The sequence below is a fragment of the Tenebrio molitor genome, chromosome X, assembly GCF_963966145.1.
Source record: "Tenebrio molitor chromosome X, icTenMoli1.1, whole genome shotgun sequence".
NCBI lineage: Eukaryota > Metazoa > Arthropoda > Insecta > Coleoptera > Tenebrionidae > Tenebrio > Tenebrio molitor.
In genome coordinates, this window is record NC_091055.1 from 1,950,640 (window position 1) to 2,193,982 (window position 243,343).

The 243,343-nt window shown below is 36.6% G+C and overlaps 7 protein-coding genes across 13 annotated transcripts; 2 read left to right on the plus strand and 5 right to left on the minus strand.

Annotated features, from left to right (window-relative positions):
* Window positions 1-16,992: 16,992 nt before the first annotated feature.
* Window positions 16,993-76,125, plus strand: LOC138140199 (delta and Notch-like epidermal growth factor-related receptor). 3 transcript variants are annotated; one of them, XM_069061016.1, is made up of 13 exons: window positions 16,993-17,123; window positions 23,795-24,281; window positions 49,531-49,784; window positions 54,794-54,963; window positions 55,911-56,029; window positions 62,649-62,802; window positions 70,568-70,792; window positions 74,411-74,553; window positions 74,634-74,756; window positions 74,817-74,919; window positions 74,974-75,131; window positions 75,421-75,536; window positions 75,839-76,125. In XM_069061016.1, the coding sequence occupies exons 2-13, from the start codon at window positions 23,883-23,885 to the stop codon at window positions 75,966-75,968; spliced, it is 2,094 nt and encodes a 697-aa protein (XP_068917117.1). In that variant the 5' UTR covers window positions 16,993-17,123; window positions 23,795-23,882; the 3' UTR covers window positions 75,969-76,125. The 3 variants fall into 3 exon arrangements, with proteins under 3 accessions (XP_068917117.1, XP_068917119.1, XP_068917118.1); XM_069061018.1 differs by lacking the exons at window positions 16,993-17,123; window positions 23,795-24,281 and adding an exon at window positions 38,857-38,995 and having other exon boundaries at window positions 49,534-49,784; XM_069061017.1 differs by lacking the exons at window positions 16,993-17,123; window positions 23,795-24,281 and adding an exon at window positions 38,975-38,995.
* Window positions 76,126-77,524: 1,399 nt separating this feature from the next.
* LOC138140197 (xanthine dehydrogenase-like) lies at window positions 77,525-83,200 on the minus strand. The gene is made up of 17 exons (XM_069061014.1): window positions 82,984-83,200; window positions 82,888-82,931; window positions 82,159-82,331; window positions 81,597-82,107; window positions 81,317-81,546; window positions 81,166-81,268; window positions 80,696-81,111; window positions 80,479-80,647; window positions 80,311-80,429; window positions 79,394-80,261; window positions 79,151-79,338; window positions 78,945-79,103; window positions 78,766-78,894; window positions 78,586-78,716; window positions 78,183-78,532; window positions 77,719-77,832; window positions 77,525-77,659 (listed from the first exon to the last, which is right to left on the minus strand). Exons 1-17 carry the CDS (start codon window positions 83,001-83,003, stop codon window positions 77,592-77,594), a joined length of 3,792 nt encoding a protein of 1,263 aa, XP_068917115.1. The 5' UTR covers window positions 83,004-83,200; the 3' UTR covers window positions 77,525-77,591.
* Window positions 83,201-83,986: 786 nt separating this feature from the next.
* Window positions 83,987-91,508, minus strand: LOC138140195 (xanthine dehydrogenase-like). 2 transcript variants are annotated; one of them, XM_069061012.1, is made up of 20 exons: window positions 91,363-91,501; window positions 91,178-91,256; window positions 91,001-91,123; window positions 90,907-90,950; window positions 89,138-89,310; window positions 88,578-89,088; window positions 88,301-88,530; window positions 88,140-88,242; window positions 87,964-88,088; window positions 87,626-87,913; window positions 87,409-87,577; window positions 87,239-87,357; window positions 86,315-87,188; window positions 86,076-86,263; window positions 85,872-86,030; window positions 85,696-85,824; window positions 85,518-85,648; window positions 85,116-85,465; window positions 84,952-85,065; window positions 83,987-84,904 (listed from the first exon to the last, which is right to left on the minus strand). In XM_069061012.1, the coding sequence occupies exons 3-20, from the start codon at window positions 91,075-91,077 to the stop codon at window positions 84,837-84,839; spliced, it is 3,852 nt and encodes a 1,283-aa protein (XP_068917113.1). In that variant the 5' UTR covers window positions 91,078-91,123; window positions 91,178-91,256; window positions 91,363-91,501; the 3' UTR covers window positions 83,987-84,836. The 2 variants fall into 2 exon arrangements, with proteins under 2 accessions (XP_068917113.1, XP_068917112.1); XM_069061011.1 differs by lacking the exon at window positions 91,178-91,256 and having other exon boundaries at window positions 91,363-91,508.
* A 5-nt stretch (window positions 91,509-91,513) lies between these two features.
* Window positions 91,514-98,436, minus strand: LOC138140196 (xanthine dehydrogenase-like). The gene is made up of 19 exons (XM_069061013.1): window positions 98,307-98,436; window positions 97,355-97,446; window positions 96,133-96,176; window positions 95,896-96,068; window positions 95,332-95,845; window positions 95,053-95,282; window positions 94,902-95,004; window positions 94,720-94,847; window positions 94,383-94,670; window positions 94,169-94,337; window positions 93,997-94,115; window positions 93,070-93,940; window positions 92,828-93,015; window positions 92,623-92,781; window positions 92,443-92,571; window positions 92,271-92,395; window positions 91,870-92,219; window positions 91,709-91,822; window positions 91,514-91,656 (listed from the first exon to the last, which is right to left on the minus strand). The coding sequence occupies exons 2-19, from the start codon at window positions 97,411-97,413 to the stop codon at window positions 91,589-91,591; spliced, it is 3,831 nt and encodes a 1,276-aa protein (XP_068917114.1). The 5' UTR covers window positions 97,414-97,446; window positions 98,307-98,436; the 3' UTR covers window positions 91,514-91,588.
* Window positions 98,437-98,580: 144 nt separating this feature from the next.
* Window positions 98,581-102,086, plus strand: tos (Exonuclease tos). Of its 2 annotated transcripts, XM_069061029.1 has the most exons (7): window positions 98,581-98,621; window positions 98,684-98,734; window positions 99,792-100,014; window positions 100,064-100,445; window positions 100,496-100,711; window positions 100,759-101,040; window positions 101,091-102,086. In XM_069061029.1, the coding sequence occupies exons 3-7, from the start codon at window positions 99,854-99,856 to the stop codon at window positions 101,859-101,861; spliced, it is 1,812 nt and encodes a 603-aa protein (XP_068917130.1). In that variant the 5' UTR covers window positions 98,581-98,621; window positions 98,684-98,734; window positions 99,792-99,853; the 3' UTR covers window positions 101,862-102,086. The 2 variants fall into 2 exon arrangements, with proteins under 2 accessions (XP_068917130.1, XP_068917131.1); XM_069061030.1 differs by lacking the exons at window positions 98,581-98,621; window positions 98,684-98,734 and adding an exon at window positions 98,903-98,976.
* Window positions 102,087-105,545: 3,459 nt separating this feature from the next.
* Window positions 105,546-110,628, minus strand: LOC138139779 (insulin-like growth factor-binding protein complex acid labile subunit). 3 transcript variants are annotated; one of them, XM_069060258.1, is made up of 3 exons: window positions 110,255-110,628; window positions 108,817-109,209; window positions 105,546-108,763 (listed from the first exon to the last, which is right to left on the minus strand). In XM_069060258.1, exons 2-3 carry the CDS (start codon window positions 109,203-109,205, stop codon window positions 106,918-106,920), a joined length of 2,235 nt encoding a protein of 744 aa, XP_068916359.1. In that variant the 5' UTR covers window positions 109,206-109,209; window positions 110,255-110,628; the 3' UTR covers window positions 105,546-106,917. The 3 variants fall into 3 exon arrangements, with proteins under 3 accessions (XP_068916359.1, XP_068916358.1, XP_068916361.1); XM_069060257.1 differs by lacking the exon at window positions 110,255-110,628 and adding an exon at window positions 109,877-110,037; XM_069060260.1 differs by lacking the exon at window positions 110,255-110,628 and adding an exon at window positions 109,478-109,759.
* A 4,301-nt stretch (window positions 110,629-114,929) lies between these two features.
* On the minus strand, window positions 114,930-236,832 carry LOC138139993 (insulin-like growth factor-binding protein complex acid labile subunit). Its single transcript, XM_069060638.1, has 3 exons — window positions 236,621-236,832; window positions 179,963-180,079; window positions 114,930-117,274 (listed from the first exon to the last, which is right to left on the minus strand). Exon 3 carries the CDS (start codon window positions 117,245-117,247, stop codon window positions 115,526-115,528), a length of 1,722 nt encoding a protein of 573 aa, XP_068916739.1. The 5' UTR covers window positions 117,248-117,274; window positions 179,963-180,079; window positions 236,621-236,832; the 3' UTR covers window positions 114,930-115,525.
* Window positions 236,833-243,343: the final 6,511 nt, after the last annotated feature.

A 243,343-nucleotide genomic window follows, 5' to 3' on the forward strand; every position in this document is an offset into this window, starting at 1 on the left:
GGTCAAGGCGCTTCTTCTGAGCCGAAAAAAATTTACCTGTATTTTTCCGTTTTAGAGAAATTCGCAAAAAAACAAAAAATTCATATTTTTGGCTCCCACAGCAAAAAATGGGTTCAATGGGCGGAACTTTTACTACACCTGAATTCAACTCATCCTATACAATAACTGACAGCAATTTGGTTCGAATCGGCGACAAAAAATTTTTGGAAACAAACCATGTACTCCCCCCTTCTATCTAATTTTCACTTCGGAAAATCATTTAAACGCCCATAGCTCCCTTGTTACGCAACATATGGCAATGAATTTTGCACCGTTGGATTGCTCTGGTCAAGGCGCTTCTTCTGAGCCGAAAAAAATTTACCTGTATTTTTCCGTTTTAGAGAAATTCGCAAAAAAACAAAAAATTCATATTTTTGGCTCCCACAGCAAAAAATGGGTTCAATGGGCGGAACTTTTACTACACCTGAATTCAACTCATCCTATACAATAACTGACAGCAATTTGGTTCGAATCGGCGACAAAAAATTTTTGGAAAAAAACCATGTACTCCCCCCTTCTATCTAATTTTCACTTCGGAAAATCATTTAAACGCCCATAGCTCCCTTGTTAAGCAACATATGGCAATGAATTTTGCACCGTTGGGTTGCTCTTTTCAAGGCGCTTCTTCTGAGCCGAAAAAAATTTACCTGTATTTTTCCGTTTTAGAGAAATTCGCAAAAAACCAAAAAATTCATATTTTTGGCTCCCACAGCAAAAAATGGGTTCAATGGGCGGAACTTTTACTACACCTGAATTCAACTCATCCTATACAATAACTGACAGCAATTTGGTTCGAATCGGCGACAAAAAATTTTTGGAAAAAAACCATGTACTCCCCCCTTCTATCTAATTTTCACTTCGGAAAATCATTTAAACGCCCATAGCTCCCTTGTTACGCAACATATGGCAATGAATTTTGCACCGTTGGATTGCTCTGGTCAAGGCGCTTCTTCTGAGCCGAAAAAAATTTACCTGGATTTTTCCGTTTTAGAGAAATTCGCAAAAAACCAAAAAATCCATATTTTTGGCTCCCACAGCAAAAAATGGGTTCAATGGGCGGAACTTTTACTACACCTGAATTCAACTCATCCTATACAATAACTGACAGCAATTTGGCTCGAATCGGCGACAAAAATTTTTTGGAAAAAAACCATGTACTCTCCCCCCTTCTATCTAATTTTCACTTCGGAAAATCATTTAAACGCCCATAGCTCCCTTGTTACGCAACATATGGCAATGAATTTTGCAACGTTGGATTGCTCTTGTCAAGGCGCTTCTCCTGAGCCGAAAAAAATTTACCTGGATTTTTCCGTTTTAGAGAAATTCGCAAAAAACCAAAAAATTCATATTTTTGGCTCCCACAGCAAAAAATGGGTTCAATGGGCGGAACTTTTACTACACCTGAATTCAACTCATCCTATACAATAGCTGACAGCAATTTGGTTCGAATCGGCGACAAAAATTTTTTGGAAAAAAACCATGTACTCCCCCCTTCTATCTAATTTTCACTTCGGAAAATCATTTAAACGCCCATAGCTCCCTTGTTACGCAACATATGGCAATGAATTTTGCACCGTTGGATTGCTCTGGTCAAGGCGCTTCTTCTGAGCCGAAAAAAATTTACCTGTATTTTTCCGTTTTAGAGAAATTCGCAAAAAACCAAAAAATTCATATTTTTGGTTCCCACAGCAAAAAATGGGTTCAATGGGCGGAACTTTTACTACACCTGAATTCAACTCATCCTATACAATAACTGACAGCAATTTGGTTCGAATCGGCGACAAAAAAATTTTGGAAAAAAACCATGTACTCCCCCCTTCTATCTAATTTTCACTTCGGAAAATCATTTAAACGCCCATAGCTCCCTTGTTAAGCAACATATGGCAATGAATTTTGCACCGTTGGATTGCTCTTTTCAAGGCGCTTCTTCTGAGCCGAAAAAAATTTACCTGGATTTTTCCGTTTTAGAGAAATTCGCAAAAAAACCAAAAAAATCATATTTTTGGCTCCCACAGCAAAAAAGGGGTTCAATGGGCGGAACTTTTACTACACCTGAATTCAACTCATCCTATACAATAACTGACAGCAATTTGGTTCGAATCGGCGACAAAAAATTTTTGGAAAAAAACCATGTACTCCCCCCTTCTATCTAATTTTCACTTCGGAAAATCATTTAAACGCCCATAGCTCCCTTGTTACGCAACATATGGCAATGAATTTTGCACCGTTGGATTGCTCTGGTCAAGGCGCTTCTTCTGAGCCGAAAAAAATTTACCTGTATTTTTCCGTTTTAGAGAAATTCGCAAAAAACCAAAAAATTCATATTTTTGGCTCCCACAGCAAAAAATGGGTTCAATGGGCGGAACTTTTACTACACCTGAATTCAACTCATCCTATACAATAACTGACAGCAATTTGGTTCGAATCGGCGACAAAAAATTTTTGGAAACAAACCATGTACTCCCCCCTTCTATCTAATTTTCACTTCGGAAAATCATTTAAACGCCCATAGCTCCCTTGTTACGCAACATATGGCAATGAATTTTGCACCGTTGGATTGCTCTGGTCAAGGCGCTTCTTCTGAGCCGAAAAAAATTTACCTGTATTTTTCCGTTTTAGAGAAATTCGCAAAAAACCAAAAAATTCATATTTTTGGCTCCCACAGCAAAAAATGGGTTCAATGGGCGGAACTTTTACTACACCTGAATTCAACTCATCCTATACAATAACTGACAGCAATTTGGTTCGAATCGGCGACAAAAAATTTTTGGAAAAAAACCATGTACTCCCTCCCCCCTTCTATCTAATTTTCACTTCGGAAAATCATTTAAACGCCCATAGCTCCCTTGTTACGCAACATATGGCAATGAATTTTGCACCGTTGGATTGCTCTGGTCAAGGCGCTTCTTCTGAGCCGAAAAAAATTTACCTGTATTTTTCCGTTTTAGAGAAATTCGCAAAAAACCAAAAAATTCATATTTTTGGCTCCCACAGCAAAAAATGGGTTCGATGGGCGGAACTTTTACTACACCTGAATTCAACTCAACCTATACAATAACTGACAGCAATTTGGTTCGAATCGGCGACAAAAAATTTTTGGAAAAAAACCATGTACTCCCCCCTTCTATCTAATTTTCACTTCGGAAAATCATTTAAACGCCCATAGCTCCCTTGTTAAGCAACATATGGCAATGAATTTTGCACCGTTGGGTTGCTCTTTTCAAGGCGCTTCTTCTGAGCCGAAAAAAATTTACCTGTATTTTTCCGTTTTAGAGAAATTCGCAAAAAACCAAAAAATTCATATTTTTGGCTCCCACAGCAAAAAATGGGTTCAATGGGCGGAACTTTTACTACACCTGAATTCAACTCATCCTATACAATAACTGACAGCAATTTGGTTCGAATCGGCGACAAAAAATTTTTGGAAAAAAACCATGTACTCCCCCCTTCTATCTAATTTTCACTTCGGAAAATCATTTAAACGCCCATAGCTCCCTTGTTAAGCAACATATGGCAATGAATTTTGCACCGTTGGATTGCTCTTTTCAAGGCGCTTCTTCTGAGCCGAAAAAAATTTACCTGGATTTTTCCGTTTTAGAGAAATTCGCAAAAAAACCAAAAAAACCATATTTTTGGCTCCCACAGCAAAAAAGGGGTTCAATGGGCGGAACTTTTACTACACCTGAATTCAACTCATCCTATACAATAACTGACAGCAATTTGGTTCGAATCGGCGACAAAAAATTTTTGGAAAAAAACCATGTACTCCCCCCTTCTATCTAATTTTCACTTCGGAAAATCATTTAAACGCCCATAGCTCCCTTGTTACGCAACATATGGCAATGAATTTTGCACCGTTGGATTGCTCTGGTCAAGGCGCTTCTTCTGAGCCGAAAAAAATTTACCTGTATTTTTCCGTTTTAGAGAAATTCGCAAAAAACCAAAAAATTCATATTTTTGGCTTCCACAGCAAAAAATGGGTTCAATGGGCGGAACTTTTACTACACCTGAATTCAACTCATCCTATACAATAACTGACAGCAATTTGGTTCGAATCGGCGACAAAAAATTTTTGGAAAAAAACCATGTACTCCCCCCTTCTATCTAATTTTCACTTCGGAAAATCATTTAAACGCCCATAGCTCCCTTGTTAAGCAACATATGGCAATGAATTTTGCACCGTTGGATTGCTCTTTTCAAGGCGCTTCTTCTGAGCCGAAAAAAATTTACCTGTATTTTTCCGTTTTAGAGAAATTCGCAAAAAACCAAAAAATTCATATTTTTGGCTCCCACAACAAAAAATGGGTTCAATGGGCGGAACTTTTACTACACCTGAATTCAACTCATCCTATACAATAACTGACAGCAATTTGGTTCGAATCGGCGACAAAAAATTTTTGGAAAAAAACAATGTACTCCCCCCTTCTATCTAATTTTCACTTCGGAAAATCATTTAAACGCCCATAGCTCCCTTGTTACGCAACATATGGCAATGAATTTTGCACCGTTGGATTGCTCTGGTCAAGGCGCTTCTTCTGAGCCGAAAAAAATTTACCTGTATTTTTCCGTTTTAGAGAAATTCGCAAAAAACCAAAAAATTCATATTTTTGGCTCCCACAGCAAAAAATGGGTTCAATGGGCGGAACTTTTACTACACCTGAATTCAACTCATCCTATACAATAACTGACAGCAATTTGGTTCGAATCGGCGACAAAAAATTTTTGGAAAAAAACAATGTACTCCCCCCTTCTATCTAATTTTCACTTCGGAAAATCATTTAAACGCCCATAGCTCCCTTGTTAAGCAACATATGGCAATGAATATTGCACCGTTGGATTGCTCTTGTCAAGACGCTTCTTCTGAGCCGAAAAAAATTTACCTGGATTTTTTCGTTTTAGAGAAATTCGCAAAAAACCAAAAAATTCATATTTTTGGCTCCCACAGCAAAAAATGGGTTCAATGGGCGGAACTTTTACTACACCTGAATTCAACTCATCCTATACAATAACTGACAGCAATTTGGTTCGAATCGGCGACAAAAAATTTTTGGAAACAAACCATGTACTCCCCCCTTCTATCTAATTTTCACTTCGGAAAATCATTTAAACGCCCATAGCTCCCTTGTTACGCAACATATGGCAATGAATTTTGCACCGTTGGATTGCTCTGGTCAAGGCGCTTCTTCTGAGCCGAAAAAAATTTACCTGTATTTTTCCGTTTTAGAGAAATTCGCAAAAAACCAAAAAATTCATATTTTTGGCTCCCACAGCAAAAAATGGGTTCAATGGGCGGAACTTTTACTACACCTGAATTCAACTCATCCTATACAATAACTGACAGCAATTTGGTTCGAATCGGCGACAAAAAATTTTTGGAAAAAAACCATGTACTCCCCCCTTCTATCTAATTTTCACTTCGGAAAATCATTTAAACGCCCATAGCTCCCTTGTTAAGCAACATATGGCAATGAATTTTGCACCGTTGGATTGCTCTTTTCAAGGCGCTTCTTCTGAGCCGAAAAAAATTTACCTGGATCTTTCCGTTTTAGAGAAATTCGCAAAAAAACCAAAAAAATCATATTTTTGGCTCCCACAGCAAAAAAGGGGTTCAATGGGCGGAACTTTTACTACACCTGAATTCAACTCATCCTATACAATAACTGACAGCAATTTGGTTCGAATCGGCGACAAAAAATTTTTGGAAAAAAACCATGTACTCCCCCCTTCTATCTAATTTTCACTTCGGAAAATCATTTAAACGCCCATAGCTCCCTTGTTACGCAACATATGGCAATGAATTTTGCACCGTTGGATTGCTCTGGTCAAGGCGCTTCTTCTGAGCCGAAAAAAATTTACCTGTATTTTTCCGTTTTAGAGAAATTCGCAAAAAACCAAAAAATTCATATTTTTGGCTCCCACAGCAAAAAATGGGTTCAATGGGCGGAACTTTTACTACACCTGAATTCAACTCATCCTATACAATAACTGACAGCAATTTGGTTCGAATCGGCGACAAAAAATTTTTGGAAAAAAACCATGTACTCCCCCCTTCTATCTAATTTTCACTTCGGAAAATCATTTAAACGCCCATAGCTCCCTTGTTAAGCAACATATGGCAATGAATTTTGCACCGTTGGATTGCTCTTTTCAAGGCGCTTCTTCTGAGCCGAAAAAAATTTACCTGGATTTTTCCGTTTTAGAGAAATTCGCAAAAAAAACAAAAAAATCATATTTTTGGCTCCCACAGCAAAAAAGGGGTTCAATGGGCGGAACTTTTACTACACCTGAATTCAACTCATCCTATACAATAACTGACAGCAATTTGGTTCGAATCGGCGACAAAAAATTTTTGGAAAAAAACCATGTACTCCCCCCTTCTATCTAATTTTCACTTCGGAAAATCATTTAAACGCCCATAGCTCCCTTGTTACGCAACATATGGCAATGAATTTTGCACCGTTGGATTGCTCTGGTCAAGGCGCTTCTTCTGAGCCGAAAAAAATTTACCTGGATTTTTCCGTTTTAGAGAAATTCGCAAAAAAACCAAAAAAATCATATTTTTGGCTCCCACAGCAAAAAAGGGGTTCAATGGGCGGAACTTTTACTACACCTGAATTCAACTCATCCTATACAATAACTGACAGCAATTTGGTTCGAATCGGCTACAAAAAATTTTTGGAAAAAAACCATGTACTCCCCCCTTCTATCTAATTTTCACTTCGGAAAATCATTTAAACGCCCATAGCTCCCTTGTTACGCAACATATGGCAATGAATTTTGCACCGTTGGATTGCTCTGGTCAAGGCGCTTCTCCTGAGCCGAAAAAAATTTACCTGTATTTTTCCGTTTTAGAGAAATTCGCAAAAAACCAAAAAATTCATATTTTTGGCTCCCACAGCAAAAAATGGGTTCAATGGGCGGAACTTTTACTACACCTGAATTCAACTCATCCTATACAATAACTGACAGCAATTTGGTTCGAATCGGCGACAAAAATTTTTTGGAAAAAAACCATGTACTCCCCCCTTCTATCTAATTTTCACTTCGGAAAATCATTTAAACGCCCATAGCTCCCTTGTTACGCAACATATGGCAATGAATTTTGCACCGTTGGATTGCTCTGGTCAAGGCGCTTCTTCTGAGCCGAAAAAAATTTACTTGTATTTTTCCGTTTTAGAGAAATTCGCAAAAAACCAAAAAATTCATATTTTTGGCTCCCACAGCAAAAAATGGGTTCAATGGGCGGAACTTTTACTACACCTGAATTCAACTCATCCTATACAATAACTGACAGCAATTTGGTTCGAATCGGCGACAAAAATTTTTTGGAAAAAAACAATGTACTCCCCCCTTCTATCTAATTTTCACTTCGGAAAATCATTTAAACGCCCATAGCTCCCTTGTTAAGCAACATATGGCAATGAATATTGCACCGTTGGATTGCTCTTGTCAAGACGCTTCTTCTGAGCCGAAAAAAATTTACCTGGATTTTTCCGTTTTAGAGAAATTCGCAAAAAAACAAAAAATCCATATTTTTGGCTCCCACAGCAAAAAATGGGTTCAATGGGCGGAACTTTTACTATACCTGAATTCAACTCATCCTATACAATAACTGACAGCAATTTGGTTCGAATCGGCGACAAAAAATTTTTGGAAAAAAACCATGTACTCCCCTCTTCTATCTAATTTTCACTTCGGAAAATCATTTAAACGCCCATAGCTCCCTTGTTACGCAACATATGGCAATGAATTTTGCACCGTTGGATTGCTCTGGTCAAGGCGCTTCTTCTGAGCCGAAAAAAATTTACCTGTATTTTTCCGTTTTAGAGAAATTCGCAAAAAACCAAAAAATTCATATTTTTGGCTCCCACAGCAAAAAATGGGTTCAATGGGCGGAACTTTTACTACAATTACTACAGCAATTTGGTTCGAATCGGCGACAAAAAATTTTTGGAAAAAAACCATGTACTCCCCCCCTTATATCTAATTTTCACTTCGGAAAATCATTTAAACGCCCATAGCTCCCTTGTTACGCAACATATGGCAATGAATTTTGCAGCGTTGGATTGCTCTGGTCAAGGCGCTTCTTCTGAGCCGAAAAAAATTTACCTGTATTTTTCCGTTTTAGAGAAATTCGCAAAAAAACAAAAAATTCATCTTTTTGGCTCCCACAGCAAAAAATGGGTTCAATGGGCGGAACTTTTACTACACCTGAATTCAACTCATCCTATACAATAACTGACAGCAATTTGGTTCGAATCGGCGACAAAAAATTTTTGGAAAAAAACCATGTACTCTCCCCCCTTCTATCTAATTTTCACTTCGGAAAATCATTTAAACGCCCATAGCTCCGTTGTTACGCAACATATGGCAATGAATTTTGCACCTTTGGATTGCTCTGGTCAAGGCGCTTCTTCGGAGCCGAAAAAAATTTACCTGTATTTTTCCGTTTTAGAGAAATTCGCAAAAAACCAAAAAATTCATCTTTTTGCCTCCCACAGCAAAAAATGGGTTCAATGGGCGGAACTTTTACTACACCTGAATTCAACTCATCCTATACAATAACTGACAGCAATTTGGTTCGAATCGGCGACAAAAAATTTTTGGAAAAAAACCATGTACTCCCCCCTTCTATCTAATTTTCACTTCGGAAAATCATTTAAACGCCCATAGCTCCCTTGTTAAGCAACATATGGCAATGAATTTTGCACCGTTGGATTGCTCTTGTCAAGACGCTTCTTCTGAGCCGAAAAAAATTTACCTGTATTTTTCCGTTTTAGAGAAATTCGCAAAAAACCAAAAAATTCATATTTTTGGCTCCCACAGCAAAAAATGGGTTCAACGGGCGGAACTTTTACTACACCTGAATTCAACTCATCCCTTTACAATAACTGACAGCAATTTGGCTCGAATCGGCGACAAAAAATTTTTGGGAAAAAACAATGTACTCCCCCCTTCTATCTAATTTTCACTTCGGAAAATCATTTAAACGCCCATAGCTCCCTTGTTAAGCAACATATGGCAATGAATATTGCACCGTTGGATTGCTCTTGTCAAGACGCTTCTTCTGAGCCGAAAAAAATGTACCTGGATTTTTCCGTTTTAGAGAAATTCGCAAAAAAACAAAAAATCCATATTTTTGGCTCCCACAGCAAAAAATGGGTTCAATGGGCGGAACTTTTACTATACCTGAATTCAACTCATCCTATACAATAACTGACAGCAATTTGGTTCGAATCGGCGACAAAAAATTTTTGGAAAAAAACCATGTACTCCCCCCTTCTATCTAATTTTCACTTCGGAAAATCATTTAAACGCCCATAGCTCCGTTGTTACGCAACATATGGCAATGAATTTTGCACCTTTGGATTGCTCTGGTCAAGGCGCTTCTTCGGAGCCGAAAAAAATTTACCTGTATTTTTCCGTTTTAGAGAAATTCGCAAAAAACCAAAAAATTCATCTTTTTGCCTCCCACAGCAAAAAATGGGTTCAATGGGCGGAACTTTTACTACACCTGAATTCAACTCATCCTATACAATAACTGACAGCAATTTGGCTCGAATCGGCGACAAAAAATTTTTGGAAAAAAACCATGTACTCCCTTCTATCTAATTTTCACTTCGGAAAATCATTTAAACGCCCATAGCTCCCTTGTTAAGCAACATATGGCAATGAATTTTGCACCGTTGGATTGCTCTTGTCAAGGCGCGCTTCTTCTGAGCCGAAAAAAATTTACCTGTATTTTTCCGTTTTAGAGAAATTCGCAAAAAACCAAAAAATTCATATTTTTGGCTCCCACAGCAAAAAATGGGTTCAACGGGCGGAACTTTTACTACACCTGAATTCAACTCATCCCTTTACAATAACTGACAGCAATTTGGCTCGAATCGGCGACAAAAAATTTTTGGAAAAAAACCATGTCTCCCCCCTTCTATCTAATTTTCACTTCGGAAAATCATTTAAACGCCCATAGCTCCCTTGTTACGCAACATATGGCAATGAATTTTGCAACGTTGGATTGCTCTTGTCAAGGCGCTTCTTCTGAGCCGAAAAAAATTTACCTGAATTTTTCCGTTTTAGAGAAATTCGCAAAAAACCAAAAAATCCATATTTTTGGCTCCCACAGCAAAAAATGGGTTCAATGGGCGGAACTTTTACTATACCTGAATTCAACTCATCCTATGCAATAACTGACAGCAATTTGGTTCGAATCGGCGACAAAAAATTTTTGGAAAAAAAACCATGTACTTCCCCCCTTCTATCTAATTTTCACTTCGGAAAATCATTTAAACGCCCATAGCTCCCTTGTTAAGCAACATATGGCAATGAATTTTGCACCGTTGGATTGCTCTTGTCAAGGCGCTTCTTCTGAGCCTAAAAAAATTTACCTGGATTTTTCCGTTTTAGAGAAATTCGCAAAAAAACAAAAAATCCATATTTTTGGCTCCCACAGCAAAAAATGGGTTCAATGGGCGGAACTTTTACTACACGTGAATTCAACTCATCCTATACAAAAACTGACAGCAATTTGGTTCGAATCGGCGACAAAAAAATTTTGGAAAAAAACCATGTACTCCCCCCTTCTATCTAATTTTCACTTCGGAAAATCATTTAAACGCCCATAGCTCCCTTGTTACGCAACATATGGCAATGAATTTTGGAACGTTGGATTGCTCTTGTCAAGGCGCTTCTTCTGAGCCGAAAAAAATTTACCTGAATTTTTCCGTTTTAGAGAAATTCGCAAAAAACCAAAAAATCCATATTTTTGGCTCCCACAGCAAAAAATGGGTTCAATGGGCGGAACTTTTACTATACCAGAATTCAACTCATCCTATACAATAACTGACAGCAATTTGGTTCGAATCGGCGACAACAAATTTTTGGAAAAAAACCATGTACTCCCCCATTCTATCTAATTTTCACTTCGGAAAATCATTTAAACGCCCATAGCTCCCTTGTTATGCAACATATGGCAATGAATTTTGCACCGTTGGATTGCTCTTGTCAAGGCGCTTCTTCTGAGCCGAAAAAAATTTACCTGGTTTTTTCCGTTTTAGAGAAATTCGCAAAAAACCAAAAAATCCATATTTTTGGCTCCCACAGCAAAAAATGGGTTCAATGGGCGGAACTTTTACTACACTTGAATTCAACTCATCCTATACAACAACTGACAGCAATTTGGTTCGAATCGGCGCCAAAAAATTTTTGGAAAAAAACCATGTACTCCCCCATTCTATCTAATTTTCACTTCGGAAAATCATTTAAACGCCCATAGCTCCCTTGTTAAGCAACATATGGCAATGAATTTTGCACCGTTGGATTGCTCTTGTCAAGGCGCCTCTTCTGAGCCGAAAAAAATTAAAAAAAAAAACCACCTATCTAATTTTCACTTCGAAAAATCATTTAAACGCCCATAGCTCCCTTGTTAAGCGACATATGGCAATGAATTTTGCACCGTTGGATTGCTCTTGTCAAGGCGCTTCTTCTGAGCCGAAAAAAATTTACCTGGATTTTTCCGTTTTAGAGAAAATCGCAAAAAAACAAAAAATCCATATTTTTGGCTCCCACAGCAAAAAATGGGTTCAATGGGCGGAACTTTTACTACACGTGAATCAACTCATCCTATACAATAACTGACAGCAATTTGGTTCGAATCGGCGACAAAAAATTTTTGGAAAAAAACCATGTACTCCCCCCCTTCTATCTAATTTTCACTTCGGAAAATCATTTAAACGCCCATAGCTCCCTTGTTATGCAACATATGGCAATGAATTTTGCACCGTTGGATTGCTCTTGTCAAGGCGCCTCTTCTGAGCCGAAAAAAATTTACCTGTATTTTTCCGTTTTAGAGAAATTTGCAAAAAACCAAAAAATCCGTATTTTTGGCTCCCACAGCAAAAAATGGGTTCAATGGGCGGAACTTTTACTACACCTGAATTCAACTCATCCTATACAATAACTGACAGCAATTTGGTTCGAATCGGCGACAAAAAATTTTTGGAAAAAAACCATGTACTCCCCCCTTCTATCTAATTTTCACTTCGGAAAATCATTTAAACGCCCATAGCTCCCTTGTTATGCAACATATGGCAATGAATTTTGCACCGTTGGATTGCTGTTGTCAAGGCGCCTCTTCTGAGCCGAAAAAAATTAAAAAAAAAAAACACCTATCTAATTTTCACTTCGGAAAATCATTTAAACGCCCATAGCTCCCTTGTTAAGCAACATATGGCAATGAATTTTGCACCGTTGGATTGCTCTTGTCAAGGCGCCTCTTCTGAGCCGAAAAAAATTTACCTGTATTTTTCCGTTTTAGAGAAATTTGCAAAAAACCAAAAAATCCATATTTTTGGCTCCCACAGCAAAAAATGGGTTCAATGGGCGGAACTTTTACTACACCTGAATTCAACTCATCCTATACAATAACTGACAGCAATTTGGTTCGAATCGGCGACAACAAATTTTTGGAAAAAAACCATGTACTCCCCCATTCTATCTAATTTTCACTTCGGAAAATCATTTAAACGCCCATAGCTCCCTTGTTATGCAACATATGGCAATGAATTTTGCACCGTTGGATTGCTCTTGTCAAGGCGCTTCTTCTGAGCCGAAAAAAATTTACCTGTATTTTTCCGTTTTAGAGAAATTTGCAAAAAACCAAAAAATCCGTATTTTTGGCTCCCACAGCAAAAAATGGGTTCAATGGGCGGAACTTTTACTACACCTGAATTCAACTCATCCTATACAATAACTGACAGCAATTTGGTTCGAATCGGCGACAAAAAATTTTTGGAAAAAAACCATGTACTCCCCCCTTCTATCTAATTTTCACTTCGGAAAATCATTTAAACGCCCATAGCTCCCTTGTTATGCAACATATGGCAATGAATTTTGCACCGTTGGATTGCTGTTGTCAAGGCGCCTCTTCTGAGCCGAAAAAAATTAAAAAAAAAAAACACCTATCTAATTTTCACTTCGGAAAATCATTTAAACGCCCATAGCTCCCTTGTTAAGCAACATATGGCAATGAATTTTGCACCGTTGGATTGCTCTTGTCAAGGCGCCTCTTCTGAGCCGAAAAAAATTTACCTGTATTTTTCCGTTTTAGAGAAATTTGCAAAAAACCAAAAAATCCATATTTTTGGCTCCCACAGCAAAAAATGGGTTCAATGGGCGGAACTTTTACTACACCTGAATTCAACTCATCCTATACAATAACTGACAGCAATTTGGTTCGAATCGGCGACAACAAATTTTTGGAAAAAAACCATGTACTCCCCCATTCTATCTAATTTTCACTTCGGAAAATCATTTAAACGCCCATAGCTCCCTTGTTATGCAACATATGGCAATGAATTTTGCACCGTTGGATTGCTCTTGTCAAGGCGCTTCTTCTGAGCCGAAAAAAATTTACCTGGATTTTTCCGTTTTAGAGAAATTCGCAAAAAACCAAAAAATCCATATTTTTGGCTCCCACAGCAAAAAATGGGTTCAATGGGCGGAACTTTTACTACACTTGAATTCAACTCATCCTATACAATAACTGACAGCAATTTGGTTCGAATCGGCGCCAAAAAATTTTTGGAAAAAAACCATGTACTCCCCCATTCTATCTAATTTTCACTTCGGAAAATCATTTAAACGCCCATAGCTCCCTTGTTAAGCAACATATGGCAATGAATTTTGCACCGTTGGATTGCTCTTGTCAAGGCGCCTCTTCTGAGCCGAAAAAAATTAAAAAAAAAAAACACCTATCTAATTTTCACTTCGAAAAATCATTTAAACGCCCATAGCTCCCTTGTTAAGCGACATATGGCAATGAATTTTGCACCGTTGGATTGCTCTTGTCAAGGCGCTTCTTCTGAGCCGAAAAAAATTTACCTGGATTTTTCCGTTTTAGAGAAAATCGCAAAAAAACAAAAAATCCATATTTTTGGCTCCCACAGCAAAAAATGGGTTCAATGGGCGGAACTTTTACTACACGTGAATCAACTCATCCTATACAATAACTGACAGCAATTTGGTTCGAATCGGCGACAAAAAATTTTTGGAAAAAAACCATGTACTCCCCCCTTCTATCTAATTTTCACTTCGGAAAATCATTTAAACGCCCATAGCTCCCTTGTTATGCAACATATGGCAATGAATTTTGCACCGTTGGATTGCTGTTGTCAAGGCGCCTCTTCTGAGCCGAAAAAAATTAAAAAAAAAAAACACCTATCTAATTTTCACTTCGGAAAATCATTTAAACGCCCATAGCTCCCTTGTTAAGCAACATATGGCAATGAATTTTGCACCGTTGGATTGCTCTTGTCAAGGCGCCTCTTCTGAGCCGAAAAAAATTTACCTGAATTTTTCCGTTTTAGAGAAATTTGCAAAAAACCAAAAAATCCATATTTTTGGCTCCCACAGCAAAAAATGGGTTCAATGGGCGGAACTTTTACTACACCTGAATTCAACTCATCCTATACAATAACTGACAGCAATTTGGTTCGAATCGGCGACAACAAATTTTTGGAAAAAAACCATGTACTCCCCCATTCTATCTAATTTTCACTTCGGAAAATCATTTAAACGCCCATAGCTCCCTTGTTATGCAACATATGGCAATGAATTTTGCACCGTTGGATTGCTCTTGTCAAGGCGCTTCTTCTGAGCCGAAAAAAATTTACCTGGATTTTTCCGTTTTAGAGAAATTCGCAAAAAACCAAAAAATCCATATTTTTGGCTCCCACAGCAAAAAATGGGTTCAATGGGCGGAACTTTTACTACACTTGAATTCAACTCATCCTATACAATAACTGACAGCAATTTGGTTCGAATCGGCGCCAAAAAATTTTTGGAAAAAAACCATGTACTCCCCCATTCTATCTAATTTTCACTTCGGAAAATCATTTAAACGCCCATAGCTCCCTTGTTAAGCAACATATGGCAATGAATTTTGCACCGTTGGATTGCTCTTGTCAAGGCGCTTCTTCTGAGCCGAAAAAAATTTACCTGGATTTTTCCGTTTTAGAGAAATTCACAAAATACCAAAAAATCCATATTTTTGGCTCCCACAGCAAAAAATGGGTTCAATGGGCGGAACTTTTACTACACTTGAATTCAACTCATCCTATACAATAACTGACAGCAATTTGGTTCGAATCGGCGCCAAAAAATTTTTGGAAAAAAACCATGTACTCCCCCATTCTATCTAATTTTCACTTCGGAAAATCATTTAAACGCCCATAGCTCCCTTGTTAAGCAACATATGGCAATGAATTTTGCACCGTTGGATTGCTCTTGTCAAGGCGCTTCTTCTGAGCCGAAAAAAATTTACCTGGATTTTTCCGTTTTAGAGAAATTCACAAAAAAACAAAAAATCCATATTTTTGGCTCCCACAGCAAAAAATGGGTTCAATGGGCGGAACTTTTATTATACATGAATTCAACTCATGCTATACTTACAATAACTGACAGAAATTTGGTTCGGAGTGGCGCACTCTGTGGAATTCCGGCGGCACATCGGCGGAGGTCAAAGAGGAAGACGAGGGGTGACTAGTGATAGGAACTGTTACAGGACTAACAGTGAGGTGCAGTGTAGTATTAGTATAGTTTTAGGGTTTAAGCTAAGGTTTAATTGTAAGTTAGTTTAAGGTCTAGGTTTAAGGTTGTTTGAGCATCTGTAAGCTCTCCACCGGAAACCGGTCACTCTCGACGAGAGGAATGTAACAGTAGTTAATAAACGAAATTTATTAACGTAATAGTACCTGCTTTTTTTAAACAAACAATTAAAATTAACAATACAAATAACGACAATAAAACTTTGAAGCAAAAGAATTGTTCTACGTGAAAGCATTCTATCTTAGGTTTGACAAAAAATAAAATTTCTTTTTTTACTACTCCAATCAAGGTGTGGTACGCACGACAAGTTTGAAGACCGCAATTAAGTAGGAATCTACCTCTATCTTGTCATCTAACCATGTGCCCTCCACACTACGAAAACTGCATCCCAGTTTATCAGAGCACTCAGGGAATCCTCAATTGAGGTACCGTCGATGACTGAATTTAAGCATGTCCTGTTTCAGATGGCGCTGTTTTCAACGCGACGGAATGAATGCAGAGGGCGCTGTGTGGGGGTGATTTATGTAAATTTGAACGTAATGATCTCTTCGACGCTTTTCACTGCAGCGGTCGTTTTCTGTATTTGTACAGTCGAAGAGAATAAATTGGATAAGACATGAAATGCGGCAAGGTACAGGTAGATAAGTTGTGGGATCGTAAAGATAATGAATGTAATAAAATTTAGTTTGTGGGTTACGTCGGATATAAAGTTTTCCCGGTGGAATATGTGACTTGAGCTATCAGGGAGTTCCCGTAAATCCCCACGCAGACAGACGCGTGAATGTCATTTAAACTGTCGGTATTAGCACCATCTGGTTTTGGCGGGTAACGTCACAGTATTAAATATTTGTGGTTTGCCTGTTCTGAATGGCAAAGCGGTTTGTTTTATGGTAGATCATCAACTGTCTATAAACTGGTCGTATTGAGATGAGCGGCATCAGGAAAGTATTAAGTAGTCGAAGTTTCAACAGTTGGGAGAGTGGATTAATTTGAAATATCGCTGAATTTCAATGAGGCTTCCTAAAGGATCAGGTCGGTCTCATCACAATTGCTAATAATAAATTTAAAATAACGTCTCAATCCTGCTGTGATGCACTGTCTGAATTTCAATAATGGATGAGGTTATTTACATTTTGAATGTTTATTAACGGGTCGCGGCCAGTTTTTCATATCGACTTCGAGGAGAGCAAAAGTAAGTCAGTCGGGAATTTGCAAATCGCTTATCAAGCGACTGCATGAAACTGTGTCAATTTAACAGCGTTATATGACGTCGCAGAAAAGGATGCAGTAAGGCGTCTACCGATCCAACAGGAACAGGGCGCAGAATCCCAATCTCGCACGGATTCTGCGTTGGACCAATATTCATCGAGAATGATATGAAATGTTCACCAGAAGGTAATATCGGTGGCAGTCCTGTTCTTTCGGTGGAAAGGCGCGTGTGCTTGTTTACGTAACAGCCGTTATCGGCGACGTTATCGGTAAGTCGCAACTGACAACTCACTAAAATATTATCAATTGCAAAAATTAAAATCTCTCTCGTTTTTTCTAAACTAAACTAGAAATCACATCTGCTCGAATCTGATTTTTTTACAACTTTTTCAGCAAACTCCACTTCGGACGGAGGAAATTTATGACACGTGCTCATTTACTTCACCATAATTCAAATCGCAATATTTTGATAAATGAAGGATTACAAGAAGTTTTCAAAGTTGATTTATAGGTGTGCGGTACCAATTTGAAGGGTTGTATAAGCGACCGGCAGCGCCAATTGGACCATTTATTAATCAGGGACGTCAAATTTGTCAAAATTTTTGAAACCCCAATTCCCATTTTTTAATACACTCCACTTTATTGATGATGCGGAGCATTAAAAGTTCTTAATTTAAAACTTGTCTGGCGATACTTGGATGACTTGGAAATTCATTTTTTTTTTCAAAAGGCCAATAAACCGAATGGAACTAACTCCAAGTGCACAAATTTCACGTTGTTATCTTAATTGAAGGCGCGGCGTTAAGCTCTGGGGGTGTGAAATTCATTTTTAAATTAATTAATTATGCGGTAATTAAGTTAGGTGCGTGTTTTTGCAGCAACATTTGTAAGTACAGTCAAATTAGCATACTTTCACACCACATCGAGAATTTTAAAGCCAATGTGCACACGGTTGGTTTAAATGGCGTTAAATATGATTTACATATAGTTTAGGAGAATATCCTCCTTTCATAGGCCCTGCTAAAGCGCGGAAAGTGCCAGCTGTTGGAACGGTAATCTTCAAAGAAAAAAACCTGCTGAATAAATGCATAATTAATTTTGAATAATTACGTGTTTAGCGTAATTGTTAGATGAGGCTGACACGACTTTAAACGCTTTTTTGCCTATAATGGAATCCAATAAATGTACAAAGCCGTTTAACTCTCCCAACACCACCGATTAATATTAATATTTATAATCGCTATTAATGAGCTGGATATTAATTACCTACTGTGAAAAAGTACCCCGTTCATTTCACCCCCTTTAAACAGTTTTAATTTAAACTTCTCCGATACCGATGCAGAGATTCTCTTAAATTTCTCTTTTTTATTCAGACTTCCGCGGATAGAAATGTTTTATGTTCCCTTTACACTAATTAAGTTAAGACAATGTTTATTTTAATCTTGGAACTTTGTATGCGCTTTGCCATACGTAACTGTCGGCACCAATCATCCGGAAGATGAAACAGCACGAATTAGCACAACGGTAACACCACGTTTAATGAAATATCCAAAAGGCTGACACCGCTGTCTTAATTAAGCTCATAACAAATTTTCCCTGCATAAATCTAGATTTTTTTCTTCAAGGCTTAAAGTTTACGTGGAAAAGCTCGAACAGAGATCACATCTGACCGAGTGATTATCACTTTTCAGAGCCACTAGGTCGATGTTTGATGTCTCCAGAAATTGACTCAAAAATGTGCTACAATATGTATTAGCAAAGTGGGCTCACGGTGGCTGTACGGTTTAAAAATTTAGAGAAACGGCCGGATGGTCACATTAGATTCTAAATTTTTCCTCATAACGACTAACATTCATAACAATTCGTGATGGAAGCCTTTAGTAAGACGATTAAGCGACCATTCGATAACGCAAACGTCGCTACGACGACCACTAAATAAATCTGATTCTTCTTCGAGAAATCACGTAAACAAAATGAAATGGAAAATTCGAAGCTTCCTTTCGTTTACACATATTTCAAGTTTTCGATTTTTTAATAAGAAACAAAGAATTTCATTTTAGTAATTCCATTATTATTATTTCGTTATTTACAAATACCGTTCCAGATATTTTCGGAGGAATCTCTTGCTAATGGATTATTTTTAATAACACTTGAGTTTGCTTTTCATTTCGGTCGAATAATATTAGCAACCGAGCGGAGCGATGTGTTGTTGAAGTAGTGATATGTGAGGCATATGAATTACAAATAAATATTTAACTTGGTCGTATCACGGAGAATTTTAATAAATATTTAATTGACAAACTTTTAGTCGTCCATTCTTGTTCGTTTTTACTTTTACTTTTAATAAACTACGTATATCTTACTTCTCTGGAACAAAATGCTGCCACTCTGTTAAACTATCGAGGGAATACGGTCGTGCGTTTTAATTGAATCAAATTTTAGAATATCTTGGTTCCGATATTGAATCAAATGCATGCGCGAATTTATGTCAGTTGGAAGTTATCGGGAGTTCTCTAGATAATAGAGTTTTTAGAAATGAAGTTATTGCGCTGCATATTCTATTCCACGTTGGCTAAATTATGGAAGTTCGTACTTCATTGTAGTTTGTAAATTAGAGCTGTTACTACTATAATTTATATGGGATAAATAAGCGCGCATCGGTCCTATTAACCGTTTTGTTGGTCGGTTTGTTGTCTTATCACTTATCAGAACGGCGATGATTTTTCAGCGGGCAAAATTCGCCGATTGATACCGTGCCTTCAAATAAATGCGGAATTAGAGCAGGCTGTGACTCACATATTTTGTCCAGTAACGGTTGGTTGGCACTGAGAGTCAATAGTTTTAAAGTGTATTCAAAAAACATCTGGACTGTCAAAATTAAAATTGCACTTGTTAGGTTGGTTAAATTACTAGTTATTTTCATATTTCCCGGTTGGTATCTATGATTTTGTAAAAAGGTTAAAATGGAAAATTCAAAACGAACTAGGGTGGTTTAAAATTAGTATAATAGAGTTGGCTCCATCCTAGTTCCTAGGGGCGTTTCTCGATTGATAATTGGCTGCACTGTTATTGTCAAAATTGCCGTTATCTGCGTTTAAATAAAATTGCTCATTAACAAAATGTTTCTAGAGTGAAAATAAAATATAAATATTATGTTAATTACAGCATGGTCAACAATGTTGGCAATGAAATAATTGAAAAATATGAGTGTTTTTTTTGTCTCGTAATTGGCACTGACCGGATGGCAGCTAAAATACAATAAATGTTGAAAATGTAAAATGTAAAAACCATTTGAATAAATAAAGTGTTACAAAAATGAACCTTTGCTGATAAATTTCAAATTTGCCTGTCAATATTGTCAAAGCTGACAACCGGAAATGCGTTTAGATTACAGTGGTACCAAAATCATTCAAATTTTCATTGTTACCAACAGATTCAGTCATTCTTGATCACTTCGTATTTAGATTTGCTTGCATTTACTTCAAAAAGTCTGTGAAAACCAGGCTGCCAAATCTAACTCTCAAAAACTCCCCTAGAAACCAGGATCAAACCTACTTTCTCTTATACAGTGAGTTTGTAAAGTTCGGAATAAATTCCATAAATTTCTGAGAAAAATTCTTGAACAGGTTAACTTTGTTTTTAAAAAGTGCATATTGTTCAGTACTTTGCTTATATTGACAGCTTGTCATCTCCTAATAATGATGTCATCAATAATTTTTTTAAATGACAACCCCCATTTTTTTCTTATTTTTCTGGAACGCCTTCGTACTAGCTAAACGATCAATGAAAAAAATTGACACCTTACATAACAATTCTTTTGAGAAAATGACAAATTTGACTTCAAAAAATTTAATTTAATTTTTAACTTAATTATTTTTTCAATAGATTTAGTTACAATGGAAGGTTTATTTTAATAGACCAAACAATTTAGAACGATTTGCGGTAGAGAATTCGCCCTGAAACGGAACAAATAAGCCCTGACATTATTGAGCGCAGTGTACAAAGTGTCGGTGAGTGCCAAATAGTTGGCGGGAGGCAATTTCAACATTTGCGTTAAATTTTATTGTTAATCTGAGATGTTTGTTTGATTTTGTTTGAGGTTAAGTTAAATTTTTTAAGTAAAATTTGTCATTTTCTCAAAAAAATTGTTATGTAAGGTATCAATTTTTTTCATTAGTCATTTAAGTACTAAGAAGGTCTACCAGAAAAAGATAAAAAAAGTGAGGGTTGTCATTTAAAAAAATTATTGATGACGTCATTATTAGGAGACGACAAGCTGTCAACTTAAATACCGTGTAAGTAACCTCTAGGAAATATGCTTTAAAACAAGGAAACCGCATTGGTGTACATTTTATAAAATATGATATACAAGGATGTATTTTTAAAGCGTAGAAGACTAAAAGCAATTTAAAAAAAATTGTACCTCAAAAATTAAAAATCATTTTATTTTTTGACATTTAAATATTTTTTCCGAGTTCTACATGAAGCTCGTGGTTAAAATTTTGCCGTGCATTTCAGGGCCAGCCTGTATAATTACAAAATATGCACTCAGATATGGAAAGCGATTTTCAATTTTCTTCTGATTAAGAATATGAAATATATTACTTTATTTTGGATGATTTTGGTTGTTGTTTAATTTGTTACCTGTTTTCAGTTTGTCATGTGTCACTTTCTGTTTTTTATAAATTGTATTAAATTGCTCCAGTTCTTTTGGTTGCTGCACTTCGCTTCAAGTGTTCGAAACAATGAATGATTCAAAACATTTTTAGTTCAATGATTAAAAACAAAAACATAACCTAAATATATTGTGTAACTTGATTTTGACGTGGGTACACTCCAACGAATTTTTTTTATACCCAAGTACAGTGAAAACAAACATTTTATTTAAAATTTAATTTTGACAGTCCAGGAGTTTTTTCAATTTACTTTATGTCACGATCAGAATAAACACGTGTATTATGCTGTCCAAGGTCACTGCTGTGCTGTCTAAAAATTGCATGTTGCCAACTTCATATAAAAATCACAGCCTACTCTAATTCCGGTAGTTTATTCAACATCGCATAAAGCAACATTAGTCAGCGGTATTTGTGTGCATTGACTTGTGCATTACCTGTATTGCATACGTGTATCCCTAGTCAGATTACAAATTGTTAGTGCATGGCGTGTCAGATAAGCGGTCGTAGATAAACAACAAACATACAGTGTTAGTCAGAGCGTTAGGAGCGCTCGGAATATTTGGTGGATGCGCCGGGTTCGTCCATTTCAAGAATTAGAATCGCGATAGTCCCCCCGAAAAAAGTGAACGCATCTGTCATTTGCCTTTCTTATCGTGTCTGCCAAGACCCGGTCGGTATCTGGTTTTGTGAAAGTCTTCGGTCGCGAAAGGAGTCAATATTAAACGGATTATTTCGTCTGGGTAATTGTGAGCGAGCTTTGGAATGAATTACCTTAACTCGATGGTTAGGACGAGATTGAAATTATAGGAGTTGTGTAATAAATCGCCGAGAATATTGTTTCAGGAGGTTAAATTTGTTGAACAAGGAGCGTAAAGGGAGTGTATAGGATCCTTAGGGTGAATTCGAAACCTTTTTGCGAAGGGGCGTGATACATCTAATGCATTAATTCCAGTCTCTCGCCTTTACTCCTTATACTCCTCGGCATTGATGGTACTTCGGAAGCAAGAGAAGGTGAAAGGGATTTTCAAGTGCATAAGCGAGAATAGTGGAATATTCAACTTGTTTCTTATTACGCGTTCGGCGACGTGCGATTAAAATTGATAATCAATGAGAAGCACTTCCAGATTACCGACTAATAAAGGACGAAGAGGCTTACATCCTACTTACTGATTTAATTAACGTCCTAATTGATTTGTGACGGGAATTTTGTTTATCAACCGGTTCGGATCGTCGAACATTAATAAATGAAAAGATAATGTCCCACCCCCAAAAAGGATCATGCCAAAACATGTGTGCAACTTGGGGTCAAGCAAACATACGCATCGGTCAATAATCGATAATGCCAGAACCAAAGATATATAAAATTTGTTCTATAAACATTCATCTCTCTTTGTTACCGGTGCAGCACGTCAAGGATAAGGTGATGCAGGATTTCAGTTCTGTCACCGTGAACTAATCAAAATCTGATAAACACACATTCACTTGATTCTTGTATCAGCCAAAACTGAAACAAACTCGTTCGTTCATTACATCAGACTTGACATTCGGCGCTTCAGAGCTTCGCGCTTGCAGTTCACCGCATAATATTCATGTCGTTTTATTTCATCAAAGTAGACATGTTAAAATATGGACGATGACGATGACGATGACATTAACAGTCGTTCGTAGCCACCTAGAATGTCTCTTTTTGTGTTTAATTTAACGACTTGACAAATTTAACCGGGGAAATAATCAGACAACATTTAAGTCTGAATAAGTGTCTTACAACTTTAAATTTGTTGCCTGAATTACTAAGAAAAGATACGGCCTAATTTCGGATTCGCCAAGTAACGTTTTACCGGTCTCGCCGTTTAGGCGCCAGGATCACAATTTAACTCCGAATTAATTTCTCTGTACATTTAAAATTAGCCAATGTTTAATTGAATGTACTGATGGTTTTTAATGATTGTGCGCAATTTTCATAATTAACTAATGTTTTCGTTTCACACTCGACGAGTTATTTAATTAAACCCTTAGTTAGGTGCCCGGCGCATCCACCGTTTCGTGACGTTACTTTTTGTAATAAAATTATCCCGAGCTAATTTTAACTTAGAACGGCAGACCTAATCGGCCTTTCTAAAAATGTATAATTTTGAGACATGGACGAGAAGGTTTCTTTGCTTTTAAATAATTTATGCGGGGAAGTTTTCGAGTATTCCGGCGCCTTCACCAATTTTTGTCTGTTCGACTGGGGTGGCCGAGTAATGTGTTTTTCGTTGTTCCAGATACTCATACAGAAGATTTCGAATCGTATTCGAGTTTGGTAAATTAGGTGAAAGGTGTCATTGTTGAAAGTCGGCGCATTAAATCAAAATGAAATATCCAATCCTGATCGCGTCTCTCTTTGTACTCCACGGGGTCCACTCGAGTGGCTCTTTATCGACTCAAAAACCGAATGTGACTCCAATATCTAGTACCGCTTCGACGACTCCGGGCAGTTCGACCCAAGGCGTCACGGAGAGCAAGGCGAATCCGGTTGGCAACAGTCCGGTCACTTCTCCGGCCCCGACTACAACAACATCGCCAAATTTGAACGTACTAAATGCCACAACCGAGATTACCGAGACTAGACCACAATATCCATCTCTGCACGGGGCCCTCACGTCCCTCGAAGAGAAGCTGGAGGCACTCGCTTGCGACTTGCCACTCCTACCCACCGAATATCGCATCTGGAAGGGAAACGAGACGCACGAACTTTTATTGCCGATAACGGTAAGTAGGTGCAAATAAACCATATCATAACATAATTCACGCGTCGCCGCAACAAATTCAGATATCATTTTCTGGCGACCATTTAATGCACCAATTAAAATGCAACGCAAACGTGTACACTGCAAATAACCTCGAATAAAAAAATCACAATTCGGAAAAGTAAATTTTAGTACGACGTAAACGTTCCAATGCTAGGCACGCTCGTTACAAAGCACAGATATCAAGATAGATGTTTTTGAACAAACAGGAACCTGTAACTGTTAAATGGTTAATTTTCTAGACAAAGGAAACGGTCACGCTGTTGTGACTTCCACCCGATTTTTTTTCCAACTTGGTCGAGATCACGTCAGTCAACTCTTTTCTGAACGTAATATTTACATTACATATGTGGTAGGCTACATTTTACAGCGCGAGGTTTTTAGATTTAAATATGACCGCGCAGCGGGAGTGTTTTAACAAAAACCGAGCATTAGCAATGTATTAATCTTTTTGTCCGACGAGCCATTACTTGTTTTCCAAATTTGAAAATTGTTGTAACCAATACTTTTGCAAAACCTGTCAAAGACCGGCATTTAATTAATGAAATGACAGAAAGTTGTCTATTATACCGATAATTGACACGCTTACGATTTACCCCATAAGATGGCGCCATCAGATTTTAGAAGAACGCAATTAATTTCTGTTCATTTTTGAAACAGAGCTGATCAATGGTAGCGGTATCTTGTCTTAGAATAAATGGACTGTTCTTGTGATATGTTAAAACATTTTTTGGAGGTTTCAGAAAGCTTAAAATTTTCTTGTTATTTTACACACTCCGTGCTGCAAAATGACAGATAGTTTGGTTAGTGTGTAAAAATCAAGATACCCTAGCTGTTCAAAATGTGTAAACATGTCATTTAGAGTTGAGGAGGCCAAAAATAAACATATTGAATTAGTAATGAAATCTTTTGCGTCGACCGAGTAAGGGTCGAAGAGCTCGAAGAAATATTTCTAACCCTAAATTTTGCTGGAAGAAAATCATTTTGAATAATTTATGAAACACGCTTAATTTGAAAGCGTCTCTTTAGAACGTCGAGTTGATTCTTTTATGATTTCTTCATAATTTTCGGTTTTTTTGTTGCCTAAAAAGTCATGTGTCACGTTTTTAAAACTCAACTTTTCTTCAAATTGTGGATCCTTTACAATTTTTCTAATTTGTGGTCCAACACATATGCCTTCTTTGAGTTTGGCATTTTGGCAGTTTGGAAACATTTGTCTAAGGTATTGAAAAGCAGCACTCTCTGTAACCAAAGCCTTGACAAATGTTTTTATTAATCCCAGCTTAATTTGCAATGGGGTAGTAATAGCTCTTTACAATCGAGGTGGGGAAGTTACATTTTGCAGCGCGAAGTTTAATTGCAAAATGTTTCACACACAAGGTATGTATAATGCTTTTTAGCCAACGTTTTTTAATTTAAAATGTTAAAAACAATTTTCGAATTTTAATGGAACGCACCCAAGAGTTGTCAAATATAAGGTAGAACCAACAGATGGCGCTGCTATTTTGATTTCTTTTAGATTTTATTTTCTAAAAGTAATGGAATTCAAAATGTATACTTACATATTGTTCTCCTGAAACTCAGCTTCATTAATTTAAAATTGTGTATTTCTTCGACGTTTCTAAAGTTTAAAAACAAAAATTATTTACTTTGCCGCATATTATGTGAGAAAAATTCATCGTCGCACAGTTGCCGTAAAAACAAAGTTTCATGTGACGTGAACAGTGCGTATTTGCAAAGTTTCCATCACAGGAGACCAAAAAACCTTTTTATGATTCACTAAAGGTACATTCTTTATGTTAGCTTGTCCTGGGACAAATTCTTCTATTTGGGGTCAATCTTTCACTCTGAAAATAGACAGATGACAGATACTTTCTTTTTAAGGTGAAATGCCACAGCTCACTCAGCTATTTAATTTCAGAAAGCGACATATTTTTTATTACTTTTACTGATAGGTATTAATTGCTTTTTTCAACACACATGTTTATTACATAGTTTTAATGAAAAACGGAAATGTGACGTGCTATAGAATTTTCTTCAAATTTTTTGAGTTTAGTACATACAATTGGACAAAAAAGAACCATTTTTTCTCAGTCACAAAGTGGCTGTTGACTAGTGAATTGGTGTTCGGTCTTTTGATTCACAAGTGTTAATCAAGTGTTTTAAATACGACGAGTAATAATGGGCCTTACAAACATTGAAACGCAACCAGTTATACATGTTCATCGCCTTCCAGGATCATTTATATTTATTTAAAGAAAAATAAAACAGTTGGTTTTAGTTTTTTTTTTTTAATTTGACATCAAGTTGACATCTAAATTAATGTACATTTTTTAGGTTGTTTTTATTTAAACACAAATACATAATAGATGTCACGTAATGACAACTGAAAATTGTCTTAATAAAAGCAGACTTGGATTCAATAAAAAATAAAAAGATCAGATTCAGATATGGAAAGCTGTTTTCTTCTGATTCAGAATATGAAATAGATTCGTTTATTTTGGATGATTTTGGTTGTTGTTTAATTTGTTAATTGTTTTCAGTTTGTTGTGTGTCACCATCTGTTTTTTATAAATTGTATTAAATTGCTCCAGTTCTTTTAGTTGCTGCATTTCGCTTCAAGTGTTCGAAGCAATGAATGATTCAAAACATTTTTAGCTCAATGATGAAAAATGAAAACATAACCTAAATATATTTTGTAACTAGATTTTGACGTGGGTACACTCTAACGAAAATTTTTTATACCCACGTACAGTCAAAACAAACATTTAAAATTTAACTTTGACAGTCCAGGAGTTTCAATTTACTTTATGTCACGATCAGAATAAATACGTGTATTATGCTGCCCAAGGTCACTGCTGTGCTGTCTAAAAATTGCATGTTGTCAACTTCATATAAAAATCACAGTCTACTATTTTATTCAGCATCGCTAAAGCAACATCTACGCGATATTAGTCAGCGGTATTTGTGTGTGCATTGATTTGTGCATTACCTGCATTGCATGCGTGTATCCTTATCAGATTACAAATTGTTAGTGCATGGCGAATAAAAAAAAATCACAATTCGGAAAGGTAAATTTTAGTACGAGGTAAACGTTCCAAAGCACAGACATCAAGATACATGTTTTTGAACAAACAGGAACCTGTAATTGTTAAACGGTTAATTTTGTAGACAAAGCAACGGTGACGCTGTTATGACATTTTAATTTTTTCCAACTTGGTTGAGATCACGTCAGTCAACTCTTTTCTGAACGTAAATAAACATATTGAATTAGTAATGAAATGTTTTGCGTCGACCGAGTAAGGGTCGAACAGCTCGAAGAAATATTTCTAACCGTAAATTTTGCGGGAAGAAAATAATTTTGAATAATTTATGAATCGCGCTTAATTTGAAAGCGTCGAGTCTTTCACATTCTGAGAGATGTCGAAGAATCGAACTTGTGCCGTGTGAGATCGAGCATCATCCTGGAAAAGTGAATTGGTGATTCGCTAAAAACACAATTTGATTTGCGATCAAGTGAAAGGCTTGATTTGACATTTCTTTCGGCAATATTTGTTCCCTTTTGTGCGTTCGAGTTGTGAATTTAGGGATGAACACAAAAGTGAAATCACATTTGGCGTAATTGATCTGCACAAAGGCGTATCGGTAATTAAAATAATACTTTCACGTTTCGCCAACTCCAGTTGTCATTATTTTGGGTAGTTCGCCGAAGGCGACGAAACTCCCTCAACCACACTGTTTTTAATACAACATCCGCAGAATCTATAACACCGTATTCTCCGCAGCGTTTAACATTGTGAGTTGCCACGAAAACGAAACTGCCTCTGAGGCTTTGGTTTTGCCTTCTATAAATTAAACGCTTCGGTTTGTGTGCGGTTTCTGTTTCCTTCCATTAAATTTTTCCGAGGAGAAAGTCGACAAATGCATTTCCTGGCGAGAATTCTTAAAAGTTCGCCCCTGCGAGAAGTGGAGAGTTCACGACCGATTTTCGGTTGACGAGTGAAGCGTCGATTCGTTTTATATCTAATTAACAGCAATTAACGAAAAATGGAAGCCGTAATCCCCGTTGTAATGTCAGACAACCGCTGTGAATGGGAGTTGAATCCACAAACTTCGGCATTTAATCCAACACTTTACCAACGGGCATAACGAGATAGCGCGATAATCTTCGTGCCAACTAGTCTACTGATAGCAAGGTAGAGATATCAAAGATTGTGGCTTTCAGTTTCTCTCAAAGAGCTTTTTTCGTTTCCGGTTGCGGTTGCTCTGTTGTTGTGTTGAAACGAGCTTATAATTTTGCTCTTGTCAAAACCAGATTCTAATAATTAAAATAACATAAACCAAACCTACGCTTAACTATTCCATTTAATTAGTTCGGGAATTTTCCACCAATTCACGGTTTTATTTTAATTAACTGCGGTTATAGAACTTAACGTTGCTCACAAGAACACACGCCTCGAGTAATTGGGTTTGTGCCGTTCACCCCTAAATTTTCTTTGAACCACAATAAGTTGCCGCTTTTATTTTTATACTGTTAGCCGAGTTCAAACACAATAATTCCATTATTTATTGCTTTTGATGCCAATCTAACAATAGTTTACCACTTCATTTGACACGACCAAATTGACTTCTGCTATTGTCAAGCTCAAGGAAATCCTGCTTGTTTACGTTTTTTTTTTCAATTTTTGTCTTAACAAAGAATTTAATTTGCTACCGTTCAGATCGAGGATTTGAAAACCTTAATTATCGAAAAACAGACGCTCAAATGTTTTATTAGGATTTGAATTTTTAGGTTTTTAATTTACCGAAACGGAGCCACAATTGGGAAATTAATTCAATTTGGTGGTTAAATAGAATGAAAAATAATAACACGAAATGAAAAATGTTGATTTTGGTAAAGATAATAACACGACCCAAAGAGTGGAAAATTGGAAATTCGCTTATAAATAAATAATGTAATTAATTATTGAAACGAAAATAAAAATACGCAGAGGAAGAACGAACGATCGATGACGTTTTATTGGAAGTTTACGTATTTTTTTTAATTTCAAAATCGTTATTGAGAAATTAAACAACAAAGTGAAATTTTAGAGTTTGTTGAAAATTATTGCGAAAAATGTTTTTGTATTTTAATTAATCTGGAAATTACGTTAGTCAAATATTGGTGTAACCGCAAAAGTTAATAATGTAGGAAGGTGCTTTTATGAACTTTCTTATAATGTAGCCAAATTTCGCGTAAAGTTGGCTCAAGATTTGTTGTTGTTAACAAGTTTATAATTAAAATATACAAGACGTTAAGGAAAATTAATTTACAATTAAGGTGTGTAAATCTATGAAAAGAGGGAATAATAAAGCGACAAAAAATCCGTTTAAATTGAGAACTGAAGGTATAAATTTAGAATAATCGCCTTTGTCAGGTTAAGATTTTGTCGTCTCATTTTCATAATTCATTTGAATTCTTTCGTTAATGGTGTGACAGACGTAAGACGGATTGTTTTGAAGAATTACCAGTTTAGTTAATTTTTGCACGAGTCTCTCAGAAGCTGCGACATATTGATTGAATGTTTAAAGTTTTACAATAAATAATTTTACTTGTCAGAAGTTTCCGTAAAGGGTTGGCTTCTGCTGACACAGACAAATTGCAAATGCATTCAGATTTCGCTCCTTTATTGTTAACATTTAAATGATTACGGAATGGTTTATTAACGGTAATTGATGACTTTTCACAATAAATTAAAAATATTTCATTTTGTTCGGCACGTAATTTTCTTTTCCCCTACTTTGTCGGTCCACCCTCGACTCGACAAATATAATTTCACTTTTATTTGTTGTTTACCCATTCACCTTGATCAAAGGTATTTGACGATTTTAAAATACACGTTTGGCTTCAGTAACAACTGACATCGAAAATTTTGTCTGACAGATTATTAATTTGCCGAGATTAAACCACAAATGGAAGTCTTTGAAGTATTTTGTATTGTTGTTTGTTTTACATTTTCGACAAAATTTTCAATACCTTTTTAGCCCTTTCCTGTCTTTCACACACACATTTGAACTTGATCAAAATGCTTTGATGAAAGATAAAAGGTGTGGTAATTGATTTTAACAAAAAACACGATATCGGCAACAATATCCGTAAGATATTTCTTCATTTATACCTCAATTGCAGAAGTACATAATTAATTATTATCTTTCCTTAAAACTACATATACTGATAAAATATGGTTAATAATTTTGAGAATAATTTCCTTAAATATCATTCATTATTTCATGGCAAAATTGAAATGAATCAGTATCTACGAGTTTGAACAGTTTTTCTGAAACATATTGTATACATGGTGTTATTGAAATTTGTGACCAAATTTTAACCACGAACTACTGAATTCGTGTAGAACTTGGAAAAAATATTTAAAATCATTCAATGTCAAAAAATAAAATGACATTTTGCGCTACAATTTTTTTTTTTTTGTTTTTAGTCTTCTATGTTGTCCCACAACCTCGTAGGTAAAAATTCCGCACATTTTAAAAATTCACCCTGTATATCATATTTTATAAAATGTACGCCAATGCGAAGTAACCTCTATAAACAGGGTGTTTATCATATTTGATAAAACGTACACTAATGCGGTTTTCTTGTTTTAAAGGATATTTCCTAGAGGTTACTTCGCATTGGCGTACATTTTATAAAATATGATATACACGGTGTATTTTTTAAATGTGCCGAAATTTTACCTACGAAGTCGTGGGACAACGTAGAAGACTAAAAACAATTAAAAAAAACTAAACAACTGTAATTTTATTTTTTGACAGAATTTTTTAAATACATATATACTTTTCCGAGTTCTACACGAAGCCAGTCTGCTCGTGGTTAAAATTTGGTCACGCATTTCAATAACACCCTGTATAATAACTTCATGAATGTGAAATTGTATAATTTATTTACATCACGGGCAAATAAAATACACAAATAAACAAATGATTTTTTGCATTATTTATTCAATGTTTATTAATTATTATTTAATAATTTTCTTCTTCGAACGGTTGGACGGTTTTTTCTTAATTGTGAAATAATGTAAACACGAAAAAGTTTTACAAGTCTGTTGAGTTATGAATATTAATTTAATTAAGATGTTTAAAATAAATTTATTCAGTGGAAATTTTCAGTTTATTGTCGAATATGACTCTCTGTTGAAATTCTTATTGAGACGTTCATATTAATTCCATAGAGAAGAAGCAAAGGAAATTATTAAAGTTTATTGCTTTTAAATTGAATATTAATTCCGTTTCAAAGTTCTTTAAATTTTGCACCTTTGCAGAACTGAAAGCTTAACTTGAAATGATTGTTTTTTGTGTTTTGCTCGACGGAAATACTATTTGGAATTTATAGTTTTATGTAAGTCGAGCGGAACTCGGTCGATACGTACGTTAAACGAATAAGAAAGAAGAAATTATGAAAATTTTTAACTCTTAATTACAGAGTCTATGAGTCTAAGTTACTTTAGAGAAAACTGAAAGTCTAAAAATGAATTATAATGAAAATTATGAGCCCAGTGTGGACTTTTATGAGGTTATTTTTCTTCCATTACGATCGGACTTGTACAAAACTTTTTAACAAAGTTGTGCTTCATCAAGACGACATTTGCATCGGTAATCTATACTTTGCAATTTCTTCGTACAGCTTTAAAAGCAGTTCGATGAAAAACGTGAACTTTGAAATAAAAGCTGAATTTTTAACGTCACAGGAAATCATTGATTTAGGAATAATTAACAAGCGATTATTTTTTAATTTGGGATTTATCCCGAACGAATCGAATTTTTTTAATTGGAAGAATTCCTTCGCAAACAATTTATCTCCCGACGAATTTAGACGGGAGAAATCTTGATAACTTAATATTCATATGTCACGTTTCCTCCAGAGTTGCACGTAAATACCGCAATAAAATATATTCCTCGTTGCTGATGAGCGAATAAAATCTTCCAACGAATAAACAACGTTGAAGGGGGCGTATGTTAAAAACTATTTTATCTGGAAAGTTTTATTTGGTTTTAAGATCATCCATCATGAGCGTTCTGGGACGTTACGTGTCAGAAACCCTCAAACGGCGGTCAGGTTTGAAAATTAATCCTGTCAGGCGCGCCCCTAAACAGGATAACCATTTAAATGAAAAATAACCCCTACTACTTTACTACTAGTAAGGCCCGTTCAGAACACTTTTTTTTTAAGGGCTCTGACTTGTTTTTAAAGCATATTAAAAAAGACTTCGGCTCATGGTCCTGTTCAGCACAATAGTTAAAATATTAAAAGTCCGTTGATATGATAAAAATTCGAATTGAGAGGGGCGAAATTATAAAGGAGAGATACCAGTGCAGATTAGAGGAGAGGGCTTTGGTCAGCCGTGTTTCGTTTTTTTTTGGTCTTTGGTGTTGGTTGGAGGTGAGATCGGTGCGGGACTGTGAAAGGGGCTGAAACGGCGAGAAAAGGGTGTGGAGACATCGAGGGTCCGAAGAGAGTGAGGCTGGAAGAAGAGTCCAGGAAGTCCAAATCCAGACGCCGAGGAGCGGATTTGCGGATCCCCGATGGAAGGTTCGCAGAGAACCAAACGCCGGAGTGCGGAGTCAGATTCCACGCCCGGATGTCGTCGTCCACCGTGGGCCCGAGGAAGTCCCCGAGGAACGTCCAGGTCTCCAGAGACGTCGACCGCCCCGTGACGTGATAGACAAATTTTTAGTTTTTTTTTGTTCGGGTTTGAGTTATCGGTCTGCTGGTGACCTCGCCTGCAAACCTACGGTCAGACCAATAACAGTTTTTTGTAAGAGTTCTTGTTACTTTATTTCTTTATCTTTTGTGTCTTCGTCCGCCGCGCGATTTCTTCCTCTTTTAAAATTTTTCTTTTCTTTTGAGAAACGAGGTGAGGCCCGAGGGAACGGTCCCACCGATCGTGGGCGGCGTAGAAGAATAGCGTCGATGACGATATCGGGCTTCGCTTTCGGTTCCCCCTTTTTGTTTTTGATTTTTGTTTTTGAATCCCATTTACTTTTCTAACTAAATCCAGAACACTCATTTGATCAAATGTCCCCAAGCTCTATATCCCAAAGTTGTTTCATTAGCTGCTAATAAATTAAGTCATTCCTTTTCGATGTTATTCAGAAGTATTGAGGAGATGAAATTAGAAGACAGCAAGTCAAGTATATGGTAAACTTTAATATAAAATCCACCAAATAGTTTAAAAATACAAGACAGAAATTTTAAAAATTAATACTTACACGTAAAATATCATTGTTTGCCCTGCAATTAAATTTAAATATAATTTTCTAGAGAATGTTTCCGTTTCTATTTGATTAGTTATTTATAAACAATCTTTACAATTTTCAAGTAAAAACTTGTAGAAGGTGGTTAATATTTTATCAAAAGTATTGAGTCCCAAAATATATCATACTTTTATAAAAAGTTACAAAATACAAATAAGTTTTTGTTTGAAACATATGGTGATAATAAAAACAGTTCAACTTGAAGTTTTTTTTTACCGATTTCTCTATGTCCAAACACTAATTGTGAAAAAATTTCACAAATATGGAATGGACCGTCGTCATTGTTACCAAAATACTGGATTTCATTATATTCACAGTCACAAAGAACGCCGTAACTTATAACATAAGACGGACCATTATCAACAGTCATGATAAGACTTATGGCTGGTTTCATTATATTTGTACCTTGCGGTTTAGCAGCATCAAGTCTTCTAACCAGTTGTTTGGCATAATGTCCCCCTTCATACTGACGATGTACGTCTTGAAATTTATAAGCCACCCTCCAGCGACAGGGCGTCTTTCCAGGACATTTTTGCGCTGCCACGTTGCCACAAACAATTCCGGTAAACAATTTTGTTCGAATATTTGCCTTGCTCTGGCTATTGTGTGGTGGTTATAGTCAACACAAGGAATGCAGTTTTTTGTCTTTGACCACATTTACCCCATAAGGAATTTAAGCGTATTTTTGCAACAGCTCTCTTTCCAGGATTATTTTCTATTTTACCCAATTCAATACCTAGATTTTCTTTTACAGCTTTTCTATATTCTTCTTCTGATTCAAAATTATCTCTCCATTCACTTGTCTCTAACTTTATTTTCATAAATGCTTTTACATATCCTTTAAACAAATAACTCGATTTTTTCTCAAAATGCCAAACTTCATCAATAGTTATTATTTTGTAACCAATGCGGCTTCCTTGTTTTAAAGCATATTTCTTATAGGTTACTTCGCATTGGCGTACATTTTATAAAACATGATATACAGGGTGTATTTTTAAAATGTGCCGAAATTTTACCATTTTAGTGGAAAATCTCTCCAATTTTTTTTTGGAATTAAACATCGTTTTTCGGCAAAATGGTAGATAGAAAAGTTGTTCCTTTTGACGAGTTCTATTACCAGTTAAAATTAATGCACCTATTTCAGAAACACCCTCTATATTATATTCTTTTAAACAGATACCATGTTGTTTAAATGAGGCTTCGCTGATTTTTTTGCTCTATAAATAACGGAAGCATTGGATTTAGTAGTAAATAAAGAATAACATATTATTAATATTGCAAAAGGAGAAACTACTGGGCCAGGAAATGTTATGAAATTAACCCTAACTGAAGAAACCGAAGATCGTGAATTTTTTGGCGTTCTTTGGCTGTGCCAACTGGTGAACCTTCGGTGAAATTTTTAGATTTGTTTAATACTGTTTCATACTTACTTATTAAAAAAAATTAAAGATTAAAAATCAAACGAAATGCTTTTTGTTTTAGGTCAAATGGAGACAAGTCCACACAAGTGTTATTTCACTATCTATTTAAGCATGTTTTGTAGGTAGTGTATTTTACGAGGCCAATTTTCGTTTTTGCTCTGATCATTTCGCATATAGTCACCTTCTCGGACAATTTATCTTGTGGTCGGTTATTCAGCTCCGAACAAAAATTTTTATCTGCCACATTTAATATCGCAACAACATAAAATGAAACTGTAAAACCTGTAACGGATGCTTTTGAATTGCGACGTCCATAAACCAATATTGTATCATAAACATGCAACTCAAACATGATTAATCTTTCAAACAGCATATTTCATGAATATAGAAATACGTAAAAGGAAATAAATTATGAAAATTCATATATATCTTAGAGTGTAGCTCTCGTAAGTCGATATAAAACTCTTAAAATATACATGGTGCAGTATTTCTTCTCTGAATACGCGATCGTCGAAGATTGGAGGGAAATGAAGCCCTCCAAAAGATTCCACTCCACTCAGAAACGGGATGGGACTCTAATAAAGTCTAATTTCTTCATTCGTCATAAATTATTACGAAAATACAATGTTAATCTTCTCATAAATTCGACTCGAATCACTTCAAAAGATTTGTTTCAATATTGAAAGCTCCAACATACAGGAATCTATATTTTCTCTCAAGGATTTTTCTTGCTTCAGCCATTGTTCCCCTGGAAATACAAGATATTTGTTTCAGTATTTTCATGTAATTTTTTACGTGTCCCCGGATAGGTGAAACAACTTGTAAAAGATAAAAAACTCTCGATTAAAATTTTCATTTTCTGGGGTTCAGCCCTGCTTGGTTAAACATTCGAATATAATTTTAGTTTTGAAAAATCAAGTATGCGTTGGAAATTTAAAAAAAAACGATTTTTTGGTAGAGTAAAGTGCGTTTTATGTGGCAAGTACGACAAAAAGTTATTAAGAAAAGTTGTTTAGAATGAACATCTACACCAAATTTCAAAATCATCGGTCAACTATGATTTTCCATTTTTTTAATGTTTATTTTACAAATCAAAGAATTTTATTTTTAACAGTTCTTTTATACAAAAATTCACGCTTAGGTTATTACTACAAGTTACTGGCTTAACACTAATAAGTTATAATTAAATAAAAGTACGTTAAAACCTTAGATTAAATGGAAAATAGAATGTTTTACAGAAAGCCGATATATCTCTTAATTTTATTTATCTAACGAACAATCATCCTAAATGTGTTATTGTAAGCAAACTTAATTAATTGGGGTCACATTTCGTACAATTTAAGCTCGGTACAAATGTAAATCATTCGCATTTAACAACATTTAATTACCGTACATTATACAGGGTGTTATTGAAAGTTGTACAGATATTTTAACCACGAGCTACTGGCTTCATGTAGAACTCAGAAAAAATATTAAAAAAATTTTATGTCAAAAAATAAAACGACATTTAATTTTTGAGGTATGATTTTTTTTCATTGCTTTTAGTCTTCTACGTTGTCTCACAACCTCGTAGGTAAAATTTCGGCACATTTTAAAAATACACCCTGTATATCATATTTTATAAAACGTATATCAATGCGGTTTCCTTGTTTTAAAGCATATTTCTTATAGGTCATTTAGAAGTTTGGGGTTAGATTTACAACTGCCTATTTGACATTACCGTTTCAAAATTCATAAATACAGTAGCGTCCGGATATAGTGAACTTGAAAAACTGGTTCACTATATCCGAGGTTCACTAAAAAGGAAAATAAAATTTCTAATGTTGATTATACGTTTAACATAATACAGTGTGGAAATTACTTATGGAATTAATTCAGTAATTTCAAAACAAATGACTTGACGAAAACATTGAAACGGTCAATTTTGATTTCTCATAATGCTTATTTTAAGTTGCTTCACTTGTTCATGACGTCATCCATTTTTGAGCCATGACGTCCCCCACTTTTTTCTTCTCTTTCTGATAGATCTTCCTACTACGTAAACCATGAATTAAAAAAATTGTTACCTTACATGACAATTTTTTTGAGAAAATAACAAATTTTACTTGAAAAATTTAATTTACCTAATTTTTAATGTAAAAATTTTAATTGACCTCAAACAAAAACAAACAAACATGTAAGGTTAACAATAAAATGTAACGCAAATGTTGAAATTACCCCCCCGGCAACTCACACAGAAGTGTAAACACTGTACACCGCGCTCAATAATGTCAGGGCTGCTTTGTTCAATTTCAACGCGAATTCTCTGTCGTAACTCTCCTGAAGTGTTTGGTCTATTAAAGTAAACCCTCTATTTTAAATAACCACATAGAAAAGAAATTTGTAGCCACACGAGTGGCTCCGGGTGGTAAGTTCTGTTGACATTTTAAAAAATACTGAATTTTTATATTTTACGCGGAAGGAAAGAATAATTTTATATTTGAAAGTGCCGTCAGGTGTTTACGCTACACGTGTGATGCTATAATTTATTCATTACTTATTGTTTTCGTTATGCTGTGCTATTTGTGCCATTAAATATTAATTGGATATAACGGAGGTTCTTCGTGTGTGATATAATATTTACGTATTCCTTTGAGTAGCTTTTCATCATATTGTATGCTGGGGCAGATATTCGAGGCAAGCTTGCTTTTTAAAAACGTAACTTAATCAGTTTTCTCTGTAGTGGGGACTACATTTCTGTCTATGGTTATTAATATTTCATTTAATGAGGTTTGTTTCAACTGCTCTTTTTAGTCTCGTGTTTCCACAAATTTTCTTCTATCCCATTTCTAACAAACGATAATGCGGGAGAGTCCGGTGGGGGTGATGGATTTAGCGTGTTTTGGTGGATTTTTCGTAAATTTATAAACCGACTAGGAGCTTTTTTAAATTAAATAAATTTAATTCGGATTCCAGCAAAAGAAAGCTTAGCAGGGAAACCGGTTTATTCCGGGGGTGTTACAATTAATGTGTTTTTAAATTAGTGTGGATTATTTCTCTCCACTCTATCCCTTATAAATGCAAATTGTGTTTCATGATCTTTGATGGTTTCAACAACAATACGTAATCAACATCCCCAGGTGAGAAAAGGGAGGCGGTATTGTCGTTCCATTTCATCCAAATTCCGCGTCCGTCCAAAATTAAAATTTACTTCTTTCAACAGCAAACCTGAAGAAGACCATGACGTGACTGGTAACTTGTACAAAGAGAAACAGCTTCGCTTGCACCGCAGGTATGCGAAACTGAACGTATGTGGGGAACGTTATAATGTAGGGTGCCCAGAGGTGCTTATTTATGGGAGAGGCTCTGCCCTTCAGAAATCGCCTCTCAAATGTTTTTTATTTCCTACAACCCCGGATTCTTTCGGTAATCTCGATATTACCGACCATATGACATGTAAAAATCTCGTAAAGTTTTTTATTGTTGTGATTTATATCTAAGATGGCGCCATCCGCCATTTAATACAGTAATCTTCCTGTGGGCGATCCGAACCGGATCGTTTAATTCCGGAGAGTAAATCCGGGAAATTAGGAAATTTTCTTGCGATTTAACCTGATTTATGTTTGAAATAATAATTTAAGGAAATCCCCTCTATCTGTTAAACCTTAAGGTAATATTTGGTGGAATGTTTGGAAGGCCAGTTGCAATTTATTCTATTTCGTGCAAACGGTTTTGGGGCAATAAACAGGAAATTTAATTTAAATATAGCTTAGCATAAATCATTAACTAGCCTGGCAACTATACAACTTCGTTGGGCTTTAGTGTCTGTGTCGACATTGTTCCTCATACATCAAGATTCCAGGAGCTTGTAGCATAAATTAGCCCTATAAAATACCGGATATCCATGAACAACACGAAACTTGGAATCTGCGTTAATACTAAGAAACATGGGTGCTTTGAAATGGTTGTAAGTATACCTGGTGTTACAAGTTCATTAGAAATCCTACAATAACAGTGGTAATTAAACGAAAACAATTGCTAATTTAACTCGAACATGCTAAATTTAGGTACTTAATTTCCTCGGCATTCCCTAAATTTCAAATAAAATAAAGCCCAGTACTGAAGGACATTTGTTTCAATTAAATTACCTTCCAAGAAATTGAAATCACAACAAATAAAACCACGGTTCCCATTTGGGTTAACTCGATTAGTGACATGCAACGGGTGAAACAGAAACCACAAATCAAATATTGTGTTTCGCAACACACCAAACTGTCACAAGGACTCTAATTTTCTTCTTATGCAATCTCCTTTTCCTTAATTTGAACCGTCGCGCTCTTTTAGCCTGCCAACAATTAACCGAACCTCAAGTGCCCTCGCTCAAATAAAATACTAAGTCCTACACCACTAAACACTCCAAAACAGCTCCACAAAATCAGTTAATAACTTTAGATAAGTTTAAATTAGTTAAAGCATTTAAAATTATTAACACTCGAAGTTGCGAATGATTTACTCGCTGGAATTCGCAGACTTCATTAATTATTTTGTTTTTGCCGATCCTTTATTTATATCCGAACTTATTTACCGGCTGAGATGTTTTCTCGGTGATTTTGACAACTCAAACAAAACTGACCTGCCGACTTATCTCCCGATTTATTTAGCTTTTTTATTAATGTGGTAAACAATATTAATAGGAATGGTTGAACAAGTATTCGATCGAGATTGGATTTGAGATTTAATTAGTTCAGCTGTCACGGAACTACACCGTTCCGATGAATGATGAGATCAAACAAGATTGAAATCGGTCTACGGCTGTCTGATGGACAGCTCGATTCATTAATTTACTTTTTACGTATAAATTAATTATCCCCCTGTTTCTTAATTGGCTTTGTTGTATGTGCTAGAACAGTTCTTTAAAAGACAAATTGACTGTTGCAAATTATCCGAAAACAATTTTTCGATCAACCGGAAGAACACATTCAAATCCAAACAAAAAACTTCATCTGCAAATATTTTTTCTGTAAGAATAAATTAAGCAGATGATCAGGTAAATCAGTTGTTCGCAGCTCACGTAAAGCAGTAGAAAATAAAAACATAGTAAACAGAAGCTTTGTGCCAAAGGTCATTTTTGCCCTCCTCAACTCTAAATGACACATTTTGAACAGCTACGGTATCTTGATTTTTACACACTAATCAAGCTATCTGTCATTTTACCGCACGGAGTGTGTAAAATACAACGAAAGTGTTAAGCTTTCAGGGACCTCCAAAAAAACTGTTACCTTATCATAAATAAAGTCCATTTATACTAAGACAAGATACCGCTACCATTGATCCGTTCAGTTTTCGAAAATGAACATAATTTAATTGTTTTCTTCTGCAAAATTGTGAATTGTGTTGGCGCCATCTTGTGGTATAAATCGTAAGCATATCAGTTATAGGTATAATAGATAACTTTCTGGTATTTTATTAATCAAATGTGAGTCTTTGACAGGTTTTGCAAAATTATTGGTTACAACAAATTTCAAATTTGAGAAAACGAGTTGTCGGCCAAAAAGATTAATATCGCGCGTTCACATGAAATCCTGGTCTGGGAAGGCGTTGAAAACCGTCAATTGTTGTGCGGCGGGAAATTCAATCTTTACACTGTTCTAAACGGTTTAATTTTTTCAACGCCTACTCAGCCCAGGATTTCATTTGAACGCCCGATACATTACTAATGCGGTAGGCATTTTGCATCGCTCGGTTTTTGTTAAAACACTCCCGCTGCGCGGTCGTGCTTCAATCTAAAAACCTAGCGCTGTAAAATGTAGCCTACCGCATTTGTAATGTAAATAACTATTAATAACTCAACAAATTAATACGGCAACAAATTTTAATTAAAAAATAGCGTAAAAAAGAAATAGAAACAGTAAATCGTTAGTTTCCTTTAAGGCGGCCTTACACCAAGGCAACAATTGGCAACATGTTGCCTGCAACATTTTTTAGTAATGTTGCCGGACATTACTAAAAAATGTTGAAGGCAACATGTTGCTAATTGTTGCCTTGGTGTAAGGCCGCCTTTACATATTTAAATTATCGCACTTTTTTTGACTGTCATCAATTATAAGACTTTTTTTGTTTTGCAGTTAGTGCTACTTAAATTTTTATTGAACTTTGTGCAAATGGGACTCTCAAGAGAACAAAAGTTTTGTGGAAGGTAAAATAACAAGACCTAATTTTTTTTATCGGATTTTTCATTTTCTCGAAAACTTTTTGCTTTGACAATTTTACAAGTTGAATTTAGACATTTTTATTCTGGTTACACCCGAAAGCTTTAGCCCAAATATCAACGAGTAAAATTGTTTATTAAGTGAAAATTGGGAAATTTATCAGACATAAAAAATTAGGTCCTGCTATTTTTGGCAAGATTAATTCCAGAATACAAACTTTAACGTTAATTATTTATTTATAATACCTACAGTAAAAACACAATCACTTTTGACAGATGACAGAGTAGTAGGACGTTTTTATCGCGATAAACTTTTTTGAGTGGATGAAAGCAAGGGCTGTGATTGGCTGAACACGCACGTTTGATGTATGTCGGAATTAATCACAGTTAATAAACACGAAAAGTTTGTATTTTTCAATACAAATACGTCCGGTTTCAGAGCTAAACAAAATTTGTGAGGGTAGGATTTAGCCAACAACCTAACCTGAAAGTGTGATATTCATAATTTATCGAATTTATTCTACATATTTAAAAAGCGGGAAATCAAGAGTGCTACCTCATATTTTGATTTTTAACGAAACGTCTTTCTTAGCTTAATCGTACACATATACGTATACTTGCTATACACAGTCGTTTTATTGGTTGCCTACCTCTCGAAAAATCTATTATTAATTAATTAATTATTCTGGAATAATTGTTGCTTACAATTACAGGAAACGTCCGTAAACTTTGCCTAAATCGAAAACTTTTTTTCAAGGTTAACATCAACACCGTTGCTTTAAAACTAACGTTTCTTTGACATTTCATCTAAAAATCTGCTTCCCAGTGGCGTTCTTAGGAGTGTAAAATGGTGCTCTTATGTATTTTATAATTTTTTTCCATTATCACATAATAATAATAATGATAATAAAATGCAGAATTATCTAAAATTCATTATAAAGTAGCATTTGCGCTACGACCTGATCGATAATTTGCAACGCCTGCTCTGATTTGTTTTTTTTTTTGTACACTTAACTGATCAATGAGACTGTTATTAATTTTTATGGTGGTCCTTTAATTTTGTCTAGAAGTGTATTTCTTATGCTTAAAAATTTTACTAAAGATCGTTAGTTACGACTTCCAAGGTAGTACTTTTGATCTTTTACTTTTTCAGTTCACCGAACTTCAGCGTCTGAGGAAGCTTCAGGAATAGAATCTTGAATGTGTTTTCTTGTCGTGAAGTGCACATTCACATTTTCCTGATTAGCATAATTGGTGATTTTAATTCCCAGAACCGCACAACAAATTATACTGACATTTCATATTTACGAATTTACTCAAACTTGTCTTCGTCCAAGATGACAAATCGGTGATAAATTTTTAGAATTATTGTCACTTATTCTAAACAGTTGCATTAAAAGGAAACAGAGTGTTTTTAAATGTTTGATGAACCAAGTTGAAATTTATAATTCCTTTTTTGTTCTTCAGACGGAGTAGTTTCGTTGAAATTTTAAAAGTCTCTTTACAGGTTAACTGTAATCTAAATTATTGATAACATTGTGTTTTTATTGTGCTCTTTCAGTGCGAAAGTTCGTAAAAACTATTTCTGCTACGAGACGAAATGTAGTGTAACGAACAGTTTGAGCAGCAGTTTCTGTAAAAGTACTCGTTGCGTTTGAGAAGTTTTCGTTGCCTTATTTGTTAATAGATCGACAAAGGTTGGTCGATTTTTTGAAAACGCGGATGACATGGTCGACTTCGCCTTTGAAGAAATCCGTTTTTTATCAAGTTTACGTCCGCGTATTGGTTTATAATGTATTTTTTGATGAAATTGTCGCCAGCAGATTTCTTGTCCCACAAAGTTCAATTTAACTTCAAGGGTGTTGGTAATGTAATTTGTTTTCGTGTTTGGGTGCGATGCAGATGATTCGTGGGCATTTTTTCTCCGGTTATGGTGACAAACATGTCTATTAGATTTGTGACATCCCCTTTTAGAAATTGAACTTAAACCGAGTTCGAACAAGAACCGAAGTTCTAGTAAATAATATAATATTCCGACCACGATTCCGACTTTATTCTTCAAGCTCACAGAAAGGCGAATAAAAAGTGAAGTGACAAGGGCGGAATTATTATTACAAAAGGTTTGCGACCAGATATTTCTTTTGGAAATGTATACATTGTTGTTGTTTTGATTGCTTCGCCCCCGTCACCGTCGAGGTATCATTCTCGTTTAATTATCGCCCGATCCGATCGGGTATTTTATCCGGACAAATTTATACAACATTTTAACTAACCAGTTCTAATACGAGTACGTGCACCACCCTTACAAATCCCAATTTAAATGCCGCATTAGATTTATTGTCCCGTGCTCGACAACAAAACCTACTTTCAGTTAGTTATTTGTTGTCCATTTGTTCTGTTTTTGTGTGTTGCGCTGAGACGGACAACGCTACATTTTTTTACTTCTATAAATGTTCTACTTTCAGATCTCGTACAAAATAAAAAATACAAATACAGAGACTTTCCTCTTGTTACATGATCATACTCGTTATATGCATAAAAAGTGCGCACGCGCATACGCGCACAATACTAATTATGCGGTCGTGCCAACCTGAGCTTTTAATGAGGTGATGCGACTTTCGCAATTCACAATTGTTTTCTTAATAAAATTCATGGAATAAGTTTCATATTTGACCTATTGGATTGATGAAATCCGTTGATATTCAACCTACCGTGAAATTAATTGTCAGTTGTCCAAGAGGAATAATTCAGTATTTAACGACATCGCACGCCATGATATAGTCGGCTATTGTCTTTAGGAGTTATCGAACCTTAGGGTGGATGCAGTATACATTGTGTAGATTTTAAATTGCTCCGGAAACAGGCTGGTGCATTTTAACAGAATCATTTCGGTAGCAGTTGATCACATTAAAACAAAGAGGAACACTTCCATTATTAACGCCGCTATTGTTCTTATTTTGCTAAACCCTTTACTTTCGCTAATTAGTTTCGCTCATCGATAGCTTTAACAGTTGCTTCCTAGTTCGACACTTCGTCAATAATTGCTTCAAATGAACCACATTGGGTCACGTGCACCTTAAATTGGTTACTCTTTTAATTAACAAATTCATCCCTAGGCCATTTTCTCTTCATATTTCTCTCAACAATGGGTTCGCATTTTTTCCTAAACGAAAATTACAAAATATACAGGGTGTTATTGAAATGTGTGACCAAATTTTAACCACGAGCTACTGGCTTCATGTAGAACTCGGAAAAAATATTTAAAAAATTCTATGTCAAAAATAAAATCACATTTATTTTTTGAGCTAGAATTTTTTTAAATTGCGGTTTCCTTGTTTTAAAGGATATTTCCTAGAAGTTACTTCACATTGGCGCACATTTTATAAAATATGATAGGTATACAGGGTGTATTTAAAAATGTGCCGAAATTTTACCTACGAGGTTGTGGAACAATTAAAGCAATTAAAAAAAATTGTAGCTCAAAAATTAAATGTCAATTTATTTTTTGACAAGATTTTTTAAATATTTTTTCCGAGTTCTACATGAAGCCAGTAGCTCGTGGTTAAAATTTGGTCACGCATTTCAATAACACCCTGCATAGATTTTTTTTATTTTCGGCAATAACCGAATCTTTCTCATGTCCAAATACTGCAAATCAAATTCCTCAAAGCAAATATAGTCCACAGAGGTATGAATTAAAAAAAGATGTTTCTTTTGTAGTTGTTAATCTTTTTACGTCGAAAAGATAAACAAGATGTATTCACGCGTTCGATTTCTTTGTACTTAAGCATCTTATAAACGGACATGACCACAACATGGTGTATTTTTTCGTTTTACTGAAAAACAAAGCACTGTGGATTTAAAAAATGGATAAGGCGAATATCCGAATAAAGGTGCTACAGGTTCAGTTCTTTCTTTCACACTCCAATTGCGGATGTCTCTCTGTGTTCGACATATTTTTTTTAGTTTGTCAAGAATGGTGCCTGAATTTTCGTCTGACGATATAAAGATCACGGGTATTGACGATTTGAATACGGCAAAATTATTTCAACCTTGTTCCTGGAATTTATCCGAATTTAACAGAATTTATCCGAACTACATGTTACACATTTGTAATAAAAATTGCGCCATTTGATTGTGGATTAATTAATAGGAAACTGTTTCCTAAATACATACCTACTTCAATTTAGGTTTGTAACTGTAGTGAATATAAGAGTTTTAATTATGTATTCATTCCGCATCGATAACTACAGGGTTATTCACTTAAGATGACGAGCCTGACCAGGTAAAAATGCAACCCAAAATACATTTTACAAAGCATTCATTGTGTTTTGGAACTTAAAAATTAAATCAGGAATCCAAGTACTTTGATGAGAAGCCGACTATGTTTTATTTACGTGAATGACCCTGTATATATGTATTTATAAATAAGTACAAAGCTGCTATATGAAATCTCTTTTTTATTAAATTAACTCAAGTCAAATAAATGTGTTTGTGATTTCTAATAAATGTGTTATATGTAATTATAACTATTAAAATTTTCACTTAGGGTTGGCTATGGATCATTCTTTGTTTTCCGTTGCACCTTAGACACTGACAAGTGTCTAAGTATTTTGACATTTCAATAAATGTTTTTTCTCTTAATTTGGCGTTTCATGTTATGCTGATGGCTGATGAGCTGATGCCGCGCAAAATTTATAGGTTATGTTTCAATTGTACTGACTGACATTTGTCGTTCGTTCTTGCGTGTGTCTAAAGTAACAGAAAAAATAAAAACTCGTTGAAAGCCAAGTGAAAATTTTAATAGTCAGCCGTCATAAAAGAGAAAAGAGTGTGCGCTTGGTTTTTGTTTGGCAAAGTTTTGTGAAAATGGAGTAAACATTCCAAGAGATATAGTAAAAAACTTTCTACATCTTGTTTGACGTTCGCTCCCTTTAAACTGAAATACATATATCAAAAGATTTGTTCCGTAGTGATTCAAAAATTAAAATATGTATCAATTCTTGTTGTCTTTCTATTTTTACACATTTACATTGGTAGAATTTTGTCATTTTTCGTATGCTTATTTTAAACTCCCTGTTTTGAACGGGGGCTGTAAACTCTTACATGAATTTATTGTTTTTTATGTATTTACTTTCACATTTCAACTACAGACAGACTTATTTTTGATTAATTTTTTATGTGCAAGTGAGATATGAAAATTTTAATTATGAAGAACACAACGGAAAAGGTCTTTTGTTAAATTAAACAAGGTATTTATCCGTACTTTTGCTCCGAATTTCATCATATTTAAAAATAGAAATTAATATTTAATTTATTTTTGATTTCAGCGTTAACTTTACGTCGTGCGTAAATAAGTGTACGTAAATTAAATAAAAAATAAAACGAAAGAAAGAACAAATATTCCACAAAACACGTGCGAGATGTTTCAAAGAAGTAACGAATTCATTATTATTTATTTATTTTTACCCCTTTGTTACAAACAGACTTGTTTTCGAATCGCTTTTGCAAACAACTGAAATATTAAACTTTTTATTAAAAAGGACACAACCAAAAGTGTCTCCTCTTTGTTTAATTAAACAAAATATTTATTCTGTCTTTGTCTTTGAAAAAGCTTCAAATTTCATTTCATTTAAAAATTTTAATAACTACTTAGTTTAATGTCAATTTCAATATCAATTCAGTTAATATACAGGGTGAAATCGACATACATCAGGATATTAAAACCTTAGGATCTTCAGACCATTTGGAAAAATCACGTGCATTCAGTTTTGCGTTATACAGGGTGTTATTGAAATGCGTGGACAAATTTTAACCACGAGCTACTGGCTTCATGTAGAACTCGGAAAAAATATTAAAAAATTCTATGTCAAAAAGTAAAATGACATTTTAAAAATACACCTCTATATCATATTTTATAAAATGCACGCCAATGCGAAGGAACCTCTAGGAAAGATGGTTTAAAACAAGGAAACGGCATTGGTGTACGTTTTATAAAATATGATTTTATAAAAGCATTAATTATTAATAATTAATGAATTAATAATAGATTTTTCGAGGGATAGGCAACCAATAAAACGATAGCAAGTATAATTATGCTACGATTGAAACCAAGACAAATGTTTCGATAAAACAAAAGATGAGGTAGCACTTTTGATTTGTTTACTTTTTGATCACTTGTACTGTAAGTCCGCAAAAAATCGACAAGGCGAAGCAAAGTAACATAAAAGTGACAGAAACCAACAAGGTAAATTTTAAAGGGAAAGTTGCAAAAATACGATGGAACTAGGAATATTTGGTGATCTGATGATGCATCATAATTGCGAACATGATTGCAACCGAAGCTGCGTCAGTTCGTTAACATGTTTGGTTTCTCTTTGAAAAGGTAAATGTGGCTTTCGAGTGGTAGATTTGAAATAGTAACGGCACGTGTAGAATCGTGTGTAATTATAAGCTCGCATAATGAAGCCTAGGTAAAGCACATAATGGGAAAGAAATGGGGTATTAAAGTAAAAATAGGAGAACGTATTTAGTAAGCAGCAAGAGCATAACGCAGAACAAGTGCCGAGGGCTTAGCATATATTGCACCAGACTTTCCGGCGTGTAAGCTAATAGTGTTGTATAATTGATGTATAATTTAAGGCCCAGGTAAACTTTCCGCATAACTATAGATATTCATCGTCGGTATAAATTAGTCCGGGGTGTGAAATAGTTGGTTTGTATTAATTTTGACAAACAATGCTATTAAGTTTTCAGTTGATATCGAGCCGCTTGTACGGTTATGTCTCGTAACGGCGGCGGTTTTTGGTTAATTAATAAAACATGCAAGTGCGCAATCCGAACCGACGACGGAAACTTCGAACGGCAAGGGGAAGAAGAAAGAAGAAGGCAAACGATCATTTTCCAAATAGCAAACTTATCGGCGATGGCCGAAGTTAACGAGCGAAAGGTGATTTATTGTTTATTGTGTTTTTCTTTAGGCGCGTAACTTTGTCCTTAGCCATATTGATTGGTCGGAACTATTTTCCATCACATATCGTTCACGGCCAAAATCACCACTGATCTCGGCCGAGTGGCCGCTAACGTTTTACGCTTCACGGATGGCCGCATGCAAGACTCCAAATGCGACGCTCTCCGTCGCTCCGACCCATCACTTTATATTCTCAATTTTAAAGCCGCTATTAAGGCACACTATAAAAACTGGCCACTCACAAGTGCCCTTCAACAGGAATTTCAATGAAACACAAATTCCGGACGACGACCCCTGCTCCAATGCGCAAAATTCCTTTTTGATTTTAACACCAGATACGGACAACTTTCGACCCACTTCCGCGGTTAAACATTTTCTAACTATTTTATTGCTCTGCCGCATCGCGAATCATGCCAAATCGTACGAAACTACGCCCGCACGAAAACTTTACCGCAACGACGAATACAGACACCTACATTATCAACATCGATTATTCTAATGGTAATGGTAACTGTAATTGAAAAAACTCAACAACACAAATAATTGAATTAAAACTGCGATCCTCTTTCTCCTCCTCCTCTTTCACCCTTGTTTTCTGACACCTCACCCTCATCCATTTAATACCGTCGGTCGTCTCTGTTAACACTTTTTTTCCATCCTTATCTGGTTTTTCTAATTCCCTGCATTTGTTTGTCGCGAGTTCGATACTTTCAAATTCTTACTTTCATTATCCACTTCCTTTCCCGATCTCCACCACCTCGACTATTCTCCCAGAATAATTTTATTACTCGTTTCCACTCAATTTTAACCTTTTCATGCATACTTTTTTGTACACTTTACATTTTATTGCTCAATTTTCATTAGCAACTCCCAACAAATATAAATCGCTACATACTTAAAATTCAAGCATCCTCTAAAGTCTAAAAGGACTTTTTGTGTCATTAGGGATGGTGAAGGTGTATCGTCAGTTGTAAAGGTTTGTTTTTTGGGCGGTAAAGTCATTAGATGGGCATAAGCGCTAAAAACCGATCCGGCGATGAAAACACCTACTGGAAAAACACCAAACCAAGACATTCCATCAAACATATTGCGAAAAGCCTCCCTCGCATAATCATTATGTAGAGCAAAAAGGGCGTCCACGTTCCCGAATAGCCTAAGATAAGCTATCTCTCTCCGGCATCTTTGTTTATTAGGGTTAAGTTACGATTGGTTATGGGGTCTTGTGCAACACTTATAAATTTGTTGCGGCTGACGTGGTTGTTAATGATTTAATTAGAATTAGTTGACGGTTGAAAAGAGTCGAATTTAATACTCGTCCTTGAAGCAGGTCCCGACGGAGTGCTCTCAAACGTCGTTGGGATCTAAGAAGTTGGGTCAAGGGAATTCGACTGAACCAAGTGTACTGAATGCTACTGAAACATCTACACCGAATTGCCCTCATCCTCGAACGTTGAGCTGGGATGGGTCAATCGAGATCCAGAGCGGCGACGTTCTCTTAGTAAGAATTGATGATTCTCATCTCATCCATCATAATGCAATTATGAACCAGAGCAACGACACTGACCACATTTCGGACAGGTAAGGACAAAGGGTGCGTCAACAAAGGGACACAATCTCGGAAATTGGCCGACAACACAACAATACGAAAACTTCGATAAAATATATTTTGGAAAGTGCGTTAAAATATTAGTTTCGTAGAAAATTGTCTGCGACATTTACATTTCTTCCGGAGAGATATGAAACAAATAACATGTCGGCCTGTCAATTTTTACATAATTTATGAACGGAAAACGTATTGTAAAAATCCAACAAATTTGAGATGAAATTTTTATTCGGTCATTTTTGTCAAAATTTGTGCAGGTTTTGGAATGGTTGCCGTTTAATTTTGACACACCTGCGCTCCTCGAACCCCGAAGCGTTTATTTGTCAGCAGCAGCAAAGTCGGGCAAAAATTAAATTTTTCCTTCGTACATCTCCAAAGGGGAAACGGTGCTTATCAGGCCAATTGCGCGAAATTAATAAACTTGCAGTCCAATTGTTCAAAATTTAAGGCGATGTATTAGGAGAGGAATAAAAAGTGGTAGTAAAGAAGCACTTTCATTCTCGCCGTATCCTCTTTGTTTATGTTTTCATTTTCATAGCAAGAGACTAGCGGCAGTAATGCGTCGGAGCATTTCAACCCCCCTTGGCACCATATCGCATAAAACGTAATAAATTCACTCACTGCACAAACAAGAAATGACGTTATTCTTATTTACTGCATCACATTTTCAGATTGATAAATGCTCTAATTTTTTATCGTATCACATTGAGTTTTATGTACCGTAATTTCAAATTTCGACTCGATTTAATATTTGGGGAGCTAGACTGCGGAAGTCGCACCGATTGCGCATAGGTGGCGCTTAAAATGTTGCCCGTGAAGCAACCACCGATACATGCAATAGTCATAAATTACAATTCAGACCGTGAAGGCAATAAGCGGGCCCCGGGAGTCCAGTTAAAATTATTTTTAAATATACCTTGCAGAAAATACTACATGAGCGATACATTTTCATGCTGCGAAACGGCTCAAACCGAGACGTTTTCATTTAATTGCCTGAATAAAACAATTCGATTTGATTTTTCGCTTTTCCCTTCGCGGACGATTACTTAAAAATGATAAACGTTTCACTCGGATCGAAAAATATTTCTTTTTTGAAGCATTCATCCGGTTCGTTGTTTTGTGCGATCTTGATAGTTTCAAAAAATTATGTCCGTTATCACATTCTCTAAATGATGCAAAAAGTGTTGTCTGAATATATTTCGATAATAGTAAGATTTGGACAGATGATTATTTTTACTGCAACTGTTTCATCCTGATCCCGTTGGAAATTCGAAAATAAACTAAAACAAAACTTTAAATTTATTCAAATGATATTTAATAGGCCACTTGGTGTCACCTACAACACTCTATTAATTTCCACATTTTATTATGAAACTTTGTTTCGATAGCGAAGCTGTCATCATCAGACGACGATAGAAAAATTTTTTGTTAAAGTGTTATATTTAAATTTATTTCTATGGGAACCTAAATTTGTACACAGCGGTCCGTCCTGTTTTGATTTTTTTAGATAATATGAGTAAGTTCCTAATTAAAAAAAAATGGTGGTGTACGCTTGGATACTTGTGAGATTACACAAATTCTTTTTTAAAAATATGTATCAATCACATTCGGGTATATTTGTAAAAAAAAATTGTACAGTTTTTGCATTTTTGGTTCGTAGTAAATTAGATTCACCTTTCGCGATACACATATTTGTAAACAGGGCAATCTTGTGAATGTGTCATTGTTATTAATAAAAAATAAATACAACTCCTAGGTTTTTAATTACACAGATCATATACAGAGTATTTCACTAATGATAATGAGCCCGACGGAATTGAAAATGCAACCCACAATACATTTGCAAAACAAACCTGAATATTTTCCGGGTTTGCAAATGTATTGTGGGTTGCATTTTCAATTCCGTCGGGTTCATTATCACTTGTAAAACATTCTGTAGATGGCGACACGTGACACAATCCTAATCTGCTATTTAAAATGCTTTTTTCGACTTTTAATGGTTGCATTTTTGTGTAAAACTCATCAGTATAAAGCAGGAAAATGCAGAAACGATCGTATTCTTTAACGATTTTCGAACATTACATTTTTTGGTAAAATTAAAATAAAATAAATTGCTGAGATCGCAATATTGAGAAATACTCAAAACTTCTCTAATAAAATTGCAACAGTTGCGTTTTCGTTCCTTAAAGTTTTGTGAAAATGATGTAAACAATCCAAGAGACACATGTAGTAGTAAAAAACTTTTCCACATTTTGTTTGACGATTGTTTTTTTAGACTGAAACCAGTCAGAAACCATGTTTTAGTCGCCCACGAATTAAATTACGAATTTTTATTTTTGTTGTAGTTTTACACGTAGTTACATCTGTGCTCCAGATATTTTTATTAATTTGTGTGTCCGCATTACGCTACAAAATGTCCTCAATATGGACACGAGCCATGAACTCGTAAATAAATTCATTTTTATTTATTTATTGTTACCTCGCCATAACAAACAAACTTGTTTTTGGCTTGGATGCTGCAAACAACTGAAATATCACATTTTTTGCTAAGGTGGACTCAACAAAAACGCTTTTGTCGAACTAAATACATAATTCTTTTTTTTTCTCTCTCTTTAAGAGAGCTCCAAATTTTATATTTCACTTAAAAATATGCATTAATTAATATTTAATTTCAGATTAATTTCAACATTAATATAGGAGACTGAAAGCACTTCCAAGCAATTTGTTTATTATGTAAATAAGCATGTGTAAATATACACGTAAAGTAAAGCACAAAAAAATGAAATGAAGACGTCACACAAAACAGACGTTTGAAAGAAGTTGCAAATTCGTTGTTAATTTATTTTTACCTTTTTCTTACTGTCTCGTTTTCGGCCTTGGTAAACAACTGAAATATTAAAAGTTTTATTAAAAATGGTACAGCCCAAAGACAGTATTTATATTGATTTTCCCTTTGAAAAAGCTTTACATTTTATCACATTATTATTTAATAATTTAGTTAGAAGACGCTAAAATTTGGACACTATCGTGACAACTTTCGTTCGTGAACGAAAACGATTAATCGAGTTATTGCCAGTATAGTCCGTTTTTTTTAATAATCAATTGTCAGTGCCAAAAAAAACAAGAAAAATACCAAACTCTATATTAAAAATAAAAATCATTGACATTTGGTCCAGTTCTATCTCAATTCCACCCTAGATTTCCCCTAGATCATTATTGAGGTTATGTTGCATATGTTTATGAGTGTTTAATTTAAATTTAAATTGTCAAATGTGACAATCGGTGACAATTTCAAAAGTCAGTGTTTCAAACGTGATTTATAAAATTCACTGTTTCGAATTGTCTGCCAACCTGACAACACTTTGACAATTGATTATAAAAAAAAACAGACTTTAAACTAGTGCATCTCTATTTAAATTTATTCGTCAAAAATAAAGTCCTAGTATTAAGTTTAGCGGTTTCGTTTTACGGATTTTTCGGTCTTATCGTTCAAAAGTTTCAGGCAATAAAGATGAAATATGCATGTGATGCTGTTTTTCCTCCCATATAATTTTGTCAAGAAAAGTTAGAATATAAGTCCCCGAAAGTACGATGCGAAAATTGTAGGTGTAATAGCTTCACGACACATGACACACTTCGTGGAACATAATTTATTTATTTAGCACTTCCGGATAAGGCGCCCCTTTATTTCACATGAAATACGATAAGGAATTGTGTTCGCGAAAATCTGGATCTTAGCAAATACATTTATTGATTTCTTTCAGCTTCACCGGGGTTATCTCTATTCTGCACTTGACTGCCAAGTTGCATCGAAACAAGCCTCGGTTGCAGTTCGTCTACGAATTCACTTTCTAAATTTTCGAAAAATACATTTTCGATTTTGAGCCATTTCACGGTGTGAGATTTTATCGGGCACCCTTCGCACCTGCACACTTCACAATTATGCAAGAAGTCGCACCGACTTCAGATGTGTATTGTCGGTGTGGGGGAGAAAATTTTAATAATTCAAATTTAATCATTAAACTTGACTAATTCGTATTTTTTCGTACAAAAGGGATGAAACTTGGAGAGTTTGTGGTGCTAATTGCACCGAAGGGAGCGTCTTTAATGTGTTGCCTCCTAGGACTCGCACCACGTTCGCCACATTCCCTCCCATTATACACACAGGACGAAATAAATAATGAAATGGAAGTTTTTCCATCTCGATGCGCCCCCTTTTTTATCAAATTTATTGGATTATAAAGTAAAAATATTTTTGAAGTGACTCTCCGAATCCATAAATTTATGTGAGAATTGGCAAACTCGTTGCGGAAAGAATGAGGAAATTCCGGTCGCAGGTATCCGAGGGCATCATTCAGGGAGAGTTGGGAGAGTCTTCCAGACTCTCGTCGATGCGATTCCGCGCCAATATTGTCGCGATATTTTTCTCGTTGTTTGCGACTGTAAATAAATCGACACTTGCGTCTCTCCTTTCCTGAAGGGGTTTTAACCGAATTTTTGACTCGCTTTGTGCACTCGGTAACGAGATACACACTGTAAACGAACTGGAAAATGGCTTCACTACTATATATCACCTTCATTATCGTAAACCAATTCTCGGGAGGATTGTTTCTACTTTATGATAGAAGGGCTTGCAATACGGCGGATGCCCCAAGGGTAATGCCGTTAAAAGGTCAGTCGAGCTTCGGGGTGAACTCATGTTAAATATTTTTCTTCGCCGCGGAACAACTAGTAAATTTCACCGAAACACCGTTGTAATTCGGGCCGGGCAATTGCATTCATTACTTTCTTGAATATTTTACTATGATATTGCCCGGTTTCATCCGGATAAACCTTTTTAGTTAATAAAAGTTTCTGCTGCAATAAACCTCCAACTTTGTCTTACTTTATAGACTCAGAAGCCTCACGGGGCCCGTATTTAAGCTCAACTTCTACTATTTTACAATTTCATAGGGAAACAATAGTGTTTTTCTCTTTTTTATAGGTTAATGCATGAACCAACCACGGCCGTTTATCAAGTGACCAGGACCGGACACGACCATTGCGATGTCACCGAAGGAATTTTACTAGACATTACTCCCTTAAAAGTGGATAACCAGAAAGTCGTTACGTTGTACGACAAGGATTTAACGTTGGGTATCAATCTTCTTATTGGTAAGTCGAAGGGAATCATTACTTTACCCTTCACTTACGAGTACAAAGCACTGTTTCTAATCTCCGACGACGACAGCCGAACCGCTACATACACCTCTTCACTTCTAAATCCAAAAAGAATTCTTCCAAATGCTCAACTGCACAAACGAATTTTATTTGAAGGCGCTCGAAATATTTGATCGTAACTTCGTTAAGTCTTAACGACCCTGACGCGTCAAATTTTAACACCAATCATCTCCTAACTTAATAATGCTGAAAAACTTATAATTAAGTCAGCGAAATTTTCACAAATCTAATTATTTGCAATATCGCTCTGAGTTAATTATCAACCATTTTCTACCAGTTAATGGTCTATAATTCAGGCGAGCGAAACCCCGGGGTGGGTCTCTCATGTTTACCTCCGTGAACCGAGCAGTCCCCACAATTACACACAATTGAACGCAAACTGTTTCTTCCCGATAAGGCCTTGTTTCGAGTGTTGGAAACTCTCCCGGAAAAACTGAAAGCTCGGAGGTGTCAACCGGCGTAAAGCGAACATTGTAACATTTTGGTTTTCTATTTATTTGCTCGTCGATAAACCGATTTAGGGTGCACTCGGGCTCTCCAAGGTGATGATCGGCTTTCATACAGTTTAATGGAAACGGAGAGGCATCGAATAATTCACTTATTCGAAAACGGGAGTTTTCATTACGAGAAAAGTATTCCGCCAAAACTACACTCGTGGAAGAAGAACCCTCTCGAACGTTTTTCACTCGCTCGGACAAGAATGCTCATGTGTGACTTGCACATTCCGATTTGATTGTAATTTCTTCTTAGGTCATCCGGAGCGGCGTCCTTGTCGAGAATGAAGCGCTACGTTTGTCAAAATTTCCAAATAAAAATCTCGACTTGGCGCTTTAATAAAGGTTTGATGAAGTGGTGCAATAAATTTGAACGATTCGTTACAGTTGTCTCCGAGCTGTGGGGAAATCAGTGTGTTCGATTGAAAGTCACCGTGAAATCTGACAACTGCGGGGAAAACGAAGACTGTTCCGGCAAAGGCATCTGTTATTCCAACGTCTCGATGGTAAGTAAGTCTTGTTTTAATCTTGATTTGTACAAATAAATAGCCAGCGTGCAGTCGATAATTCTTTGTGGTGGAGATAGCGAGTCGGCCACATAATTCCTACGATAAGAAGGGACGACCCTTGAGGACATCAACGGGCAATTAGCCTTAGACCTGATGAATCGGTGTTGCGCGAAACTCCGGTCGATCGCGCCGATCCGGAAAAAGGATCGTTTTGGGGAAATTTTCTTTAAACCTAGCCCCCTTTCCGCAATCACCCTCTATTGTTACGTCACCGCGAGAATTCTGACGTTTTATTAAATCCCTCCAAACACTTCCCCCGATGGAGGCTATATATTAAGCGCCACTTGTGTTCGATCTATACTTTGGCACGTGACTTGTATGCTTTTTGCTAAACTTCTCAAATTTACTGTCTCACCTTGGATTTTTTGGTAGATTTGTGGTGATAGCTGGAATTATTTCTAATAACAGTAGGTATATGAAACCTAATATCGCACCATCAGAATTCATTGAGCGCATCGCTGGGGCGAAAGTGCTGAAAGATGTGATCACCGCTCTAGAAACAACAGATATTGCATTAGATTCACCCTTCTCCCCATTGCTCTCGGTTTTAATCAAGATCTCTCTCCTCGTTGTCACATTAATTCCACCGATCCAAATTTTGTTGTTGTTGTTGTTTATTTGCTTTTTGGGTCGCCCAACACACTAGATTACGTACAGAGTCCTTCACATTTTTAAGTGAGGAATACAATAGTGAAAGACTCATCTTCCTGTCTCAATTCCTAAGCGAGATGTGACAGGATGAACGATGAGGAAATTTCTAGTTTGAGAATCACTTATGTTATATCGTTTTTAAGGGGGAGGGTAAACATAAAGTTACATTTTTCACATAAAAATTCAAACCGGTCTTGTATATTGCGGGATCTAACGAATCTATTGAGGTTCTTTTACAAGAGACGTCTTCTCCCGATCACAATTAATCAGCGAGATTGAAAAATTTATTTTTACCAGTCGCACTACCATTTTAATCTGGAACGTCAACTCAGCTAGTAAACGTCAAACAACTGTCACTATGAATCAAATGTTAACGCAAAAATGGTTTTTACTTCAGATCATAAAAGACTCATCATCGAATCGTAATGGTGTTTTCAATAACAGAGAGTGGACATGCAGTGTTTTTGCCTGCTTGCCCGAGTTTCCGCAAAAATTTCTAAATTAAATTGAAACAGGTAGGTGTATGCAACCAAAGATACTTCCATGCATCCAGATCAAAGGCTTCTTGGAACAACGGAAATAATCGTCTGGACCGTGCCAAGAAGGTTAAACGAATATGTCGTCTTTATGTTTTGTAAAAACTGTCCATTTTTTCAAATACATATAATTCTGAAAAAGCGCCACGAGAAACTAACAAAAATTTGAATATAATTTATCACGTAACAAATCTACTTTATTACATACCAAATGTCTCGCTTTAAGAAAGGAATGTTATGGTGAAAGACGCATCTTCCTGTCTCAATTTTGAAGCGAGTTATGACAGGATGAAGGATTGAGGAATTTCAACTTTGAGGCCTACGTTCTATAATATTTTATGACTTATAAAGGCACTCTTCTTTGCATAAAAAATTAAATGTGATATACGTTATTGGAATTATCGAGTCGAGCTGGGAAAAGATTAAAATCAATTTTTGTTCGGTGACGTTTCGGGATGAGAGGACGTTTGGGACGATTTTTTCAGCCTCCCTAATATTTGTTTTATTAACAATAATATTTTATAGACCGCACCGCGTCTTCGCTTATAATTTTATTAAAGCATCTTTCTCCAACAAGGCGTATTTTGGTAATCCGAGGATATTTTATTGCACAATAAAAGTGCAACTTTTCTCGGTGGTTCTTTTGGAGTTTCCGTTAAAATGAGAGAGGCCGTACGATTTGTTGAGCGACTGAAACTGTAAAGTGGCAGATTTTTGAAATTCGAACTTTGGATTTATTCATCGCATTGTGCGAAAAGTAGACACTTCAATTCTCCGATTTGTTGGCAATAAAATATTTTTTTCTTGCATGGTGGGACGACTAAATTCATTAAGACGGAAATATTCTCTTTGCTTATTTAAAATGTTTATGATTTCATGCAAGAGGGTGATGAGAAAAGAGCAACGTTTTTAAATTTTACCTTTCAACGAGCATAAGCTTTACATATTTTATAAGACTTCTCACTTGAATTTTAAAATTTCGCATCTGTAGTCACTTTCATTCTGATGTTGCTCGACTAATTTATTCCTAGCAGCAAATCTTAATCCAAACATTGAGATCATTTGCGGCTTTAAATAATTTATCTTGTCTTAATTAAATCTTTTATTTTATTTCGGTGTAATAAACCAGCCCCTCGCATCCACTCTCGTAATGCTATTCCTAGAATTTTTCCGTTCTTTCTCTTTTTTCAAATACTCGAATAGTCCGCGTGCTTCGCTTCAAATTGCGAACGGCGAAGTGTTACAAAATAATTTCTACTCAAAAGATCAAAAATAAAACTGTCAAAGAGTTTTTACACGAGTAAATGGAGCTTTACAAAACAAAGCCCGACCAGGTCCTCCACGATTTTTTTGTTCTTTAAAAAGATGTTTTAACGAAATTCGCAAATTTTATTGAAATAAACGAAGCACGTAATTAAATTTGGGTTTGATATAATTGACACGGTCACGATACCTTACAGCTAAATATTTTCAGAACGGTTTAGCAGAGCTCGTTGAAATTCGGCACACAGTTATAAGTATTGAAAGTCTATCATTTGCCATTTTTTGAATTTTCTAACATCATTTGTTTTGAAGATACAAGGCTAACTTGATTTTTTTTAAATGGCATGGGGGGTCAAATTTAATATCGTTAAAAAGAGTATTTTTTGTGAAAGGAGTGATGTAACAGATGCATATCTTATTTTAACAGAAACATAAAAAATAATCGAATTAATAAAATTTGAAAGAATCTAACCTTGGAAATGTCTTTATCTATGGTTAGTTCTTTGGCATCTGTATTTTCACCAAAAAATAAATAAAAGTCAATAATAAGTGTAAAAATTAGACATTTAACCGAAACAGAATACATTTTAATAAAAAAATAAAAAGTTTAAACGCAAAATACATAATTTTTACGTTACAAGATTTTCAAAATGGCGGCGATGTGGGTGTGTGTTACATCATTGAATTCACAAAAAAATACTCTTTTCAAAAACATTAAATTTGACCCTCTGTGCCGTTTAAAAAAAAATCAAATTATCCTTGTATCTTCAGAATAAATGAGGTTAGAAAATTGAAAAAAAAATTCACATGATAGAATTTAAACACTTCTAACTGTGTGCGGCAATTTCAACGAATTTTGGTTAACCGTTCTGAAAATATTTACCTGGATCCATACTTTTTAGCGACCTGTATATAAATCCGCTGGTCAATTTACTATGAATTAATATAATTAAATATACAGGGTGATTCACGAGTAATATTGAGCCTAACGAAATTTTTGATGCAGCCAACATTACATTTGTCAAATTTAATCAAAATCATTATGTGGAATCATTAACAATCTTTCGTCGTATGGAGAGCATGTATTGTTGGTTGCACCACAAATTTTGTTAGGCTTATTATTACTCGTGAATCAACCTGTATTCATTTAAAACAATTAAAATCAATTGAATTAATTGAGTAATCACGTAAATTTGTCGAGGGATGTTATTTACATATTTTGACTTTTATTTGTGAGATTTTCTGTTTAAAATGAAAGATCGCCAAAGCACAGATATAACTAATGGGACACCTGTATAGAGTTGGTCTGCACGTCTGCACATAAACTTATTGCCCTATATTTCTATATAATGTGACGTGGAATAATACAATAAATAATAATAATGAGCGTACCTATATTTGCGGATCAATAATTAATAAAACGTGCAAGATATATGACAGTGAAGGGGCGCCATCTGCAGTGGTGGCGATTGTGCTTCTAATCTTCGTACTGGAGACAGAATAATAAAATGAATTGTTTCCGGGACAGGTTAAGAATGACGGTAATCGATATTACTAAAATGTCCAGTTAAACAATTCTGTCCTCCTAGTTTGGGGCGACTAAATAAATTACCCTCGGCATGTGCTACTGTCAGTTCTTATCTAGATCGACTTTTCTGTCGATTTAGTTCTCTGCGAAACGTTTCCGACTTCTTGCTCCGAGATGGCAACATATCATTTCAATAAATTTAAAAGAATCCCGTCAATTTTTTATTTTCTCTGTGAGGCAATCATTATTTTGGTCACATCTGGCAGTCTTTATTTTATTTAGGTGTGCTTAATTAGATAGTCGCATTTGTTATAGGTATAGGTGGAGGGTCCAACCTAAAACGTGACATATATAAATTGTCTCATCCCAGATTTGTTCCCAACTTGTTTACTTCAAAGCTACGTATCAGCCGACCCAGAGCAAAGAAAAACAAATCAATGTTTTGTCTACAGGAAAGTACAGAACTTTCCCGGCATTATTGCTTTACTAATTGCTTGTTATTGAGATTTCCTCTTCTTATATAAATAAACTTTTCAGTCTAATTATTTCGGAAATTTCGTTCTCTCCAATTCGGTTGATTTTTTCCTTTTGACGCAGGTAAACGGTCGCGTATTTATTATTTTGAAGACCGAAGTTCATTATCAGCACCGTGACGAGCAAATCCTGTAATAAGAGCTTTAAAGCGTCAATTAACCTCAACAAAACGCAATAATTGGAAACGTCAATCAAAAACAGTAATCGCTCACCGCTTAAAGACCAACTAATTAACTGTTTAGAAGTGTGGCATTTCTTCCGTGCATTTTAATTACGCGACATAATACTTTACTACTTCTGTTCGTTCCGATTGTTTTAATCAAAGTTACAAGAACCGAAAGCAATTGCACTTGATTATGTGCTCCTGGGGTGGCTAAATACAAACAGATCTGAACCTCTATCCTTCAAAGCTGAACCGCACGCTCAGCAACCAATCTGAATAGGGACAGTTTAGGTTAGCTCTTCTATGGCGAGGAATACAAACAAGCTGTCATTTATCACAAGGCCTTGGTGTTTCATTAAAACGTTTTAAAGAATTTCAACGTCCAAAGAAACTCAAACGGACACCTTCCCTCATACAAAAAAAATAATCTGTCATTGCTCCAGTTTTACCAGAACTAGTTATTGATCTTGTCAATTTAAAACGGTCAATTAGGCAAAGCACTCACTGAATCACACTTTTGTTCTCGTAATGAAGACGTATCACTCTAATGACAATTGCTGCACGAGATGCGGGAATTGTTGAATTTGCATTTTTCCTCAATTTCCAATACTCATCTTTTAAGTTTTGCACGGTACTGTTGCTCTTAGCGACTCCATTGTGATTACTTAGATGACGTAATTTCAACGAACTGCAGTTGCTGTATAAATGTCGCTACTTTGATTCTCCATTTTCCGCCCTACACTTTTCTTTGTGTGAAAAGTTAAATTAAGAGCTTATTCAATTTACTACATACATTCCTCCACATGACAATGCGAAGTTTTTAAGGGTCTCGTGTACGAGCCAGATAAAAGAGGAGTTTTTATTTTAGGTTTAACTTTCGATAGAGATGTGTTTGTTTTATCTCTTGCTTGGCATCCTGGAAAATTTCCAACTGTCTCAAATGTAGTGTTGTGCAAAATAAAATTTTAATTCGTTTTATTTTTCACGAGAGACTCGTGACAGGATCAGCGCCTTCGTTGAACTTGATAACTAGGTATATAATTACAACTTTTCATTTGCTAGCCTGTAACGATGTAAGTTTTTATGTCGAAATCTCCGACCCGGAAAATTTTATTTAATGAAGACCTGAAAAAATGTAACGTGGTGAGTGCTTGCAACGTCGAGTTATCAATTGATCGATGAAATTATTGCCAAATGATGCGTTTTGACATTCGCGATATGCTGTAGGTAGTTTTATTTGCTCGAATATATTGAATATTTTCTCTCCAAATATGAGAAGCTAAACACTCGTCTGCGAATGTACATACTATACTTGTTTCTCTTGTAAATACGCCAAATACAGGTGAGTTGAAAGTTGAAAGTGGACTTTCTAAAACGTATCGTATCGGAAATTGCATGTGTTTTGATGTATTTCTCGAACATGATCAAAAAATCGGGAAATCGATTTTGGTTTGTTGTTGGTTTAAACCGACGTTAAACGTTGTCTACAACAAACGTTGGAGTCATTTCGAAAGCAAATTCAATAAAAGAAGATTGCGCCGTTTTCGGGTGAAGCCTAGGATGACTTTATTCCACGGAGTCCACCCTCAAGATATTTGCATTTATTTCCGGGACGGTCTATATACTCGTAGTGGGGTTGGCGCTCGACGATGACAATATAGTTGTCGCACCTAGGATTGTTATTTGGGTTTTGAAAGTGACATATTTTAACCCGGGTGCGCTTTTTACCGTGCGCGATATTTATGTCTTTAATTAAAATGGCGGTAAGGAGGGAAAGTGATATTAAAAGTCGTCACTGTGGTATCGTTGATGGATGAATGAATAACTTAAGAGAGGCAATTCGGGTCGTTAATGAGAACATGTTGGTCTGGTATTTTGCAGGACGGATACGAGTGCCAATGCTGTCTTGGTTTCGTCGGCCAACACTGCGAAGAGCAAGATGCTTGTTACCCGAGCCCTTGTAAAAATAATGGAATCTGTGTGGATATTTCTCAAGGGCATGAAGGATCGACTTTTCAGTGCTTATGTCCTTATGGTGAGTAAACTTATGAATACCTAAGTAATGTATGTATATTCAGATTTTTGCCTCTTCTATTTTATGAAGGTATTTTACATAAGAAAATTGCGTTTTTGTTGAACACCTTGTTAAAATCTAACGTAATTCGCTCAATTCTCCCGAATTTAAAATTACACTCTCAAAGCGCGCCCAACCCAAATTTTAAATTCAAATTAATGCGAAATTATTCAAAACCGCAAAGGCGGAAATTGGACTGTCCAAGGAATATAAAAAATAATTTTCTGCTTTACTTTGAACTTATTTTCTAAAAGATCCGCCACAAACAGGTCACGAATAAATAATATTCTCTCGTTGATTTGTGATACAAGTATTTAAAAAAAAATCTGTAACAAACGTACGTACTTCTACTCTCGCAACATCTGAAACGTCTGAAAATTGTTGTCGGTCGTATTAAGCCATCTAAAGAAGAGGGTAATGAGCGTCGTTAAAGGAGGCGAGGAGTGTGTCATGACAGTGGGGGAGTGTTTTGCACTTTCCTGTTTTGAAGGGTAGAATAATTATGCATTTTAACAGGGACAAAGTCTGAGAGCAGATCCGAGCTTCTCAACAGAATCTATTAATTGTTCACGATTGTTTAAAAATTCAAATTAAACTACAGGGTGTCTCAAAATTCGCGAATCCGAATTCAGAGCGTTGTAGGGGATCACTTCAGTATTATTATTTATGGTGTAGATGATTGCGGAAAATAATAGCGTACCTACATTTTATAAAACATGATATACAGGGTGTATTTTTAAAATGTGCCGAAATTTTACCTACGAGGTTGTGGAATAACGTAGAAAACTAAAAGCAATTAAAAAAAATTGTAGCTCAAAAAATAAATGTCATTTTATTTTTTGACATAGAATTTTTTAAATATTTTTTCCGAGTTCTACATGAAGCCAGTAGCTCGTGGTTAAACTATCTGTACAACTTGCAACAACACCCTGTATCTTCTTCAGGAAGAGCGAATTTTTTTTTCTAAGTATTTTTCGGGCTCTACTGGGTTCTTCCCTACCACGTTTTGAATTCGGAATTCGCCAATTTTGAAACACCCTGTATAACGACAGAAATGTGTCAAAGAGAGAAGCGTTTTGGGAAGTGCCAGTGAAATAAGAATAAAAACAGTAAGGAATTAATTAGCTAAATTATCAAATTGTTGACCGAAGTAGGTGTGTTACAAGAAAAATGAATTAACAGTTGAAATAATATTGATATGAATTTAAAAAAGCTTCGGTTCAATGAAATATCTGACACAGAAGAACGTTTGGATTTCAAAGAGAAAAGAACAAAGAGATTTTTCGGTTTGAATCAAAAGAGGTTAAAGAACGAAAGACGATAAAATAGCGAATGTTCTGTGATAATGTAAGTAAAATCTCGTTTGTGCAGCTATTTGTTTTGATTTATGCAGAAATCTTGTTAAAGTTGGTATTCAAAAGAGAAGAGAATGTCAGGAGCGTGAGGGGAGAGCGAAAAGCAGTCGATGGTCGAGGTATTATTTGATTTATTAATAAACGAAATTTTCGAAATATTTTTCGAAGCTGATCGAAAAGTAAAGTTGTTCGGCGAATTCCTGCAGGGAACGTTCTAAGTGACAATTACGGTTCGTCCACCACATAAATTAATTAACGAACTCGTTAAAACAAAGGTAAACAAGGGCATTAAGAGAAAAAACAAATATAATTAATTTGCAAAGGGCGTTGTTAATTTGGACAGGTTTCGTTTGAAGCTGTTGCAACTAATTATATAAAATGATAATAAAATAAATCATGATTAACTCCTCTGCTCCTTTTAAGAAGTTTCATTAAACTCGATGGGAAATAAAAAGCTTTTAAAAGTTTCCCCTTCACATGATAAGGATCATTTATTTTTAGCACTGATTTAGGCGGCATTGCTCCGAAATCTTCCCGTTGCAGAATTGATGAAAAAAAGACGTTGCTTTTAAGCTGAAATGACATTTTGCGACTAGTTTTATGGAGCTTAATTCGGATAATTTGGAATTCGGGAGACGAAATGAATTGGTAATATTGAGTGAATACGACAAGGTGCACTCTTGAAAATGTTGCGAAGGTGGCAGTGCCGTATGCATGTAAATTATTTGGACAAGTTGGGGGAAACTTCGTACAAAACATGGAAACTTCACAATTCGCATCCTGACCACAACTCTAACAAACTAAATAAGAAAGTTGAAGTGAATTTATGTGTTGGTCTGCAAATCGTTTCCTTATTTTCATATTTTCCTTTTAGAATTTCCGGCACGGTCCTTTCGGATTTGTCACCCACGACTAATAAAATTCCTCTTAAATCCCGGAGTTTAATTAACGGATGAGTTTAATCGATTTTTGTCAAGTGGGTGCCAAAGATCTATAAAACTAATTAATTCTCATAATGGGGTTAATTAAGGAGGCCGATTTGGTTGATTTCGTTTGGAAATATCGCGATTTGCCGATATCGTCCGATTCCGGAACCCAAACAAGAGAAAACTAATAAAAATAGACATTTCTATAAAGCAAGAGAAATAAAAGTTCCTGGTGGAATGGTTGTACACGTCTAGAAAATAAGGGCGTAGCGACGACGCCACCGACGGCGACGCCAGTGCCAATGATTCCGATTCTGCTTTAATACGACATCGACTAACTCCACCGAACTTCCGAAGAGAATATTTTACAATCGATGTAGTACACATGTAACAATATAATCGACTTAACTCTACCGCAGGTCAATTTTTAATCAATTCTCCTGCCCTCGCGGAATTATTAACGCTCGACCCTCTGCAACTTTAACAAACCGCATATTCTTCTATTTTGTAACTAGGTTGGTCAATAGGTGTATCTATGTGTATGTTTGAAATGTTGTCCTCCCCTATTGGTCAGTTTCTCGGTCGATGATGCAGAGGGTCAACCACAAACTTTAGAAGTTTCTCCATTTCACACAGCATAACCGATCATTAATTGATATGTATCGTCGACAACACAAATTTATATATCGTAGACATAAATTACGATTGTAATTGAGCGGATGAATGATTTCCACAATTTATGGGTTCATGCCGAGCCGACATTGTTAACACAGCTCATTGAACTGATTGAAGTGCTTAAAGCTACTTACCGGGAATCTCTATAAGATCACAGTCTACCATTATTATAACTAGGCTTTCAATCGGCTTAGCCCACAATTTTGCCGTAACAGCTTTAAACCTAAACAGAAAAAAAATCACCACCCCACCGAATATAATCTAATTTTCCCATCAGCACTGGAGTGCATTCGAGCCGTTATCTTTTAATAAAATCTGGGAAAAAACAAATTTAAGAAAAATAATTAAACGCCATGTAGTTCTCTTTCGGCGGCGGCGTTATATAGATGAGTTATAGAGCCCCAGATGCTTTAAATTGCGGTACATAAAAGCCTTCAACGCTTAAAACAGTTTCTTTTATCTTCGACTGATATCGTAAATTATCGAATTTTTCTCGCAGACTTGGATGTGCTAAAGTACAAAAGTGAGTCGTGACAGAGCATTCAAATTGCGAAAACACGCACATTTGCCAAAAGTGCGAAATTATACGTTTCGGAGAGGTCGTCGGGGCAAATTTTGAATTTACGGTATTATAACGACTTTTGCGGCTTCGCAGATTATTCTGTATGTGATGTGACTCGTATCAGCGCAAATCTCTGAAATTAAGTGGAGGTAATTGATGGATACGTCACACAGATTATTTTGTTCGAGACAGAAACTTCCCCAAGTCCTCCAAGTTCGTAAGTAATCCTCCCTTGGCTTGGCCGGAAAGTGTTGAATGAACACATGACTTTTCAGGTGTCGTTAGGCTTTCTGTTCTCTTAGTTTCCCCTGCGAATACCTAACTTACTGGTTTTGGTATTTGAATGTCACACATTATTACATTTTAAACAACTTCCGAAGTCGACCAAATATATTGCTTCGCTCGACCTCAAACTGATTCTCTTCTGACGCAAATTATCGATATTGTAGTCTCCGAACAATGCGAATTACTCACGCAGAATTCATATTAATTTCTACGAAATAGAAACTTCCAGGTGTACCCCGTTTTTAATAAAGAATATCATGTTTGGAATTTTTAAAAAAACAAGGACATCTGTTCGAGTTCTGGTGCCATTTGCATATATAGGGAACCCTCAGAAAGCTCCTTTCTTTTTATTTCTCAAACACATGGAAATCATGAATCATTACTTTTTTATTATTTCTTCAGTTGCGCCATAAATTACACAATTCTTCGATACAGAATATAAATCGGCATCGACCAGAGCCCAACTACCAACTATTTGTTCCCACTTTCTCACCCATGTGGTCACAACAACACCTCCACTTTCGCGTTCGCATTTTTATCGACATCATCTCTTCTCGTTGTTTGTTTTATTGCAAATTTTCAAATCATTCCGGTTCAAAGTGAACACGCGTAACCGTGTGTGTTCATCGGCGATGTTTCGACGTCGACGCAAACAAAATTTAATTTTACAAATTCATTCCAGTGGAAATTGTTTTAGCGTAATTTGCATCTGCATAATGGGACATCATTAATAATAACTATTGGCAAATATCATAATATTTTGATGTGTGTGATCGTTTGTTGAGCGTATTAAAACTACTACAAAATTTCGATTGTTGTTATTTGCGCCGATCAGGTCTCGTCAATAAAAACGATCGATAGAAATTGCCATTTTTATTAAAATACACTTCTGGACAAAATTAAAGGACCCCTAATAGAAATAAAAATTACTTTATGAAAATCTTAATCTCAATAAAATTCGGACACGTCATAACTATAGTAACGGGCCTTCAAATAAATTTATATTTAGAGCAACCTATGGAAATTCAATTGTTTGCAACATTTTGCCAGCGTAGAAAATGACACAAGAAACGTCTGACATTTTAACGAAATAAAATTAGGTTAGAAAATATTTTTAATTTTTGTAGTGCTCCACGGAATATGACAATATGAAATTGGGAAAAAGCTTACTATGTAACCTGTGTAACTCCGGAGAATAATTGGTTACCTATAAAAATTACTTTACACTGTTAACAGAATTAGAATGTGACGTACGCCTACTCTCAATATATATTTATTTGAAGGCCCGATATATTATATCATTAGGAGTAGAAGTGAGTCTTTTTGTGACTAGCCCAGAGATTGAAGACCGAAACGCAGTTGAGGTCGAAACTGGGCGAGGCACAAAAAGACCTTCTACCAAAACGCTTCCTTAAAGCCTGCAGTTATATACAGGGTGTCTTAAAATTATCGTATTCCGAGTTCGGGGCTCAGTAGGGGACATCCTGTTGACCAAGTAAAAATTGCTGTCACTTTGAAAAAAATATCAAAGTTGCCAATATTTGTTCAAAAGTACCTGATTAATATTCTAGCTGTGTTGTACTTCCCTTTTGAACAAAAATTGGAAAAATAAAACTTTTATTTTTTCGAAATAAAGCTGTTTTTTCAAGAAATTGTCTTTTTATTTATATTTTAATATTTTACATAATCATCCTCACCATATTTCAAAATGAATGTCAACCATTTATATTTTTTATTTGAAGAAAACATGATGAAAAGTTTGAACCTTCAGACCCATATATCTTTGTAAAGACCCACCCTATATTTTTTATTTTATTTTTTTGAGATTCCTGAGATTTTTCCCTACAAGACCCCCGAGTTGGAATACGTTAATTTTACGACACCCTGTATAGTCGTCTTCCTTGGTGGTTGATTTCCTATTAGCACCTTGTCCTCTTTTTCTGTTAAAACAGCCAGTGCTTCTATGTCTTGAAGCAGTTCTTTGTACCACAGATTTATTGTTATTTAAAACTTGAGCAACTTCTCTCTGCGAATATCCTTCGCAAAGAAAAACAATGATTTGAGATAATTCTTCGACTCTAAGATGCCACCTAGGCATACTTTTGATTTAATATGTGACGAAAAACAGATTTTGCACTTCTTTAATCATAAAATCAATGCTTTAGTACAGTAAAACCACTCAAAATCGTATCTCTAACAAGTAGGTATTTTTTTGTTGACAATTGTTAATTTAAAAACAAGTGTATTATCTGTGTATATTTCTTCATGGCATATCTATCATGCGTTCAAATGAAAACCTGGGCTGAGTAGGCGTTGACAAAAGTACACCATTTAGAACAGTGTGAAGTTTGAATTTCCCGCTGTTTGATACTAATGACATTTGTTTATGTTTCATCGGCACATGATTGAACATGTTTGCTTTCAGTAAAGGGTGCCCTTAGAAATTTTCTTCGAGGATTGGAATCGCTGGTTATTCTATTTTTAATGTAAAACATTGCAAAGAAAGAAAAAACAGGGAGATTTTTTGTTTATAAATTTTAGGTTAGCTATTAACATGTTCTTACTACAACTGTCAATTTACACTTTAGAAAAGCAAAACAATTGACGGTTTCCAACGCCTTCTCAGCCCAGGATTTCATTTGAACGCCCGATACTATAAAAATAATAAATAATACAGGGTGATTCTGAAATGTTTGGAAAAAAAATGTGGATTATCCTTGACACAAAATAGTTCTGCGTAAATGACTTTTGGGGGTGAAATCAAAAGGATGGAAGTTACTCCAAATCCTTGCATTTTCGATAGGGAAAATTTGCAACGGTTTTTACATGAACTCCACAATAAAGTACACCGCTTTATAAGTTTTTCTATGGAAATATCCGAAAAGAAGAATGATGTCACGTTTGTGACTGACGGCCACCTTTTATCTGTGATTATTATTGTTGCTAAACTACCAGGATAATCAATTAATCAGTTTTAAATCAGGTTTAACTCAGCAGCGTACTAGCAATTTTGACCAAATTTTCAATCATTTGTATCTCGAAAACGAAAAAACTTTTATAAGAATTTTTTTTGTCTGTAACTTCTTCTCATCATCAGCAATTACCGGTTTTTTTTCAGACTTATTTCAGAATCACGCTGTATAATACTCATTTAACTATCACATGTGTAAATTTTATTACGATCAGTGAGACTTTCATAAAGTAATTTGAATTTTATTGGCGGTGCCTTAATTTCGTGTATTTAATAGAATTACAATGAATTGTTAAAATTATTTTCGATGTTAATTCGTTGGAAGAGGGCGCGGCGCGCCGTCCGTAAACGGTCGTTTAATTTAATTGGCAAAATTGGTATTTTTTTATCATCAGATGGTTTAACCAGCTGTATATCTTTTTGTTGTGGGGAAACATTTTTGGGTTAATGAGGTCGGAGTGTAATTTCGAGGTTGAATAACGGAGTTTTTGTTGTCGGTGGTGCAAAAATTCGGCGGTGCGTTGTTATATCGTTTATTTTTGGGGAAAGTTCGTGTTATTAGCTGTTGACCACACCGTGGAAGTTTGTATACATATTTGAAATGCGCTGTATGGCGCACAATGCTTCTTTGCATGGTCTCCGCGAGGTCGTTCGGCTCCCGGCGCAACCCCAATATTGCGGCCGAATTTAAGAGCTAAAAAATTTATTTCTGAAGCGTATTCTAAGGGATAGAAACTCCCCGGGCCGTGCACGGCTTTCCATAAAAACACACCTTGATCTTGAATTTATGCATATCAGATTATTTGGCGTGAACGGGGCTGCTAAATAAATTCAGACAAGTTGGCGAAGAGAAGTTTTTGTTTTGTTAATAATTTACGATTCGCCCGAATTGGGAATCACTTTCCGCATGGTCGTCTTGAATATTTAAGGATAACCGAGGACTCTTGTGCAGGTTACACGGGAAAAACGTGCGAAGAACAAACAAACCCGTGTACATCGATGCCTTGTCAGAATGGGGCCACGTGCACGGGGAACGTCACCCAGTTTAAGTGCGAGTGTCTTACGGGATTTTCGGGAGCACTCTGCCAACACAGCCACAACGATTGCGAATCCTCACCTTGCGTCCACGGGATATGTGTCGAGCAGGAAGACGGATATAAGTGCTTCTGCCAGCCAGGTGAGTAGCACAAGATTTTTCTTATCTTCAACGATTACTCCTTTATTTGTGGGGCCCCCAAAGACACGGCCTGATATCCGAAATACATTTCTCAGGGGCATAATTTCCGTTTCAACCCTGAGGGCCACGTATTTTTCAAGATGATTTTGTTATTCAATTATGGCGGAATTAAGTACAAATTACTTTTCGAGTTTAAACTTCAAAAGCTGTTTTCACTTGAGAGAAGTGTAGGAATGCGTCCGATGTAGAAAGTACTTTATTAATTTAGCGTTAGATCCTTCCAGTACCCACCCTTCGAGGGAAGTTTCCTGCCCATTTTTGCTTGATCAGTCAAACCTATCTAAATCGATTTTCCTAACAATTTAGCTTTAATAGTGAACGTCTTTTATTGTCGAATTTCTCCTAGACCGTTATTTAATTTCATTAAAGGAAATTGTGTGCAATTTAGATTATCTTTACAAGAGGAAATAGAGGGAACGAAATAAATTGGGGGTGTCAACGGGACGATAGGGATATTATGTTATAATGTCGATTGATAGCGGTAAGCTTTCGGCTCAGATTTTTCTCAACTCTTCAATCTCGGTTCCGTTTCTGACTCCTTAATTATTAAATTATAGCTCTGCCAACCTCAAAACTAATCCGTCTCTCACACTCGACAGCCTCTTATACCATATCTGACTCGTCCTTCCTGCTTTCCGTCTACATCCCCCTACCGCGTTTTTTTTTTAAATAACACGTTTTTCCACACTGGGAATTACACCATTATCATTTTTCACCCTCCACAAAAGCAACTCGACAATTTTATTCCCATGCGTTCTAAAATTCTGTCAAAGATACATACCTACAATAGTTTCAAATCCCAACATTGACGTATTCCAAATTGAACAAATAACACTCGAAAAGCTAAGGGAAATGTCAACACGTTTCAGTTTTTATTTGTCATTTATTACATTTCAGATGAAGCCTTATAGCAAACATACGTATTTCCGACATGAACTCGCTCAGAAGATAAAAAGTTTGTTATTGAACAACTAGCTCCGCACAACTCTTTCAAACGATGCAAGCTAAACACATCGTGAATAGAACCTATTTCTCAACATAAGAGTGTTTGTAAAGAAAGTGTTCATTTTTCCACAGCTAACTCACGACGTACCAAAGAACCCGAGTTATCAACCGGCAAATTGTGATGATACATAATACTTTTCCAGCCCAACCTAAAATAAGAGAATTTCGTACGCGATTGGAGGAGCTTGCTGATGTTTCAAGATTACTGGGTCGAGGAAACGGAGATCCTTTTTGCGTTTTTGATGAACAGTCGAGGTTAAGAAAAACCTCTCAATTGTCGAAATCCAATTTTAAAGGTTCAAACAGAGAATTCAAGGGATTAAACAAGAGCGCTTTGTTTAGACATATCAAAACGTCATAATTAAAAGCCTCTTTTCGGTCGATTACTTCGTAATCCCTGAGCCTGCTTTTAAAAACTTTATTGTAGCATGAATCGCTCGAGATAATGACGTTAACTATTTTATTTTAATCATTGGAACGATTCTCTTTTTGGGAAGATCCTGTTATCAAATGGATCAATCGGAAACGCTCTTTTTTATTTTAAACGCGTTGAAACGTCGCCATCGAAATCAATTCTTAATCGGATTGCACCGTTAATCGATCCTTTCACGGTGTGATTCACCCGTATTGATTTACCGACAAAAATTTACTCGCCTTGATTGTTGTGTTTTAAGTTAACCGTCTTCTTTCGCTGCGGTTTTATTTTTCTTGATTCATAGATTAAGCGAATTAAGGGAAAAGATATTAAAGTTGTTTCGTTTCCGACTTGGCCTTTTGTTTTCGATAAAGTTTAAGCTTATTTCGAACGAAAACGTCTCCGTTAGTTGGTTAGTTGTCGAAGTTTTCGCGTATTTTTAGCGATGTGGAAACTAGCTAATTAAGTTTGTTTCGCGGACGAACTTTATTTTACAACATTCAATTTTCAACTTAATAAAGTAAACCCGGTGGTTTATTTGTGGCGAACTTTAAAAACTGATGAAACAAATTTACACGGTAATTATTTTATAATACAGGGTGTCTCAAAATTCGCGAAATCCAAATTCAGAGCGTTGTAGGGGATCACTTCAGTAGTCCAAATATGGAAATAAAAAATAATCGGGACTCCCCCCACAAAGATACATTGTTTATTGTTATTTATGGTGGAAAATAATAACGTAAAATATTTTTTTGAAAAATAGCTTTACTTTGGAATAAAAAAAAATCTTAATTTTTTTTTGGCAACGTAGCTAGAATAGTATTTTGTCACTATGACGGCTGCTATGTATTGAACAAAATTAAAATGCTTATACAGGGTGTAACAGAAATAAGTGCATTAATTTTAACTTATACAGGGTGTTTCTGAAATAAGTGCGTTAATTTTAACTGGTAATAGAACTCATCAAAAGGAACAACTTTTCTCTCTGCCATTTTGGCGAAAAACGTTGCGTAATGGCTTAAAAATTACGAAAGATTTTCCTAAAACCCTTCATATCTCCAAAACTAAGCTACCTAAAAACGTGAAACAACCAGATTCTTACGAAGTGGATTTTTTGCTATACGGGTAGGTATATTTGTTTGAATTTCGATTTCGGCGTTAAAACACGTTTTCTGGATGAAAATGGACGTTTTTTTCATATTAGCGCTGATCTCAATTAGCCATTGCAGTATTTAGTGGCGTAGGGCTATTTTAGTGAAAAATCTCTCCAATTTTTTTTTGGAATTAAACATCGTTTTTCGGCAAAATGGTAGATAGAAAAGTTGTTCCTTTTGATGAGTTCTATTACCAGTTAAAATTAATGCACCTATTTCTGTTACACCCTGTATCTTCTTCAGGAAGAGCGAATTTTTTTTTCTAAGTATTTTTCGAGCTCCACTGGGTCCTTCCCTACCACGCTCTGAATTCGGAATTCGCGACTTTTGGGACACCCTGTACATACAAATTTAAATGAATAGTCGCTGTTTTATTTGTCATTTTATTGCTCACTTGCTAAACAATTTGGTTTACATTTTTTCATCAGGAAAGAAGAAGAGTTGTTTGATCGATGCCGTGTGCAGGCGCGCAACGTGTTGGTGAATCGTAGTCGTATATTTGCTTGAGTTTTAAACGTGAGGAGATGCAAATATGAAGATTATTTGTTTTGAGATGATCGAGGATATTTGCGTTTAATTTCGTGTCACCAGAAATATATCGAGTGTGAGGGTCGAAAGACGAGGGCACATTCGGGGCTAAAATGGTGTAGCGCTCGGCGTATAATAATATGTTAATGCCGATCAGACGGCAGGAAAATGGCGAAATTGGGGTAACATTGCATTGTGCATCGTAATAAACAAGCATTAGTACGTAGTAGGGTGCGTTGGGCAGGGTTCATAATGAAGTTTATTCCCTTCAGATTGGCTTTTATATTGCATTAGCTCGAGACATTATGGTAATTTTGGAGCGACCAGACAATGGTGCGGGTGTGATATTTGAAAGTTTTCATAGGATCGGTGGAATGATCACTTAAGAAGCAGAAAAGGAAAATCGGGATCGAGACAAATTTATTCCCGACCGATTAATCCGGCTAATTGTTCTAGGATTTACTGGAACTCACTGCGAATACGAGTATAACGAATGCGAGTCGTCCCCGTGCACAAATGGGGGCACTTGTACCGATCACGTCGGACATTATACGTGCACTTGCGGTCGCGGCTTTACCGGAAAGAGATGTCAAATAAAGGTAGGAGTAAATTTGATTGAAATCTCAATTAAACAAACTCCACCGGGAAATGAGCGTTATTAAATATGAAATTCTATCAGGTGGACCTGTGCGAGCCCAACCCCTGTCCCGAGCCCCGTTACTGCGTGGACCATGGTAATAACTATTCCTGCGAGTGTCCCAAAGGATATTCCGGTCCCGATTGTTTAATTCCGTCGCGTGCGGTAAGTTCCTAAAACAAAATTTAAACTTATTTTATCAAGTTATTTGAACGGCACTTTAAGGCTTGCAGCACCAATCCCTGTACCAACGGAGGGACTTGTTGGAGCAATATGGACTCGTTTTATTGTGCTTGCAAACCGGGTTACACCGGCAAAACTTGCGAAGGTTATTAAGTTGCCCCCAAGGAATATCAGATATTAAAATAAATACTCTTTCCAGATGAGTTTGTTGTTGAAACAATAACGAACGTTGATACGATCAACAAAGAAAACGAGTTGGATCTCCAAATGCCGATCTCTATTCATCTTGATCATCTGCATAATGTTTATATCGCCGCTGGAACGCTAGCTTGCGCTTTTGTCATTGTGGCACTTATCGTAAGTATGAAAAGCAGAAGCGGCTCGTTTTAGGACATTTCGTAAAACCCAACTTTACAAAATCTTGTCCACATCAGACTCGCGAACACGTTCCAGAAGATCGATCGTGAATGTTTTTAATCGAAGCGATGTTTGGCCAATGTTTGTTTTGTCGAGAGTGGAAATCGCGAGCCGCTACTGTGAAAAGTTTTTTCTTTGCACTTCTTGCCGCGGGTCGCTTGTCGTAAATAAATGAAATGATAAATTTCCGCCATCTAAAGAAATATTACACATTAATCTGTCCGTGTAGGTGACAGTTTGCCACTGCCGGGTGAACAAAACGTATAAACGTTTTATTTTGCGGACGTATCCGTTGTGGGGTTGCAAGAGGAGGGCGTCCCAACCGGCGGCAGCGGCGACCAATAGGTGAGTACGTCACTCTAACGACTCTCCATTCCCTGTAATTAGCACTAGACAAAGAAGTCCTGTCAGGACCACACGAATCATCACTCTCCATCCAATACGCTCGTCAAAATAATGATCGAAGCCGCATTCAAATTTAAAACTGGTATCAATTCGTGCCGAGGTGGCGCTGACGTCGAACAGGAAATCGTGCACTTAGCGACATCTATCAGGGGCGCTATTTCCTTACACGACGTAATCTGTTCGGGAACGCGTTTGAATGCAGTCATTTTTTGCCACCAATTGATTTTTCCTTTTTCCGCCAGCGAATGGTTCAGCGGGAAGGACAAAGCTCCGACCGCAACTCCCAGTCGCAGTTTGCCCTCGTTGGACACGACAGACATGTATTACACTTTAGATTTCAGCGAGAGTCAGAGTTCACCGCTGATCCAGTAAATTGGGGTAGAAGAGAAATCCACACGTGGAGGGCTTGAAATCGAAAATTTTGTAAGGTGTTTTACACAATTTACTTACTTACTTACAATATCATTTGAAAATATTAATATCACATTCAGTGTTAATTGTGTTCCTCGTATATAGCTTTTTTGTGTGAGTCATCGCTGCATTATTGTTACCTACCCTGATGCACAAGAAAATAAAAAAAAATAATAAATCGCTGTTTATTCTTCGTTATCTGAGTGTACATAAAGTAAACTGCATCATATTACAATAATCACTGGTACATGAAGAAAAGAAAATTACCGATGGAGATGTTCTGTTGTTACGAGTCTGGTTAGAATGGAGTATCGGCCGAGTCTGACCCTTATTAGTGTTGTAATAGGGGTATCATTCTTATCTAATTTGATTCTTCTTCTGTTTTAATTTGAGTTGACGTTCGAGGTGAGACGAGCAATATGGCTTTAGAAAGAAAAAAAAAGTTCTTTTGTTGAGTTATAAACCCTAATTTAACAAATTGCTCAAAGTGCTTTGCAAAACGATTTGATAGTAGTTGTTGAGCAGTCAGGATAAAATACACAAAGGAGTGTTGTTAGATTTTTGAAGCGTGCTCAACATAGTGTTAATAAAGATGTTAACTGTAGGTCGCATTTTATCGTATATTTGTAAAACTATCATAGCAACGTAATCGGGTGTCGATTGTTTTGTTTGTTAATTGGTAATAAATTGTAAAAATCTGTTTTTACGCCTAGAGGTTGCCTGCTTAACTCGCACAACCTTAGTAGATGGCGCAGCTGATATGTGAACCGAAATCGTTGTAAAGTACCCATCTGACCTGACCTAACCTGACCCCCAAACATGTGCCAAAAACCGAATATATGTAGTTTAAGTACTCGCGTCTCAGAATTTTCCTATAAATTGAGCTTTAAACAAACTATTGGGAAATTGTTACTGTAAATAAAAATTATTATGTAGATGTTTCTACTTTCCGCAGTACAATGCCATTCCATCCATATAATCGATCACTTGTTCATCACAAAAATAATCTGTTTTTAAGACGTATGATATTGGAAATTTCCGGTTTCTAATAAAATATGTTCACAAGAGTGTATTTTTTTCCAACCCAATCCAAACAAATCTATCGACTGGTTTTTGTTGCTTCAAAAAATTTTCTATAAAAAGATGATAGCGTTTGTATTGTCAGTTTTATGTTGTCTTTGTACGCTTGTGTGTTGCCGTAAAACTGTTCCGGCGGAATGTATCAGCCAGCTCCAGGTAATAAATCGAAGCGTATATTTGTGCTTTATTAATTTTCTGTAGGCAAACACGTTTTTAAAATTCGAATCGCCAACGGTGACGCAGATTTTATAGAAATTGAAATGGACGCTAACGGCTTGTCTTATAGAACTCTGATGGAGCGATGTTGTCTTGAATTGAATATTGATCCTACTCAAGTCGAAAGAATAAGAAAACTGCCCGACGTCAGACTTCGCTCGGATGAGGATGTTGGAAGATTTAATACTTTCGAATCTTTAGAAATTTGCCTAAATAGAATAAACGGATTATGAAGGAATTTATTTCAAGCAAATTTACATAACTGTTTCTTACATCTCTAATAAAATTTTACAATACATATTGAGCGTAATCATTCAAACTGTTCAAAAATACATTTTCCACGTTCGTCGGCCCGTCTGAAAGAAATAAACACGATTAATGAAAGAACACACTTTTTCACGACGCAGCACGTTACCCAGGGGGTACCATTTTGTGTTGGACGATCCTGCATCCAGCCTGGCCGAAGCTACGGCGTTTCTGATGGCGAGGGGGACCGATATCGTCATACATAAAGGCGGTTCCGCAGTTGCTGTTGAATAGCGAAATTTATAAAGCAAAAAAATTAGTTATCGAGAAAACGATAAACCCATTTGTCAATAACAAAAGTCGAGATAACCGTCCAATTTACCCTTGAGCACACTACGATTATTCCAGTTTGATTCCGCTCGGTCACTCCCTTACCAAACATATTGATTAGATATCAAATGCCAAAGGACACGTATTGTCAAGATTACCATCAAATAAAATATCTAAAGATTTATTACGGTGCCTACCAACCCTTCCTGTTTATTTATAGCCGTATACAGAGCGACCCCGATTCATTTCATCCAACTAATCCACCCTCCAAATCAAATACAAATAATTAACGAACATCATCACCTTTGGATTTTAGTACTCCCACCGGATTCGGATTGTCCTTGGGGAATTTGATCCTAAAGTCGATCGGTATGTCTTTGGGACCTGGTGGATAATACGTCCAGGTGTTAGTCGTGAGCATTTTTCCTTCGTAGCTGTAGACGATCTTCTCCGTGGTGTAGTAACCCATTCCCATCATGAAAGCTCCTTCGACCTGGCCAATATCAACAGCTGGACTCATCGACTGTCCCGTATCTTCGATCAAATCTACTCTTGTGATCAGATGCTGACCCGTCAGGATGTCCATCAAAACTTCGGTGGCACAGATCCCGTAGATCAAATACTCGTTTACTTCGGGTTCTCTCGGCGAACAACTGAAAATCATATCTTGGAAAAAAACGAATGAGCCAACTACGACACCACTTACAGTCCAATCGCGGACAAGTTGACGTAATCATTAAAACACGCCTTGATCACTTCTTCCCAAGTCGCGCTGGGTTGTTTGTCTTTGTAGGGTTGGATGCGTGCGTTCAGTTGGTCGCAGGCTTGAATTACACCCTGAAAACACAAGGTAAGTGGAGTGTCTCGGGACAAGACCCAGACATACGTAACACACAGCCTCCGACGTGAGACTTCCTCCTGTTGTGGTGTTATTCGGAGCAACAAAACTGTTACTCGGGATGACAGCTACCTTCTCCAAAGCTATTCCAAGTTTGTACGCGCAAACCTGGGCGGCCTAAGCAAAACTTTGTTACTTGGTGGTTCACAAAACCTGTGGCTTGGTACCTTGGTGTTGATCCCTTGCCCAACTTCGATTCCTCCGTGAGAGATCTGCACAGTCCCGTCGCCGTGAAATATCGAAACCATGGTCGAAAACGGTCCCGACACTCCTAAATGGTAGGTCATTGGTACTATAGCCATGCCTTTCTTCTTCCAACGATTTTCCTGAAACGCAAATTCGATCGAGACAAAAGGGCGGTTTAAATGTAGACCTGGTTGAAGGTCGCTATGTCCTGCTTCCTGGTCTCGATGTCGGCCCAAGTTTTCAAATCCTCAACGTACTTTGGAAGTGCCGAGTCCGCTACGAAATTCGCCGATCTCAAATCGAGCGGATCCATGTCGATGGCGTACGCAACATGCTCCATTATGGCCTCGATGGACGCCAACCCCTCGGTCGATCCTTAAAACCGCGGTTGCAAAAATACAAAATAGTTTAATGGGAGATCTGAACGCACCTGGAGCTCGTGCCCACGTGTTGGTGTGCGTGTCTGTGATGGCGACGTTCATGTGCACCGTGAAGGTGTCAGGGGTGTAGTTGGAAGTGAAGAGGTTCAAAAGCTCTCCCATTCCGGTTTCGTTGAAGAGAGCTCCCAAATCCGAGTAGTGGCTGCATGTCAAGTATTGTATGACGCCGTTCGCGTCGAGGCCTACTTCGTAGTCAGTCGAAAGAGGCCATCGTTTGCCGATAACTGCCATGTTGTCGGGCAGAGACAGCGACAGCTTCACCGGTTGTCTCAACTTCCAAGCGGCTAAAGCAGCGGCGCAAGAAACCAATCCGTTTCTGCTGATTTTCGCCCCAAAGGCTCCACCCAGTCTGCGAACGGTCACGTGGATTTTGTTGTTCTGGATTTTGAGCATCCTGGCAACTGCCAGCTGGATCTGGTCCATCCACTGGGACGACGGGTAAATTTCTAAACCGTCCTCGTTGGGGATGACGTTGCAACACTGCGTTTCCATGTGGAAATGGTACTGGTGGTAGATATCGAAAGACCCAGTAACTACGTGCTGGATGTCGTCGCCCTTACGCGACGGATTGATGGTTCGTATCTCCTGGATTCTGTCAGTTCTTCCGGCTGCCAGGATTTGACGGACCGAAAGCAAAGGAGCGACTGTTGGGGGGTCATAAGTTATTTCGACCAAATCGCTCGCTCCCCCAAGAATCCCCATACTGTTTCCTACCAAAATACCGACAGGTTGTTCGTAATACAACACACGACCGCTACAAAATATTTCCTCCATCGCGGGAAACATGTCCGTGGGGGTGAAATTATTATCTCCCGGGATATCGTCCTTGCTGTAGAAAGCCACAATACCTTCAATTTCCTACAAGAAACCAATCAAACACAATGAGACATGATTGGACAAGAATTACCAAAGCTCTGCTAGCGTCGATGCTTTTGATTGTCGAGTTCGGCGGAGCTTCGGCTAGAATCAGGACGCCATACAATTGATGAGGCATATCTGGCATGTCACGGATGTACTGAGCTTGCCCTAGAAGCTAAGAGTTACGCGACACCTCGAAAATATGCGAAATAAATACCAGAAGTTTGCGCCAAAGCTTCGATTTTTGGAACCGCTTCGGTCAGCGGATAGAGCGATTCATTTGTTTCATAATCTTGTACTCCTGTGGAGATAGGTCTTTCGAGTACCGTCCCCCCGGACTGGTTTTTCGGGGAGAGCTTGTCAGCAGGAGCGATACTCAAAACTGCCTAAAAGAACGAATTTAAACCCTGTCACAATTCTATGATTCAGCCTACTTTATAAAAGAGTGCTATTGCCAATTGTTTTCTGAAATCGGGAGACGGATCTGGGGGTATGACGTCTGCAATCAGTTCTTTGGCCAAAGCCGCGTAGACTTGTTGCAATATGGCATCATCGAAGAGATTTTGTCCCACTAATAACGCCTCCGACGCTGTTGCGTGAATAAACGTGGGATTTATGTTGCCGAAGACTATAGTAGCTGCGTCTAAAGTGTCGTTTATGTTAAATTTGAACAAAAACCCGGCGTTGACGTGGGCGTGTGAGTTTTGGGCGCGCGGCATTATTTTGTAACTGACAAACTTGACTGTATCTAGATAACTCGGGAAAGTGACAGTTTTCAAAACTTTCAGTGTCATGTCGTAGTTGATGAAGTCGTGCGGACTCAGTTGTACTTCTTGTTGGTCGACTCCAACTAAAAAGGAGTTAGTTGGGGCTTAAAATTTTCATTTGTGGGAGTCGACCTTACCCACAGTAAGTACGGCTGCCACAGTTTCCAGAATGAGGAAAACGTCAGATGGAAAATCGTGATTGTCGTGTTTCATCATGAGATTTCCCGCTATCGTTCCCACCTACGAACTAGTTTTAAAAAGGGGTCGGGATGATGACTCGAAACGTACATTCCTGACGGGAACATTTGCGACCAAATCGAGGTGACTGGCTAGTTGTTTGAAATATGAGAATTGAGGATTTTCGTCGCCGACTTGGTTGAAGATTTCCATTGCTGCCGTCAAGCTCGTGTTTGCCCCCAAGACGTAAGTATCGTCTACGAATTCGTTCACTTTCAATTCGGGGATTGATGTGACGTCTACATAAATATCAACGCTGTTTCCGTACGATTTGAACACCCCTGCAACACAACAGACAAAATTGTCATTTTGTACGCTTCGGCGACATTACCCTTGGCTGTATTTCCCGCCACTAATCTGTAAGTCGCATCGGGTGATCCGCTTAAAACATTAAGTAAATCTTTCAAAGTGTAGACCTTTATCCACTTAGCATCTGCAAGTGCGTGATAGAAGGGCTCCTTCGCCCTGTCGCACTCCGCCTTACACTTCTTCTCGCATTTGCCTTTTTTACAGCTCCTTAAGTCTTCTATATCTGGATATTGACCAAGTATCTCGGGACTGGCATCTGTGCAAAGTGATTTAAACGCTGAAAGTATTGGTCGGTAACCGGTGCAGCGGCATATGTTGCCCCCGAATGAATTTTCAACTTCCTTCATTGTCAGTTTTCCCGATTCGTACAGCGCATACATGTTCATCACCATTCCGGGCGAACAAAAACCGCATTGCGTCCCATTAAATTTCGCTAGAACTTCTTGAACCGGATGGTAGCCGGTTAACGGATCACCAATACCTTCGATTGTGTAAATTCTCCATCCGTTACACGATAACAGAGGGATCAAACACTTGGGGATTCGCTGATTAGTAAACGATGACTAAAGAATTGCCACTCTTACCGAGTTTACTGCTTGATATATGTCTTCTTCGGTCATGGGATCTTTCGAATACAACACAACCACACAAGACCCACATCCTCCTTCAAAGCACAACGCTTTAGTACCTGTCAGCTGCAAAGTGTCTCTAATATAAGAATTGAGAGTCGTCGATGGAGTCACGTCGTCAACTTTCACTACAAAATTTCATTCCAATTATCATCACTACTCTTATCTTGTACAGTGTGATTCAAGTTTTACCGCCCGAGCGAAAATTTTGATGTCATTGAAATTTAGCTATAATTTATTATTAAATTGGGCGGTCACTTCAACAATAGAGGTTTACATGGGTTATTTATGGTACCCTTAAGGAACTAAAGAATTACTACAAAAGTTCTCAACAGATGTTTCCCAACAAAGAGGTATTTATTTATGACACTGCAGTTGTAAATCTTCATCATTTTTCGCTGCTAATGTTAAAATTGGAATAATTCAAAAACTAATCCTTTTCTTTTGATGCGAATTTCATAAATATGTTCTTTGTGAATTATGAGCGTGCACGGGAAAACATTTTTTTTTTTGGTCAAAATCGATTTTTTTTAATTTTATGGCTCTGAATGAAGTGATACGGGAAAATTGATTGCACGTCACACGTTTGAAGCGTTACATGAAGGGAATGTAACCCTAAAGTTTCGTAATTTTTTAATAGGGTTAATCGTGCGGGCGGTAAAACTTGAATCACCCTGTACATACCAGTATACTCCACGTCCTGTACGTGTAATTTAATCTCCTTAAGTCTGAAAAACCACACCTTAGACAAATACAAATTTCATTTAAATATGTACTCACTTTTTTATTTCAGCCGACATTTTTCTCAATCTAATCTCACTTTTTTAAAACTTCTGTTCTTGCACTCGATTCACCTATGCAAGGCTGGAGACAATATGATTCGCAATCTCACCAGTAAACCTGTTTATATCGCGTTAATTATTTAAATAATCGTCAAACACAAAAATAACCGTTATATCTTATCGGCTATTTACAAATAGATATTTATTTGCTAGTACATTATCCACTTCAGATAAAATCAATAGGTATTTTTAAATTTAATTTGGTTCACCGAATTAAATATGTATTATAAATTTAAAACGACTAGTAATGACACCTAACCAGTGTTATGCACTGTATTCTGCATTCTGATCGTTATTTACCTGTGAATCGATCGCTCTATCATATTATTTCTACCGTGCGCAAAATATTTTTGTGCAAATTGTTTGCGAAATAGTGTTATCGATCATCTTATTTTTTTGGAAGTGTAACAACAAAATCGAGTGCAAGAAAAACGCAAACCCAGCGAGGCCCCCACGGATAATTGCTACACCTCAACAAGTCTGTTGATTGATTGACTAAACAGGATGTTTTAGTTGTATCAGTTATCGCTGTTACCAATCTACTTAAATATTAAATGAATACAAAGGTTAATATTAAAAAAGTAGCAAAATTAAACTGCATATGTCAAGGTCTAATCTGCTGTTTTTATTTAAAATTATTATACAGGGTGTAACACAAAAAGTGATTTTATTTTAACTGGTAATAGAACTCGTCTACTACAACAACTTTTTTAAATAATTTTTTTTCGAAAACAAATTCTGAAGGGTTTTAAAAATTAATGTAAATTTACTAAAGATTTGCTTACCCGGTTATGGAACGATTTTAATCTAACTAGATTCAATAAAAAACAAAACAAGGAGGTAACAAAAAACAAATGAAAGTGAAACCTTTTTATCCATGAAGCGCAATTGTAACTTCTCATGATATTCAAGAAAAGCAGCAGTAATAAAAAAAAACTAACTAAAGTGAAACCATTTTATTCATCAAGTGCAATACAAAGGGCATAAAACATTCAGTTTTTACAATTCCTGTTTAAAAAAAAATCAGATTTAAAAAATTCCATTCAATGTGACCGGCACATTAAAATAAAGGGGGGACAAATGGCAATTCAATTTTGCAAACTCCAAGAAACTTTATTTAGAAAAGTTGTTGTAATTGATGAGTACTAGTACAAGTTAAAATAAATGCACTTTTTTCTGTTACACCCTGTATTACTCCTTCAGTAAATATGTTACATAATCAATGTGTCACAGTTGCATTAAATATTGTTGTCTGTCAATATGATAAGGAATACGTAAAATAATACAGGGTGTCGCAAAATTAACGTATTCCAAGTCGAGGGTCTTGTAGGGAAAAATCTCAGGAATCTCGAAAAAATAAAATAAAAAATATAGGGTGGGTCTTTACAAAGATATATGGGTCTGAAGGTTCAAACTTTTCATCATGTTTTCTTCAAATAAAAAATATAAATGGTTGACATTCATTTTGAAATATGGTGAGGATGATTATGTAAAATATTAAAATATAAATGAAAAGACATTTCTTGAAAAAACAGCTTTATCCCGAAAAAATAAAAGTTTTATTTTTCTAATTTTTGTTCAGAAGGAAATTACAACATGGCTGGAATATTAATCAGGTACTTTTGAACAAATATTGGCAACTTTGATATTTTTTTCAAAGTGACAGCAATTTTTTTTTAATTTTTACTTGGTCAACAGGATGTCCCCTACTAAGCCCTGAACTCGGAATACGATAATTTTAAGACACCCTGTATAAACGTATATTGTCGTGTGAAAATGGACCGTTATTGTTCATAAAACATATTGTTTGTGGTCGTTCAAGCTATTCATAAACACGTTTTCAACGTTTGTGGTTCCATCTGTAAAATATTTTTTAATAAGAGAAATGAGTGAGAACAGTCGTTACCGAAAGGGTACCACTTGGAGTTAGACTCTGCTGCATCAACTCTAGCAGCAGCGACGGCATTTCTGATTGCTAGAGGAACACTCACCGTCAGACACACGGCAGGTTCTCCAGTTGCTGTTGATTGACGGAATTACGCAACAATCGATTATTCCTCGAGGTCTTACCTTTAGATTTTAATACACCCACAGGGTTTGGATTATTCTTGGGAAATTTCACTCGAAAATCGCACGGTATGTCTTTGGCACCAGGCGGGTGATAGGTCCAAGTGTTGTTAGTCAGTATTTTTCCTTCGTAGTTAAAAACGATCAATTCGGTAGTGTGATAGCCCATTCCCATCACAAAAGCTCCTTCGATTTGTCCGATGTCAATATCGGGACTCATTGACTGTCCCGTATCTTCGATTAGATCAACTCTAGTGATTATGTGCTGGCCAGTTAGAACATCCAAGAGGACCTCACAAGCGCAGATGCCGTAGATAGGGTACGATGCCAGGTTAGGTTCGTTCGGGGAAAATCTACAATGAAATTTGACTACAATTGTCCTGGAAGACGACCAAAACACTTTACTGTCCCCGTCCTGTCAAATCGACGAAATTGTCAAAACACTTCGCTATTAACTCTTCCCAAGTCGCGTCTTTCATTTTTTCTCTATATGGTTGAATTCGGGCGAGTACTTGGTCGCATGCCTGGATTACTCCCTGAAAACGTGGTCAGAGTTGTTTCAAAAATCATAATCTCTACGTACATAGCAGACTGCTTCTGAAGTGACGCTGCCTCCAGTGGTTGTGCTGTTGGCTGCAACGAAACTGTTGCTCGGCAAAACTGTCACTTTTTTCAGCGGGATTCCTAATTTGTAAGCGCACACTTGAGCGGCCTAAAATTGAAACTTAATTTTTACCGACGAGATGAGTGTTGTTATACTTTTGTGTTAATCCCCTGTCCAATTTCCACACCTCCGTGGGAAATTTGTACGGTTCCGTCACCATGGAATATGGAGACCATCGCCGCGAAAGGACCGCTTAATTCGAGGTCATAATTCATGGGTACAACAGCCATGCCCTTCTTCTTCCACCGATTTTCCTAAAACATTGCGTGAGAAATGATACGACCATTTGGAAATGAAACCTTGTTAAAAGCGGCGATGTCTTGTTTCCTCTGATCGATTTCAGCCCAAGACTTTAAATCATCGACGTACTTGACAAGTGGAGAGTCTTTTGGAAAATTTGCAAGTCGTACTTCCAAAGGATCAACACCTGCAGCGTACGCGACATGTTCGATTATAGCTTCGATGGAAGCTAGTCCTTCCGTTGATCCTTGAACATTCATTTATTAGCACAAATGGATTGGGGTTTATAAACACAAACCTGGAGCTCTGGTCCACGTGTTCGTATGCGTGTCCGTAACAGCTTTGTTTATTTGAACGTTGTACGTATCAGAATCATAATTTGCGGCAAACCGATCTATAATTTCCATAGTGGGATCTTCATTAATTACGGCTCCCACATCAGTATAAAGAGTGCTGTTAAGGTACTGTACTACACCCTTGTCATCAACGCCTACTTCGTAATCTACCGATAGAGGCCACCGCTTTCCGATGGCCGCCATGTTTGCGGTTAACGGCAAGGCTAACTTGACCGGTTTTCGTAGTTTCCATGCGGCTAGAGCCGCAGCACACGAGATCAACCCGTTTCGACTTATTTTAGCTCCAAAACCGCCCCCGCATCGACGCACGTTTACGTTAATTCTGTTGTTTGGAAGTTTTAGCATTCTAGATATGCCCAGTTGAGTCAAATCCAGCCATTGAGATGAAGGATACACATCTAGACCGTCCTCGGTGGGAACGACGTTGCAACACTGCAATTCCATGTGAAAGTGGTACTGGTGGTAAATGTCAAAAGTTCCCTTGACGACGTGTTTGACATCGTCTCCTTTTCTTTTGGGTTTTATTGTTCCAGCTTCACTGATTCTGTCGGACTGTCCAGATTTCAAAATTTGACGGACAGTCAGCAAAGGCTCAACGTTGGGAGCCTCGTAAGTAATTGCAACTAATTTGGAAGCTTCCATAACGGCTTTTTCACTTTTACCAACCAAAATCCCTACTGGTTGCTCATAATAGAGTACTCTTCCACTGCAAAAGATTTCTTCCTTGGCAGTAATTAGCGCTATTCCTAACGGAGTGAAATTATTGTCGCCTGGGATATCGTCCTTGCTGAAGAAAGCCACGACGTCTTCGCTTTGCTACAAAAGTAAAACAGGTTCGTGCTTTGCTTAAATAATACAAAACCTACCAATGCTTTCGTGGGGTCAATATTCTTGATGACAGAATTTGGAGTAGCTTCGGCTAAAACCAAAGCTCCAAATAACTGGAAAGGTACGTCGGGCATGTCTTCAATGTACTGAGCTTGTCCTACAATCACCATTAAAAACTACTCAATTTGTAAAAGCTGTATTTAAGTACCGCTGGTTTGTGCAAGTGCTTCAATTTTTGGTATTGCTTCAGTCAAGGGATACAAAGTACTGTTAGTTTCATAATCTTGTGCTGCTTTGGAAATTGGCCTTTCCAGCAAAGCACCTCCAGATTTGTTTTTTGGTGACACGTTTTCATCAGGAGCAATACTCAAAACAGCCTAAAATAAAACATTTGAAGACTTCTACTACAAGAAACTACTGATTACTTTATAGAAAAGCGCTATTGCGAGTTGTTTTCTAAATTCCTGTGACGGCTCTGGCGGGACAAAATCAGGATCCAGTTCTTCGGATAAACTGGAATATACTTGTTGCAATGTATCATTATCGAACAATTTTTTTCCAACCAAAAGATTTTCTGATCCTGTTGCATGAACAAATATCGGATTGATGTTTCCGAATACAATTGTAGCCGCCTCTATGGTGTGATCTTCTTTAAATGTAAACAAAAATCCGGCGTTCACGTTAGCGTGTGTATTTTGGGCACGTGGCATAATCTGTAAACCGATTTTGTCAAAAATGAATGGATATTATTTATGTTAATCACCTTATAGCTCACATATTTGACATTGTATGGGTGCTCACATAGAATAATATTTTTTAAAACTTTCAAATGCATGTCATATTTGATAAAATCGCGTGGAGCTAGTGTGATGTCTCCATAAAGTGAAACTAGAAATAGTGAAAACTATTTTGTGATCATTTTTGATAGATAATTCGTACCAACTGTCAACAAAGCTCCAGCAGTTTCTAGTATTAGAAAAATGTCAGAAGGAAAGTCGTTGTGGTCATGTTTTATCATCAAATTTCCAGCTAGTGTTCCTCTCTACAAAAAAAAAAATCACAAGGCAATGTTTGTTTGGATTTTTTTCATCAATATTTACGTTTCTGACAGGAACATTTGCTATTAAGTCGATGTGATCGGCCATGAGTTTCAAATAAGCAAAATTAGGATTGTCTTTTGCAATTTGAGTAAAAATTTCTATTGCTTCTGTCAGAGTAGTGTTTGCTCCCAAAATGAGAGATTTACCATCGAATTGCTTCGTGGTCAGCTCAGCAACAGAAGAAATGTCAATGTACAAATCAAAATTTTTTCCATAAGATTTAAATACTCCTAAAACCGAACGTAGAGATTTTTACTTTGAAAGTTGTAGCGATCACCTTGTGCTGTACTCCCGGCTACAAGTTTGTAGTTATAATTGTAATAATAACTCATCATCGAGAGCAAATCCTGGAGGAGGTAAACTTTAATCCATCTAGAATTTCCGACGGTGTGATAGAAAGGTTCCTTGGTTGATTCCTTGCATTCTCCACACTTTTGAGCACAGTTTGCTTTCGGGCATATCTTTAAGTCTTCTATGTCTGGATATTGTCCGAGTACGTCAGGACTGGCGTCAACACAAAGAGACTTGAACGCCGCAAGTATAGGTCTGTACCCGGTGCATCGACAAATGTTGCCCCCAAATGAGTTTTCCACTTCAGCCATTGTCAACTTCCCGGATTGGTACAAAGCGTACATGTTCATCACCATCCCTGGCGAGCAAAATCCGCACTGGGTTCCGTTAAATTTCGCTAGAATTTGTTGAACAGGGTGGTAGCCGTTGGAAGGATTGCCGATACCCTCGATGGTGTAGATGCGCCACCCGTTGCATGCCAAGATGGGAATCAGGCACTGAAAGTTGTCGTGAGTGGGAAAACGACAAGGTTCTACCAAATCTTACCGAGTTTACTGCCAAGAAAACTTCCTTTTCGGTGAAGGGGTCCTTGTTTTGTAAAACTACAATGCAAGCGCCGCAGCCGCCTTCGCGACACATCGCTTTGGTACCGGTCATGTGCAAATTGTTTCGAAGGTAAACATTCAGGGTTGTGTCGGGGTCCACATCTTCGGTTTTAACTGGTAAAATAACATAAAAAACTCGTTTTATAGGGGCATTGGCGCACTCGTTCCATAGAAAACTCCCCTACGGGTCGTTTTCTACACCTGGGACTCGTGCGCCAAAGCAACCCTTATAAAACTCGTTCTGTAATATACTATTATATGTTATATGTCTTATAACACATAAGTATTTTACACACCTCAAAAATGTATTAAATAAAATAAAGAAGAAAAATATATTATTATACATTCAATGAGTAACACATGCTATGTTCTGAGGGAGAAACAAAAATCGATTCTTGTACAGTTTAATTAAATACAAAAAGTTATCAGTTCGATATTCTTCAAAGGAATTAAATTCCCTGTTTATTAGAAAGATTTTTACTATATCCAATAATATTTTTTAGGATCAAACTACTAATAGAGTTACTTATTTTTTGTTTATGCCTTTTTCAAGTGAAAAAAAAAACAATTTTTATCAAAACAAACAAAATGGTATCTACCAAGAGAAGTTTTTTGGAAGAAAATTATAACAAAAATAAATTGTTTTTCTTTCATGCTCTTTTACCTATTATCCAATATTTAACCGGTGCCACTGTGGTGTAACACGAGTCGCCCATGGGCACCGATGAATCAAAAATAGAAAAATGGCCGTTCAACGTTAAAACGTAAACTTTAGAAGACTTTGCTAATATTTACTAATAATATTGCAACAAATGAACCAGGAATTACTGGTGCCTTAAAATGTGAAAATTGTCATTTTACTGTAATTTTTTTGTGATCTGCTTGAAGATAAAAAAAAGTAGTATAATTATATCATTCACAGTCTTTTTGTGTTTCGCCCAGTTGTCAACCTCGACTTCGTCTCGCTCTTCAATCTCCTGGCTTAGCACAAAAAGTCTCACTTCTACTCTTAATGAAACAATCTACTATTTTGCGCAATGGCAACCAACACTCTTGGTACGGTTCACATCAAAATCATTGAATTTTGGATACAGTTGAGAATTGATGAGTATACAGGGTGTCTCAAAATTCGCGAATTCCGAATTCGGAGCGTTGTAGGGGATCACTTCAGTAGTCCTAATATGGAAATTAAAAAAAAAATCAGGACTCCCCCGAGAAAGATACATTGGCCTAAAGGTGTACTGCGTTTTCTTCAAATACAGGCTGAAAAGGTCAGTGTTTAATGTTAATTATGGTGTAGATGATTGTGGAAAATAATAACGTAAAACAATTTTTTGAAGAATAGCTTCCTTTGGAAAAAAAAATTTAAAATGTTTGTAATTTTTCTTAAACATGAATCGACAACGTCGCTAGTATTTACGAGCTCCACTGGGTCTTTCTCTACCACGGTCTGAATTCGGAATTGGCCAATTTTGAAACACCCTGTATATTCTAAAGATTTAATGAAAAATTAACAAAGTAAAAAATAAAATAATATAACAAAAAAATTTAAAAATGGTAAAATAGTGAAACGCTCTGGACAGTCATCTCACAAAGCTCTTCTTTGAAGCTTAAAAAACCTATGCTTTTTGAGGTAAAACCAAAATTCCGTATTCTAAATGAGAGTTTCAGTCTGTGAGGACTGAGGAGACTGAACTCTGAAGTACGTACCCACATGTTCGACATCTTGCAGATGGAATCTGACTTCCTCAAGCCTAAAATAATCATGTTCATTTTTGATTCGGTTTTGAGTCTAGGTACGTACTTTTTTAGTGATGTTATGTCCGGCAGTCCGTTTATTTTTGTTTGGTCGTCGTCCACAGAGGATTGTGTGGTACCCATCCTCCAAAATTTGCAAGTAATTGTCCCGCTTCAATTCGACATAAACCTGTTTGTATGATAAACAGATAACAGGGAACAATTCAAGTTTTTACATCGTTACCTTGCACAATATATAATGTAAAATTCTTCTGTTCTATTTTTAAGTGAAGAACAAAGTACCTATCTACACGATCTACATACTGTTAAAGATTAGTAAGAATAAAATAAACAAATCGAACTAGAATCGTTATTATTCGCTTTTTAATTATTTTTGATAAAGCATAAGTAACGAGAAATTTTACTTACCAAATTAGCAACACTGTGTATATCAATCAGGCCTCTGAATTTTATAAACTAGTCTGACTTCACGGTAACTGGTCATCGTATTCCTCCTATCCAAAAAAGGAACCGGTTTGATGCGTTGTTGCTGTATCGATACAAATTTAATTAATACAGATTTGTTTCAGTTTGATTTTTATTAATATTCGCAAATAACAGGAAAACAACAACTATTTGGTTTCACAAAGCATCTTTACAAAACATATTGAGAGTAATCATTTAAACTGTTCAAAAACACATTTTCCACGTCAGTGGGTCCATCTGCAAACGATACACATAAAGTAATTGAATTGTGAAGATCCGAAGGTCTCACCCATCGGGAACCATGTCGGATTGGACTCTTTTGCATCGACCCTTGCTGAGGCTAGAGCATTTCTGATGGCGAACGGCACCGACACACCCAAACAAAATGCCGGCTCGCCGGTTCCTATAAATAAAATGTTTACCAAAAACTAGAACCAGAAACGACCTGACCTTTTGATTTTAGGACCCCCAACGGATTGGGGTTGTTTTTAGGTAATTTAACTCTGAAATCAATCGGAATGTCTTTGGCACCGGGAGGGTAGTAAGTCCAAGTGTTGTTTGTTAATATTTTCCCTTCGTAGTTAAATACGATTTTTTCCATCGTGTAGTATCCCAATCCCATGACTAAAGCACCTTCAACTTGTCCGATATCTATGAAGGGACTCAAGCTAATTCCAGTATCTTGAATAAGATCGACTCTGGTGACTAAGTGTTGACCAGTCAATATATCTACCATAACCTCAGCTGCACAAATACCATAAATCGAGTAAGGTTTTACATCGTCAGTTTTGGGAGCGTAACTACAAAAGAAATTTGTACAAATGTAAATTATTTGGTCATAATTTTATTACACTCCAGTTGCCACCAGCTTTACATTTTGTTCGTGACATTTCTTGATCACGTCTTCCCAGCTCAAACCATCTGCTTGGTATGGTTTTATACGACTCAATAGTTCCTCACACGCTTTTTGCACACCCTACAACTCAAGTTAGTGGGTGTTTTAGTACATAGAAAAAACCATACATAGCAGACTCCATCTGAAGCGATACTACCCCCAGTAGGCGTGTTGTTGGGGGAAACGAAACTGTTACTTGGAATAACTGTCACTTTTTCTAAAGGTATTTTGAGCATATAGGCGCAGACTTGAGCAGCCTGAAAACGTAATTTTATTTTCCTTATTTTCAAAACTCAGATCTATTCTACTTTCGTGTTAATCCCTTGTCCAATCTCTATTCCTCCGTGCGAAATTTGCACAGATCCGTCCCCCTGAAAGATGGAGACAGTTGTCAAGTGGGGTCCTTGCAATTGCAAGTCGAAACTCATAGGTACAACAGCAAGACCTCTCTTCTTCCAGCGGTTTTGCTACAATTGTAATTCAAGCAACACCAACTGACAAGACTAGTCGAACCTTGTTAAAAGCTGCAATGTCTTGTTTCCGTGCGTCAACACCAGCCCACGAACTTATATCATCGAAGTAATTCCCAATTGGAGTTTCATTTTTGAGGTTTCTCCGGCGCAGTTCCAGTGCATCTATCTTAGTTTCGTGCGAAACGTGTTCCATTATTGATTCAATCGCGGCCAAACCTTCAACTGATCCTTAAAAAAAATTGTACCAGTGCCCAGTCATGTTCAAAAAATGTTCACACCAACCTGGACCTCTGCACCAAGTATTCGTGTGTGTATCTGTAACAACTCTGTTGAAATCCAGCGTGAAGGTGTCAGAAGTGTACAATGAAAGGAACATCTTCCACAGCCAAAATGACATATCTTCGTCGTACATGGCCCCCACATCCGTATAATTGCTGCAATTGAGATACTGTATGACCCCCTTGTCATCAACGCCAACTTCATAGTCAGATGAAAGTGGATAACGTTTTCCCAGAGCCACCATATTGGTTGTTAACGGAAGACGTAGTTTCACCGGTTGCTTCAGCTTCCATGCTGCTAAAGCAGCAGCGCACGAAACTAATCCATTTCTGGTAATTTTACCCCCGAAGCCTCCTCCACATCGACGAATTGTTACGTTGACTCTGCTGGTTTGAATGTTCAACATTTTGGCAATTCCCACTTGAATGAGATCCATCCATTGGCTTGAAGGGTACACATCTAGGCCATTTTCGTTGGGTACAACAGAACAACACTGTGTTTCCATGTGGAAGTGGTATTGGTGATATATATCGAAAGTCCCCTTAATCACTTTCTTTACGTCGTTACCTTTACGTGTCGCTTGTATTGTTTTGTACTGGGTGATTCTGTCGTTTCTGCCCGCTTTTAAAACCTGTCGTACGTTGAGTAAAGGTGCTACATTTGGAGAGGAATATGTCACGTCTACTAATTTTACAGCATCAGTAACGGAATCTTGATTTTTCCCAACCAAAATCCCTATGGGTTGCTCGTAGTAAAGCACTCGTCCGCTACAGAATATTTCTTCTTCTGTATTAATCATAGGCATTATCGGAGTGAAAGAGTTGTTACCCGGGATGTCATCTTTGCTGTAGAATGCCACAATATCGTCACATTTCTATAAATAAAATGTTACCACAACAAAAATCGTCTTACTACGCAAGTAAAAATTACTAGAGCTTTGCTTGGATCAACTTTTTGGATCGTAGAATTTGGAGGAGCTTCAGCTAGAACTAGGGCCCCAAATAATTGAGAGGGTAGGTCGGGTATATCCTCGACGTATTGAGCCTGCCCTAAAAGATTCCAAATCAAATAAACCTTTTACCAGATGGTCTAGGTATAGTACCACTAGTTTGTGCCAGTGCTTCGAGTTTTGTTATTGCTTGAGTCAAAGGGTACAAAGATTTGTTAGTTTCGTAATCTTGCACTCCTGTTGAAACAGGTCTGTCTAAAAGTGTCCCTCCTGACTTCATCGCCGGTGACAGCTTATCAGAAGGAGCAATAGAAAGGACAGCCTAAAACCACCAATAGTACTTGTTGATTTTTCTAAATTTTTTCACCTTATAGAAGAGAGCTATTGCTAACTGTTTTCTAAATATCGGGGATGGGTCAGGTGGAATAACATCTGGAGCCAATTCAGATGCTAAACTATCATAAACTTGCCCTAAAACAGAATTGTCAAATAAGTTTTTATCCTTCAATAATTGCTCTGATTTTTTGGCGTGCACAAAAGTAGGATTTATGTTGCCAAAGACGATCGTGGCTGCTTGCAAGGAATCGTCTTTACCAAATCTAAAGAAAAATCCAGAATTTACGTGAGCGTGAGTGTTTTGGGCTCTCGGCATAATCTATAATCGTGGCTATAACATAAAAGGGACTCGGAACTGTTGTACATACTTTGTAGCTCACGTATTTGCATGAATCAGGGTAAGGTGTCAGAGTGATGGTTTTTAGTACCGACTGGGACATATCGTAGGTGATGAATTTGAGAGGACTAAGTTTGGTCTCGTCTCCGTCAAAGTTAACTAAAAAAGACTTATATTGTTCTTGTTTGTGGACTAACTAGATTGTTGTTCTACCGATGGTGAGCTCAGCACCGACAGTTTCCAATATGAGAAAAATATCTGAGGGGAATTCGTGGTGGTCATGTTTTATCATCAAATTCCCAGCTATTGTTCCTCTCTAAAACGTATCACATAATCGGAAGTTTAAAAACTGAATCGCTCTTACGTTTCTAACTGGAACATTTGCAACCAAATTAATATGATCAGCCATTTGTTTTAAATAATGATAATTGAAACGAGTTTGTGCTACTTTATTAAAAAATTCTATTGTGTCAGTTAGAGTAGTGTTTGCCCCCAAAACACAGGATTGATTATCAACTTCGTGTACCTTTAACTCAGGGATATCTGTAACGTCTATGTAGATATCAACAGGGTCCTGGTAAGATTTATATACGCCTTAAACAAAAATTCTACAAGTGTGATCGCATGAGACGTAGAGAATCACCTTGTGCCGTATTTCCAGCCACTAGTCTATAACTAGAGGTAGCATAGTGTGCAAGCGTAAGGAGCAAATCTTGAAGAGTGTGAACTTTAATCCATTTAGAATCTTCAAACTCTAAATAGAACGGTTCTTTGGTAGATTTTTCGCATTGTTTGTCGCATTTCTCGACACATTTTTCTTTGGGACAAACTTTAAGATCTTCTATGTCAGGACATGTCCCTAGGACTTCAGGACTAGCATCTTTGCAAAGCGATTTAAAAGCAGTTAGAATTGGTCTGTAACCAGTGCAGCGACATAAGTTGCCGCTAAATGAGTCCTCGACTTGCTTCATTGTTAGTTCTCCTGATTTGTAGAGAGCATACATGTTCATCACCATTCCAGGAGAACAAAAGCCGCACTGTGTCCCGTTAAATGCTGCCAGTGTTTTTTGGATTAAGTGGTAATCATCTATAGGATTGCCGATACCTTCGATTGTGAAAATTCTCCAACCGTTGCATGAGAGTATAAGTGTTAAACACTAGATTAGATGTAGAGCAGAAGCAAATTAGAATAGACAAAAGGTCTTACCGAATTAACTGCCAAAAAAACATCTTTTTCAGTAATAGGATCCTTGTTTTGTAGTACAACAACGCAAGCGCCGCAGCCGCCTTCAAGACACATAGCTTTGGTGCCAGTCATGTGCAAAACATTTCTGAGATAGAAGTTTAAACTTATACCGGGGTCTATATCCTTAGTTTGGACTGAAATTATTTTATTTTGAAAATCAAAAATTAATTTTGTTTTACTTAAGCCATTTGGACTTACCAGTGTGTCCAGAATCTTGTAAGTAAAATTTAATGTTTGTTAGTCTAAAAGTATTAAGTCATGTTTAATACAAAAAAATATACAGTATGTCCCCGGATTGAGTTCACAAGAGGAAACTATTTTTATTTTTTATTTTACGCAAAAACTTCAGAAGAATAACATTTTTTGCTTTATTCGAAATCCCAATTGACTTGCGACGGTCGTATTTGTTGTTGTCATGGTAACGGCGCAAGAGTGAAAGATGACGCATATTGGTAATTAATGTCTAAGACAAAGATAGCTACACATTTGCGCGGCACCACCTATTTGCGACCATGACTTGAAATCGGGCCCTTAGAGACCAATTTCAAGTTGACTTGCGACGGTCGCACTTGTTGTCATGGTAACGGCGCAAGAGAGAAAGATGACGCATATTGGTGATTAATATGTAGGACAAAGATAGCTATACATTTGCGCTGCACCACCTATTTGCAACCATGACTTGAAATCTGGCCCTTATTATAGTACATTGGGTAGACGTAAGATTCGTCAAAACGGACGAAATTCTTATATGTACTGCATTCTTAAATTAACATTTTTTGTTAAAATTTTGACTTAGAATTAATTTGTATGTTATAAATTTTATTACAGTTGGCCTTGCTTTTTGACAAACAACTTATTACTGTTAGAAATAATTTTAAAATGTTGTCTTTAGAACAAAGAATTTGTTTAATTCAGTGTTAGACCGGTTTTCCTCACATATATAATTACGAAATTTAATGAAAATTTTGCCAACACGGATGGGTGTGCAGAAACTTATAAGTTTCTAAAAACTGAATCAGTGACTAATTTACAAAAAATGTTCAGTGAAGACCTGCCTAATAGTGCTCAAGACCTAAGCCAGCACATAAGAAACGCGGTAGCATCATTTACAATTGAAAAAAATTGAAATACAGGTTTTAAAGACCTTCGATATAGGGCTGAATTATATGCAGAAAATGGCGGAGTTAATGAAATAGTTTTATATTGAAATATTGTTTGATTTAAAAAAAGTAAAATATTGTTTCTGCATTTTCTTTTATTTTAATATTAAGTCATCCTCTGTGTTGAAGAAGACTTTTTAATAACAGAAATGGGGGTTTCAAATAAAGCAAAAAATGTTATTCCTCTGAAGTTTTTGCGTAAAATCAGAAACAAAAATGTTTTGCGTCTCAATCCGGGCACATACTGTATATGAACATACTTTTTTGCTCGCAGTAGATTGGCATCACTGTTTTCTGGAGAGGACTGTGTTAATCCCATTGTTAAAATAATTCACTCCAAATTTAAGTTGGGCTAAAATTTTCAAAATTAAAAAAATAATAAAACGTACATTAATTTTATATTACAAAGTAAAAATATTCTGTTAGTGGAATGGACATAATTAAAACAGTTTTGTACTTTTTCGAAATTTTACTGTTTGTGGTTTTTCTAACTAAACAAATATGTCTCGGGCATGTATAATACGTATACTACGATATGGTATTGTGTCAAAGGTTAATGATATGATTGCTGATTTATATTTGCATTATTCCTCGCAAACTACTTATAATTAGATAAAACAATTTAAAATTGCACATAAAAAGTTTTTCTTGAGGTTTCATACTTCGCCTTAATTAAACTAAACTAAACTTAATTATCTAAATTTTAGTATAAGGACAAGTTGCTGAAACATTATCATAATTAAGTTATAAATAATATAGTTTTTTCACTACTAGTCTTAGAAGGCGTCATTATTGACTCTCAAACTGAACCCAGAAGTAGAATTTTTCTCCTCCTGGTTAATAAATTTTTTTCATTATTAACCGGTGGTTAATAATGAACAGCCTAGCAACGAAAGATTTTCGTTGATTTCATTGGTTAACGTAAACCGACGATTTTCAATTTCCATAGCAACAGTTGAAAAAAAATAATTTAATTAATAATAATTATTAGAAAGGGTTTTAACGTATCTAGTAGTAAAAAAAATTGTATATAAACCACGGTGGAGAAGTCCCTTATAACCTTCGCGCCTTAGGTACATCTCTGGGCACGCCTCGGGATCTAATCTTGGCGCTCTGGCTATAATCATGAACTTCTCGACCTTGGTTTATAATATACTATTTCCTAAACTGCCAGGTGTTAATAAATTATGTGAAAATAAATGAGAAACTTACATTTGTCTTATAATATTTGTTATTATTATTCTTATCAATAACGCTTGCAAGATTTACGTCGTAAGATTAAGACTGCAATATTTTAACTCTATCTCAAAAAGTATAAATTAAAAAATGTATTTTAGAAATTGTTGATATCAATTCGGCTATGCAATTTGGATGTAGGTTGCGACATCTATCGAGAATAATATGAACCATGTGAAGGTAACTAGGATATTATGACTCTTTTATTTTATGTCACTTTCTGTTATTTGTTTCCTAAGCTACCATACAGAAGATCTCGTTTCGTAAAATTGTACCGATTGTACCAAATATGTATGTATTATCTATGTATGTATAATCTTTTGTAACAGAATGCTATTTAATTCTATCGTCAGTGAGGACTGAGGACGTCTGTGGTCTTGAATGGTGGTGTTTTGAATTATCATGTAAGTGATTCCATATAAAACTTAGACTAAAATTAATGTATCTTATGAGGCAACCCCACTTATTGACTAGTCGTGTATAGAGTCGTTGAAAATAAGAAAACCGCCACAAATTTTAAACTGATTATAAAATGGAGTATTGAGACTAGATAATTTTTTTTATTAGTCTACTGTCCAATAGGTGGCGACTGTAGCCCAGTAAGTTTTCAGTGGTAAGTTTGCAGCAGTTTACAGCATCCGAAAAGGTAGTAAATTAATCATGAAAAATAAAACTTAGGGTCTTAACTTAACTCAATTAATACAATTTTTATATATACATGTTATTAGACAACTGTTATCATTAAATTGAATGATATTTTGGAAATAGGTTTCAAGCATAAATTAGGTAATAGTCCAAAGTAAAAACCATTCTGTATAAATTCTAAAACATCCAATATTAATTAAATACTGCTTAGTGCCCAATAAAATACTAAATGACAGTAGTAAACATTTCAAATACGCATTTTGCTAGGAATCTGACTTTTTTTCGTAGGTAACATTGACGGCGTTTTTAAATCGTATGTCATATCTCCCCATTTGACATCCGTATCACCTATGATTATCACTTTTTATCAATTTCATAAGAAGTAAATAGTTCATTTTCAGGCATAATGCTTGAAAAAGATGAAGTTTTATTTTTGTTTTAAATTAGGTACATAATTCAACACCATCAGAGCATGCGCATCGCGACGTTAAATGTCTTTCAGTGATTCTCAAATTATTTTTAGTTTTGATGTTAAAAATATAAGATACGTTCATAGTGTGAGAACATCAACGGATGTTGAATAATATTATTCAGAATATGTGTTTATTAATACGAGGATTTATTAGAAACTAAAATTTTCGAGTAAAATAAAAATTGATTGTTTTTGTTTGATTCGGGACTGCTGGTAAATCTTAATTCCAATTATCATCGCTTGGGGGCTCCGCTCTGTCAAAATAATAATAACAAATTGGAGGGAAATCAAGTGCGAAATGGTTCCAAAACCCGAATGTATTTCTCGAATTTTTCTGTGTCAAGCTATCACTGTCGGTGTGTGCAAGTGAACGTGTTAAAGCCGCCCATGCAGTAATAAAATCAAAATGGGTATCTCTCAACTATTACCCCTGCTTGAAAAGAGCACCAGACCATGCCATGTTTCTGAATTAAGGGGGCGAACGGTGGCTGTCGACAGCTACTGTTGGCTCCACAAAGGAGCAAGAAGTTGTGCTTTGCAATTAGCGAAAGGCGAAGAGACTGATATGTGAGTTGAATAATAAAATTAACCATCATTTAATAATTATAACCCGTAGGTATGTCACTTACTGTCTGAAGTATGTAAATATGTTGCTGAGCTATGATATTAAACCAATAATGGTTTTTGATGGACGCCACTTACCTGCCAAGCTAAAAACAGAAGAAAAGAGAAGGATTTCAAAAAAACATGCTCGAAAGCAAGGCATGGAATTCTTGAGACTGGGCCAAACTGCTGAAGCTTACAAGTTTTTCTGCCAGTGTGTTGAGGTTACCCCTGCAATGGCATTAGCCCTCATCAAGGAGTGCAGAAAACTGCATGTTGATTGCATTGTGGCACCATATGAATCTGATGCTCAATTAGCTTATTTCAGTTTAAAAGGAATAGCAGACTGCATTATTTCAGAAGACTCAGATTTGCTGCTTTTTGGGTGCAAAAAGGTCAGATTTTGAAACTTTTTTTATTAATGTTTAACAACTAAAATTTAAAGGTTTTGTATAAAATGGATGTAAATGGTTGTGGACAACTTGTGGAAGCTGAGAAACTGCATTTATCCATGAAAATGCGCCCTGAAAAGTACAGCTTTGATAAGTTTAGGCACATGTGTATCCTGTCTGGCTGTGATTATTTAGATTCCCTTCCTGGGATTGGATTAAAAAAAGCACTGAAATTTGTAACCATGACTGCTGAAACTAATCCAGCACTTGTTAGTTTAGTTACTTTCATTAATACATCTTCTAACTTAAAATTTAGTTTTTAGACAAAGTACCAAGATATTTAAATATGCGCCATTTGGCCATTAATGAAGAGTATAAAGAGAATTTTTTTATAGCAGATTCAACATTTTTGCACCAAACTGTCTTTGATCCGTTTCAAAAGCGCTTAATACCTCTCACTCCAATTCAAACAAACCCAGAGTATTGCAAAAACTCAGGGGATCAGTTTGATCATAATGAAGCATTCCAGTTAGCAATAGGCAATTTAAATCCTCTTACAATGGAAAAAATTGACAACTGGGATCCAAATAACAGTATTGTGAGTCAATTCATAGTTCAGTAAACTAATAAAAAAAAAAATGTTTTCAGATTAGTCAATATAGTATTTGGTCAACAAATTTTAAACCTCGTCCTTTGATAAGTGAGAAAAAACCTCAGCAAGAATCAAAACTGATCAAAACAAAGAGCTTTGACAGTACAGCTGTTGAAGTAGCTAAATTAGAACATGACCAACTAGTTGAAAAAGAGTTGGAGTTCTACAAAAATATGACGCCTGTTACTGTTGATGTGCAGACAGATCCTGTTTCACCTCCAAGGCCAGAACCTTCAGTTTCACCAGTATTGGGGAACAATCCATTTATTAAGAAAAAAATAAGTAAATTTCAAGTGACAGAAACAACGCTATCTAAAAAAGTTGTCAGCCGATTTTTCTCCTCAACTGCCTCAGAAAACCAAACAGAAAGTAGTGCTGAAACTTCAGAATGTTCTTCACCATTATCAACTCCTCCCAATGACGATGAAATCGCCCAAGCAGAGTTTGATGCAGAACTGTTCCCAATACTCACCCCTGAGGAGAACCGTGCTGAAATGGAAATTCTCTCATGGCAATCTCAAGAAGATGAAAATGTACTGGAGAGTGATGATGATTATCCTCTAGTTGAATGCGAATGTATTTTGGAAGTGGATGAAACCGAATGCGAAATTGTAACAGAAAATACATTGGTGAGCGTGGAAAACCTCCCAAAAGATCTTAATAAGAAAAGAAAATTCGTATCTGAACCCGCAATTAGCTTGAGTAAGAGACCAAAAAACCAGCCAACCATTCAAGATATGTTCAAGAGAATGAAGATGAAGTCATGAACGTGATGGAATTTTTTCGTTTTTATTCAACATGTTTGTTTGATTTTGCTGTTTTCAAGTTCAAGTGAAAGTATTGTGTTTTTAAAAAGCGGTTGTGTTTCGCTATTTTAATGTGTTAATGTTTGAATCTCAGGTTCTAGATATTTAAGATTTTCATACTTCTTTAATATGTTTATTGTTTTTGTTCAGAGCTTTTTTATAATAAATTTTGCATTAAACGTTCAATTCAGTGTTTTTCACCACTCATTATAAGTAAGAAAGAAGTAAAACAGATTGGTAACGTGATTACAGTAATGTCACACGTTATGCGTCAACTTTACAAGTTAATATCAAATGATGAACCAAGATAAAAACTGAAGAAAAAAAGTTTGGCCTGGTTTATTCGACATTTTTCCAGAAAAAAATTCTTCGTAACAGCTTTATATTGCTAAATATAGAACTAATTACCAACATATAGTATTTTCTAACTAAACTTGTACCGTGAGATCATTTAAATTTATAATAAAGTAGGCTACGACTTAAAATTAGATTGGCAGCACTGTTGTATTGTTTTAATATAAAAGAAATGAAGCACTACAAAATAATACAGTTTTATGTAACAATCATAAAAAATGTTCGAAGTGTTCTCCCCTGGCTTGGACATAATTGTTAGAACTAGCGCCGTTTCATATTTTCTGTTGAATTTTGAAACGTTATTTTGACCATTCAAATCAAGTTGTCAACTCGAAGATGAAATCAATAAATTACAATTTTTAAAGGGTGATTAACGGAAAAACTCACTCAGATTTTTCAATTTGGCCGCAATAAACAAGCCCAAGACATTAATACCAAAAACTGAAAATTACATTGGGCCGTATCACGACAGCGTTATTAAAGTTGCCGTTAGCTAGAGTCGTGATTGAAATAAACATAAAACGATATAGATTTATGCAATTATAACGTGCCAGAAAGAGATGAATGCGTCACCATCGTCATTAGAGTCATGATTAAATCTAATAAGGGTGTCGTGATACGGCCCATCTTATAAATTACGTAAAAATTGACCGAGAACGATGTCCGTTCACTTGGTCATGAATATGAATTAAAATTAATTTAAAACAATTATAAATCGTCAGAATTGTAAACGGTATTTTCTAAACTTGGTCAGCTGTCGCTATCGTGGAAGTCTGACAACGTCGCCTTCAGAGACGACTATTAGACGCGCGAAGATCTTTTCATCTCTTGCTGGATTTCCTTGTTGTTCACTTAACAATTTTTTGAGTTGCAAATCTTCCATTATGTTTTAGAAGCGTTCTTTTTTAGACCCATTTCTTCAAACACTTTAATTTTTTTAAGATTTGACCCGTTCGCTCATCGTCATGCGATGTTGCCATATTATAGTTCACACAGTTTAATTCTTAATAGCTGCAATATTTAAAAATGCAATCGTGAATCATGTTGGAATGTAACTAAATCAAAAGTATTTTATATATTCATACAACATTTTTGTAACACAACAATAACAAGTACTGTCATCACCGTGGTGCGATGAATGACAATTTTAATTGTTATTACATCCTAAATTTCTATTTTTCTGCGATAAATGCGTGATAAAAAAATACTAGAAAATTTAATCTGTAATAATTGTTCAGACGATCTGAAGCTTACAAAATATTTTTCAAAGTATTTTTATAGAATAAAACTCGATGCTTAAATACACGTAAGAGCATTCTTAGGGCAATTACTTATAAATAATTGGTCGTAGCGATACAGGTCATTAATTTTTTTATTATAGTAAGTATAGTATGGAATTTGAAAATGTTATATAGCAACGATCTCGTAATAATGAGCCATATTTTTTTTACAACCGACTTATTTTCGTCTGGCAATAAAACAAGAATTACAAGAAACAAATTTTGAGAAGTGCCTAATTAACCAGAAAACACATCACTAGCACCTTGAAATGAACTGTGAATGTCTTCGCGATTAACTAAATTGAAAAATAATGAAACACCACAGAACTGTAATTACAACACGCTAATATTTTAGCAAAATCCTGTGGGTATATTTCGCAGACCTTGAAGTGGTGCCGTTGAGGCCACCAAACCATCAATTTCTGTCACTTTCATTCTTATTACATAATCGATGCCAGTTATTCGATATTGAATTTTATAATTGTGGAAGTTTGACACGACAAAAAATTTTCAGACCATTGTAAATAAAATTGCGTCGAGGTTATCGAGATGTGAAATTCTTCATAAAACTTTTAACCAACTTCACACTTTTTCAGCAGTCTCGAATACAGGGGGCTTGACATTCAATATGAGCAGCAGTAAATCCAAAACTAAGCAATTACATTCAGTATCGACACGTTTCACCGGCCAAGTTGCATCATCTAGATAATAATTAGTTAAATGTCTAATCGCAGATGCACAAAGAGATCGGATAATTACTGCAATTACAGGCACAATAAAAGGACGAACATCCTTCATATGCACAATTGCGTGTTCACGGAATTTATTCTGTGGATATTACAAGTGAATTAATTTAAAAGCGCCACATTTGTGTCGACGTGGAGATAATAAAGAAATTTGCAAACGGCTGGGTAGAGATGTCTGTTCTTATATCGTCATGTATCGGTAGAGCTGCCAATCCGTTGAAATTAAGGCTTTTACAAAAATGTTCGTTTTGTGTTATTTAAAAGTCAAATGCGTTTAGACGAGACGTACAAATCCATTTTCGCTTTCCATTTCCGCCAACCGGTCCAAGAATAGACAGGTTGTCAATTCTCGAGATAAGGAAAGGTATTTTAAAAACATTTTTACATCCCTCGGCTCGCAATTACTACCTGGTCATTGCAAGAACGCCTCCACCCTATTTAGTTTTGTTGCAACCCCCGTCCTGTCCACATCTCCGAGGTAAGACCTGCAAAAATTGTCACCGTTTATAATTAATGTCGTTGCTATAATTCAGATGGTCTCAGCAACCCGGACCCTTGCCTTGGCGACATTAGCCCTAATTTCTACAGCTGCAACAAGTTCTACAAATCCCTTGAAGAAGGATGACAGCACCGAAGTAGCAGGTCTTAACTGGTCATTTTATAACATCGCAGCGCTTAGCGGTGCGGTGTTGGTGGTTAGTGCCGGTTTCGCCGCTCTTGTAGCCATTTTCTTACCCCTATTTGCTTTTACGTCGTGTTATTATATTTTCGGCACTTGCCGTGATACGTTCAACATTCTCGAGGATTTCGTGATACCTCGAAAAGTCAACAAAAGATCCGTCGAATACTTGGAACCCGTCCTGACCACCCTCGCCAACGCTTACGAGAAATACGCCGACAATGATGTAAAAAAAAAGTCCAAGAAACCCACCTTCTGAGGACCATCGCTTTCTTCTTCCAGATCATTCCAGTTGCCATCAACATATTCAAACTCACCTTTCTAATTTTTGACTTGTTGTATCAACTCTTCAATTTACTCAAAACTTTTATCAATTTGTTCAAAATGTGGTACGGTTAGACTAATGTGAATGCTTGCTCATCGAGGACTGTCTTTATTAGCGGTAATTGTGAAATGTTGAATAAATAAAGCTGTGTGCCATTATTAAGTGTATTTTTTCGATTGAGTTCATCCAATTTTGTCAAGTTCGATGAGCTGTGAGATTATTTAATTACGAGAAAGGGAAGGAACGAAATAAAAGAATCTCTCCAAAAAAAAATCACACTTTAATACCGTGCCAACTTAATAATTCTGCTGTTACAAAACTGCAATAAAAAAAACAAAGGCACGTAAGTATTACAATAGTATTATTAAAAAATAAACAATTTTATGACGTGGGGTATGTCAACAAGAAGGTTGTAGAAACAGTCTAATTGCCTACAATTTCCTTGTTATCTTAACTGAATGTAATACGAAAATTGTCGTGTTGACAAGATGACGGCGGATGGCAATCTCGATTGACTTTCTTGAAAACATAGATAAGCCCAGTTCGGACCTCGACCCCTCGACAAACGTGATTGTTGTCGTCAAAAAAAACCAGAAATCAACCGACACATTTAGCGTCGTGAGAAGGAATGAATTATTTTAATCCGTGGTGACGTTGGGTGAAGATGTGGCGGGCGCATTCAGGGAGGGCCCCGTGCGGAGGTCTCCGGGTTGGAGTAGGTGGGTCGGTGTAAGGAGAGTCGCGTTCTAATTAGGAGAGGCAGAAGGGCCGAAACAAGGGCTGTTCACGTTCCACTTGCAATTACAGGAACTGCTGGCAATCCGCCCTCTACGACAGAGGGTAAGAGGAGGTCGTGGCCATTTTGGAGTTGGTCTACGCGTTGCGCGATTACATATTCCCTTTTGCGAATGAGTTCAATTTAAAAATAGCCGCCGGCAGGCAATATAATTCGAGGGTCATATGCGAAATCTCGCGTTCTCGGGGGTCAGGAAGTGGTCGGAGAGATCAGCCCTTGTTCTATCGAGATATTCGCGATATGCGATGCGCTGCTTCGGTAAAAGGGTAGTGCACGCACCAATTTGCATATTTATTATAATACGCCGCACAGGGGGATCCCACTAAATAGGTTCATTAACGACGACTCTTATTAGTGTCGGTAATAGAGAGTGCTAGAGAATATATGCTTAAGTGCGGGTGTGCGGTTTCTAGATGCGCCGATGCGGATGGAAAACAACACTGTTTAATATAAATGAGTAACATTTATTAGCATTCTGCAGCAGTATAAAATAACAGCCACACCCAATTAACTACACAAACATCAACAAAACAAAACGTAACAGTCTTTGAAAGCGTAATAGGTGTCGCGACTCTATTACGTTATTGAACAAATACCTTTCACACTTATTGTTTACATTTATTAAAATTATTTTCTACGAAAAGGCTGACTCAGTAAACACCTCGTGATTATTAACACAATTAACGGAAGTTTGCCATTACGTCTCGTAAAATCAAACCTTCGTACGATTTTTGCGCAAGAAATGCTCGGGTGGTCATTCTGTCGCAAACTAAACTACTGCTCTCAAAGATTCTGATTACATGAATAATACTTCGATATCGCAGCTTCGGATGTAATTTAATTGTTCTTGTCAAAGATGGAAGTTTTGGGGGCGTGCCTTTTTTTCGTCAGAACAAAGGCAACCCCGATAATTGCCATAAGCGTGATGTAGACGATGGCGGAGTTAACTGCAGCCGCTGCCCAACTGTTGGGCCCCAATTCCGAAGAGCGCGACTCAGTTTTTGCAGCTCTCGGCGACCTCTGCAAACTAGGAAGCTGTTCGCAGCCCGACTCTCGAACGTATTTCGCCCATGTACGAATCGCGGAGGTTAGTACTCTTTGAGGTTTAATGAACGGTCTTCTACCGGGAACGGTCTTGTTCATGATAATCGGTAAAGGTTGTTTGGTGTCGTAATTGCAAACCAACAACTTCTTTCGTTTGGTTTTACCAACCGTAACGTGCTCCGCAGCTAGAGTCGAACCTTCTAAAATAGCGAGTCTGCCTTTCTCCAAATTGGCCCAATCCCACAACTCGGCTATTGAACAGTCGCACTTCCAAGGATTACCGACCAGTTTCAACGTCTCGATCTTTGGATTTTCGACAAGGTACTTGGGCAAGAACCTGGTCAAGTTGTTGTATCTCAAATCCAACACCTTGAGTTTTGGGAGGAGCACGAGAAACAGCAAGTCGTCCGGAGTGGAGAAATGATTCCCGCTCAAGATCAACGTGGTTATGTTCCTGGTCCAGTAGAAAGCGTCCGTCGGGAGGAACGTCAAGTTGCAATTGCTCAAATCCAAGTTTTCCAATCTGGACAACTGTTTCGGCAAGAGAGGACCGAATTTTGACACTTGCAAAGGGTTCCCCGCCAGTTTTAATTCGGTCAGATCCGTGTACGTGAAGTTGTTGAAAAACAATGTCGCGTTGATGGCGCGTCTTAAACCGCACAAATTTAATTCGAGACTTTCGAGTTTAGTCAAGTTGCCAAAAAGACCAGCCTCTAGACTGTACAGGTCGTTCCCCGAAAGTACCAATCGTTTCATGTTGGTCATCTTGGAAAAAGAGGTGGGGGCGATGTGTGATAAATTACTGTAGCCCATATTGAGATATTCTAATTTCTCCAGTGGCGTCAGTATTTTGACGAAAGCGTCGTCGAGAGGATTATGCGAAATATCGAGTTCTTGTAGACTTTTAAAGTTACGGAAAGTATCCGGTAGGCGAGTTAACCCACAATTACTCAGGGACAGTTTTTCCAAATGTGACAACGGGGCCAGGGCGACCAACAAGTCTGACGCAAACAACGAATTCCCCGACAAGTACAGAGTGCGGATTTTGGTGGCGTCGGTGAAGGCGTCTTCGTTAAGGGGTTGCGTCAGGTTGCAGAACGACAGATCCAAAGAATCTAACTGTTGGAGTTTGCCGACGGTGCGCGCCATGTCAAAGTCGACGAGTTCGTTCTGAGCCAATATTAAAGTTCGCAAGTAAGTGTTGTTGCTGAACGCGATTTCTGGCAATTGTTTGATGCGGGAGTTTCTCAAATCGAGGTATTCCAAGCGCGGGAGGTAATCCAGAACTGATGACCAATCAGTGGTGACGAGCATGTTGCCGCTCAATTCGAGATTTTTCAGGTTTTCCAAAGAGACGAAGACGTAATTTGCGATGTAGGTTAAATTACAGTCGTTCATTTTCAACGTTTCTAAACTAGACAAAGGCTCGAATACTTTATTATCTATCACGCCTAAGGGATTTCCGGATAAGTCGAGCGTACTCAGTGCGGTTGTATTAGCGAAGAAAAGTGGATTTAAATATTTTAGACCGCAGTTACTAATGTCCAAATAAAGCAAGGACTTGATGGATAAAAACGGGCCATCGACCGGATCCAAGGGATTGCCTTGGAGTTCTAAAGTGATAAACCCAGCGGAGTCGCTGAAAATAACGCCACTAGGAGCTTGTTGGGTTAATGAGATTCTGTTACTTACTCGAAGCTGTCCGGATCGACTTTGGTGATCATATTTCCGGAGAAGTCGGCGTCGATGAGATAGTTGAGTCCCGCGAACGACTCCTTTTTCACTTCGGTCATGTGGTTGTCTGCGATCTGAAGACGCCGCATCTTGATGTCGGGTGGGAAGGGTCCCACGCTGGTGATGCGGTTGTCGTTCAAGTCCAGCACGTACACGTTGAGACTCAACTCGTCGTAAGGTATTTCGGTTAAGTTACTCTCCGAGCAATCCGTCACCCAGTTGATCCGGAAGTAATGGCAATCGCAATCGTCAGGGCATTCCAGTTCGGCGAGTTCGCCATTAAAAGACCAACTCGCACCCACGCAGAGGGCCAACACGCCGTGAAATATCACCCAAGAGCCGTTCATGGTTCTGCAAAACGACCAAATTTACGGTTTACAACCGGATCCACTGCTGGACCGAAGACTGCCGCCGCAACCAACAACCGTGACCACCGACGTGACGTAAATGATTCTGCAACCGACAATGGGAACGCCTTTGTCATCTCGTAGCTAACGCGTCCACAAAATTACACCGTTTAATTCACATTATTCAATAAATCATTAATCGACGCACAAAAGCCGACAGACACCTCTTACTAGTGCTCCACTACACCTACGAGTAAAACCTAAACAATAACCTGTGTCATGACTGTCATGTTGTTGTTGTTGTTGTTGCATCTCCCCAGCAAGGGCAAGCGAACCGTGAAATTTTGAATACATTTGGACAACAGCATCGCGAGCCGGTCCCACAGCCTCGGACCCTCCGTCGAAGCGTGTCCACCCCTCAGGCTGCCAAACCTGCATTTTCACAAAGCTGTTGTGCAATTAACCCACCAACAGCAGGATCATCGACAAAAACTGGGATTCATCTCGTGATGCGTTTAAATCCGCGGCGCGATGCGCGCGCATCCCCACAAACCGGCGCGTTAGGGAAATAACCTAAACGTCGGAAGAAAGCGTCTTCCCGTAATCCCTCTGTTGCGGTTTAGAATGTGCAAAGACGAAGTGCATTTAGTTAGGAGAACGACCGGTCTTACCCCGTATTGCGCCAATATGCACTTCACTGCGCCCACCAAGCACATGTCAACACTGTGGAAATGTTAACTGAGCTGAATAATGCAGGACGCCGATCCATTTTGCAGGAGTGGAAACTTCACGAAGTAGCACGAGCGTTTCACACGATCGCATCGTTTGCAGTGTTCGCAACGGGCGATGCAACAAAACGAATTTACATGGTTGCGTCGCGATGACTTATTCAAAATCTTACCGTGACCGGCCCTGTTTACAATTCCAATTAGCGCTCTGATTAAAATTTGCAAAGGGTATTAAAGATGGAACAGTTCTCCTTACACAAAACTCCAATTCCTGTTTATTTATTCAGAGGGCAACCCTCTTAAGGCATTTCCGCTACTTACCGATCTTGTTTCCTATATTTGCCATGATTAATAATTATGGATGTCTTATGGTAAGACGAAGGCTAATTTTTGCAGTGCGTTGCCTTATTTCCTTAATTAATTTCCAACAGAGAGATTATGTAGCAGGCATCGATAATAGGCGGCCTTTTACTTATCTCGCTTTATTTTCCGCCGAATCCCTTTGATGTATCTTCTTTTATTTATCAACAGGCGGATACATTTTCTGCATAAATTTCCTACTCAGTTTCACCTTTCATATTTAATCAACGTCACAAATATTACCGTGGCGACTACTGTGACATTTCATTCAATTTCGAGGCTACATTTTTTACCACTTCATTTAGAATAATTCACCAGAATGACAAACCAGGAACTGTACCGGCACTCTTCATTAGACACGGACAAGTCACGCTTACGAAAATATCATTCATTATTAATAACGGTCAACGCGATTGATACAACATCAACTTGTCCGCCTTGCTTGCTCAGCTGATTTTACAAAGGTTGTTGGTTGTCGTATACTTCGTTCTTTCCAAACTAAGCGCCTTGTTAGTATTCCTTATTAACATTTTTGCGTCTCATAAGTACTCTACCAATTAAAATTAATTTCAAAACACCTTTTCGTTTGTTTTTAGAGACCCCTTGGGTAATTTCTGACTCCGCATTAAGTGTAATTAAAAAGCGAATCCAATTTGGAGCGGTTGATTGTTGGAGCAACGCAAAACACAAACGGAAAGCAAAAAGAGATGCGATTGTGGAAAGATTTTTCTAAATCGTGCCGCGATTTTTCTAATTATCGACTTTCTGTGGTATTTAAAACGATCAGAGACAGATAAGGCGTGTGGCGCAATTGAGGTTGTGCAACTCGGCAGATTAGTCGAGGGAAACGTAATTGGAATAAATAAGTGAAGAGGCCTTATCTCCTTTAAGAATTTTTTGTGCGTTCGCGAGGAGATTGATTAAAACCGTATTAGGTGAGTGCTTTTTCGGCCAGATACGGAAGCGACGGAAGAAAAAAATATACATATGCAAGGTTCCTTTTCCGCCTTCATCAATATGCGAATGGATGGATATTAAACAAAGCGACGAACGAAACGATTTGCATTTACAGCAGCCGAGCTGTATGTGACGATTTTCCTTATCACAGTGAAACTGAACGCACAACTGACGCAGTGGCGTAGATAAAGGGGGGGTCCAGGGGGTCCGGACCCCCCTCAGAGCTCATCCATATTTTTTTACAACTGAATAATATATCCAATATATCCTGTTCACGTTGGATTGAACATCAGTGGTGCAAATCGCACACATTTGGCATTAACTTTCATATGAGTTGTCATAGTAACAGGTCAGGTCATTTGCACCACCGATGTTGATTCCAGCGTGAACAGATATTACTTTTTCAGTATACAGGTGCGTCCTAAAAAACGTCGCAAGCAATATCTCCGTTATTTATGCATAAAGGCTCGATTTAAATAAAAGAAAACTGGAATAAATCACTTTAAAAAGTCATTCAAGGTCAGATAGTAAACTTTATTTTTTTTTATTCCGATTTTGAAAGAGATTATTTTTCTGGATCCAACGATATGCCGCATTCTAGGATGCGCTTAATAGTAACCGAGAAAATAAATAAATAAAATTTTCTGAACCCTCCACCACCCGGCGGCACGGCAATTTTGCCGGAGTACATACATTATTACGGATATTACTATCAAGTAATAGTGCAGTGCTTATCAACATAAGTACCGGCGTCTCGCCTCCACATTTTGACTTTTTTGTGTTTTATGTTCTGTGTCAATGTTAAGGAATTTCCTCACGATATGACATGAGTGTAATAATATACCTTTTTGAATTTCAACTACCAATGTGTTCCCTAAATCCAGAATTTTTAAATTTTTAAAAAGAGATTGCGGAACTATTCCCGTTGCTGAAATTATAAGTGGTAAAATCGAAATTTTTTTTAAACTCCAAAGATTTCTCATAGCAACGGAGAGCTCTAAATATTTATTATTTTTTGTGTTATAGGTCTGTCTTATATTATGTGAATTTGGAACAGCTATATCTAAAAGATATGCTTGCTTTTGTTGTCTATTTAAAATAATAATGTCTGGTCTGTTATGCTTAATATGAATGTCAGTTAAAACTGTTCGATCAAAATATAATTTATAATTATCATTTTCCAAGAAACTTTCTGGTGTATAACTATAATGTGGTTGTGTATTCTTTAATAAATTGAATTTAACAGCTAAATTCATATGTAATTTTAACGAATATATCATGACGTTTCTTATATTCGCTTTGAGCCAAAACGGTGCAAGAAGAAATTATGTGTTCAATTGTTTCCCCTTCAGTTCCGCAAATCCTACATTTATCAATTATTGATTGCAAACCGCATATGTGTTTTTTATAATTTCTTGTATTTATAACACGATCTTGTATTGCAAATATAAAATCTTCCGTCTCAGGGTGAATATTTGATTTCTTAAGCCATGCATGAGAAGCCTGAATATTAATTTCTGGCTGTTCTCATTATTGTAATTTTTTCTTCAAAAAAAATCAGGTTACTATGGAAAACAATCCTAAACGCAGTATTTATTACACATTCTCTTCAGAAAGTATTGCTATTGCGTTTAGGATTGTTTTCCATAGTAACCTGATTTTTTTTTTTTAGAGAAAAAATGTCCAATAATGCTATTTTATTAATTTATTTTCGCGGTTACTGTTAAATGCATTCTAACATGTGGCATATCATTAGATTCAGAAAAATAATCTCTTTCAAAATGGGTATAAAAAATATACCAAGCTATTTGAAAAAACAAAGTTGATATCGTCTGACCTTGAATAACTTTTTGAAAAAAAAATTGTCTATGTGTGCTTATAGCGCTTTTAAAGTGATTTATTTTAGTTTTTGTTTTGTTTAAATCGAGCCATAAATAACGGAGGTATGGCTTGCGGCGTTTTTTAGGACGCATCCTGTAGGTATACATAAAATCATCAGTGTTGAAAACAAATCACGATTTAAAAATTAAAAAATCGACTACATAAAATGCATTCACGTTGTTTCGGCATAGTAAAGATATCTGTTGAATTATGTTATATTTTTCTAAGTTTGAGGTTATAAATAGCGTCAATGTCTAGTGCATTGTTGTCAGTTTTACTAGTTTGCAATAGAAGAATACTCAGACATCGCGGGAAATTCAGCAAGATGTTATGTTCATTTTGTCAGTCACTTTAGTGATAGAAAAAAAACAGTGTCTCCAAAGTTAAAAAAATAAATCATGGCCTCTCATTATGCCAAAAACAACGTGAACGTTGCCTACCTATAGTCCCTTTTTTAAAAACAATTGTCCATGTCAAAATTCCCTCAAAGACTAAGCTGCACCACCCTAAAACCTTTCGTTTCGGAATATCTGTATGATAAAATCTTCCTAGATCAGATTTGAGGTTATCTCATTAATTTTCAAGTCAGAAAAGCTTTAGGTGTAAGCAAATTTTATTCCAAGAACAAGAAATAAAGAAACACAACTGAACATATTCAGTAGCGAAAGCGCCTTTGCAACGTACTATTGACATTTAATTTTGCCAACTTAATGGCCATCAAATAACTAGTGGCTCATACCAACATGAGAACACTTTGACAAAGGTTTTAAAGAGAAAATGAACTATGTATATGTAAAGTTGACTCAAGGTGCAAAAAACCACTTTGCAACTGACCTCAGAAAATTTACATGGTGTACGGTTGCAGTATGCAACAGAAGTTTCGTTGGTGTGCATTTTATAGTGACCTTTTTTAGTAACTTTTTGGTAATTATTTAGGTATTTGAGGTTAGGTACAGCATCATTAAATTTAAATTGCAGTGATGCTACCAATAATTCATTAAAATTACCAAACACGATGACAGCTAATACCAGCCTAATTTTTCATCCATGGTTTTTTGCAACTTGAGTCTACTATATCATGTTTTTTTTTATTAAAACAGGTTAATTTTTGCCGAATTTTTTTCGTGCTGGATTACTTATCTAAAATTGTTCTTTAGGTTTTTTTGGTCTCTTTTCAGCATGACGAGTATAAACAATAAACATGTGTTCCTTCAAGTCACATTGTGATAATTTCAAATTTTAGTGTTATAAGTAGCAAACTACATTGAAAACCAAATTTTTATAGATACCTAATACAAAAGTACGTGGACCCCCCTTCAAAGCAAAAAAACCATCTACGCCACTGACTGACGTGAAAATTTGATTTGTTACGATGACGAATACAAAGACAAATCGAGGTCAACGGAATCAGAATAGAAGATGCTCCCTCCCTCCGTTCTGCCGGTGTGAAGGTGGAAGGAGATCCTTGTGATCTCGGGAGGTGCTAATGTGACAGTGCACAAATTGTTTAATTAACCAGCGAGTTTACCGGTACTAAATCCAATTGAATATGCATAGGGCTCGGGAACAACGTTGTTTTCACCTGCCTACCGGCGTGACACTTGGAAATAATTCAATGGAGGAACTGATCGATCGATCCGACTGGAATGTTATTGTTTACGTTTCTCTGCGATAATTTTTGCGTTGGTGAGACTTGTTGAAGAAGGGAAATAATGACAGTAGCGTTTTCATAATTGTTTATTTGTTATAATTTAATAAACATTATGTAACGTATGGAGAAGGAAGTAAATAGTAATAGTGATAATTAAGAACAGATATTATTTACTGTGAACAAATGTACACATGACAATATTTTGATTTTGTTAAGTCTATAGTAAAATATTTTCACTGAGTGTTTAAACGTTCCTAAAGTAAATTGTGTCATAACAGCTATACATGGTCCAGTACTGCGTTAACGTTTGACAGCTTGAAAGATAGACGAGTTGATAAATGAAGTGGTAGTAGAGTCTTTAGCGCAACGAAAAATGCAATTAAGACATTGCAGTCGGTTCGGATACTCTTTATTGCTTTAGTTTTGTCACAACTTTACACATCTTTATTAATAATTTAAAGCTATTTGACACATGGAATAGCAAAACAGACACGTTAAAAACGAATCAGTCTTTTCATCTGTACTGAGTTGAATTGGGAACGGAGCTCTTTGTGGAAAGTCGCCTCTTGCACGAGGAGCTTTCGGGCGTTGGCGTAGTAACCAGGCCGCCTCGAGCTCTTAGCACATAACGTATGATACACATGTTCTATAAAATATAAATGCATCGGGGCAGCCCCGATTCTATACCCGAATTTGTAGGAAGAACCTTACGGAGCGATCCGCGCGAACAGATCACACTGGAGTTACACGTAGACGATGTGAGGCCTCGTCTTGCTGTTTAAATCTAAATGTTCATAAATGTTCATACCGGCGGCACAGTCCGCGCTGTAAGGATCCCAGGAGGGCAACGTGCGGTAGTCGTGATGTATGAGGGGTGGCGCGATCATGCACTTATCTGTCCTCGCGTTCTCGAAAGGCTCGCTCCTTCCGTTCGAGCAAGCTCCGCCGGTTTTGTTCCGACACCTGCTCTCGACTGCCGAAAGTTCTTTCTCTTTGGCACGGGCTCTCTTTATCGGCCCCCAATACAGCAGACCACCGACTATGACGACTATAAATAGGGCTGTCAGCGTTGCCGAAACTGCCGCGATCCAGCTGACGGAACAGTCCACCTGGGATTCGGTGGCGTCAGCGAGCAAAACATCCGTCAGAGGCTCCGGCCCGGCGCATCTGATGTCCTCCAGGTCCACGATCAACTCGCCGGGACTCGCTCCTTCTTCTTCTTCGGTCGTGGTGTTTGTCACGTCGACCGATCTTTTCAATTTTTGCTCCTGGATCAGGTGCCAGAGCCAAGACAGCGAACAGTTACAATCCAAAGGGTTACCAGCTAACTTCAAAACACGTAACTGATCTAAAGGGAAATGGGTCACTTCTATGTTTGTCAATCTGTTGTTGCGCACGGACAAGTACGTAACGTGGGGATTTCCATGGAATAATCTTGTCGGTAATCTATCTACTGCTATGTTGTTATCCAACCAGACTCTCTCCAAATTGATGTTGTCCACGAAAGCTCTGGTGTCTATCCGTTGGAGGAGCTCCTGACGATCCAATCTGAGGAAACGCAAATGGAAGAGTCCTCTAAAAGCGACCGGTGGGACGGTGCCGATGAAATTTCCACTCAGTTTTAGTTTTGTTATGTTGGACAATTTCGCCAGCGATGCGGTGGGGATCACGACAAACTTGTTGTCGCTCAGATCTAGATGGTCAAGTGCCAGCAGTCCGGACAGAGCTGACTGGTGAATGTCGTCGATGACGTTCCTGTCCAGAAGTAGAGTTCGTAATTCGGGCAGAGCTGGCATTTTTCCTTCTTTCACAGATTTAATGAGATTGCTCGAAAGAGAAAGGTACTGCAAATTGAGAGCGTCGGCTAGTGCTGCCGTGGGCAACTCTAAGAACAGGTTGTGATCCAAGAGCAACTCCTGGAGATGTTTGGATGATTTGAAGATGCCTTCTTCCAGATAGACCAGTCGATTTTCGGACAGTTTAAGTATTTGCAAAGAGTGCAACTCTCGGAAAGTTTCCCAGGAGAGTTCTTCCAGTCGGTTGTAGGTGAGGTCGAGCGTGGTGACTGCTCTCAGTCCTTTGAGCGAATCTTTGGATATTTTCTCGATCTCATTTCTGCTGAGATTGAGGTGTTTGAGGTTGCGTTGCGATTCGAAATTGGAGGAACCGAGAGTTTTGATCTTGTTCGACGAGAGGTCGAGAGTTATCAAGTAGTTGTAGAAGGAGAGGGTGAAGAGGACGTGGGTGATCTTGTTGTTGGAGAGGTCGATGTGGCGCACTTCGGGGTTGAGCTGGATGGGGACGACTTCGAGAGCTGCTGAGCCGCACGAGGCGCTGAGAGCTTCGTCGTTGCAGCGACACCGTGCAGGACATAGTGCCCCGTCGCTGACAGATCCGATCGTCGCCAACACCAGCATGGTGGGCAGCGTCTGCCACCACATGGGCCGGGTCTTCTCACCCCCCATGCCAGGCGCGTCGTTCCGTCATGGGATCTGAAACAACAACAAGTCGGGTTAGTGCATGTCATCAACGTCGACGCTCGTTTTGATGCCGTTGCCAGGATACGCGTAATGTCCTCCCCGCCCTTATCCGTTCCGGTCACGGGAATTAAGACAAATGACTATACAAAAACCGGGAGATACTGCATACTTGATAAGGATTTGATGGCGGCGCATCTAGCGGACGAAGAAATTGATTATCATCAGAGCAGGCAGCTGGGACGTGGCGTCGTCGAGGACAGAGCAGCGTTGCAGGCCGGATTTAAGACACCAATTAAAATAAGTGACTCAAACTGTAATATAGCAATTTCAGGAAATTACTTCCACTTGACTCGGATTGAACACAGGCGGAAGAAAAACGCCGCTCCCACGAAAAGTCTGCATTGATGACTTTTTGTATGAAGAAGTGGCGCCATTCATCTTAGCCGTCAGTTTCCTGAATTGTCACGTAATAACCTACAAGTAGTCATAATGATGTTTGCTACCGATCGGCAAAACCGTCTCGGGAAATATAATGGCGTATAAACATTTCATGAGATCGGAACGTCGATTTCGAGTTTCCCGTGTAAGTAAAATATATGGCTTAATCGAGCGGGTTCATCGCGTTCATCTCCTTCATCCATTCGTCAAGCTTCATCTCGCCCAGATAAACTAGCACTCGCCGAAAATATGAGTTATGATTCCACTTCAGACCGACGAAAAATCCTTACGATTTTTCATTTCGGCTCGCTTATATATTCTTTTCCAATTTATTTTCCCTTGCACTATCTATCATTAGCCACATAAAATAGATTGATATACGGTTTAAGAACAGTTCCACGCTCCCTGGTTTCATAATAAATCTGCCATTATTAAAAACCGCATCTATCCTACCAAACAACACAAACCGTCGGCTGCCCTTTGATTAATTGCCGATCTAAGACCACTTCACCATACTCTTCCCATCGTTCGCTCTTAACCAACCATTTACCAAAATCAAAACCACAAATGTTACGTTCAAGTTATTGTCATAGTTTCTGTCGTATTTGCTTTTATTTTATTTTGCCTGGGAACCGATAAAACAACACAAAATATTCAATTTGTTATCGTTATGTGGTTTGTTTGGACGTCAGAATAATACGGTCGACGAAGAAACAAAATAAAAAATATTTTATTATCCAAAACTACTGTTTTAATGTGTTTGACGTTTATGATTTGAGTTATTACGGTGAATTAAGTTTCATATATACGAAATGCGTAATTAGCAACAGCTTCAGGCAGTAAATAAGCGAGGCGATTGCCTCAGTGTGCATCACAAAGGGGCGCAAAATTGCAGTTGAAGTTTGTCATGACACTTAAATATTTTGCAATTTACGTTGAAAAGTCGAAAAAATAATAGAGAAGAACCAACAAATACGATAAGTAACAAAAAAGTTTGGCTAAAAGTCGATGAATTCATTTCAGAACTTCCGAATAAATATTTTATTCTATTGTAATATAAATTTTTGATTGTATTATATTGTCGTTTCGAAAATTAGTCTTGCTCGATAATCTGAGCAGTCCCACTTTTATATAACTACCAAAAAAATCTGTTTTTCTGTGACTCAACGTTTTCTAGATTAGATCAAACAATTTTCATTTTGTGTATCAAGGCCGAAAAGTGCATCTTTTTCGTCCGAGTCTGAGTTTTCGGGCCGAGGCGCAGCCGAGGCTTGAAAATAGGTGAAAACAAAAGGGACTTTTTGACAGATTGCACATTAAATTTTTGAGGCAACCCCACAAACTACAAAGCAAAAGACATCATTGGAAAAATTAAAAATTTATTTTTTATCTACCTTTTTTTCAATATATGTAGATACATGTATTAATACATATTAACACATTTTTTTAATGGTATTTGTGATCAGCTTGCCAACAAAACTAGAAATTTACTATCTGCAATACAATTACATACTTATTTACGTAATTTATCATGACAGGACAGTTATCGATTTTGTTTGTTTCGTTGCTAACTTACTAAACAAACCAACAGATGGCGCAACGGTTAGTGTCAGAAAAAGTGCGTCCGAAAACGAGTTACTTTTCGTTCGCTTGTGAGTACGTAAAATTACCGTCTTCATTAAGAGTGCCTAAAATAGTTATTTGTGTATCAAGGCCAAAAAGTGCATCTTTTTTTGTCTGAGTCTGGGTTTTCTAGTCGAGGCGGAGCCGAGACTTGAAAACAGACGAGGACAAAAGGCACTTTTTGGCCGAGGTGCACATTAAATTTTTTAGGCAACCGCACAAACCACCAAGCAAAAGACATCCTTGAAAAAATTACAAATTCATTATAATAATACATTTTAACTACAATGGTGCAACAAGAAGAAAATAACTATACAAAGTGTTTCTGAAATACGTGTGTTAATTTTAACCAGTGGAAGAACGCGCCAAATCATGGAACTTTTCTCTATAACATTTTTACGAAAAAGCAATACAAATTGATTTTGAAATTTGGAATAAATTAACCATCAAAGTGTATACCCGCCTATGAGGTAAGGGCGAAAATTTTCTGTTGTAATAGAAACAGAGTTTTCTTAAAAAGTTCCATTGTTATAGAAAAAAATAAATAATCAAAATTTAGATTCTCATGGTTACAAAAAATAGAAACTAGTTAATCACACAAAACGACTCGTTTGGAAAAATTTGTGGGGCAAAAAATCTTGGAATACTTTTACGAATTTTAAAAAATGTTATAGAGAAAAGTTTCATAAATTCGCGAGTTCTTTCACTGGTTAAAATTAACACACGTATTTCAGAAACACCCTGTATACAGTGAAAATGTCTTACTTGCTTTCTTTTCACAAAAAGCGAAGAAATATAGATCTTCGACTTTATGGTCGACATTTTCAATGTTATACAGGTCTCCAGATTTTTTCGGAAGCAAATATGGAAATAAAACAAAATCGGGACTCCCCCCACACAAAGATACATTGGTCTGAAGGTGTACTCTTTGAAGTGCGTTTTCTTCAAATACAGGCTGAAAAATTCAGTGTTTATTGTTATTTATGGTGTAGATGATTGTAGAAAATGATAACGTAAAACAATTTTTTGAAGAATAACTTTACTTTGGAGTAAAAAAATCTTAAATTTTTGTAATTTTTCTTAGCTAGAATAGTATTTTGTAACTGTGGATATGCAGGCTGCTATGAATTGAACAAAATTAAAATGCTTATATCTTCTTCAGGAAGAGCGAATTTTTTTTTTCTAAGTATTTACGAGCTTCACTGGGTCTTTCTGTACCACTCTCTGAATTCTGAATTCGCCAATTTTGAAACACCCTGTATGATATACAGGGTGAATTTTTAAAATGTGCCGAAATTTTACCTACGAGGTTGTGGCACAACGTAGAAGACTAAACGCAATTTAAAAAAATTGTAGCTCAAAAAATAAATGTCATTTTATTTTTTGACATAGGATTTTTTAAATATTTTTTCCGAGTTCTACATGAAGCCAGTAGCTCGTGGTTAAAATTTGTACACGCATTTCAAAAACACCTGTATATTGCGCATACATTTCTTTGCGAAGAAAAGTATTGCTATTAGAAGGGGTGACGCGAAACTCAAAATCTCCAGAAGGGGGCACTGCCTGAAACAGTGTTGTAAATACCGGGCTAGGTGGTTCTTCACAACGTACATCACCGAATGAATGTAAACTAGAACAAATCCTGTACTGTCGTCACGTCATAAATCAATTACGCCGGGATAACATTCCTCATGATGATTTATCGGTACTTGAAAAAGGGCAAATAGCAAATATTTTTTTACGTTCATGAAGTCATCCCTTCAAATTTGATGTATAACTGCAGATAGTTTACAAATTCGTCTGGTATACGTAATACTGACAAAACCACAATATTTAAAACATTTTTTAAACTGAGCACTGTACCACTATCTATGTTATCGATGTAATATAATAAACAACCAATGTTTGTTACACAAAACCTATTATCCTGCAGTGGTGTACGTATCAATCAATCAATAGAAATCCAATCTGTTATCCGTCCGTTCTTAATTTGCCATTATTGAGCTGAACTAAACTCAGACGTAACTGTCAAGGATCACGACGTACGTATATGGGATGTGGTCGCATGTTTGTTCCACTCAACAGAAATTTTATTTATTTTTTTTGTGTGATATATTTTGAACGATTTGATTGCACACATGGACAATTGTTTTCTGTCAATTTAAAAAATGAATCGAACCTGAAAAATTGTGATTAGGACGTATTGTTTTGGTGTGTTGTTTGATCGCGAGTGAATGCCTTTTTGAAAGTTCACCGTTTTGCCTCGATCGGCGATGTTTTTGCTAAATAATCCGAAGGGGGTGATGAGCGAGTGGAGGTCGTGTCCCTCCGTTCGGTGAGGCGAGCTTTCATTATCCGGTCGCATTTGTAAAAAAAAAGTATTGTAAATACAGAGGCGCAAGATGGAACATATGAAATATCGAAGGAATGCCTCATGTTAAAATTGTCGAGGGGCACACAGAATCTTTTCAGAGTTGGAGATTGAAAGAAAGTTGTTTGAAAGTGACGAGAAAATTGAGCTTGGGACGAGTTTTTGATCGTAGGCAACATTAGCCACTAGAGAGCTATTCGTTACAGCTGGGTCATCACGTTTTCCGTCTACGGACTCGCCATTTTTTCGCCGGGAAAACCGGCACGCATTATCTCGCCCCCATAACGCGCGCTACATTGCAAATTACAACTTGGCTAATTACCTGACTTCCTAAATAAAACAATTTTTAACGCAATCACACCACCGACGATTTCCCTTCGCCTCGTAAACCCTTTAACAACTATTACAACACCAACGAGAATTTAGTCGACATCATTTTCACGCCTCCACCGACACGTTGCGCCTCTGCGAATTCCACGAGGCCGCAAAATGTTTATCACGGCTCCGAAACGCCAAAAGCCACTTTTTCTCTGACGACTCTCTACGACCTGCCAACTAGCCCCGAAAGACGTTTCGGTTTTAATTGGAACGTAATCGCAATCGCCGGAGCAGATTGGCTCCAAATGAAAAATTCGGCGAGGCGAGGACCGTTAAAAAAGGGTAGCTCGGAACCGTCAAAAACAGTTTTAATTTAGTTATGTCTTAATAAATGAGCCAGTATAATTTAATTTTCATTAATTTTAACGATTTTCCCAGACAGAGTAAGATGAAGCTCGATTTTATTTAAATCCGACGCTGCCGCTCTCGCATTTTTTAACCATCACTTAGATCATTAATAGTGGTCGCCGTCGTGATTGATAAGACAAAAAAAAAGAAAGAGAGCGTGAGTAATTTGTCAGCATTATCGAAGCGTTCTAAATTATAATAATGATTGCCAAAAATCTCTTTCAATATGTTATTCTGGAGCAGAAATGGCACGAGAGTTTTTCGACAAGGATCATTTTTAAAACGATTTAAATCGTTGGCGATATTTTTCGTTAATTTTCTTTCACAGTGGGTCCCGTTAAAACGAAAAGGAAGAATGTGCTCAGCTGCGAAACTGTGTAATGCGAAACGATTAAAGGTTAGATAGAGTTCTTTTATACCCTTTTCACATTTCACTTATTAGATTTAAAAAACATCATTGATCTGTGCCCGAGAAAACATTTTCCCTACTCGCTACTTCAATATAAATTGATAAACGAAAATAAATCCGCCTAATAACCCTAAATCTCTAAAAAGAGATGCGTACAGCCGGATTCGAATAAAATCGTCTTAGTGCGGATGATAATCGAGCAAAATACACCGGAGGAAATCTGTAATTTACCCCTCAAGAACAATTTTCGAATGACTTCCCTCGACGACAACGTCGTCGGGGGGGCACTTTTAGAGAAGTATTAAAAAATTGATTAGGATTCTACCGCTTCCGGAATTGTGTACAAATCAAAACTAATAACAGATGTTAATCTCTTAATTTCGGTTCAATAACAACCAGTTGGATCGCGTTTGATATCGATTTAATTATCATTGAAACCAACCCATCTCTACAGATTTCTAGGGCAACTAGTTATACACCCGTCAGCTGCACCGATTTAAATTGGATTGTACTTGAAGGGAGAGTCCAAATTTTGAAATACTTAAAAATCTATTAAAACATTGTGCATATCTTTTCAACATAAATTTTCCGAAAGAACATTACACGTTATTACCCGCAGTTCTGAATGGAAATAGAACATATAGCAGCGTTAACACGTTTTAACAAACGCTAAGATTGTGACTGTTGAAATGTGAATTCGCTGGTATTCCTCACAGTCTAAATTTTAGTGGTATAATAATAGTTGGCCATTAGCTTAGCCGTGCATATGGTTACTGCTAACTGAATACTATGGAAAATGAGTGGCCGGAAGGATGGTGTAAGAAGTTAATGAGATAATAGATTCTCCAGTGAAATTTCGAGGAAAACGGCGACTTAATTGCGGAAAAAGGATGTTTTATAAATTTTATCGAAAGATATATGTGCACGCATCCTTTATTTCTACTGTTAATGATCCCGCCCCAGGATTATTACCTTTTAAATAGTTTTAGGAGTTTAAGCGAGAACTATGCAAAAATCGTCAAAGCATTAAGAGTTTTTGTTACAGCTTCGAAAAGAAATTCTCAACTAAGCTAAGTTGGGAAACTGGATGTGGCCACATAGAAACCGTAACTTTGTTAGTAAGTAGGGATATGGGATTGTAATTACATCAAGAACCAGTTTCGCTAAATCATACCGTAAAAACTCCCTACAGATCTTTTCCAGTTTCGAGTTTATTACAATATTATTTAGTTAATTATTTCGTGTAATTCCCGCTCGAATGTTGAACATCAGAAGCATGCATGTGCGGTGAAATGAGAAATAGACCTCAGACGTGAAGGATGCCAAGACCTGATAAGCAGCGAGGATCGGATAGAGAGAAAACCGATTCCGTGTTGGATAAAATTGCAGTTAAGAATTGAAAATGGTCAGTTTTCGTTGAGAGAATGGTGTTTGGGAAGAAAATTCTGTTTAACTTTGATGCTCATTATCTTGGAGATACGTGACTTGGGGAGAAATTGGTAAAAAGAAACGACTAAAATTCCGACATTATATTGCTTTAAGTTGTGGCCAACGAGTACGTTCCAACAAACTTGTGATTATCATTAAATTTCTTAGTAATCCATTTTTGGATAGCGAAGTAACGACATTACATGAGGAGCCTGGGAAAGTATGTGAGGAAGAAAAAGCTGGACAGAGGAAGAGTGAAGAGAATGAGTGGATCTGGGAAAAAAAGAAAATAGAACGAGTAAACGAGTTCAAATACAAGGAGAGAGAAAGTGGGGAGGTGATCTCATGAAGAGAATGATAGATGGACGGGGCAGAGATCTGGGGATGGAAGGAACAAGACAAGAAGAGGTAGAGAGAGTACAAGAAAAATATTTGAGGGGGGTGCTGGGAGTGGACAGAGAAACACCAGGTTACATTGTGAGGGAAGAGTGTAAGAGGAATAGGCTGAGAGTGAAAGCAGGAAAGAAAGCGGCAAAGTTTGAAGACAAAATGGATGGAAGGGAAGAGTGCAGGGTACTAACCCAATGCTGGAGAGAAACGAAAAAGAACACGGAGAAGAAGGAGAACGGGTATGCGAGTGAAGAAGTGGGAGGGTTTTGAGCAAAAGGAAGATGGAAAAATGTGGAGCTGAGGGAAAGGGAGAAAGACACAAACAAGCAAGAAAGAAGGGAAAGAATCGAAGAATCCAGATACAACAGGGAGTATGAGAGAGGAAATTCCGGAGTATGTACCTGGGGAGAGAGTGCAAGAGAGATAAAAGAAAAGGAGATGAAAGAAGATGCAGAATGTGCTATGAGGAGAGAGAGACAATTGAGCACATGTGGAATAGATGTAGCGAAATGAGAGAGAGAGAGAGACGGAAAGCATCGGGGAGAAATACTGAATGAAGACGGAAGGGAGATAAGATGGATGAAAGAGATATGGAAGAGGAGGGACAGGATAGAGAAGGAGAAGGGTGGAGGATAGGAATTAAAAGGTTATTTTCTGGAATTTTTTTGGAAATGTTATTTTATGTTTATTTTTGTTTAAAGGTTTAGCCTTTGAAACTTTAGGCCCTTGGTGCAAAGAAGCCATCGATTTTATTAATGTCATCGGAAACCGACTTATTGCGGAATCAGGCGATTCAAAATCAAAGAAATTCCTTTTCGAGAGGATTTCCCTTGCTATTCAACGTGGAAACGCTGCAAGCATTCGGGGCACTTTTTCAGATTCCGCATTATTATCGGAAATTTTTGCATCAATAAATCAAAAATGTCATGTAATTATGTTATCAATACAATTATTGATTTTATATTTTTTGTTTATGTTTATTCTGGAATCCGAAAGCCGGTAGAGCAAATCAAACACTTGAGAAAGTAACAGTAACAAAGTTGTTCTTCGTAAGGATGTGTTGCCAAAAAGATCCCGCTAAGAATAAGTGAAATAAATATTTTTTTGCAAACTAATGAATTTGTGTGAAATATGGTCCAATATTTCTGATTCAAATCTGTGGACAGTTAAAACACTCGAAGTACACAAATCGGGTCAAAAATGACCCAAAAGTCATTTTTTTGGTATAATTGTCCAATACAATTTTTCTAATTTTTGCGCTTTTGGATATGTGATTCTATAATCATTCTTTATCTCTTGGATAAATAATACATTTGTCTGACGTTTTTCTTAACACATAGTTATTGCTCATTTATTTGGATGGGTCATTTTTGACCCGGTTGTGGTATTTTTCGAATCGAAGGTTTGTAACAACATAACCTCAAAATTACTTGACGTTGTGACTAAATGTTCATCAAAAATATGTATTTTCGAAAAAAGGTCTTACGGACGAAGAACTCTACAACGAATTAATGAGGGATGATGACGATATCGAAATGGAGAATTGTGTCGTTTCTTCAGAAGATGAAGAAGAGAGGATCGTGGAAAACGTTGGAAATGTTGAGAAAGATTACCAGGTAAACAATTCGAGGGATGGGGGTGACTCACACGAAGATGATTATTAAAGAATGTGTCTGGAATCTGGCTGGAAATGATGTAAAATGTGCCGCAGCTAATGTGGTTAGAGTACCTACTAGGTTTACCAATGAAAGTCGTAATATTGCTACATTGCTTGATAAAGAAAATGGGGAGCCATTGTGATAATATAAAAAAACCTTTTTTTATGATGCTTTTTTTTCAGATTGGACGAAATACGTTGGCGGAACCCTTTTCAAGGATTTCATTATATCTTTTGCTTTGTATCAAACTATTATTTTTTGTTACTTATAAAGCACATATCTAAGTATTATAAATAAAAAGGCTTTTGTTAAAATAAAAAATATGATTACAATAAACGTATTTTTAATGGCTTATTTATAAAACGGGTCAAATTTGACCCATTTTAGCACAATCTGGTAAAAACTTATTTTGGTATTCCTAGTGTTAAACAAGGGAATTTTAGAGTGGAAAAATAGAGGTCGTAAAGGAGAGCCTTGAGTGATTCTTTCTGTCAACAGACAGAATTTTCCAGAGATGGTTTTCGGAAGAGAAGAACACCACGTTGGATTTTTAATCAGCGGCAGCCTCGGCGAAAGTGTCTCTCGAGGTGGTACTCGTAGGAAAGGGTTGTCTGGACGTGGGGGTGTCCGTGAAATGTTTGTCGTGCAGTTTGGAGTTGTTGTAAGGGAGACAGACAATATCGGTTGATCGTTAATCCGAGTATCGGTTGACTGTAATTTGGCGCGTAATTCTGCGGCCGATTGTCCTTCCGGTTGGAAGTAGATGTGGAGTTCAGGAGGCCCTGATGGATGCCGTGCCAGTCCCGAAACTGCTAAGTCGGAAGGCCGGCAAGCCTTTAAAGCTCCAGACAAATCGTTGTTTTATAGCGGAGCTCGCGTTAATTCCATTTGAAGGATGTGCGCCATAAATCCGGATAATTGTTATCAGAAAGAAAAAACGCTGTTAATTCCGGGACATGGCCTCCGCTCCAATTCCAAAACCGATAGTTTTCTTCCCCAAGTTGGTATCTGTTCTGTCTATTCATTACCCGTCGTTATCTGGGATTAGTCGCGGCTGCGATTAATTACACGCACCCTTTCTGTCTCCTGCCTTCTTATCGTCGCTCGCTATTTATTCACATTCCGATGGCGCTACTTTTTGCCGGATTCGCACATCCGCCGTCGAGGATATCCGACACTTAACGCACACTTAACGACTTTATTGACCCCCGATCGATTCGGATCTCGTCGGGAACACCATGCAATGTGGATATTACCGAAACTAAACAACAAACTGAAAGTGAATGAAAGTGGAGTGGACGTAATTGAATCCATTGAAAACATAATTTGGAATCTTTCTAGGAGACGCCCAATCTAATACAACGGCCAACACCGGATCCTTCCTACGAGTTGTTTATTTTCGCGCGGCAACAAAGTGGTATTGACCGGTGGTGGTGCATCCCCGGAATTTTCACAGCGAAGTGGCGCACCTTGCACCACCATCACGTCATCTGCATCGTTGGTGCTCAAAATCTGAGTTGGTCGCCGCTCCTGTGAGATTGTTATTTTAGCAGACGGAAAGTACGGTATCTGTTGTGTGTTGTTCGGCGGCGTTTCTTTTCAAGTTTGTTTTGGTTCATATTAAAAAGATGGGTGAATTGTTTGTTCGGGGAGGGTGATTGCGGTCCCCTGCGTCGTCCTCCGCGTCCAAAAGAATACAGCAGCACGCCGAACCGAGGATATAATGGTGGTCCTAATGTAACGTAATAATTTATCCGAGTCGGGTCCGCACTCACTATAGAGACCGACATTATTGGGCAATAGAAAACAGTTTAGCGGTGGCTTGTTTAGCGGGATTAATGCCGAATAAAAAACAAGAGTGAGGTGAACCGTTCGGGACGAGGCTGAGCCTAACGACAGACGCTTTAGGGAAGCCATTTCGTGGGAGATTTTCAGATTTTCAGCATTTCATCTGGCACCTTATCTCTTTTCTCGTTCATGAAAGAGTCGCCACTTAGGGTGCGGAATTGCTTCAGACGCAATTTACTATTATCCACCGACCGATGCGATGGCCGCCGCCCCCGACTCCCTAACCCGGTCACGTACCCTTAATTTGCCTGACTCGATTACTTTGTAAGCAGAGCTACTTCGCAATTGCGTAAGTTTTAATTTGTCGGTTTCGAGTCCATAAATACGGCCTGGCGATCGACCGCTCCCAACTTTACGCTTCCTCCATTGCCAATTCGATTATTCCCCCGACGTTAACATTAAATACGCACAAACAACGCAAAATAACGACAACCAAACTTATTAAAAGCACTCGTTATTTACAAAGGAAATTCGAACAATTCACTTCAATCATCTGCAACACCATCGCCTTTTATATTATTACTTCCAATTACGCTGAGTGCATAATTTAATTACTTTTAAAAGTTTACCAAGTTATTAAACAGGGATTCCTAAAATACTCGCCCACAATTGCGATTTTTTAATTAATTAAATATTCGCATCGTCCCTACCCAACTAATCCCCACCACCTCCATTTCACAGATTACTCGTTTACTTAACTCACTATATGCAGGTGTTCCCCAACACCTAAGTAAATGGAATATAATTGGATATCTCGAGGGCTTGTACTCACATCCCCAGACCAATATAAAAAGCGAGGTGTCCCCAAGGACGTGCAACTATTTCGGTATGGGTGAGGCAACAGAAGTCTCACCGGTGCCCTGCGTCTCACATCTACCACCTTCATCTTATACCAAAACCATACACGCGCACATATTTCTTACACATAATTTTTTAAGCATCTCTTACCCCAATTTATATCCCCATTGTTTATTATCTCATTATGTACCTCTGCCATCTTTTTCACCTCACGCCAGGCAATAAAAATAAAACAAAAAGTATCAAGAGGATGCCTTTGCTCTACCCGGTGCTATCATTTACGTTCTGCCTGCTACGTTTAAAAATTGAATATTTACTTCATTCCGGAAGAAATCCCAACTGTAACGAGTGTTTTTTTTTTTAATTTGGCGTCGAAGAGTCGATTGTGAACGCACCGGATCAGCTGTTTAAATCTAACCTCACTTTTTGCGTTGTTTGTATTTTTAATCTGCAGTTTGAAAAATCCGTGTTTTTTAAACTCACAATCGACTTTTCAACGCCAACTTCGACGCCAAATTTAAAAAAACACCTTTACAACACGTCGTTGTAAATTTTGACTTGTGATGATTGATGAACGAATGAATATATTTAGGTTGTTTGTCGGTTTGAAAATGAAACAGAATCACATCAGCAATTCGTATTTTCAAGTGAAAAATTTATATTGCAACAGTTGATGTTGCCTTAAATAAATAAAACTCAAATTCAATATTCACATTTACTAAGCACCGGACCGTTGATTTTTATTTTTTCGCACGTAACATAACAAACTGGCTTGTTTAAATATTTTTAAAAACAATATTGTTTTAGAAATCAGTGTTTTATTTCCCTATAAAATGAACGCGGTACGTTGGATGAAACTGTTTGGCTTTCGCAAGAAGCGCTTCTCATTGTTGTAGTTTGAAGTGTTCCGACTTGTAAAACAGATCATTTTCTTTTTGTTTTTTCTCTCGTTTCTCGTTTCGTTTAAAATGGTCGTTTTTGCACTTTTTTATCTTTCATGCAACTACATTATTGTCTCGGAGCAAACTGGGATTCCAATTGTCAATCAGTCAATCACTTTTTACAGTGAAGTCCTCGAATTGTTATTAGTCGAGTCAACGAAGGGTTTTACTTCTTAATTCTCAAGTCCGATTTTGATGATTTTTTTTTTTGAATATTTGTTTTCATATACAGGGTGTTTCTGAAATAAGTACATTAATTTTAACTGGTAATAGAACTCATCAAAAGGAACAACTTTTCTCTCTGCCATTTTGGCGAAAAACGTTGCGTAGTGGCTTAAAAAAATAGGAAAATTTTCCTAAAACCGTTCATATCTCCAAAACTAAGCTACCTAAAAACGTGAAACAACCAGATTCTTACGAAGTGGATTTTTTGCTATACGGGTAGATTTATTTGAATTTCGATTTCTGCGTTAAAACACGTTTTCTGGATGAAAATGGATGTTTTTCTCATATTAGCGCTGATCTCAATTAGCCATTGCAGTATTTAGTGGCGTAGGGTTATTTTAGTCAAAAATCTCTCCAATTTTTTTTGGAATTAAACATCGTTTTTTGGCAAAATGGTAAATAGAAAAGTTGTTCCTTTTGACGAGTTCTATTACCAGTTAAAATTAATGTACTTATTTCTGTTACACCTTGTATATAAACACATTTGAAAAAAAACTCATCAAGTTTTAGCGATTTTTGCGCTTCATTGACTCGACTATATCCAGGATAATAAAAAGTGAAGCAAAACACGGCGTCGTTATTTGTTGTCCAAATGATACATGACCCGACCTGATTCAAAAACACTACAGCTTTGTTCAAATAAAAAACTACGTCACAGTTTTGTTTACAAGATCAACTTTTTCTCTCCTAAATAGCATTGTGGATGAGATATTGATCTCTATTTGCAATTTATTAGCCTCCCTTCAAATAAAAGAACGGAAATACAGTTTCCACCAAAAAATTACGCAGCGTATTTGTCCCCAGAAAGCAATATTTTCTACGAAAACTAGTAATGTTGAATAGAAGCAGAGCTCGTAATGCATGGCTGTACTACTCGGTGGTCAGTTTGCACGTCCTTACAAAACAGATCCTGGTAATTTGAAATCAATATCTAAAGTAATGTCCCAAGACCAAGATATTGAAGAAAGACATTTCTGCTTCGGGGGATATCCGCCTCCCCTCCAGTTCTTCCATAACTCCACGTTTACTGTACTGAGTTCCAGACAGAAAGCAGCGCCCTCTTTATTTCTCTTTGCGTCAGTGATATAGAAAATATTTATTAATAAACTAGAGTCGCTCGGTGAATAAATTTGCTTAAGTTGTGCAACTGATGAGCAAATTTTATGAGAGTTTTGCTGCCGGAAATTAAAAAGTAGTAAAACGCATAATTATTGGACTAAGTATGTTTTATCCAATAAATCAAGTTCGGACAGTTACTGAACTATCTAGTTAGCGTCAATTAATTTGACTATAATTAATACACATTTTGACAGTAGCTGTCAAACGTTCCGAACATCTGATTTATGAAAATTTAGTTTCACATCGTCGATCTAAGTTGGGTTATATTTACACTCGTCCATCTCCCCGATTTTCCTTTTTCGCATCATTTTATCACACTCTCTAATCGATCCACTTTGGAAACAATTTCGTCAAAAATAAAGCGCAAAAACGAAAGGACAACACGTTCAAAGGGGTTTAAGAATTCCTATCTGAAGAGGAATTTGTTAAATTAATAAAATATTCAACAAACAGCTCTCTAGAATTAAGCGAGTCTCGTCGAAAAAAAAAACAAATTACTTGTAGTATCATGCTCAACCGGTATTATTCGAGGAAGTGGCGCAAATGCATTGTTGTAGAATTACATTATTAGATGACGTTTGCACAGGAGTCTGGTACCTACGTGCATATTTAACAATAAACAGGAAAACAATGCGTCCTAATTGAAACATCCGCTTTGCTGAAGGATAAGTCTTGTCGCACGCTCAAACGGTCGTCGGTCGTTTTTCGCACAAAGAAAAATAAAGAAGCTGTTAAAACATGCATCGGCATTCAGAAAAAAACTCGTGTTGGCAAAGCTGCCGTCTAGTTTTTTCACCCTTTGAAACGTCGGGGCGAGCGGTGAAATTTGAGCGGTCACTAAAAATATCCAGAATTGTGTTGTTCAGGGTTATTTAGAGTCGTGTCAGGGATGTTGAGCATCTTGTATGATTAAACGTGTTATTTATCGTGTAAATGGGCCGGTGGAGCAAATTCTGGCGGGGCGGGGTGACATCCTGCTCCTGAAACTAATTGAAATGGTTCCTTTGGAGGCGTCAGCAATGCATGTGACACCAGAGCTCGCAGGTCGGCAACAGCAAACAGTAATGTCGGTTGCAGTGAATTTGCGGGTCACGTTCCCTCCGTAACGGCGGTAACCCCTGCGGCTTACTCTCAATTACGGACATATCAAGTTCTTCAGTCCCGCGCGAGCCGTGACTCCTTTCATCTGGGAGTCAATCAGACAGATGGAGTCAAAAATTTCCGAAATTCTCCGAAATCGGGTGGGGCCTGGATTTTTCACCTCTTCGAGTCGTCGGGGGCGGTTGTGCCTCCGGTTACGTGACGGACAGCGAACGGCGGCGCTCTTTGTTTTGGGTGCAATTTCTCGCCAATTCCGGGGCATATAGGAGAAAAGGCGCTTCTTCAGCAATTCGCCGATAACCCTGACGACCTTCACATTTCAAATATCCGATCTATTGTAACGACGGAGATATATAGCACTCGGGATAAATTGATTTTTGCTCCTCCTTTACGAGAATTACCGACTTTATGTTTATAATAAAAATTTATCGCCTCTTATCGCAGGCTACAAATTTTAAACCTGGACCGAGAGCTTTTACGCGCTTCGCTCAATTAAAAGCCATGATTAACTTTTGACACGTCGAGCTAAATTGCCTCGGCAATCACAAATATTTTCACCTATAGGAAAAATCCGCAAAGGGCGGAAATGGAATGACATATATCTACCGACACGGATTTAGATTGTATCATATTTATGCATTTCGTTCTGCTTTATCTTTGGGGAGGGGTTGAGGTTTCTCTGATAATGTTTTCGCCGAGATTCAACCTTTACCCTCGACTTCTGCTACATATACAAGTCATGAAAGATTCCTCAAGGTTGGACTAAAATATATTTAAATAGCAACTCGAAGGTGGAGATTTTTTTATTGTCGCCGTCAAAGAAACCTTACAAAGTGGATATGTTTCAACGGGAATTTTTAAATTCTTTGCTTATTTACCAGACCGCACACGACAAAAACATTGTTTATTTTACCCGCTTTGCCAATACACTCGACACCGATCTAATCTAAAACCAAAAAATACACACTCAGACGTCCTTCCCTCGACCTGTTACGTTTCTACGAAATTTACAGGTCCATTCCGAGTTACATTAACTCTCTCTCGGTTAATTCTGAACGATAAATAAAACACATTACGTGATATACTTTCGCCAATCTTTCCTGTTGCGGTAATGTTCACATCAGCTATATTTCATAAGAAATATACAGCTCTATCTCCACTAGACCGAATTCCCACTGAACATAAAGTCTCTTGCGTTGCATTGTGTTTTTATTTTAAAATCATTATCCCCAATGCACCTTGTACAGAATATTCTTTTCCACGGGATAAAATCAATAAAACAAATATAGATACGAACATGTCTTTGTTTAGGGATAAAAGTATTTCCATATACTTCAAGTGGAAACTTGTGTCCTTAATCCAATCAACTGTAAATAAGATTGAACAGTTACATTTGAGACCGATTCGGTTGTTTCAAAAAATTTATCGGATTGATCACCACAGATCTTTTAACAAGATAGAGGTTATTCCGCTTGGAATTCAATTTGTTGAATAGGGGTCAGCGTTGCAATCTTTTCTCTGATTATTTTTAACATTCTACGTAGTTTCACAACCTATTTTCTTGCATTGGTAGGTGCGATAACAAAACACTGAGACATTTGGTACATTTCATTTAGTGTTTTTCCAATTATCTCCAGATGTTCAAACAATGCGAGATTAATTTTGTAAATGAAACTACGCATTTGATCAATTTTATTTTCTGTGATTTTGTTTCTTCCAGCTCGAGTTCGCTCTCTCCGAAGCATTACAAGAAAAACTCCTTGTCAATCATTATCATAAAATAATTCCTTGTTTATTTCAAATCGATCTATTTTTATATTGAACATCAAGTAACGATTTTTATTTGTTTTTACTGTCGACAACAGTAGATTACTATTAAATTAATAGATGGTGAAGAAAAGGTGAGGTCCGTTTCAGATGAAATAATAGTCTGCACCGTTGTAATTTATTTTTGAGAAAACTTTCAGTTCAAAGTTTCTCGCGAGAAACCAAGTTTGAGTCAGAATTTGACAGGTGTAACATTTCTGTGCGATTCGTATGTTGGGTGTGCATTATCTATTAGAACTTGGTCTTGTACAACACAGATAAGCGGGCCCCGACACTACATTAACTCAAGCAACACAACTAACAATTTTTTATATGTCAAAACAGTGTTGGAGTAGTTTTCTGTCAAGTTTTTAGCGAAATGTGTTGGAAGTGTATTGTTGGTTGCATACCAAACGAGAGATAGTCCCTTCCGTGATGTGTAAGTTTTGGTTTTCGAGTTTGTGTCGCATCTGGTGGTGTATTTTTTGGTCGTCTGTGTTTTCTAAATATTTCTGGCGCTAAAATAAGGAGCTTAGCGGTCTGTTGACGGTGGTTTAAATAAATGTTGTTGGAGGAATGGAGTGTTTTATTTGTAAAAACTCGTGTTTTTTGGGGGTATTAGCGCGGTAGTGGTGCATTGTGATGGTGTTGTCGCACCGACAAGATGATAGATGGGGCGCGAGTGGAGTAATCCTTTGGTACGCTTCATCCGTATCACAGCAGCAGAAATCGTGTCGCGAAGTCCGCGGTGAAGCGTCAACAACACTAACTGTGAAAATTGCGATCCGGAGAATAGACTTATAAATCTAAATGACTGCGCTGGCATAATGAAGCGCTTTCAAGCCGGCTCCCTACCACGAGGCGATGTTTTCATTTCCACAATTAATCATCTCCATCTCTATCGAAAATCTAGCGGAGGGCCCTCGCATTCACACTCGCTCGAACCAGTCCTGGCTAACGACATCCTTCATCCCAGCGACAATCTGGAACGTCTTCCCCCCATTTCTTATTTCCAAAGTTCACCCTTCCCTGCACTCTCCCTAATCATTTTGAGTTTCAAATTACGGCCCCGGGGAACGATCGCCCGACATGTTAATAAAACGCGCCCGATACTCCATAAAAACGCACCTTGACCGGTGTCTCTTGTTCAAATCCTGCCGCCCCAAAATTCGTCTCGTCCGTCATTCTAGCGAATTAGAATTTTCAAAACCACTTGCAGTATTTCACCCTCGCACCCTGTTCCAATTTTCGACAAACCAGTTCCTCCACGTACGCTGTCGATACACTGTACAGAACTTAAACCAATCAAAAGCTTTCAGAATTGACCCGCTGAAAGCTTATTTGAATTTTATCGGACTGGGACAAATATATATTTTTAAACGGTACGTTTTATATAATTCACGATCACTGACACTAGGATATTAATGTTAAATATGTAATGAATAATGTGACAAATCCAATGAATGGTGAAAATCGGACGGCTTCACGTTGGATTGCAGAGAAAAAATTAAAGCTCTGAGAACCACTTAACTTGATATTCGGTCGTCAAACGTTAAGAGTGCTTCTTAAATTAAGTTAAATTAAAATAGAATGGAAAACAATTTCTTCACTTGTAAAGTGAATCCTGACGTTTTAAGCTGTTAAAGCTCTGCATATTTATGTCGGTGCACTTTATTTAAATTGCCACAAAAAAAAACACATTTTCCATGCGAGCCTGATATTGGAAACTGTGTCCTAAACTGTAGAGGATCAGATCACCACAATATCATACGGGTAATTCAAAACTGGAGCTTTTAGCTAGTTTTTAGTTTCCCTCCGAACGAGGGGATTCGCCTACCCAATAAAATTCCCGCAGAAAATTCTTCACGAACGTAAAAATAATTCTTAATAAAACCGAACAACAAAAGAGGTTTCGATGTTCAATAAAATGGCCACTCTGAATACTTAAAGTAATTGAATGGCTTTTTTGCCACAAAGCTTTACGGATGCTAAGTGAATAGATTCACATTCACGTGAGAAGCTATTTGTGGTATCACGCAAAAAATAAACACAATCAATTATATTATTTTTCCATTTCGGTGTCACAATAAGCATTTTGTGACACTGAAAACAGTTGCACAACTGCACAAAGTTCAATTTAATAGCATCGTTTCTAGTGATTATTGAATATGGGGTTGGTATTGATAGTAAATGTCAGTGTTAAATGTGATGTCATTGGAATCTCAATCCATGTTTTAGATCAAAATAAACTATTAAGGGGGTAGATTAGTATTGTAACAACATTTGGGATTGGGAGACAATTTGAAATTTAATTTTCAATGAAATAACATTGCTTCGTCAATACCAACCCAATTCTATTAAAATAAAAGTCACCAGATATTAAAAAAATTTAAATTAATGAAGCTGAAATAGAAAAAATAGCAAGACATGTTGTCGAACTCGGTCCCTCTCATTCGACCATAGACTTGTGCAACTCGTATAACAATATATGTATTATAGTCTGTTTTTTAATCAAAGAACCTGTTGATTTAGGTTTGCAATAACAAAATTTTACTAAATATAGGGAATTTAATGATATCTATTGGCTACATCTGCCAACGCTTGTCATTTTTAATGTCCTTGAAAGTATGCAAACTCGCATTTAAAATTTGAAGGTGTTATTAAAAATGCCTCGCAAGGTGAGACATTTATTAAGCTTTCAAGTTGTTTGTTATTAACTTTATTAACATGCTGCGCTACTTATATAGTCTCAATTTTTATATTATGAAATTTTTCACCCTAGATCAAAAGTGTACAATGTTACCAGATCTATTTTGGGTGTAAATTACGATGTTGGTGGTTCTTTGATAAAAAAAACAGACTATATGTACTGTCGCGAGCAAAAAATTCTGGTCGTGAATGTCATTTCAAAATTTGGTTACATTGTCACAAATTAAAATGAAAATTCCCTGCCTGATTATGTCCACGTCAACAAAGTGTCAAAAAATTATTTAATCAATGTCAATTAATGTCATACAACGTGATGATAGGTTATGATATTTAAGACCGTTTTACAATAGAGCATTTTCCATTACGTCAAAGCATGATTTTGACGACCAGTTTTTTTTGCTCGCGACAGTATCTTCTACAGCGTGATCAACAATGACTGAGTCTGTTGGCAATGAAACAATTGAAAAATATTGGTGTTTTTCTGTTTCGTAATTGGCACTGACTGGATCTTTTAACTTGACACGACATTAAAAAAAAAGGTTATGTCGGGCATGTTTATGCTATTACAAAAATGACCCTTTGATGGTAAACGTCAAATTCGCCTGTCAACTCTGTCAAAGCTGACAACCGGAAATGCGTTTAGATTACAGTGGTACCAAAATCATTCAAATTTTCATTGTTACCAACAGATTCAGTCATTCTTGATCACATTGTATTATACAGGATTATTCACGTAAGATGACGAGCCTGACCAGGTAATGAATGTCAAATTCTGACAGAAAAATACCTCTCTCAACACAGCATGATTTAATAACAATATAACCAAATAAAATCACAATTTAAAATACTAAATATGAACGAAAAATGCAATGACAGTTATACCAATGACAGATATACCTTTCAAACTAATACCGTGTGAGCAACAATTACTGTTTGAGTTGGCAATAAATTCTGGTGACTTTTGGTGACTTTTATGTCATGTTCCAACGAGAAAACTATTTTATTAATAACAGATTACAAAAACCAAGACGTTTAAATTTGAAATGTATGCCAGCTGACAATAACATCAATAAAACAAACCGAAATAGGTACAATTCACAGTCTTGAAAATTTCATGTAAATTTTTTTATTGCCAACTGAAACAGTTATTGTTGTTCACCCGGTAGAATACCTACTAGGATTCCTGATTTAACTTTTAAACACCAAAAAACAATGTACGAGTATGCTTTGTAAAATGTATTTTGGGTTGCATTGTTACCTGGTCAGGCTCGTCATTTTACGTGAAGAATCCTGTATTATCGACTGTATCTTAAATACGTGCAAATTAAATTATGCAGTTATGCACAGTCACGTGAAAACCCCAATTCTACCGTGGAATTTTGATCATTAAGTCTGGAAGAAACTGGAGAGGTAAAGAATTTTTCTTTAGCACTCACCCCCGAAGTGTCCGACCGAATTTTTAAAAGAATTTCAAGTATCCGAAAAGATTGCAAATTTAACACGGTTTCTTTTCGTTGAGATATTTCAATTGGTCACAATACATTTTATGAAATATGAACGAGAAGGTAATCTCGTGTGAGTGGAAAACGACAGTAGGATGTAGGACAAAAGTGGAAATATCTATGTGAAACAATCTAGGTCTATAAATATTCAATTGCAAGTAATAATATGGTACAACTGCTTTGACAAATCATGCGAGAGAATGCAAGAGACCTGAAACATGAATATAATTTTTTCAAAAGATTAATGGTAGAACGATAAATATTAAAGAGGAAACTGTAAATGTGAGTTGTAAGTGGAGCAGAGCGTTTAAAAATATGTGTATAGGCGTCCAGCATGGGATGAAGGCGAGTCGAAAAGGGCCGAATATCAAAGTACATATTTGTAAGCAAAGGCCCTCAAACGTGGCGATAAAACGGACATTTCATCTCCATATTTTAACCGGTGACGTTTTATATCGCCAAAAATCAATGCGTACGCGGACTTAAATCTAAAAATTTCACAAGCACTTTTATTTTATGGCCGCTCATGTTATCTTTCAATTTATAAAACTATAAGAACGTGAAATAAATTTATTATTTTATGGCTTTTCATCCAATCCATACACGACGCGGTTCAAGAATTCCATTTCGGCCACAAAACCGCGCCAAGATAAAACAACGGCGAGCGGAAAATGTTCTTTTCGAACCATTCCAAGCGTTAATTTGTTTATGTACATTTAATCTGATTTGAGTTTCGCAGAAGGGCGGTTCGGTTTAATAAAAAATTCATGGCAATAAGTCGACTTATAAAAAAACAAACAAGAACAGCGGAGATATGTTTGGAAAGTTGAAAACCTTAATTGCCCCAACCGAGTTTTCAATTTTGTAATCACGTTACGATGTGTATTTTAAATAACTTTTTGGATTTTCTCGAGCGAACTTTCCGCCGGTTCGAACAATTATTGCGATTAATCCATGCCATTCTCTCAGAAATTTATGGATTAACGCACGTCAAAGCTCGGTTCTTTTAAATTGGAAATCATGTAGCAAGGCCTCGTACATATCTCACCGACAACGCCGTTGACGTTGACAAATTGCGCACGAATTTAGTGTTTATGTATTTTGCTCTAAATATTCCTAGCAACAATCGACATCTTATTAATGATCCATCGCTGTCGCTATTGTCGCGACGAATTTATTATTGAGCCCTGAACGAAACATCCACCCGTTCCAATTTTATAATCGTTGATAGCTTTTTTATCGCGCATATCCACGCCGAAAGCTGCAACTCTTATGTAAAATGACAGCATGAATTTAAACAACTTGAAAGAGATTTTTTACGACTACTTTTCGCAAAGTTTTTTTCATACGCACCCGTTTTTACTGTTGCTTCGCAAAATACTGTTTACGTAGGCGTCTGCTTTCGGTGTTTTTACAAAGACACTAAAACACGATGTCCCTCGTTTCGGCCGTTATAAACCGCTCAGAAATGATTAGTGTGAACGCTGAATTTTAAGCGAAGGTATTAGTTTTGTGCCCCGTAAAAAATAAAAATGATGGACGATTTTATCATCACGCCCCCGGACACGTGGAGTTTCATCAGGGAATATCTTATTTTGTGGGGACAAAATTGACAAGGGGGGTTGCATACGTTATTAACGAGGTGTCGTGCACCCCCGCAGTCGAGAAATTGGAGTAAATAGTTCGCGAATTGTCAAGAGTTGTGAGTTTTGTGTTTGCGGATCGTCGGTTGAACTACAATTTGGCGAGGGTGGAAGAGTACAAATTTATTTTGTTAACATTTCCATGTGAATTCGGCACTCATGAATAAAAGCGAGCATTTTGCGGAGCGACGTAATAAAGTGCGGAATATTTTTTAAAGAAATATTTCCATTTCGATTGATCGATGGATCGCTATTGTAAGTCCTGCATAATACAAAATAGAGTGAAAACAAAAAGGAGAACTCCCGCCGTGCATCGGAGTTTCAAATGATATTTAGCTCGAGGGCCCAACTCTATTAGCATAATATATTTCAAACTATTCTGATTACGTTAGTCAAAAGAGGAAATTTCGCTTTTGGCTAGAACCGTCACCACAGATGTGCCTATTTTGCGACGGATATCTTAAATTTTTACGAGATAATTTAATGGAGTTTTTGTAGGTCGCGATAGTCAGCCCAATTTTCGACTTCTCGTGCATTAAAGAAAATTAATGATGTTCGAATGTATGCTATAAACTTTCAACACGTCTATTAATCATCAAACGAACCATCGACTAAAACACTTTTCAATACGCTGTGTAACGGCGAATTTTTTTTTTTTACATCAAACTTATCAGCTGGGAAGGGTTTTTATGATTAATCCGTTCGTTTAAAACATGCATTTGGCATTTACTTAACTTTTTGATTTATACAAAGGCAGTCGTATATAATGAAGCGGGAGTCATAACACGCTTTCATCCATCATTACTCCGGAAAAAATCGAGTAACACGAGGGAATTAGCAATAACGGTCGAGATTCCTTGTCTGATGCAGTTAAGACCGTCGCTAAACACGGCATAGATAATTGAACGATTGTCCACAAAATAAAAAGAAATTTATTTTCATTGTGCTCGCCTAATGGCCTGTTATAACTCAACGTGCCACTATTTAGGGCTGTTCCCATCGTTCTTTATCTTGTTTTATCGAGAGCCTGGCAAATTTTCCATTTTTAAGATGAGCACAGCGAAACAGACACACCGCATTTCTTCACCGAACTCTCCCAAAACAAAAAAAATCTTAATCAAAGTTTGACCGAAAGTTCGGGAGGCAAGTTCGAAGGACCAGAATTTACTTATGTATTGTTTGAGAGACCTGACTGTGACACCAATGAGATTCTAATATTGAATAGGTCCCATTGAAAATAAAATGTTGACCCGAATTCCCCTAATTCTCCGACGGAACTTAAATTAATTTGTGATATTTGCCTCTTGTCGAAACAATTTCTGTCTTTCTTACGCTTCCTCGGAATTGATTTCGGCGCGTTGTATTGTTCCTGCTCCTTTGTTGTACATGTATGCTTCATCGCTCCATCGCTTTTACATTTTTCTTATTAAAATTACTCCACGTGACTCATTTGACACGCAAATGTTTCTCCATTTTTGACCAAGGGGGTGGTGAAAAATTCCAAACAATTTCATTTTTACCCTCTCGACGGCTCGTCCACGACTTGATATTAAAATTTTTCTGTCACGATCTTGCAGAATTTGGCGTGTTTTGCTGTTGTGACGCACGTTACCGAAATTTCCTCGCAATATTCACGTGATAAATAGCATCCCAGATATTTAAAGTGTGACACCTGTTCACCTTCTAGTTCATATTTTTCAAACTCTTATCACATCACCGAGACGACACAGCTTTTCTGATGATAATTTAAACATTCTGATTGTTTCCTCGCAATTGACGTCAAGGTACATAACATAATACCCATCGTGATATAATAGCTTACATAGTGTGCTAATAGATTATTATCTAATTATTCATGAATGCCATTGTCATCTGGCACAATTGGCGGTTTTGTTTTATTGTAGACTCGGGGCTTCTCATAAGGAAATATTTATTTACAATGGAGTTTCCATTATAAATCGAATCAGCAGAACAGGGAGCTTTTTACACAGAGATCGCATGCGAGCTTTTACGAAATGTTTAATTGAATAGTGGTGGATTACGGGAGCGATCCTGTTTAGCCACCTGCATGGAAGCAGTGATTTTTTTTTAATTTTTGATGCTGCCATTACCGGAGCATTGCAGCGTACCCTGAGCATCGATTATCTCGATAATGGATTGACCTGTGGACGCGAAATTGATTCGAACCGGAGGTCAATCCGCAAATGACCCGACTTTTTGTACAAACGTCCACCGCTGTGTCCCTTTGACACTAATTCGCATGATTCTTTTAGTGGTTTCGGGTGCAAGACACGTACCACTTGGAGTCGAAATGATTTTGGAAAAGATAAATGAGATGTATTGAAGTGAGTTTGCGAGAAGTCGAGATAAGTCAGTTGAGGTGGTCAGTTTTTAGTGAAGTGGTGGTCGTTTTTGTCTTGTGACCGCGTTTATCAGGGTTTGTTGCTGATTAGCGGTGATTTATGATTGCGAGTGGAGTTTGCAACGGCCGTTCCGAGAAGTCGAAGATGTCGGCCGTTATCGGCGCATAAAGTTAATAGAGGAAGGAGATTGATTGATTTGAGGAGTGTCTCACGTCGATTTTAAAGAGGATGGAAACGAGGTCCGAAATAGTCGAGTTGTGATTTAGGCGTTGGCTGTTTAATTCATAGCTTTTGATTTTACGAGCGGCATCCGTAGGGATTTCCGATTGACCGAACATATGATACCGTCGAAATCAAGCTGTGCGGATCCAAATCGAATATCATAATGGCGAATATCCCTGCCGTCTGATCCGATTCGACGATAAAAATATAGTTGTTGCAGCTCAGCCACGCTTTCCGACTGGTGTCCTCTCGAGCGGACGTCATCCGTAAAGGAAAACTGCCGGATCTCGGCTGTGCATGTGAGCCGTGCCCGGTGACTTGTAAAATGCAATTTATAAAACGGCATTTATAATAGCCCATTTTGCATAGTTGCCCACCTAAGGCGCGCACCCGCCCCCAATCACGTTCCGGCGAAGCCATCTCGCTCAGGGACACCCCCGCCTCAGATTCCGGCATAATACACAATCGTAATGACACCGCGGCTGCCGGCCCCCGGTCCCCGGTTGATGAGTAACGAAATTACGCCCTCACGGAATTTCCACTTGTGCCCCCGACTTCCCACCCTCAAAATTCGCGCACCTACGCCCGCCATTAGACCCAAAATCGTTATTCGCCACTAAGGTCTGGTCGCACTTCTAATTCATAAACGCACCAACGAGAAGAGACATATTGAGGACTTGTCCCTTGTGTCGGCCACTCGAAATAGCGCAATAAAGCTTGAACAGCAGAAGTTATCGGACCCGGATTTTCCCATTAAATTCCGATTTTAATAGACATCTTGCTAAAGCTGATGAGGCGTTGGATCAGGCGCACCTAACGAGGGTAAATATACCGCCTAATCATTTACTTTCTATTAAAAAAGGTGCCAGATATTGCTGCGCATCATTTAGTAAAACATTTTCAAAACCCACCGACGCCAGATGTTTCAAAAAATAAAATACCACATTGACGAAAGAATCGTTGACGAGGATATTTATTACCTATGACCTGAAAGCAACTTCTAAACGGATTTTTTTAATTAAACTATTGAGTGTTTAATTGAAAAGTGCATCAAGTAACCTTTCAGTTTTTCACAACATTGTGAAGCATGTCTTAGAAGATCAATAACAAAAGTTAGGTTAGGACCACGTTAAGAAACGACATTTTTGACTAAATTTATTTGTATTACGAGTAAATTATCAAAAGGGTTTATAATTAGAACAGGACATTCTCTGGCCACATGTTTGGCAACATAGAATACAAAACCTCTTAAGTCGCAGCGATGTTTCATCTGTAAAATCTTAGGTTAGATGTATTTTTTTAATGTTGAAAGCATTAATTTTAATTCCACACCAAGACCACCTTGAATTCTTTGCTGTAGGTCGATCAAATTTGCAACAGATGTTTGAAAAACACAATTTTTTAGATACTTGTGAAAGCAGTTGATTTATTACAATTCCACAGAAAACGAAACTCAATCAAAAAATGACGCAAAATACAATTGACATCTGCCAAAGAAAGAATCATCCCTTGTTCCATCAAAAAGTCATAGCCAACTTGATGAACTTTTCATTTGACGCCCGTTATGTCATTGAAAGACATTTGAATGCTATTTAAGGAATGACGAAGCATTCAGGATTGTCCCCGACAAAGAAAATAAAAATGCATTAATATGCATACGGTCATGCAGGGCTTTAAATATAAAAATTCTAACTTTAGGTTTGTCAAATACAATACGATTTGAGTGTAGAAAACCAAATCAAATTTAAGAGTTCACCACGTTTGGTTTGTTTACAAGAGAAAAGCGGATTTGTAGTAAACAAGCTGACCACCAAGCCGTTGATGAATTTCACTTCTGTAAAGTACTCTCTTCTGATTTAAAGTAATTTGTAGCATCAGTAATCAAAATACGAGTGTGTTTAGATTGTAAAAATACAAGGTTAGTTTACCGTAAAGTTGCCGTGAAAATTTAATGTTATGCAACACAATATACCAAGAGCTCAAATTGCTATACATCGTTCACGTTGGACTGAGCATTGCTAAATTCGCATTATGTTGGTTCCCTGCATGTATGTCATTATTTACAAGACATAATCACATAGCTAAAAAATAAAATTATTTGACCTTGAAATACTCAATCCATCCAAATTCAGTATGTCGCAGTTAGCCTATAATAATAATGTAGTACATTCGTGTCATAAATTATTACATTTACACACATCAACGAACAGGAAGTTTCATACTACAATATTGAAATAAATTATAAAATTAAAATATTGAACTCATGATTAGAAAATTTAATACGTCCAACAAAATTTAATGTTTATTTTGATTACAATTATATTGCTGTGATCAATCGTATCATTTTAAGCTTTTTTAAAAGAATATAGTTCGGATCGTCTAGTTTTACTTAAAATGTATAAAAATAATATTGGATTTAATTAATAATAATCCAATTAAATTTCTCAAAACAAACTTCAATTGAAATAATAGAGTAAGTCGATTATTTCATTAATCAAAACAAAACGATTGAAAGAAATAAAAACGAATGAATGATAACTGCTATTTTATTCAATTATACATTAATAAAAGTAAATCAAAAACACCAGAAAAATTCCATTTAAATAAAATATTGCCTACAAACTACGATATTTTTGAAATTTCCAATCAATTAATAATACATTTCCATATTCAATTTTAATTTGATAGATTTTGTTTGTGAGGTGGGATATTTGGTGGTGGGCTGCTGAGAATGAAGGTCTTTTTAGCCTTTCAAAACTTCCTCTGTTATCAACTAATTGTTCAAGGAAGTGCTCCCCCTTCCTCCAAAATAATCCCCCCTCCGCCAATGACAGACTCTGACCAGAACCGAACTGTGGCTTTGAGAACAAATTGATATTTTCAAAATTCTGTGATAGTTATTTACCTAACGTATGCGGAAAGTGAAATTACAATGCAATTTCCCCTGGTTTCTGCTTGGAAAGTAAAAAACACGGCGTGCGGGAAATCGTTGTTTCCGCACTCCGAGGACAACCGGGAAATACCGATTTTGAGGCTATGAGTACAAAAAATCTGTTCAATACGTCTTTGCAAATATGGGAAAGAGAGAAATGGGCTTGCGATTACTTGGATCGTTTTCTAATATCGGAACAGTTCCTAATTTTAAACAATTAGGAAACGTAGTGTTCTGTTGAATAGTTTCGTCAGAAGTTTTTGACCATTTTAACAATCCCGTATTTAATCCATAAGCATCCTTGCTGATTATATTTTTCCTCGTTTAAAGTGACTTTTTCAAAATAATTGTAGATGGGTAGAAGTGAGTCTTTTTGTGCTAAGCCCAGAGATTGAAGACCGAGACGAAGGCGAGGTCACAACTGAGCGATGCACAAAAAGACCTTCTACTCTGAATGATATATAGGTCGCCGAAAAATATGCATACAGCTAAATATTTTCAGAACGATTTAGCAGAGCTCGGTGAAATTTGGAACACAGAGCTATTTAAATTCTACCATTTGAGATTTTATTCAATTTTCTAAGTTCATTTGTTTTGAAGACACAAGGCTAACTTGATTTTTTTAAACAGCACGGGGAGCCAAATTTTATATTTTTGAAAAGAGTATTTTTTGTGAATTCAGTGATATAACACATGCCCACATCGCCGCCATTTTGAAGATCTTTCCAGCATTTTACACTTATTGTTAACTTTTATTTATTAAGTACAAATTAGGGGTAAGAAAAATATTCGATTAAAAAATGATCAAGACGTAAAATATGTTTGTTTTAAAGAGTTCTCTTGGTGATTAAATGTATTACGTGGACTTCCACAACACCCATTATATTTTACTATTCTTTGGGGAAAATATTAGGTATTCCAAAACATTGGAAAGTTGCATACGTCAACGTCGGTGTCGATGAAATTCCAGTTTACATTATTAAGTAGTTGATAGAACAGACATTTGTCACAAGTACAGGTTACAGATACACTTTTGATACAATATGTTCGTGTGTTGGCGCGCTGTCAATTTTATTACTTACTACTAACGTGAAATGATCGCATAATTTGGCATCTACAGAAGTAACATCAATACAGCCACGTCTAGTTTTTGTGAATGCATTATCTAGACTTCTAGAGTATTTCAGTCCGAATTGGAAAATCATCTAGACTCTAGAGGTAGGTTGTGGAGTCTGTTCTTGCAAATATGTTTATGTTTTGATGATATGTGAACACCCTAGCAAAACCTATTAGGTTGATGGTGCAGCGGTGTATGTTCTGTTGTAAGAAGTTGAGCACGCGTATGTGTGGCAATTACGGTTGTTCATATTTATGGAAGTCTATTACTATTAGAGATTGTTTGTTTAGTTTCGTCAGTGCCTCATAATGATGATCCACGACGTCGTTTAATGGTTTGGAGGGTCTTACGCATGTATAGTAGTTAGTTTTTGGTCCGCTCGTAGGCGCAAAATGTGGTTTTGCTAAGACAACAGTTGTAAATTTATAGGGTGTTTACTTAGGTTTTATGTGTAGACAAAGCGAGCCACAATAATGGGGGCAAACTGCGCGTATCTGCGCGACAATCTATCCCATCCATCCTGGATTTTTCCGATCGGTCGCGAGTGACCGTCCTCCGATTTATGCCCGAGACACCTGGAGAGGGTGCGAGGGTGCGAGCCCTCACGCACCGTTTTGCTCATTAATTATATAGCGGGAACAAGCGAGTCGTGCAACCGGCAAACCTCAATTACACCATTCCAGCAATTCCGTCGGCGATCGCTGACGGTCTTTGTCTCATTCCTCATAATTGTATTAGTCAGGATCAGGCTGTCGTTTCCCTCGTGGCGCATCGCTCACCGTCTCCGTTGACCCCTTGGTCGCTTCGAATACAGATCACGCAACTTTGAACATCAATTAGTCGCACCCCGATATTAATATCAGCTCTGAGAGGAACCACCCCCGCCGAAGCCGTTCCGACGAATACCTACCTGCGTTCGTCGGATAAATTGGTTGCCTAATCGACAGCCAGATCCACAGGCGATCACCGACCTAAAGAAATTCACTCATATTCGTTTGAGCAATATCTTCTTCTAGTCAGAACTAACAGTCCTGATTAGGAAGGATTCATATTTTGTCTTCCGTTCAAGTAGTTATTATCTCAAAGCTCCACTCTGTGAAACTTTTCATGCATTATTTGACGCTGTATATTAACCCGCACATAATAAGATACAGTCAGTCGTCTTTTGAATTAGGAAGTTTTTATCTTTCTTTGTTGGCAGCATTTTCTAATTTACACTGCGCGATATTCGAGAGACACGCTCCCTTTGACCGATGTTGTACTCGAAAATTGCGAATACTTACTTACATTCGAAATATTCGGAGATACCATTTGGTCATCTCTACTAGAGGTCTTCAACTCAAAATGGACTGTCACTTTAGTTTGCGAAAATTAAAAAAATGGAAAAATGACAGAAGATAAACTCTTTTTCAATGAAATTTGTATAAGAGTAGGCCATGACCGTGTAAACAGCGCTTTAGTTTTGGTACCATATTTTACTGACAAATAGTCACTGATCTCTATGGTACACCGTAGATATCAGTGCAAATAGTGGGGTTAAGAATCAAATTTGTAAATTATAGTCCGTTTTTTTTTATAATCAATTGTCAGTGTCAAAATACAGAAAAAGACCAAACTGTATACTAAAAATCATTGACATTTGGTCCAGTTCTATCTCAATTTCACCCTAGATTTCCCCTAGATCATTATTGAGGTTATGTTGCATACGTTTATGAGTGTAAGACACGTGTTTAATTTAAATTTAAATTGTCAAATGTGACAATCGCTGACAATTTCAAAAGTCATGTTTCAAACGTGATTATAAAAAAAACAGACTTTATACATATTTAAACGCGATTTAAACAAATGTCATTTTAGCTGTCGACAATGACAATAATAATTTACTGACATGCAGTACTGTAAATAAAGAAATACAAAAACACTGCAAGCATGATATACACATGGCTGCCAATAGAAATTTGGGTCATTTTTCACTTCAGCTACTTCTGGAATTTTCCCGTTTTTTCTGGCTAGACAGCCTCAGGGCGTCCTCTTACATCGTTTTTCACCACTCAAAGCTTGTGCAAATGAATTTTCCTTGCCCTTCAATTATATTACGACATTGGCGCGACCTTGAGAGAAAAAAAAGAAGGCATTTGCACAAGGTTTGAATGGTGGGAAACGATCTAGGAGGACGCCCTGAGGCTGTCTAGCCAGAAAAAACGTGAAAATTCCAGAAGTAGCTAAAGTGAACAATTACCGAAATTTGAGTTTCCACAGCCACCCTTTATGCCAGTTTAATTGAAATGGAGTTTATATGCATAGGCCTTGCCAAAACCAAATAACCACCATCTGTTGAATTAAGTTGGTGAAAACAAAATTCACTAATTGTACGTCATTTTGGAAAGAACGTGAGTTTTTTTTATAACTGTTGGGTGTTCATTTGACAAACATCCCATCACCATAGTGATATTCAGTACCGTGAATGGCAACCATATGTAACGATTAAAAATTACAATTATAATTTTTATTAATCTATTTATCTTCGACTATTTGAAAAATATAAATAATTTTCTCGAGTTCCCTTTATTTATGGTGGAGACTAAATTGAAAGGCAAAAATTTCCGTTTATCATCTATCTGGCAGCTAGTTAAGACGTGAAACCAAACATGACTCCATAGGGGGTGCACTTAATCGTCTTAGGACGTCATTCGTCTCCATTCACGTACTAATTATGTTTTCATATCTGATTAACATGTTCAGTTGAGTCTTCCCATTGAATTTGTCATCCTATATTTTATTAATTTCATCTTTAACTTTAACTGTTATAACTTTATAGAATAATGTATGTATTAGGTAATTTATCTGTTTTGATATTTTTTTACATTTTTATATACAGTGTGTTGGACTTAAAACGAAGACAGCCTGATATTTTTGCTTTCTGTACGAATAGAGATTTGAATTTTTGTACCATCGTAGAACGTCATAATATACAACTTTTCATACACAACTATACTGTAAGTTGTCAACTTCGAACTCAGAAATAAGGTTGCTTCGCGTTGGAAATTGTGAAAATCATAGGTATCAGAAAAAGTTGTTTACAATCCAATGTTGACTCCCTGTCCAGAGTTGCAACGCAAAATTCCATTTTTTTTAAATTTATAAGTAGGTGTGTAAAGACTTGCACCATTTCAGATCATTCCCTCTTAGTCTTAGTGATCTTCATCCATTTAAAAATAAACTGATAATAGCGCGACTGCTTTGTGCTTACAAAACCAATTTTTTTGTAAACGAATTGCTCAGAAACTGCTCACGATTTGCCATTTTGTAGCAATTTCATTCTTGAGATTTTGTTTAGTGTCTATACTAAAATCTACCTTTTGTTAGATGACTCATCTATTAAACTGTGAAATGAAAAACCTAAAATCGTAAATGCAAGATTGGCACATTTTCTGAGTAAATTGTTTGTCCCTGGAAACTTTAAATTAATGCATCGTTCGGTGAATCTGAAATATTCATTTGACCAACAAAATTAAATTTATCTTGCGTTTGAAATTATTGTACCATTTTGTCATTACACGTGAAGATATAAAGCATTTCAATCAACATGGGATTCTGCGATTTTGAAAATTATATTTTGTGTTTTGTCAAAATATTTACGAATGAAGGTCAAGACAAATTGTGATGTCACCACCCCTGGAAAAACTGAAATCCCTCACATAGCATCTAGTGTGCGGCTTATAGGAGTAATAGAAACAGTATTAAATAATGTCCTTTGCAAATATTGAACAGGTACGAGTACACCTATAATTCACAATATTTGAAGAACATTGAACAAAAACATTAAAGCAACGTAAAATATATATGTTTTTTTAATTTAAGATAAACGAGTCGAGTAGGAGAAAAAGAAAATGTAGAAAAAGTGTCATTTCTGGTATTTATTAATTACATCAATAAGTACAACAAAAAAACTTATGCAATGGCTATATTGTGTGCAGGTGATTAGTACAGTTTCTCGCGCTCTGTTAACTTGACAACATCATTTTATTTATCAGTGTTAGAAAACGTGCAAATTTTGTGAAAATTTAACAAGATGTGTGTGTGCGATGCTGAATTGTTAATCTAGAGGTGAGTACATTTTGACATATACATTTTGGTGGTGGATAATTTTTTCTGCACTAACTTTTATTAGAAAACTTGCTCATCCTATTAGATTTTGACGAAATTTCCGTCTATAACAGGGGATTTGCGAAAAATAAATCTATATTTTTTGATTGGTACATTGAGTATTGCAGTTTAATATCTTACAAATTGTGCGGAAATTAGTAAATTTTTGATGTGCTTAGTAATGCAAATAAAATAAATCTTCTTCTCATTTACATATCTTTGGAACAATCTCCAATGAAACCGAACAGTTCAAAAGTACATAATTTAAACAAATGCTAAAAGAATCTTGTTTAAAAGCTTCGTTTAAAGTGTTTGTCTCCGACAAGAATAAAGGTGCACTGTAAAAAGTAAAATCTTTTTATTTTAATTCACTTTTAAAAATGCTCATGAATTTGTATCTAGTTGAATTTTCATTTACATATATGAAAAAATGATGGTAACGAAAGGTGTATCTACTTTTAATTTTTCTCAATCACTACCCTTATTTGCTTAAATAAGTAATAAATTTGCCATCAATTCAGACTACTCATTCATTTAATCTTAACATAAAAGTTAGATATCTTCAGTCGCCGCTGTGTGCAGTGTTCCCATATTTTTTCTATAATAATTTATAACCACACCCATCCCCATATTCACATACTTTCGCTAATAACCGTTCCCTTTCAACATGCAACTAAAATATTATATGTGGTAAATTAACATTGTCACACTTAGCAACCATTTCTTTTATTTGTTTTTTATTTAAAACTAGATATTTAACTATTAATTATAATTTTTCACTGAAGCATTTGAAAATATACTTCTCAAAAAATATGGCGGAATTATAGTTTGAATTAAACCGAAGAAGGTAACAAAATTTTATGAAATTTTTTTGATTCTTTAAACTTTACCCGTATCACTTGGTAAATTCTTCAGCAAAACAAGTTCTAGATTTGTTGTTTTTTGATAACTCACTCATCATTATTCATTGTTTGTATTCTAGAAGAACATTTTTATTCTAGAGATTTGTAAGAAAAATAATTAACATAATTAATAAACCTTAGGCAACCAGATATACTCCAGCTGCACAATTTATATTAATTTGATTTTGCACCTTACTACGTATAAGTATACTAGGTATAGTACAGGATTATTATAAATGTTTCTAACATTGTAGGCGGCTGTGCCCTTTATTTAGGTGCGCCGCTACGCCAACTAGATGTTAGAAACATTTATAATAACATGTATAAATAAAATCGCTATAACATTAAATCCAAGATTGTCACATTTTTTAAATAAATTTTCTGTCCCTGGAAATTTTAAAATAACGCATCGTTCGGTGAATTTGAAATATTCATTTGACCAACGAAATCAAATTTATCTTGCATTTTATTGGTACAATTCTATCATCACAAGTGGAGATATAATAAACTACTTCAACCAAAATGTAATTCTGCGAGTTTGAAAATTATATTTTGTATTTTGTCAAAATATTTTTTTACGAATGAAGGTCAAGACAAATTGTAATGTCACCAACAATGGAAAAACTGAAATATTGCACACGTATGAGTATAATAAATAATAATTCACACAATTTGAAGAACAAAAACATTAAAGCAACGTAAAATATTATTATATAAATATATACATTTTTTTTTTAAGATAAACGAGTCAGGTAGGAGAAAAAGAAAATCTAGAAAAAGTGTCAGTTCTATTATGTATTTATTAATTACGTCAATGGGTACAACAAAAAGACTTATGCGATGGTTACATTGTGTGCAGGTGATTAGTACAGTTTCTCCCTCACTGTTAACTTGACAACATCATTTCATTTATCTGTCTTAGAAAACGTGCCAATTTTGTGAAAATTTAATAAGATTTTGTGTCTGTGACGCTGGATTGTTAAGCTAGAGGTAATGTGCTACTCTTTGATATATACATTTCGTAGAGGATAATTTTTTCTGTACTAACATTTATTAGAAAACTTGCCCATTCTATGAGATTTTGACGAAATTTCCGTCTATAGCAGGGGATTCAGTCGATATCTTTTATTTTTTTATTTCACAAATTGTGCGGAAATTAGTAAATTTTTGGCGTGCTTAGTTTAATTTTGTAGTTATACAAATAAAATAAATCTTCTTCTCATTTACATATCTTTGCAACAATCTCTAATGAAACCAAACAGTTCAAAAGTAATTCACTCTTAAAAATATTGCTCATGATCATGAATTTGAAGTTGAATTTTCATTTAAATAAAAAAGTGATGGTAACGAAAGATGTACCTCACTCATCGTTACTCATTGTTTGTATTCGAGAAGAAGAACATTTTTATTCTAGAGATTTGTAACAAAACTAATTAAGTTGATAAATAAACCTTAGGCAACCAGACATACTCCAGCAGTACAATTTATATTAATTTGATTTTAAGTGTTCCGTATTTACGTTTCTAATGGTTTATTATACACTTTTTTGCAAGTTGAAGGATCTCTAGTATTTTATTTTTAGAAAGATTTAAATTTTTGGTGGATATACGGCATGTATAAATTTCACTGCATTTTGTTTAGTGTTTAAAAACTAAAATCGCTATAACATTAAATACGAGATTGCCACATTTTCTAATTACGTTTTTTGTCCCTGAAAATTTTAAATTAACATCTAACGCATCGTTCGGTGAATCTGAAATAGTCATTTGACAAATTGTATTATTAGAATTGAAGTTTTAATAAATCATTTCAAGCAAGCAACATTTAATTCTGCTACTTTAAAAATTATATTTTGTGTTTTGGTAAAATATTTTTTACGAATAAACGTCCAGACCAATTGTGATGTCACTAACCCCGGGAAAAATTTAAATCCCTCAATATTGAATCGCGCGCCCCGCACACAGAAGCATAAAAACAGAATAAACTAGGTACGTCGGATTCAAATATTGCAGACGTTTTAATTACACAATTTTAAGAACTTTGCAGTTTCATTAAAACAACGTAAAACATATTTTTTATTTAAGATAAATGAGTCACAAGGGGACAAAGAAAATCTAGGAAAAAGTGTCAATCCTATCATTTATTAATTACGTTAATTAAAAGAGCAAAAAAACCTACGCGACGGTTACATTGTGTGCGCCGTAGGTGCTTTGATTTGGTGGTACTTGCGTACTGTCCAGTTTCCCGGTAACGCTTACATTGACATCATCATATCTCGTGGAAAATGGACCAATTTTGTGAAATATTGTGTCTGTGACTAGTGAATTGTGAATCTAAAGGTAATTTGCTTCACTTTGATATATAAATTTCGTAGAGGGCAATTTTTTCTGCACTTATTAGCTCGGTACCAAAAATCTGTCATGGATTCGACTGTTTCAATTTCGGTTAAATTCTACATTAATTTGTTAGAAAACTTGCTCATCGTATTAGATTTTCACGAAATTTACGTTTATAACAGGGGATGGATGCACAATCAATCGATATTTCTTGATTATTGCTGTTAATTTCTCTCTTAACCTTAATTTTTAAATATCTTTGCAACAAATTCTAATGAAACTAAGGGCTGGTTGCATCAACGTGAATTAAATTTAACTACAAATTAAATTATACCAGAACATTGTTATAACAATAGGTAACACTGCCGTTGGTGCAACCGGACCTAAATGGTTAAAAAGATAATTTAAACAAATGCTATAGTCCAGTCAGTAGGGGATTTTGTCAAATTTTATCCTTTACAAATTTTATTTGAACATTTTTCTCATAGGTACACTTCTATTAAAAAAAAAAACGTACACGTATTGAGAGCTAATGTAAATGGGGATAAAATGAATTAATCGTTTCCAAGAAAACGTATTACGGTATTAGTGACAATTTGTATGTATGTCAAATGTGTGAAAATTGCTTTTTATAAATTTTTAAATTGTTAGATTGTTGAGAGTTGCCTTTTTCTATAAATTTACGAATAAAAGTTTGAGTTGTGTTTGTAGTAATTCAGTAATTGGTAATACTTGCCTAATAAATAAGGCAAAACATTTGCACACATTAAAATCTCTGAAAAATACATCGATAAAATCCAGCTATCAGCATGGGTTTTGTTACAGGTGTCTAAGTAACAACAATTAAAGGATAGGTTTACAATATGGCAATCTAGCCAAAATTGTGCTCACTACTTGTACGCTTTTTTTTTTTTAATAGAAGTGTACATACCTACATATAATGAACGGTTATCGAGCTATCGTGTGAAAACGTGTTTTTTGCACCTATCATTCATGATGGCGGGTCGCGCTCACCACCCCCAAGGTCGAAAACTTGTATTTTTCATCGGGATCACTACTAAACAACATATTTAATACAGTGTGGAATAAAATGATTTACATCTAGTTACCTTTGGAATTTTTGCACATGTAAATTTTCCTGTACCGCTCTACTTTTTTTTTGAAGTGTCGAACTATTAGTTCTGTCAATAAATGTCATCAATCGAATTGACAATTGTTACAATTTACTAAATTGAATTAACAAATGTCGGCGGCCACTTTCAACACTAGCTGTGACTTGCTTTTGTTAGCTCCTTTTTAATTTCAATTTCTAGTTTGCATTCATATCATCAGATTTGGAATGTTGGAATATTTTGAGGTTAAGCTTTCTTTTTTTTTTGTAGAGCGGCATTTCGTATTTTTACAAGGGTAACTAGATGTAAATCATTTTATTCCACATTGTAGTATATTACATACCGAGGCGGAAAGTGTTCCATTCCTGTCGAGAGAACAATTGTTTACCGAGAGAGAGGCTTGCCCTCGAGGTGAACTAGTTCTCGAGACACAGGAATGGACTTTCGCCCAGGTTTGTATTCACAATCAATCATTTAATAAAACAAGCAACATTACAGGTAATAATAAAAAATAAATAAAAACCAACCTCCGTAATATTATCGTTTATTTCGGCAAAATATTAAAACTTAGTAGGCGCGCACGATTGAGATTGTATTAAATTTTAGTTCACAAAAGTCAAACCAAATTGACATTTGCTCACATTTTTTAACAAACAAAATGTGCGATAGTGAAATACATACTGTGTGCCCTCCCCAGAATTGCGGGAATTCGCAAACAAATTAACACTCAATTTCTTACCTGAGAAAAGCAAATTACGATACCAGAAAAACGTACAGAGATTTTCGCGATTGGTGCGACAGTAGCGCCACCACAGGTCAGTTATGGGTTTCATTACTGACCGCTTACGACTCATTACTGACTCCATTTTCACCATTACTGACCGGTTGATGTGTACACGAGTAATCGCTCACTTTCTAACCTTTAAGAGGTTAGAAAAGCTGCACGTTACTAACCGATTGTGAATTAAAATCATTACTACCCAACTTTTTGCAGGGCAACGACCATTTTTAACCCTCATTGACTGGATATACAGGGTGTTAGGTAAACATCCGGCCAAACTTTAACCGCGAGCTACTGGCTTCATGTAGAACTTAAAAATTCTTAAATTGACATTTAATTTTTGAGGAAAATTTTTTTTTAACTGCTTTTAGTCTTCTACGTTGTCCCATAACCTCGTAGGTAAAATTTCGGCATATTTTTAAAATACGCCCTGTATATCATATTTTATAAAACATACACCAATGCGGTTTCCTTGTTTTAAAGCATATTTCCTAGAGGTTACTTCGCATTGGCGTACGTTTTATAAAACATGATATACAGGGTGTATTTTTAAAATATGCCGAAATTTTACCTACGAGGTTGTGGGACAACGTAGAAGACTAAAAGCAGTTAAAAAAAATTGTACCTCAAAAATTAAATGTCAATTTATTTTTTGACAGAATTTTTTAAATATTTTTTCCGAGTTCTACATGAAGCCAGTACCTCGCGGTTAAAGTTTGGCAGGACATTTACCTAACACCCTGTATTAGGGGTAACTCAGATAATTTACAAATCGTTAACGAAACGGCAAACACAATGCTTCAACAATATCAGTTGTTATGGTTTTGAATTTGCAATGTCTTATCGAGCTTCACCGGGTTTCGTGAATGACCCCCTTAATCAATAAACTTTAGGCAAACCGATATATTCCAGCTGAACTTGATTTTATACTCAAGTATAAATAGTAAGATAGTAATTATCGAGTATCTACATTCAATATGCAAAGCTTGCCAAGAAAATACCTACTTTAAAAAGTTTGTACCTATCTATAAGTTTATGGAAAATCTTGTGTTAGGATTTATAATAAATAATAATGTTTGGAATAACAAAGAAATCAAAGAGTTTAATAAATAATAACAGAACAATACATATGAGGAGCAACTCTTCAAAACGCATTATGGCACATAAAATAGTTTTTTGAGTGGAAGCAAAAAACGTATATTTTCTAATTCGATTCAATTTACGTTAAAACTATACGGCCATTTGAGAAGTTCTGTTAGATGAATCACATAAATGGTCTCATTTAGATTAAAAAGACCCTAGATATTTAGAAAATATTAAAAAAAAGATCGGACATAATGCAATTTGATTCATTCTAGTGAATGTAATGCGTTTTGTTGTGGTATGTTTGGACATAATGCTTATTGTTAATCGTGAAATTAATTATAGCATTGTAAAAACCGAGGTAAACACTTAATTGAAAAGCCAAACTAATACTAGACAAAATTTTTAATTGAAAATAAAATTAACAACAAACACGAAATGCAAAATAAACAAAATAAAATTGGGTAAGTAGGTACTTAAACAAAAGCAAACAAAAATTTTCGAAATTTAAATATGCATTCTCTTTAAATTTAAATATGCATCCTCTTTCGTAACCCACACTAACCGTATTCTCTAAATTATCCATATTGTTTTAATTAAGTTTAAGACATAATTTATAAACTAAAATACACGATTGAAACCGCTAATTTGAGGTTAGATACATGCTAAAATGCATCCAAAATGCCAATGAAACAACATAATGCGTTTTGATCCGTCTTCTACGTCGATGGACATTATACGTTTTGATGCAAGCATCAGATTTCAAACTGAAATTAAATAGAGACATAATTCTATTTCTAGTAGTTTCTTTAGGTAGGGTTGTAAAGTAGTTATACTGGGTGCCCCAATATTCGCGGAACAACTCAATTTGGCAATGTCAACTCATGTTAGAAAATAATGAGAGAAGATTATATACCTCTTAAATTTGAAGATATGGGGGTCCATAAGGTGCAGCTTTGATCTCATTTATTTTAAATATTAAAAAAGATTTTGACTATTTATCTTTTACTCGCCAGTGGCATAAGAATTCTGAACGATTGTGATCAGGTTTGCAATTATTTTTTTCATTACTTCCAGCATTTCCAAATAGTAATTTTATGTCCGTTTTACCTCAAATAACGTACGGCAACATGGCTTTGATTTTCCTTTCTCATTTCCATGGATACAACAAAAATGAAATATTTGCAGACTATTGGGAAACATAGAATGTTTTTAAATGTTGCCACATTTAGTGTAACAAATAGGTCCATATCTTCGACAAAAAAGAAGATTGATTTTTTGAAACATTTTTATCTGATATTTTAATAACTACTTAACAACGTACTGCTAAGTTGTTCCGCGAATTTTGGGGCACCCAGTAGAAGATTTCAAATCCACTTCAAGCTGAATTTTGGCCTCGGTGGACATAATGCGATTTGATAAGTTGCTGCTCATATTATATAATTTGCATTTTTTTTCTGACCCAACATTTAGTTCAGATTATCAAATCCACTTGTTTTAATAATTTACCGGTTTAATTATTTAATAATATCCTTGCAATCATTAGTAGGTACATTTATAATTTTTTTCAGTAAGTATTTGAATTTATGTTCAAAAGTATTTGAATTTATGTTCAAAACGATTTGAAAATTGACCAAAACCTTTCAAACGGATATTAAGGACAAAAAATTTAGCCATCGTTATCTTCTGTTAATGGGTTAATTTATTTCAGGCGTTTAGTGGGTGCGACATCGATGTCACATTGACTGATAGAGGACGGCGCCGATCGCTTGTGGACTGGATTTAAAGGGTAATTTAATTTTCAGTCATCTTTTATTTTTATGTTTTTTCCCAAAATGAATTTCTCCCGAGGAATTTATTTTATTTAATATTAATTTCATAATAATTCTTGAAACTATCAAATAAGCACAAAAAATGGAAGCTCCAATATATTTTTCTTTTGTTACAGTAGGTCCGTTACTTTGAAGTTGAGGGGACTCGTCGCAAATTGCGACAGAAGTAGAAGCCACAAAGGTCAGACGCTTTATTTTAATGTTATTATTTGTTTAATGAAACAAATATTCGTGAAAAATTTTCACCTATACGATGTTTGTGGGTGAAATCCATCCTAATGCATGTCTTATATTTCGAAACAGTTAAGGAACCACAGCTTCCTTTAAACGAATAATTTAATAGATTTATCAACAGATTTAATTTCGCGTATGACGTATCAGATGCGAGCGAATAAGGCTCCGTTGCTATTTGAACTGGCAATAGCTCTCTATTAACTTGTACCAAAAGTTTTCTTGGAAAAATTGAACGCGATTTAGTAGTGTTACAAAATCTAGGAAAACAGATTATGGCTCCTTGTAACTGGAGTTGTAATGACATATATTACTTTTTGGTCAGTAATAAATAATTTGATCGACCAAATTTGTCGATAGGAAGATGTTTTTTTTTTCTTTCCCTATAGAACTAGGTTTCGTCCTTTGACGGGTGCGACATGGAGGGTCGGCGCGGATCGCTGGTGGACTGGATTTAAAGGGTAATTTAATTTTCAGTCATCTTTGTTTATTTTTATGTTTTTTCCCAAAATGAATTTCTCCCGAGGAATTTATTTTATTTAATATTAATTTCATAATAATTCTTGAAACTATCAAATAAGCACAAAAAATGGAAGCTCCAATATATTTTTCTTTTGTTACAGTAGGTCCGTTACTTTGAAGTTGAGGGGACTCGTCGCAAATTGCGACAGAAGTAGAAGCCACAAAGGTCAGACGCTTTATTTTAATGTTATTATTTGTTTAATGAAACAAATATTCGTGAAAAATTTTCACCTATACGATGTTTGTGGGTGAAATCCATCCTAATGCATGTCTTATATTTCGAAACAGTTAAGGAACCACAGCTTCCTTTAAACGAATAATTTAATAGATTTATCAAGAGATTTAATTTCGCGTATGACGTATCAGATGCGAGCGAATAAGGCTCCGTTGCTATTTGAACTGGCAATAGCTCTCTATTAACTTGTACCAAAAGTTTTCTTGGAAAAATTGAACGCGATTTAGTATTGTTACAAAATCTAAGAAAACAGATTATGGCTCCTTGTAACTGGAGTTGTAATGACAAATATTACTTTTTGGTCAGTAATAAATAATTTGATCGACCAAATTTGTCGATAGCAAGATGTTTTTTTTCTTTCCCTATAGGACTAGGTTTCGTCCTTTGACGGGTGCGACATGGAGGGTCGGCGCGGATCGCTGGTGGACTGGATTTAAAGGGTAATTTAATTTTCAGTCATCTTTTATTTTTATGTTTTTTCCCAAAATGAATTTCTCCCGAGGAATTTATTTTATTTAATATTAATTTCATAATAATTCTTGAAACTATCAAATAAGCACAAAAAATGGAAGCTCCAATATATTTTTCTTTTGTTACAGTAGGTCCGTTACTTTGAAGTTGAGGGGACTCGTCGCAAATTGCGACAGAAGTAGAAGCCACAAAGGTCAGACGCTTTATTTTAATGTTATTATTTGTTTAATGAAACAAATATTCGTGAAAAATTTTCACCTATACGATGTTTGTGGGTGAAATCCATCCTAATGCATGTCTTATATTTCGAAACAGTTAAGGAACCACAGCTTCCTTTAAACGAATAATTTAATAGATTTATCAACAGATTTAATTTCGCGTATGACGTATCAGATGCGAGCGAATAAGGCTCCGTTGCTATTTGAACTGGCAATAGCTCTCTATTAACTTGTACCAAAAGTTTTCTTGGAAAAATTGAACGCGATTTAGTAGTGTTACAAAATCTAGGAAAACAGATTATGGCTCCTTGTAACTGGAGTTGTAATGACATATATTACTTTTTGGTCAGTAATAAATAATTTGATCGACCAAATTTGTCGATAGGAAGATGTTTTTTTTCTTTCCCTATAGGACTAGGTTTCGTCCTTTGACGGGTGCGACATGGAGGGTCGGCGCGGATCGCTGGTGGACTGGATTTAAAGGGTAATTTAATTTTCAGTCATCTTTTATTTTTATGTTTTTTCCCAAAATGAATTTCTCCCGAGGAATTTATTTTATTTAATATTAATTTCATAATAATTCTTGAAACTATCAAATAAGCACAAAAAATGGAAGCTCCAATATATTTTTCTTTTGTTACAGTAGGTCCGTTACTTTGAAGTTGAGGGGACTCGTCGCAAATTGCGACAGAAGTAGAAGCCACAAAGGTCAGACGCTTTATTTTAATGTTATTATTTGTTTAATGAAACAAATATTCGTGAAAAATTTTCACCTATACGATGTTTGTGGGTGAAATCCATCCTAATGCATGTCTTATATTTCGAAACAGTTAAGGAACCACAGCTTCCTTTAAACGAATAATTTAATAGATTTATCAACAGATTTAATTTCGCGTATGACGTATCAGATGCGAGCGAATAAGGCTCCGTTGCTATTTGAACTGGCAATAGCTCTCTATTAACTTGTACCAAAAGTTTTCTTGGAAAAATTGAACGCGATTTAGTAGTGTTACAAAATCTAGGAAAACAGATTATGGCTCCTTGTAACTGGAGTTGTAATGACATATATTACTTTTTGGTCAGTAATAAATAATTTGATCGACCAAATTTGTCGATAGGAAGATGTTTTTTTTTTCTTTCCCTATAGAACTAGGTTTCGTCCTTTGACGGGTGCGACATGGAGGGTCGGCGCGGATCGCTGGTGGACTGGATTTAAAGGGTAATTTAATTTTCAGTCATCTTTGTTTAATTTTATGTTTTTTCCCAAAATGAATTTCTCCCGAGGAATTTATTTTATTTAATATTAATTTCATAATAATTCTTGAAACTATCAAATAAGCACAAAAAATGGAAGCTCCAATATATTTTTCTTTTGTTACAGTAGGTCCGTTACTTTGAAGTTGAGGGGACTCGTCGCAAATTGCGACAGAAGTAGAAGCCACAAAGGTCAGACGCTTTATTTTAATGTTATTATTTGTTTAATGAAACAAATATTCGTGAAAAATTTTCACCTATACGATGTTTGTGGGTGAAATCCATCCTAATGCATGTCTTATATTTCGAAACAGTTAAGGAACCACAGCTTCCTTTAAACGAATAATTTAATAGATTTATCAAGAGATTTAATTTCGCGTATGACGTATCAGATGCGAGCGAATAAGGCTCCGTTGCTATTTGAACTGGCAATAGCTCTCTATTAACTTGTACCAAAAGTTTTCTTGGAAAAATTGAACGCGATTTAGTAGTGTTACAAAATCTAGGAAAACAGATTATGGCTCCTTGTAACTGGAGTTGTAATGACATATATTACTTTTTGGTCAGTAATAAATAATTTGATCGACCAAATTTGTCGATAGGAAGATGTTTTTTTTTCTTTTCCTATAGGACTAGGTTTCGTTCTTTGACGGGTGCGACATGGAGGGTCGGCGCGGATCGCTGGTGGACTGGATTTAAAGGGTAATTTAATTTTCAGTCATCTTTGTTTATTTTTATGTTTTTTCCCAAAATGAATTTCTCCCGAGGAATTTATTTTATTTAATATTAATTTCATAATAATTCTTGAAACTATCAAATAAGCACAAAAAATGGAAGCTCCAATATATTTTTCTTTTGTTACAGTAGGTCCGTTACTTTGAAGTTGAGGGGACTCGTCGCAAATTGCGACAGAAGTAGAAGCCACAAAGGTCAGACGCTTTATTTTAATGTTATTATTTGTTTAATGAAACAAATATTGGTGAAAAATTTTCACCTATACGATGTTTGTGGGTGAAATCCATCCTAATGCATGTCTTATATTTCGAAACAGTTAAGGAACCACAGCTTCCTTTAAACGAATAATTTAATAGATTTATCAACAGATTTAATTTCGCGTATGACGTATCAGATGCGAGCGAATAAGGCTCCGTTGCTATTTGAACTGGCAATAGCTCTCTATTAACTTGTACCAAAAGTTTTCTTGGAAAAATTGAACGCGATTTAGTAGTGTTACAAAATCTAGGAAAACAGATTATGGCTCCTTGTAACTGGAGTTGTAATGACATATATTACTTTTTGGTCAGTAATAAATAATTTGATCGACCAAATTTGTCGATAGGAAGATGTTTTTTTTTCTTTCCCTATAGGACTAGGTTTCGTCCTTTGACGGGTGCGACATGGAGGGTCGGCGCGGATCGCTGGTGGACTGGATTTAAAGGGTAATTTAATTTTCTGTCATCTTTGTTTAATTTTATGTTTTTTCCCAAAATGAATTTCTCCCGAGCAATTTATTTTATTTAATATTAATTTCATAATAATTCTTGAAACTATCAAATAAGCACAAAAAATGGAAGCTCCAATATATTTTTCTTTTGTTACAGTAGGTCCGTTACTTTGAAGTTGAGGGGACTCGTCGCAAATTGCGACAGAAGTAGAAGCCACAAAGGTCAGACGCTTTATTTTAATGTTATTATTTGTTTAATGAAACAAATATTCGTGAAAAATTTTGACCTATACGATGTTTGTGGGTGAAATCCATCCTAATGCATGTCTTATATTTCGAAACAGTTAAGGAACCACAGCTTCCTTTAAACGAATAATTTAATAGATTTATCAACAGATTTAATTTCGCGTATGACGTATCAGATGCGAGCGAATAAGGCTCCGTTGCTATTTGAACTGGCAATAGCTCTCTATTAACTTGTACCAAAAGTTTTCTTGGAAAAATTGAACGCGATTTAGTATTGTTACAAAATCTAAGAAAACAGATTATGGCTCCTTGTAACTGGAGTTGTAATGACAAATATTACTTTTTGGTCAGTAATAAATAATTTGATCGACCAAATTTGTCGATAGGAAGATGTTTTTTTTCTTTCCCTATAGGACTAGGTTTCGTCCTTTGACGGGTGCGACATGGAGGGTCGGCGCGGATCGCTGGTGGACTGGATTTAAAGGGTAATTTAATTTTCAGTCATCTTTTATTTTTATGTTTTTTTCCAAAATGAATTTCTCCCGAGGAATTTATTTTATTTAATATTAATTTCATAATAATTCTTGAAACTATCAAATAAGCACAAAAAATGGAAGCTCCAATATATTTTTCTTTTGTTACAGTAGGTCCGTTACTTTGAAGTTGAGGGGACTCGTCGCAAATTGCGACAGAAGTAGAAGCCACAAAGGTCAGACGCTTTATTTTAATGTTATTATTTGTTTAATGAAACAAATATTCGTGAAAAATTTTCACCTATACGATGTTTGTGGGTGAAATCCATCCTAATGCATGTCTTATATTTCGAAACAGTTAAGGAACCACAGCTTCCTTTAAACGAATAATTTAATAGATTTATCAACAGATTTAATTTCGCGTATGACGTATCAGATGCGAGCGAATAAGGCTCCGTTGCTATTTGAACTGGCAATAGCTCTCTATTAACTTGTACCAAAAGTTTTCTTGGAAAAATTGAACGCGATTTAGTAGTGTTACAAAATCTAGGAAAACAGATTATGGCTCCTTGTAACTGGAGTTGTAATGACATATATTACTTTTTGGTCAGTAATAAATAATTTGATCGACCAAATTTGTCGATAGGAAGATGTTTTTTTTCTTTCCCTATAGGACTAGGTTTCGTCCTTTGACGGGTGCGACATGGAGGGTCGGCGCGGATCGCTGGTGGACTGGATTTAAAGGGTAATTTAATTTTCAGTCATCTTTTATTTTTATGTTTTTTCCCAAAATGAATTTCTCCCGAGGAATTTATTTTATTTAATATTAATTTCATAATAATTCTTGAAACTATCAAATAAGCACAAAAAATGGAAGCTCCAATATATTTTTCTTTTGTTACAGTAGGTCCGTTACTTTGAAGTTGAGGGGACTCGTCGCAAATTGCGACAGAAGTAGAAGCCACAAAGGTCAGACGCTTTATTTTAATGTTATTATTTGTTTAATGAAACAAATATTCGTGAAAAATTTTCACCTATACGATGTTTGTGGGTGAAATCCATCCTAATGCATGTCTTATATTTCGAAACAGTTAAGGAACCACAGCTTCCTTTAAACGAATAATTTAATAGATTTATCAAGAGATTTAATTTCGCGTATGACGTATCAGATGCGAGCGAATAAGGCTCCGTTGCTATTTGAACTGGCAATAGCTCTCTATTAACTTGTACCAAAAGTTTTCTTGGAAAAATTGAACGCGATTTAGTATTGTTACAAAATCTAAGAAAACAGATTATGGCTCCTTGTAACTGGAGTTGTAATGACAAATATTACTTTTTGGTCAGTAATAAATAATTTGATCGACCAAATTTGTCGATAGGAAGATGTTTTTTTTTCTTTTCCTATAGGACTAGGTTTCGTCCTTTGACGGGTGCGACATGGAGGGTCGGCGCGGATCGCTGGTGGACTGGATTTAAAGGGTAATTTAATTTTCTGTCATCTTTGTTTATTTTTATGTTTTTTCCCAAAATGAATTTCTCCCGAGGAATTTATTTTATTTAATATTAATTTCATAATAATTCTTGAAACTATCAAATAAGCACAAAAAATGGAAGCTCCAATATATTTTTCTTTTGTTACAGTAGGTCCGTTACTTTGAAGTTGAGGGGACTCGTCGCAAATTGCGACAGAAGTAGAAGCCACAAAGGTCAGACGCTTTATTTTAATGTTATTATTTGTTTAATGAAACAAATATTGGTGAAAAATTTTCACCTATACGATGTTTGTGGGTGAAATCCATCCTAATGCATGTCTTATATTTCGAAACAGTTAAGGAACCACAGCTTCCTTTAAACGAATAATTTAATAGATTTATCAACAGATTTAATTTCGCGTATGACGTATCAGATGCGAGCGAATAAGGCTCCGTTGCTATTTGAACTGGCAATAGCTCTCTATTAACTTGTACCAAAAGTTTTCTTGGAAAAATTGAACGCGATTTAGTATTGTTACAAAATCTAAGAAAACAGATTATGGCTCCTTGTAACTGGAGTTGTAATGACAAATATTACTTTTTGGTCAGTAATAAATAATTTGATCGACCAAATTTGTCGATAGGAAGATGTTTTTTTTCTTTCCCTATAGGACTAGGTTTCGTCCTTTGACGGGTGCGACATGGAGGGTCGGCGCGGATCGCTGGTGGACTGGATTTAAAGGGTAATTTAATTTTCAGTCATCTTTTATTTTTATGTTTTTTTCCAAAATGAATTTCTCCCGAGGAATTTATTTTATTTAATATTAATTTCATAATAATTCTTGAAACTATCAAATAAGCACAAAAAATGGAAGCTCCAATATATTTTTCTTTTGTTACAGTAGGTCCGTTACTTTGAAGTTGAGGGGACTCGTCGCAAATTGCGACAGAAGTAGAAGCCACAAAGGTCAGACGCTTTATTTTAATGTTATTATTTGTTTAATGAAACAAATATTCGTGAAAAATTTTCACCTATACGATGTTTGTGGGTGAAATCCATCCTAATGCATGTCTTATATTTCGAAACAGTTAAGGAACCACAGCTTCCTTTAAACGAATAATTTAATAGATTTATCAAGAGATTTAATTTCGCGTATGACGTATCAGATGCGAGCGAATAAGGCTCCGTTGCTATTTGAACTGGCAATAGCTCTCTATTAACTTGTACCAAAAGTTTTCTTGGAAAAATTGAACGCGATTTAGTAGTGGTACAAAATCTAGGAAAACAGATTATGGCTCCTTGTAACTGGAGTTGTAATGACATATATTACTTTTTGGTCAGTAATAAATAATTTGATCGACCAAATTTGTCGATAGGAAGATGTTTTTTTTTCTTTCCCTATAGGACTAGGTTTCGTCCTTTGACGGGTGCGACATGGAGGGTCGGCGCGGATCGCTGGTGGACTGGATTTAAAGGGTAATTTAATTTTCTGTCATCTTTGTTTATTTTTATGTTTTTTCCCAAAATGAATTTCTCCCGAGGAATTTATTTTATTTAATATTAATTTCATAATAATTCTTGAAACTATCAAATAAGCACAAAAAATGGAAGCTCCAATATATTTTTCTTTTGTTACAGTAGGTCCGTTACTTTGAAGTTGAGGGGACTCGTCGCAAATTGCGACAGAAGTAGAAGCCACAAAGGTCAGACGCTTTATTTTAATGTTATTATTTGTTTAATGAAACAAATATTGGTGAAAAATTTTGACCTATACGATGTTTGTGGGTGAAATCCATCCTAATGCATGTCTTATATTTCGAAACAGTTAAGGAACCACAGCTTCCTTTAAACGAATAATTTAATAGATTTATCAACAGATTTAATTTCGCGTATGACGTATCAGATGCGAGCGAATAAGGCTCCGTTGCTATTTGAACTGGCAATAGCTCTCTATTAACTTGTACCAAAAGTTTTCTTGGAAAAATTGAACGCGATTTAGTATTGTTACAAAATCTAAGAAAACAGATTATGGCTCCTTGTAACTGGAGTTGTAATGACAAATATTACTTTTTGGTCAGTAATAAATAATTTGATCGACCAAATTTGTCGATAGGAAGATGTTTTTTTTCTTTCCCTATAGGACTAGGTTTCGTCCTTTGACGGGTGCGACATGGAGGGTCGGCGCGGATCGCTGGTGGACTGGATTTAAAGGGTAATTTAATTTTCAGTCATCTTTTATTTTTATGTTTTTTTCCAAAATGAATTTCTCCCGAGGAATTTATTTTATTTAATATTAATTTCATAATAATTCTTGAAACTATCAAATAAGCACAAAAAATGGAAGCTCCAATATATTTTTCTTTTGTTACAGTAGGTCCGTTACTTTGAAGTTGAGGGGACTCGTCGCAAATTGCGACAGAAGTAGAAGCCACAAAGGTCAGACGCTTTATTTTAATGTTATTATTTGTTTAATGAAACAAATATTCGTGAAAAATTTTCACCTATACGATGTTTGTGGGTGAAATCCATCCTAATGCATGTCTTATATTTCGAAACAGTTAAGGAACCACAGCTTCCTTTAAACGAATAATTTAATAGATTTATCAAGAGATTTAATTTCGCGTATGACGTATCAGATGCGAGCGAATAAGGCTCCGTTGCTATTTGAACTGGCAATAGCTCTCTATTAACTTGTACCAAAAGTTTTCTTGGAAAAATTGAACGCGATTTAGTAGTGTTACAAAATCTAGGAAAACAGATTATGGCTCCTTGTAACTGGAGTTGTAATGACATATATTACTTTTTGGTCAGTAATAAATAATTTGATCGACCAAATTTGTCGATAGGAAGATGTTTTTTTTTCTTTCCCTATAGGACTAGGTTTCGTCCTTTGACGGGTGCGACATGGAGGGTCGGCGCGGATCGCTGGTGGACTGGATTTAAAGGGTAATTTAATTTTCTGTCATCTTTGTTTATTTTTATGTTTTTTCCCAAAATGAATTTCTCCCGAGGAATTTATTTTATTTAATATTAATTTCATAATAATTCTTGAAACTATCAAATAAGCACAAAAAATGGAAGCTCCAATATATTTTTCTTTTGTTACAGTAGGTCCGTTACTTTGAAGTTGAGGGGACTCGTCGCAAATTGCGACAGAAGTAGAAGCCACAAAGGTCAGACGCTTTATTTTAATGTTATTATTTGTTTAATGAAACAAATATTCGTGAAAAATTTTCACCTATACGATGTTTGTGGGTGAAATCCATCCTAATGCATGTCTTATATTTCGAAACAGTTAAGGAACCACAGCTTCCTTTAAACGAATAATTTAATAGATTTATCAACAGATTTAATTTCGCGTATGACGTATCAGATGCGAGCGAATAAGGCTCCGTTGCTATTTGAACTGGCAATAGCTCTCTATTAACTTGTACCAAAAGTTTTCTTGGAAAAATTGAACGCGATTTAGTAGTGTTACAAAATCTAGGAAAACAGATTATGGCTCCTTGTAACTGGAGTTGTAATGACATATATTACTTTTTGGTCAGTAATAAATAATTTGATCGACCAAATTTGTCGATAGGAAGATGTTTTTTTTTTCTTTCCCTATAGAACTAGGTTTCGTCCTTTGACGGGTGCGACATGGAGGGTCGGCGCGGATCGCTGGTGGACTGGATTTAAAGGGTAATTTAATTTTCAGTCATCTTTGTTTATTTTTATGTTTTTTCCCAAAATGAATTTCTCCCGAGCAATTTATTTTATTTAATATTAATTTCATAATAATTCTTGAAACTATCAAATAAGCACAAAAAATGGAAGCTCCAATATATTTTTCTTTTGTTACAGTAGGTCCGTTACTTTGAAGTTGAGGGGACTCGTCGCAAATTGCGACAGAAGTAGAAGCCACAAAGGTCAGACGCTTTATTTTAATGTTATTATTTGTTTAATGAAACAAATATTCGTGAAAAATTTTCACCTATACGATGTTTGTGGGTGAAATCCATCCTAATGCATGTCTTATATTTCGAAACAGTTAAGGAACCACAGCGTCCTTTAAACGAATAATTTAATAGATTTATCAACAGATTTAATTTCGCGTATGACGTATCAGATGCGAGCGAATAAGGCTCCGTTGCTATTTGAACTGGCAATAGCTCTCTATTAACTTGTACCAAAAGTTTTCTTGGAAAAATTGAACGCGATTTAGTAGTGTTACAAAATCTAGGAAAACAGATTATGGCTCCTTGTAACTGGAGTTGTAATGACATATATTACTTTTTGGTCAGTAATAAATAATTTGATCGACCAAATTTGTCGATAGGAAGATGTTTTTTTTTCTTTCCCTATAGAACTAGGTTTCGTCCTTTGACGGGTGCGACATGGAGGGTCGGCGCGGATCGCTGGTGGACTGGATTTAAAGGGTAATTTAATTTTCAGTCATCTTTGTTTATTTTTATGTTTTTTCCCAAAATGAATTTCTCCCGAGGAATTTATTTTATTTAATATTAATTTCATAATAATTCTTGAAACTATCAAATAAGCACAAAAAATGGAAGCTCCAATATATTTTTCTTTTGTTACAGTAGGTCCGTTACTTTGAAGTTGAGGGGACTCGTCGCAAATTGCGACAGAAGTAGAAGCCACAAAGGTCAGACGCTTTATTTTAATGTTATTATTTGTTTAATGAAACAAATATTCGTGAAAAATTTTCACCTATACGATGTTTGTGGGTGAAATCCATCCTAATGCATGTCTTATATTTCGAAACAGTTAAGGAACCACAGCTTCCTTTAAACGAATAATTTAATAGATTTATCAATAGATTTAATTTCGCGTATGACGTATCAGATGCGAGCGAATAAGGCTCCGTTGCTATTTGAACTGGCAATAGCTCTCTATTAACTTGTACCAAAAGTTTTCTTGGAAAAATTGAACGCGATTTAGTAGTGTTACAAAATCTAGGAAAACAGATTATGGCTCCTTGTAACTGGAGTTGTAATGACATATATTACTTTTTGGTCAGTAATAAATAATTTGATCGACCAAATTTGTCGATAGGAAGATGTTTTTTTTCTTTCCCTATAGGACTAGGTTTCGTCCTTTGACGGGTGCGACATGGAGGGTCGGCACGGATCGCTGGTGGACTGGATTTAAAGGGTAATTTAATTTTCAGTCATCTTTTATTTTGGTTTTTTCCCAAAATGAATTTCTCCCGAAGAATTTATTTTATTTAATATTAATTACATAATAATTCTTGAAACTATCAAATAAGCACAAAAAATGGAAGCTCCAATATATTTTTCTTTTGTTACAGTAGGTCCGTTACTTTGAAGTTGAGGGGACTCGTCGCAAATTGCGACAGAAGTAGAAGCCACAAAGGTCAGACGCTTTATTTTAATGTTATTATTTGTTTAATGAAACAAATATTCGTGAAAAATTTTCACCTTTACGATGTTTGTGGGTGAAATCCATCCTAATGCATGTCTTATATTTCGAAACAGTTAAGGAACCACAGCTTCCTTTAAACGAATAATTTAATAGATTTATCAACAGATTTAATTTCGCGTATGACGTATCAGATGCGAGCGAATAAGGCTCCGTTGCTATTTGAACTGGCAATAGCTCTCTATTAACTTGTACCAAAAGTTTTCTTGGAAAAATTGAACGCGATTTAGTAGTGTTACCAAATCTCAGAAAACAGATTATGGCTCCTTGTAACTGGAGTTGTAATGACATATATTACTTTTTGGTCAGTAATAAATAATTTGATCGACCAAATTTGTCGATAGGAAGATGTTTTTTTTTCTTTCCCTATAGGACTAGGTTTCGTCCTTTGACGGGTGCGACATGGAGGGTCGGCGCGGATCGCTGGTGGACTGGATTTAAAGGGTAATTTAATTTTCTGTCATCTTTGTTTATTTTTATGTTTTTTCCCAAAATGAATTGCTCCCGAGGAATTTATTTTATTTAATATTAATTTCATAATAATTCTTGAAACTATCAAATAAGCACAAAAAATGGAAGCTCCAATATATTTTTCTTTTGTTACAGTAGGTCCGTTACTTTGAAGTTGAGGGGACTCGTCGCAAATTGCGACAGAAGTAGAAGCCACAAAGGTCAGACGCTTTATTTTAATGTTATTATTTGTTTAATGAAACAAATATTGGTGAAAAATTTTCACCTATACGATGTTTGTGGGTGAAATCCATCCTAATGCATGTCTTATATTTCGAAACAGTTAAGGAACCACAGCTTCCTTTAAACGAATAATTTAATAGATTTATCAACAGATTTAATTTCGCGTATGACGTATCAGATGCGAGCGAATAAGGCTCCGTTGCTATTTGAACTGGCAATAGCTCTCTATTAACTTGTACCAAAAGTTTTCTTGGAAAAATTGAACGCGATTTAGTAGTGTTACCAAATCTAGGAAAACAGATTATGGCTCCTTGTAACTGGAGTTGTAATGACATATATTACTTTTTGGTCAGTAATAAATAATTTGATCGACCAAATTTGTCGATAGGAAGATGTTTTTTTTTCTTTCCCTATAGGACTAGGTTTCGTCCTTTGACGGGTGCGACATGGAGGGTCGGCGCGGATCGCTGGTGGACTGGATTTAAAGGGTAATTTAATTTTCTGTCATCTTTGTTTATTTTTATGTTTTTTCCCAAAATGAATTTCTCCCGAGGAATTTATTTTATTTAATATTAATTTCATAATAATTCTTGAAACTATCAAATAAGCACAAAAAATGGAAGCTCCAATATATTTTTCTTTTGTTACAGTAGGTCCGTTACTTTGAAGTTGAGGGGACTCGTCGCAAATTGCGACAGAAGTAGAAGCCACAAAGGTCAGACGCTTTATTTTAATGTTATTATTTGTTTAATGAAACAAATATTCGTGAAAAATTTTCACCTTTACGATGTTTGTGGGTGAAATCCATCCTAATGCATGTCTTATATTTCGAAACAGTTAAGGAACCACAGCTTCCTTTAAACGAATAATTTAATAGATTTATCAACAGATTTAATTTCGCGTATGACGTATCAGATGCGAGCGAATAAGGCTCCGTTGCTATTTGAACTGGCAATAGCTCTCTATTAACTTGTACCAAAAGTTTTCTTGGAAAAATTGAACGCGATTTAGTAGTGTTACAAAATCTAGGAAAACAGATTATGGCTCCTTGTAACTGGAGTTGTAATGACATATATTACTTTTTGGTCAGTAATAAATAATTTGATCGACCAAATTTGTCGATAGGAAGATGTTTTTTTTTTCTTTCCCTATAGAACTAGGTTTCGTCCTTTGACGGGTGCGACATGGAGGGTCGGCGCGGATCGCTGGTGGACTGGATTTAAAGGGTAATTTAATTTTCAGTCATCTTTGTTTATTTTTATGTTTTTTCCCAAAATGAATTTCTCCCGAGGAATTTATTTTATTTAATATTAATTTCATAATAATTCTTGAAACTATCAAATAAGCACAAAAAATGGAAGCTCCAATATATTTTTCTTTTGTTACAGTAGGTCCGTTACTTTGAAGTTGAGGGGACTCGTCGCAAATTGCGACAGAAGTAGAAGCCACAAAGGTCAGACGCTTTATTTTAATGTTATTATTTGTTTAATGAAATAAATATTCGTGAAAAATTTTCACCTATACGATGTTTGTGGGTGAAATCCATCCTAATGCATGTCTTATATTTCGAAACAGTTAAGGAACCACAGCTTCCTTTAAACGAATAATTTAATAGATTTATCAACAGATTTAATTTCGCGTATGACGTATCAGATGCGAGCGAATAAGGCTCCGTTGCTATTTGAACTGGCAATAGCTCTCTATTAACTTGTACCAAAAGTTTTCTTGGAAAAATTGAACGCGATTTAGTAGTGTTACAAAATCTAGGAAAACAGATTATGGCTCCTTGTAACTGGAGTTGTAATGACATATATTACTTTTTGGTCAGTAATAAATAATTTGATCGACCAAATTTGTCGATAGGAAGATGTTTTTTTTTTCTTTCCCTATAGAACTAGGTTTCGTCCTTTGACGGGTGCGACATGGAGGGTCGGCGCGGATCGCTGGTGGACTGGATTTAAAGGGTAATTTAATTTTCAGTCATCTTTGTTTATTTTTATGTTTTTTCCCAAAATGAATTTCTCCCGAGGAATTTATTTTATTTAATATTAATTTCATAATAATTCTTGAAACTATCAAATAAGCACAAAAAATGGAAGCTCCAATATATTTTTCTTTTGTTACAGTAGGTCCGTTACTTTGAAGTTGAGGGGACTCGTCGCAAATTGCGACAGAAGTAGAAGCCACAAAGGTCAGACGCTTTATTTTAATGTTATTATTTGTTTAATGAAACAAATATTCGTGAAAAATTTTCAGCTATACGATGTTTGTGGGTGAAATCCATCCTAATGCATGTCTTATATTTCGAAACAGTTAAGGAACCACAGCTTCCTTTAAACGAATAATTTAATAGATTTATCAACAGATTTAATTTCGCGTATGACGTATCAGATGCGAGCGAATAAGGCTCCGTTGCTATTTGAACTGGCAATAGCTCTCTATTAACTTGTACCAAAAGTTTTCTTGGAAAAATTGAACGCGATTTTGTAGTGTTACAAAATCTAGGAAAACAGATTATGGCTCCTTGTAACTGGAGTTGTAATGACATATATTACTTTTTGGTCAGTAATAAATAATTTGATCGACCAAATTTGTCGATAGGAAGATGTTTTTTTTTTCTTTCCCTATAGGACTAGGTTTCGTCCTTTGACGGGTGCGACATGGAGGGTCGGCGCGGATCGCTGGTGGACTGGATTTAAAGGGTAATTTAATTTTCAGTCATCTTTTATTTTTATGTTTTTTCCCAAAATGAATTTCTCCCGAGGAATTTATTTTATTTAATATTAATTTCATAATAATTCTTGAAACTATCAAATAAGCACAAAAAATGGAAGCTCCAATATATTTTTCTTTTGTTACAGTAGGTCCGTTACTTTGAAGTTGAGGGGACTCGTCGCAAATTGCGACAGAAGTAGAAGCCACAAAGGTCAGACGCTTTATTTTAATGTTATTATTTGTTTAATGAAACAAATATTCCTGAAAAATTTTCACCTATACGATGTTTGTGGGTGAAATCCATCCTAATGCATGTCTTATATTTCGAAACAGTTAAGGAACCACAGCTTCCTTTAAACGAATAATTTAATAGATTTATCAACAGATTTAATTTCGCGTATGACGTATCAGATGCGAGCGAATAAGGCTCCGTTGCTATTTGAACTGGCAATAGCTCTCTATTAACTTGTACCAAAAGTTTTCTTGGAAAAATTGAACGCGATTTAGTAGTGTTACAAAATCTAGGAAAACAGATTATGGCTCCTTGTAACTGGAGTTGTAATGACATATATTACTTTTTGGTCAGTAATAAATAATTTGATCGACCAAATTTGTCGATAGGAAGATGTTTTTTTTTCTTTCCCTATAGGACTAGGTTTCGTCCTTTGACGGGTGCGACATGGAGGGTCGGCGCGGATCGCTGGTGGACTGGATTTAAAGGGTAATTTAATTTTCAGTCATCTTTTATTTTTATGTTTTTTCCCAAAATGAATTTCTCCCGAGGAATTTATTTTATTTAATATTAATTTCATAATAATTCTTAAAACTATCAAATAAGCACAAAAAATGGAAGCTCCAATATATTTTTCTTTTGTTACAGTAGGTCCGTTACTTTGAAGTTGAGGGGACTCGGTGCAAATTGCGACAGAAGTAGAAGCCACAAAGGTCAGACGCTTTATTTTAATGTTATTATTTGTTTAATGAAACAAATATTCGTGAAAAATTTTCACCTATACGATGTTTGTGGGTGAAATCCATCCTAATGCATGTCTTATATTTCGAAACAGTTAAGGAACCACAGCTTCCTTTAAACGAATAATTTAATAGATTTATCAACAGATTTAATTTCGCGTATGACGTATCAGATGCGAGCGAATAAGGCTCCGTTGCTATTTGAACTGGCAATAGCTCTCTATTAACTTGTACCAAAAGTTTTCTTGGAAAAATTGAAAGCGATTTAGTAGTGTTACAAAATCTAGGAAAACAGATTATGGCTCCTTGTAATGACAAATATTACTTTTTGGTCAGTAATAAATAATTTGATCGACCAAATTTGTCAATAGGAAGATGGTTTTTTTTTCATCAGGACTAGGTTTAAAAATTTTAAAATTCTGGATTTAGGGAACACATTGGTAGTTGAAATTCAAAAAGGTATATTATTATACTCATGTCATATCGAGAGGAAATTCCTTAACATTGACACAGAACATAAAACACAAAAAAGTCAGAATGTGGAGGCGAGACGCCGGTAATTATGTTGATAAGCACTGCACTATTACTTGATAGTAATATCCGTAATAGTGTATGTACTCCGGCAAAATTGCCGTGCCGCCGGGGGGCGGAGGGACAGTGAAATTTCAAAGTCTAAAATTCATAAGATATGATTTATTATAAAGTAGTGTTTGAGACCACAAATTATTTACGCCCATGCATTGAACGCTTATTTGCATAGGATGCCGCTACGACGTGACCGATAATTTGCAATGCCTTCTCTGATTTGTTTTCTTTTTGATCACTTTGGATTTCTTATATTACTGAGAATAGTAAAATTAACACTGAACGGCGAAATGGTTCCATTTTATTAATTCGATCATCACCGTTACTTCGCGATTCTGTATTATCACCATAAATTAACAATCTGTAGATTTTTTGCTGCAACACATGTATTACTTGTACATTTTGTTTTGATCCTCTTCTCTGTTTAGTAAACACCTGATTGTGTTAAATCGTGCAAAATCGTTGTCTAGTACTTGACTATTTTCATTAAACGACCGGATCCAGGAAATACAAATGTACTTTCAGCACTACCGTCGCTTCGTTGAAATACAGTGAACCCCATTTCGTTACAAGAAACTTGCTTTTCCTATGTTTTCAGTTATCAGTACTTATTAATTTTTTTCTCCATCTATTACGCATAATGTGTATGATCTTTGGTGTTTACCACTCGTAATTGGTCAGCAAACTTTTTGTAAATTAAAAACTGCAAGATTGCTTTATTTCATATTTTTGCATCGCTTGAAGTTCGACAACTACAAATAAGACTAAAAAGCTTCGGTGTGGCTTTTAACGACAGATTTGAGACAATACGTTTGTAAATGGTAAGTGGAGTGACAGACTGATGGACGGGATGACTGAAAAACGGATATATGAGCCGTCAAAAATTGTCTTCGCTGTAACATCTGGTCTACCCGAAACGGCTGACAATGTTTTTGTTTTTATTTGAAACTTTTGTTAAATTCTCGTACTGATGACTGTTTAAGAGAGGTGCGAGTCGGTTAGCGACGCAACGAATGTTTCTTTTCGTGCCAGCTTTCTCTTGGTAAAATTAAAACTGACTGATGATTTTTCAGCTGGAACCGAATTATCGACATTCTGATGTAATTCTGCCCAATACAAGGCGGGCTGCCCGATGGTAAAACAATCACTGTTACGGAAAATCGACTAAAACTGCTAATTAGATTTATAAATGAAGGCCGTAATGGCTGGAACTTTACAAAGGGAAATTAATTACTCTTAGTCCAATTTGTGATCAATTCTCGATTTCCTCACCGGTACGCCATCGAAGTTCTCAATTTTGAATTAAAACCGGTTATATACATATAAACATCAATCACAAGAAAAATTCGTGCTTTAGATTTGTTTGAGACAAACTGAGAAAGGAGAGTTTCAGGGAACGCTTAACACCTGTAGTAGATGTAGATCTTATATGACCGTTTCAAATTTGAAACTGTCGACGGAAATTTAATTATGTCAGTTTTGGCCGTCACATACAACAAATTATTTATCCAGTGTCCGACGAAATGCGCTGACGATTTCATATTTCAGAAATTTAATAATGCAGGATTTGTTTATTATCGTGCATACAAAGAGCCGACTCTTTTCGGGATCAATTCGTCTCTGTTGTAGTTAGTTTGGAAAAATATGAGTTTACAGTGAGATTATGCGTTTTGACTTTAATTAGTTGTTACAACAAAGACATTTTGTTCTGGGAGGGTTCTGCGAGAATTATTAATGAGTGTTTGGTGTCGATGAGGTCGAAACAAAGGGGCAAATTTCGCGTGTAGACTAGCGACTTTATCAATTGGACTTATTTAAATGCACGTAGAACTTCGTGCTTAAGAATAAATGAACGTCGTTAATCAAAAACAATACACTGGGTATAAGTTGTTAACTTAATTATGAGCAGAATTCGGTCATAAATCTGTTGAAAGCGTGCCGCTTTCGTGTAACTCTTATCAAAACCACTCTCAAAACCAAAGAAATCACAATCTGCATCGGAATTTTGTGGAAGAGCCCAGCTTCAGATCAAACCTTCGATATTTCTATTTGTAATCCCTTTTGAACGAGTTGCGGAGGCGCCTATCCTGTTCCCCAGCGGCCTCCTTCCGTTTCACGTATCAAGTTCCGACCTTGCATACTTTACTCAGGTCCGTACTCCACCCCTAAAAATTTAAACAACCACAAATTTTCAGACGATATTTTATGCAAAACACTTAAATGCGACTTGTATATTTCAATCAATAAATTGTCTCTCCACGGACACCCTCTTCTAAATGGAGAGACTGTTTCGGGGGAAATTCCTTTTTAAACGTCCGACTGAGCTTCACAAAAATGAAAACTTCTTAGCTTCTTTACAAATAATTACCAGAGTAAACGACGTTATTTCACTTCCACTCGAATTTTGTTCCGTAATTTGAAATTACAACGATCACAAATTAGGAAAAAAGGATACAATTATTTCTTGACAACTCGGAACTAACTGTTCACAATTATCAATAGGCAAACTACAAAATTGCAATTTAAGTCACATAATTACAGTAATTTCTTATTATGTTTTTTCTTGAAAGAATTCACTTGATTTCAATGCGATTCAGCTAGGGGTATCACAGGGTTTGATTCTTTGACCCTCGCTGTTCACATTTATACCACAATGTATCAATTGTTTTTAAAATTAATGCTCTTTATAAGAAATCTGTTTGACATCAGTACTGTCGGTACAGTCAAAATCAAATGGTCGAAAATACATATTCGATTTTATTTTACGATTTCTCTATAGTTGTTACTGACCCGTAAAGAGTTGTCTTAGAAATTACAAATTTGCATTATTTAGCAGCATTAAAGATTTGTTAAAAATTCACAAGATCACGGTTTTGAATAACAACGATACACATTGTCATGGCTTCCTCTTTTTCTTTTCTTATCTTATCTCCTCCTGGTATTTGCTGTTTGTTTCTTAATCTAATTAGCACTTATGCAGGGTCTCTATAAATTATTGTCTGGTCCAGCTTGCTATGAAAATTTATCAAATTCAGAGTGTGCCGCTTTATATGAATGCGGCAAATTTTGAATGTCCCTTTTTTAAGTTAGGTTATGAACTAAATCCTACCCTCACAAATTTTGCCAATCTATTTAGCTTTTTGGTGTTTTTTAATTGTTATAAAACGAATATAAGGTACGAAAACTGGATTGAAAAACGCGAATAACACGCCATTGATGTCAGAAGTGACAGTTAATAATAAATTAAAATTGGGTATCTGTTTCAAAAAGGCGGCACAATAATATTTTGTTCCAAAGCTGGCTTGACCCGACAATCATTTATAGATACCCTGTATTTTCTTTAATATTATTTGATATCTACGTACATGATTTTAACAAAAAAGGGTAGAATAAAAATCGGTTGGCTGTTCAGAAAAATTACAAATCGTAAAGTCGAGTTCCTCATTATCCGTCCCTCAGATAAAAAGTAAGGCTGACAGAGTTACCTTCTGGTGCTTTCTGCTTTATACAGTTGGCAGCTTTGATCTTTGTCCGCAGAGACATTCAACATATTTTTATGTACTCGTATTTGAGAGTTTACGACAACTGCATTTACATGCATTATTTTGTTGCGTTTTGTACAAGAATTCTTCGGATTTCGTGTTCGCGCGATCTCATTTGACGTTTCTGACGTTTGACAGTTGACAGATTTGTGTGTACTAGTTGAAGTTGCTGTCAATTATTAATTTGAGTTGAAAAAGTGTTTTTTGTTTAGTTGGTAGCGTAAATCGTCGACCTTCGCGTGTAAAACTAAGCGGGCAAAATGCAAACTTCTTCTCCACTTTGTTTTGAATTATTTGGAAAAATCGATGATGGTAGCTCGTTCACTTTAGGATCGGGAAAAATTTGGGTGAGATAAGTTGTTCGTGATGAGCGGTAACAAATTAAAAAAAATAATAATTAAGTGGGAACAAATGAGCGCGTATTTTCATAATGATGCCGCAAACGCGAAGGATAAGTCCGTTTGGGATGATGATTCTTTTGATGTTGCGAGGGCGACTTTGTGGTAAAATAAATGTAACAGAGCCTTTGGCCGACGCCCCATTTAAGTAGTTCGGAGCGGCTTGTTTGCTAAGTAAGCGTGATTTACGCGGATGAAAATATAAAATTAATTCAGGCTTACCTTTTCTATTTGTTCATCTGATTGCAAAACGATGTTATGGGCGGTCCACTTATCTCCGGAGTAGATAGGATCACAGGTGAAAGCGGCGTTTCAGCTGGAGGCTTTGTTCCTGTTCACCTGAAACAAACAACATATTTGAGTGGTCCTTTATTTTGAGATTGGCACCACTGTTTCGGTTTTGATTGGTGTGATCGCGGTTTGACGGTCGGATGAGGTTTCGCACGGCTGGAACTTTTGGACAGAAAGGAGGTTAAACACAGACCTAAATGATAACAACATAACTTAATAACGGACCGTTCGATGAGTTTAGGCAACGCTAATAAGTTTACAGAGCGCCATTAAACTTGTAAATGAAGCTCCATTGGGATGCTGGGATGGTTACCGACAACACAATCATACGCGTAACGCGATTTCCGGATTACTCATTCAGTTCTGGTTGCATTCTATTACGTCTAGTTTGCAATCTATAATCCTCCGGTTACTGCATTCTTCCTCCTCCCTTTTTAGCTTTCTTGTCAATGCAATCATCTCTCACTACGAGCTCGTAATTTAGCGTGACCCTACCCATAAACACAAACGATCTCTCTTTATATTTTTACAGTTTATTTTCACCCCAGCGTCATTTTTATGTTTTATGTACACGCACGACGTGTCCATATTTCTTGCGTTATGGAGTGGGACTTAACACATAACAAAAATATGGATGCAACACTACCAACACCCAACTTTCATAAAACAAACACATCTTTCACGTTCCTCCTAATGTCGCCTTCCAAACTCGAGGTTCGATACGAAATCCCGCCCCCGCAAATCTCGAAAACATACCGAAACAAATAGGAATCGGTGGTGGTGGTGGTAGCTTGGGTCATCCGTCACCCTAAAATTAAACGAAAGAATCGCGTGCTAACTTACGGTTTAATTAACAACCGATTGTCCGGGCTCGACAAATTCATTTTCAAATTAACCGCCAACGAAAATTAGTTTTGTTTTAACTGAATGTGACAAAACCCGCATGCCTTTTTGATAAAAGTGTTGTGGAAAATGTCGGCGGCGAAATAAAACTCGATTCAACATTGAATTTCCAATAAATCGGGCATGGTTAACCTAACAAAAGCACTTTGCAATTTTGTTCCATTGTTGAATTATTGCTCTAGCATGGACGCAAACTGCACAGGTACGTTCGTTAGGGAGAATGGAATAGAATAAACAAACCATTTGTTTTTTGTCGCCCGTAATTAAGTAAGTCGTATTTTAAATTGCAACACGACTGTGTCTGTGAAATTCGAAATTTCTCCCGAAATTATCGATTGGACCAATATTTGTCTTGATTTGCATGGAATTTACTGTGAAATTTGTTCAATTATACACTCTTCTGTTTACTCTGAACATTTGGTTTTATCTGTTTTATTCTGGAATCAATCCTAAAATGCAAAATTTGCGTTTAGCAAAACTCGCCGATAGATGGAAGATCTAGGGCCGGTTTACAGAAGCGAAATTAAGTTAATCGTCATCGCATGAGAGATTAACTGAACACCTGATGAGATTGAACCAATCGAAGTTTCGGGTTCATGGGTTAATCGCGTTAAATATTTCATTCTCTTTTTACAGGGTTATCTATAAATGATTGTCTGGTCCAGCTTGCTATGAAAACTTTTCAAATTTTGAATGTGCCGCTTAGTACTGAATGTCACATTTTTAGGTTAGGTTGTTGGTTTTTAACCTGAGACAAGTTTCAACTGTGTTTTGCTCCGGGTAACGTTATAGTATATTGGGATATAAGAAACAATGAACGTGTGTTCAATAGTTAATAAACCATTCTCAAGAAAATAAAGCTAAAATAAAAACAAAACATTAAAACCTAACCTCACAAAAAGCGGACTAATTTGCAATTTATATTGAAAGATACAGATTTTTGGTATTTATTAACTGTGATTAACTGCCATAAAATGAATACATACATATACACTGACCGGCACAAAAAACGACTCACTTTGAATTTTAAGTAATTCATTGTCTTTGATTTTTTTTTTTTGGTGTCATGTTGTATTGGTAGGTGCTATTTAAGTTATTCTTTGCCAAAGAATATCCGACAAACAAAATATTAAACACAGGAAATAAGATTTTAATGAAAAATGATAAAAGTTATTTTTCAGAAAAAAATTTTGTTATAAAAAATTGTCAAAATTTGAACAGTATTTTGAATTAGTATATCATATTGTCAAATTACATGGATGTAGCGCAAACTTTTCAATAATTTATTTAAACAAAACAATTCGGTTGCCATGGTGACCATAGCACTCCCGATCATTGAAAATATCCCAATTTAACTATTATTAAAAAAATAAGCACAAATATAATTTCAAGATTATTTATCTCTTTTCAAAAATTTAAAAATTCTGGATTTAGGGAACACATTGGTAGTTGAAATTCAAAAAGGTATATTATTATACGCATGTCATATCGTGAGGAAATTCCTTAACATTAACACAGAACATAATACACAACAAAGTCAAAATGCGGAGGCGAGACGCCGGTAATTATGTTGATAAGCACTGCACTATTACTTGATAGTAATATCCGTAGTAGTGTATGTACTCCGGCAAAATTGCCGTGCCGCCGGGTGGCGGAGGGATAGTTTATTAAAGAAATCATAATGAGCCGCTTTTTGTGCCGGTGAGTGTATGTAACATAGTAAAAAACACAACAAAGTCAAAATGTGGTGGCGAGACGCCGGTAATTATGTTGATAGCACTGCACTATTACTTGATAGTAATATCCGTAATAGTGTATGTACTCCGGCAAAATTACCGTGCCGCCGGGTGGCGGAGGGATAGTTTATTAAAGAAATCATAATGAGTCGCTTTTTGTGCCGGTGAGTGTATGTAACATAGTAAAAAACACAACAAAGTCAAAATGTGGTGGCGAGACGCCGGTAATTATGTTGATAGCACTGCACTATTACTTGATAGTAATATCCGTAATAGTGTATGTACTCCGGCAAAATTGCCGTGCCGCCGGGTGGTGGAGGGAAATGACGTTAATAGTGAATTAAAATTAGGCATCTGTTTCAAAAGGGCGGCACAATAATATATTTTTCCAAAGCTGGCTTGACCCGACAATCACTTATAGATACGCTGTAGGCCTGTATAAACTGGCCGCTAGTGAAATATTTTTAATGGGAGTGAGTAATCAAAGAAAAGTTCTGTAGGCGGTTGTAGCTTCGGCAAAACACCAACGACGACACCACAATCATTAAATTCTCCTCTTCGATATTAAAAAAAAATTAATTTCGCTCGAAGTATCTGAGTGAAATTTGTTTTTCACCCACGTCGACGTGGAGAATTTCGAATTAAATCGAATTGCTCGTCGACTAATTACGGAGTCGTACAATCAATCAAAGAAACAGCGATCTGTTAATAAAACTGACCAGCACAATCACCACTTTCGAGGTATCGATTGTACAAAAGCGTGAACGCTCTGGCAGAAACTAGATATTATGATTAGAGCTTATCCTCTTATCGCTGACATTTCAGCTAACGTGAAATATAAACTAAATGTAGACCTCAGATTATTCGAGTAACATAACAAAACAAGAATTAAAACGAAATACAACAAAGCACAACACGGTGGTAAAGTCATTATATTTTATTTTGCGTCAGATGAGACATTTACGTTTGTGCAAAGAAGGTCCTGCATAAAAAACTGAACAAAAATTACGAACTCAGTTTGGAAAGTGCGTGCACGAAACTTTGGTTTAATTATAAATTATTTAATGGATGTTAATTAAAGCCGCGTAATGTGAACTCCCGTTAAATATTTATGCGAGGGGATAAAATATTGGGATTCTGGTGATGTTGACCGTATTGTCAACTAGATACAAGCAATAAATTATTCTCGACCGCACGGATTATAAAACATTAACGCACAGATTTCGTCACCTTTTATTGCGTTTTCCGGCAAAACCGGCACAGTTTTCGTCGAATATATCATCGAGTAAAAATTTGCAAATCGCATCTGTTTATGCTGATACTGAGACTCTGTCGAAATTATGTAAATCCTTTAAGTAAATAAAATAAAATGCGAAACGTTAAAATTCGGAAAAAATATTCTTAAGTCTCGGAAAGTTGCGTTCTTTTTAAATGGTGAGGCTTTTCTTGAGTTATGGCCGGCTTATAAATATCTATTAAAACTTTCTGCAAGTTTCTTTAAAGCGGCGAAATTAAGAAAAATATTTTTAAAAATTCACGTTTTCCGACTTGTGCCGTTTAATAATTGATTTTGCGATTGGTGGGGGCGTAGGCCTATCGATCTTGAATAGTTTGTCTATTATAGCATGGAAATTCTTGCAAACCGATTTGGCCAAACATAGGTCAGATATTAAATCTGGAAGTTCCAGCCTGCTAGAATTCCTGTGAACTTGGGTCTTATAGTTATTTATGGTATAAGTGGGTTATTTAAGATATTACCCACGAGAGGTATTTGTAACCTACGAGGGCTTGCCCGAGTAGGTTATTACCTCGAGTGGGTAGTACTTAATAACCCACGTATGCCATACAACGTTTTATCCAATATTCCACAATTTTTAGATAATGACATTATTGATGAAATTCTGCTCCCGATGGGTTATGAACGTTAATAACCCACGGTGCTAATGGCAACGTGGGTTATGTATGTTATAACCCACGGTGCAAATGGCAACGTGGGTTAAAACAACAGACTAGTTATAGCCCAGTTTACTCAATTAAAACTAACTAGTAAAACACGATATTACTATTGAATGTTGGATAAAATACTTTTCTAAACGGAGCTATGATCCCCCGAGGTCGGATTGTTGCCTTGTTCCTATTTGTTTCTTTTGAAGAGGGTTTTGTATACTTTACCCTCTTAAAAAACTATCCCTTCCTCGCCTAGATTTAATATGTTTTCGTGTCGAACGGGCAATTAATTACGTAATTAATGAACGGTTCATTAACCTTTCTGTGACGCTTTGATAAATTACTCTAACAAGGTGAATTTATTTTTCGATACTTAATTATTTTTCCATTGTTTAAATGAGTTTGTGTTCGTTATTGCGACGACCATTATCAAGAAGAAAATAATTAATTTTTGACTTTTTATATGAAAACAACTCTAATAAATGAGCTTCGATGATGTAGCTTTGAAGGCTTTGTGAAGTACTCCACCATAAATATTAAAATTAATGAATCTTCATTTCTCTGTGTAATCTTCATCTAATTACCAATTAAAATACTAAATAATGGAAATTTCATGCCACAATCAAATATCGACAGCTGCTCTGTATTAATTATTTTTGTAAAATATTAAAGTGAGCATTTACTCTACTTCAAAAATTGATAATATCATTACACCATAAATGAGGCTTCATTAAATGTACCGATCTGAACTCTTTAACATGCATCTGTTACCTTCATGACAGGATATTGTTCACCTTATTTCCGTCACAACGTGAATAAATAAATTTTAGATAGACGTTTATCAATAGAAAAATTGTCTGAAAGTAAGTGTGAACAGAGTGACGCTTTATCAATACTGAATTTGGTTTTAAAGAATAAAATGTCTGAGCTGCACACAGAGATTTTGCAATTCTATTTAGGCGAAAGATATTTTTTTTAATTCCGCACGTTTTGCGCACGAAATGAAGAATATTTTTTTAATATTTATACAGACAAACGTAAATGTAAACAGTTATAATGGATGTTGCAAAAAGTTGAAAATTTCATCAGTTATTCTGAAATCGTAAACAAATAATGTTTTCCTTGAACCAAAATACATTAAAATTCAGTAAATAATGCAGAGAATGTGACAAAGAAAATGATAAATGCAGCAAAAACGACGATTCTTAACTTGTGAAAACTTTGAAATTATCTTAAATTCCTTTCGATAGAAAAATCCTCGAAACTAAACAATATCGTGAACAATGAAAACAAAGTAAACATACTTAGGATATGTAAATTTTCAAAAATAACATTGAGGAAGATGTCTCATTTTAAGAAATTGAAATGGAGTCAAGCCCCAACAAGGATTTCACTTGAAACATTTTAAAAACGAGATGCATTTATTCTGAATAAATTTAGTTTATAGCTCTAGACCACGATTATACTTCTCAAAGCCCTCATTAGATACACAAGAATGAGAGAAAGTGGAAACCACTGATGCTTCAAGCAGCGCTTTAAGCTGCTGTAAGTGCAACGATGACCTCTTCGAAAACGCAATTGATCAGCTTCTCCGATCGCAATTAAAAATTTAAAAATTAATCAAACCGGAACGATTTCTCGTCCATTTTTTGGAAGGTGTTAAAAAAATAGAAACCCGAATCAAATAAAAGTTAATATTGATTCAGCTTGGCCGGTTGTGTACATAAAAATGTTGTTATTAAAATTGGGACTAAGGTCTGTTTCGAAAATTGGATTGATAGGCAGCAAGGAATGTAAACCCTTGCAAATGAAATTATGTTCGGGTCTGTGTATCTGCAGTATATAAACGGAACGAACGTAATATATTACTGGCGAAAAGTTAAATTTGGCGAGGACCTTAATAGGTTCCAGGTAATTGGAATTAGTCCTGCTGATGTCCGGACAACGAGTCTCTTCACGCTTTCATCGCCGTTTAAAACGAAAAATCACTCTGTCATTGGTAGTGCTCGACGTTCTGATCAATCAAACATCTGCATCGATAAAACTAAACGGTTTGTAGCGTCGAATCTGTTTCCAACACTTTTATCGGTCTAATATGAGACGTGACGCACCGGCCAAATCTTTTTTTCCGGTTCACAATGTGTGTGATGCGTGGTGAACTGTCGTCGAATGATATGTACTAGTGATATTGCAATATTTACTAAACGTGATACATTGACAAGCGACAAGAGAAAATATTGTCAGGAGAGATATATCAGTTAAGTACCTACTGTATGTCGTATTTGGAGACTAGTTACATTATAAATTAGACAGATACTGGCGAGATATTTTATAAAATGCTCAGTTAACTTTCGCAGTCGTGGTATTAGATACGATATTGATATGGGACGCGATATGTGTATTATCGAGTTTGTGTTGTGTAATGCTTATGTTTCGAACATAATCGAGTGGAAATATGAGTTAATTATCGAGTGTCACAGAACGATATTGTGATATTGTTTGGGCATTGTAAACTGTTAGCTAATAGTCAACGTCCGGTTGAAATATTGCGCGAGATGACTTGGTGGATTGTCGAGTGCAGCGGTGATATTGTGCGTGATGTACCGTCGTGTGGCGAGATATTGGCGACGATACACCATCAAAGCTTGGAACGGCAATTAGCGCGAAGTGTCTCGAAGCTCGATACTTATCTGGACGCGTCCCGAGTACATCATTATCATACATCGAGAGAATCGAAACGTCAGTCGGAAGATATTGTGGATCGATAGCGTCGACTTTTAGCGTCCGCGTGCATAGTTGCGGGTGCGATTTTGAGCATCAAATGTGACATATGCTCCTGCATCGATCCATCATGGCCGGGCTGTAGGACGCAACTATAAATTCCTGGGGAATGACAAACGAGCGAACGGTTGACGAGTGACACGTATAGGGAGCAGGCGGCAGCAGCTAACGTACTTGGTTAAGCTTGGTGCAGCTGTACAAACATCTCTAATTAGAGGCGGGCGAAGTCCCTCGGCAAACCACCGCGTCAAATTCGCGAAACAACTGTCACCCAAGAAATAATACAGCATCCGTGCAGAATGCGCCGTGCCCGAGACCCACATCACCTCTCACCCGACTCGCCGCATAATTTATTCGCATCCTTCCTCGCAATCCGCGCGATTTTTGACCAAATACCTCCGACGGAAGCGTTCCGCTGTCCAGAAGTTGAAACAAGCGCGCCGCAGCGAATAAGAGAGGCCGGCGATCCGCGCCTTGCGGCGCACCGCTCCGGTAACTTCTTGAGTTCTTGACCGTCACGTTGACAAGTCTAGCGGTCACTTCGATGGCAAAAAGGACGGGGACGGCGTTCGTGTACCGTCCCGACGCCGCCTTATCGACCGCTCCACCCGAGGCTATCAAACTCCCGAATTCTTATTTCCATATCATGATAGATTTTACTATCCTCACCCCAGATCCCCTTTCTTGCATCAAATCGAGAAGCTGCAAGGAGCCTTCTTAAAGCATCTGCCCCAAGATTTGAATTTATTCATACAATTGGTATCCAGCAAAACCCTAAAATTTCCCAAACTGCTAAAAGAACATGTGCAATAAGACCGGGATATATAGAGGACGCTAGGATGAAATCTCTGCTAACCGCGAAATACTATCCCCGGACCGAATCCGTTATTAACGTTAATCCTGGAATGGACGAAATTAACACAATTTGATTTCAAGGAGCAGGATCGGGTCGGTCGGACCGCGATTGTGGTTAAGAATTTAAACGAACTGTGGGAAAAAGATACAAAACAACACGGTTTAAAGCGAAACTGGTAAAAAGCACTCCAATAAAATCTATATTTTCTATTATATCAGCCAATGAAAACCCTTTTTTATGATTTAGTGCATTAAGCAGGATAAAATTTCATGGATGTATAGGCATTAAGCGATCAATGGAAGCTTATACGTTACGAGCATTGCAGCGCTCGACGAAAATTGGGTAAAATCTAAAGCTCATAATGCCATATAAATAAAAAATAATAAAAAATACCCCATGTCCACGCTTTAACAAACAATAATATTGCGAAGTAAATTGGTACAGGCTTTGTTGAAAAAGTAGTGCGTTTTTGTGTCCAGGACGTTAACGAAACCGGATGCACGATTTGTATTTGATGCTTCCGGCAACACGTGAAAAGCGACGATAATTAAGTTGGTGTGGAAGCAATCTGCGTAAAAGTGTATAGCAGTTTCCATCTCGATTTTCGTCGAGAGCATGAGGAGGCGACGACCAAGAATTAAAATAGGAAAGTTAAAATTTCTCTAAAGTAGTCACAAATCTTGTCATAACCAGATTTAAGTGCTTCGTCGTAAAACAGTCCCAGAAAATACCCCACCACAAAATTATCAAAAGTTTTCAGCTTCTCATCTTACAAGTTTACAACTCCCTTTATGCGTGCGAAAAAGTTTTATGTAAAAATAATCGATGAGGAGAGTCCCTCGCCAAAAATACTCACTTGACACTCGTGACAATTAGAGGAAGCAATTATGGGTACCGTCACAGTCGTAGATAAATATTCGTTCGTTTGTGTAAAATATCTGTTGCTTTCGGTAAAATTGAATCGTGCGGAGTTTATTTATTTGCGATAAAGCCCCGTAGATTCGTTTCTGGGGGGGGATTAAGTGGAATTAAAGAAGCGGCGAAGAAGTTGTTAGTTTGTGTAAAAGATTTCGAACACGGTTATTGTTACGGCGGGATGAATATTAAACAGACAACAATAAATTGTGTGTTAAAATCCGCAAAAACTTGCTGTCACGAACGTAAGAACGTTTTTATGTCTTTGAACGTGACACCGGCCTTACGGCCGACGTGCATAGCTGAGATTCTGAGTCGGTGTTCGCAACTTCCGTGCTCAAGAGAAACCTCTTCGGCCCTCACGATAAATACCTGGAATCACAATCAGTGATTTTCGATACCAAGAAAACATCCCTTATTTGACGAAAGTCGAAAACCACCAAAATCTGCGAACGTGCCCTTTTTTCGAACGGGCGACCACTTCTCCGACGATCCCTCCGCATTGATATTCATTCTGATATTTTATTTCACGTTCGTTTCATCTTATCACGGAAAACACAGCATCGATTTTGCAAATGACGCACGGCAAACATCAATATCCCTTAATCGGGGATAAGCAGATATTGCCAATCCCCAGTCTTCGCAGGTCCAACCACCACCGACAAAAGAATATTGCTCCAATATCGTTGTTTCAAATTTGTACCAACAATTTACTATAAATTTTTTAGGCCAAACAATCGTTTCGAAGACCCAAATATTTTGTTCTCGTAGAACATTAATAATAATAATAAAACAAAGTCAAAATGTGGAGGCGAGACGCCGGTAATTATGTTGATTAGCTACACTGCACTATTACTTGATAGTAATATCCGTAATAGTGTATGTACTCTGGCAAAATTGCCGTGCCGCCGGGTGGCGGAGGGAAAGTAAAAATAATATGTAGTAACAAAATAAATTTTTAAAAATCCAAAAAGTTTGCTTCGTCTCTAATATATGCAACATCTATGAAACCACGAATATTCAAATGACAGACGTTTGAATACCATATTAGACTATCCTGTGTTGAATTGGTTTTCCATAAGTACATTAGTTTGCAGAAAATAATCGTAATACGATCAACAATTATTTAGATCAAAGAAGGCTTTGGATTTTGATACGTATTTCCAAATCTAGACTTTCAGATGCTCTGGATGCACGAAAGTATTTTGGGTTGCATAAACATGTTCAATTTAAATTTAGAAATTTTACTGAAACTCAACACCACTGTAGGTCCATTCCCCGTTATTGAAATAGTTATTTACGAACCAAGTGCGGGAAGACGATGTTCCCGCATGAGCGCATTTTTTAAAGCACGAGCGACGAAGGAGCGAGTGCCTTTAATTAAAGCGCGAATGAACGGAAGATGTCTTCACGCAAGTGGTTCGTACAATATTTTTTGTACGAAAATTAAATTAATTTTTTTTGTTTTAATACATTAAACATAAACGAACATAAAACCAAGTAGGCAGTGATCTTTGGTTGTTGGAAACAATTGCTTCACTTGATATTTCAATTTTTGCAATAATTTGTGAATTTTGTAGGAACAATTTTCAACGATTATAAATCTTACCGTACTTTTTTAATGGAGGAAAACCCAGGGAAGTTGTATTTTATGACATAAATTTTATTATTATCAAGACAGATTTTTTTTTGAATGCCTCAAAGGGCCAGTGTTTTTTGCAATTTTTACATTCGAGTCGACCGGGAAGCACTCGTTTCGGAGCGAGCGTTGAATGTTGGAAGCGTTGCTTTGAAGGCTATGAGTACAAAAACACCATTACAATTCAATGATGAATCTATTATGTTGTGGTAAAAACCATTTTTGAGTTAAAATTTGATTCATAGTGACAGTTGTTTGACGTTGATTAGCTGTGTTAGCAAAGATACGAAAAACCTGACAGTGTCAAAGTCATAGCCGCCCCTTATCTAAGTAATTGTTGAGCGCACGGTACACTATCTATCAGAGACAGTTTTAGAAATGCTCACTCAAGTCAATATAGTGAAATTTAGATATTTTATCGAACTGGTTGTGCTTTTAATTGAAATGCGCGATTTAAGCAAACGATTCCTTCTGCTGGGATTACAGTCAAGACAAAAGGTATAAGAATCGACGAGAACTGAAACGTGGAGCAGCAAAATTAATTAATAATTAATTTAATCGGAAAAAAATAATCTTGAGAGTAAATTGCTACAAGCACGGTCTTGTAATAAACATAAAGATAAAAAAGCTGCTGAACAGGATTAAAGTGGCAAATATGTACTTTATAACTCAAACATTACATTCAGACTCCATTTTAGATTTTTTTTATTTGGTCATACTGGTATTTTGAACTCACGTTTTAAATATACATACATTCTTTCTAACGAAAGAATTATATAAATTCATATCTGCAAATATACCTAATTAAATAAATTAACATCTCCTGGAAATGATTGTTAAACAAGGATATTGTTCTTTTTACCTTTATATATCGTTTTTATACAACAAAAACAAAAGCGTTAGGCTAATTACAAAATTCTACTGCTTTGTTCGGTCTTGTTTCGTGGAAAAAACATCATTTTGAAATACGTTTCACTGTTGTAGTCTTAAAAAAATAGAAAGAACAAAACATTTTTGTTATCTCTATATTTAGATTAATTGTGCAAACATCTAAGCTTTAATAGAGCTGTCGACAGATTTTTATCGATTAATTAATTTTTATTCATTATGTTACCTAGACCAAATAATCATTATTAAATTAAAATTGACACGTGGTTCGACAGCAATCAGAACGATACAAGAAAGTTTTTGTCGCTCTGATGATGACAGTTTTGCTGTCGAAACGCGTGTCAGCGTTAGTTTAATATTAATTTGGTGTCAGGAAATTAATAAAGTGTTGTAGTTGTGAACGCCAAGCGGTCCATTAAATTTTCGTTTTTATTTGAACGAAAAGATTCATTTAATACGTTCTTTGTGGTATACATTTTGAACACCTTGAAATTTGTCTCGTTTTGTACATTTTTGATCGACATTAACAAAATTAGAACCATTGTTACACTTGAGAGCTACGTGTTGCAGCACCCGTATTGATTAATGCGGTGAAATACTTTGGCACGGATGAAATTCGAAAAAAGAGGAAGGTAGTTGTGAAAAGTACGGTCGAAAAAGTATTGTCGTAATTAAAATGTATTGTAATGTAACGCGATAAGCATGTAAAACATGCAGTACTGGACGTTTCCCTGGAATTAATAATAAAGTTTTAAATTACATTTTAACTAGTTTCGCGTTTCTGGTTGCTCCGGTGTTTATCAGATGCAGAATTTGTTCCGAGTGGAGTTCTCTTTACCTTTGGTTGCGGTGTCGACGCAAGCTCCACCCACTCCTCAATTTGCATAGAGCAGCCGGTATCAGAGTGTGAAAACTGAAAAGAATTGCTTTCGTTTCAGTCGTGATTTCCACAATTAAAACGAATCCTTCGAAGTCGGTGGAAGTGTCGGGAAGTAGTGTCATTTGTATTGATTTCTGATGCATATCTTTTCATGTAGTAGTGTGGCGAGTTGCTTTGTCTGTGAGTCGTAGAAATTTATTTTGGAAGATAACATTCAATATTATTCTTGGCGAGGTCTGGCTAAAAATGAAAATTTCAACCGGAGAATGGTTGGGGAATCCATTCCAAAACAAGAAAATAATAAATTCGACATAAAGTATTTGGCACCATTTCAAATTCATATTGGGAGCGTGTACTGTTAATGGAAGCCGGGAGGAATTTATTGTTAACTGGCGACTAGCTTGTAAAATCCGATAGTTAAGATGCGGAAAAAACGTTGACCAGGATTTGGTCGTCCTTAGTGAAATATTTTCGGTACTCCGAATCGGGAGCACTCTCGAGACGCTATAAATAGCCCGAAAATTGTTTTAGCTCTGGAGCCTTTGCATAATTACCACATCAGAGTGGGATTAACTTTAGATATTTATTAGTGGTGGATCAATCTAATCAACCTACTAATCACGTAATTAATTGGGCAAGTTGAAAGTGCAGCTTTGCCACTCCGGCAATATACGCCTATAAAATTAAAACCGAGCCCAGCCAGCCAGAAAAATCAAATCCAACCACACCTCTAACTTTTCCTGCTCGTCAGCCCAACTCTGTCAAAAACTATTCCAGACATGCATAAAACATTTCATTCATTTCACCGCACGATCACGTGACCGGTTCAATTATCAGGCGATATCACCGAACGTAAATTACTTTGACTGGGCTTAATTGAAAAATGATCTTCAAACGGGGTCGGACCTCGCCGTTTATAATAATTTATTTCCCGAAAGTGGAGGCTTGATTAGGGTCGCCATCTAATGTCTGCACAGCCTCTGGATCTGCTACGATGTAATTATATTTTTGCAATTACGTGAGAAGGGGCTCCGGGCCAAAATTTTAAACACAACCATAAACATAAACGCGTTGTATATCACTTTAAAGCTTTATAAAAGTTGAGTGAAGCGGTAAAAAAGAAAATTGAAATGTCTTTTCACGAGATAAAGGTAAAATTTAAATAATAAATCAGCAACCCTAATTTTTTGTGTTACACGCCGCTCCTTGGGCCTCACCCTGACGGTACAAAATAAGGATTTTTTTTCACCCGACAAATCTTAAACGCATTTCCGCCCCTGTCCGGATTTTACTTTAATTTACGCCAAAGGCTTAAGTGTATCGCGTACACGCTCACAAAGGCCAAACTAAAAATACCTCTATCCGCAAAAATTATTTTCAATTTCTCCAAATCTCCAGTTTTAGTTGATCCAGCTGAAAATTTCAAACCTGGTACGAATTTCGCACACCCCATCCAGGAATTTCGTACATTTCTACACATTTTTACGTTGCAAAATCCGTTTCTTTACAATTCCTTCAAAGTCTAGACATATTAGTTATTTAAACCGTCACGATTTGTTTCAATATCTTCGACTTCTCGACTCACATCAAATTAAGCTAAATCGACGTTAATTTTGCAATAGAATGAATCACTGTTGCCAACTGCTGGATAGCTTGGTGACAGAGGTTAATGAAATATGAACTTGAAGAACCAAGGAGTCAACGTTGATAGATAAGTGATTGCAGGAAAGAAAATAGACCGAAATGTTTAATCAAGAAATGACAGAATAGGTACACGAGAGACTTCCCATGAAAGTTTCGTCATATGCAACCAAAAATACAAGAAACCCCTAGAACTTGATATTTTGTTTAATTCGAAATAAGTTAGCAATCCAAGTAGCTTGGCGAATAAGATCAACCATGACACTTTCTTTTTATTGAGGTTATAGCAAAAGTTAATATAAATATGAAAAACTGACATGACAGACAATAAGGAGCAGCAATCGTTGATTTAAGTATTACTTTTTATAAATTTAGGAAACTAGGAACCATTGGAAATTGTAGTTTCGGTTGCATATACCTAACGAAATTTTCATCGGAAGTGTCTCGTGACTAACCCTGTATTTTTAATACATAGTGGAAATGAAAATGTTAGGGAGTAGGATTTTTAGTAAATAAGAAATTAAAAAGTGAAATAGTAGAAATTATGGCCACAACAAATATATTATGTATATTATAATTCAGAATAAGTGGCATTGCGGTAGGCGTTGGAAATTCAAATTTACGTTCGCAGCAAGACCCTTGCTAATAATACCCTAGTTTCAATGCTGTTGGTAACCTTCGCTTTTAATTTGGCCTTGATATTATCAATGGAATCGTTTTGTGTTTATTTTCTTGTTAATATTTGGAATTTCCTTCTTTCACTTATGAAAAGTGTATTATTTTTCTGGGGGTATCTTTGCTGTGGGTGAAAACCATGTCAAAGTTATGTAACGCATAAACTCAGAATAAAGTAATGACGGTTTCACATGTTTGCAAAAATTTTTGATATAACATAAAGCTTGCTTTAGAGAATCAACACCTACCGCGATGCCACTTATTCTGAATTATACTATAGAATAAGATTCAGAAGTAGATGTAGGATAATAAGTAGGTATAAATGTTCAGTAAGAAATAGAATAGGAAGGAAAATATAGTAATGTTAACCAATAGTATAGTATTGGTTATGTCTCATCATGACCAAAACAAAACAAACTGGATTGTGACACAGTATTTCAATTTTTTTCTGTTGAAATTTGAGACAGCTTTTGGTCATTATGTATTTGTTGTCAATGTGTCAGAAGACCAATTTGAGGTTTTATTTGGCCCGGTTTGTTGGAGGTGAGGGAGGGGGAGAGTGGCATCTTCACCCCATTATAGGAGGCGAACATAACAAGTGTGAATACACATCAAAGTCAATTGATTGATTCACACAGTTTTATTGTCCGACTGAAAGTAAGTCAGATGTGTCAATCACAATTATCTTTTAGACCAGTGGTTCTCAAGTGGTGATCCTCGACGGCTCGAATGAGCTTTTATAGTTCAAATAAGAAGAAAGAAACGTTGGGGTTTTAAATGTGTGTTGAGTCTAGGTGTCCCCTCTTCCTTAGTTGGGCGCGAAATAATACGACGAAAAGAAAATCGCATCCGAAAATGTTGACAAACACCGTTTTAGACGATTTTAGAAATTGCATTTCTTTTGTCGAGTGTCAAGGTTATGTTACTAGATGCTGCAATAGTGGCGATCCACTCTGCGCCACCTAGGTGCTACCCCTAACCTAACTTTTTAGAACGACTAATTATTTAATGAAAATTAACATGTTGTCTTGTCTCAGCTATTTACTGTGGCATGTTGCATATTTATGGCGATTGCTTGTAACGTAATTTATTCGTGATTCCATCAATGTCTATTTTAACTTGCAATTAACGAAAAAAGATTATTATGGCAACTGCAACAAAGTACTCTTTCACGGAAACAAGTTGAAGATTATAAATTTTCTTTAAGTGTGCTAAATTGATAAGATAGACTTTTCGTTGCGATGCACATAATGCATTTTTGTTGTTTTTCGAATTATCGATAAACTTCTGATAAAACAAGCAAATGTGTTTCTTCAAAAGAACAAAATACAAAAAAAAATGTCTTCCCACGTCATTCATGTTTGTTGGGGTAAGTTCAAATTTGACACGACACCACTAGCGACGGGGTGTGATTTGTTCGTCACGTGAGTCGTACCCATTTCGTTTGATGAAAAAGAGTTTAAAGTGGTATCGACAGTTGCGGCCTAGTTTTATTTTGACAGTTGTGCTGGTGCCGGTCTAGGTGGCGACCGCGTTCGTATAATAATTTTTTGCAATAGATGCAGATTGAGGGGGTAATAATCGAAATTTTGCGTCGAGTGCGGAAAGCGTCCGCGGGGGGAGATGTCGAGCACTCCTGGGGGTCGGTGCAAACTTGTCATAAAACGAGGGGCCGCGTAAAAATCGAGGTTGAGCCGAGTGGGACTTATTAATTCTTGGAATAATGGGTCGGATGGCGCAATTAGAGGGGTGGTGCGCCGGTGATAAATAGCAGTGATTTAATAAGGTCGATTTTGTTTCGCAGTGCATTGAATAACAAGTGCATGGCATGGTAACATCCCTCCTGGGGGCTCTGGTGGTGTTGCGTGATCCAGTGCGAGTTCCAGTGTGATATCTGAAACCGGTATATCCGTGATCCGTGTTGCGGTCGCGCCGCACTGTTTGCCTGTGTTTATTGCAGCTTTATACGCATTTCGGCTTGTCCGAGCGTTCATTCAACGAAGGATAAAGGTATCATCCCTGCCGGCCGAAATTGGTGAATGGGGCTTTTAACTTTCCAAAACACTTCGTTTCTTCCATAATAAAATCGATTGGAGATACGCGATTTATTGTGAGCGAAGATATAAACACAAACCTTTCAAAAGGTTCCATTTAAATTTTAGATTAAGTTTTTTGCTCGATCGCCACGCCTCACAATGGACTATTTTTAAACGCTTCCCTAATACATCATCCCCGGATTAAACTCCCTTCACACTTTTAATTTTATAACACAATTAAGTCTTCCGAAACGCTTCTTGCGGAAAATTCGTCTGGAGGAGAGCTTGTATCGAATAAAACTTTTTTAACTGAAATTGTTTTCAACAAATGTGTGATACTTAGCGGTTATTTCCACTTCAACAACGATGTTCTTTTTAAAAAGTACTTTTCCCTCCAAATTGGTTAATTTCCGTTGCGGACAACTCAAGCTATCATCTATTGTTAGGGGAAGTTTCACTCAGTTGGAGAATTTAGACGTTGCAGGGGTAAAATAATGAAATTCGTGTGTGCCGTGAATTGTTATAAATGCTCTCTGCCACTTAAAAAACTACACGGCCCTTCGTGATAATTGGGAATTGAATCCGCCCCACACAATTTTACCCCCCCATTTACCAACACAAATCGATATTATTATTCAACAACAAAGTAAACGTTGCGTTTTACCAAACCCTGCTTTTAAATTAAATTCAGTTACGCCGATTACACAATTTCCTCGTCGGCCATTCCGACCTTCTTTCAAATCTCATTTTTTTTTTCCACACACCAACTCTTCTAAATGCGCATACGATTCAACTAATTCTCTAACTCTCGCACATCAAACTCTTTCTCGTTTCTGTCAAATTCAGATTCGACTACGACACAACATCCCCGAGTTGCAGAAAACTAAACCTCACTCTACAACATACATCGCAAAGTTTTACACAATATTGCATCAAAGCTGTTTTATTGGAGAGCTTTGAATCGGAAACTGGGGGAAAATCAAACAAAGAATACTGCTTTGTTGCATTAATTACGCCCGATTTACACTACTAGAAACGTTATTAACTTATTAATGTGTAATTTCCGGAGCAGTAGGTAGAAAACGGGAATGTTCGAATTATAATACCGTTCAAGAATAAACGAAAACCATTGGGAACACTTGTTCCAGGCAAAGATTATGTACACACCAAATGTTAAATCTGCTTATAATATTCGTACAACGATCTCTGATCGTTCCTAACAGTGATAATTACCTCATTAAGAGAGACCTGCAGCATCTTCACCTGTCAGATCACGTGTCTCATTAAAAAAAAAGCTTTAATTATTTAGATCGTGTCTGGAATGGACGGAAGTATTCCTGGTTGCATATATGTATTTAAATTTGGAAATTTTTGCCGAAACTCGGCCAAACAGGCAACAGCGCTGTATGTCCAGTATCCATTATTAAAGAGATCATTATGAATCTTTTCTGTTCTAAAGTAAAAACCATTTTTGCGTTAAAATTTGTTTTGTAGTGACAGTTGTTTGACGTTTATTAGCTGTGTTAGCAAAGGTACGAAAAATCTGACACTGTCAAAGTCATAGCCGCCCCTTATCTAAGTATAAACTGACAGGTCGTCTCGAGGGTGTAAAATTTTTTTTGTGTCAAATATCAAATCGACATGCACCCTTTATTCTGGTCGAAAAAACGGCAAACTCATCTCGGTGTGAATAATAAACCTGGAACATGTTCACCCCGGCTGATACATTCCGATGTAGATTCGTGCATATCTTACATTAGCATGTCGAAAAAGGGCGTTGCCTAGTCGGGAAAAGAGTATTGTCGTTTGTCGAAAAGGAAGCTGATGTCTCATCCGGCATAAAGAGCGAGTGCGGAGCGTTCGAGTAAACAATTTGGTTTCCAGTTTGTTTATTTTGTTCTGTTTATTAGTGGTGTTTGGTAATTCGTCTTTTGGCAAAGGTTGAATTGTGGCCGTCCGTGCTTTTCACAGAGTTTTCGGTCTGTGTCGAATGGTTAATTTAGCTTTGATCCTTTCAGGAGTAATCCCGCCTTATCTATGTGACAGTCTCCGAAATAGATCGTCGATCGGCAATCGCATTTGTTTGGTCATTTCTGCGCGTTGCGTTATCTGAAAGTGGAACATTTTTGTATGAATTGCGCCCGATCGAGCCTACAGGTATCGAAAAACCGAGTCTTTCCTCGGTCCCCGTTTTTCCGGGACATTCTGCAAATGTTTTCTCGTTATCGCCGCGTCATTTTCGTATACGAAGACTATGCGAATCTGCACGACGGAGATGTTATAGCGTGAGATATCAAAAACGGTTATCACAAGATTGTATGACGTCGTTTACTCCGTGCTTAAGAATATTTGAGAATATTATTACTTAGCCGACTTCGGCGACAAAGTTAGATTAAATAATCTGATGGCGTCGGCTTTACTCTGACGAAACATGGCGTTTATTGGATGTTTTATGCGCGCAAAGAAACATCATTCTTCGGGATTTTGTTTATTTCGTCTTCCACAACGGTAGTCGCAGTGATTGATTGAAAGATTCGTGTTGTTCTAAATTTCCTCCCAACTTTGAAATGGAAACATTGCGGTTGTTTCCTTTCGAAATACTTCGAAATTTATAACGAACTTTCAAGAGAAGAGTGCTGCCTCGAAACTGTCCATAAACCATAATTAAGTCAATTTTGTGCTTCTTCGTCTTTAAAGAAAGATTTTCGGGATTAACGAGAGTGAAAGGTCGGCAGTTTCCGCGACGTTAACTGACACCTGACGTTTTAATTAAATCGTTTATTTATTCTAGAATTTTTCAAAATTATTTTGTCATTATCATGACCATCTGCAAGTCTGCAAGTGAAAGCCCAATTAACCAACTCGATTCGATTCGGTCTCGGTATGGTTGTTACTTATCACGTCAAAAATTCAACTGAAATGTTTGCAAAATAAATTTAATTTCAGTTTTCAAACTAGAATTATGCTAATGCGATTTAAAAAAAATTATGCCAAGTTTGGTGGCGGCAGCTTCCGAAGTTGTGAATTTATTTAAAAATTAGATTTGATATTCAGCAAACTGTAAGAAACGGAATCAATCAATAAAGAACAATCAGCGGGGACAAACTTTAAAACTTTATCATTAAAACAATCCCATTTCCCAGTTCTGTTAGTTTTTTAATGTTGGCTGCGGAAGCTTTCCACTGGCAATCTCAAACAAGCTTCCGCCATTTCCGTAATTCCTCGGTGGCCACTTAAACTTACTTAATAATCCAAATAGTTAATAGTAGTCTAGATCGAAGATAAGTTGGGGCGATTTAGCATTTTGATCGAACGACTTCGACTTCCCGAGAGTCGAAAGAAAGTCTCATATTTAATAAACACCCCTCGAGACTCGACTGTGAAATTTTTAACGCGAAAATCGATCGTGGCAGAAATAATAAAAATAATTAAGTGTAAACTTTTGTTGCGTGGCTTGATGTGGGGTGTCCGGAGTTTCGTGCTGTGAGAGTGCATAGTATTGAACGCTTTATAATTACGCATGCGGCAACGTATTAATATTTGAAAACATTATTCTATTAAAATTTTTATGTAGATGTTAATTAGTGTCGCTTTTCGTAGCAATTTGCTAAACTATTTCGGTCCGGTGCGACTACCGTGCTCGTATAATTCTTGATTAAAGTGCTAAAACTAAACAAACTTACCGGAGCGGATGTCACGTATCTTTTTTATTTTTGCATAGGAATAAAACGAGATTACTCCACTTAAACTTGTTTGACAGTTGTTGTATTTTTATGGTCTGTGTTTTTAGCAAATGTGACTTTTTTCGGACATTAAAATTTGCAGCAGCGTGCCCTTCCCTCATAATAAACAAGCTAAGAGACAAAAACATGGCAGAGATTAAATTACCCTCCGAAAAAACTAAGTAGTAAAACCACCCCTGACGCATCCACCCACAAATTTTAATGCCTGCACTTTTATTATGACAAAACTAGCGCCACCGACGACAAACAAAAATTCTCCTCGGTTATTAATGGCGAAATAATTCTTCTCCCCCCTTGGCAAAAGAGAACGACCCAACTATTAGCCGAACTTATCTGAAGGTTTCTCCAATATTTAGGGATAAACGTGGAACTCGGAAAACAGAAACGTTATCAATTCTATATGTTTCCATGTAAATAGAACACATTTATCTGTCTAAATTTGTCAGCCAGTGTTTATTCCATAAATGGTCTGTGGTTCTCCCTTAACCGTTTGCTAACAGTGTTCTGTTTAAAGTGATTACAAAGTTTCAGGCAGAGATGGATGTTTGGCCACGTTAGACGTTCCACTTCCGAACATTTATTCCACTACGGATAATCAAAACCCTTCAATTGCACACACACACGTCTTGAACCGTTCTGATTTATAACATTCCGTACATAATATAAGCATTTATCGTCTGCATAATGGCCCGCGAAAGCAATCGCTCGAACTCTCCGTCCGATTCTATCAAAGAACTACCGAACGCAAATCTCTGCAAAACAGTGAGTGAGTCACTCTCGAAAGTGCATACAAATCCGTACGAAAACGGCACTTACCTACCACAAATTGCGTTCACATTATTTAATTAATTGAACTCGGCCCGCCAACGTTACCGATTTTTGTGGAATAATAAAATTTAATCTGCATCAATCATTTGGTTGGATCGCTTAAATATGTAAAAGGATGCTCGCTCACTTCAGCCGAATAAAACTAAAATTGTAATTTCGATAATTGCGATTAATATATCTCCTCAGATTTCCTTAATTAAAAAAAAGTAAATATCCCCGGGCGCTCCTTAAGCAAAAAACAAGAAGAAAGAATATTGTTTATTGCCGCTTGTTTCCTCCTCAAGGATAAAAGTAATTTAAAAAAGTAATTAATGAGTTTCTGTAAATATTTTTTGCCGCTATGTGTTGGAAATTTAAGCGACCCTTTGGTGTTCACTTTGTCGAGATTCTTCTTGTAAACATAAAAGTAAACGAATTTAATGTTAAACGACGAATTTGTTTATTTAGATTGTTTTGTAACAAACGTAAAAAATGATTGTACTGAAATTTTTTAAATCTCAATTCGCTCGCGTTTGTTATACGTGCGTAAATAATGCAGAATTTGTACCGCAGTTCGGGCAAAACAGCGTTGAATAATTAAGGGATTATTACGTTTTTTAATTGATATTGCATGCCAAAATTAAATTTAATAAAATCGTTGCAGCAATGAAAATAAGGCAAAATCGGTGTTTCATTAAATATACTATTGAAAATACGTTTCAATTAACAATAAATAATTTGAAAAACCACAAATTCGTTCGAGGTACGAGTATTTAAATACGTACATTAAATTTATAGTGTTTGCAGTTAATACATATTAAAAAATATTTTATTTGCGAGCGGTGGAATTTATTATATGGATTATGCTGTTGAAACAATAAACTTGCAAAGAGAATTCGATTTTTGCCTTCTTGGAAATTCCTGCGTTGTCTACCCCCGGAGCAATAGTCTAAAGCAATATCACTCTACTGGTGGTAATTTCCGTGAAGTTTAGAAAAGGTTTTCAATGAAGATATATCTTGAACTGAATCTCGGGAGAAACTCATAGTAAGAAGGGAGAACTGATACATAAATAATTTATAATCAATAATTACGAAGATCATGATAATGTACATGGAGAGAACTGAAATAATGTTCTGAAGCTGGTAAATTTTCCGACAGATGTTACAGAAATTCCCATTCACGTAACTCATCCTCAACATCCTTAGCGTTAGATATTATTGAAATTCGCGCATAATTATTTCACGTTTAATTAAATCACGGAAAACGATGCATAAAATAAGAAAATAAAAGATTCTCATCTTCCAAAGAGGTTTGCTTACCATAACATTGTCTGATAAAAGACGGGATCCTCACAAATCATACATTTTGACTAGGTATATTTATGTGCGTCTTTGATAAAGAGTTAAAGTAATATTTTATTGTAGTTGCTTTGTAATATAAATTGTCTTTTTATGCAAACTTACGCCTTTTGTGATTTGAAATATTCCCGGGAGCATCTCTACTTTGTTTAAAAAATAATTTTATTTAACAGAACCTACCAGAAGGGTATACAGAGGAAGTGTGAAAATCAGCGACCGAATATATCATAAATAAGCAGCAATAAATATTCTTTGAAATTATTGGTTCTATTTTGTATCTCCCCCAATCTCTCCGTGTTCAGTTCAAGATAAACGACCATAAATGTTATTTATTTTTAAATGCCCCACAGAGAAAATTTTACGAATTTAAATATGAAAAAATCTGTTGTCGTACAGACTCACCTTATGTTTATTTATTTATACGTCAATTTTTGAAAGACGAGTGCAAATACAATTAAAATAAATTCGAATGTTTACTGAGGCTTTTTTCAGACACATTTTCAGCCAGATTATCATAAAAACCAATTTTTTATGCTGGTTTTTTTTTATCTGAGCCGTCAGCTGAAACTGTCATATCGATCAATCCACGACACGTGATTCATTTCCATGACTGAAAGTAAATGATACCATCATTAGGTGCATTATTGACTTTGATAAAAAGGCCTTGATAAACACACTACATTTCGTTATTTTTTTTAAATAAAGTGAAATACCTATTTTATAATTACGAGAGATGAACGGTCAAACATGTACTGGTGATGTAATGATAAATAACTGGCTCTCTAGTAAGATCAAGTCGAAATTATGCAATAATTTGAATTTACCCGCCCCTTTTTTTAATTGATTATATTACCGATATGACATATATTAGTTGGGTGGTGGAAATAGCGTACCGATTAAAAGACCGCGTCCGTCCATATATACCAACAATTTACTTTACAAGTTTATTTACAAACCGTTCGATTTACACTCCGTAATCGTCCCCTTCGTCAATTAATCAACGTACGCTAATTTCGCCACCTTTCTTTTGCTTTTTTACAAAGAAAATCCAAATTTCTAAACTAAAATCGAAACCCTTTTGTCAAAGCCCGGATGTCACTCAAAACCCACAGCGGCCCACATTTTTTTTTACAAATAGATTTGTGCCGCAATCGTAAAATACAAATGCTCTACGGTGGAGATATCAGTAAATTGTTGGAATACCACATGTTTGCTCTCGAAAGGTATAATTACCTGGAAAAAAATCCAATTCGAATGTATTTCAGAACTATTTCTGAAAGATGTCAGTCGTAACTTGTTCAGTCACCAGGGGGCGCCCTAGACGGTCTTCATTAATTACACGCTTACAAAAATTCAATCAAAAACAGAAGTTATACGTTTAATCGGTCAGTTTTAACACCTAATTCTGATTTTACAAAATGTCAATGTTCAGAAAGTAATTAAGTTTAATAAAAATTTGTTTTCCGGTTAATTAGATCTGTCAAACGTTAGAGGGCAGATCGTTCTGATTTTTTACAAACATTTAATTAAAAACGGACGTTATTAGCTTAATTAGACGATTTTTCCACCTTGAATTTAGTTTTTGCAACAATTCGACGTTAGAAAATTAGAGGTAATGAGAGTTTGTTACTTTTGTTTTTAGGTTATGGGAACGTCAACGCGTAATTATTGTACTGTGGTGTTGACCGAGGTTATTTTACTTATTTTATTTGATTTGAATTGTTTTGATCGAATTGATTTGGGAACTGATGGTAGGTTTCTATTATACATTCTCTCAGCACCAAGTCGTTTAAATTTTGTGCCTATTTACTAAATGTCAACTTTGAGGTTAGGAAAGGTAATTGAAGAATTACCGTGCATGCGCATTATTTTGTCCCTTCTTACGTTCAAAAACACGTTTGGCGGTTCATGAAATGACTTATTTGGTTTAGATACGTTAATTTTGCGGCAGCGCGAGTGACAGAATGGTGCAGTGTACCCCCACAAATGTTCTTATTTATGACAGTTCACGCATCGCCGTTCAAATTCCATGATTCCTATAAATTTCCCCAAACTCATCCAAATTCAATCTCGGTCGGGACCCCAAAAGCATCAACTTTTATTGACAGGACTTTTAATACTTTACAGGGGAAGTTGTTCTATTATTAAAAACAATAAAATATGGTTGCACGCCCGGACTAAATCATGTTTGGTTTTCAGAGCATACGGCACACGAACCCGGAACCCGAAACCATCCCCCGGCCGCGATACTGAATTTACTATTACATCCAGAAAAGCCGCCGATGTGGGTATATTCGAGTCTTTCATCGGGGATAAAAGCTGTTTTACAACAATAAACACAGAAGGTTAAGTCCGTTACTAATTGAATGGATTTGATTTTTTAAAGGGCTGCAGGAACGGACATTACAATCTGCATGGTTTGTTAAAGAGGACAGAGGTCCGTTAGGGTGGATCGAAGTATCCGGATCCGGGTAAACCGCATTATGACTTTAACAATTGTAAAGCTCACATTCAGCTTCTCAAAACAATTAACGCCGGGTATATTGTATAGACCTGTCTTATTGTTCGACACAATTTTAAAAGAGATTGACGCTTCACAGGTGCACATCCAGATACTCCCCCAAATAAATTATTAAAAATATGGAAGGAAACACGAAAAATACACATTATTGCGATTGTTAGCTCGTAAGGTTGACAGGTTGCCAAACCTGATTTTTTACCAATCACAGTTGGCGGAAAATGGTGTTATGAATAAAAAGAGAAATAACCCAACTACCCTCCGATGTATCCGTCTTACGGAATTGAGGCCAGAAATTGTTTTTATGTATATATTCTCCCTGATCCTGTCGACATGGTGTTTTCAGCTGTGATAGTAGTATAAAAGAAAAGTGGAAATGTTATTTGACGTGAACTTGTATAAGAAATGAAAATGTCATGATTTGAGTTGACATGCTCTCGGATGACCCTCTCAAGTCAAGTATATTCTCGTAATTCATGATTCGTATAATTTCACAGTTTTCAAATTCGGACCTTCGTAAATGTTTGTGACAAAGCCAGACACGAAAAAGATATTTTTTATCTACTCTATTGCCTAATTTGGAAATAGTTGTTGAGGAAGTTTGTAGGTGCGAATCGATGAAAGTTGCGGGGGTGAAATTATCCCACTAAAAAATAATTATCAGGAATACGAGTTTGTCTATCTTTTGTGTTGCGAACGTAAAATTCAGAAATCATAACGTCACTGGTGCAAATTTATTGGTTTAATTAATCACAAAAGCGACGACTTCGCCGTTTTATTGGTATTAATTTTGTTTTTAGTGCAAGCTGAATATTTTAATTTTCTGTTTATTTAATAACCCATACTGGTGTATATTGTTCACTTCTGAAATAAATTTATTAACGACTGCTATATAAATTCTGAAGGGTTATTAGCGAAAGTTTTATTGGGGTCTTTATGTTGCACACACTTTAAATTAATTTTGAACCCGCGCCAGGGTGAATAAGACATTTATAACGCTAACGCTAGTACAGTGGGGGATTTTTTAGTACTAGATAAATAGTATTTAAACGAAGGCGTCCTATGAAATTTAGAGTTTGTTTTGTGGGACTGTAGCGCTTTTAAACTACGTTCAAAGATATTTTTATTCAAAGTAAGCTCCCCAACTATTCCGCAAAGTTTTGTAAACCGAGTTTCAGAACACCGTGAAAATTTAAATATTAAAGTACGCCCAAAAAAAATACCCAGTTCGTCGCCAGACTGTCAACTCGACATTCTCCACTGTATTATATGTTATTATAATCCGTTGGCAAAGAAAATTGTACCCCCCTGCGGAGTCGAAGAATATAATCGATTCGTTAGTTCATCCACCAAATTATTCCGCACTTCCGTAAAACCGCCATCAATTTTGTAGAGAACGTTATTGTGAGATACTCTGCACATGCTTAACACATGTTCACTATACCTAATTAAAATTGAAATTACACGCAATTTTGCCCCACCGGTATTAATAAATTTATATGCGCTGTCTACAACTGGTGCCCCCTACAGGTGACTGTTCATAAAACATGCACAAAATTGTTGGTAAAAATTTGTGCACAAAAGCACTAAACGGAAGCTTTTAACCGGCACCTAAAATACAACCGTCACTTCGATCGATAATTATTTCATTAATTACAAGAGATAAATGAGCTTGAAACATTTTTAATTTTTCGACTATTAACGAGGACACAACGTATAATTAAAGCACTAATTTGGCACCTTGATGTGACATGCTCATAAACCGTGAGAAATTACAAGGAAACTTCATTTTCTTTTGATTTATTATTTATAGGACGTTCTGCGGGTTTACGCTTTTTATTTCCACAAATGAAGAGACAGGAACATTAATACAGTCGTGGCTGAGTGTGTGTGTTAATTAGTTTCAAGAGGAGATAAGTGCATTTACAATTGTTAAGCTCGTAATGCTCTTAGCGGGGATACTTTTGATCCATTTCACTTAGCAGTTTGGTAATTTATGCAAATAAAAAAATCGATTCCGAGATGAATTTATGACGTTGGTAAAGATTTCAGACTGAACAAACAATTAAATTGAGGTAAATCGCATTAAAATTGAAACTGAAGACATAAACTTATTTAAAAATAATGATAATCCACTTGGAACTCGGTGGGTTATTAATGACGTTTTAAAACGTGCGAATGTGTTTGTCCGGCATAAAACCAAACCTTTTGTTCTCAGGTTCACCCGTTTTCCAGGACAATTACAAAATAACAGTGATATTGACAAATCTGTTACATTCATTGCAGTGACACTAGCTGCCACACCAATAATTAAAAATATTGGTAATAATTGCTATTAATAGTAATTCGTCACGCTTGTCAATTACTCGTCATAGAAAATATCACCAGCTCAGATTTGAACTTTATGAATCGTTAACATTTCAATCTAGGCCATATTATTAATTGTCGCAGTAAGATGGCGAGCTAAAAAACGACCTATTACCATTACAACCGTCATCATCATCATTTACTAACAATTACAAGTCATTCAGCAAACGTCCATTTACTTTTCAGAGCTATAGATCTTCCAGGCCAATTTCAGCCCGGGCTTACAGAGGCACAATTAGCTCCGAAATTATATTCAAATGGCTGAAACTCGCACAGTTTGTTGTTATAACCCCAATTTTTATCAGAGTTAAGGACATTTCGTACCCCACCATGTTAATATCGGAAATTTATCGTCGTATCAAACGACGTTTTCACGTTACTGCTTATTGCGCATTCGCAAAGAAAAATACCGTACTTTTCAAAACTGAATTTTAATATCGGGCCTTCAAATAAATATACATATATTTAGAGTAGGCGTAGGCGACATTCTAATTCTGTGAACAGTGTAAAGTAATTTTTGTAGGTAACCAGTTATTCTCCGGAGTTACACAGGTTACATAGTAATCTTTTTCCCAATTTCATATTGTCATATTCCGTGGAGGGGGAATAGGGAGAATGCACTACAAAAATTAAATATATTTTCTAACCTAATTTTATTTCGTTAAACTTCAGACGTTTCTTGTGTCATTTTCTACGCTGGAAAAATGTTGCAAATAAATTAATTTCCGTAGGTTGCTGTAAATATAAATTTATTTGAAGGCCCGTTATTTTTTATTGAACATCGGAAATTGTAATTTTTCAAATTAATTCTGGGCCAGTTGGAATCGTTTAACTGTAGTGTACAGTTCGTGGGAGCTTTAACGAGTCGAGCTTTTGATTTGCCCCTATGATCAATAAATTTTAGTTTGGACGTTCTTTTGTCGCAGCATCGATTTATCGAGAGTCATCGTGATAATTTATATTTCAATCAATTTATCGATATTAAAGTTGTGCGTTGCCATTTTTACTGTTTCACATATCTGCACTCGATTGGATGTTTTCGACGGGGTCCGTTTTCACACTCGAGTTAGAGAAGACAGCGCGACACGATTGATTAAATTGCGTTATCGATTACGGAATAAATTGAAAATGCGTTTTTCGGGTTTGGTAAAAATGAAGCACGTGAAGTACAGAAAGCGGCGACGAATGGAATGAACATTGAGAGGGTGACAAAGCAAATGCTTCTGTGTGAGATTTTTGTTTTGAGGTTTAAACGTTCCGTGAAGGTTGAGTTTATTTGGGCCCCAGGAAAACAACCGCCGCGGCAATAAATTTCATCAGGTATGTGGGAGTCAATTTTAGCCACATAATTAAGAGAGAAACGTCATTTGTCTTGGCGCTTTTCACTCAAAATCGATGTAATTAGATGAAAGCGTTCGGAAGACAATGCGGTCCGGAGGCCACGAAGGCGAGATGGCGATGATGGGTCGTTGCATCGGCGAAAACATGACACCCTCCACGTAGAGAGAAACACATTCATAACTGACACACGTAAACAATCGTGGGTAAAAGTGTCTGTCCCCGGAACACGATTCGGTAGCACATCCGAATCAAATGGATCGAGAACTGAAGTTGAAAATCAAAAGTGATAGCGATAGTGAAACTTTGATTTATCCCTCTGTTTATGTTCACTTTCAGAACATTAAATAAAAAGTTCAGATGGAATTGAACTCCTTCCTTTATTCACTTTATCGCAGAAGTTGTCAGTCTGTTCCAACACTACTCCTTTTTGCTGTTTGCTCGCGCCCCACAAACTTACTTGCATATCTTGCTAATACGATAATGACGCAACTGTAACTTAACCAACTGCATTAAAAACGTCCCATAAATACATATAAAAGCACTGGTCGCCATTTCCTGTCGAAAAAAACCAGATATAACGCTCCAGCCATTTAGCTACTCCCAATAATCTGATTTATGGCTAAAAAACTAATGGATTTGCTAATTATAACTAATGCACAGCCGCCAATCCTGTCGATGCACCCACAAACTTAAATTAACACCGGATTACCGACAACAACTAATAACTTACGTTCTACATCTCAATTCAGAATTACCGATACTCCGTTTTATGAATCGACAACGTCATTAATAGTTATAAAGTAACTAACACCGTAAATTATCTTCGGAGAGATACTCTACCACTAGTAATCAACCCGCACCGAACTAGCTTCGACCGTATTCGTTGGGAATTTCTGGAATTTGGCACATTCGTCACGTCCTTTGACAAGACGCGATCTTCCATCTTTTCACATGCACCAAACACAATAAGTAAGTATCCAATTCTTGATACACGACATAACTCAGCTGGCAGATCAGACGGTCAAGAGTTTTTGTCGTTGAAATTCATTGTACCAAATCGGCAAAAATGTAAAACCGTAGAGCTCGTTTTCCGGTATCGAATGACGAGATAAAATAAAATCTGTGTCGGTAATAAATGTTTTCCGTGTTTTTATTGAATCGTACATGAAGCGCAGTTAGATGTCGTTTTTAATAACGTAATAGGATTGAAATGATTGTGTTGTATTGTATTTATAGGAGACAAGGAGAAAGTGTGGGTCGCTAAAAATAGAGCCGAGTTGACATTATTGAAGTGTAACAGTTTTCTGAAAAATTCGGGACGATAGCTAAGCGATTTTCTACGTAAGAGTGCTCCTGGCAAATTGAACAGAATCTTTTCTCCACCTGAACTAAAAGATCTATCGGGAGTGGTTTCGAATTTTTGAAACAATTCGCAGCAACAACGCAAGATAAATTATTTTTCACTTATTATGCAAATCCTTGCAGGCGCAGGGAAGCAGCAGAGCAGGTCCCCTCTCTTGATTACAAATGGCTTGTAGCCGTTCTTGTCACTTTCTATTGTGCTATTGATGACGTGTGTTCCTCAATACAACAAATCACTTAGAGGGAATAATCCAGAGTAATGTTTCTCAACCGGTGTTCCGCGAAATGCTGGTATTGTCTGTTACAATACCACAACGGAATACGATTTATCGAGAAAAGTTTAACAGTTTCCCCGGAACGAATCCCCCCCATCGTGGAAATTTCGAGACAGTGCGATTTGTTGTGTTAAATTACAATTTTAATTAAGCCTAGTTTATAAAAAATTCAAACGCCAACCGCGCAACCAAGACGACAAGTTTCCTCTAAAACGGGTTTAGTGTCAAAATTGTCAAGAAATAATTGTGAGGCGCGTTTAAATTGTTCAGACCTCGAAGCGACCTTTTCGAATTAAAATGTAAAAGAAGGACCGTGTCGCACTTGAGGAATTGAAAATGTAAATGGAGCTGGTGTGTATGTGTAAGTGTATTAGTTGAATTGAGGGCGTGGTCGGGCATTTGTTTTTTCTGATGGGTCAATTTGTCCAATGTGTGCGATATTGGTTGCATACCTAACCAAGGGCCACGCCCTGCATCTCGAAGGCCCTCGGGCCGTGACGGGTTAGGTGTGCATCAGAATACAAATGTAAGTTCGAGAAAGGGATAAATGGGATTTCGATGCAAAACCGGTGTGGTTCATAATTTTTTTTCCATAGAAAAAATTCCGATCCACTTAGCCAGTTTTGAATATGTAACGTTCGTGTGATTGTTGGGAAATACGGTGTAGGCAAGGAGTGTTCAGTTTCCCGGCGCATCCACCAATTTGCGAAACCGGTGTGAGGAATTGCGATTAAGTTTTTTATTTTTCACATTTGATATTGTCGAGATGGGGATTTTAGGTATGCATAAATTTGGCCGGAAGCGCGTGGCCAAATGCAATTTTACGTACTTGAGGAGTCTTAAATGGCGGGAGGATTTAGGGTTTCAATCTGTGAAGTTGTAGTGCGGAGGTTTGATAAAGTCTGTTGTTCGATGTGATGATTGCGGAAAGCGGTGGAGTCGTTATGCATGCGAACAGTACATCGGAGGGTAGTTTAAAAATAATGGAATTATTATGTGAATTGGATATTTGAAGGAGGTACGCCGCCGAGGGTGGAGACCCGAGATGTACGGCTTTTACCTTATGATGTCGATTCCGGTGGATGCAGGCGATGAAATTCAAAGTTGACATTTGATTTCAATGCGAGGAGTGGCTGAAGTGTAAACGATAGAAATACATCCGTCGAAATCCCCCTCGAGTGGATTCGTTACATACATGAATAGTGCATCGGTTAGTGTTTGACTACCGGGGCAGCAATCCTCGCAACGGTCCCAATCAATCGCTTTCTGCAGCCGCACCGGTTTAATTTTCATAGGAGATTAGTCCAAATCGAGAATTTGACGGAATCAATCGGACCTAGATTCGGAACTGTTATTTTCTTTTAAACGTTTTGGGTCTAGGAGTGTTCAATGGGGCATCGAACGTCGCTGAGATTAGGCAATAAAGTGAAGCGGTTAAATAAAACGGCCAAGCCGCAATATGTTTAGGGGAACTACGAGTAGATGGAGGAAAGTGAAGGAGTTCCGCCAGGTTGAACCTTCGGCAACCACGCGTACACCAAACTCTCTACCTCCCACAATTTAGCCGAACGTAAATCCAAAACTGGTACATTACACTCTACCATTTAACGCCATGTTATTGTTACATAATCCAGTTATGTAACACACGCAATAAAACAAGGATCGCTCGGTCCACACATAATCTCGTAAACATGACGCTGCAACACTGTTAAAACACAACGATTCGCTCGGATTCCTTTTTATGTTTGAAGAAGACTCCTTAACAAATCTGTAATGCATCTTTACCGCCGTCTACAATGTAGCAGCGCACCGCATCGCTGCACCGTGAGATCGAAAAAAGAAAAATTAGAGTAGGCGCTGACTAAACATTTCAGTTGGCAATTCGTGAGATTTCAATTAACAGTTAGGTTAGTGATTTTGAGAATGTTGAAATCTTGATTTTCATAAAGCATTTTGTGTGATCTGTCGGTTGTAAAAGAATTTCCTCAGTTAGTGCAATGAAACAATGAGATTTAAAACTCCCGCACCTTTATTTAACGTCAACGGTGTTTTGTTTATAAATCGATCCAAAATCCAACGATCATTGATCAATCAATATTATCCAGAGAGGTTATTGTCGGTTGTGGGGGCTCTTATTGTCAAGGAGAAGCTACTGGCTTCATGTAGAACTCGGAAAAAATATTTTAAAAATTCTGTGTCAAAAAATAAAATGACATTTATTTTTTGAGCTACAATTTTTTTAAATTGCTTTTAGTTTTCTACGTTGTCCTAAAACCTCGTAGGTAAAATTTCGGCACATTTTAAAAATACACCCTGTATATCATGTTTTACAAAATGTACGCCAATGCGAAGTAACCTATAGGAAATATGCTTTAAAACAAGGAAACCGCATTGGCGTACGTTTTAGAAAATATGATATACAGGGTGTATTTTTAAAATGTGCCGAAATTTTACCTACGAGGTTGTTTGACAACGTAGAAGACTAAAAGCAATATTAAAAAATTGTAGCTCAAAAAATGTCATTTTATTCTTTGACATAGAATTTTTTTTTCCGAGTTCTACATGAAGCCAGTAGCTCGTGATTAAAATATCTGTACAACTTTCAACAACACCCTGTATTTTCAGCTGATCTTTTTGTCGGTCGTCGACTGCCTTTTTTGCGCAGAACACTACCTGTTTCAAAAACATGTCTACGCATTTGTAGACTTTCTGGGAAAGTTGTTGGTTAAGTGCCTTGAAAGTCCGGAAACTTTTGTTGAAATTCCTCAAACACTCGAGGTGTCGAATAGAACCAAGCCTTTCTCATTGCTGAAGAAACACTGGACAATGAAAATTTGTTGCTCTAAAGTGAACATATTGTAGTAGCAAATTTTAATAGTCAATAATTAATAATGACAATTGAATTAAATTTTTACGTGCTGCCAACTGAAGTGTATTAATCATGGCCATCTAGATTGTTTTTATTTTCGATCGCGCGGTATTAGAGATGTGAGGATCTGTTTCATTTTTGAAAAATTTGGTGAAAGCGTGGAGTCGGGAAGTGGGGGTTGGGGATGGAGATGACGTTTAGTGGGGCGGCAAACGGGCGGGAGATTAATCTGCGGAGCGAGTCGGCGGAATAAAACGGTAGGTCCGCAATATGTTTAGCGGAATGAGACGAGGAAAAGTGGAGAGTGGAGTTCCGCCGGGGCGAGCCGGTGGGCAGGCCTTGTTCCGATTCCGGTGCAGCAGAAGTGCACACGTTACACGGTCGGCGTGGCCGTTTCAAAGTTGATGAAAAATAACCGGACCGGAATTAACTAATAAATATTCGACGATATTGAATTAGCTTGATACGCGAACCACAGAGGGATCCAATTTAGAAATAATTCTCGGTTCACCAAATACACCGCCAAACTTTCGCCAAAAGCGCCCCTAATCTGGGGCCGGAATTCGCGTTTCGGAGTTGCGGAAAGTGAAGGAACAACCTGTCCTGTTCCGCCACTCAGCGTTTCGTAGGGAATTTCCACTATTGCTGACCGGCCTTCAAGGTTCAGTCTTGCGGTCTCGTGTCGAGAAATAATTTAATTGAGAACAGGCGAATCATTGAAATTATGACTGGTGGAGCTAAGTGGTGTTGTCTGTATACATCAGATAAGGGCCGTCACGGGACGTCAAGCAACCTTCGTCTATCTAAGGTTAACAAGAGGAAATCTCCGAAATGTATGCAAATGACGCGCGCCACTTAGTCGAGCGCTTCATGTTAATTTGTTGGTGTTATTACTGGATAAGATTGCTCAAACATGCTATTTGATAGTCTCCTTTAGGAAAACATCAGATAAGAGTCGTTCAATTCAACAGTGGCAGCCGAGCCCCCCGCCACCGTCGCGACGCCTCGATATCGCCTCCGAAAACGGCGATTCCGCTCTAAATGAAATAGGTCTGTTGCAACGAGAACTTCTGCATTCCGCCGATAAGGTCGTTGTTACATAAAAACGCACCAGATTGATGATTTAGAGGTGAAAGCGTGCTCAACGACGAAAACTGATTCGACTAGATCTACGCCGAAAACACCCCTCGAATGCCCTCCAGGTCTGCCGCGGCCGTGTAATGAGCTGTCGAGCGACGGACGCGTTGTTTTAAATCATTCCTTCATTTCAGTTTCCATTAATTCGTAATTTAAATTTACACGGAACTAGATTTGAACGAGTACAAAGGTAGGAACGTGGATAACAAACAGTACCTACGCCAGCGCAAAAACAAAAGTCCTTCCCGACTCTGTTTACAATTGTCGTCTTGGAATTTCAACAAAACGGAAACTCCAACTTCCGACGCTCACCCATTCAACTACATTTATGCACGCATCATTTCTTATCTAACTCACCCATTATCTTTACACGTACCCACATACGTTCCCTCCTAAAACTACCTCGCAAATATTTTAAACGCACTCGAATTTATTTCCCTTTTGTACTGGAACACGCACGGCTCACAGTTTATAATATTTTTTTAGGCACCTGTAATGAAAACGGTAATTTTACGTACTCCCAAGCGGACGAAAAGTAACTCTTTTTCGGACGCTGACCGTGGCGCCATCTGTTGGTCTGTTTAGTAAGTTAACAACGAAACCGACTGAAAACAAATGAAAATTTAACCAAAGTATTTTATTTGCCCGAAAAAGTGTTGTATTGTTTATTTCTGGTGCATAATAAGAATAAATGAACGTTCATATAATCGATAGCAACAGCGTGATGAAGGAATGTGTAATACAACAGCGGAAGTGATGAATAAATGTCTAATACCCCGACTAGAAAACCTAGACTCGGACGAAAAAGATGCACTTTTCGGCCTTGATACGCAAATAACTATTCTTGTTTCATGTTTCTTCCTCTATCTAGTATAGAATATTATAGTATATTTCAGAGTAGAAGGTCTTTTGTGCTTCGCAAGGTTGTCGCGACCTCGACCCCGTCTCGGTCCTCGATCTTTGGGCTTGGCACAAAAAAACTCACTTCTACTCTTAATGATATAATCTACTATGCTTTGTCCCACATAATTTTCGACAAGTGCATCATCAGCGCTTGCTATTCTGTGATGCATTTAGTTTTCTTATTTTTTAACTTTGTAATCAAATGACACAAATTTACGGTGGAATAAAAACAAGAGAATTATTCCGGTATTAAATTTCACATCCACATTCATTTGTCGTTAATTTCATTGCCTCTTGAGGAAGTTGCGGTACTTAAATACAATAATTAGAACATCGTTATTTCCTAATAAATTCAAGATCTCATAAACTGCAAACGTTAAAGTTTGCATGATTGCTACTTAAAATCAAAAATTGCTATTTTCTCCGTACCCGAGTTTAGTGGAAAATTAAAATGTTATAACTTAATACTTTCATCACTTTTCATTTTAATTACAATTTTTAAGCGCGTCTATCTTAATTACTCTTACGTTTAAATTTCTAAAACAGAATGTTTAAGAATTGATAAATAAATATTCTAACAATGGAGTTTTATTTAAATTGGAAAGATTAACAATTATGAATTGTTAATATGTCAGAAAGGACGCAATTTTAAGTTTACACGTGCGTTATTATTCTGTGGTTCAGGAGTAAACTGAGTTGAGCGGTGTAGGATTATGCAGTGTGGTTGATGTGATTTGCAGACAGCCTTAAGGTATAATCATTACGTTGCTCCTCAGACAAGATAAGTTTTATGAATAGACGCAGGTGTATAGTGCCCAAGTTTGTTTCCTATTTGTATTATCCTGTGTTAAAACTGAGCTTCCGGTTAATTAGGTAATTTAAATTAATTAGTAGGATTTCCAGGTCAAGAAATGAAGACATTGTTAATTATTTGTACTTTGTTGACACATCCTTCGTTTGGCTCAGTTATATGAAACGGCAGAATTTCGTTTTGACGTTGTTTTATCATGACGTGGTTCCCAGCCATCAATATTGTCCAAAAATTGGGGGATTTCCTTGTTATGATCCGATGCCAGCCAGGTGTTTTAATTAATTTAAAAAGAACACGAAGACTAATTTATCAAGCCGCAGACGGAACTCAATTTCGTGGAAAAAGGACAATGATGGATTAAAGGTAAAAGGCGTCCTTTGCATCTCTATTTTCCGCGCAAAATAACTTTAACAGAACGGTTTCTAATTACTGCATTCGAAGATGCAAGACCTGGTTCACATTTTTCCTCGTAGCGCGCAAAAAGCGAACTCCTTCGGCGCGACCTGTTTTCGCCATCCAAATCCTAATTACAAAACAGGAATTGCTTCACACCCGCCCCCAATCAACACAGAACTCCCATCAAACTTTTTAATCTATTAAATGAATAGTTAATTAAAGCCCCGTCCCACTAAAATATCAATTAAAAACCGACCCCCGCCATCATCATTTACTCCCAACACTTGCTTATTTCCCTTTTCTTTATTGCGCGGAGGCCGCCAGGTGGAGCACCTATAACTCTCCCGGTATGCCGTTGCGACAGTTGAATTAGCAAAAAAGGACACGATTTTTTGCTCGTTTAAAATTTGCTCTATCGTCAACCGTTTCTGAAATAAACTGTAAAAAATCCCTGCAATTTTCAAGACTTTTCCCCACTATAAAAAACTCGATAATTTACAACAACCGAAACATCTGCGAATACGGATTTTCATATTTTGGAAGTCCAAATTAAAGTACAAGGGGACGAGATGATAAATATTTTATTGTGAATGATAAGGCCCATCTGGAAACGTCTAAACAACGCCTTGTCCTGACCGGAAGTCTGGATTTTTTTTAGCCCCGGTTAATCTAGAATTTCGAATACGAGAGCAACGAAAATCATTTTTTAAAAATAATAGAACATGCTGGTCGATAACCGGTGAAAGTTTCCGGGCAATGACCACAAATGAAGGATAATGCAAGGTTTAAATACAATATTCATGACCAATATTTGCTTACTAATCATATTTCAGCATAAATATTCAAAACAGATTACATCATTTTCAGTTTAGTACACATAAATTGGGCGGTCGTGTTACGTTTTCACAGCGTAAATGAATGTTTTATTTATTAAGTGTGTGATAGGCTACAGTAAACAATAAAAGTTGAAAGGGATCCCCAAATTCATTAATTTAGACTGTGCGTCTCTCCGCATCATTTTAGCAGTCTCAAATTTAAAAACGATCGATTTGATGCGAGTTGTAAAAGATGAGACGCAATAAATCATCAAATCATTTTTATTTGGACAAAGGGATGCGTAATGATGGCACAAATCAAATAATAATTCTGTTATTGAATTGAAAACTTCTTCAGGCGCATCACACCGAGTGAATTAGTTTCATGCGTCACGCTCAAATCGTCAGGGTCATTCGAGTGTGTTCGAGGGAGTCGAGTTTAGCCGAGCGAGCGAGCTGGTATTTAGTAATTTTCAATCAGATGGCTTCAACAAATCATCTATTGGAGAAATTTGTGTAGCAAAATGTGAAGCGGAAAATGGACAAATTATCATAATATGAATGTAATTGCTATTTATATTTCACCTAATCAAACTGTAAATATAACCGTCGAATTCATCAATGAAAATTTTGCTCATTACAACAGCAGGGTATGCTCTGTTCAACCGGAACTCACATCAATTACCATGATTTTGAGTGGAGATTTTAATATCGACTGCTCGACAGAAAAATCAAAGCGCTTACTTAATTAATTTTTTAAAAACAGCATTGGATTTAAATAATATTAATTACATATTGTTTATGCCTTGTTCCTGATTCCTCCAAGTACCATAATAACATATGAATGTAATTTATATAATATACAGGGTGTGTCAGAATTCTACCGGCAAACTTTCAGAGCTGATTCTATGATCAAAAATAAGCATAAAACTCTTAATACATATGGGGTTAAAAATGCTTAGTTTGCGAGATAATCGACAAAAAACCTAAAAACAATTACGATCTGAATCCCTTAGATTTTTTATTTATCTGTTAATGTAGTTCCTTTTTATGTTTGTACGTTTCATCAATAAATTTCACCCGATTGCTTTTGTTGCTGGTAAAACTGTTTAGTCGATTATCTCGCAAACTAAGCGTTTATGACACCATACGTATTAAGAATTTTATGCTTATTTTTGATCATAGAATCAGCCCTGAAAGTTTATCGGTGGAATTCTGACACACCCTGTATATTATTCAAAATCAATTACGAATGTCATAGAAGTTGTCACTTCTGTCGTGCGGTCTTAAGCACACACTCTTTTGTTTTATTACTCACAGTTTGGTTCATGACAGTTTATTTAAACGGATATTGAATACTGCGTGAAAAACTCGTACTTGGTTAGTCTTTTATTGGGGAGCATAGATCGATAAATAATTTAAATAGAATGATATAAGTTGATTTTTTTTACAGAACGGTCAGTAAATGTTATAGTGATAAGGATTGAGTTTAGTATTTTTTGAGTGCAAGTTCTTTTCATGTTTATTCAGCAATTTCCTCCAGTTGAAAGCTACGAAATATTACTTTTTGGCCTCCTCAACTCTAAATTACATTTTGAACTGCTACAGTATCTTCATTTTTACACACTAACCATGTCTGTCATTTTACCGCACGGAGTGTGTAAAATAACACGAAAATTTTAAACTTTCTGGGATCTCCAAAAAAAAAAGTTAGCTTATCATAAATGAAGTCCATTTATACTAAGACAAAATATCGCTACAATTGATCCGCTCAGTTTTCAAAAATGAACATTATTTAATCTCGTGGTGTAAATCGTAAGCATGTCAGTTATCGGTATTTCATTAATCAAATGTCAGTCTTTGACAGGTTTTGCAAAATTATTGGTTACAACAAATTTCAAATTTGAGAAAACGAGTAATGTATGGGTCGTCAGTCTAAAAACCTCGCGCTGTTAAATGTAGCCTACCGCATTTGTAGTGTAAATAACCATTACCGTGATCGACGTGATTTATCCGGAGTGGTTGTTTTTGATAGTTTAAAATGTTTGAAAAATAAGTGTCGCAATAAACACGGTCTTTTTTTTCGATAAAATACTTAATGTTTAATTTCCAGTGTCAAGAATTTGATAAATTCAGATAAGCTCATTTACATTTTACGGCGGTCGGAAAAATGTATGCGGCCCTACCTGTGTACGTGCCATTATATTGCAATATATCTTAAAACTGGCTGTTATTACGGTGCGTGATATCGCGAGAAATCGGATAAAAATTTTAGGGTTCAGGTTTAAGCAGAATTGTGTTTACTTACGCCCTTTCCGCAAATTCCGGCGTATCAGAAAGCTTAAATCGCGTAAACGCGACTCAACAATATCAAATATCAAATATAAAATTTAAAAAAACTTAATCGCGGCTCCTGACAAGCGTGTGCACCGGTTCCATAAATTGGCGGATGCGCCTGCAAAATTCAACCAAACAACACATTCCGGAACGCGAAACGATAATCTCCGGCAAAAACTTCACCGAATCAGAAGCGGGATGCGAAATTATAATTTAGCGTAAAACTGAAACGTCGGAGGGACGTACGCGATGGATGTTAGCGGTGCGTGATCTGGCGATGTGGCTTGGACGTGACGTACGTGACGTAATAATTTGGGACACGTTGCAGATCGGTGTTGTAATTGGCGGGCGGAAGAACCAATGGCTGCGGAGGTAAACAAATTAAGAATAAAATTGGCGAGAGGCCTAATTGGGTCTACATGTTTGACGTATCTTGGGCGGGTGGTAATAATTTATAGAATTGCCCGGGGGATCGAAGCATTTGTTGGAATAGCAGAATGGGGTTTATTAAATCAAGATTCATTTCTGCGAGATGCGAGTCAACAGATACGTTAAACTCGGAGGTAGGTAATTTGTAAATAAATGGAGGCCTTACGAATTGTGATCCAGGTAAGACAAATAACGTTCGTAAGGAGTATTTACAGAAGCTGCGCTCGCGTGATTGCCATCGGAAAAACGCGAACACGCTCTAATGAAATGGATGTTGTATGATAGAGCGATAAATGCCGGGACGGTCGGATAATGGATGAAGAGGTGTTTTAATTTGTTCGGGTAATGCGAAAGTAAGAGAGGATTTTATTACGATTGAAATTGTTGCGTGTGGAAAGGGGCGAGGTAAAGTGAACAGTAATTCATCAAAGTCAACAGAAATCGTGGCATTAAAATGAAACAATTTCACTCGTTCTCGGAATTACCCGGTAAATATTGTTAGCGTGTGTTGTTGACGAGGTTTTGTACGGCTAATATGCTGATAAAAACTGGTAAGCAACGATACCGAGATTCGATAGAGGGTTTTTTTTGAGCATTTCCAGTTTACCAACCCAGACCCGATACACTCGGCCCGTTCCGACGAATTATCCACATGCAAAGACCTCTTGCCAAACGTCAACTCCTCTCTAAGATCCAGACCTCAAGACGACCGACCAACCCATTCTCGACTTCGATTTCCTGTCTATCTTTCTGAATAATTCGTAATGAAGTGACTCGTCACGAACCTCTCCTGTGCGCAGGATCTTCATCTTGCTGCCGCTCGTCAAAATATTAAGAAAATCGTTTCACTTTTGCCAGTTCCTTTCAGTCGTCCACTCGTGGATGGATAGTTTTTATTTGGAAGAGGAAAAAGTTTAAATCAATTACCATGATTTTGGGTGGAGATTTTAATATCGATTGCTCGACAGAAAAATCAAAGCCCTTGCTTAATTGATTTTTTTTAAACAGTATTGGATTTAAATAATATTAATTACATACATATTATTTATGCCTCGTTTCTGATTCCTCCAAGTACCTTAACAACATATGCATGTAATTTATTTAATATACAGGGTGTGTCAGAATTCTACCGGCAAACTTTCAGGGCTGATTCTATGATCAAAAATAAGCATAAAACTCTTAATACACATGGGGTTAAAAATGCATAGTTTGCGAGATAATCGACAAAAAAACGTAAAAACAATTATGTACTATCATTTCACTTTTGCCAGTTCCTTTCCACTCGTGGTGTTAGTGTGCTTATTAATGGATTCCTTATTTTCCTATATTTTCTCAGATGGATAGTTTTTATTTGGAAGAGGAAAAAGTTTAAATAGGAGGAAAGAGGAACTGAATCCGTCGATGCGTTTGGCAGTTTGTCGAGATGTTGGGAAATGACCGTATATTTATTACCAGTACAGTATATTAGAGTCTCGATCTGAATCGGTCTTTTGTTATGAAAACAAAACGTTTATGCTCAACGGAGTCCGGAGATTTTCAGGGGAGTTGTATTTATCGTTCGGTATTTCCTCTAGTCGAGTCGAGTTCGTGATTTTCTACCATCTGAGTTTGTGTTCGACGCAAGATTCATATTTCCGCGAGACGTTCATCTGTCCCCTTCCAAGCGTAGATTTTCTCGTTATCTTCGTCAATTGTTCCTAAAGCTCAAATACACCGGCCCCGGTTTATTTTGAGTCTCGTGGGGCGCTCCGACCGATTTCAAATTCAACATGACTTATTCCTAATAAAGATAGCAGCGAGTCTATTAGCGATACCATCGCCTGAATCCAGATATCCAATTATTGTGCTATAATCGCGCCGCGCAAAAATAATCGGCCCGGATAAGTCAGACTCGTCGACCAGATGGCGCTCCGGTTTTTTCTTTCTTTCTAATTATGGCCAGATTGCATACGCAGCGCCGCTTGATGGCGTTTTGAGAGTCTTCCGGAGCCAATAAAGGAGCATCAGATACACAGCGGCTGCAGACTCTCCCAAATATAATCGAGTAGGTACGAGTATCATAATACCACTTCCGGACCGGGGGGTGATCGTCGCCCGGAATTTTTTAAAAAGCTCGATAATTTAACCTCTTAAAAATGTAAAAAATTACATTACATTTTACTTGATTTTCACTATTTTCAGGCGCTTTTGAATGTCACTACAATTTTTAAATAAATCTTGATCATTTAGCCCTCTTTAAAAAGTACAGATTCGTTTATACATATTTGATAAACTGTCAATAATAAATGTGTTTTTATTCTTTTGAAATATTAGGCTCCGGCACAGCGGACATGATGAATAAATTAAATGAATAAAATAAGTACCAAAAAAAAATTACAGAACAAATTGAAATACAGGGTGTCTCAAAATTGGCGAATGTCGAATTCAGAGCGTTGTAGGGGATCACTTCAGTAGTCCAAATATGGAAATTTAAAAAAAAAATCTGAAGGTGCACTCTTTGAACTGTTTTCTTCAAATATAGGCTGAAAAGTTCAGTGTTTATTGTTATTTATGGTGGAAAATAATATCGTAAAACAATTTTTTGAAAAATAGCTTTACTTTGGAGTAAAAATCTTACAATTTTGTAATTTTTCTTAAAAATGGAACGGCAACGTAACTGGAATAGTATTTTGTCATTGTGGATATGAAAGAAAGCTGCAATGTATTGAACAAAATTAAAGTGCTTATATCTTCTTCAGGAAGAGCGAATTTTTTTTCTATGTATTTTTCGAGCTCCACTGGGTCCTTCCCTACCACGCTCTGAATTCGGAATTGGAGAATTTTGAGACACCCTGTATAACCTATTTGCAAGAGTTAAATGCCCGTTCTTGATTATCATATTTTTCATCATTTTATTTTCAACTGTCTGTAGAGGATAAACAGATGCTTTAACCAAAATACTCCCGTTTTAGGTATCACATCAGATCAAATGAAATTAGCTCAGAAGCGGTCATATTTTTTATCATTTTTTAAACACCCTATCGAGGACACATTGATAAGGGCTCGTGTAAGACAAATTTAAGAAAAAATACAGAACAAATAAAATGGGTTGGTTTTGAACGATCTTAAAAATTAACTTCATCCTGAAATTCTCTTATCAAATATTTTGATATATTTTTCATTAGAAATCCATCTACATTCAATTTTATTTTGAAATTTTCATACAAGATCTTCTGACAATTCCTGATACCTTGAAATATTTTCCCAATGAACTGAAATTCCCGTATGTACAACTTTTTTTGCAATTCCTAATGTCTTGATTATCCTATCAACTTTATCGTGGAATTCTCCGATAAAGTCTTGTGATATTTTTTAATGTTAATTTTACCTTGGATTCTCTAATAAATCTTCCGATGAATTTTCTTTACCTGAAATATTTATCCAGCTAACTTTGTCTTGGAATTCCCTAAAGCTTTTCATGTCTTTTTGTTGTCCTTCAAAGTTTAATAAAACATTCCCATTTTGTTAAAATATGTATCAATTTGTCCTGTAATTTTTATGATAAATTCAAATACAAAAATTTTATTAAACGGACATATTTGTAAATAATTTAAATTGTAAAATACAGGTTGCCCCAGACAGAATAACATTTTACGTCACACATAATTTAATTTATACAGGGTGTATTAAAAATTATGCATAATATTTACATCACATAATTCTGTATTGAAATACAAGCAAGAAAGTCTAGTGTCAATTTACTGCTAACCCTCTGTTCATAGAGTTATTGACTAATTTTTTTTTAATGTACTAAAGTATTAGAGGATGTTTTTAAATGCTAATACAAAAAAAAAAACTGGATCATCCGTAGCAACCCGACAATGCTATGAACAAAACTACAACAAAATTATTACTGTTGCTTGACAACCGCAATTACGTTTTTAATTACCTATAATTCAGTAGCGTGCTGATAATTTTAAGCAAAATTTAATTTATTTTTATCTCGAAAAGGAAAAGACTTTTATTAGATAATTTTTTTGTGTATGACTTCTACTCATCCTCACCTATTACCAGTCTTTTTGTACTACCTTTTAAAAAACACCCTGTATATGGAAGAATGTAAATGTTAAAATGTAATAATTTTCAGCGAACGCATAGACATCCATTTATGTTGTTCGTAGTGATTTTGAAGTTATTTTAGAAAAAACTAATTCTCGTGAGTCAAATTCAAATGTTTTATGATGGCTGTTTAATCGCGATGTGCCGTTTCGACCGATGTCATTACGCCCCGAAAATGGTAATGGAACAGTGACAAGAGAACTCGCACCAGCTCCAGTCAACATCATCAGCATCACGCTACCATCAGAAGGACTCGATGGGCGGGGGACCACTTGATAAATCATCCCGCTCCGGCGTCGTGCTCCGCGTTTAAACCGACGTACAAAATGTCAAGGCGCGACTAATAAATTATTTAACGCGACACACCATACACTCATTACATCTACTTTTAACATCTTTTCGTATCAAACGCAGCGGCGGCTCGTGCCCCACAATAACCCAGACCATAATCACAGTAATTTATGCCTTTCGGTACACAAAACGGCTATCATATATCACGCTTTTTATATTCGCACGGGGCCTAATTTATGATGTCAACATTATAAATACAAACCGTTACTACATATTTTATGCACCACTATGGTGGACGAGCGCTGATATCGCTACTCACACCTCTCTCAAATTTATCTCCATTCAAAGTAAAACATTTTCACTAGTCGCTCACAAAACCACCAAATCGGAGAAATTACACTCACATTCTCTCCCTTTTCGTTTCTGTCGTTCTCCAACAAAATTGTGCTAAGCCCCACGCTGCAAATGTACGTCTCGAAATGTATGAGGTGAAATCGCTTGAAATTTCATTTCGACTCGACTCAGCTGGGTTCCTTCGTTTACGATTTATAATAAAATTAACAAAATAACTAATCAGAGGATGATACAATTACACCATAATTTTACTCGATCAATATCACAAAGAGTGAGCTTAAATTGAATTAAATCGTTACAGTCTTTGTGTAGCCAATACTTTATTAAAATTTCAAGAATAAGACAATATCCCTTAGGGGGGCATGCACTTTGTTTTGAGTTGAATATAAATATTTAAATTAGATTCCCTTTTGTGATTTTTTTCTGTCACGAGAAACGACAACTGAACTCGAAGTTATAGAGAAGAAACAATAAAATAATGAATTATTTGTGTTTCACAATAACAGGATCCAAGACGTATTAATAATTACAATAAAAAAATAAAAATAAAAAGTGGACTGGTGATACGTTCAGACTACGTAAAAATGGTTAAAAAATATATACAGGGTGAATCGAGAGGAACGGTCGAAACTCCATGAGTGTATTCACACGTGAAAATAATGTAAAATAAACTCATATGTTCTTATCCGATTTTCATTTGTTTTCAAGTTATAGCGTAATTGAAAATTTTATCTAGCGTTCTACTTGTATCCAAATGTTCGCTTGTTTGAAAACATTTTGTAATCAGAGTTAATTCCACGTATTAGAAATACTGCGGCCAAGAAAAGCATCAAGCAAGTAGTAGACCAACAAAACGCGATTCAGTTTTGTTTTGAAATCATTTAAAATGCAATGAATGGGAAATTGTGAAATTGAAGAAATGCCACCATAATCTCCGGGTCTGTCATCTACAGAAAGATCTCTCAACAAATCGGGAAACAAGTCATTATAGTGTGTTCATTTTGCTACAGTGGCAGGAAGTTTTGTAAACTTTTACAGTGGCTTCCCACCCTTCAAAATATAGAGAACGATAATCCTAGCGCCCTCTGTTAACTTAACTATTAATGAGAAAACTCCTGTCCAATCCCTAGACCGTCTTAGTACAACCAGTTTATGGAACAGCTAATACACAGAGAGTTTAGGAATTAGAGCGTGTAAAGTCATTGCTAAACCTAGAGGAGACGTTTTCATGAAAAATTTATTTGTATTTTGTATCTTTTTGATTCCATAATTACCAAAATCAAATTTTTCCCAAAGACATTTTTTACAAACTTTTGGATATCAAGTCCATATATCCTAACAAAGCAGTGTATTTTGTATTGGGTGTTCATTTAAATTTCTCCTCAAGTTGGCATTGAAGAGTCGATTGTGAACGCACCACTTGCCGGTCTGCAGAGTAAAAAAAAGTGAGGTTAGATTCAAACAGCTGATCCGTGGTGCGTTCACAATCGACTCTTCAATGCCAACTTGAGGAGAAATTTAAATGAACACCCGATATTTTAAACCCTGTCGACATTATTAAAAAATCGATCATTTTTGCATTTATATTCGTTTTATTTTGAGCACTAATAAATACGTTTTGTTTTGTAATGAAATATTAACAATTACATTTATTCAATTATTTATTGCTGCACAGAAAGCATAAATAACAAAAGGATAATAACAAAAAATAAATATGAATCGATTTGAAAGCAAAATATTGTAACAATAATAATAATAATGTTTACTTACTGTTCAAAAAACAATACATTTACGATATTTATTTAATACCTACGTCCTTTATGAATTTATGAATCTTTAATTATAAAATAATATAAATATGTATCAATAAAAAATATGGTATGAATATGATGAAAATACTGAAAAGAGAAAGATAAAGGAGTTATTTAAAAGAATTAAAAACGATCACTTTACAAGCTGCCGAGATATTTGAGTTCAAAAACATGAAAATCATACTTGGTAGATTTTCTATATCTTCCACTCTCTACTGATAGCATTGTCGGTGTGAAAAGATTCCCTTGAGTGAAACCTAATAGTGATGCGCAACATTTATTTATTATGCGATGCAACCTCGTGAAACTGATCTTGTGCGTCACTTCTTTTATGAGAACATCAAGAATTTTGTATAAATACAATTGTTGACGATTTTATTTCGAGTGAAAAAAAATTTACGAGGTATTTGTCGAAGTCCAAAAACCTGGCGCAACAAAACGTTAGGTTGTCAGTAAGACAAGCCCATTCTCATTGGCACACGTTCAACTAAAACAATGTTTTGAAACGAATTTCCCAACCGAAGCACGACATTGTCGTCGCGAAAATGAATAGCTGGGGCCCCTTCTGCGTAGCTTTTTTCAATTAGTGTCCCTATTAAAAAATTAAAGACAAGATTATTAATTGTGATCCGCGTCGCTCGCGCGAAACAAGCATCCCCCAAGTCGACATTTCGTCCATAAATACTTAATGTTCGCAATTTTGGCGAAAACATATCAACGGGACGAGGGTCTTGTTCTGATTTCGACGATACAAAAGTTTAAGCGTTCCATCGCGACGTTCAATGTCCGTCCGACAACAATCGCACAAAATCTCGATTTAATTCCACCGTTTCAATAACGTTTCAGTATTTACGAGCGGGGCGCAAACAGAAACCGGCAGTATTTGTTTTGTCGGACTGTCACGTTGAGATTACGTACTTATTTGGTTTCCGTTCGCATTTTAAACTACCAGTCCTAAATAATCAACCGGACGTCGTTGTAAAAGGTTTACTTTGTCGCGCTTATCGTTTTTTTACTCTCAGAAAATGAACGAAATCCGCCATTTGCAATTATCGCCATATTTGTATAAACGGTCGGAGACTCGACTCAAATCGCGTTCCGGAGCCAGTCCGGAACAATAGAAACTTCCTTTAAACTATACACTCGTATTACATCCGAATTTAAGTGGTCTCGAGAGCTCCTTTATAAGTTTTCCGCAGTTTTTGATGCATAAACAAACTCGAATGGCCTCGGGAAACTTGTACGTGGACTGTACGTATCATTTTTTAATCATTCCAAAAACAAACTTCGAACGGAACGTAAAGAAAATAAATTAAAATCACGTTTTCCACGTAAAACAATATAACAAAATTGAATTTAAATTAACGAAATGTGGCCGGAATTGCTTATTTGCCTTTCGGTCCCGTAAACGCCCCAACAGTTTTGTACTTTTGACAAAAGAAAACAATTTCAAAACCCATGGGGCCTCTTCTAGACGTACAATTGGGCTTGACTGATCCATACGCTTCCTCGATCAAAATTGAAAAATTAAGAGTTTTTCCAGAATCCCGGCCTAATTGGAGCGAAGCCAGTCGGGCTAGCCTCTCAACAAATAGTGCACGACGAAAACAAACCAAAAACAGTTTTCGTTTCTCCCAAATAAAATAAGAAAATCCAATTTAAATTAACGAGGAATGGATAAAATTACAAGAATGCCCTTCGGTCTCGCGAACACTCCAGCCGGTTTTTATTACAGTTAACAAATACGTTGCCTGCGCACACTCTACAAAAAAATCTAATCACAATTAAACGTTGTTATTAGTTTTTAATTAGTTTCAACAGCAGAACACGTGAGCTTTAGTTTTTTCACAAAGCTGGGCAAGCGAAAATTTTAATAATTGCCGTTGGTGAATGTTTCAAACGGAAAAAAATTAAATATTGATGTTCAAATACATATGTACATATTTTTCGTGAAACGACAAAATTGTAATATGAAATATCGGTCACATTTTCAACATTTCATTGTGCTACCGACTCTAGAGTTTCACACTGGAAAACTGATCATGTGCGTTATTATGATCAATTATTGTTTACGTATCTGTTTTAAAACGCACGTAATAATTACCAATAACAATTTCCATCGAGATCCGTGTCCAACAAAAATACAGTAAAAGCTCCCTTAACGGGCAGCTCTATCGAACGGACAGTTCTTTGGTCACCGTTTTAATTCGTATAAGTTTGTTAAGAAGTCATCTCTATTGAACGGACACGGACAGCAGTTTTTCCCCCTTCTTTGAAAATAAAGCTCCCTTAAGAGGACGCGGCTCCAGTCGATCGCCACCAGCCAGTAGAGCTAGTCGCCGCGTTTTACATGCATCAACATTTTTTGACTTACTCGTATTTGTGTATAATTTGCTCTCGTGATAACTTGCGCAATACATATGTAGTGGGTAAAGTTAAAATGAATTCGAAAAACAGGCATATGGAAAAACTTAAGTATCTGTCATTATAAAGAAGAGAGAAGAGTTTACAGCGAAATGGCAATCGAAAAAGAATGTCAACCAAAAAAGACGTTTCTAAGACAGAACATAAACTATCGGAAATTTTTGTATTGTAAAACTAAAATGTTATGTACCTACTTATATGTTATTATAATAGATTTATGATTGTTTCTATGTTTATGAAGATTACTCGCAAAATTGAATGCAATGGTATCAAGTATACAAAGCAATAATTTTAAAATGTCAGAAGTACGCCACTCGGCTGCGGCTCGTGCACAAAATCACCCTCACGAGTATTAGTCATCATTATCCGCTCATTGAATAATATACTATTACTTAATATTATGGGTATGGCCTACATATATTTTTTCCTTTGAACCAGATATACATATTTCTTTTGAGCGGACATCTCTGTTGAACGGACAAAAAATTGGCGACCGACGGTGTCCGCTCATGGGAGCTTTTACTGTACTCTCATTCCCAGCAAGGGCGTTTCTTTTTTGAAAATTTTCATTGTGAATTCCTTTTTGTAGAAGAAAATGTAGAGAAATGAAGTTTTAAACGAGTACCTGGGAGTTTCATTGTAACCAGTTTTCATTGTGGGTTAAATTGCATCCTAAATATTGAAATTCTGCAGAGAGTAATAAATCTTGTGGCGTTGTTAATTTATAAATGAGCTCGAATGACATACGCATTTCGATTAAACCACTTTGGACACCTCCAGTAGTCGAAGTTAATTTGTCGCGAACCAATATAGGTTTATGATGCTGTGCCTCCTCTTGAATACAACATTCGCCGTAATATCAAACAACAAGAGAACGAAATACGACCGTATCCGAAACCGGTGTTCGCTATCCCGCCGTACGTGAATATTAATAAGGAGCTTTGGCATTGTTTCATGTTTGGTTGCGCGAAAATCCAACAGATGTAGAATGACAGCTGAATATTTTGCAGCGCGATTATAGTTCCGGTAAGATTGATTCGGAATCGATGGCGCCCCTTGCGGAACGATGTCGAGTTAAAAAGCTCGAATATTAGCCAAGGGCTATTATCATATGACACATAACAAGAATCCCCTTTTAAAAGGTTAGGGCGTCGAGGTATGAACGCATTCGAAAGGGGGAATGGTTACGGGCTATTAGCTGCATCGGTTCCATAATTATTAAACAATTTGACAACACCGGGGGCATTTAGTGTACGGTTTGGACATTCCTTGCGCATCCCGTTCGGCTAATTGTTCCATCTTGCATCTCATATTCGCATAACGAAGTAATTAACTCCGGCGGTTAATCGGTATTGAGTTACTTTAATTACCCGGAACGGGCTAGTTCTATCAACGGCTGCAACAAAATGGCGAAAGGGTAATACATTTTTATCTTTCCCTTGCATGAGGCACCGTTTATGCCATAATTGTGCCTTGCCACATGCAGGCTGTCTTTGAAATGCGTGTCACGAGCTGTAAAACTCGGAAAAAATATTTAAAAAATTGTGTCAAAAAATAAAATGACATTTATTTTTTGAGCTACAATTTTTTTTAATTGGTTTTAGTCTTCTACGTTGTTCCACAACCTCGTAGGTAAAATTTCGGCTCATTTTAAAAATACACCCTGTATATTATGTTTTATAAAATGTAGCCTCTAGGAAATATGCTTTAAAACAAGGAAACCAAGGAATTAAGTTAAATTGGACATGTTCAACCACATTTTGGGTTTATTCACTTCATGATTTACATATTAGGATGCATTTCAATTTCACCCTGTATACATATTTATAAAGTGAGGTTGTCTGATTTACCGCGTGGTAGCGCTTTTTCATCAACCACACGTGGGAAGATCGGTCATAACCTGCAGGTTATAAGCTACAAAAGTTGATTTTATGAGTTTTGTTGACTTAATCACTCGATTAAAGTATGTTACGAAGGTAAAAAAATTGTGTATAAATTCTCAAATGAAAAGAAAATATTATTTCGTTTCAGTTTCATTTGTTGTCTTTTTAGATTTTCAAGTTAAACAGATTTTGCTCGATTTTATTCGCGACTGCGGAGAACCTCGTTTCAAACAGTTACGAGAAGTAGGTATATATTTCAGAAAGCTGCAATAAGCTGGAAACTAACACCCAGATTTTAGACCTTTAGCTTTCTCACCAGAAAAGTTACTAGCCGTTGACAGATGACAGTAATGATATCAGTCCGAGCGGCTGACCCCCGCTTCTAACCTTAAAATGACACGCTTTTGCTAAAAATTTGTTTATTGTTAAATTCCACGGAAAATACAAATTAATTGTTATAGCATATTTTCAGACTGGACAACGTGGTTGGCAACCATAACTAAACAAAACACTAGATGCGGGTATTTAGCCAGGGTTGCCACACTAAAATCAGCTTTCCATAGCCGCCTAAGATGCACATTTATAATGAATTAAGTAGATATGTATTTACACAGTTTTAAATACAATTTGAAATTTTATAAGCAGATTGGTGGGCATAATTACGGAACAAACGACGCCTCATACCCTTGTGTCGCCAGATAGACTATAGAATAATGCAATTGGAGATTTTCCCTTCATTTTTCAAAGCTAATCTTTTATTACATACACTTTTTCTTTGTGCAATATATCCTCCATGGTCTACGTGTTCACCCTTACAGAAGTCTCTGCAATACTGCCAAATCGTTTTTAGGCGAATCAAATGTGAAGATAGCAATGAAAACGGTTTGAAAGAAACGTTTTGAAAACGGTCCGGTTTTTGTTGAGTTAAGGTGTTAAAATGAAGCGTTACTTATATTCAAATTTCTTCTTAATCGTCTAACGACAATGTTTAAACTGACCTGACATACTATAGTGTGAATATTTATGAAATTGTTACAGTATCTACTTCGAATAAATGAATAATTAAGTTAATTCTTTACCTGTCATATAAAGAGAAATCAAATTATAAAGTCGTAAATTTATGGGTCATCGGTTTGAATTCAATTTGACAGAACTAGTGAGTTTTAAGAAAATTATACACTTTCAGCAAAAACGACTAAAGTATCCATTACGACATTAAAAAAAAACTTGTACCCATTTAAAATTTATCTAATGCTACATGTGATGAGACGCCACACATGTTACTAACGCTATTTATATCTAGCCGATTTAGAAGTAATTACCCACACTTACAGTAATATTCAAACAAACTGACAAAAATATAATATGTAATTTTTCACTTGTATTTTTGAGTTTGAAATTTTGGACTTTACAAAAGAAAACGAAAACGAGTTGAACTAAAAAACATACAAATGTCGTAACATCTGACAAGTTTTGAAGATTTTCTGCAACGTTGATAATATAGTTTTCTTCAAAAATACCAATAAAAAATTCTTCGATACGTTTGTTGAAAACTTTCACTTTTTTAATTTTCTTGATGATTGCTTTCTTGGTGAGCTATCTAAATGTTACAGTGTACAGTTTGACTTTACAAGTCAAACGCTGTCAAGTCAACTGCAGGGCTACCGCAAGGTTCCAATCTGGGGATATGTTAACCAAGAGCTACTCGCTTCATGTAGAATTCGGAACAATATCTAAAAAATTCTATGTCAAAAAATAAAATGACATTTATTTTTTGAGCTACAATTTTTTTTAATTGCTTTTAGTCTTCTACGGTGTCAAACAACCTCGTAGGTAAAATTGCGGCACATTTTAAAAATACACCCTGTATATCATGTTTTATAAAATGTACGCCAATGCGAAGTAACCTATAGGAAATAGGCTTTAAAACAAGAAAACTGCATTGGTGTACGTTTTATAAAATATGATATACAGGGTGTATTTTTAAAATGTGCCGAAATTTTACCTACGAGGTTGTTTGACAACGTAGAAGACTAAAAGCAATTTAAAAAAAATTGTAGCTCAAAAAATAAATGTCATTTTATACATAGAATTTTTTAGATATTTTTTCCGAGTTCTACATGAAGCCTAGTAGCTCGTGGTTTTTTTTGGCTCTACGTTGTCGCGCTTTTTTTTCGAGTCTCGCAAACAACCACTCCGGGACTCCATAAAAAAATGTTTAGGGGGGGTAGGTCTCGGTTGTGGCATTGTGGCGATCGCGTCGGTTTTCGGTATTTTTTGGTGTCGAATTAATATCGATTGCGTAAGGAGGAGGTGATGGTTAGCGCTTCCATAGTTAATGTGCGGCGGAGGATGCGTATTCGTGCAAGAATAAAGACTTGCGGTTGCGAATGGGGGTCCCGCGGGGTTTTCGGACGGGTTGGCGGCGTTTTTGCTGTCGGTTCATTTATCGAATTAAAGAGGCGCCGCCAGTGTCCAAACGGGGGAGAGACATCGTGGGGGATTAAACGAGCCGGGGCCCAACACCGGCCACCTGCGGCCACGGCGGTTTTATAGCCTCACGCGCGCCACACCTGATGACTCGACCATAGAGGTAGACAACTAAACTAGTTCCAGATGAGTTCTAAAGTCAGCGCCTGCGTGTGTCGTCATCTATATTGACATCCCGAGAGTATTGCGGTTGAAGAGAAGAGAAACGCTTCCCGAAGTGGTACAGTTAATCAATTTGTAAGCCGCATTTCCGACACTAGCCCATGCCAACAGGACACGCCGCACGTGTGCATTAATTACCGGACCGTTCGACGTTATCCTGCAGGACTACGAGTACCTCCTTCGCCCCGCGATCGCTTCCAGATCGAATAGTTCGCTGTAATTAAAACACTCTAATTGTCCTCGACGAACGCCTTGTATAAATAGTTAGCGTTCTTCTCTTGCCCTCTTTAATTAAACGGCAAAATTAACTTTTTTCCCTTTCCAAAAATCAAGAATTTTAATCAAACTCATTTCCATAACACTTTTACCCCCAGCTCGATGCACGGCCATCTAGTACTATTTCGTGCATGTCCAAACCTTTTCTAAAACACGAACTCGCATCACAAAAAAAAAAAATACATATTTCTACGACCCAGTATCTCGTCTCTATTACACATTCCTTAAGAATCAGGAAACGGTGTTGTATGTCAACAGCACACCCTTTCATCGCGCTATTATATATAAATTTCTATCAAAGGCAATTGAGATTAAAGTAAGAAGCCTTGATCGTGCAAACAGGAAACGCGGCATCAAAAGATTTTTTTAGTGCCTCTATGACTACACTAGTGGTGATAATGCTCCCCGCTTCTTTGACACGATAGCCAAATTTTGATATAACGAATCTAACCTACGCGACGTGTAATAAATAAAAAGTTCGAACGTTTTTCATTACCAGTCCCAAAAGGAAATGATGTGGTGATTAACCCATTGTTTTACGCACCATCACGACCTTTAAATTAATTTACTATTCAGTATAATTCCTAACCCTCGACACACATTGTGGCAACGTCACTTCCTCGATATTTCACCGAACTCGAGGTGCACGATTAATTCTTGACTTCATTCAAAATTCCGACGCAAAAATATCCAGGCCAAGAAACACTCAAACCGATTTACAAATGTCAGAATCAGGTAATATTTGTGAAACAGAGCATTCACCGAAACGTACGATTTCTGAATCGAATAATTCCGTCGATTCTTGTTTCGTCTCTTTATTTTGCCATAAGGAAACTTTCTGTATTAGATTAAAGTGAAAAGGGAGTATAATATGTCACACAGAAACGCCACTCGGTCCTCTACAAATGTAATTCCACCACGATTAACATATTCATTTCGTGACTATTCTAATTTATATATTGAAATTTTGACGGGATCACCATACACGTAATGCTGCAAGTCTACAATGTCTCATCCGTTAAAGCTCCGACTCCATTATTATTCAAGATACTGAGCTCGAATAAAAAATAAATTTAATCATCGATGCCGAAGTAGGGAATTATGGTGTAAAGATTTCCTCCGACTCCGCTATTTTTTCAAGCAGATTTAAAAAATCCCTCGACCGCCAAAATGCACCAGAAGGACGGTTTCAAATGAAAAAAATTGCGGTGTCAAATTCTTTTTGTTCTTGCGCGGCGGAGGGGCCGCACAAAGAAATCACTTAGTGTCGTCGGTAACGGGCGAGTTTGTAATTTGGGGGTTCATGGGGGCGGTTGTGCAGTTATTCTTAATATTCGGGTCGTAATCCTTCGTAGCGTCAGTCGGCGGGCGTTAAAAAGTCCTTTCGGGGCGAATTGATCTCGCGCGAGCGGCAATAAAGACTGTCAATATTCGGTGGACTATCGGCGCTTGTTACAGATTCGGCCGTCGGAACGTCAGGACTATGTGCACGAGCCGATAAAGTAATATTAATGAGTTGGGGCCCCCTCGCGGTTCTATCCGACTGGCAAAGTCCGGAACGTCGCTTTAACCAGGATTTGCAACGATACAATTTCGCACTTGGCAACATCTGGTGCTTGCATTTTAAAAAGCGAAGGGTTAATCAACGAACCCGCCCGATAGAATTGGCGTTTTTCTTTTACATGTCCCGGAAATGCGAACCCCAGCTAATTTCGTCGCGTTCGTTTCATTTTGTTTGTTTTAAAATTTACACAGCCGGATTTTTTTAATATTCGATTACACATAAAAATTCGGATGGAATTAGGTGTAAATACGGCGGAAAATGGTTCGGGTGGTCCTCTTGTTTTAATCAAGTGCAATCCTCACAGCAATCTGCTCAATTACTGTTTTAACCCTCACGGGGCCAACTGAGCCGGTCGGTAAAACCATCAGCCCTTATTTTTCGAAAAACAACGATAACCCGGCGACGTGCTCGCGCCCTATTCTTCGCTTTTGTAGCACATGTTGGACGACACAAAGAGATATTTGTACTTTTAAAAGAAGCGAACACGATCGTATCAAAACATCAGTTCTCTGTCGAGAAAAAACTCTTTAAAATGGTAAAAGATGTGGCGTGAAGGAAGTACGCGTTTCGATTTGGATGATTAATACGTATGTTGGTTGTCATGTGGGTTTGTGAGTTTTTGAGTTGAAGGATTCGTGAGCGAGAGGTCATTCTGTTTAATTAGGTATTGGAAAGGCGGAGGTGATTTGTTGGGCGTGCGACAAATGTGTATTAGTCGCTTATTTTTAGAGTCATCTCCGTGGTTGTCACGATGAGGAACGCGCGTTTATAAATACGGACGTTCGTCTGGAAGCGTGCAGGGTCGGAAGGCCGTTCGCCCCGAAGAGCGTCGGTGCGAAGAGCCCTCCTTGCGTGAATTCGTACTTACCGATCGGCGTGGAAGCCGGTGTCAGGTGTTCGGAGTGTCGGCGCGCTCCTGGTCGCGGACTTGTCGTCTGAACAACGCGATATCGGAGACTGGCGGCCCAAGCGGCAGCGACTGGTGAGTTTGGGCGCCCCCCGGCGTCGGCGGCGGTCGGCGTTCGTCGGCGTCCCGCGCACTGGTGTAGCGCCGCCCGGCGCCTATTTGTGCACCCCGAAAAAAGGCGACAAACTCGCGTGCGTCTCGTTAAGGTCTCATTAACCTGGGATCCGCGGCCTCGACGGCCCCGCCGCCCACCGCCCGGCCTCCTCGTTCCGGCGATCGTCTTCGCGATAAATTGTTCGGGTTGGTGGTGTCTCCCAGGCGCAATAAAAATCTAAACAAAGCTCCTTCGCGCCGAGAGATAAAAACGGCGCCGCATTACGCGCAGTAAATATTAAAAACAAGAATTTGTTCGCAGACTTATCGCGGCGCGATTCGCGCTTTTATGGGGCCGTTCGCCGCACAGACGGATCATTGTGGAGGCGAAGCTTTTAACGTGGAAGACGTAAAGCTAACGGCCAGGTAGGAGCATCTGGAGATGAGGAGATATGATGGCCGCCGCCGGATGTGACGCGTTCAGACTTTGTGACACCCGTGACAATGCCGAAGGACGAGACCGGAGAACCGAAGGACCGGCCCCGACTCTTGACCCGACCACTTCCGCTTATTCATGACCATTATTTAACGCCCACCTGCTGTTCCAGACGATGCAAAACTCGCTACCACCCCAGAAAAACATTTTTTCATGCACGACAATATTTTACCCTCCATTTCTGATACGTTCCCAACAAATATTCCAAATAGCTTCCGGGACTCGACTCCTGATTTAATTAACCCTCGCTACCTTACGTGACCAATATGGTACATCAAAGTTACCAGTGCGGCCAAATTCAAACAAGTGTCAATTAACGTCGCCGTTTTGATGATTGTCGATGTTCAAATACTGGGTTTGTTTACAATTTCGAAATTGAAGGGTAAAAGCGGTAATTCGTGTGGTTTCTCCAATTACCGAGTTGATCGATCAGTCAAGTGTTTTCCGCTTTGCCAAAATGTCTCCTCGCCTTTAATAATATTTTTAGAATTTGCGTCTGTAATAGGTCTATTATTGTATTCAATTTGGAGTGGTTTATGGCTATCTATTAAAGCACTTGTAGTTTAATAGATCTCTACGAAAATTTTTATCAATATTTCAGTGTATTATTGTCATTTACACCAAAAAACTTCCAATATTAATGTTCAAACTCTCCATTACCTTGAATGACCAATTAATACAAAATTCACTAGAATTTGGATATTTTAATTTTTTTTTATTTAAAAATTGAAACAAGGCTGCAAATTCAGTAAAATAACATAAAAACTCGTTTTATGAGAGCATTGGCGCACTCGTCCCATAGAAAACTTCCCTACGGCTCGTTTTCTACACCTGGGACTCGTGCGCCAAATCAACCCTTATAAAACTTGTTCTTTAATATATGTACTATTTTAGAATTTGCGTATTGGTGACATCCTCTGTTACTTCGACTCTATTCACTCTTCTCTCGTCTCGGGGGTTCCGCAAGGGCACACCGTGCTCCGGCACTTCTTTGATGTTACTGAAGTTTTCAAAAGTATTTTGAAAGATATTCCAGCATTAAAAACTATTTCAGGTTCAGGTGACGCCGATCCACTGCAGAATTACTCAAACTTTACAAAATAGTGTTGAAATAAAAATGTAAGATCCTACAATTTTCAAGAAAATTCAAATCACTATAAATATTTAATTGTAAATGCGAAATTATAGTGATTATGATGATCGATTACGTGACTTGGCAGTGACTTTTCATCAGCACTTGTTTATAATTAAGTCTGGTGAATTTTCAAGTTTAACAAGTCCAAACTATTTTATTTACATTATGCTTGTGTTGCCAGAGATTTTATCTATATTTTACATAGATACGCTAGCTTACGCGATGAGGGACTCTCCCTTTCCCTACCTACCTACAATGATACGCTCTACAGCTGTAATTCTCATATTTCAATAATGTTCAGATTAGTATAAAGATACAATAGTATTGATCATGTTAATGTTAATTTTCACTGTTTTAAACACGCACCCTAATCGCTACTAGGTATAACAGGATGTTAATATAGTATATTGTTATACGCGTTGCACAAGACAGTCTATTGTCGAATGAGAGGGTTTAGGGCACGACGAGCTTAGCGCTCCAACTAATCAGTCCCTCGGCTGCGGCTCGTGCCTGAAATTAGTTGTCATGCCCGAAAATTCACCTCCCATACTCTAATGTAAATAACTATTTATTATCTGTAATAATGACAACTTCATTTGCGCTTTTTGAAATTCAATCGAAGCAAAATGCGTTTGGACTTCCATTCCGACTATCCTTAACATTAAATATGATAAATTACGTAGGAATTTTTATTTGCTTTTTCCGAAATAAATGGATCTGTGCTTTATGTCTCGTAATGGTCCTTTGCAAACCCCAAACTAGAGGTCTTGGATTTTCTCATGGGCTATGAGTCATATCTGCGGAAACGACGAATATCGGTCTCAAGTAGGCGCTACAAACCGACCGGAAAACATTCGTTACGTTAGTTTCGTCTCTCTCTCGTCTATTTGTATGTATTCGAATTTGGAATTAGTCGACGGTTTAAGTTTTCCTTTACAGATTTTTTTTCACTGGTTTATCGCTCCGCTTTCGCGCAGATATTTCCAAGGTCACAGACCATGAGAGAATCCAACACGTCTACCAACGCCAATCACCAGTTGAGAATACTCAACCACGCCGAGAAAATCTTCTGAATTGGTGATTTCACATACAAGTAGTTGACCAAACGGACTGGCCTGCATGTTCGCCAGATCGCAATGCAATTGAACACGTCTAAAATGTTTCAGAGTGACTAATTGCAGCTAGACAAGTGCCGTCAAGAACAATGGGGAAACTATCCGATCTTCTGTGTGCTACCGAAGTTTAGGGATGCTAAAAGAGACCACGCTGACTGTCACAGTTCATTATTAAAAAAAATCAATGACAACATTTGGTCTAAATTCAAAATATGTAGTTATTTTTGTATCAGGGTCACAAAGTGCATCTTTTTCGTCCGAGTCTGAGTTTTCTAGTGCGTCCGAAAAAGTCCGTCCCAAAAAGTGCGTCCGAAAAAGAGTTACTTTTCGTCCGCTTGGAAGTACGTAAAGTTACGTTTTTCGTTAAGTAAATGATACGTGAAATCGAAATGTTTCCGCTGAGTGATTTTTGGGTATGGGGTGTAAATTTGGAATGTGCCGCGTACGATAAGAGCAGTTCGATGTTGTCGGAGTCCGCCCCTGGCGTTCTTCGTCGAAACGACGAACGTGCCTGGCGCCCCAGGTGGGCGACGCGGATGGCGTCCGTTTAACATGCAAACGAGCACATCGACTTCTTCTGCTGTCCGTGTTTATCAAGCCCATCGGGCCGCGAGATCCCCAAATACCTGACCGGGCAAGCGAAATTGGACGGAAACCAGAAACGGTCAGCGTCCATCGGCGCTGGGGACCTCGGTCGTTTGTCTAATATAATGATGGAGGTCCTTGTCGAGCATACCCAATGAAGGTCCCTACACACGAATACACATGTAGGTCCCTGGAATCTGCAACGGGCGTGTCGCTGTTCACCAGATTTCCTAGTCCGGTCTAATTATTGCCCCCACAGCACCGCCTTTAACGACTTACTGATTTTATGCAACATACAACTACCCCATAAAACATAAGATAAAGTACACGGAAACTTACAACCCCCATAAATTTAATGTCTATTACCACGCCCAGCATAAATAAAATTGTTTTATTTTCAACGACAATTTGCGCAAATTGCCACCGCGGAAAAAGTCTAATCCGTCGCGGTACGACGTATTAGCCCCATTCCTCACGTTTTCGGCATTCCGGACGCTATTTTCCAAACCATTCGCTCATTTGCGATTATTTACAGGTTCACCCAACACCAGATTTATTACTTATAGACTCGGAGGCTGCGAAATGTGATAAATATTGTACCCAGCTTTGTTAAAAATGTCTTTGCTCTCGGTACAAACGTGAGCTCGAAAATTGCTCTGATCAAAGGTTTCAAGTGAAATGAGTCAAGGAGAATGGCGACGAACTGCGCTGCATAATAAACAAGTCTTAATTCACTGCGACACTAATTAACTTGCACAACCTGCTTTATTTACACCGAAACAAAAATTGCACTGTTCCGTTGTGATGTTTGCACTCTATTGGTAAAAATTCCAACAATAATCAAAACAACAAGCGAATTCTTTCCTTTATGAATGAGTGAAAGAGATAAACACATTTTATTTGTTTCACTCTTCCTCAGACAGTTATCACTCTGCGAGTCATTTTTAAAAGAATATCCTGGCCTGAAGAAGCTATTAAATTTTTTGTCGCGTCAATCAGATCTGCTTGAAATAGTTAAATTGTCAGTCGACGCCTGAAGAAAATGAACTTGTGTATGTGGACAATTTGTGCTTTTGTTTTGGTGGCGGATGAAGGTGGAATATTTATGCAGAGGGAGTGTGAAAAAGTAATTATCTGTGCGAAGTCCCGAGGGGGTTGATTCGTAGCTAAATAGTGAAACGGAGAAAATTAAAGTTGTTAGAAACGTCGTGAAAACTCCTGTTTGTAGTTACATTTCAATTATGAAGAGAATTTTTTGTAAATCGTCTCGGGCTCCGCAAGCACAAACTGTTTAATCTGTCACAGTCAATTTGGTATTTTTAAGGGCAACAATGTTGTGTAAAATGAAGAATTGTCAACAATCGCCACAAACCAGAGAGCTCTCAGGCAAACATTTGCCAAATTACGGGAGGAGTTGTTTTTAATTATGCCCGGGGAGTTATTTATTTAGGGGAAAAAATGTTGCAAAGTGTGGATTTAACAAAAATACATCGTGTCGAGATTTGATGATGTTTGGCGATGGGTTTTAATTGAGCCGGTGCGAGAGCTTTCCGTCTCCGGTGAAAGCCAAATGCATTATTAAGTGTTAAATTTTATAAAGCCATAATTCATAGGGTGTTGTGTACGTGTATCTCATATATTTAGTCGGAGTATCGCACTTGTCTTCAAAGCAAACGATATACGTGAGAAATTACAGGCTGCCGTGAAACGAAGCAAACATTTTCCCCAAACAAGAACGGAAAAATATTCCGGAGTCACCTTGGGCGCTAATAATTTACTTGTCTCGCTAACACCAGACATTATTTACGACCAATAGATAGGGGTGATTTGTGGCTGATGGGTCTGACAACAAGGCGATATTTTTCGAGTTGATGGCCCATCCGTGCATTCGATGGTAATAAGGGCTAATTACCCCAGCGAGAGCTCGGTGCACCGATCGCCGCTAAATAAGACTAAAGGGTTAAATGGGATAGAATATTGCTTTTTTGAGACGTGCTGTTCACTCGATAAAGTTCATCGTCGATGCGCAGTAATTTTCATTAGCACCCTGATTGTTAATTCAAGCTACGTAAATTGTACCCCAAAATCAAGAAACTCGCCGTCTACATTTACATACAAAACTAATAGAAATGCGAATTAGCGAATTGTAAATCTCGAGAGACGCATACATTTGACAAATTTATTAATTAATATTCGATATTAACGTAATCCTCGTTGCTTTTTCTCCAATTATCATATTTTCCATTCAGGTTCGCCAAGGTTCGTGTTAATTAATCACCCGAAATTTATAATTTCATTTCAAAGTTGAAATTCAAAAAAACTTGATAGCCTGTCGGCGCCGTCATTTCAAACTCGGTGAATATTCAAACAATTTCATTTGAAAAATAAACCAACAACGCCGGATATTTTCACCGTGAACTGCAAAATAAAGGTGTGAATATCGGTTTGGATTAACTGTTTCGACGAGTCATTAATTAAATGACTCCCTTCAGGGACTCGTGTTTCTTTACTATTACACCTTTTATGACACGTAACTGCTTGCAACGCCGCCACATTATCCACCTTTCAGAAAAATTTTAAATTAAGAGCGACCGAACAACTTTTTGGGGACTGCTGGCAACATTTCCCACTTATTACCTCAACATTATTTTTATGTTGTCGAATTAAAAAAACAACAATTTTGACACGAAAAAAATATAAATTTCCTCTATAAGTACTGCATGTTTCGAAAAAATCAGTACAGTACAGGGTGATTCAAGTTTTATCGCCCGGGCGATTAACCCTATTAAAAAATGCATAAAAAAATACGAAACTTAAAAGTTACATTCCCTTCATATAAGGCTTCAAACGTGTGCAATCAATTTTCCCGTATCACTTCATTCAGAACCATAAAATAAAAAAAATAGATTTTGAGCAAAAAAAAATTTTTCCTTGCACGCTCATAATTCACAATTAATTCAAAGAATATCAAATTCGCATCAAAAGAAAAGGATCAGTTTTTGAATTATTGCAATTTTAACATTAACAGCGAAAAATTATCAAGATTTACAACTGCAGTGTCATAAATAAATACCTCATTGTTGGTAAACATCTGTTGAGAACTTTTCTAAAGGGTACCATAAATAACCCATGTCAGCCTCTTTTGTGGAAGTGACCGCCCAATTTAATAATAATAAATCATAGCTAAATTTTGCACTTTAATATCAAATTCCATTTATTCAAAAAACTAGTGATGCTTTCATGATTTCAATGACATCAAA

Bases quoted from the DNA above. Each gene is read 5' to 3' on its own strand.
- LOC138140199 (XM_069061016.1), top strand. From the start codon at position 23,883: ATGAAATATCCAATCCTGATCGCGTCTCTCTTTGTACTCCACGGGGTC. The intron at 70,793-74,410 runs GTGAGTAGCACA...TAATTGTTCTAG, and splicing joins TAAGTGCTTCTGCCAGCCAG to GATTTACTGGAACTCACTGC. The intron at 75,537-75,838 runs GTGAGTACGTCA...TTTTTCCGCCAG, and splicing joins GCGGCAGCGGCGACCAATAG to CGAATGGTTCAGCGGGAAGG.
- LOC138140197 (XM_069061014.1), bottom strand. From the start codon at position 83,003: ATGTCGGCTGAAATAAAAAA. The intron at 81,269-81,316 runs GTACGTTTCGAG...ACTAGTTCGTAG, and splicing joins CAAATGTTCCCGTCAGGAAT to GTGGGAACGATAGCGGGAAA. The intron at 78,895-78,944 runs GTACCAAGCCAC...AGTTTTGCTTAG, and splicing joins GGCAAGGGATCAACACCAAG to GCCGCCCAGGTTTGCGCGTA.
- LOC138140195 (XM_069061011.1), bottom strand. From the start codon at position 91,077: ATGGGTACCACACAATCCTCTGTGGACGACGACCAAACAAAAATAAAC. The intron at 89,089-89,137 runs GTAAGATTTGGT...GACAACTTTCAG, and splicing joins TTTTCTTGGCAGTAAACTCG to TGCCTGATTCCCATCTTGGC. The intron at 85,649-85,695 runs GTACGTAGAGAT...CCACGTTTTCAG, and splicing joins CTTCAGAAGCAGTCTGCTAT to GGAGTAATCCAGGCATGCGA.
- LOC138140196 (XM_069061013.1), bottom strand. From the start codon at position 97,413: ATGGGATTAACACAGTCCTCTCCAGAAAACAGTGATGCCAATCTACTG. The intron at 94,848-94,901 runs GTAGAACAACAA...AGTCTTTTTTAG, and splicing joins CGGTGCTGAGCTCACCATCG to TTAACTTTGACGGAGACGAG. The intron at 94,116-94,168 runs GTACTATACCTA...GGAATCTTTTAG, and splicing joins AGCACTGGCACAAACTAGTG to GGCAGGCTCAATACGTCGAG.
- tos (XM_069061029.1), top strand. From the start codon at position 99,854: ATGGGTATCTCTCAACTATTACCCCTGCTTGAAAAGAGCACCAGACCA. The intron at 100,712-100,758 runs GTTAGTTTAGTT...CTTAAAATTTAG, and splicing joins CTGAAACTAATCCAGCACTT to TTTTTAGACAAAGTACCAAG. The intron at 101,041-101,090 runs GTGAGTCAATTC...AAATGTTTTCAG, and splicing joins GGGATCCAAATAACAGTATT to ATTAGTCAATATAGTATTTG.
- LOC138139779 (XM_069060258.1), bottom strand. From the start codon at position 109,205: ATGAACGGCTCTTGGGTGATATTTCACGGCGTGTTGGCCCTCTGCGTG. The intron at 108,764-108,816 runs GTAAGTAACAGA...CGTTATTTTCAG, and splicing joins GTCGATCCGGACAGCTTCGA to CGACTCCGCTGGGTTTATCA.
- LOC138139993 (XM_069060638.1), bottom strand. From the start codon at position 117,247: ATGGGGGGTGAGAAGACCCGGCCCATGTGGTGGCAGACGCTGCCCACC.